Source organism: Tribolium castaneum, chromosome 5 (genome assembly GCF_031307605.1).
Source record: "Tribolium castaneum strain GA2 chromosome 5, icTriCast1.1, whole genome shotgun sequence".
In the NCBI taxonomy this organism is placed as follows: Eukaryota; Metazoa; Arthropoda; class Insecta; order Coleoptera; family Tenebrionidae; genus Tribolium; species Tribolium castaneum.
Genome location: NC_087398.1, coordinates 1 through 272,371, shown reverse-complemented (window position 1 = coordinate 272,371; position 272,371 = coordinate 1). Strand labels below are relative to the sequence as shown.

The 272,371-nt window shown below is 36.6% G+C and overlaps 18 protein-coding genes across 35 annotated transcripts; 9 read left to right on the top strand and 9 right to left on the bottom strand.

Annotated features, from left to right (window-relative positions):
• Positions 1-34,880: 34,880 nt before the first annotated feature.
• Positions 34,881-39,613, bottom strand: Pcif1 (Phosphorylated CTD-interacting factor 1). Its single transcript, XM_963010.4, has 6 exons — positions 38,694-39,613; positions 37,494-37,813; positions 37,092-37,376; positions 36,138-36,427; positions 35,822-36,091; positions 34,881-35,557 (listed from the first exon to the last, which is right to left on the bottom strand). Exons 1-6 carry the CDS (start codon positions 39,307-39,309, stop codon positions 35,344-35,346), a joined length of 1,995 nt encoding a protein of 664 aa, XP_968103.1. The 5' UTR covers positions 39,310-39,613; the 3' UTR covers positions 34,881-35,343.
• A 143-nt stretch (positions 39,614-39,756) lies between these two features.
• On the top strand, positions 39,757-42,286 carry Elp3 (Elongator complex protein 3). Its single transcript, XM_962935.4, has 6 exons — positions 39,757-39,913; positions 39,961-40,205; positions 40,594-41,241; positions 41,286-41,503; positions 41,568-41,798; positions 41,845-42,286. The coding sequence occupies exons 1-6, from the start codon at positions 39,895-39,897 to the stop codon at positions 42,257-42,259; spliced, it is 1,776 nt and encodes a 591-aa protein (XP_968028.1). The 5' UTR covers positions 39,757-39,894; the 3' UTR covers positions 42,260-42,286.
• LOC656316 (alpha-soluble NSF attachment protein) lies at positions 42,277-43,155 on the bottom strand. The gene has a single exon (XM_962853.3). The coding sequence runs from the start codon at positions 43,153-43,155 to the stop codon at positions 42,277-42,279; it is 879 nt and encodes a 292-aa protein (XP_967946.1).
• A 1,312-nt stretch (positions 43,156-44,467) lies between these two features.
• LOC103315144 (uncharacterized) lies at positions 44,468-46,524 on the bottom strand. Of its 3 annotated transcripts, none has more exons than XM_064357095.1 (2): positions 46,155-46,524; positions 44,468-45,559 (listed from the first exon to the last, which is right to left on the bottom strand). In XM_064357095.1, the coding sequence occupies exons 1-2, from the start codon at positions 46,377-46,379 to the stop codon at positions 44,624-44,626; spliced, it is 1,161 nt and encodes a 386-aa protein (XP_064213165.1). In that variant the 5' UTR covers positions 46,380-46,524; the 3' UTR covers positions 44,468-44,623. The 3 variants fall into 3 exon arrangements, with proteins under 3 accessions (XP_064213165.1, XP_064213167.1, XP_064213166.1); XM_064357097.1 differs by lacking the exon at positions 46,155-46,524 and adding an exon at positions 46,031-46,147; XM_064357096.1 differs by lacking the exon at positions 46,155-46,524 and adding an exon at positions 45,778-45,962.
• On the top strand, positions 45,905-53,968 carry LOC103314963 (aquaporin-4). 3 transcript variants are annotated; one of them, XM_008202413.3, is made up of 7 exons: positions 45,905-46,000; positions 52,839-53,038; positions 53,097-53,240; positions 53,293-53,373; positions 53,424-53,561; positions 53,615-53,695; positions 53,744-53,968. In XM_008202413.3, the coding sequence occupies exons 1-7, from the start codon at positions 45,964-45,966 to the stop codon at positions 53,819-53,821; spliced, it is 759 nt and encodes a 252-aa protein (XP_008200635.1). In that variant the 5' UTR covers positions 45,905-45,963; the 3' UTR covers positions 53,822-53,968. The 3 variants fall into 3 exon arrangements, with proteins under 3 accessions (XP_008200635.1, XP_015840441.1, XP_064213169.1); XM_015984955.2 differs by having other exon boundaries at positions 45,914-46,000; positions 52,825-53,038; XM_064357099.1 differs by lacking the exon at positions 45,905-46,000 and adding an exon at positions 51,979-52,090.
• On the top strand, positions 46,609-47,424 carry LOC135265214 (uncharacterized protein). Its single transcript, XM_064357100.1, has 2 exons — positions 46,609-46,749; positions 46,800-47,424. The coding sequence occupies exons 1-2, from the start codon at positions 46,630-46,632 to the stop codon at positions 47,418-47,420; spliced, it is 741 nt and encodes a 246-aa protein (XP_064213170.1). The 5' UTR covers positions 46,609-46,629; the 3' UTR covers positions 47,421-47,424.
• LOC656060 (uncharacterized protein) lies at positions 47,411-70,994 on the bottom strand. Of its 9 annotated transcripts, none has more exons than XM_008202677.3 (10): positions 63,307-65,643; positions 63,207-63,248; positions 63,023-63,152; positions 60,587-60,877; positions 60,424-60,502; positions 53,831-53,891; positions 50,510-51,004; positions 49,452-50,458; positions 49,179-49,347; positions 47,411-49,125 (listed from the first exon to the last, which is right to left on the bottom strand). In XM_008202677.3, the coding sequence occupies exons 3-10, from the start codon at positions 63,135-63,137 to the stop codon at positions 48,595-48,597; spliced, it is 2,748 nt and encodes a 915-aa protein (XP_008200899.1). In that variant the 5' UTR covers positions 63,138-63,152; positions 63,207-63,248; positions 63,307-65,643; the 3' UTR covers positions 47,411-48,594. The 9 variants fall into 9 exon arrangements, with proteins under 9 accessions (XP_008200899.1, XP_008200850.1, XP_064213156.1 ...); XM_008202628.3 differs by having other exon boundaries at positions 63,023-63,248; positions 63,307-63,527; positions 64,635-65,643; XM_064357086.1 differs by lacking the exons at positions 63,023-63,152; positions 63,207-63,248; positions 63,307-65,643 and adding exons at positions 66,772-66,887; positions 70,894-70,994.
• Positions 70,995-83,535: 12,541 nt separating this feature from the next.
• Positions 83,536-87,550, top strand: LOC135266354 (uncharacterized). 2 transcript variants are annotated; one of them, XM_064356909.1, is made up of 3 exons: positions 83,538-83,932; positions 84,385-85,180; positions 86,989-87,550. In XM_064356909.1, exons 1-2 carry the CDS (start codon positions 83,554-83,556, stop codon positions 85,176-85,178), a joined length of 1,173 nt encoding a protein of 390 aa, XP_064212979.1. In that variant the 5' UTR covers positions 83,538-83,553; the 3' UTR covers positions 85,179-85,180; positions 86,989-87,550. The 2 variants fall into 2 exon arrangements, with proteins under 2 accessions (XP_064212978.1, XP_064212979.1); XM_064356908.1 differs by having other exon boundaries at positions 83,536-83,932; positions 84,385-87,550.
• A 2,406-nt stretch (positions 87,551-89,956) lies between these two features.
• Positions 89,957-109,899, bottom strand: sens-2 (senseless-2). 2 transcript variants are annotated; one of them, XM_001810915.4, is made up of 5 exons: positions 109,516-109,899; positions 105,192-105,350; positions 100,627-101,482; positions 100,295-100,476; positions 89,957-92,549 (listed from the first exon to the last, which is right to left on the bottom strand). In XM_001810915.4, the coding sequence occupies exons 1-5, from the start codon at positions 109,673-109,675 to the stop codon at positions 92,356-92,358; spliced, it is 1,551 nt and encodes a 516-aa protein (XP_001810967.2). In that variant the 5' UTR covers positions 109,676-109,899; the 3' UTR covers positions 89,957-92,355. The 2 variants fall into 2 exon arrangements, with proteins under 2 accessions (XP_001810967.2, XP_015840150.1); XM_015984664.2 differs by lacking the exon at positions 105,192-105,350.
• A 2,215-nt stretch (positions 109,900-112,114) lies between these two features.
• On the bottom strand, positions 112,115-113,151 carry LOC100142363 (general odorant-binding protein 19d). The gene is made up of 2 exons (XM_008202048.3): positions 113,054-113,151; positions 112,115-112,573 (listed from the first exon to the last, which is right to left on the bottom strand). The coding sequence occupies exons 1-2, from the start codon at positions 113,073-113,075 to the stop codon at positions 112,152-112,154; spliced, it is 444 nt and encodes a 147-aa protein (XP_008200270.1). The 5' UTR covers positions 113,076-113,151; the 3' UTR covers positions 112,115-112,151.
• An 11,261-nt stretch (positions 113,152-124,412) lies between these two features.
• Ppt2 (Palmitoyl-protein Thioesterase 2) lies at positions 124,413-125,690 on the top strand. The gene is made up of 5 exons (XM_966222.4): positions 124,413-124,716; positions 124,767-124,908; positions 124,958-125,065; positions 125,124-125,397; positions 125,447-125,690. The coding sequence occupies exons 1-5, from the start codon at positions 124,582-124,584 to the stop codon at positions 125,643-125,645; spliced, it is 858 nt and encodes a 285-aa protein (XP_971315.1). The 5' UTR covers positions 124,413-124,581; the 3' UTR covers positions 125,646-125,690.
• On the top strand, positions 125,691-131,161 carry Ge-1. 2 transcript variants are annotated; one of them, XM_008201984.3, is made up of 11 exons: positions 125,691-125,826; positions 125,945-125,994; positions 126,052-126,441; positions 126,506-126,845; positions 126,896-127,008; positions 127,574-129,074; positions 129,572-129,737; positions 129,917-130,088; positions 130,142-130,292; positions 130,521-130,744; positions 130,805-131,161. In XM_008201984.3, the coding sequence occupies exons 2-11, from the start codon at positions 125,948-125,950 to the stop codon at positions 130,986-130,988; spliced, it is 3,288 nt and encodes a 1,095-aa protein (XP_008200206.1). In that variant the 5' UTR covers positions 125,691-125,826; positions 125,945-125,947; the 3' UTR covers positions 130,989-131,161. The 2 variants fall into 2 exon arrangements, with proteins under 2 accessions (XP_008200206.1, XP_008200200.1); XM_008201978.3 differs by having other exon boundaries at positions 126,049-126,441.
• A 715-nt stretch (positions 131,162-131,876) lies between these two features.
• Positions 131,877-142,050, top strand: csw (corkscrew). 2 transcript variants are annotated; one of them, XM_008202007.3, is made up of 10 exons: positions 131,877-132,122; positions 132,347-132,469; positions 132,520-132,714; positions 138,626-138,788; positions 138,839-139,582; positions 139,638-139,839; positions 139,898-140,049; positions 140,535-140,755; positions 140,820-140,897; positions 141,177-142,050. In XM_008202007.3, exons 1-9 carry the CDS (start codon positions 132,109-132,111, stop codon positions 140,848-140,850), a joined length of 1,845 nt encoding a protein of 614 aa, XP_008200229.1. In that variant the 5' UTR covers positions 131,877-132,108; the 3' UTR covers positions 140,851-140,897; positions 141,177-142,050. The 2 variants fall into 2 exon arrangements, with proteins under 2 accessions (XP_008200229.1, XP_008200223.1); XM_008202001.3 differs by lacking the exon at positions 140,820-140,897 and having other exon boundaries at positions 131,891-132,122.
• Positions 142,051-142,178: 128 nt separating this feature from the next.
• mah (mahogany) lies at positions 142,179-144,124 on the top strand. 2 transcript variants are annotated; one of them, XM_008202027.3, is made up of 6 exons: positions 142,179-142,557; positions 142,604-142,837; positions 142,896-143,028; positions 143,080-143,333; positions 143,384-143,590; positions 143,640-144,124. In XM_008202027.3, the coding sequence occupies exons 1-6, from the start codon at positions 142,404-142,406 to the stop codon at positions 144,092-144,094; spliced, it is 1,437 nt and encodes a 478-aa protein (XP_008200249.1). In that variant the 5' UTR covers positions 142,179-142,403; the 3' UTR covers positions 144,095-144,124. The 2 variants fall into 2 exon arrangements, with proteins under 2 accessions (XP_008200249.1, XP_015840151.1); XM_015984665.2 differs by having other exon boundaries at positions 143,384-143,749.
• Positions 144,111-150,133, bottom strand: mfas (midline fasciclin). The gene is made up of 7 exons (XM_966407.4): positions 149,963-150,133; positions 147,465-147,857; positions 146,456-146,635; positions 146,143-146,407; positions 145,968-146,089; positions 145,038-145,911; positions 144,111-144,846 (listed from the first exon to the last, which is right to left on the bottom strand). Exons 1-7 carry the CDS (start codon positions 150,022-150,024, stop codon positions 144,256-144,258), a joined length of 2,487 nt encoding a protein of 828 aa, XP_971500.1. The 5' UTR covers positions 150,025-150,133; the 3' UTR covers positions 144,111-144,255.
• A 2,669-nt stretch (positions 150,134-152,802) lies between these two features.
• On the bottom strand, positions 152,803-155,667 carry LOC103314877 (germ cell nuclear acidic protein). Its single transcript, XM_008202037.3, has 7 exons — positions 155,430-155,667; positions 154,650-155,378; positions 154,149-154,299; positions 153,790-154,097; positions 153,370-153,736; positions 153,182-153,289; positions 152,803-153,124 (listed from the first exon to the last, which is right to left on the bottom strand). The coding sequence occupies exons 1-7, from the start codon at positions 155,647-155,649 to the stop codon at positions 152,866-152,868; spliced, it is 2,142 nt and encodes a 713-aa protein (XP_008200259.1). The 5' UTR covers positions 155,650-155,667; the 3' UTR covers positions 152,803-152,865.
• Positions 155,668-210,618: 54,951 nt separating this feature from the next.
• LOC135266262 (uncharacterized protein K02A2.6-like) lies at positions 210,619-211,851 on the bottom strand. The gene has a single exon (XM_064356585.1). It carries the CDS (start codon positions 211,849-211,851, stop codon positions 210,619-210,621), a length of 1,233 nt encoding a protein of 410 aa, XP_064212655.1.
• A 3,985-nt stretch (positions 211,852-215,836) lies between these two features.
• Positions 215,837-217,114, top strand: LOC135266261 (uncharacterized). Its single transcript, XM_064356584.1, has one exon. It carries the CDS (start codon positions 215,837-215,839, stop codon positions 217,112-217,114), a length of 1,278 nt encoding a protein of 425 aa, XP_064212654.1.
• The last annotated feature ends 55,257 nt before the right edge of the window (positions 217,115-272,371 follow it).

Here is a 272,371-nt window from a genome sequence, read left to right as displayed (position 1 = left end):
GGAGCGGCTCCGGGTTTAATCGAAAAAATAGAGAAAATTAAGCGCTATCAGATGATTTTTTGTTCGTTGCTCTAAGTCTTACAGTTTCCGAGAAAAACGCAAAAAAAGGTTTACATTTTCACTTTTTTTCAATTTTCGATCGCCAGTTACGGCGAAACTATTAAAGATATCGAGAAACGGAAAAATGGAGGATAACCGGAATAAAAAACTCTACAAAATGGCATAGGACTCAAGGCGATATCTCGCAAAAAATTTTTCAATTTTCAAACGCCGATTACGGCCAAACTAAAAGAGCTAGGAGAAAACGCTTTTTTAGATCGGAAAGAGCACATCAAAATCTATAAGATAGAATCGGTTTTGTTCGATTCTGAGACACTTTTAAAATTGACCATTTTGTAGGGGGGGTTGTTAACTTTTTTTTAATTTTTTTTATTTTCCTAATTACGACTAAACTATTTAAAAAAGTGGGACTGTTTTGATCCATACCTATGCAAAATGATCCGGGGAATCGATTGGCATCGCAAAAAATTGCCAAATTCCCAATAGTTTTTTAGTTATGAATTTTTTAAAATTTTACCAATTTTTGCATTTATCTGCAATTTGCTCAAAAACTATTAGTCGGAGAACAATAATTTTTTTTGAAAAAAATAGATAATTCAAAGAGCTTTCCAACGATAGTAAACTTCATGGGGTTATCTCTGATAGTTCCGGAGCTATTGCTCAACAAATGTTCCGGGTACCCAAAATCGACAAAAATTGCGACGAAAATTGAAAAAATCAAACATCAAAAAATCGAACATATGGACTTTTTTTGGACTTTTAACAACTCTAGAGAGTTGTAAAGGCATATATAAATACGAAAAAGTATGATAAAACGAATTTAAAAAAAAAATTTTTTTCATTTTCTTGAAGGCATGTGTATTACTCAGGAAATTTTAGCAAAAAAAAATAAAATTTTTAAATCTCATGAAAAGTTCGTATAATACAGAAAATGAGCCGCTGAATTCAATGGAACAAACCGCATTGCTCTACGACTTTTAGTTTTTGAGTTATGAATTTTTTTGTTGGATAAAATTTTCCACTATGACAAATGGCCTACCCTAAATTTAGGCAAAAAATTTTAAATTTTTAATTCTTTTGAAAAATCGATATGATATGTAAAATGAGCCGTAGTATTCAATCGAACAAACCGCAATGCTCTACGACTTTTAGTTTTTTGGAGGATAACCGGAATAAAAAACTCTACAAAATGGCATAGGACTCAAGGCGATATCTCGCAAAAAATTTTTCAATTTTCAAACGCCGATTACGGCCAAACTAAAAGAGCTAGGAGAAAACGCTTTTTTAGATCGGAAAGAGCACATCAAAATCTATAAGATAGAATCGGTTTTATTCGATTCTGAGACACTTTTAAAATTGACCATTTTGTAGGGGGGGGTGTTAACTTTTTTTTAATTTTTTTTATTTTCCTAATTACGACTAAACTATTTAAAAAAGTGGGACTGTTTTGATCCATACCTATGCAAAATGATCCGGGGAATCGATTGGCATCGAAAAAATTGCCAAATTCCCAATAGTTTTTTAGTTATGAATTTTTTAAAATTTTACCAATTTTTGCATTTATCTGCAATTTGCTCAAAAACTATTAGTCGGAGAACAATAATTTTTTTTGAAAAAAATAGATAATTCAAAGAGCTTTCCAACGATAGTAAACTTCATGGGGTTATCTCTGATAGTTCCGGAGCTATTGCTCAACAAATGTTCCGGGTACCCAAAATCGACAAAAATTGCGACGAAAATTGAAAAAATCAAACATCAAAAAATCGAACATATGGACTTTTTTTGGACTTTTAACAACTCTAGAGAGTTGTAAAGGCATATATAAATACGAAAAAGTATGATAAAACGAATTTAAAAAAAAATTTTTTTTTCATTTTCTTGAAGGCATGTGTATTACTCAGGAAATTTTAGCAAAAAAAAATAAAATTTTTAAATCTCATGAAAAGTTCGTATAATACAGAAAATGAGCCGCTGAATTCAATGGAACAAACCGCATTGCTCTACGACTTTTAGTTTTTGAGTTATGAATTTTTTTGTTGGATAAAATTTTCCACTATGACAAATGGCTACCCTAAATTTAGGCAAAAAAATTTTAAATTTTTAATTCTTGTGAAAAATCGATATAATATGTAAAATGAGCCGTAGAATTCAATCGAACAAACCGCAATGCTCTACGACTTTTAGTTTTTTTTTATGAATTTTTTTAGTGAAAAACTTTGATCGCCTCTGTAGCCGGAACCTTTACCCGGAGCGGCTCCGGGTTTAATCGAAAAAATAGAGAAAATTAAGCGCTATCAGATGATTTTTTGTTCGTTGCTCTAAGTCTTACAGTTTCCGAGAAAAACGCAAAAAAAGGTTTCCATTTTCACTTTTTTTCAATTTTCGATCGCCAATTACGGCGAAACTATTAAAGATATCGAGAAACGGAAAAATGGAGGATAACCGGAATAAAAAACTCTACAAAATGGCATAGGACTCAAGGCGATATCTCGCAAAAAATTTTTCAATTTTCAAACGCCGATTACGGCCAAACTAAAAGAGCTAGGAGAAAACGCTTTTTTAGATCGGAAAGAGCACATCAAAATCTATAAGATAGAATCGGTTTTATTCGATTCTGAGACACTTTTAAAATTGACCATTTTGTAGGGGGGGGTGTTAACTTTTTTTTAATTTTTTTTATTTTCCTAATTACGACTAAACTATTTAAAAAAGTGGGACTGTTTTGATCCATACCTATGCAAAATGATCCGGGGAATCGATTGGCATCGAAAAAATTGCCAAATTCCTAATAGTTTTTTAGTTATGAATTTTTTAAAATTTTACCAATTTTTGCATTTATCTGCAATTTGCTCAAAAACTATTAGTCGGAGAACAATAATTTTTTTTGAAACAAATAGATAATTCAAAGAGCTTTCCAACGATAGTAAACTTCATGAGGTTATCTCTGATAGTTCCGGAGCTATTGCTCAACAAATGTTCCGGGTACCCAAAATCGACAAAAATTGCGACGAAAATTGAAAAAATCAAACATCAAAAAATCGAACATATGGACTTTTTTTGGACTTTTAACAACTCTAGAGAGTTGTAAAGGCATATATAAATACGAAAAAGTATGATAAAACGAATTTAAAAAAAAATTTTTTTTTTCATTTTCTTGAAGGCATGTGTATTACTCAGGAAATTTTAGCAAAAAAAAATAAAATTTTTAAATCTCATGAAAAGTTCGTATAATACAGAAAATGAGCCGCTGAATTCAATGGAACAAACCGCATTGCTCTACGACTTTTAGTTTTTGAGTTATGAATTTTTTTGTTGGATAAAATTTTCCACTATGACAAATGGCTACCCTAAATTTAGGCAAAAAATTTTAAATTTTTAATTCTTGTGAAAAATCGATATAATATGTAAAATGAGCCGTAGAATTCAATCGAACAAACCGCAATGCTCTACGACTTTTAGTTTTTTTTTTATGAATTTTTTTAGTGAAAAATTTTGATCGCCTCTGTAGCCGGAACCGTTACCCGGAGCGGCTCCGGGTTTAATCGAAAAAATAGAGAAAATTAAGCGCTATCAGATGATTTTTTGTTCGTTGCTCTAAGTCTTACAGTTTCCGAGAAAAACGCAAAAAAAGGTTTACATTTTCACTTTTTTTCAATTTTCGATCGCCAGTTACGGCGAAACTATTAAAGATATCGAGAAACGGAAAAATGGAGGATAACCGGAATAAAAAACTCTACAAAATGGCATAGGACTCAAGGCGATATCTCGCAAAAAATTTTTCAATTTTCAAACGCCGATTACGGCCAAACTAAAAGAGCTAGGAGAAAACGCTTTTTTAGATCGGAAAGAGCACATCAAAATCTATAAGATAGAATCGGTTTTATTCGATTCTGAGACACTTTTAAAATTGACCATTTTGTAGGGGGGGGTGTTAACTTTTTTTTAATTTTTTTTATTTTCCCAATTACGACTAAACTATTTAAAAAAGTGGGACTGTTTTGATCCATACCTATGCAAAATGATCCGGGGAATCGATTGGCATCGAAAAAATTGCCAAATTCCCAATAGTTTTTTAGTTATGAATTTTTTAAAATTTTACCAATTTTTGCATTTATCTGCAATTTGCTCAAAAACTATTAGTCGGAGAACAATAATTTTTTTTGAAAAAAATAGATAATTCAAAGAGCTTTCCAACGATAGTAAACTTCATGGGGTTATCTCTGATAGTTCCGGAGCTATTGCTCAACAAATGTTCCGGGTACCCAAAATCGACAAAAATTGCGACGAAAATTGAAAAAATCAAACATCAAAAAATCGAACATATGGACTTTTTTTGGACTTTTAACAACTCTAGAGAGTTGTAAAGGCATATATAAATACGAAAAAGTATGATAAAACGAATTTAAAAAAAAATTTTTTTTTCATTTTCTTGAAGGCATGTGTATTACTCAGGAAATTTTAGCAAAAAAAAATAAAATTTTTAAATCTCATGAAAAGTTCGTATAATACAGAAAATGAGCCGCTGAATTCAATGGAACAAACCGCATTGCTCTACGACTTTTAGTTTTTGAGTTATGAATTTTTTTGTTGGATAAAATTTTCCACTATGACAAATGGCTACCCTAAATTTAGGCAAAAAATTTTAAATTTTTAATTCTTGTGAAAAATCGATATAATATGTAAAATGAGCCGTAGAATTCAATCGAACAAACCGCAATGCTCTACGACTTTTAGTTTTTTTTTTATGAATTTTTTTAGTGAAAAACTTTGATCGTCTCTGTAGCCGGAACCGTTACCCGGAGCGGCTCCGGGTTTAATCGAATAAATAGAGAAAATTAAGCGCTATCAGATGATTTTTTGTTCGTTGCTCTAAGTCTTACAGTTTCCGAGAAAAACGCAAAAAAAGGTTTCCATTTTCACTTTTTTTCAATTTTCAATCGCCAATTACGGCGAAACTATTAAAGATATCGAGAAACGGAAAAATGGAGGATAACCGGAATAAAAAACTCTACAAAATGGCATAGGACTCAAGGCGATATCTCGCAAAAAATTTTTCAATTTTCAAACGCCGATTACGGCCAAACTAAAAGAGCTAGGAGAAAATGCTTTTTTAGATTGGAAAGAGCACATCAAAATCTATAAGATAGAATCGGTTTTATTCGATTCTGAGACACTTTTAAAATTGACCATTTTGTAGGGGGGGGTGTTAACTTTTTTTTAATTTTTTTTATTTTCCCAATTACGACTAAACTATTTAAAAAAGTGGGACTGTTTTGATCCATACCTATGCAAAATGATCCGGGGAATCGATTGGCATCGAAAAAATTGCCAAATTCCTAATAGTTTTTTAGTTATGAATTTTTTAAAATTTTACCAATTTTTGCATTTATCTGCAATTTGCTCAAAAACTATTAGTCGGAGAACAATAATTTTTTTTGAAAAAAATAGATAATTCAAAGAGCTTTCCAACGATAGTAAACTTCATGGGGTTATCTCTGATAGTTCCGGAGCTATTGCTCAACAAATGTTCCGGGTACCCAAAATCGACAAAAATTGCGACGAAAATTGAAAAAATCAAACATCAAAAAATCGAACATATGGACTTTTTTTGGACTTTTAACAACTCTAGAGAGTTGTAAAGGCATATATAAATACGAAAAAGTATGATAAAACGAATTTAAAAAAAAATTTTTTTTTCATTTTCTTGAAGGCATGTGTATTACTCAGGAAATTTTAGCAAAAAAAAATAAAATTTTTAAATCTCATGAAAAGTTCGTATAATACAGAAAATGAGCCGCTGAATTCAATGGAACAAACCGCATTGCTCTACGACTTTTAGTTTTTGAGTTATGAATTTTTTTGTTGGATAAAATTTTCCACTATGACAAATGGCTACCCTAAATTTAGGCAAAAAATTTTAAATTTTTAATTCTTGTGAAAAATCGATATAATATGTAAAATGAGCCGTAGAATTCAATCGAACAAACCGCAATGCTCTACGACTTTTAGTTTTTTTTTTATGAATTTTTTTAGTGAAAAACTTTGATCGTCTCTGTAGCCGGAACCGTTACCCGGAGCGGCTCCGGGTTTAATCGAATAAATAGAGAAAATTAAGCGCTATCAGATGATTTTTTGTTCGTTGCTCTAAGTCTTACAGTTTCCGAGAAAAACGCAAAAAAAGGTTTCCATTTTCACTTTTTTTCAATTTTCAATCGCCAATTACGGCGAAACTATTAAAGATATCGAGAAACGGAAAAATGGAGGATAACCGGAATAAAAAACTCTACAAAATGGCATAGGACTCAAGGCGATATCTCGCAAAAAATTTTTCAATTTTCAAACGCCGATTACGGCCAAACTAAAAGAGCTAGGAGAAAATGCTTTTTTAGATTGGAAAGAGCACATCAAAATCTATAAGATAGAATCGGTTTTATTCGATTCTGAGACACTTTTAAAATTGACCATTTTGTAGGGGGGGGTGTTAACTTTTTTTTAATTTTTTTTATTTTCCCAATTACGACTAAACTATTTAAAAAAGTGGGACTGTTTTGATCCATACCTATGCAAAATGATCCGGGGAATCGATTGGCATCGAAAAAATTGCCAAATTCCTAATAGTTTTTTAGTTATGAATTTTTTAAAATTTTACCAATTTTTGCATTTATCTGCAATTTGCTCAAAAACTATTAGTCGGAGAACAATAATTTTTTTTGAAAAAAATAGATAATTCAAAGAGCTTTCCAACGATAGTAAACTTCATGGGGTTATCTCTGATAGTTCCGGAGCTATTGCTCAACAAATGTTCCGGGTACCCAAAATCGACAAAAATTGCGACGAAAATTGAAAAAATCAAACATCAAAAAATCGAACATATGGACTTTTTTTGGACTTTTAACAACTCTAGAGAGTTGTAAAGGCATATATAAATACGAAAAAGTATGATAAAACGAATTTAAAAAAAAAATTTTTTTTTCATTTTCTTGAAGGCATGTGTATTACTCAGGAAATTTTAGCAAAAAAAAATAAAATTTTTAAATCTCATGAAAAGTTCGTATAATACAGAAAATGAGCCGCTGAATTCAATGGAACAAACCGCATTGCTCTACGACTTTTAGTTTTTGAGTTATGAATTTTTTTGTTGGATAAAATTTTCCACTATGACAAATGGCTACCCTAAATATAGGCAAAAAATTTTAAATTTTTAATTCTTGTGAAAAATCGATATAATATGTAAAATGAGCCGTAGAATTCAATCGAACAAACCGCAATGCTCTACGACTTTTAGTTTTTTTTTTATGAATTTTTTTAGTGAAAAACTTTGATCGTCTCTGTAGCCGGAACCGTTACCCGGAGCGGCTCCGGGTTTAATCGAATAAATAGAGAAAATTAAGCGCTATCAGATGATTTTTTGTTTGTTGCTCTAAGTCTTACAGTTTCCGAGAAAAACGCAAAAAAAGGTTTCCATTTTCACTTTTTTTCAATTTTCGATCGCCAATTACGGCGAAACTATTAAAGATATCGAGAAACGGAAAAATGGAGGATAACCGGAATAAAAAACTCTACAAAATGGCATAGGACTCAAGGCGATATCTCGCAAAAAAATTTTCAATTTTCAAACGCCGATTACGGCCAAACTAAAAGAGCTAGGAGAAAACGCTTTTTTAGATCGGAAAGAGCACATCAAAATCTATAAGATAGAATCGGTTTTATTCGATTCTGAGACACTTTTAAAATTGACCATTTTGTAGGGGGGGGTGTTAACTTTTTTTTAATTTTTTTTATTTTCCCAATTACGACTAAACTATTTAAAAAAGTGGGACTGTTTTGATCCATACCTATGTAAAATGATCCGGGGAATCGATTGGCATCGAAAAAATTGCCAAATTCCTAATAGTTTTTTAGTTATGAATTTTTTAAAATTTTACCAATTTTTGCATTTATCTGCAATTTGCTCAAAAACTATTAGTCGGAGAACAATAATTTTTTTTGAAAAAAATAGATAATTCAAAGAGCTTTCCAACGATAGTAAACTTCATGGGGTTATCTCTGATAGTTCCGGAGCTATTGCTCAACAAATGTTCCGGGTACCCAAAATCGACAAAAATTGCGACGAAAATTGAAAAAATCAAACATCAAAAAATCGAACATATGGACTTTTTTTGGACTTTTAACAACTCTAGAGAGTTGTAAAGGCATATATAAATACGAAAAAGTATGATAAAACGAATTAAAAAAAAAATTTTTTTTTCATTTTCTTGAAGGCATGTGTATTTACTCAGGAAATTTTAGCAAAAAAAAATAAAATTTTTAAATCTCATGAAAAGTTCGTATAATACAGAAAATGAGCCGCTGAATTCAATGGAACAAACCGCATTGCTCTACGACTTTTAGTTTTTGAGTTATGAATTTTTTTGTTGGATAAAATTTTCCACTATGACAAATGGCTACCCTAAATATAGGCAAAAAATTTTAAATTTTTAATTCTTGTGAAAAATCGATATAATATGTAAAATGAGCCGTAGAATTCAATCGAACAAACCGCAATGCTCTACGACTTTTAGTTTTTTTTTTATGAATTTTTTTAGTGAAAAACTTTGATCGTCTCTGTAGCCGGAACCGTTACCCGGAGCGGCTCCGGGTTTAATCGAATAAATAGAGAAAATTAAGCGCTATCAGATGATTTTTTGTTTGTTGCTCTAAGTCTTACAGTTTCCGAGAAAAACGCAAAAAAAGGTTTCCATTTTCACTTTTTTTCAATTTTCGATCGCCAATTACGGCGAAACTATTAAAGATATCGAGAAACGGAAAAATGGAGGATAACCGGAATAAAAAACTCTACAAAATGGCATAGGACTCAAGGCGATATCTCGCAAAAAAATTTTCAATTTTCAAACGCCGATTACGGCCAAACTAAAAGAGCTAGGAGAAAACGCTTTTTTAGATCGGAAAGAGCACATCAAAATCTATAAGATAGAATCGGTTTTATTCGATTCTGAGACACTTTTAAAATTGACCATTTTGTAGGGGGGGGTGTTAACTTTTTTTTAATTTTTTTTATTTTCCCAATTACGACTAAACTATTTAAAAAAGTGGGACTGTTTTGATCCATACCTATGTAAAATGATCCGGGGAATCGATTGGCATCGAAAAAATTGCCAAATTCCTAATAGTTTTTTAGTTATGAATTTTTTAAAATTTTACCAATTTTTGCATTTATCTGCAATTTGCTCAAAAACTATTAGTCGGAGAACAATAATTTTTTTTGAAAAAAATAGATAATTCAAAGAGCTTTCCAACGATAGTAAACTTCATGGGGTTATCTCTGATAGTTCCGGAGCTATTGCTCAACAAATGTTCCGGGTACCCAAAATCGACAAAAATTGCGACGAAAATTGAAAAAATCAAACATCAAAAAATCGAACATATGGACTTTTTTTGGACTTTTAACAACTCTAGAGAGTTGTAAAGGCATATATAAATACGAAAAAGTATGATAAAACGAATTAAAAAAAAAATTTTTTTTTCATTTTCTTGAAGGCATGTGTATTACTCAGGAAATTTTAGCAAAAAAAAATAAAATTTTTAAATCTCATGAAAAGTTCGTATAATACAGAAAATGAGCCGCTGAATTCAATGGAACAAACCGCATTGCTCTACGACTTTTAGTTTTTGAGTTATGAATTTTTTTGTTGGATAAAATTTTCCACTATGACAAATGGCTACCCTAAATTTAGGCAAAAAATTTTAAATTTTTAATTCTTGTGAAAAATCGATATAATATGTAAAATGAGCCGTAGAATTCAATCGAACAAACCGCAATGCTCTACGACTTTTAGTTTTTTTTTTATGAATTTTTTTAGTGAAAAACTTTGATCGTCTCTGTAGCCGGAACCGTTACCCGGAGCGGCTCCGGGTTTAATCGAATAAATAGAGAAAATTAAGCGCTATCAGATGATTTTTTGTTCGTTGCTCTAAGTCTTACAGTTTCCGAGAAAAACGCAAAAAAAGGTTTCCATTTTCACTTTTTTTCAATTTTCGATCGCCAATTACGGCGAAACTATTAAAGATATCGAGAAACGGAAAAATGGAGGATAACCGGAATAAAAAACTCTACAAAATGGCATAGGACTCAAGGCGATATCTCGCAAAAAAATTTTCAATTTTCAAACGCCGATTACGGCCAAACTAAAAGAGCTAGGAGAAAACGCTTTTTTAGATCGGAAAGAGCACATCAAAATCTATAAGATAGAATCGGTTTTATTCGATTCTGAGACACTTTTAAAATTGACCATTTTGTAGGGGGGGGTGTTAACTTTTTTTTAATTTTTTTTATTTTCCCAATTACGACTAAACTATTTAAAAAAGTGGGACTGTTTTGATCCATACCTATGTAAAATGATCCGGGGAATCGATTGGCATCGAAAAAATTGCCAAATTCCTAATAGTTTTTTAGTTATGAATTTTTTAAAATTTTACCAATTTTTGCATTTATCTGCAATTTGCTCAAAAACTATTAGTCGGAGAACAATAATTTTTTTTGAAAAAAATAGATAATTCAAAGAGCTTTCCAACGATAGTAAACTTCATGGGGTTATCTCTGATAGTTCCGGAGCTATTGCTCAACAAATGTTCCGGGTACCCAAAATCGACAAAAACTGCGACGAAAATTGAAAAAATCAAACATCAAAAAATCGAACATATGGACTTTTTTTGGACTTTTAACAACTCTAGAGAGTTGTAAAGGCATATATAAATACGAAAATGTATGATAAAACGAATTAAAAAAAAAATTTTTTTTTCATTTTCTTGAAGGCATGTGTATTACTCAGGAAATTTTAGCAAAAAAAAATAAAATTTTTAAATCTCATGAAAAGTTCGTATAATACAGAAAATGAGCCGCTGAATTCAATGGAACAAACCGCATTGCTCTACGACTTTTAGTTTTTGAGTTATGAATTTTTTTGTTGGATAAAATTTTCCACTATGACAAATGGCTACCCTAAATTTAGGCAAAAAATTTTAAATTTTTAATTCTTGTGAAAAATCGATATAATATGTAAAATGAGCCGTAGAATTCAATCGAACAAACCGCAATGCTCTACGACTTTTAGTTTTTTTTTTATGAATTTTTTTAGTGAAAAACTTTGATCGTCTCTGTAGCCGGAACCGTTACCCGGAGCGGCTCCGGGTTTAATCGAATAAATAGAGAAAATTAAGCGCTATCAGATGATTTTTTGTTCGTTGCTCTAAGTCTTACAGTTTCCGAGAAAAACGCAAAAAAAGGTTTCCATTTTCACTTTTTTTCAATTTTCGATCGCCAATTACGGCGAAACTATTAAAGATATCGAGAAACGGAAAAATGGAGGATAACCGGAATAAAAAACTCTACAAAATGGCATAGGACTCAAGGCGATATCTCGCAAAAAATTTTTCAATTTTCAAACGCCGATTACGGCCAAACTAAAAGAGCTAGGAGAAAATGCTTTTTTAGATTGGAAAGAGCACATCAAAATCTATAAGATAGAATCGGTTTTATTCGATTCTGAGACACTTTTAAAATTGACCATTTTGTAGGGGGGGGTGTTAACTTTTTTTTAATTTTTTTTATTTTCCCAATTACGACTAAACTATTTAAAAAAGTGGGACTGTTTTGATCCATACCTATGCAAAATGATCCGGGGAATCGATTGGCATCGAAAAAATTGCCAAATTCCTAATAGTTTTTTAGTTATGAATTTTTTAAAATTTTACCAATTTTTGCATTTATCTGCAATTTGCTCAAAAACTATTAGTCGGAGAACAATAATTTTTTTTGAAAAAAATAGATAATTCAAAGAGCTTTCCAACGATAGTAAACTTCATGGGGTTATCTCTGATAGTTCCGGAGCTATTGCTCAACAAATGTTCCGGGTACCCAAAATCGACAAAAATTGCGACGAAAATTGAAAAAATCAAACATCAAAAAATCGAACATATGGACTTTTTTTGGACTTTTAACAACTCTAGAGAGTTGTAAAGGCATATATAAATACGAAAAAGTATGATAAAACGAATTTAAAAAAAAAAATTTTTTTTCATTTTCTTGAAGGCATGTGTATTACTCAGGAAATTTTAGCAAAAAAAAATAAAATTTTTAAATCTCATGAAAAGTTCGTATAATACAGAAAATGAGCCGCTGAATTCAATGGAACAAACCGCATTGCTCTACGACTTTTAGTTTTTGAGTTATGAATTTTTTTGTTGGATAAAATTTTCCACTATGACAAATGGCTACCCTAAATATAGGCAAAAAATTTTAAATTTTTAATTCTTGTGAAAAATCGATATAATATGTAAAATGAGCCGTAGAATTCAATCGAACAAACCGCAATGCTCTACGACTTTTAGTTTTTTTTTTATGAATTTTTTTAGTGAAAAACTTTGATCGTCTCTGTAGCCGGAACCGTTACCCGGAGCGGCTCCGGGTTTAATCGAATAAATAGAGAAAATTAAGCGCTATCAGATGATTTTTTGTTCGTTGCTCTAAGTCTTACAGTTTCCGAGAAAAACGCAAAAAAAGGTTTCCATTTTCACTTTTTTTCAATTTTCGATCGCCAATTACGGCGAAACTATTAAAGATATCGAGAAACGGAAAAATGGAGGATAACCGGAATAAAAAACTCTACAAAATGGCATAGGACTCAAGGCGATATCTCGCAAAAAATTTTTCAATTTTCAAACGCCGATTACGGCCAAACTAAAAGAGCTAGGAGAAAACGCTTTTTTAGATCGGAAAGAGCACATCAAAATCTATAAGATAGAATCGGTTTTATTCGATTCTGAGACACTTTTAAAATTGACCATTTTGTAGGGGGGGTGTTAACTTTTTTTTAATTTTTTTTATTTTCCCAATTACGACTAAACTATTTAAAAAAGTGGGACTGTTTTGATCCACACCTATGTAAAATGATCCGGGGAATCGATTGGCATCGAAAAAATTGCCAAATTCCTAATAGTTTTTTAGTTATGAATTTTTTAAAATTTTACCAATTTTTGCATTTATCTGCAATTTGCTCAAAAACTATTAGTCGGAGAACAATAATTTTTTTTGAAAAAAATAGATAATTCAAAGAGCTTTCCAACGATAGTAAACTTCATGGGGTTATCTCTGATAGTTCCGGAGCTATTGCTCAACAAATGTTCCGGGTACCCAAAATCGACAAAAATTGCGACGAAAATTGAAAAAATCAAACATCAAAAAATCGAACATATGGACTTTTTTTGGACTTTTAACAACTCTAGAGAGTTGTAAAGGCATATATAAATACGAAAAAGTATGATAAAACGAATTAAAAAAAAAATTTTTTTTTCATTTTCTTGAAGGCATGTGTATTACTCAGGAAATTTTAGCAAAAAAAAATAAAATTTTTAAATCTCATGAAAAGTTCGTATAATACAGAAAATGAGCCGCTGAATTCAATGGAACAAACCGCATTGCTCTACGACTTTTAGTTTTTGAGTTATGAATTTTTTTGTTGGATAAAATTTTCCACTATGACAAATGGCTACCCTAAATTTAGGCAAAAAATTTTAAATTTTTAATTCTTGTGAAAAATCGATATAATATGTAAAATGAGCCGTAGAATTCATTCGAACAAACCGCAATGCTCTACGACTTTTAGTTTTTTTTTATGAATTTTTTTAGTGAAAAACTTTGATCGTCTCTGTAGCCGGAACCGTTACCCGGAGCGGCTCCGGGTTTAATCGAATAAATAGAGAAAATTAAGCGCTATCAGATGATTTTTTGTTCGTTGCTCTAAGTCTTACAGTTTCCGAGAAAAACGCAAAAAAAGGTTTCCATTTTCACTTTTTTTCAATTTTCGATCGCCAATTACGGCGAAACTATTAAAGATATCGAGAAACGGAAAAATGGAGGATAACCGGAATAAAAAACTCTACAAAATGGCATAGGACTCAAGGCGATATCTCGCAAAAAATTTTTCAATTTTCAAACGCCGATTACGGCCAAACTAAAAGAGCTAGGAGAAAATGCTTTTTTAGATTGGAAAGAGCACATCAAAATCTATAAGATAGAATCGGTTTTATTCGATTCTGAGACACTTTTAAAATTGACCATTTTGTAGGGGGGGGTGTTAACTTTTTTTTAATTTTTTTTATTTTCCCAATTACGACTAAACTATTTAAAAAAGTGGGACTGTTTTGATCCATACCTATGCAAAATGATCCGGGGAATCGATTGGCATCGAAAAAATTGCCAAATTCCTAATAGTTTTTTAGTTATGAATTTTTTAAAATTTTACCAATTTTTGCATTTATCTGCAATTTGCTCAAAAACTATTAGTCGGAGAACAATAATTTTTTTTGAAAAAAATAGATAATTCAAAGAGCTTTCCAACGATAGTAAACTTTATGGGGTTATCTCTGATAGTTCCGGAACTATTGCTCAACAAATGTTCCGGGTACCCAAAATCGACAAAAATTGCGACGAAAATTGAAAAAATCAAACATCAAAAAATCGAACATAAGGACTTTTTTTGGACTTTTAACAACTCTAGAGAGTTGTAAAGGCATATATAAATACGAAAAAGTATGATAAAACGAATTTAAAAAAAAAATTTTTTTTTCATTTTCTTGAAGGCATGTGTATTACTCAGGAAATTTTAGCAAAAAAAAATAAAATTTTTAAATCTCATGAAAAGTTCGTATAATACAGAAAATGAGCCGCTGAATTCAATGGAACAAACCGCATTGCTCTACGACTTTTAGTTTTTGAGTTATGAATTTTTTTGTTGGATAAAATTTTCCACTATGACAAATGGCTACCCTAAATATAGGCAAAAAATTTTAAATTTTTAATTCTTGTGAAAAATCGATATAATATGTAAAATGAGCCGTAGAATTCAATCGAACAAACCGCAATGCTCTACGACTTTTAGTTTTTTTTTTATGAATTTTTTTAGTGAAAAACTTTGATCGTCTCTGTAGCCGGAACCGTTACCCGGAGCGGCTCCGGGTTTAATCGAATAAATAGAGAAAATTAAGCGCTATCAGATGATTTTTTGTTCGTTGCTCTAAGTCTTACAGTTTCCGAGAAAAACGCAAAAAAAGGTTTCCATTTTCACTTTTTTTCAATTTTCGATCGCCAATTACGGCGAAACTATTAAAGATATCGAGAAACGGAAAAATGGAGGATAACCGGAATAAAAAACTCTACAAAATGGCATAGGACTCAAGGCGATATCTCGCAAAAAATTTTTCAATTTTCAAACGCCGATTACGGCCAAACTAAAAGAGCTAGGAGAAAACGCTTTTTTAGATCGGAAAGAGCACATCAAAATCTATAAGATAGAATCGGTTTTATTCGATTCTGAGACACTTTTAAAATTGACCATTTTGTAGGGGGGGGTGTTAACTTTTTTTTAATTTTTTTTATTTTCCCAATTACGACTAAACTATTTAAAAAAGTGGGACTGTTTTGATCCATACCTATGTAAAATGATCCGGGGAATCGATTGGCATCGAAAAAATTGCCAAATTCCTAATAGTTTTTTAGTTATGAATTTTTTAAAATTTTACCAATTTTTGCATTTATCTGCAATTTGCTCAAAAACTATTAGTCGGAGAACAATAATTTTTTTTGAAAAAAATAGATAATTCAAAGAGCTTTCCAACGATAGTAAACTTCATGGGGTTATCTCTGATAGTTCCGGAGCTATTGCTCAACAAATGTTCCGGGTACCCAAAATCGACAAAAATTGCGACGAAAATTGAAAAAATCAAACATCAAAAAATCGAACATATGGACTTTTTTTGGACTTTTAACAACTCTAGAGAGTTGTAAAGGCATATATAAATACGAAAAAGTATGATAAAACGAATTAAAAAAAAAAATTTTTTTTTCATTTTCTTGAAGGCATGTGTATTACTCAGGAAATTTTAGCAAAAAAAAATAAAATTTTTAAATCTCATGAAAAGTTCGTATAATACAGAAAATGAGCCGCTGAATTCAATGGAACAAACCGCATTGCTCTACGACTTTTAGTTTTTGAGTTATGAATTTTTTTGTTGGATAAAATTTTCCACTATGACAAATGGCTACCCTAAATTTAGGCAAAAAATTTTAAATTTTTAATTCTTGTGAAAAATCGATATAATATGTAAAATGAGCCGTAGAATTCAATCGAACAAACCGCAATGCTCTACGACTTTTAGTTTTTTTTTTATGAATTTTTTTAGTGAAAAACTTTGATCGTCTCTGTAGCCGGAACCGTTACCCGGAGCGGCTCCGGGTTTAATCGAATAAATAGAGAAAATTAAGCGCTATCAGATGATTTTTTGTTCGTTGCTCTAAGTCTTACAGTTTCCGAGAAAAACGCAAAAAAAGGTTTCCATTTTCACTTTTTTTCAATTTTCGATCGCCAATTACGGCGAAACTATTAAAGATATCGAGAAACGGAAAAATGGAGGATAACCGGAATAAAAAACTCTACAAAATGGCATAGGACTCAAGGCGATATCTCGCAAAAAATTTTTCAATTTTCAAACGCCGATTACGGCCAAACTAAAAGAGCTAGGAGAAAATGCTTTTTTAGATTGGAAAGAGCACATCAAAATCTATAAGATAGAATCGGTTTTATTCGATTCTGAGACACTTTTAAAATTGACCATTTTGTAGGGGGGGGTGTTAACTTTTTTTTAATTTTTTTTATTTTCCCAATTACGACTAAACTATTTAAAAAAGTGGGACTGTTTTGATCCATACCTATGCAAAATGATCCGGGGAATCGATTGGCATCGAAAAAATTGCCAAATTCCTAATAGTTTTTTAGTTATGAATTTTTTAAAATTTTACCAATTTTTGCATTTATCTGCAATTTGCTCAAAAACTATTAGTCGGAGAACAATAATTTTTTTTGAAAAAAATAGATAATTCAAAGAGCTTTCCAACGATAGTAAACTTTATGGGGTTATCTCTGATAGTTCCGGAGCTATTGCTCAACAAATGTTCCGGGTACCCAAAATCGACAAAAATTGCGACGAAAATTGAAAAAATCAAACATCAAAAAATCGAACATATGGACTTTTTTTGGACTTTTAACAACTCTAGAGAGTTGTAAAGGCATATATAAATACGAAAAAGTATGATAAAACGAATTTAAAAAAAAAAATTTTTTTTCATTTTCTTGAAGGCATGTGTATTACTCAGGAAATTTTAGCAAAAAAAAATAAAATTTTTAAATCTCATGAAAAGTTCGTATAATACAGAAAATGAGCCGCTGAATTCAATGGAACAAACCGCATTGCTCTACGACTTTTAGTTTTTGAGTTATGAATTTTTTTGTTGGATAAAATTTTCCACTATGACAAATGGCTACCCTAAATATAGGCAAAAAATTTTAAATTTTTAATTCTTGTGAAAAATCGATATAATATGTAAAATGAGCCGTAGAATTCAATCGAACAAACCGCAATGCTCTACGACTTTTAGTTTTTTTTTTATGAATTTTTTTAGTGAAAAACTTTGATCGCCTCTGTAGCCGGAACCGTTACCCGGAGCGGCTCCGGGTTTAATCGAATATAAATAGAGAAAATTAAGCGCTATCAGATGATTTTTTGTTCGTTGCTCTAAGTCTTACAGTTTCCGAGAAAAACGCAAAAAAAGGTTTCCATTTTCACTTTTTTTCAATTTTCGATCGCCAATTACGGCGAAACTATTAAAGATATCGAGAAACGGAAAAATGGAGGATAACCGGAATAAAAAACTCTACAAAATGGCATAGGACTCAAGGCGATATCTCGCAAAAAATTTTTCAATTTTCAAACGCCGATTACGGCCAAACTAAAAGAGCTAGGAGAAAACGCTTTTTTAGATCGGAAAGAGCACATCAAAATCTATAAGATAGAATCAGTTTTATTCGATTCTGAGACACTTTTAAAATTGACCATTTTGTAGGGGGGGGTGTTAACTTTTTTTTAATTTTTTTTATATTCCCAATTACGACTAAACTATTTAAAAAAGTGGGACTGTTTTGATCCATACCTATGTAAAATGATCCGGGGAATCGATTGGCATCGAAAAAATTGCCAAATTCCTAATATTTTTTTAGTTATGAATTTTTTAAAATTTTACCAATTTTTGCATTTATCTGCAATTTGCTCAAAAACTATTAGTCGGAGAACAATAATTTTTTTTGAAAAAAATAGATAATTCAAAGAGCTTTCCAACGATAGTAAACTTCATGGGGTTATCTCTGATAGTTCCGGAGCTATTGCTCAACAAATGTTCCGGGTACCCAAAATCGACAAAAATTGCGATGAAAATTGAAAAAATCAAACATCAAAAAATCGAACATATGGACTTTTTTTGGACTTTTAACAACTCTAGAGAGTTGTAAAGGCATATATAAATACGAAAAAGTATGATAAAACGAATTTAAAAAAAAATTTTTTTTTTCATTTTCTTGAAGGCATGTGTATTACTCAGGAAATTTTAGCAAAAAAAAATAAAATTTTTAAATCTCATGAAAAGTTCGTATAATACAGAAAATGAGCCGCTGAATTCAATGGAACAAACCGCATTGCTCTACGACTTTTAGTTTTTGAGTTATGAATTTTTTTGTTGGATAAAATTTTCCACTATGACAAATGGCTACCCTAAATTTAGGCAAAAAATTTTAAATTTTTAATTCTTGTGAAAAATCGATATAATATGTAAAATGAGCCGTAGAATTCAATCGAACAAACCGCAATGCTCTACGACTTTTAGTTTTTTTTTTATGAATTTTTTTAGTGAAAAACTTTGATCGCCTCTGTAGCCGGACCCGTTACCCGGAGCGGCTCCGGGTTTAATCGAAAAAATAGAGAAAATTAAGCGCTATCAGATGATTTTTTGTTCGTTGCTCTAAGTCTTACAGTTTCCGAGAAAAACGCAAAAAAAGGTTTCCATTTTCACTTTTTTTCAATTTTCGATCGCCAATTACGGCGAAACTATTAAAGATATCGAGAAACGGAAAAATGGAGGATAACCGGAATAAAAAACTCTACAAAATGGCATAGGACTCAAGGCGATATCTCGCAAAAAATTTTTCAATTTTCAAACGCCGATTACGGCCAAACTAAAAGAGCTAGGAGAAAACGCTTTTTTAGATCGGAAAGAGCACATCAAAATCTATAAGATAGAATCGGTTTTATTCGATTCTGAGACACTTTTAAAATTGACCATTTTGTAGGGGGGGGTGTTAACTTTTTTTTAATTTTTTTTATTTTCCTAATTACGACTAAACTATTTAAAAAAGTGGGACTGTTTTGATCCATACCTATGCAAAATGATCCGGGGAATCGATTGGCATCGAAAAAATTGCCAAATTCCCAATAGTTTTTTAGTTATGAATTTTTTAAAATTTTACCAATTTTTGCATTTATCTGCAATTTGCTCAAAAACTATTAGTCGGAGAACAATAATTTTTTTTGAAAAAAATAGATAATTCAAAGAGCTTTCCAACGATAGTAAACTTCATGGGGTTATCTCTGATAGTTCCGGAGCTATTGCTCAACAAATGTTCCGGGTACCCAAAATCGACAAAAATTGCGACGAAAATTGAAAAAATCAAACATCAAAAAATCGAACATATGGACTTTTTTTGGACTTTTAACAACTCTAGAGAGTTGTAAAGGCATATATAAATACGAAAAAGTATGATAAAACGAATTAAAAAAAAAATTTTTTTTTCATTTTCTTGAAGGCATGTGTATTATTACTCAGGAAATTTTAGCAAAAAAAAATAAAATTTTTAAATCTCATGAAAAGTTCGTATTATACAGAAAATGAGCCGCTGAATTCAATGGAACAAACCGCATTGCTCTACGACTTTTAGTTTTTGAGTTATGATTTTTTTTGTTGGATAAAGTTTTCCACTATGACAAATGGCTACCCTAAATTTAGGCAAAAAATTTTAAATTTTTAATTCTTGTGAAAAATCGATATAATATGTAAAATGAGCCGTAGAATTCAATCGAACAAACCGCAATGCTCTACGACTTTTAGTTTTTTTTTTATGAATTTTTTTAGTGAAAAACTTTGATCGCCTCTGTAGCCGGACCCGTTACCCGGAGCGGCTCCGGGTTTAATCGAAAAAATAGAGAAAATTAAGCGCTATCAGATGATTTTTTGTTCGTTGCTCTAAGTCTTACAGTTTCCGAGAAAAACGCAAAAAAAGGTTTCCATTTTCACTTTTTTTCAATTTTCGATCGCCAATTACGGCGAAACTATTAAAGATATCGAGAAACGGAAAAATGGAGGATAACCGGAATAAAAAACTCTACAAAATGGCATAGGACTCAAGGCGATATCTCGCAAAAAATTTTTCAATTTTCAAACGCCGATTACGGCCAAACTAAAAGAGCTAGGAGAAAACGCTTTTTTAGATCGGAAAGAGCACATCAAAATCTATAAGATAGAATCGGTTTTATTCGATTCTGAGACACTTTTAAAATTGACCATTTTGTAGGGGGGGTGTTAACTTTTTTTTAATTTTTTTTATTTTCCTAATTACGACTAAACTATTTAAAAAAGTGGGACTGTTTTGATCCATACCTATGCAAAATGATCCGGGGAATCGATTGGCGTCGAAAAAATTGCCAAATTCCCAATAGTTTTTTAGTTATGAATTTTTTAAAATTTTACCAATTTTTGCATTTATCTGCAATTTGCTCAAAAACTATTAGTCGGAGAACAATAATTTTTTTTGAAAAAAATAGATAATTCAAAGAGCTTTCCAACGATAGTAAACTTCATGGGGTTATCTCTGATAGTTCCGGAGCTATTGCTCAACAAATGTTCCGGGTACCCAAAATCGACTAAAATTGCGACGAAAATTGAAAAAATCAAACATCAAAAAATCGAACATATGGACTTTTTTTGGACTTTTAACAACTCTAGAGAGTTGTAAAGGCATATATAAATACGAAAAAGTATAATAAAACGAATTTAAAAAAAAATTTTTTTTTCATTTTCTTGAAGGCATGTGTATTACTCAGGAAATTTTAGCAAAAAAAAATAAAATTTTTAAATCTCATGAAAAGTTCGTATAATACAGAAAATGAGCCGCTGAATTCAATGGAACAAACCGCATTGCTCTACGACTTTTAGTTTTTGAGTTATGAATTTTTTTGTTGGATAAAATTTTCCACTATGACAAATGGCTACCCTAAATTTAGGCAAAAAATTTTAAATTTTAAATTCTTGTGAAAAATCGATATAATATGTAAAATGAGCCGTAGAATTCAATCGAACAAACCGCAATGCTCTACGACTTTTAGTTTTTTTTTTATGAATTTTTTTAGTGAAAAACTTTGATCGCCTCTGTAGCCGGAACCGTTACCCGGAGCGGCTCCGGGTTTAATCGAAAAAATAGAGAAAATTAAGCGCTATCAGATGATTTTTTGTTCGTTGCTCTAAGTCTTACAGTTTCCGAGAAAAACGCAAAAAAAGGTTTCCATTTTCACTTTTTTTCAATTTTCGATCGCCAATTACGGCGAAACTATTAAAGATATCGAGAAACGGAAAAATGGAGGATAACCGGAATAAAAAACTCTACAAAATGGCATAGGACTCAAGGCGATATCTCGCAAAAAATTTTTCAATTTTCAAACGCCGATTACGGCCAAACTAAAAGAGCTAGGAGAAAACGCTTTTTTAGATCGGAAAGAGCACATCAAAATCTATAAGATAGAATCGGTTTTATTCGATTCTGAGACACTTTTAAAATTGACCATTTTGTAGGGGGGGGTGTTAACTTTTTTTTAATTTTTTTTATTTTCCCAATTACGACTAAACTATTCGATAAAGTGGGACTGTTTTGATCCATACCTATGCAAAATGATCCGGGGAATCGATTGGCATCGAAAAAATTGCCAAATTCCCAATAGTTTTTTAGTTATGAATTTTTTAAAATTTTACCAATTTTTGCATTTATCTGCAATTTGCTCAAAAACTATTAGTCGGAGAACAATAATTTTTTTTGAAAAAAATAGATAATTCAAAGAGCTTTCCAACGATAGTAAACTTCATGGGGTTATCTCTGATAGTTCCGGAGCTATTGCTCAACAAATGTTCCGGGTACCCAAAATCGACAAAAATTGCGACGAAAATTGAAAAAATCAAACATCAAAAAATCGAACATATGGACTTTTTTTGGACTTTTAACAACTCTAGAGAGTTGTAAAGGCATATATAAATACGAAAAAGTATGATAAAACGAATTTAAAAAAAAAATTTTTTTTCATTTTCTTGAAGGCATGTGTATTACTCAGGAAATTTTAGCAAAAAAAAATAAAATTTTTAAATCTCATGAAAAGTTCGTATAATACAGAAAATGAGCCGCTGAATTCAATGGAACAAACCGCATTGCTCTACGACTTTTAGTTTTTGAGTTATGAATTTTTTTGTTGGATAAAATTTTCCACTATGACAAATGGCTACCCTAAATTTAGGCAAAAAATTTTAAATTTTTAATTCTTGTGAAAAATCGATATAATATGTAAAATGAGCCGTAGAATTCAATCGAACAAACCGCAATGCTCTACGACTTTTAGTTTTTTTTTTATGAATTTTTTTAGTGAAAAACTTTGATCGCCTCTGTAGCCGGACCCGTTACCCGGAGCGGCTCCGGGTTTAATCGAAAAAATAGAGAAAATTAAGCGCTATCAGATGATTTTTTGTTCGTTGCTCTAAGTCTTACAGTTTCCGAGAAAAACGCAAAAAAAGGTTTCCATTTTCACTTTTTTTCAATTTTCGATCGCCAATTACGGCGAAACTATTAAAGATATCGAGAAACGGAAAAATGGAGGATAACCGGAATAAAAAACTCTACAAAATGGCATAGGACTCAAGGCGATATCTCGCAAAAAATTTTTCAATTTTCAAACGCCGATTACGGCCAAACTAAAAGAGCTAGGAGAAAACGCTTTTTTAGATCGGAAAGAGCACATCAAAATCTATAAGATAGAATCGGTTTTATTCGATTCTGAGACACTTTTAAAATTGACCATTTTGTAGGGGGGGGTGTTAACTTTTTTTTAATTTTTTTTATTTTCCCAATTACGACTAAACTATTCGATAAAGTGGGACTGTTTTGATCCATACCTATGCAAAATGATCCGGGGAATCGATTGGCATCGAAAAAATTGCCAAATTCCCAATAGTTTTTTAGTTATGAATTTTTTAAAATTTTACCAATTTTTGCATTTATCTGCAATTTGCTCAAAAACTATTAGTCGGAGAACAATAATTTTTTTTGAAAAAAATAGATAATTCAAAGAGCTTTCCAACGATAGTAAACTTAATGGGGTTATCTCTGATAGTTCCGGAGATATTGCTCAACAAATGTTCCGGGTACCCAAAATCGACAAAAATTGCGACGAAAATTGAAAAAATCAAACATCAAAAAATCGAACATATGGACTTTTTTTGGACTTTTAACAACTCTAGAGAGTTGTAAAGGCATATATAAATACGAAAAAGTATAATAAAACGAATTTAAAAAAAAATTTTTTTTTCATTTTCTTGAAGGCATGTGTATTACTCAGGAAATTTTAGCAAAAAAAAATAAAATTTTTAAATCTCATGAAAAGTTCGTATAATACAGAAAATGAGCCGCTGAATTCAATGGAACAAACCGCATTGCTCTACGACTTTTAGTTTTTGAGTTATGAATTTTTTTGTTGGATAAAATTTTCCACTATGACAAATGGCTACCCTAAATTTAGGCAAAAAATTTTAAATTTTTAATTCTTGTGAAAAATTGATATAATATGTAAAATGAGCCGTAGAATTCAATCGAACAAACCGCAATGCTCTACGACTTTTAGTTTTTTTTTTATGAATTTTTTTAGTGAAAAACTTTGATCGCCTCTGTAGCCGGAACCGTTACCCGGAGCGGCTCCGGGTTTAATCGAAAAAATAGAGAAAATTAAGCGCTATCAGATGATTTTTTGTTCGTTGCTCTAAGTCTTACAGTTTCCGAGAAAAACGCAAAAAAAGGTTTCCATTTTCACTTTTTTTCAATTTTCGATCGCCAATTACGGCGAAACTATTAAAGATATCGAGAAACGGAAAAATGGAGGATAACCGGAATAAAAAACTCTACAAAATGGCATAGGACTCAAGGCGATATCTCGCAAAAAATTTTTCAATTTTCAAACGCCGATTACGGCCAAACTAAAAGAGCTAGGAGAAAACGCTTTTTTAGATCGGAAAGAGCACATCAAAATCTATAAGATAGAATCGGTTTTATTCGATTCTGAGACACTTTTAAAATTGACCATTTTGTAGGGGGGGGTGTTAACTTTTTTTTAATTTTTTTTATTTTCCTAATTACGACTAAACTATTTAAAAAAGTGGGACTGTTTTGATCCATACCTATGCAAAATGATCCGGGGAATCGATTGGCATCGAAAAAATTGCCAAATTCCCAATAGTTTTTTAGTTATGAATTTTTTAAAATTTTACCAATTTTTGCATTTTTCTGCAATTTGCTCAAAAACTATTAGTCGGAGAACAATATTTTTTTTTGAAAAAAATAGATAATTCAAAGAGCTTTCCAACGATAGTAAACTTCATGGGGTTATCTCTGATAGTTCCGGAGCTATTGCTCAACAAATGTTCCGGGTACCCAAAATCGACAAAAATTGCGACGAAAATTGAAAAAATCAAACATCAAAAAATCGAACATATGGACTTTTTTTGGACTTTTAACAACTCTAGAGAGTTGTAAAGGCATATATAAATACGAAAAAGTATGATAAAACGAATTTAAAAAAAAAATTTTTTTTCATTTTCTTGAAGGCATGTGTATTACTCAGGAAATTTTAGCAAAAAAAAATAAAATTTTTAAATCTCATGAAAAGTTCGTATAATACAGAAAATGAGCCGCTGAATTCAATGGAACAAACCGCATTGCTCTACGACTTTTAGTTTTTGAGTTATGAATTTTTTTGTTGGATAAAATTTTCCACTATGACAAATGGCCTACCCTAAATTTAGGCAAAAAATTTTAAATTTTTAATTCTTTTGAAAAATCGATATGATATGTAAAATGAGCCGTAGTATTCAATCGAACAAACCGCAATGCTCTACGACTTTTAGTTTTTTTTTTATGAATTTTTTTAGTGAAAAACTTTGATCGCCTCTGTAGCCGGAACCGTTACCCGGAGCGGCTCCGGGTTTAATCGAAAAAATAGAGAAAATTAAGCGATATCAGATGATTTTTTGTTCGTTGCTCTAAGTCTTACAGTTTCCGAGAAAAACGCAAAAAAAGGTTTCCATTTTCACTTTTTTTCAATTTTCGATCGCCAATTACGGCGAAACTATTAAAGATATCGAGAAACGGAAAAATGGAGGATAACCGGAATAAAAAACTCTACAAAATGGCATAGGACTCAAGGCGATATCTTGCAGAAAAATTTTCAATTTTCAAACGCCGATTACGGCCAAACTAAAAGAGCTAGGAGAAAACGCTTTTTTAGTTCGGTAAGAGCACATCAAAATCTATAAGATAGAATCGGTTTTATTCGATTCTGAGACACTTTTAAAATTGACCATTTTGTAGGGGGGGGTGTTAACTTTTTTTTAATTTTTTTTATTTTCCCAATTACGACTAAACTATTTAAAAAAGTGGGACTGTTTTGATCCATACCTATGCAAAATGATCCGGGAAATCGATTGGCATCGAAAAAATTGCCAAATTCCCAATAGTTTTTTAGTTATGAATTTTTTAAAATTTTACCAATTTTTGCATTTTTCTGCAATTTGCTCAAAAACTATTAGTCGGAGAACAATAATTTTTTTTGAAAAAAATAGATAATTCAAAGAGCTTTCCAACGATAGTAAACTTCATGGGGTTATCTCTGATAGTTCCGGAGCTATTGCTCAACAAATGTTCCGGGTACCCAAAATCGACAAAAATTGCGACGAAAATTGAAAAAATCAAACATCAAAAAATCGAACATATGGACTTTTTTTGGACTTTTAACAACTCTAGAGAGTTGTAAAGGCATATATAAATACGAAAAAGTATGATAAAACGAATTTAAAAAAAAAAATTTTTTTTCATTTTCTTGAAGGCATGTGTATTACTCAGGAAATTTTAGCAAAAAAAAATAAAATTTTTAAATCTCATGAAAAGTTCGTATAATACAGAAAATGAGCCGCTGAATTCAATGGAACAAACCGCATTGCTCTACGACTTTTAGTTTTTGAGTTATGAATTTTTTTGTTGGATAAAATTTTCCACTATGACAAATGGCCTACCCTAAATTTAGGCAAAAAATTTTAAATTTTTAATTCTTTTGAAAAATCGATATGATATGTAAAATGAGCCGTAGTATTCAATCGAACAAACCGCAATGCTCTACGACTTTTAGTTTTTTTTTTATGAATTTTTTTAGTGAAAAACTTTGATCGCCTCTGTAGCCGGAACCGTTACCCGGAGCGGCTCCGGGTTTAATCGAAAAAATAGAGAAAATTAAGCGATATCAGATGATTTTTTGTTCGTTGCTCTAAGTCTTACAGTTTCCGAGAAAAACGCAAAAAAAGGTTTCCATTTTCACTTTTTTTCAATTTTCGATCGCCAATTACGGCGAAACTATTAAAGATATCGAGAAACGGAAAAATGGAGGATAACCGGAATAAAAAACTCTACAAAATGGCATAGGACTCAAGGCGATATCTTGCAGAAAAATTTTCAATTTTCAAACGCCGATTACGGCCAAACTAAAAGAGCTAGGAGAAAACGCTTTTTTAGTTCGGAAAGAGCACATCAAAATCTATAAGATAGAATCGGTTTTATTCGATTCTGAGACACTTTTAAAATTGACCATTTTGTAGGGGGGGGTGTTAACTTTTTTTTAATTTTTTTTATTTTCCCAATTACGACTAAACTATTTAAAAAAGTGGGATTGTTTTGATCCATACCTATGCAAAATGATCCGGGAAATCGATTGGCATCGAAAAAATTGCCAAATTCCCAATAGTTTTTTAGTTATGAATTTTTTAAAATTTTACCAATTTTTGCATTTTTCTGCAATTTGCTCAAAAACTATTAGTCGGAGAACAATAATTTTTTTTGAAAAAAATAGATAATTCAAAGAGCTTTCCAACGATAGTAAACTTCATGGGGTTATCTCTGATAGTTCCGGAGCTATTGCTCAACAAATGTTCCGGGTACCCAAAATCGACAAAAATTGCGACGAAAATTGAAAAAATCAAACATCAAAAAATCGAACATATGGACTTTTTTTGGACTTTTAACAACTCTAGAGAGTTGTAAAGGCATATATAAATACGAAAAAGTATGATAAAACGAATTTAAAAAAAAAATTTTTTTTCATTTTCTTGAAGGCATGTGTATTACTCAGGAAATTTTAGCAAAAAAAAATAAAATTTTTAAATCTCATGAAAAGTTCGTATAATACAGAAAATGAGCCGCTGAATTCAATGGAACAAACCGCATTGCTCTACGACTTTTAGTTTTTGAGTTATGAATTTTTTTGTTGGATAAAAATTGATAAAATCAAAAATAAAACAATCAAACATATGGACTTTTTGTGGACTTTTAGTAACTCTAGTGGGTTGTTAGGACATATAAAGGTCCATAAAACTGTGTTAGAAATGCTTCTATAATCGAAACCGATGGAGAGCTTACTAGAGGTTTATCTCTAATAGTTCCGGAGTTATTGCATGATAAGTGTTCCGGGTACCGAAAATCGACAAAAATCACGACGTAAAGTGAAACAATTGTGGCGAAAATAAGACTGAGAGCAAAACGGTGTATTCCATTGTAAAGAGTAGATCAAAATCTATCAAATAGGATCAGTTTTAGAATTTTAGCATTTTTTTTGCGAATAATCAGTATAATATGTTTTGTTTGAGGACTTTTTCAAGTTATGTAACCACTGTACCGATATTTTGCATATTTATTACCCTGTGAGCTTAGCAGCAACCTTTTGTTCATCCCCTTGTGTTGAAGGACTCACTGCGAGTCGGCACATGCCATCAAAGGGTCGTATTTCGGCAATTTTTTACACTTTTACTTGCTTTGTTTAGCGCGTGTTTGATTTTGGCGGAAAAATCCAATATCCCCTTACCTAAATTAGACAGGGGGAAAAAGTAGGTCACCGCAAGCTCGCTTAATTGATGTTTGGGTTACTCTATCAGCTCCGATATTACGTATTACACACTCAAACTTACCGAAATTTGTACGTCTAAAAATCCATTTAAGGATAAAATTAGATCGGGTTTGGTAATTTCGGGAGAATTTAATTTTACAAGCCCGGTCAATGATCTTAAAAAAATCCACGTGTTGCACAATTTTCGAGCGCTCAAATCAACGACCTGATCTCTAGCAAGTATTTGTTGATTGTTCTGGTTGTGATGCGACAACCGGACGACATTTGCTAAATTCGTTCGAGATAAAGAGAAAGAGAAAACATTGCACTTTCCATAGACAACGACCAGTTCATTGTGCAAATATGCAGTCTGGAAATTACGGTACCTGAAGCCAGATTTTTATTATCGTTATTGATGGTGTGTTTGTACACTGACCTACAAAATTGCAATTAAATTGAGCAAGTTTCAGCCAGGCTTATTAGCGGTTACTGTAATTGTATTTTTTAATGCGGCAATCGAAATTTATGTGCTAGTAATTGCGAGAAGTGGAACGAACATCTACAGTTATCAATTTTAGCAATAAATTCGGTAATTAGTTACAACTTGGGCAACGAACTTGAAACGGAATTTTACCGTAAAATAATTGTGATATGCTCAATTTGCACCCTCCTATGTACTAAATCTGTGGTGTTGTGCCAACAACATAAAGGGTCCGATATTATACTGCTTTCAAGACCCTTACCTAAGGACACTCAACGAGAAGTTTCCCCACCCTGAACATAAAATTTCATTATCGATAATTTATTTAACGACGCAAGGAATTTTGTATGAATAAGCAATCAATATTTTTGTACATAAGTTTCTAGCACTGAAAAAAATGGGAACAAAGTAAAAACATACATTTAACTTACTGAAAAATACCTGTCTTTCATTTTTGGCTTTAAAAACAAACTAAAATGCATATAAAAAATGCCTTATGGTGATTTGGCGAATTTTGAAAGTAAAGTATTGTTAAAATAAATGACTTTGTTATGAATCAAACAAATAAAACCGGATTTCGTCGGGATTTACAAAAATAAAACTTCAATTTTTATAAAATTCGCATATTAATTAGCAGTTATTTTTGGTTCTTAAGGCATCATTAAAGTCACAGAAATACTTCAAAAAACTTAAAAAATAGAATGATCAAAATAAATTGAGATGGCATGCCAAAAATTATTAATAGAAAGAATCAGTAAAAACTGAAATTTATGTTTTAATTTGATAGCAGTTGTTTAAATACAACAACTTGCGTAGTGACTTAAATGATACATTAACAAGCATTCCAGAAAAAACTGATTTCACTAGAATTACATTTTTATAAAAAAGGAGACAACTAAATTCTTTGTTAATTGTTAAAAATAAATGCAATCAAATCAATGATACAGTAACGTTTATTATGGTTTATTTATTCCATACCTACTGCATTATTCGTAATTATTTTAGTCTTAAAACACAAAGAATAAAAAGGTAATTTCATTTGTGTTAAATAAATGAAGCTGCTCCTCCAGCTTATCACTTATTTGCATCTTGGCCCATGTATAAACATTTAACAATAGTTGGGGTTTAATTTAAGGCACCTTTTTATTGATAAAGTGTGAAAAGTTCGTTGACACTGGTGTGATGTGTAAACAGACAATGGCATTAATGAAATATCTCTCTGGTCTCCAAAGACAACACAAAACCGTTGAATCTCTGTGCAGAGGAGAGTGAATGCACCAAGTGAGGAGGTTGAACCTTGCCGGCATTCAAAACTAGGGTAAGCGGTGCAGCTATGGCCGGGTTGGGCACGTGGAGAAGTATTCCACGTGCAGTGTCATTGAACTCACCAAAATTCGAGGGTCCTTCCTGATCAATACCACGGCTTAAACAACGCATCAAGAAAACGCAGGAAGGGGGTTGCCATGTGAGCAGAACCCCGCAGAACTTTATCACATGCATTACAAGAAAAAAAACATTTCTGAGGAATGTTAAGGAATCGGCATTTTTACACTGCGTTTAATTAATTGTTAGGTTTTATCAAGTGCAGACGCATCCGGCGTCTTATCCATCGAATAATAATGTTGGGTGTGCATCAATAAAAAGAAATTTTTAGGTCTTTGAACTCTTAATATTTCGACACCATAGCAATGCAACACGGTCCATAATGTCGACTGACTTGTGTGTCTCGATTTATTTCGGTTGTACTTTATCTGGGGTCAACGTTTCTGATGCGTGGTTACACAGATTGACACTTTTTGTTGTTTGATTGAACTTTATTTTAGATAGTCAGTCGCACCTTTCAGGAAAAAAAAACAACGTAAATAATTATTTTGCGGCCTGAGGCTTGACACACTAATTTTAAATTGAAACAGCAATTTGTTTTTGCCATATTGGCAATTATCTGGCTAACAGTCGAAAAATCAATCTAATCTTTTTTTATTATTGTAGAAAAATATAAGTTTTTTAAGTACTCAGGGAAGAAAACAATAAATATTTAAGTTAAAAAAACGGAATTTGTCGACTTCATTTAAAAAAATTACGCAATATGTTTCTATGTAATTAATTAGTGAGGGGAAAATCTCAAAGGAAATCAGAAGATGTCTTGAAAAAATCACAGAATAGTATATTAAGTATAATACGAGTTTTATAAAACGTCCTATTGTGGCACGAATGGTTTTAGAGCACGCCGAAGGAGTACTCCAATAGAATGAGTACCACAATTAAGTCTTATAAAACGAGTATAATATACTATTTTTTCTACTTTCTATTTTTGTTATTTGTTTTTGGGGAAAAAGAATTTTTTACCCACACAAATGAACATGTTAGCTTCAATTTTGAAAAATCCTCAAAACGCCCATGCGCCATCATCTCCATTTTGTTTAATAAAAAAACTTAACTGCTAATAAACTTCCATAAGCCACACAGTGGCTCTAAATATGTAGGTGGGTTAATAAAAAGTTCTGAGGAAAGTACGCACATTTTGGAAAATTGATATAAGGATTTTTAATTTTAAATTCACATACGAAATATCGCTAAGCCATTCCCTAACACCCTGTATATGAGAATAAAAAAGGATCTACTAATAATAATAAAAGATAATAATCTAAAAATACGTTATTCCGAATTCAAAAAATAAAAATATAGATTAGAATGAAAATCTCTTACAGACACACATTGTCATAGATTCTTGAGCAACACTTATTATTTACTACAGATAGGAGAATAATGGTTCTTGGTGGGACGTAGGTATAAAATGGAGTATCTGTTAATTTTTTTTTTAATTTTATGGTTTGTAGTTTAATTAGTTTTTAGGAAATAAAATTAAATATTGATGGAGATCGGTTTAAAATTCCTTTGCTTTCAAGTTTCCACCCAACGTATACCAGGAACGAGTCCTTATCCCCCTTTCCCTAATTAATATTTATCACCAGCTGAGCTGTCCCTGACATTTTTCAACAGTATTGTGGCGCATCCACCAATTTTCACCTCAAAAGCATCGTCCCCTCATCAATAATTCGCTTGTTTGTCCGGTTATGAAAGAAATTTCTTCGAACCTCTCGTATCTCCTGTAATTACCAAACACGCAACGTGATTTTTTCGTCGTTGCATCTCCGACAGTTACTACTATTTCCTGCCTTGTGGGTGATGAACACGCACATGTATTTTCGAACTTGAAATAATAAACATGTGATGATGCCAATCATGAATCTATTGAGCTGGAGGCGGAGCTTTGGCTCGGATTGCATTGGGTGTTGTACAACAAAGTGCGTATCAAAGTCGTCGTCACAGAGTGCGTTCGTTTCTGGGTCGTTGGGTCGAGGACCTTGCGACACGTGTGTGGATGTCTGTTAGGTCCGTAGCCTCCAGGCATGGATTTTGGAAGCATTTCAAATTGCAAATTAATGTCTGGAATTAATTAAATAAATAACGTTTTACTTTGGAAAAAATGTGATAAAACTGTCGCAAAATTATGATTATAACAACAAAAAAAATGTCGCTGTTTAACGTAATGCATGTTTGCTCGGCTTTTGTCTTCTCAATTGTTTTAAGCAACATGCGGTAAATAATTATATAAATCGACTGACAATAAAACTGTTATTGGCAGAAGTTAATTACAATTGCTTAAAATTGCATTTCACTTGTTTACAACATAAAAGTAGTAAATTAACATAAATGTTATTTTTAAAATTGCATATTTTAAACATGGTTGGTATTAATAATTTGAAAATTTCAATAATAACATTACCTACAACGAAACAATATTGCAAGCAACTCGTTTTTTGATGAGCCATCTCAACTATTATTAATTGTCTTTATACAAAAATTTCGTTAATTCTTTATGTTCACTATCTAAAATACAGCAAAAATACGTTTTTTAAACAATTTTGAAATTTAAATGTGAGTAATTTCTACCCTTTAATTATTTCGTGACAAAATATTTTTTTGGATTATTTTTTCGTCCTAGAGCGACCCGTATTAAGAGTGAAATCACTTTATGATCTTGTCTGTTTATATGAATGAGATTGTAATGTAATAAGATGTAATCAAATTATTTGCATTACGGTCGAGGTTGCGCGCTTGTAATTTCTGTTTGTTTTTCTTTAAAACTAAATTTACTTTCTCGAGAATTAATAAGAAAGATTCACATTGAGATAAATTTACGTAATTATTTGAAAACACTGGTTTTGCTGCAAAAATTGAGAAAAGAAATATTTAAAGTTACTTAAAGCTTAACCAGCAGCTTGTACTTTTGTTGGCAATAACACATAAATATTTAGTTTAATTTCATGAATGAAACTGTGCATAATCAAGCTAAAAATTGCTGTTTAATTTAATATTAATTTAACTGTAGAAACGGTAAAATTTATGGTTATTAATAGACAATTCTTGGTAAACAAGCATTGTAAGACACTTTTGCAAACAAGGAAATGAATTTTGGCGTAGTTATAGCAAAAAATATGAAAACTATCGACACATTTTAATTATTACCCACATTCCATTAATTTCTCTTTTTCGGAATAACTTAATAAATTTGCAATGTATTTTGTTTACCTCCATTAAGTCGATAATGAATAAAACATGTCAAATAACCATAACACGTCCTCTTACCTTATATAAAAAGTCTTAATTAGACAATTGATTATAATGTTCTATGAATTAATTTTATATTTGTCAGAAGAAAGCTTAATTAAACCCGTCAAAACGAAAAGATATTGTATATTAGTGATCAGTTTAATTCGTTGGAATGAATTTTTTCCGTTGTAAAATGAATAAAAAATGTAAAACTGATATTGCCACTTTTCATATTCTTATCAGACAATCTGTTGATTATAAATGCATCACTCCAAACAATGGAGTACTTAATTATTCAATCGTTTTATTTCAAAAGAAAAGTGCATTTTAATAAAAAATATTTTCTAAATCACTCAGCGACCTCTACATTGCGATAGACCAACGTGTTATTATCACCCAATGTAGGACTCTGTTTTACCATTTTACATCATGTACCTGTGGTTCTCTCTATCACGAAAAATCATCATCACTCGATTTGCTCTTTCATTAATTTAGGCTGTGTCTAAACTCCCGGCACCGGTATCCACTCCAATCCCAGCAGCGTCATGACTCATGGTTATGAACATTGAAAGTGACGTCATCAACGACCGAAAAATGTTTTCAATTTCAGCTTTCTACACATTCGGCGTAACAGACAACAGTATCAGCCTGTGCGCAAAACTATTTTTTATGTAAATAATTAATTTTCATTGCAAATTGATTCCTAAATCGTGTATTTCTAAAGTACGTACTGTAACTAGTGTTGTTTCATTTTCAAATTTTTTGTACTGAATTTAGGTCGTAAATAAATCTTGACTTGAACTTAAAGGTGAGGCCGAGATTATTATTTAGCCTGTTACATGATGTCTGATGTATTTAAAATTGTACAAAAATTTCATAGTTTTTTAGAGGTGGAAAAGCCTGAAGGACGTTGATGACATCACTTTCAATTAAGACGTGCATTATGTTTCCAGAACTTCGCAAAGATTTGTTCCGCGTAATAATTCAGGGACTTTTCTAGTGTCGATTAACTATGAAACTTTCGTCCAATTTTGAATATTGTATGTCCGACATGATCTCGTCCTGACCTTGGACCACAATCCAAGATTTATTTACGCCCTAAATTCATATAAAAATTTGAAAAAAAAACCAGTACCTAGGTACTTTAGCAAAGGCACGATTTCATACTCCAGTTTTTAGTAAAAACAAATTATTTATCCAAAAAAATTGTTTTGCGTACCGGTTGATATCGTTAGTTGTCGTGTCGGATGTGCAGAAAGCCGTAATTGAAGACAAATACACGTTGGTGATGGATAAAGCTGCCGAGATTGGACTAGATACCGGTGCCGCGAGTTTAGACACAGCCTAAATTATTTTTCTTTTTTCTATTTATTTAGCTTGTTTTCCACTCAGAAATGCAAATATTTCACAAAATTTGTAAAGCCAAGCCAAAAAAAAAAATTAGACCCAAAAGTGTTATTTAAAAAAAATCTGGAGCTACACAGCTGCGGTGTCCATTGGGGTGTGAAAAATTGCGGGAGCATGACGTAATACTTTAGGTAATGCGCATTAAAACACGAACCAGTTGAAAAAAATTTAATTGTGAAATTCAGATATTTTGTCAAGCTGAAAAACTCAATCATGTACAAATGTAATCTATTGGTAAATACATATGCAAGTCTCAGAGTTGCTATTAAATATTTAAATACAAAACAAGCATAAAATTAGACAACAAATGTACCAGCGCCATGTACAAAGCAATCTGTTGTAATAAACTTATCAAAATTATTTTAATTCTACATAATGTATATGTACAGTGTGTTTAAGAAACCGATATAAAACGTTTCAATTTCGCGATGACCTAATTGAAGTTTCAGGTACTTTTTACATAAGTGACATTTGATAATGTACAATCATCATAAATATAGTGATAAAAATTTGAATAAAGTACGAATTAGGTATAAATAAAAGCTTTCTTTTAATATAAAAAATATAAATGCTTCTAAACTATACAAAAAAATATTGCAGTCAAGTTCTATACAATCTCACTGGACCAACACGTCTTTATTATCTGAAGTGCTTCCTTGTCTTGTTGGACTTAGAAGTTCTTGTCGGTCACGTTCGCGTTCACGGCCCGGCCTAAAAGCTTCCAAAACTGATTGCACTCGCTCTTCAGTTGGTTCCCATCGCTGATAACCAGTTGCATTTTGCAGCCACACAATCACTGTCCCGTGCGCTGAACGAACATTCAACTCAGATCTACAAACATTTAAAAAAATTAGCACTCTTCTTGAATAGTGACTGTATAATTATTAATTATACAGGGTGTTAAAAAAAGAACATAACAGTTTCGGAGATTTATGGAAGATCTACAAATTAGATGACATTTGACAAAATTGCATAAGTGTCAAGAACTGTCATTTTACTCAAAAATGTCGCCTTGACAAATAGAATTTAACCTCAAACAAATAAAAAGCCGCTAGATGTCTTTCCGATAGGGGGAAGTTATAAAAAAGAAAAAACCTGTTTAAAACATGCTGAAATCCGTGCCGAAACTCATGCTCATATGCCGGTATCGTGACTTGTTTCCGCTTAAACTGACTTGCTTCAATTCGCAACAATGCGTTAGGTGTTGGTTCCCTATAATCCGGCATAAGTACAATAAAACTCAAGGGTTCGGGACTTTCGCTAAGTAGCCTCTCCATGTGGTTAACAGCAGCCTCCATCAATTCCTCACAATACGGGGGATGTACCTCAAAGGAGCCAGAAATTGCTTTCAGTTGCAGAAATGGTCTAAAATCTGGATGGTACAAAGCTATAAAAAAATCAAACAGCGTACCCTCTGCTTCCAAAGTAAGAATCACAATCGGCGAACGCAGAACAATATTGTTTGAAATAACAATTTAAAGGTGAGGCGAAGCATTCGAATGTGACGCCGAATGTTCGATTAAGACATTCGAAGACAGTGACTGGTAATGACGCTTGAGTCTCGTGAACGTCCAAATTGGCGTTGTTTGATGACGGATTCACACCCAGAAAAGTTGAGTAGCGTTTAAGCATCACCCATACTCGAGGGATAAATAGCTCGAATTTTCGGTCATCGAAGCAACTGTGACGGTAAAGATGCTCCTAAAAGAGTGCACTGATAACCCGACACACCAAAAAATATTTATATAATATAATATAATTTATTTATATATTTATAAAAAGATTTATACGAAAAATCCATATGTAACATAATTTTTGTTATTAAAATTTACAATAAACATAATATGGAGCGGCGCAATGAGAGGCATACCAAAACACGATGGAAGTATTATTTAGTATAAATAACAATTACATAATAAAGTTAACTTATTTATTTCCAGTTAAAAAAATAATTGGACAAATGACGTATTAAGTAAGCCCAAATAATTTAACAACAGATGCATAAACCTTGTTTAATTAATGCTAAAATCATGTTTAGAACATCAATAATAACACTGACACAAAAATCCATTCTCTTATGTGACAATTGATTCGTTTTTCAAAAAGCACATTTTATTGTAACAAAATTTAATTATGGATTATTATCTGCTGTAAATTATGCAAGGCACTAAATTTAGTTATAATTATTAATTTATTAAATAAACGATCAATTATTACTCCGTTAGAATAAAAAAAATATTTCCAAGTTATCTATTTTGAATAATAATCAGGTGACTACTGCTTCAGACATTGTGTCATTATCACACAATAAAGATCGTAAAGGTGTATTATTAAACGATAAATTTTTCCTAATAACTAGACTTACTAATTTCTGGAGATGCGTGCTGTTGATAATAAGAGTGTCGCCTTGAAATCGTAATAAGGCTTGATCTCTATCTGGTAAATATTCAACGACAGGCAATCTAGGGCACCCAATGACAAATTGAATAGGATAACACCAAACTTTTCTCGTCGTAGTCATTGGTATAACAGGCGGGAGTTCCATTCCATGTTCCTTCAAAATCGCATTCGATTTCTCTCTAACTTTTTTCGCATATTCACATGACAAATTATAAATTTTCAAACAAATTCCCTCCACTGAAGACTTAACCTTAAACAAAACATTCTTTTATGCAACACAATATTCTCCAAGTAATTCAACACGGATTTATCAATAATTGTAGTAATCCGAACAATTTTATCACAAGACAAGACAAAATAAAATTACCGTTTCCGTCAAATGCGGCTGGCATTGTTGCTTCAAATGCGCTAATCTATCTTGAAAATCATCATATGTAGCACCTACAGTTTTCCTAAGCCATTGAAAAGTTTCATCAACATTCCATTTGACTACTTTTCGACTCTCGGCTTCGGCATTTCGTGATTCCATTATTTTTTTTGCAGCTTCCGCGTATCGAGATAACTGTTTTCGGGCATCGCCTGTAAATTTCGGCCTCACTAGCTTGATGGGGATGTCGTTCATTATTTCTTTATACATTGATAACGAGATTTCAGGGTAACAATTGCTCGGCAGCAGTGGGTCATGCCCTGAAAATTCCAAAATTCATTTTAACCCCTAATCACATACATATCCAAATAAAAAGTATGCAATTAAAAACCGTAAAAGGTAAATAAATATTTTCAGATTGAAAAATTATCGGTGTGGGGCCGCATTACCTAACAGGATATGCAGGCTTATTGTCTAAAAAAATTAATTACTTTTCCCAAAAAAATACCCCAATAATAGCTTTCAACAACAACAAAACAATTCGCAGAACTTATATCAAAGTATCACCGACGGCTGTGTGAAGGGTAGTGTTTATTTAGCAAGAAAAAGAACTTTTATTACTCTTATTTATTCATTGCCTACTCATTGTATCAGTTTTTTTTTGCATATTACACAAAAGTCAACATTGGGTAAAGAAAAACAAGTTTTAGAAAAATCCCAAATTAAAATGATCCAAATTTAAGTTAATTTTAAATCCTTGGAAGTTTTTTATTTTTTGTTATACTTCCTCTACCAGGAGGGGATCATAAATTCATGAAAGCCAGTACGAACCACTATTTTAAATATTTTTGTTAAAAAACACTTCTTTAAAAATATTGTCTTTCCAATTTATGGAAAACACACAAAAGAGAGAAAAAATGATTGATGGACCTACCTTAATATTCCTAAATTTTTGTTGTTGTAACAAAATTGTTTAATATCATTAAAAATTGGACTTGGTTTTCATTACAGCATTGAACACGATATTTAACTGTACAAAATTTAAAAAATCATCTAATGGAGTTTATTCTGTAGTAAAAATGTTTTAATGTAAAGACCGTTAATCGTTTTTGTTGTTAACAGCCCTGTTAAAAAGTTACAAAAAGGGTCCGACTGATTTTTCAATAAGTTTAACGAGTAAAAAATTGATGAAATATGTACCCGAGTCGATGACTTTCCTTTCCATCAACCACCTGTTGAAGGAGTCTTTAGGTGCATCAATCGCCTCCCTCGAATGACACAATTCCTGGTAGCACTGCCTCAACTTGGCCAAAAGACTGCACCTGTAAGCCTCCACTTCTGGATGCGAGTGCATATAACTGCACGGACTCCTCTCCAAAATAATAACATTTGTAGGAACGTCCAAATCCCAAGGACCCGCCAGGACAAACTTCTTCGCTTGTGGTCCATTCAAGTCCTCTGAAGCCCTTCTTTTGGCCACGGGCAGCGGCGTCGTGGGCAGAGGAAGACTCGGAGGTGGTGCACATATCCCTAGGGGGTCTGTGATGGGGTCAAACTGGGGCTTCGCAATGGGCATCTCCCACAGACTTTCCCCCGTCAATTTATTCCAAAAGTAGGGCCTATTCTCCCGCTTCGACCAGAATTTCCTCCAGCCTTGCTGCGTCAGCTCGAAGGGCAGGTCGAACTCCAGTCCGCCGGGGGTGATGGGGGCGCCTTGGGGGGTTGTGGGGATGACGTGCGGGGGCGGAATGGGGCTCACGTTCGCGTTGTCCAAAGGGGGCCAAATCGGGGCCTTCACGTCGGTCTCCTCGTTCATTGTTTACGTTTGGGGTATTTCGAGAACTGGGCACTAACAGTTGTTGGCGATCGCGTCCATTTCATCTGTGTTCACTCCCGATAGAAATTTCGAACGGTAAGGGTGCGGGAAATTCACTTTTAGATTACGCGGAACAATTCATTCATGATTTACGCAGAACATTTTCGTACACCTCCACCCAGACGCCATTTGCTGACTGAGAAAAATGCTAAAAACATTCCGTTCTGAGTCGTACGCCAGAAAATGGACGCGGAGGAGTCGGGAACTAACGAAGGAAAACGCTCGTAGCGACATGGGCGGCACTAACATAGAATTCAAACCAACTTCAAGCAATTAACCTGGACCAAATTAAAACAAAATTACTACAATTGTTTTTTCCATCAAATGTGTGCCACACGCACAACTAGCGAAGATTAAATTTGTTTGGAAATTATTACACTTTAAATGTCTTTTGGCCCTGAATGACCGACGCTACTGACGCAATTTTGTCATCATGTGTCAACGTTGACATTTAATATTTCCACATAACCTTACTTTCACGTTTGGCAAATGTGCTTGTAGAATTAATTATTTTTTCATTACACGATGGGGAAGAAACGAAACGGTAAAAAGTAAAAATGTAACAAGTAACATCACTTGATAAATTTTTAGAATTTTCCCATATTACTGTTGAAGAGAAAAAAGTAATAACAGTGGCTGAAATTGTGCAATTGCTCATAAAAGCCCAAGATGAAAAACGCGACGTTAATCTTAACGCTCTCAAGGCGCGAATTTCGGCAAAATATGGGCTTGGGACTTCGCCCCGTCTTGTTGACATTATAGCCGCAGTTCCGATGAACTATCGCAAGACTTTAGTACCGAAACTATTAGCTAAACCGATCAGGACTGCCAGTGGGGTAATTATTTTTCATTTTTTAAGTTTTAAGCTTTTTGTTCAAGTAAGGGAAAGCAATTTTTTTTTAATTTTTCATTTTTCGGTGATGTGTTGACACATTTTATTTTTTTTTATTTTCGCAATATGGCAAACCTGTTCGAAAAGTGTAACTAGTATTTTGATGTAAACCGCGAAAACGGTTAGTTAGTCCGAGAACAATGATCTTATTCGAAAAAGATAGATAATTAATAGAGCTTTCCAACGATAATAAGCTTCACTAATAGTTCCGGAGTTATTGCTCAATAAATATTGACTTTTTTGTACTTTTAACAACTGAGGGTTGTAAAGGCAAAAAAATTCCATAAAACTTTGCTACAGCGAGTTACTCACACTTGTAAACATTTTCGTAGATTGCAGTTGTGGCAGTGATGTGTAAGCCGCACAGATGCCCCCATATTAACATGACTGGCAATATTTGTGTATATTGTCCCGGTGGTCCCGATTCTGATTTCGAATATTCGACTCAGAGTTACACAGGCTATGAACCAACGTCAATGAGGGCCATAAGGGCCAGATATGATCCCTATTTACAAACTAGACACAGAGTCGAGCAATTGAAACAATTAGGACATTCTGTAGATAAAGTTGAATTTATTGTGATGGGGGGCACGTTTATGAGCCTTCCGGAGGACTACAGGGATTATTTCATTAGAAATTTGCACGATGCTTTATCTGGACATAAAAGTAGTTCAGTTGAGGAAGCTGTCAAGTATTCTGAAAGATCCAACACTAAGTGTATTGGAATTACGATTGAGACAAGGCCGGATTATTGCTTGCAAAAGCATTTGTCTGATATGTTGAAATATGGGTGTACAAGGCTTGAAATAGGTGTCCAGTCGGTTTATGAAGACGTGGCCAGGGATACCAACCGTGGTCACACTGTTAAAGCAGTTTGTGAAACATTTAATTTAGCTAAGGATGCAGGCTATAAAGTGGTATCACATATGATGCCTGATTTGCCAAATGTTGATCTAGAGCGTGACATTGAGCAGTTTATTGTACGTAAAAATAAAATATTTCTCGCGTTATTTTTAGTTTTTAGGAGTTTTTCGAAAATCCGAATTTTAGAGCTGACGGTTTGAAAATTTATCCTACTTTGGTAATTCGAGGGACTGGTCTCTACGAATTGTGGAAAACCGGACGTTATAAGAGTTATCCTCCTTCGATTCTTGTTGATTTGATTGCAAATATTTTGGCTTTGGTGCCGCCTTGGACCAGGGTGTATAGAGTGCAACGCGATATACCCATGCCTCTTGTTAGGTAAAACTTTTTAATTTAAAATTTTACAAGAAGTAAAAACCTGTTGTATGCTGTATTACTGTAGTTCAGGGGTCGAGCATGGAAACCTCCGCGAATTAGCCCTCCAAAGAATGAAAGATCTAGGTCTGAGATGTCGTGACGTGCGAACTCGCGAAGTCGGAATAACAGAAATCCATGAAAAAGTGCGCCCCAACGATGTTGAATTAATTAGAAGAGATTATTACGCAAATGGAGGTTGGGAGACGTTCTTAAGTTACGAAGATCCCGAACAAGACATTCTAATCGGCCTCTTACGGTAATAATTACACGATTTTATCAATTGTTATGTAAATGTGATTCAGTTTGCGTAAATGCTCCAAAGCAACGACTTATCGTCCCGAACTTTTGGGTGAATGTTCAATAGTTCGTGAACTTCACGTTTATGGAAGTGTGGTTCCTGTGAGTGGTCGTAACATTAAGAAATTCCAACATCAAGGTTATGGCACTCTCCTAATGCAAAAAGCCGAAGATATTGCAATAAAAGAGCACAAATCTGTTAAAATTGCGGTTATTTCTGGAGTCGGGACTAGGAATTATTACAGAAAATTGGGGTACGAGCTTGAGGGGCCTTACATGGTCAAGTCACTAAAGCCAGAATTTTACAAAAGTGTCTTCAGTTGTGTTGATGGTGAGCCATTGCATAAAACTACAGAGTATTATGAACGAAAAAAGTGGACGCTTGATGATAGTGAATGGTTGGAGCAGTTTGATAAATAAATAAAATAAACGAAGTGTTACAAAAGATTGGGGTGTCCTTTTATTTGTTTCCTAATTTTTAATAAAACTTTCGTGTGCCAAGTGTCCAAACGGTGGAGCTTGTCATAGTCTGCGACCATTTTGTTAAACGTTTCTTCGTCCGCCTCTTCAACACATTCAATGAGTTTTTTCAAAAACTCAAATTGAGCGGTGTTTTCAAAGTCGGGGTATTTCTCTAAATATGATTCAAGCGCAAGTTTTGCATTAAGTGAGTCCACACACAAGTGGCACAGACCAGCTTTACACAAATTGTCTTTGACATTGTAATGCAAAATTGGAGTTTTCAAATCAAAAAACGCCACTTCTTGAAAAATGTTTACCGCTTTGTTATAATCGTGAAACTCTGAAGACGCGTATTCTGCAACTTTAAGGAGGCACTTTTTGGCCGACATGAAATTGTCCTCAACTTTGTAATAATCGGCTGCTTGTTCGTAATGTTGAATCGCGTTTTCGAGTTCCAAATTTTGTTCGTAGATTTCTCCAATGTTGTTGTGCAGTTTCGCGGCCGTGATAAAGCGGCCCAAATCGGTGTAAATCTGTATTGCTTTGAGTAGGTATTTTACAGCGCCGTTTGTGTCGTATTTATCTAAACATTTGGCTGCAAAAACAAAATCGTTGGCTGCTTCAGACCGGTTGTTTTGCTCCAAGTTTAAATCGCCAGCCATTCGGAACGCTGTGCTTGCCTGTAGCCAGTTTTTCGCAAGTTTGAATAAACTTCCCGCTTTCTGGTAACATTCGATTGCGTCTTCGGTGCGGTTTCGGGAAGAGAAAAAAAGTGATTGGAAAAAACCTTTGGGGGACAGTTTTTTCTCCGCTTCGGATACCAGCTGGCGGGCGCGTTCTTCCGCGTTGGTCATGTTGATTAACATTTGAGCGAACTCATGACAGCTGATTTATTGACATTTGTCAAAAGAGCTCTAAGTTTTTTTTTAATGAATCGGGGGCAGAACATTAAAACTCTGTCGAAAACCTAAATTCTCTATATTGTGAGCCCAAATTTAGGTGAAAACACTTGATTTTTACACAATTTCTTCGTTAAAAAAAGTATGAAAAAAATCTCGGTTCAATCAGTTTTGTGGAAATACGTTAATTTTGAACGACTTCTTGCTCAAAAAAGGCGGATACTTAAAGATTATTTCGCTAAAAAAAATTGCTCAAGAAATAAGTTTCAGCGAATGACCTTAACAATGCACCTCCCCCAAAAAAAGTTCAGTGGCGAAGTCGTAACAAAAACCAATGAGTCAAACCTCTATGTTTTCACTTTGCAGCAACGAATTATCTTCCAGATTATATTTTTTGTTAGTGATGTTTTACGATATTCTTACACAATTATTCATTTTGTAGTTTGTTACCCGGTGTTGTCACGAACGGACGCCTTTTAAAAATGAGAATTTTGTGGTTTAAAAGTTTCAAATTCGTTGGCTAGTGCGTGTTGACCGCAGTTAGTGTGTGTTTCATGAATGGATTTTCAGGGAAAAAAGGAAGAAACAATCCGGATTAAAGGGTAAGTCTGCAGTATTTTCTTTTTAGAGTAATTATACTAAATATGTAATATTTTCAACTGTTTTAATGGCACGTTGTTCTAATTTTATTGTTTTTTTTTATTTCAGTAGGTCTGTTTAAGGTGGTGCGATGGGACAAAAGATGCATAAGGTCAGTGCATTTTTTTCTCATGTCCAACAAAATGTTGAATATCTGATATTATCATGTTGTTGACATTGTATTGATTTATATGGAAAACTTACAGGATTTGTCGAGAACGGTACAAGAAAACATTTTATTAGTAATCCACAAACACAGGTATCATTTTTGATAACTATTCTTGATTTTTCGATATAACGCAAAGTCAACGTTTAATTAATTAAAAAAAAAATCGTTCTATTTATTACTCCTAATTTTAATACAAAATTTTCAACTACAAGTAATTGTATTCGGTGTAGGTGCCTTATTTTGCACGCTTTGTTGCTTGAACCTCTGAAATAAGAAAAACTCCTCGGTGACGATAAAATCATTATTTGCACTTTACTCTGAAGAGAGCAAAATAATGTTGGGTGGTAGCAGCTGCCACAGAAAGCAGGTCTCAGCTATCCTAGTTCTAGTTACGTTTTTATTTTATATTTTTGAAGAAATTTGGCGTTTGGAGGGCTGTGGTCATTAATGATTAAGTGCTTATTTTGTCAAATTTATTACAATGAAATGGCGATACAAAAGAAAAAACATTCAATATCACACTATTTCTCGAGAGAAAAAAACTAAAAAAAACGCAGAAATACGATAAGTACTTCGAGTTGATTCCTAAAAAATGGAACATAGAATAAGGACTTTCTACTGTGGGTTTGGCTGGGCAGGGTAATTGTACCCATACTGCCCTTGCGGAGGTGGTGGACCTTGTGCTGTTGGAGGCCTTGGATACTGGTACCCTTGTGGTTGTCCCCCATATTGAGGCTGTGGTGGATAGCCAGGTTGTGGGGCATACCCATAATTATTGGGCGGTCCTGCAGGGGGATACCCTTGTGGGGTATTGGGTGTGTATCCTGCGTTAGGATTCGAGGGCTGAGAATTGGGTGGATATGGAGGTTGATACGGTTGTGGTGTGGTGGGTGGAGCCGAAGTAACCGCAGGACTTTGATTATTATTGGGTGGAGCCGAAAAGGGCGGAGACTGGGTATTACTAGGCCCGTAATTTTGTGGAGACGTACTTGGTTGGTTGGGATAAGAGGCGGGGGACGTTTGTGGTTGGCTAGAGGGTGGAGGCGGGGCGTAGCCCGGCTGGGGCGGGTATCCCTGTGGGTAAGTCTGTGGAGCCGTGGAATTGGGGTAGGGGCCACCATTAGGGTACGTCCCGGGTGGGGCTTGGGGCGGGGCACCTGGCGGAGGGTAGGGCCCTGCACCCGGTTGGGGTGGGGCTCCACCAGGTGGGGGCGTGCCGTAACCCGGCTGTTGGTAGTTGTTGTGTGCTGTCGTTGACGGTGGTTGTCCGTAATTGGCTTGAGCATTCGATGGGGGATAGACCGGGGGTTGGTTTGTGGGGTATTGGTTTTGTTGGGGATAGGCGTTACCTTGAGGTGGGTATTGGCCAGGGTATTGGTTTTGTTGGTAACCTCGCTGGGGGTAAGGGTGGGTTGGAACGCCAGGGCGTTGCGGTCCTGGAGGCTGGCGGTAGGCGGGTTGTTGTTGGTGGTTGAAATTGTTCATGTGCTGTTGATCCATTGTGGGTGGCGGCTGGCCGTGCGGTGGTGGGGGTGCCTGTGTTTGCAACATCTGAATAGAAAATATAGTTGTAGAAATGGGGAGGGGATCTGAAATTTTGTTATTTATCAACTGACTTAGATTCATGACAGGACCGGACTAGTTTGGGGAAAGGCTATTGTAAAATGGGATTGGTTTTACTTTTTATTAGAGCTATTTTAATAAAATCGCAATTTTGGAAATGTACTTTCTTAGATGTGTTCCCGAAAGGTATTCGGAAAGAATTTTACCTGTAGTCCGGCCCTGTCAGTAGTTAGCACCTGATTTGTAAATGTTAATACAAAATAAATACAAGAATTAAAAACAGGCATTTTATTGTTATTTCAAAGATAAAATCATAATCCTTTTATTTTTTGTCGCGATTTAAATAGAAGCACGTCAAACAAAGCGTAGATCTACGCTGAAATCAAGTCCCCATGCACTCTTTTGAATCAACAACAAATATGTCTCAAGGTTAGTAAATTTTAAAATAATATCACATACCAATTTTCATACGTAATTCGCAATCAATTTCTCACAAAGTTGCATAAACTACAGTAATTAATACCCGTTTGGCGTAGTTTTACCTTAACCTTTGTTACACAAGCCACTCTTTGTTTATACTTACAGGCAAAAAAGACTGAACATTTTGAGCAGAGTCTGCCATCGTGGCTAGATAAGTTAAATTCCTGTGCAATGCTTGTTGATACTGGACAACTTCTGGAGCTTTTCCTTTGCTTTGATACTCTTGAATTGTTTGAATCAAATGTCCATTTTCGTCGAGCATTTTTTGTACTTGTGCTGGGTTTGGTGGCGGTCGATTACCGCCACGTTGACCGAATCCCACAGACATTTTCACTTAATTAACGTGGTTGCACTTAAAAACAATTATTTTAACGAAAAACGAAGCTCACATTTGTCGTAATTTCGTTCGAGTTCACTTGACTGGTGTTTTTTCTAGTGACAGTTGTGAGTTGGCGGCAACGCATGAAAAAAACAACAAAAACCCTAAACTTGCAGGAACACCAACCGGTATTAAACGTCACGTTGTGAGGTTAGATTCATGATTAAAATAACAATTTGTGCGTGTTTATTAAGTTACAATGAAGATAAAAAGGTACAAAAAAGTGCACAAACACTTAAACTTCTACATAAATAATTTCGGGTTTCGGCAGCCTTATCAAATCCTACTAGACGGAACGTTTTGTTTTGCAGCTTTGAACGTAAGTAAATGACCCGTTTAAAAAGCTGTTTATTTAAGTCTTAAGTGTAGAATAAAGTGAATATCGCTGACAATGTTCCGAGATACTTACAAGGGGAGCTTAAATTGTTGACTACACAATGTGCAATCATCGAAATGGAAAATTTGGGTACTAAGTTGGGGGGCGCTTTAATCATCTTGAAGAAATTTCCCATTCACAAATGCGGACATGAAGGACAACCAGTTGTTGCCTCAGAGTGCTTGTTATCAATGTTGGGTGATACAAATCTTAATCATTACGTTATCGCAACTCAAGATAGAGATTTACAAAATAATGTGAGACATAAAGTGGGTGTACCGCTTCTTTATCTTCATGGGAAGACTCCAGTATTGGAACAACCTTCAGAGGTAACAGTTGAGGCCACTAGAAGTAGGGCTGAAGGCTTAAGTGTAAGTGAGAGACAGAAAATTGAAAAGTTGAAATTGGAGAGTGGTTTAGTTGAAGCCAAAGGTAAGAAAGTGAAGAGGAAGAAGAAAGGGCCAAACCCTTTGTCGTGCAAGAAGAAGAAGAAAAATAAGTCAGGAGAGGTGGATAAAGTGGTGAAAAATACAGAAGAGAAGAAGAAAAGGAAGAAAATTAGGATAGCACAACATGTTAAAGAGATTTTGTTCAATAAAGACAATCAAGTTTAGTACATTTTATTATTTTCATATACAGTATAGGAATCATTTTTACATTTTTTTACCTAGACAGAGTTCTACTATAAATATTTTTCTTTTTTGTCTACACAGACTAACAGATAGACCCGTTAATAAATTATTAAATCTAGTACATTTCATATTACACATCCTTATTGGTAAGTACCTATACTTATGTTTTCGTAGAGTATAATTTCTCGTTTTAACAAATATACATCACATCAAAAGAAAAAACAAACGGAAATAATGAATTCAGTTAAATTACAATTACTGGAATCAAAAGCAAACAATTAAAACATTGAGCCAATAAACCAAATTCATTATTTCGAAATATTGCACTTATAAAAAAACTAATTAAAAAACGTAAAATGGCAGTCTTTATATTGTATTGTCAATAATCCAAGATAAATAAGGATTTATAATTAGTTTTTTTTTGATTCTATGACCACATGTCTTACAATGAGCACCTTTTATAAAACTCTAAAATCTAATAATTACAGATTAAAGCTTATTTTTTTACATGACCTAAATTTCGTATAACCAAACGTTTTGGTGTTGTGGAGGTTATTTTTGGTTGTTCACGAAACATTAAAAAAAAGTCTAACAATTTTGATATGTAAAAAAAGAAAGTTGAACCGAAAGTCACAGCATAATTCTCGCAGCTTTAAGTACTGATGATTAGCAAAAACACACTTGAGCATCGTTTGTTATTTTTATTACGTTATTTTTTATTTCTCTTCTTTTTAATGGACGTATTTTCAAATTTGGTTAATTGGAATCGAATATTATGTACTCTAATCAGTCTTTGCCAGAGGCGGGTTAAATTATTTATGTTTTTAAGGCTAATTTAAAGTTTTAAAGCTAATCTAAGATTCTCATGATTTTTTACTTATTTATATTTTATGTATGTTTCACTTTTTTATGTAAAAACGACTAAAACAAATTCAAATTTGGTCTTCCCTTTTCGTTGCCTTAAGGTGTAATTTAGAAAGAACCTAGTTTAGAATTTTTTTGACGAGCTGTTTTTGTAATATAATGCAATCAAGTTTCAATGTTAATCCGCCTCTAGTTTTGTGAAATGAAACTGTTTAATTCGGATCAATTATGCTGCAACCTGTTAGGCCCGTTTGCTATATGAATATGTACAATTTGATCACAATAAACATCACTACACTTCAGCATCGTCTCTTAGACTGCAGTACTTGTCGGCAATGGCTGAGAGCACTTGTTCGAACTTCGAATGTCTTTCATCAGCCGGAACAAAAGTCCCTCTACTCCCCCACAAGAATTTCATCTGAAACTCTGTTCTAAACATATCCAGTGTCAATTCCTCCATCCTCGCTTCCCCTAGCACGATTTCGGCATTTCTTTGGTAAGAAGCACTTGAGTCCATATATTTCCTGGCAGTTTCCAGATGATTAAGTAAAGTGGTAAGACCAAAGTCTTGGGTGTTCGATTCCCACAAGCCCAGACAACTCGTAGTTAACTGATTGTGTTCCGTGGGTGTGATAAAATCATCTAAAGTGCGCTCGTGGAGCAATATTAATGGCAATAAGTGAGGAATTGTCGTATTTGGTGCCTGAGGATTTGAGCAACTGTTCATATTTTTTAAAGTTGGTCGTAGTTTCGCTTCGAAATTGAACGCCGAATCGGTGTATTTCTGTCTCAGCATGTGCCACGTCGTGTCGAGTTTTTCCACCTGTAATCATCACTTTGAAGTTTTATTTACTGCGGGAAATGTATGGAGCATACCTGTGGCAAACATAAACCTAACATGATCCCGCAAAAACCGAAGAGATTTCCGAGGGCTGTCTTCGTGTCTATCGCTACTTCGATCCACTTATTTAGCATTTCGGTCCGTTCGAACTCTTCGGTACATGTTAAAATTGTTACCGCTACGAGCAGTTTCAGACATTCCGTTCTGAAATTAAAGTAGGGATTGGGTGAAGGCGGAATACCACTCTCGGTGATCAATACAACAAAAATAGTTATTTTTAGTTTTTTTTAAATGTGCCAATAGCATACCTTTCAATTAAATCCACCCTGAACTGATGTCCATGCGGAAGCGCACACAACTCAATCCCACTCGCTAGTCTCGCTTGAACCGCATCTTTCGGTTTATGAAAAATCACGTCCAAGTCAGTCCTCGTCAAATGATTCGCTAAAATCCGTGGTCCGGACTCTTGTAGCATCATTTTAACCCCTCTCAAAGCCTGCGTGTCCAATGGCTTATTCTCATTCACCGGCAATAGGAGCGTGTGAAAATTCTCAAGGTCAAACCTACTCCCAAGATTAATTTCCGGCTGTATCATCTTCAAGAGCTTCTCTTCTGCTTCGGCATAGTCAATCTCGAAATTCTTTAAAGTCGTTGATGATTCGGACGTTACTATGTTATATCGTGGGTTTTTAATAACCACTCCGGAGTTTCTTTGATTGCTTTCAATCGCATCACCCGCCGCGGAACTGAGTGCCGAATCCCCGGAACCGTTTCCGGAGTCCGATCCGGACGCGTGGTACGATGTGACCCTTTGTAAATTTCCATGGGGCAAGAATTCGGAGATTTTACCGTCACTACTGTCTGATTCTTTCGATTCGAGACGTATGATACTAGGAACTCGGGAGGGTTTTGGAGGTGGGGAATCCGAAATTCCGGAGTCACTCTCATTGAAAAATTTCTTTTCGGCACAAGGAGACAACGTGGGGTCGCTAGTAATCCGGCAATTTCGCCCCAAAGTGTTGGAACTTGCCGAAAGGGACAGTTTGGTGTTGGGGCTGCGGGGGAGGGAATGAGTTGAGAATTTTAACCCAGAATTGATCAGATCAGCCCCCGCTGAGCGTGTCATAAGGGGTGATTGTATAACACCATCAGCGCTGTTGCACTTTTCTTGCGATATTCTATTGACTTCGGAGGGGGTTAACGATTGTGATCTTTGTTTCTTGTTGGGGAGTCTCGGGGGGGCCTCTCGGGTGCTCCGCGTGGGGGACGATGAGGGCCGTGTGGGGTGTAGGGGGCTGTGGCGGTACCCCATACCCTAATGGAAAAATCAAAATTAGATAAAGCCACAGTTGCGCGTGTTTTTTACCATTCCCCCGATTGGGGTCGTTGCCGGGGAGCTCAGCCTGCTCTGGGGCAGAGGTGTGGGGTATTTGGCAGCGTAGAACGACAAGGGGTACATCCGATTTTTCGGAAACTGTATTCTGGCCCCAGACGCTGCCGTGATGGGCTTTCCCGAGCCCACATAAAAGGTGATAAGGTCGGGGACGGTGTCGAAAGCATCCTCTTCAAACTGGAATTGGACGTGTTCGTACACCGTGTCCGGCTGGAGGATGATTTTGTTGATTACAAAGTGCAAGGGTTGGGTTTTCGTTCGGCAAGTTAGGACGTAATTGCCGGGTTGGGAAGTGCAGTCCCGGACTAAAAAGCCGCCTTCCTCTCGGACAATGTCCTCGGCACGGGATCGAGGAATGGCTCCGTGATACCAAGCGTGTGAACGCAAGTCGCGACTGTCCAGAGAAAGCTCCCATTCGAGAGCTTTTTTCAGCTCGAGAGAGTTCATCGAGGGGTCCGCCGTAGGCTCCTGAAAAGAATATTTTAGTTGAAATTCAATAAATCCGGAAGCGAAGGGATATTCAATAGAGTTCGCTCGGGCGTTAAAAGTGGATTAGAAGTTTAACGCGGGGAAGGAGATTGACGACGAATTTTCATAAGAACAAATACGGCGAGAAAACGCAAACAATGGCTGAGTTGTGTTTATAGCTGTTACTGCACTGTTTTAATTATTTCGACAGCAAATCGAGACGTTACAAAATTTTTGTTGGGAAATTTACAAAAAGTATAGATAATTTTTTTCCAAATGCGGTTTAACTTAAAATTAGAACGTCGACCTTACTGGTGGAAGCTTTACCATTATAAACCACTCAAGTGTGTCTAGAAATTTTCAAACGAACAGAAAAGGTACTTAAAACCCTACATTGAACGAACGATAGTATTAAGGGCACTTTCGCATTGTTTTAGCTCTTTTAAATTCTGACTTAGCGGTTGGCTTTTCATTAAATAGTCATTTTGTTTACTCCCGAAGACACAAGAGGGGTTAAATCGCTACTCATAAAATGAATGAATTTAGTCGCTTTAATAATTCAAAAGAGCAGCTGTAATATTACAGACTTATTTTAAAAGTAAATTTTGCCACGTTCTTGTTTCCAGCACACACGATGCTACTAATACTATCGTTCGACATAAATCTCCATTATTTTTATTATTTGTTTTCTAACACAATAGGGAACAACGAACAAACTATGCAATGATTTGTTATTATAATCCGGTCTGTTGGAATTTTCTCCCAAAATGCATACAATGTTTGCGTTTTTCTCAAACAATATGCCTAATAAATCATTTGTATTTTGACGCGGTTCAGTTTCAGGATTACCTTCACATCTTTGATTGATTAAAATTAGAACGGAACAAAATGTTTCACGTTAAAGCGTTTAAAGGAATTAACCTTTGTTTTTAATCCTGATAGTGATATCAATACAAGTAATGCAATTAGTGTAAACGGCTTAATGTAATTTATTGCTATTAGTTGTGGAACTTGTTTACGACTAAAAAGAATTAATTATGAGAGATGTGGGAAATGATCATCGATTCAGTGTTGATATTCCTAAAGGTGGGTGCATAATTTTTTCTGCTGAATATAATTTTTTAAGACTTAAGTGTCAAAAGAATAAAATTATGAAGTTAATTTTAAGCTTTTTATTGCGCTGTTTCAATGATTATATTATGCGCCTGTTAAGTAAAGAGTCTGTACAGAAATAGTTGGTTATGACGTCTTATTATAGAAAAGATAAAAATTTTACTTTAAAGTTTGCATTCGCGCATACTAATGTAGCATCTGCAGCAATAACATACTAAAAGTATTGTTAATGATTTCCTTTTTGTATTTGTACTGCAGGCCAACAAAGCTAATGTTTGTGTACATGTTAATGCAAAATCGCATAAATATTTATCAAATTATCACATTGCTTGTATTTTTGTATCATTTTTTAACGCTTGAGGCAAGTCGCAAAACAATCTAAAAGGTTGCTTTCTTGGCTAAACGAGGAAATAACTTGTCTCACATGAGCAGCTTTTAGTAACGGTCGTTTCATAGCTAAAAAGTACAATAAGACTGCCTGAAATGACATTTCTTTGCTGTAGGAACAATTGAGTGCTTCTAATCTGCAGCTTTTCCCACAAAACAATCCCTATTTATTACGGCTATAGATATTTAACTTTGTGCACTCACGAGGTAAATTATAAATCGCGTCGTTACCTCAAATGAAAACAATAATTTTCCTCCAGTTAGTTTAGCAATAGTAGAACTATTCAACAACAGATAACGCCCGTAATTACAATCACAAGAACTGCCATTTCAGATTGCGATGTGACATACAACAAAAAGGGACAAACTCCGGCTTTGCTCAACGGAATGGTAATAGTATGTGCCGAATTCATTGGCACAGCTGTCTTAGTTTTCCTCTCGTGTATGGGCTGCACAAAGGGGATGTTTGGGGAAAACATTACAGTTTTGCAAACGAGCCTTGCCAGTGGTCTGTCTGTTACGACAGCCATTCAGGTAAGGTATTGGACGCAAAATGTCTATCACACTTTCAAAAGTAAAAAATTAAATTTAGATGTTCAGCCACATTTCTGGGGCGCATGTAAACCCCGCTGTCACACTTTGTGCTTTCATTATGGGCGAAATTTCCTTAACTTCGGTCCCGATTTATGTAGGTTCCCAAATTGCGGGTTCTTTGACCGGCTATGCACTTCTTAAGGTAATAAATCACTTTTTTATTAATTGTGGTGCTCTCAAGGTATTGATTCAAGGCGGTAACGCCAGATAAGCACTTGAATGTTTCTTACGGTCATTGCGTCACGTTGCCGCACGATGAAATATCGCTTTTGCAAGTATGTATTTCGATGATGATTCAAATAAAATAATGTGACGAAAATTCAAGGCATGTCTTGTGGAATTTATAGCAACGTTTATTATGGCAGTGGCAATCTGCGCCGCGTGGGATCCGAGGAATTATGCTAAAGGAGATTCGGTTTCTTTGAGGATCGGAATCATCGTCTTTCTCTTAAATATCACAGCTGTATTACTGAAATAATCTCGTTTCGAGTTGGATTTCAAATTGTTATATTTCAGGGGCCTTATACTGGGGCTAGTATGAACCCAGCTCGGAGCTTTGGGCCAACTGTTTGGAATTCCAAGTGGCACAGTCATTGGGTATTTCATGTCAGTTGGAAATAAAATTCAAACTTAATTTTTTTCAAGGTTTATTGGATTGGGCCGGTATTAGGAGCAAGTCTCTCGGGTCAATTTTACAAAATGATATTTTTACGGAGACAATAAAATACTTACCATAATGAGATTGTTTAAGCTTTTACTTTGGACTGGCTCATATACGGAGCTTAAATTCGATCTGGAACAAAAATAATTGCATTAGAAATGTAATAATTATTGGATGATACTATAAGCTTAATGGGTGATTAAAACTAATGTGGTGTTTGAAATCCTCCTTCCTCGATAATGAATCACTTCAGACATCAGACACAAAGGTTCATTACGGTTGTTTCTTGACGTCTGAGTAGATAATTGCACTACTAGAAGAGGAAACTATTGTGGACCATTATTTGGATTGGACTCGTTTGTTCTTTTGTCTGAAGTATTTGTTCAAAGTTTGTACCGCCACCGCTACATCAAAGATATTAAAAACGGGAGTTATCGATTAATGCAAAGCTGAAAGGAAACTGTAATTACCTTGTAGAATCTGAAAGCTTTCATTTACTTTCGGCGGTCAGGAAGACCCTCCTAATTAATCAAAATTGAAGCAGAGTTTGACTTCACAAGGTTTTTTCATAAGCGAATTCGCTCTTTTTAAAAATGCAAATTCATTCATTCACCACCAAGTTTTTCGAGTTCAGGTTGTTTTGTCAAGAATTGACAAGTGTCAGGATTGAAAGAAATTATTTTCACTAAAGATATCTATAAATTAAAGAGTAATATAATAAGTTATCTAAACCTAGGAAACAAAAGAAGACTGATATAATTCTCATTTATTTGTGTATGAAAACAAAAGTTGTGAACTGCCGTCGTCGACTTTCGAGGGGCGAACATTTCAAAGAAAAGAAAGCAAATTAAACTAATAAAAGTTTAAGAGTTTGGAGTTCATTATTTCAAATTACTGAATTGTCTGACTGTTCTTATTACGCTCTCTGTCAATTGGATTGTTTTATAGATAATTCAATTTATATTTATTCACCAAACAAAAAGTTTGGTGATGATTTTCATTACTAAGAAAATAGTGGATTGCATTTCTGTTATCAAAGTTTATAACAATGCAAGCTCTGCTGTTTGTTAACTCTAAGATAAATGTTTTTATAGATAATTAATTATGAACTGTTTGTTGTACGACAATAGAAGTAATCAGCAGTATTGCCTACTATTTACACAAATAAAAATTTAATTGTCCTACATAACACGTGGAAAAAGCGGACTCTTGCTTGAAATTTGCTTAGTGTTGTTATTGGTTATCACAAGGAGAGAATAAATTTAACATTTTTTTATACTCGTGGGAAATGGAAATGGAAATGTTGTAATAAACTAATTTCTTTCCTGGAAAAACGATAGAAAAATAAATGTTAATGACTAAATTTCGTGAGTCATTTCGTAATAAATAACATAAAAGCTCCAAAACTGCAGTTACATTTATTTTCCTGATAGATAATGCAAAAATTGAATTAGGTGTACAAACGGAATTCTTTCACGAAGTTGAAAACTTTGTGATTTATTTCCGCAAGTCGAGTAAAAATAAATTAGGCTTTTCTCTGTCTCTTCTGAAAAAAAAAAAAAAAATCCGTGGCGTGTTAAAAGCCGCTGAATTTATTCAATTCGGAACTTTGCCTTACTTTTGCAAAATCAGCCCTTGTTTGAACAACAATCTCAAGTCAGGTAACAAAGACCAATATGGAAATTAAATGGAGGGTGTTCGAAACTTAATGAAACCTCGAGAGTACTTCAACATTAACGTTATTTAATACCCCATAAAAGTTATAAAGCATCATATGAGGGAGTCTTGTGACTCACTGCTGGCGTCATTGAGGGTGCACCGATATTTGACTCAAACAGTTTTCCTGTTACGTGTTATAAATGTGAATTATGGAAACGTCCCACAGAATCAAATGGTCAGCTTAGAACGTGTGAAGTGGGTTAGGGCGGTTTTGGGATGCCATAAACACCTAACTGATTTTTTCGACAACAAACTTTCTTACGAGACTCGAGCCAATTTATTGATTGAAGTTCTCACTGTCTGAACTTTAGATTATACTTTCGCATCTAATGGACCTTTGGCTTGTTTTTCGTATATTGACTCAAAACTTGAGATTTAATTGAAACGTGTCACACTAACTGTTGCGTTTATTTCTCTCTATATATAAACAAAACTGCAATCAACTTTAAGTAAATAAAGAACATGAAAACGGGAATTCCTCGCATTCATTTCTTTACGACCTACACTGAATTCAATAGCAATTCCTCTATTTTGTGTGAAGGTTGCACATTATCTATCTAGCCACACTTATCTCTTTCTCACAGCGGAAATTCATCTTTGACTCAATAACATACATAATGCATATGCTATAACACTGATGACATCTTGAATTCTTCCTCCTCACTGTCTCAAGTGCATAAAAAATGCATTCTTTCAACTATTAATTATACGACAGCTGTGGTTTGGCGGTGCATTAAGATAATAATTGTTGTGATTTATCTCCATTAATGATACATGTCAGACTGATAAAAAAGCATTGATTCGTATTATTTGCATAATAATGTAATGATTTGTTGTGACGGGGTAATTATTTCGGAATTATTCACGTGAGCATTCCGTAAATCAACTGTGAGGAACATTAATGGGGATTATGTTGTTCAGTTTGCTAGGAAATACTATAATAATTGAGAACAATAATCATAACACAAATAGAAAATCGGCTGAGTAACAGCGAGGGGAAAGCGCATGCCATTTTTTTAATAATAGGGCCATTTCTTACAAGTATTGCGAAAAAACAAAATGCTTGATACGATTTATTACTTGAGAAATATGAATATATCATAGCTGACAAACATCAATTTCTTTGCTTTAGTCTTGTACTTTTTTTCGTCATACTTCCTTTGAGTTATTTGCTTATTAGTACGTTACTCATCTTCTAATGAAATAAATTATTCATGATCGCTTTAAACAGCTAAAATCCTGTAAATAAATGTATTCTGTTTGGCTTACAGTTTCCTGAAACATTTTATTGCCTACTGAAACATAATTAACCTAATTTGGATTATTTGTTTTTAAAATAAACCGTTCTCATACTTAACTTTTTCGAGCATCATCACTAATTAGGTGAAACATTTTTAATTAAGAAGCTCCGGACGTCCTATTTATTCAGGATTCCATTTCTGCACGATAAAAGGCAAACTCATTTTGCCGTCATTTAAAGTTTCCGTTTTTAAATTTTATTTTGTCAATGTTTGATATTTATCGTGCAACAAAATTTCACTGTTATTGAGAAAGAAACAATGTTTCCTTTTGATCTTTTCCAGATATTTGCCTTTTATTGCAAAGATCACAATCGTAATTTATTTGAGTTTGGTCCAAGTTTTTTGAACTACGTAAATTTTAATCTGAGGCATATTTTTGCGATCGAGACGACAGATCTATTGTCGATACATTTGGTTATCGATTTATTATTAGGGAGTCGTTTCATTCATTTACAATAAAAACGCTGACGGAATATTATTTCAGCTATTTATAAAACATTGGTAGGGAAATAAATTTAAAAATAAAAGCTGTGGAACGAGACTGATTTTTCCAGTTGGATTCTGGGCAGATTTAATGTTAAGATCCGTTTCATTACTGCTCAGGTACTTACATTTGAAATTCTGGAATGCCGCCAGAATTCCAGCCTTCGATTTCAATTACGGCAAAAGTTTATTGTGATTCTGGAAGCCGTTGATAAGTGATATCACAATGCAAATGTGGCTCAAGGGTACATTGACTCACCCTTAAAAAATCGCTGACCCCCGATTCAGTCCATTTGACTTCAAAGCATTTCACTTATGATCCATTGCGTCACTTTACATCGCAGCTGGACAATTAAACGCCAGAGCCATTAATTAAAAAGCGCGTTACCGACATTTCTCCCGATATCAAAAACAACACTTTTTTTTCTTGGCCCGTCACATGCCACAACTAAATGAATGCATTAATTAATTCCGAACATCAACATCATCATCGGTCCGAGTACGCGAAGGCGGCAGCTATCTCTTTGATTTCGTTACCACTATACACTGTGTGTGTGTGTGTTTGACACACCCCCACCGCTCGGAGCCCCAATTTATTGATTTGGCCGAGGGCGCAGCCGCCACCGAAACATATAAATAAAGGTCCACCCTTTTTTTCTGTTTTTTTTTTCCGAAGCGAGTTTTTGAATTTTTTCGCGCTGCCTTCGGGGGATGTTTTCAACTCTGCGAGATTCTTCGGATTGTTGAGCGGGACCCAAAAAGGTCATTATTCATTGCCCGAACCACCGGTATCAAACCGCAGGACTGGATCGGACAATTTGGTAAATTGGAATTCTTCGGCAATGTGCAATGACGAGGATGTGGAGAATCGAATTTTGACGAGTTCACTGCACGATAAAGATATCACCGGAAAGTACATGTCAAAAGCGAGTTACGATTTGTAATTATTTAAAGAAACATTTTTTAGAATTGTTGGTGCGATTTTTCACTATTTACGCTGTAGGTCGGTGAAAAACATTTCAATTTAATTGGTTATATAATTATTTTTGTCTAATATAGTGACTGAAATGACAAAAATGCAGCTCATCCACAATTTTCAATTAGAAAATGAGATTATTGTGCCATTTACATGTTTTTCGGCTAAAAGTTCACTCATTTCGCAAAACTTCGTGAAAAATGAGACGAGGTTAATGTTAATGTTAATAAATAAATAAATCGGAACGGGTAATCACTAAATTAGGTAGAAGAAAAGAAAAACTTTTGCCGTATATTCAAAGAAGACAGAAATTTCAGAATCAGGTAAAACTTTTTTTTTATATATCAACAATATATAAAAAAATATTTCTAAATTATGCGCAAGCCTTGTTTGATTTTTGTGAGATTTGTTCATTGACATTTAATGAACATTCTCACAAACAAAATCCCAAGTCACCCTTCCAGAAGCCACAGACAAACAGTAGTTAATAAATAAACAAACATTATTAATTCTGGTGCTGTATCACTGTTTCTTAGCTGCGCTAAATCCACTCCCCAACACTCCACATAAATCCTTTTGCCTTCAACGTGTTCCTTTCTTCCTCAAACAAATCTGCACACTTTTACCAAACTCCAAATTCGATTTTCGCAACTCGCTCATAAACTCAATCAATAAATACCAAATTAAAAGCGTTGCCAGAAATTTTCTTTAAACATACATTCGGCTAATTTATCATTTGGTCGGGGCCTCAAACTCTCAACTACCCCTCTACGACCATCAAGGGTCGATACGTATTGTTATAATTGTTATAAAGGAACACATGGGCCCCCTGAATTCACTTCCTCGTCTATCACAATGGAAACAGACGTGAGGGTCATACTATCTGATGAGAGCCCTTCTGCTCTCACTAGCGTAATGTGAATGACGTTTCACTGATAAAGCACGTGTTTTTGTGAGGGATATCAATCAAATCGGCTGTTCTGGTGCAAGTTTATGTTATTAATTTGAAAATTGAAGCCGAGATTGATTTTTGAACAAGTGCTGATTGATGAGTTTGTGTTATAGTCTAAATATTCGACATTAGAAATTTCGGCTTTGTTTTAATCGGAATTCCGCACCTGAACGTAATTAATATTTAAAATTTGCGAGCTCAAACGCCTGTTTGTTATGCAACTAGTAATACGGGCGAAGTTTTCTCATTTTGTTTGTACTTGGGTGCACCTAATTACAATATGATTGCGCACACAAATCACGTCCTGTCCAAGATATTATTAATTAAGTCCGACGGTGACGACAAAACTTTTGCTCGGTTTGGTAAAACTTGAACTAATTGAGTAAATCTCTGACTAAAGATCGGAGTGCATTGGGTTGTAAAGTCGATAAATAAATGATGAGATGCAAATAGGAATTTATTAATACGTTGTATAACGAGAAGCTTTATCAATTATTAAGATCAGGGCCCCCATCTAACTAGTACATGAGCTATAAAACATGTAAAAGTTGCGGTTTACTACCTTTTTTGGAATTAAACGAAACTGCGAATCAAGTCTTTTTTACGATTATGTCGAGTAATTAAATTAAAAATATTGGCGTAGCTTATCCAGTTTAGTCATGAAATTGGGCAGCTTTTTTATGAAAGCTCACACAAGTGATGATAATTTCAGTGTTCGTAGCTAAACTAAACAATTATTAGCAGATTTGGTCAACGCTGATTATGGGTTTAGAGCAAAATTTGCTAGCTGAAAACAACACCCGGCTTTCGCAGCTTATGCAGATAGTATCATATAAGCTGTAGGACAGGACCGTCCTAAAAAACTAAAAATTTGGCGCCCAAAACTCAATAAATTAAAAAAAATACTTTTATTACATTTCGAGATTTCAAGTTTTCGTACAAAAAAATTTAGTTTTGTGGTAATTAATTTTCATTCATTTTAATCCGGACTTTGCCCGCCTCAACTATGTTTTAGTTTTATGGCAGGAAATTAATGCAAAAGGAGTAAAATCAATGTGAGCACTTATCTACGCTTCATTTGACCCAAGCGTCGATATCAGATGGAACTGGAGCGTCATCATTTGATCAGGCGTAACTTCATAATGGCCAAAGTTGAGTTTTGCAATTTTTTTTAGATTCACTCGAATGTGCCTAATGAGTAATGATAATAATGCAAATTAATAAACAACTCACAATTTGTCGGTTTCTTCAATCGTGATGGTTTTATCCACAGCCACGCTGTGTCGGATCGAAGGTTGTCTCCGAAAATTTCCTGTTGACATATAAAAACGTTTCAGAATTATGTTAATTGCGAGAAAACGGCATTGAAGTCAAGGCAGTTTTGCATTTTTCTCACCATGATATTTCGCTCTTAAAATCGTCAAACTGCTGATAATCATCGCTCTGTGCGACGATATTTTCACTCCTAAATCCTTCAGATCGGCTTCGGAAAATTCTAAGAGATCCTCAACCCCGTTGAATTTCTGAAACAAGCTCTCGTATTGTCCAAGTTCCATTCTTTTTAACCATTGGGTAATATCGATGTGTTTCGCATTTTTGCTGTCACTGAAGGACACATTGTTGGCTTTATTGATACGCGATTTCGATCGCAGCGGAAGGGAACCAAACCTCTGGGTCCAAGATAATTCTGCAAAATAAAGGTAGATTGTTTAAGTGAAAGCGTCAAAGTATTAACATTTACATTAACATTAACAAATGTATAGAAACAGCATTTTCTCAATAAACCATAGTTTTAATTGAAATGAATAAAATGCCAGAAAGTGTAATAAAATCTCTAGTTTATAGGGGGTACCTACTCGAGAATAAATTAAAAATCATGTTTCTCAACAGTTGATTTGTGGTAACAGCTGTTATAAAAATTTATCAGTTTTGTGTTATCAAAACTTATCAAAGGTGATCTTTATTCTTTGTGTTTGTACAGAAGGTATCAATTAATTATATTGTATGCTAATCCCGCGTTGCATAAGCAAATGAGTGTATAGAATTAATAAAAGGCGAAAAAATCAAGTCTATTGTATAATAATAAAAAAACTATTTTTCTCACCCATTTCCCTTGTCACTGAATATTGGTAAATAGTTCACTTTTACTTGACATTTAGTGTGGGCATTGAACACATATTTTATTGATTTATAGATAAACTTATTGTATATGTGATAAAGCTATGATGAAAATAAGTTTGTATTATATAGAACGTGCGAGCACTAATTAAGTACTAGGCTATTGAGGTTTGTGCAAGTGGTTTTTAAAAAGCGATTGGAATTTTGATAATCTGTGAATCATATTATTAAAATCACAAAGTTAACTATTTAAAAGATTTGTGATAATGAAATTATTTGCTCAGGCAAATGGGCCAAGGAAATCAAACAAATTTCGGAGATTCCCACAACGCTTCAGATTCTAAATAATCTCCTTGACTGATAAGCTTATGAAGAGTAATAAAAATGACACGATGCGATGTGATCTCAGGATCTCATGTTGAGACAAGAAAAAATCAAAAATGATAAATCACTTGTTCGTGTAATTACTTATTGCATGACAAACATAACTATATGGATAGATATTAGCATTAATCACAAAAGGGCCGCCATTTCTCAGTCTTCAAATGAAAGGTTAAAAGTTGAAATTAGTCAAATTGCTTGCAATTATCTTGTTAAAAACACACAAGAAAAAATGGTAATGGAGTTTTAATTGTGTTTAAACTAAACAAATTATGATGCCTATTTACGGATCTAAAGTTCAATTTAATTTTTTTTTATCAGTGTGTGGACTATTTTAGTATCAACGTGTGACGTAAATATTAACTCATATGGTCACGTCTCGGATCTAGCATTTCACACATGTGTTGCTATGAATATTAATCACCGCATTATTTGTTTCCAACAAGAGTTGCAAAAATTGTTCAATATCAGTTATTTTACGTCTAGGTAAAGAGTATTTTAATTAAGTTTTATTTTTCATAGCAGGTGGCAAGAATTTAGCTAAATTTGACTTAAATATGTAGTAAATAAATAATTTACCTAAATTGTCAAATATTTATCGCTAAGTTGGAATTTATGTACCAACTAATATGAGTTATTCAGAGTTGTCTAATAAATTTTTTATTAGTATCAACAAAAAGTTAAATAATTTGAAATCTGCTAAACATAGGTTTAAAAAATAAAAGATCGATGCCGAATTAAATTTTCTTGAAAAAAAAAGTTAAAAAAACAAGTTATTATTCTATACGTTCTCTTAAAATTTCAGGTTTGTAATGTTTTTTTTGCTAATTTGGAAATACACAAGGAAAGACTTAAGGTTTCTCTTACAAATTCTTAAATACGATTCAAAATGAAATAATAACTGACTTATGATAAAATAGTGTAATTTAGGAATAACCCACTGTGAAGTAATCGTTTTGTAGACAATTTTTTGAAAAATTTATTTCCAAAAGTAAACACTCGTTGATTGTGTTTCATAAAGAGACCACATATTTTAAAAATGTATATTTATATTATTGTTTAATATCACGTATTTTGTGTAATTTTTGATTGCACAACATAGCCGATTATTTGATTGCTTGAAAATTAGTTATGTGAGGATAAAACTAAAATTGAAAATGAGAAGTAAGATATTTTATTAAATAACAAAAGTTTCCCACACTTTTTAGATTTTCAACGTATACCCAATCTATGCAAATTCTTTTCAGGCATGCAAATATTTATTTTGAAATTCCTCGCACTTCACTTTCCTTCCAGATAGTCTACGCAAATATGAACAATAAAAAATACATACTGGTTTCCTTCCTTTTCTTCAGTTTACTGGCTGATTTCCCCATTCTCCCAGTTGAATAAACACACAATACACGTTTTACATCAACATGTTTCACTTTTCCTGGTTGCACCCTCATATATCGATACTTTATCTTCAAAAACGCCCGATTAGATAATAATCCAAAACACGCATAATTGCAAATTACATTCGTGACATGTTTAAGCCGCGACAAGTCGACCACCTACAACTATGTGATGTTTATTATAAACAAATCGCCGCCAACACTCGAGATTTTGCTCACATACTTTGTAATGCGACCAAGTTTCTGTTGCATGTTGGAATACCGCGATGGGACTGTTTTAGGCGGAGGAAGTATTATGTTTCAAGACGAAATGCTCATTTTGTAAAACAGACCGGAAGATCTGCTGCCCCTCCTTGACACTGGACACATGGGGTTGTGCACAATCACAAGAACAGTAGAAGGGACACAGGAGGCATTTATCTTGGCAATTTTAAAAATGTTTCCCTCAAACAACAAACACAAATTTATTAATTACTGTCCGTTACAATTCTGCATAGAATTGGAGAGTTTTTCTTCTTGAAACAGCGACCTACGAAGGCGCCAGTATTCAATACTTGAAAAGTGCCATTGTTATGGTAAATGCCGGCTTTTAAAGTTCATAAAAACCATCACTTTCAGGTATTATTGGAGTCAAGGTGAGGGCACAAGGAAATGGACGATTTCTTTTTTTCTTCAAAGATAAGCCAAATTTATTCAAGTATCAATGTATTCAAATAGTGTTGTCATGCCCTTGCTCCTGCCCACTGCTGTGATACCATGGATTGTGTGGGTGGAGATGTTACATGCTAATTTTTTTCATTTAAAATAATGGGCGTAAATTCACATCATTACATCATAAATAGTGACAGGAATTTATTTTAAAGCGATGCTCTCAGATTTCAATTATTGTAATCGATTCGTAAAGAACAAACAATTGGCAGCTTGTTGAAATAATAGATGTGATCGCATAAATTGTTTGCGATTGGACTACCAAATTAAAAATTAATAAAAATAACCATATATTGTAGCTACCATAAAGTTCATGAACCTGGAAGCGGATTTACTTTTATTCCAAGTTGTGACACAAAAATTCTAACGGATGTAAATTGGTGAATCAATATCTGTAACTGCTGTTGAAATAATTTGACATTGATGTGTTTACACGTTGAAGGAATTGTAAATGTGCCGCTTCGGACGCTTTTATGTAAAATAAGCATTACTTATTAGAATAAATGAATTAGAATTGTGGACTAAAAAAATGTCGAAAATGATGACTAAAGCCTGGACTAATTGCATATTTACAAAAAGATTAAGATCACACATTAATAAACCTGATAAGTCATCTCATATCAAGAATAATTGAATCATACCCATAAATCTGCCTTCTACTGACGTAACAATATACAAACACTTTATTTTAAATTTAAAATTTTCAGAAATGATACCACAAATTGTGTAAACCAATTGTTAATTGATTCTGAACACCGTGTCTAGTTCAAAAAATTAAAATTTTAATAATTTCCTGCTTTATACACCGGCAATTATCATAAGATATCGTGTTCTATAAAATACCTGAGACGGTTAGTTTTTGGGTTATTTTTGGACCAGAACCGGTTTCGGGTCCCAATTTGTTGATTTTACCACAAAATACGTAAACAAAATTTCGTTAGTCGAGGTGGTCGCTTTGTCAAATTTGTATTCACTTTGAAAAATTTGGCGGTGGTCACTTTGTCACTTAACTGTACACGCACCCACTGATCTATTGGCGAACATTGTTAAAACTACTGAAGTTTACACTTGCAACACGATGGCAATAAACAAGCTATGACTACGTCAACAAGGACGCATATTAATGAAAAGTCCCCGTCAGATTTTCAACATTTACCGACTTTGTTCGTAGCCGTTTGTGTGTGGCATACAAAACGTGTACCGTCTTATATCACTGGATACTTATCGCTGCTGCATCGTATAGCACACAAACGATGTAGGTAAATAAGTTGGGGTAACTATCTCGAGATAATAGTGATAAAATCGCCGAACGGTTTAGAATTATTGCAAAATAAAACGAAAAGACACAGAATGTAACAATTAGTTTCATGAATCCACCTGCTTGCCATCCTGTAAAAAGCAATGTTGTAAGATTATTAGTTGCAAGATTGCGTTGGTGAGACCAGGTGAAGCTTGTGGGCAGCAATAATAGCACAACAGGTAATTGTAGAAGTGCGATTAATGAGTTTTGAGAATAAATTTCTATGTTTGGTGTGCTTGATATTTATTTTTACAAGCACGACTCTGTGATTTATAAGATTTCCTACATTCTCTTTCAATTCGAATAATTGATACTGAATTTAGTTCATCTTGGGGGAAATTTAAAGGGATAGCCAACTCGTTGCGTAAAGCCATTCGATTAAGAACAGTCTATAAATTTTCGTAGGCGTTGTGTTATGTCAGCGCTGGATTGTATTTAAGAGCTATGATTGTTCTAATTAACTTTATCCACTGCAAAACGAAACACTTGGAATTTCACTCTCCCTCTAAAACGCAACAATTTGGAGCAGCATATTTATTGTTATTATTAGTTATTAGTTAATAAGAAGAGGTCAAGGTAATCGTTTATTTATAAATATGACGATTAACAATTTAATTTAATTTTTTCTAGAAACAATAAAGGTATAAATTCACATTATTTACATATTTCAGCATTTATTGTATAAACTTGGCGTTCGAAATAAATGTTGTAATTAACATAAACGTGACTAATAAGGGTGGGTGTAATTAACCTTTTTCTGTTCTTGCGATTGCTAATTAACTTAATTTTTACACAGAATATATTAATTAAAGCTTGCTAATGATATAAACTTGATTAATTACTTGTTCGTGCATGATATAAGAAATTTTTTTTATGTAATGTACAAATAATTGAACACACTGGGCGTCAGTGAGTTGCAATTATGTTTACAAATTTAGCTCAACGAAATATTAAAGAAAAATTCTCTTATTATATTATTTATTGATATAGTCTTTGTGTCTTCCCATTTACTTCCAATTTTTATAAAACTGCGACTGTTCTGCCAGATTACGAAAGATTTAAAGGGTATTACGATTCTGAGAAACCATTTACTAGACAGATTGGCACATAGCACGACATTCATCCATTACAAAGAGTTCGATAAAATTATACATTAGCTAAAATAACATTTTAGAATGTTATTTATAAAAAGTTGATAATTTCACACTGGTATTTCACAATAATTCAAATTCAAGGCGAAAGAGAAGTAGACAAATACTAGTAATGAATAAACTCGTATCACAGGTTTTGCGTAAATTTAGCTTTGACTTTGAATTAATTGCAGTATTTATATACCACATTCATAAAATTAAATTAATGTTATGTCTAAATTTACATGGAGATTCCACAACAAGCATCCAATTTTTCTTGCTTTGGGGTGCTGCACTATTTCAAATCAAGCGGCAATAAATCAATTTTGAAAGCTTCAAACGTGTTATTATTGTGGACTTTGCATAAGTCATCGACAAGTATTAAACTCGAGTGCATATTTTATCCCATGAATATGCAAATGATTTTGCGAGAAAGGCAAAACTTTGCCAACGACTAAAATTTTCAAACAATGCATTTCGATCATGCCTATATCAGGCTAGATGCATGCAAACATCTCGTTATTGTTTGGAACGGTAGCTTGAATCTGACCTGATATGGCGATGTCTGGAAGATGGTCGTGATCTGCTGAGGAACTGGAAAAAGCCCACGTGTTTCGAGCTCCCACGTGGCTCCAGATGTCACGCACGCCACTGTCTTCACCACTCCTGCAAACAAATCACGATTAAGTGTTTTGATATAGATGTCGTTTACCTGGCACAGAATTATTTATTGAGCGGGTGGGCGGCCACAATTTTTTGGTGTAAACTGGCCCATTATGCTAATTTGCACGCAATTACCAATTATGCAAGTGTGTCAGGACGGGCACTTTTATTAGATGCCGCAGGATGCGTTCGCAACTTTTCGAATGAAGCAGCGCAATTTGTTGGAGGGGAATTTTATTAGAATTAATTAAAATATTCCTACTTGAGAATTTATCGATGTCGTTACTGCAGCTGCAAGGATATGCAAGGATGGAACAAGTAGCTAGCAAAAATGCTAAAGATACGCGATAAAAGATTCAGCCTTTGATAAGTCGTAAAATATTGTTACTATATTTTCCACTGAATAACAGGAAAGAGTGTAATTTTTTTGCAATCATGTAATTAAGGGCCCAACATTTTTTAAACTGCTTTCTGATCAAATCTAGGGTTTACCTTTACAGAAGAAAATTACTATTTTAGCCTACTTTTAGAAAGTGTGTGGCTGAGTCATGTTTACATTCAAGTGATTGTTTTGTGCCTTATCGTTAATAAAAACTGCACACACTTAAGCAAAAAATTACATAATGTAAATTTGCTTTAACAGAATTAAAATTAAGATAATTACGCGTAAACTAAAAAGACATCATAGGAGAAAAGGTTTTTATGAAAGCAAAATTTAAATTTTTTTACAGTTTTTGGACTTTACAGCAATGTATTGAATTTATTGTATTATAATTACAACATATTACGACAGTTTTTGTTTTTTTTTGTTATGCATGAAAAAATTTAAAAAGTAGGTCTATCCCGAAAACTTTAAAAAATTCATAAAGCCAAGCGAAACAAAATTAAAACTCTGAAAAAGTACAAAATCTAGTTTAGTCAAAAGAACGGTTTTAATATTTGTACTGGGTATAAAGAAAAGAACTTTTATTTTATTTTAATAATTTTGATTTTATTATTTATTACAAAAAAACTTTGCTTTGAAAAAATTATAACCATTACACATTACAAGCACAGCGGACAACAGACATTATTCCTCATCACAGATCTAATTAAATTACATTTCAAATATTTTTAAATAAAACAAGCTATGTATCTTATTGATAATGAATTAATGATAGATACACTACCGCAATTTCTGATACTTGATAACTGTAACTTTATCCGCTTATTGGCTTATTTTATTATCTACTGAAAAATGCTATATTTTGTCTATCTTTAAGTAAGAACTTTAGTTGAAAATATCACCCTTACGCTTTTTTCTTAGATAATATATTACATTAGTTCTAATGTTTATTTACCAGTATGTTATCGAATGTTTTATCAGTGATTTTTCCCGATTAGTCATACCTGGCACCTAGATGAGAATAGTTTTAAATTTGTCTGATTAACTATTTTATTTACAAACACGGCAACCAAAAAAGCAAGTGGCTTAATTGCGTTATTTATGTTATGTGTGCCAATAGTCGGCGTTAAATTTAATTAGTTTACTTACATTTCAAGTTAAACACAAACTGGATCAAATACGCGCATCTCGAGATCAGTATGCATCACGATATGACATTAGAATTGGATGTTATGGTGTTTATCGGCTTGTTTTGTGCATTTTAAATGCACTTTCGTGGTGTGCACGCGAATAACAGCTAAGAGGTTCGCCGCAAGCTATCCAGCTAAACACTGACCATACCAAGAAGTAAGAAGAGATGCACCAGTGGAGATAATCTTATACAAGGTCGTTTGTACCGTGATGAAGAAAATGAAACTTGTAAAGTAATTGTACCGGTCAGCTTCTTTCGATCCTACTAAAATCGTTCTCAATGGTATGCGAATGGCCACAAAGGATTTACGCCCATAAAATGATATTTTTATCTGAGGGAAAAGAATTTCATTTTTGGAGAGTATCTGCGTAATTGGTTTGATGATACGCTTGCTTATGTATGAATAATTTATCGTGGGCTTGTATCCCAAGTCTTATTAATGTTGATTCTGACATGCTTCTAATCCTATGATTACGAAGTTGCAATAATTAATTGCAAGGTTTCGGGATTTCTACAAGCGATTAAGCTTTTCTTATAATTGCAATTAAAGATAAACGAGCTTATAAGAAATAAACAAGTGTTTACGAGCCGTAAAATTTATTGTAAGGTAATGGACCTGCCGTCAGTTTAATGCCAGCGTAAAAGTCTCAAACGATTAATGATTCGAAAAAAAAAAATAGAATCTTGGGTGAAAAACAATGAACTTGTAATACTATACACTAAAAAAGTGATGACTGAAAAGCGTTTGGCCTTTCATTGAAATACAAGAATCAAGGTTAAAGGATTTAACTGTATCAGCACTAGACCATTTGAAATATTTTATAAATGTTATGAATTTTTGCCTGAGAAACTTGCATGTGATTGCAAAATTTGTCAACAATAATAAATCAATTCTTGTAATAGTATATTATTAAATTAATGACTGGAAGTTCAGAAATAGAAATAAATTGGCAAAAATTACATTTTTGGCTCTTCCACTCTTCGACAATTTTGCGCTCTCTTGTTACCGGAAACTAAAGCTCGAATCCAAAGCTCAGAACGTTGTTAAACTGAAACCATTGGTAACTCAGGCAAACTGAAGTCCACTATAAATATGCTGAAGTCTGTAGAGATATCAATAGTAGTATTTTTGTAGTAGTTTGACCAAGCGTTTATAGAGGGAGCACCCAGACCGAAATCTGTTTTATCAACGTGGAAGGAACTTTTCGTAGATGGCGCACTTTTACACAAATATTACTTGTATACCCTCTCTCTTATTCTATGTGTATACCGTATTTGTTAGTGAAAATATGAAACAAATAAAACTGTCTAGAAAAATATTTTGTTTCTTGTTAATAATAACCATTTATTTTGTTAGTAGATAAAGAAAAATAAGATCTAGAAAAGATCCTAGTAAAAAAATTATCAACGGTTCTGGTTTGTCATTAAAAGATGAAGGCGAAATTTTAATTACTTTAAATTGCAAAACCATACAAAACTTGTAAGATATTTTTACTTTGTTGAGTTAAAATTTACGAAGTACCTAATTACAAATAAAAATTAAAAATTTAGGACGATAAGAATATGATTATGTCAAAAAATATTTAAATCTCATCGGTTTATTTTGCTAATCTGTGATTTTATTCGATAACTATTTTTTGAAAAATGTTAGCTCGATAGATTTGTTTCATATTTCAAGCTCCTAACATACTGGTATTTGTCTTCTAGTTTTGATTTTTACACACATTTAACCATTCGTATTTAAATACACCAGCATAATTTCATCGAGAGTTTCTCCACCCAACATGTACTCGCTTCGGCGGTACATATACTAAAATTGGAACAGATCGAAATGACTTTACAATAATAATTAGTGAGCAGCTAAAGCTGATTTAGTTGAGGATGGCAGCCGTTCGGATGGTTTATCGGGTTCAATTTATGCAATAGCTGGATGCAATTTGCAGAGAATGTACATGCTAGAATTCCCATTTATCAGGAGCTGTTTATGAAGCTAGTTATCCCTGGGAGGTATGCGAACTCCCACCGGAGCAGATATAGGGCTTTAACCATGGGCGGAGGATTTACACAATTTACTTTCAACACGATTTTAAAGCACTTTTTCTAAACGTAGACGTAAATATTTACTCACATGTGCCGTAAATCCAGTCACGAAAAAATTTGTTAATAATAATTAAATTTGCCCGGCGCATCCACCAAGATTGTTGCAATTTATTCGTCAAAAATTCAATAGTGTTGGTTCAATTTCTCAACCAATTGGTATTTTTAACTTGTTGTAAGTTTCTATAGAATGTTTTTTGCACCGCACTGGTTTGGTTGAGTCAAGGGAGGCGGTGTTAAAGCGTTAGCAACCGGGAGAGTGATTAACTACAGTTCTGCAGAGCCAGTGTGAAATCAGTCCGCCAAATTAAATCCCGCCTCAGATTATTACATACCTCAGTGACTGTTCATAAATATCCACTGCCCTTGTCTCCGATACGCTCTGTTCCTCTTTCAAAAAATAATTCTTTACTCGTTTCATCTCGAACGGAAATACTGTGGGCCATTAATAGATTGTTCAATTCATTAGCGCGTGCAGGTAACTCAACAAGGTGGCCTAACCTAATAAACCCGATACGGTGGCCACAAGGGGGCGTCGAGCTCGTGTTTACGCATTATCGGGATTATTAACTGATTGGTGTCAGGTTACGATTGATTCTCCTCATTACGTGATTACTTTACCATCTCCCATGATGGAAGGTTCGCAAACACTTGACGATTTTAATTTTATAATGGCAATTAAAGTGATGCGGCTTACTGAACTTTCCACACAAAAACTGATACTAATCCAATAACGATTTTTTCACCCCGTAATGTATTACAAATGCAGAATTGTTTCAACTCAATTTCAATTACCTAAAGTATTAAAGTAATGAAATTTACAAATAATTTATCTTGTATAATTTAAATCTGAAGAAGAATTTTTATATGTAGTGTTTTTCTGATTCTAGAATTCTAGTTTTTCTGTTTTTAGAAATTGTGAAACTTTAGTGTTTAAAATAACGTTTTAATTTAACGTTATGCTACTACGTATAACGTTCCAGAAAGGGAAAGTGTTAGAATTTTTTAAATTTTAATTAAATTCAACATTTTTATGGTTCAAATTCTAGGTTTCAAGAACAAACAACTGCAAAAGTTTAAGTCTAAAAGTATCGGTTTCTAGAATGTTACATTTCTATTATAACGCAGTCCGATCATGTTTCAAATGTTGTTCTATTTTTTTTGTAATTCTATAATTTTTATACATATTGAATTTTAGTTTGTGATGATACTTCCAGACATTTCTACAAAATTTCTAGCATTTGAGGAGTCAAACGATTTTTTTTTATTTTTCTATAATTATGCGATTTAAATGTAAATGAAACCTAAACCTGTAATGTTATCGAATCTGTTTAGTTTTGTTTTTTTTTTTCATTTTATTTTTACACCCAGTCTTTAATTTTATTTTGGTACTTGATATTAAATAATGCGTCTCCGAATGATTTAGTCGTTCACTTAAACCGACTGATAAAAAATGAATTAGTCAGTAGCGTGCAGGAGTGGCCACCATACTTCACCTAATCCCATTAGACAGAATACTCCAATTTAAATATCTCATTATAGTGATTGGGAAAGTCTGATATCTAGGATACCGATCTAGTGTTTCGTCTCGTATGCTAATCGAGCCAAAAATGCTGTTACGAGATTCAGGAAAGATTCATATTTAGAGACACATAATAAATTTGCCATCACTAAACCCTAACAATATGACGCAAAAATAAAGCGCTAAAAAAGCGGACAGTCGAGTGTAAAACTGTAATGTTACTTAGCGGCGAATTTTCATTAAACATGCAAAGTTCCGCTAATATGGGCTCCGGAAAATGAGAGGGAAAATCCTGGCGTGTGCGATTAAACAAAGCGAACGAGTAGATTTCTTCAGCGAACTAATTGCGTTTCGCAATTCTGCATACGAATTTGTGTTTTCATTGGTAACAAGCTTGGCTACGGCGGACAATTAGAATTTTAGAGATACTAACGTGTATATGATTTTGCGAGCAAAATGTTGCTTGATTAATTCTTTACTAGCCTTCTAACGACTTGACGTTAAATTTTATCCTCAACCCCCTTGTGCTCGTAATTACAATTTGCATTTTGCTCCGTCTTTATACATTTTGAATGTTTTTCACACACGCCGTGAAACATTTCGCATTTATTTTCTCCTAAATCGTTCCAAGAAAAAATCTCAACCTGATATCTCACTTCCAAGCTTCCATCAAACTGATTGAAACATTATAAAAACATGCACACCACCAACCGCTACCTACTTATCTTACTTGGCGCAATCTCGAAACTGCAAAATTTTGCTTTAGGTTTGGTTTTGCAACAAACTTAAACACCCTGATTTTGTCTCAAATTATAAAAGTGAAAATTCATAATTTTTCAGCGTTTTTCCCTATATATTTTATGCACCGCCCGTTTTTCTCCATATTTCAATGAACTCAACGATGCAATTGCACTAGGCCGTGTAATAGATTTTCGGAGTAGGAAAGGGAATACAAATGGGTATAGAAGGGGCCCAGTCGTGCTATGGATCACCCCAATGGAGTACTGTTTCCCCTAGAGGTCGTCTTTATCGAGTAATCGTTTCGAATCCAATTGATCTATCAATATGTATAACGTCTTAACTTTTACTGTCGCCTTCTGTTCTACACCAGTTTATTTAGCACCCCTTGGATTCGCATCGAATTGATTATTTTTAGTTGGTTTCCCACTTTTTCAAAATCAAGCGTTAAGTAGAGTTATTAATAATTCAAGTCTTGCCTGTTATTGCAGTTTGTTTAAGGTGGCTATTTGTCCCCTGAAAAATGTTTATAGCAAAAATCAACATATTTAAATAATTCAGAGCGCGTTTCCATTACAAATACATAGCATAGAAAACACTGACAGAACATAAGTTTAAGTCTGAACAACCGTAATATAAAGATTCTGAAAGATTGCAGACGATTTTTTCATGTCTGTTTGACTCTTGAACGCCTTTACTTACACTTTTCACTTTCAGACCCGCCCTCACCGTTTCAGGATAAAACACTCAACACCCAGCAGACGGGGCATTATTCAGTTATCTTTAAAATTTTCCAAGTTTTTCAGTAATTTTTTTATTACAAAAATTATTTATATCTTACAGTTGTGTTTAACCTTTCTGATTTAGCTTAGTTAGTTTTAAATTTTTGGCAAAATGTGGTTCGTGTTGTGTGTTTGTTAGTTTTTGTAATGGAATTTATTGCAATAAAACACTTTTACTTCAATTTACGTATTACTTAATCCATTTTTTTTAAATTTAATTCATGACGTTTTGTTTAATGTTATTTGATTTGTTAATATTTTAATTAGTATTTGTGAAACGTACTCTTGATAATATGGTTTCCTGAAAAGGCAGCAATAACAGTAACTGAAACGCTTATTGTGATAAGTCCGAATAATTAAAGCCCTATTTCGAAAAAAGGTCTTGCTGTTGGCTCTAATTCCATATTTAACACCTCAATAAAAAACCGTGTTCGTCCGTTAGCATTCACGCAACTAAGGCAAAGTAATCATAATTGTCAAGTGTAAAATAACACTTATACCAACCAGTTCCAGAAATTAGAATAAAACAGTAAAGTCTCTAATGCGTTTCATTAAATTAGTAAACGTTTCCCTCGTATAAGCACACAAGCCGGATTATTATTTCTTCTTCCTGAAGGGTTGTGTAATAAAAAGGTTAATTATATAGTGCAGGGGGCGACCCTTCGGAAGTCGCTGAATATTTGCTTAACGCTTCCGACCCTTCTGTGAATGGGCTCGCGGTGGTTTAGCCACCTCTACAAAACGCTCTGTCGTTAAATGCTCATCGCAATTATTCTCCTCCTCAACCCCATAAAAATACATAACAGATCAGTCATCGGCGAGTTTTTTTTCCGATTAATGTCGCAAAGCAATTGTGTTATTATGTCGTAATCTAATACTACGCCAATACGAAAATAACATCATAATGCAAATATGTGAATAAATTTAGTATATTTCTATTGGGAAAAACGCGCTATCCCGTAGGTGCTATCGTTCTTTTAAAATGACAGCCTTATCACACATCCATACACGTTGTACTGATTAAATTCACCTCTATTACATCCAATATTTTAAAATGTGTATGGGCTGGTCTGGATAACTGCATATGTGCGTGAGATTTTCAATCGCTTGATGCAAAAAAACATTTTTTTCTCTTTTTCTAACACGTGAATTGTGAAAGTAAGAGAAATGCTGTGATGTAAAGCAAATGTTCGATGCTAGTCTCATCGGAATTGAGTCCTGCCCTGTCGCCTAACCCTTTTCTCTCTCTCCCTGTGGTGTCATCCTGACGACATGATATATTGGGGCATAATTTGTTTATATGCGATTTATTAATTAGAGGTTTCGGTAATGAGCGGAATTTGCATATTATTTATTAAACTAAGTGGATTTTTGTGTTGTTGCTTTTGGTTAAATTGGAATTTTATTGTGACGACAAGGGCAACAGAAAAAAGGGACTAAATATACGCATTCAAAGTAAATAAGCGATACTGTTCTGTACTTAATTTTTTTTAATGAAATGTAGATACAATTTTTAAAGAAAAAATATGTGTGTGAATATAACATGAGATTGAAAATAAACTAAATTAGAGTAGGCAGTGTCTGCGGAATTTTAGCAACATGTGAAAAATTGACAGATAAGAATTTTTCAAAAACTAGTTTCTTGGTTAATCTAAATTATTTCAAAATGATGTTACTACCCAACAAAAAGCTGTCTACATTGTAGAATGCTATTTTAACAAGTGAAAAAATAAATTGGAAGTTAAAATATTTAATTGGTGAATGATGCCTAGCAGAATTTCGGGAAAAATTTCTCTAAGAATTTTTAAACTGTTTATTTGCTAACAGTATTTCTGGACATTTTCTTAGTTTTTTTTACTGTTTTTTGCAACATCATGTTTTGAAAAGATATGTGACTAAAGTTACACTTTCCTTTCAGGGCTTTCTTTAATTCAGTACATTTTCGATCTCATTAATTTTAGTTTGTGGTACTTTCAATTATATCATCACTATTAATTTTTTTTAACAAGGAAATTTGCAAGTGGTGATAATAATGATAAAGCAGCAAACCAATGTTCATACTTTTTTTTCTTTAAATATTGAATCTATTTTTTATACAGAATTTTTTTAAAAACGTTCGTCGCTGTAGAATTTTTATTTATTTTTAATTATGTAATTTTGAATGTTTTTAAGATTGAAACGTATTTAACAATATTTTGTTTTGTTTTTGTTTATTTTTTTACATTTTCTACTAATACCTAATTGCTGAAATGCGTATTAGAAGAGAATTACCACAGGTACATACAAATTTGTTAAGTTAACTGCTAGGAAAAAACTTTGTGTGCATTAAGTTATTTAGTTGTAAAGTTATAATTTTATGTACGCCCAGGGACAAGTTCGTAGGGTAATATGTAAATGATGTAAAAATGTGTCATCTGTCTTAACTTTGCGTGCCGCCAATGGAGAAAACCGCCGAAATTTAATGAAATTGGAACAAAATCAGATAAAGTATGTTGAAAACATTACGAGGCACATTGTCTATTTATTCCTTGTGTCAAAACAAACTTTCATAACATAATTAAGAGAATGGATAGACATTATTTTTAGTTAGGACACCCTTAACACGTATAGATTTTAGAGCGAGCTTTGCTAATATTGACTGCTCAAACAGCCCCAAGGATATTAGGGTATGTTGTGGTAAATCGTCAAGGATCCTGTCAATCGTCGTTGTAAGCTTGGATTATCCCTAGCCAATCACGGGACTATTGTTTGTGGTGTGAACTATAAGCTGTCTTGGAGCGTGAAATTTTATGTTGTAAAACAACGACCGGGGGCACTTTTCATACACGAGGGCAAATAAATGCGTTAGAAAAGAAATGGTGTCGGGAGTCCCGAGCTTCGACATAATATCGATGATTGAAACACATCAAGCCACACAGGTCTTGATGAGATGCGCAGGATTCGTCGTTTTATGAATTTTGTTTCATATTTTATAACCCTGTCCTTAGAGACGTCATCTCATATACGCGTGTTTTCCAAATTACCATTTCAACTAACAATTTCCTCTATTCTACAAAATGTAATATTGCACTTTTACGACTGGGGTCATAATTTCAACTAACGTCAATTACACCGAAGCAGTTTTGAACGGAGGTTTTTCGACAAAATTAAGACACCAATCTATTAGGAATAACTAGGGGATGTTCGCAAATCCTATAGGATTCGCAAGGGCCATTGTTGTGCCGGTTTTAAATAATCTTCTTTGACCCCCTTAATTTTATTTTGTCTCGAAACGCACCGTTGAACTTTTAAAAAAGAAATAGTCACCAAGTGAGAAAGTTTGGAAAAATTGTATTTTAAACGGCCGTGTAATTGACGATGACGTCACAATTACGTCATAATTCGGTGCAAATACCTAATCAGTTATTTACGGAAAGTGCAATTTCCCGCATGTTTGCGGTACGAGCGCAGCGAGGGTCAAATGTAGTGCGAATGTGGGAAATTGCTTTACAAACATGTTATAGGTACAAAATTTTTTGTAACAAATATCTCTTGTCTTGGACAATGTTGGTTTATAATAAATAATTGTTTTCCAGATTACGTGAAACAATTGACTGTCACATAGGTGCCAGTTTTTGTCAACACTCTAGTAAATTCTGCACAACAATAAAATTACTTAATTATAAAATTATAAAACAAATAATTGAAACGCCTCCCTGTATATTTTTCTCGAAGGTTTCACTAAAAAGCGTTTTGACGAAGTCGTAACAAAAATTGGTGAATCATCAAGCGCCTTTTTGTTTCCACCTTGCAGCTATTGGTTATCTTCCAGATTACACAATTATATTGGGCCGTTTAATTTTATTCAGTTTGCTGCTGATTTTGTGGCGAACGGACGCGTCTTAAATAAAATAAGAATTTTTCGGTTAAATAAAAGTTTTAAATTTGTTTGTGAGTGCGGTGTGGTGTCTAGTGTGTTGTAATTGAATGGACTTCTAGGTGGAAAAGAAGCAAAATAATCCGGATTAAAGGGTTAGTTTCAAATACTTTATTTTTAGAATAATGATTGCATTAAATCGGTAATAAATTTAACGGCACGTTGTTCTAATTTTGTTGTTATTTATTTCAGTTAGTTCGTTTAAGGAAGATGATGCTATGAGACGAGAAGAGCGGTGAGTGCATTTTAAATTAAGTTAATTTATTCTTTGACACTATTAAAATTTCCGGTTTTTCTCCTATATAAGGCACTTTTGATAACTGTTTGACGTTTCTTAATACGAAACGTCAGATTATTTTTAACAGATTTAAAGCAATTTTAAGCCTTGTTGAGATTAATAATAATTCATAGAATAAAATGTATTCAACTCGTTTTTGTGTAAATGGGTTCATTTATTTTCCCTCGTGGATGATAAACCATTCGTTTTCACTCGAGGTTTGATGATAATCCATTCGTAAAATAAAACGTTCGATTTACACTCAAAGTCGTTAAATAAATAACTATTTTGTACTCATAGCTTTTAGATAGCTGGATATTTGTGCTAGCTATTGGTATCGCTATCGTTGAGATGGAAACAATACTCTTTTTTTATGAAAAGTGACTGTTCATGTAAATTTTTTGATTGTTTGACCTGCTACCATCCCGTTGGCAAAAAAAAATAAATTATAAAAAAAAATTTTTTGAGAGATTTATTACAAAAAAATGCTCATTGGGAAAATTGCGCTTTCCAAACTTGTTAGGTAAATAACTGTTATTTGTAATAGTAAAAGATAGACATAATTTATATTTTATGAAAGAGAAAGAGCTTTTACTACATTTTATTTATACTACCCAACAAAAAACGTAGTGTATAACTTAATAGTAGATATAATAATATAGAGTTTTTTTTGTTTATACCGTACGCTGTAAGTGTTATAGTCTTTTCCACTTAGCAACGTGTTAATCTAGCCAATAGAAAACCGAGTAAGAAGCTTATAATATAATGAAGTTTATAACCTTTGTGATGCGCAAACTCTATAATAATAATAATAATATAGTAGTTATTTTTAATCACAAAAATTATTTTTAGAATATTTTTTTTTAGTCAACTATTAATCGATTGTATGCGCAGGCTTGTTTTCTGTATAAAAATGTTATATTTTTAAAGAGCGAAAATGTAAATTTGGCGCTGAATTTCAGGAGTCTGGTTTGGAATTTCTTAAGGAGTGCTCGTGCAGCGTTCTCAGACGACACCCTTAAAATATAGCGGCATAATCCTGCCTAGATATGGCCACATATTTATAAGGTCGCCACTTTGTCATTCCTGAAGTTTAGATTGGATTTTATAAAATATGTGCTTCGTGGTGGTGGTGTTGCGCGAATAAAGTAACAATGCAGAAAATTGCTGAAAGATTTAAAAGAGCAACAAATCGTTTGTGATAATAATTTCGACGATCATTAGGAGCGCCTGTTTTAAGGTCCCAACGGAGATTTTGTCACGTCCGGAAGGCTCGACTGGGCTCAATTCACGGATAGAAATAGGGGATGTTCTTGTATACATCCACAGACTGACTGTCCGCTCTTGAATTTATTATGACGCACCATTTTCTAAATGGAAAGTTTACATATTTATATATGAATATCTACGCTTTGGTGCTTGTTCTCGGCTATTCTTCCCGCTGGGTTTATCAGACTCGACAAACAAATACGTCCATTTGAGATTCAAAGCGATTTGTCTTGCATTGTTGTTGTAAAAAAAGCGTCAAAATCACAAGTTATTGGTTGCGCCGCCACTGGTCCCATTTTATCATTCAAGTAGATGTTTAAGAGACAGAATTTCGCCTTTTAGAGTTATTGAAAAGTGCGATCGCATATCTCGGGTTGATAGTAAACTGGAAGGATGTCCGTAGAGGCTCCCTTGAGATTGGTCCGTTTCCATTTTTGCAAGGTTTTTATCCATCGGAGACCAATACCAGTAATAATAATAATGCGATATTAAAAACACGCAGCGGTGAAACGTTCGAAAACGCACGAATTTAAAAAGGGTTTGACGATTTTCCTTTCCGCTTCGAGATAAGGATCACGTTTCGGTAATCTATAAGTCGAAATATAGCAGGTCTGTTATTTTGCTTCATGACATATTCAGAGCAACCAACCTATATCAGACTAAACCGATACATGTCCCTCAGCTCACGTCTCTGCAGGGACCCTACTCCTAAACAGATATTTCAGGATATACAAAGATATGACAATTTTTGATACCAACTTTTAAACATAGAACACTCGGGACCACTTCACGACCGAAGAGTTTTCAGATGCCACTTTTATATGAAATACTTGTGGATTATTGATAAGGCGTCAATATCTTTTAGGAATTTATGATTCTTCCGCAAATAACTCAACTTGCCAGAATTGTAATAAGTAAAATTAAATTAAATTAAATCTCTCATTTACCGCGTCTTGCAATGAAAAACCAACGAATTTCTCGCAACATTGTGTTGGTCGCAGTATTAATAAAATAATTTGGATGGTATTATATCGTGTGCACTTGCATAATCATGCAACATCGCCATATTTGCGGCTTTATCACCAGCAGCCATCTCGCATGTTCGTCCAAGTCCTCGCACATGATATAACGTCAGCCTCGACACTTTAGATTTTCCGTTTTCCGATGTAAAATTCCGGTATCGTTTTTACGGTGCAAATAAAAGGAAGTTCATTCCTTGTCCGGAATTAATGCATGTTGAGATGTGTTTCCGGTGACCGTCGAAAACGTGCATGACAAATCCCGAGTGCCTTCCGACGCCTCAGAAAGCTGTAAGCTCACCTCTTCTGCATAAGCGGAGACATATTTTATGTCGCAAACTTCATGCATTACTTATGGCAGTTTTACCCGAGGCGGGACGATGGTGCTTTAAATTATTTTAATATTGCATGATTTCGCTCGGTTCAAATCTGGTGCCGTTTGTTTGGGGGAATTTTGCTTTTGTGCGGATTTTCGTTAGCAGAGCGACAATACTAGCGGCTAGCCCCTGCCGGTCTACAAATGTTCGCTCAGTCGAAATGTTGCGAGCGAGGTCGGAACAGTACGAACGGAGACCATAACGGACTTCTCATTTCAGCTGGGCATATTGGAATAGTGGTTTTTATGGAAATATGTTGCGCGTGGCTGGGGCTTCGCCCCAGTTAACTAAAAGGAAACAAACCCCACGACCAATTAAACTCGAAAACGTGGAACTCGAAACGTGGAATAGTGTTTATGTTTATGAACTGTACGCCACCCTAGCTCCATAAAAAAACACTATTCCACGTTTCGAGTTCCACGTTTTCGAGTTTAATTGGTCGTGGGGTTTGTTTCCTTTTAGTTAACTGGGGCGAAGCCCCAGCCACGCGCAACATATTTCCATAAAAACCACTATTCCAATATGCCCAGCTGAAATGAGAAGTCCGTTATGGTCTCCGTTCGTACTGTTCCGACCTCGCTCGCAACATTTCGACTGAGCGAACATTTGTAGACCGGCAGGGGCTAGCCGCTAGTAGCGACAATTACTTAATTTCCGACGCTTTAAATGAGCTCAAAGTGCAAATCTAATTCCATCAAATATTTAAGAGCTTCCTCCAACTACATGTTTTATCTCGTTTTATTGACGCATGTGACATATACGACCGATATTTCTGGCTATGTAGCCAAATTTTATTTCGCATGAATTTTACTACCTACTGATATAATTTAATTCAAAATCGACCTCAAGGGCCGACTAAAGTCACATATGATTTACTAGCTTACACTAAATTTCATTTTGGCAAGTGTTGGTTTTCTTATTTAATTAAAATGCATTTTTGTGGCTTTTCTTCTTAAAACTTGACTCATCACCAAGTCGCTTCAAACGCAAACTTCCAAAGACAGTTCTAAAAAGACGAAGTGAATTTGAGTGGAGTAATGACGACAATTACACCTCACGTGACCTATAATTATCACTCAACGGTCTCAGTGTTATAGCCCCCTTGAGGCTCACTCGCCGAGTTCGCTATCCAGACCCCAGAAGGCAGACAAACACGCAAACTACCGTGCAGAATCCAGTTTTCTCTCTTATTTTCAAGTACTCATCCACTTGCAACGGCCTCAAAGTTATTAAAAAGGCGTGAAATCGAAATTTGGGGACTTGCGTTTTGTCTAACTACAACTTATCCACTGTTAATTGAACAATAAATGCGATCGTTAAATTTTATTGCCCGAACTGAAGAAGTATTCGTCAAGTTATCGTCCGCTTGTCGATACTATAGTTTATTCAAGGCGAACATTACGACCTGTAAATGCTGCTTGCAATTCCACATAATGATCATTTTAATGTGTGTCTAAGGCGAGGGATTTCTAAATAAATTATTTTTACGACTTGCGATGTTAACTACTTTTGCAATAAAGTCGCGAAATTTAGAATTATTTACGAAAATAAGGCATCGGTAATACAATCATCATAACGGTTACAATCGGATAATCGAATTCGGAAACCGTTCTCTCATTTTTAATTAAACAGGGAGGAATCAATAATAGAGATACAGTAAGTACTTATGCGTTGACGACATTTCATTAAGATTTGTACGAGTTCTTTTTTCTCCATAGTGTGAATTTTCTGATGTGTGGTCATTATTTAACTTTGTTGCACAGTAGGCATTTATTTAGTTATGAATTATTTTTAAAAGAAGTTATTAATTAGTGTTAAAACTACAACGGAGGTAAACGAGCTTTTGTAGCTTATGCGCTCCTTGTTACAAAATCCAATAAAACAGCGTCGTATCACATTACCTCCTGAAGGTTTGCTCACTGAGGTCAGCTCTTTCAAGCAATAATTGGGCACCAGAGTGTGCCAACCGCTTTTACAAGTACGTATGAGAAAAGATTCCACCCCTGTGACCTGTTACAGTTCCGTATCCATACAGGATTCACACATGGTCCTGTCCGGTTTACTCCCACAGACTGAAAAGAGAGAACCGAATCTTTGTGTAGTTTCCGTATCGGATGCAGTCGAGAGACATTAATGTTTTTGGTTACTATTACGTTTAAATGTTTATCGTTAAGCGTAATTTGTTTGGAAAATGTTGCTTTAGCAAGTCAGTTGATGTAGCTTTGGAAAAACATTTCAAACACTAGTACACTTAAGCCGAGGGAGGAAGGAAAAAGTTCACCCATTAGCAGACGGGAATATAATTATGAAAAATGCGTTTCTTGCGGAAATCTATGTCATTGCGTGCGAATGTCCAGTTTGTCGTTGATACAAGTTTAGCTCACTTGGCGCAGTCATGTGCCGGTCTAACTTACATAACTCACAATCTCTACATTTTAATATTTTATTAGGTGTTGTTTTTGGGCATGTTTTCGTGTCTCTCTGTAATTGTTTGCACGCTATAAAATGTTGATACGGAAGCTAATTTTTGTTCATTCTCATTCTAACAACTCGAATCGAGTTAACGACAAGTTTGCATATTCAAAATGATTCAAATTGAATCGTCGCCTGTCTGGAACACACTTAAGATCTTGTTCGTGCTTACGGTTCCGTTTGCGAGAATCGAATTTTTCGAAACACGCCGGATAAGAGATGGAAATGTTGCAGGTTGTTAATGTAAAAGTGACTTTGGGAGCTGACAAGGGGCGGGACAGATCCCTCTTTTATTCCCCCAGATCGCAAGAACACCGCGGAGACAGATCGCCGTTCACTATTCTCAAATTGTATTACCACAACTCCGGCTGTACGTGAGCCTATTGTCAAATAAATAAATAAAATTTGGATAATGTTACATTTTAAAATACACTTTGCATAATGCACTCTACGCTCGTCTAACGTTTTACAGAGAATGTGATCTGCTTTACAAACGGCTTTATAATGTCACGCGAAAGATACCATTTTACTGCCTAATACTACCTGCACTAACCGCAACTATATTTCATTATATTTCGCGCCTCGTCCTCTAGATCACTATGTAGTATACCCATTTCCGTTAGATGGTAGCACACACTTCAAAGCAAATAAATTTGCGCGCCCTGTCACCTGATACTCCCTCTCGCGGCGCTTTGTCATTACTCATTTGTGTGTCGGATGGTGCACATCGTTTTCGGAAAATGGGTAGTAAAAAACGGAAACGCAGTTCGTCTTCGAGCTCATCGGACTCGTCGGAGGGCTCTGACCTGGTCGTCATTCGCAAACAACTCAAGAAGGCCCTAAAAGACGTCAAACGCCTTACCGGTAAGAAAAGGTTGAAAGAAAATCGCCGCCATTATAGTACACGTAACCAACCACGTGGAAGCGATACCAGCTCAAATCGCTCCTCAAGCAGCAAGGGGGAACGTTCCACATCTCCGGACTCGGAGAAATCAGTGCAGGGTGAGTCTCAGAAATTATTTTGAAGGTTACAGTGCCTGTTGCACGACTTTTCATTACGTAACTCAACGAGTTTTGAGTAACCTACAGAATGGAATCACATCACACTCAACGAGTTTTTGAGTGTTCAATGCGACTGTAAGTTGGACTCAACGAGTTTTGAGTACCCAATGCAATGCAAATAACTCAACGAGTTTTGAGTCTCCAATGCTATGCAATTGTCTCAACGAGACTTGAGTAACTTGCATTGACGCAGACGGGCGGGAGCCTCACTCAACGAGTTTTGAGGAGGGCGCGAATATTACCCAGTCTTGGACTCTTCCGTCCTTGTTTCAAATCCAGTCAACGAGTTTTGATTGGCAACTTGTGCCCAACGAGTGTTTCCTTGGTTTTTCCCGTTATTTTTGCCCTTGGGATAACGAGAGCTAACCTTAAACCTTGTTGTCCTCTTCCAGGGAATGAGGAGGATAAAACCCTCAAGAAATTGCCGCCAGAGATCCGGAAAATGCTGGGATCTCAAAGCCCCCCATCGGAAATGATGGGAAAACCCATTCACGAAGAAGTGGCGCAAGTTTGGGAGCAAACCTTGCAGAAAGGCCTGGACACGGAAGAAATCAAAGATTTGTTACAAAAATATCCTCCAATCGCAAATTGTAAGTTGGTCCAAGCCCCAAAATTGAATGCGGAAGTGAAAAGGGCCATAACGCAGCAGCATTCCGAACGGGACGAGAGACTTGCCCACGTGCAAGCTCAATTGGGCGCCGCAATGGGGGCGGTTGGTACTGCCCTTACTTTCTGTCTTCAAGAAGAAGGAGGGACCACCTCACAGCTAATCGAGTTACTGGGTGACGCGGGGAAACTCCTGGCCTCCGTCCACTTTGCTGAGTCCCAATCCCGTAGAATCCTGGCTTCAGCAGGCATTAATAAAACCTTTAAATCAACACTGACGGAAACACCGGTCGACGGGTGGCTTTTCGGTGATAACCTTAGCGAGCGTATGAAGACGACTCGCGCCCTCGAAAAGACATCCGAGGAATTAAAGATACCTAAAGCAAAGATCAACACCGGAAAGACTCAATATAATTTAAACTCGAAGAGTCTGCCTCGCCAATACTCCCAGAGCCGAGGCAGACACAATCAATCGCGGAGCAAACGACAACCGAAGACGGGGAGAGAAGACCAAACGCGACGCAATCCTTATTATCGGCCTCGAACGTCGAGAACCGAACCTCCGAGGAGGAAACATTAAAGGTAGGGTCGTACTGCGGTCGCTTAAAGTTTTTCACCGATCAATGGCGTCAAATAACTTCGGACCCTACCATTTTATCATGGACACAGGGGTACGCCATACCCTTTCACCAAAAACCGTATCAAGAAAGACCTCCAAAAGAACGCGACTGGTCTTTCAAGGAGAAATCTATCCTTCAAGTTCAGCTAAACAAATTACTAGATTGTGGAGCAATTCGGCAGTGCACGGCCGAGCCAAAGCAGTTTGTATCAAATGTTTTTCTTGTGCCCAAGAAAAACGGTGCTAGTAGGTTAATTCTTAACCTAAAACAGCTCAATCACTTTGTAGAAACCACCCACTTTAAAATAGAAGACCACAAGGTGGTTTGCAAATTGCTTTCTCGAAACTGCTTTATGGCGGTGATAGATCTTAAAGATGCTTATCATCTCATTCCCATCCAAAAGTGCCACAGAAAATATCTTCGCTTTACCTTCCTAGGTAGACTTTATGAATATACCTGTATGCCGTTCGGCCTCAGCACAGCACCGTATGTCTTCACCAAATTAATGAAACCCCTAGTAGCGTATTTAAGATCTCACAATCTTCTGTCGGTCTTATACCTCGACGATTTCTTGCTAATGGATAACTCATATTTGCAAAGCTTACACAACATATCAATGACCTGCAAAATGTTGGAAGGACTGGGTTTTCTTATTAACTATGAAAAGAGTCAATTGACTCCCAATCAGACAGTTCGTTATCTCGGTTTCATCTACGACAGTTCCAATATGACGGTGAGACTTCCGCTAGACAAACAACAATGTATCACTAAGCTTGCAAAGAAGGTTAAAAGACAGTCGCAATGCTCAGTTAGGGAGTTCGCAAAAATGATTGGTACGTTAGTAGCTGCATGTCCGGCTATTAGCTATGGTCAGTTGTATACAAAGTCATTAGAACGAGCTAAATATTTAGCGTTGAAGAACACTCACGGCAATTACAGTCAAATTATGTTCATTCCGCAATATGTTAGGGAGGATCTTAACTGGTGGGAGGTCCATATTTCTTCCCGCAAGTCTCTTTTGCCCCCAAAATTTGTACTAGAAATTTTTAGTGACGCCTCGCTCTCAGGCTGGGGGATCTTTTGTGGAGGGGAGTCCACACATGGTCATTGGAATGAAAAAGAAAGATCAAAACATATTAATTTTCTGGAGCTGTTGGCAGCAAGCTTTGGTCTCAAATGTTTTGCTAAAAACCTATCGGGGTGTTGCGTTCTTCTGCGGATTGACAATACTACAGCAGTCGCCTATATTAACAGAATGGGGGGTGTTAAACACCCACATCTTCATGCGTTGGCCAAAGAAATTTGGCAGTGGTGTGAAGAACGAAAATTGTGGATATTTGCATCCTATATCAAATCCTCTCATAACACCGAAGCCGATTGGGAGTCTCGGCGGTTATCTCCGGAAACAGAATTTGAATTGGCACCATACGCCTTCAGAAAGATTTGCACATTTTTCCAAATTCCCGAAGTCGATTTATTCGCGTCTCGCAATAATACTAAGTGTAGAAGATTCTTTTCCTGGTTCCGAGACCCAGAGGCAGAAGTAGTGGATGCCTTTACGGTCCCCTGGACAGACTTAAAATTTTATGCTTTTCCCCCCTTCTCCTTGGTAGCTCATTGTCTACAAAAAATTGTTTCTGACCGAGCACGAGGCATTCTAGTGGTGCCATACTGGCCAACACAGCCTTGGTTTCCAATTTTTACATCACTTCTCAGAAAAGAGCCAATTTTCTTTGAACCCGATACTAACTTACTCCTTACTTCACACAGAGTACCTCACCCTCTGCATCAGAAGCTTTCCCTGGTGGCAGGACTCTTGTCGAAAAAGGTTTAAGGAAACAAGGCGTCCCTCGCGAAGCTACGAAGGTAACCCTGTCTTCCCTCGCCAAAGGCTCTCTGAAACAATACACCTGCGAGCTAAAAGTTATGGTGGGAGTTCTGCCAAAGGAATGGTCACAACTGCTTGGACTTCACGGTTCAAAACATTTTAACGTTCCTATCCTGTCGTTTTCATCAAGGAGCTTCGTACAATACGCTAAACACGTGCCGCTCTGCACTGGCCTTGCTGTTATCACCCGAAGTGGGGAAGGATCATCGTATAAAGCGTTTTCTGAGAGGGGTCTACAGAATAAAACCCTCGAAACCCAAATATGACGTAACGTGGGACCCCGCAGTGGTCTTAGATTATTTCGAACGCTTGGGGGCCAACCAAGAGTTGAGTTTGGAGCTCATAACACGGAAATTGGCTACTCTTATGGCGCTTGTCACTGCCCACCGAGTACAAACATTGGCTGCTATCAGAATTAATAATATCCTTTTCTCTGCGGAGGGAGTAGAAATTAGAATTCCTGATGTCATTAAAACATCTGGTCCCCACAAATTTCAACCACTGCTAAGACTCCCGAAATTTAAGAAAAAACCGCTGCTCTGTGTCGTTAGTACTCTTTCATGTTATCTCGAAAGAACCGAGCTGCTCCGGTCGTCTGGTGAGACTCGACTGTTTTTGACCCACCGGAAGCCATTTCATCCAGCATCAACGCAGTCTCTGAGTCGATGGATTAAAATGGTGCTAGCAGAAAGTGGAGTGGATACCTCAATATACACGGCGCACAGCACCAGACACGCAGCCACTTCAGCTGCTGCGCGAAAAGGGATAAGCCTCGATTTAATTAGGAAAACAGCCGGGTGGTCAGCAACCTCGAGAGTTTTTGCGACATTTTATAATAAGCCTCTCATTCATAAAGAGATTTTCGCCAATGCAGTTCTCACGTGAACCCTATGAATATTCCTTTACATTTTATACTTAAGGATTGTTCTTTTGTTGTAATGCTACCTTTACCAATCTTGTAATTTCTTGTAACAATATAGAAAATTATTGAGAAAACGAGATGTGCTTGTTGCAACAGCTTTAAACATCTACATAGTGATCTAGAGGACGAGGCGCGAAATATAATTATAAAATTAAACGAACTTACCCAAGTGAAGTTCAATTTTAATTATATGAAGCGCCTCGTCCGAATAGATCACTCCCTCCCGATCTATACAGACCCAATTTTTTCCCGTGATCTATTCAGTGTTGCAACATCACCGACAGCTTTGAAATAATGACAAAGCGCCGCGAGAGGGAGTATCAGGTGACAGGGCGCGCAAATTTATTTGCTTTGAAGTGTGTGCTACCATCTAACGGAAATGGGTATACTACATAGTGATCTATTCGGACGAGGCGCTTCATATAATTAAAATTGAACTTCACTTGGGTAAGTTCGTTTAATTTTATAATTTCCCGTCCAGTTGGAGATATACCCACTATTTTCTAATGCCACTAACACGTTATTTTTACTATATCTCAAAAACTTAGAATATTACAGAATTCAGCGTTTGTTATTCATACTTTGTGATTTTTTCTGTCTGTGAATATTTTCCAGAATTTCTCTAGTGATTAATTTGTTGTTAATTACTTATTAAGAAATTTTGCGCAATAATTGAGTTTTTGCTATATAAACGCTTAGAAAAGGTAAAATTTTGGTCATATTCCGGCAAATTTGGTCATTTTTTTGTTCTAGTTTAATAAAAACAGGAAAAAAAATCTTGAATTTTGGTCTAAAAACGGGTTTAGACCTTCAGAACTTGCAAAAATAATGTTACTTTTACTTACTTATAAAGAAATTTTACGCAGTAATTAATAATTGATAATTATAATCTTATAATTTTGGCTATAGCATAAAACAGTGACGTATGATAGAAGAACTTTGTCTTTTTGTTTAATAGAAGGAAAACAAAAATAATAACGTTATTCAAACAGTTATTATTAAATTATTATTTATGTGTGTGGTAAAGTAATTTAAAATGAATTAGAAGCAAAAATTTGGTCACATTATCATGTCTAACTTTTAAATTAAATCAAATTAAAAAGCTAATACTTTACTTGATACCAAAGAAGTAAGTGTATTCTTGCTAATTTTTTGGTATTACGTACTTTTTTCATCTTTAATTGTTTTGTAATAGGTAAGAGTTCATCTTCAGGCTTTGAGTTACAAGTTTTACTTATTTTACTGTTTGACGGGATTTTGTCATTTTACAATACTTCCAAAGATGGCCATAAGTTATACTGATATTGTCAAAATAATATGGTGACCTGGCGTATCCACCATATGAATTTTTTTAGCCAACACTTTTTAATTATTTAATGTAATTATTTAATATTAGACACTATAATAAAACAGAGGTTGGGATTATTAAAAAATGTGTGACGTTTGTGTGTGATTCGGTGGCGTGGAACAATTCCGGAATTGAATTTATTTTGTGCTCTGTGCGAGAAAACATTTAAGGGTGGTTGTCGTAATTTGCGTCAGTTGGGGGATGGATAAGCTCGCCAGTGTAGTGAATTCTGACGTATAACGTCCAGTCGGCAGATTGACCGTTCGCCGACTCGCTGATTGTATTTCTCTGGAGAGATGTGTGTGCACAAAGCGAGCCCTCGATGATATGATTTGGAAAATCCTGACGAATTAGACTCTCTCTCATTTCGTTCTACATCCACGTTGCTGAAATTGCACGTTTTCAAACGTTTGAATATTTGCGAGCTTTTACTCCAACTGAACTGAATCGCCAACTGCAACTCGTAAATTAAACGGCCCAAACCAAATTTCCGATCCGATCGCTTAATGACCGGATATGTTATTGCCATGGCATACCTGCCAATCATCAAACACACAAGTGGTAGGAAAATAATACCAAGTTTTATAATCACAATATTTTATTTACTTTCTGGTGACAGAATAAAACTGTGTGTTAAAACGTACACATAAGCTTATTTACAGGAATTTTCACATTTACATACAAAGTGCCTTACGTCTATGTACTTTGAATTTGATAATTTACATTATTTTATAATACATTTAACATTGACTAAAGCTATCCACAAAAATAACAATAATGGAAAGTATTTACATTCGCATATTGTAAAATAATATCGTTGGGAAGTTGTACTTAACTAAATCTCAATTATAAGAATCGGATTTGGTAACAATAACATTTTTATTGACTAGTGTAGTAATAATGAATTTAGAGTGTAACTAGAACAGTATCCGATTCTGATAATAACTTTTGTTAAACTAATGACGTGTTGATTGTGAGATCAATAAGAGTTGTTGTAATATGAATGAATCCCATGTAATAGCAATAATGAATAATAAAAGTGGTTGTTACATGAACAGACAACTCGAGTCGTCTGGCAATACTTTCAGCACTCTTTGCGATAAATATTTCACGTGAAGGAAGATTTTCAGGAGCAGAGCTTTGAAAATCTAGAATTGTTGAAGTAAAATCAGTCGTTTAAGCGAATGAAAGTTGACAGTTTTGGTGGTGGAAAGTGGGGGTGTCGACACGATGCTGAAACCGGAAACCAGCTTTCTAGTGTCGTGATCTTCCCTACCACAGCTCTGGGAGTATGGAGTTACATGACATGACAACGCCGCATTGTGCATAATTTAATCAGGAGGCGTTAATCTGTCCCTTCCTTTTTCTCGAAAACTAGCGCGCGAATTCGACTCAGTCAAAATAAACAATGCTAATGGACGTTAATTACGACTCTGATAAATAATTCACGAGATGCTTGAAAGAATGGAATATTTTTCAATTTGCTGCGGTGCTGCTGCGGGCAAAATCTCGCTTTTCCTCGAGACTACGATTTCAATCCGTAGTTGGAGGCAGCTCTGGTTAAAAATCAAGTTGCTCAATCAAGGAAGCCTGTTTTATATTCCTGAGGCGTTGCGCCTCTGTTGTAAATAAAGATATGGTCTCTACGCGACTTTGAGACCAGTGATATTGTAGCTCCAACTTGCAACTCTCAAATTTCGGCTTTCTATTAAGCAATTACTGCAACTACATTGTTTAAACTAAATATTTTTTGTTATTATCGTTATACCGTTATGTAAATCAATTCTTTGGAAATATTTAATCAAACTAAACATTTTGTTTTTTTTTAGAAAACATCGTTCTCTAAGAAGTTATTTGTTAGAAAAATAAAGCTAAGACTTTTACTGGACACCAGTTCCAAGAAAACTGCGACCTGACCTCGAAATTTCAAAATGATTTTAGTAATGTTAAGTTTCTCCCAAAATACAGAACTCGGTTTATATTTAATGTATTTTCTGACAAAAAAGTTTTTGAGAGAGGACAATCACTTAAATTGAAATAATTCATTAAAGTCTAAAATTTACATACTATGCCTTTTAGGCGATAATATAAAATACTGATCTTTATAACATTGATGTCACGATAAAATGTTGTTCTTATTTCTTACATTGTTAAACAAAACCAAGAATTTTTAATTTCCACTGTCTAATTTTAATATTGTCAAAAGTCTTTAATAATTAAAACCTGTCTGAATACATTTTCTTGAGCTACTTTCATACACAAGATTTTTTTCGTCCCGTCTGTCATGGGTAAACAAAAAGTAAATGAATTAGAAGTCGTTGCACATTACCTTATTTTTCGGTTTTGTAGTTTCAAAAGTTTTAGCAGGTTCCACCTTTTACTTTAGAAATAGTCTTGTCCATCACCAGTTTTTTTTTCTTGCTCGTATTTCAAATTTTAAAAATGTGTGTCTAATTATAGGTGCTTAGTTCGTTGGTTTGTAGTTCCAAAAATCTTGGACTTTATTAATTAAGAAAATGTAAAGTGCTGAAAATAATGCCAGTTATTCTGATATGTTTCCATCGTCATTAATAGCTGTAAAATTGCACTATGAAACAACAAATTGCACGTTAGATATTAAATATTTGTAATAACACCTAGTACAGTGTGACCCAAGTCGGTGCTTCTCCCTCCCGGAATCCGATTCCAAAAGGTCTCGCAACAAATACAAAAGTAGTCCAAAACTAGCACCATATCTCATATGATGTCAAAAAATCACAGATGAAAGCCTAGAGTGAATTTGGTAAGTCTTTGGTATGTTTACGACGTCCAACAAACATTTGAAAACACTGAACGTATCGGCGGCAGTTGCGGCGCCGATTCAGCGCTGATCAAATGTGCCGACGCATTTTGGTCCATTAGCGTTGAATGCGGCCTGAACAACTTGCCTCCTTCGTCCTCCTTGGCCGGAAGCGCAACACTGCTTCCGGCGCTTTGGCACTATGTGACGATGGGCCTCAACTCCGTGTGCTGGGTCTCTTTGTGCCGTCGCAAATCCACCTTGCGCTGGAAAGCCCGTCCACAGAGGTCACAGGCGAAGGGCTTGAAGCCAGTGTGCTTCCGGGAGTGTGTGATGAGGTTGGAGGATTGGCTGAAGGCCTTGCCGCAGACGGTGCACTTGTGCGGCTTCTCGCCTGAAACAGTGAAAGGAACGAGCTTGTAAAAATCGGAGAACAATGATGTTTTTTGAAAAAGATAGATACTTAAAAGAGCTTTACAACGCTAATAAACCTAATAGAGGTTACAAAAATCGACAAAAATTGGAAACATGAAAATGGATTTTCTGCCACAGTTTTCTTGTAATTGCATATTATCAGTAAAATATTTTAAACATATTCTCTAAAAAATTGTACATAATCTCATTAAAAACAGCATGTTTAGGATGGAATAATGTGAAAGTGGTCTAAAAGTATTCTTCAAATTGACGAAAATTGCGAAAAATTCTCCAAGTCGTCACCAGTGGCTTTTATCTTTTTGCTATTCATCGAATGGCCCCGACTCCCTTATGATTCGCGAATCAGTTCGTTTCTCTTTATCTCCCCTGCGAAAGCGTACGTTTTTTATCTTGCTCGAGAGTATGGGGCACCGTTCCTATAGCAACCTTGGGGCGCAGGCGGGGCCTCTCCTCAACTGACGGAACGAATCACGGCCGCCGCAAACTGATAGTAATCGATAACATGTAAGTTGTAAAACTTCTTTAAGATGAAGAGGATGAGGCGGATCATAAAACAATATATTCGCATAAACGAGATTTACTTCCGAGGCGGAGCTTTCAGACCAGAGAAAATTAATTTTTAATGAACTTCAGCGAGCTTTTCGACCACGTTTCAATGGATATTTTAAACACTTTGCAAGCGTAGTGGAATCTTTGACATATGAGCTAATTATTCTAACGACTTCGATTTTTCATAATACTATATTATAATGTGTTATTTTTTTAGTTAAACTTGTGTAGGTATTTATTTAAAAAATACTACAATGTGTTCATGAATGGTTGTTCATTAAGTCGCCACGTAGTGTGTTGCTTACTTTGAATTGTGAATGCAGTCAGAGTAACAGATTCGTCAAAATAATGCAAAAAGGTTTTGAATCCAAAAACGAACGAATATACACGACAAATGTATCCAGTTTGCAAAGTTTCGATTTATTTTTGACAACAATATCTCTGATAATTAATGAGTTTACGTTTAAATATAATGTCATTCTCACAACACTCAATTGTTTGGTAATGTTTATCGAAATTCTGCAAAACAGCATAGTTCTTAAATAAAAAATGTACATAACAATCTGAAAAACGCAAAATAACGACATAACGTCATTTTCCACATAACTCAAAAACTTTTACTTGAAATATATAAAATTTTGAAACCCAAAACCAAGAAAATTGGAAGAACCAAACAAAGTCAAATTAACAACCCGATGGATTCGACTTAAAAACCTGAAGAACTTAGTTAATTGATAAATATCTACAAAACTAGGTGTACAAAATTAGGAAAACGTTGCCATAAATTGACAAAACTTGTGCTTTTATAATAATTATTTTGCGGAGCCAAGAGCAGCATATTATTGTATAATTTTGGAATTGTCGAAAAGAGCAGTTCCAAATGCGGCAGTCTGGGGTTATGTAGTGTTTTGTTCTTGTCCCCTCTGCACAGATGTGCACTTGTTGATGTGAAACAAGAGTGCGCACTTGAATTTCGTGATGTTTATTTTGAACAGGTTAGCCAACCATTGAAATAACAATGCATTAAACCGCTAAAATTAACACTTTGTTCGTAACGATTTTTATTTATTAATTCACTGTGTTTTCTCACGTCCTGCCCTTTATGAAATATTTCAGAGTGGTCCCTAAACAAGCAGTCTAATTGTCAGAAATTCCTCAGGGACGCCCGCCCCCGTCACATGTGCCCAGTTATATATTTCACGTGTCAGATTCATGAGAAAAAAATCAGCCGGTTACGAAATCGGCAATAATTGAGAAAAATAGTTGAGGGTGTGAGATTTCTCTTCTTTACGGTGGTGCTCATAAACACTTGACGATAAATCTCGAAAAATAAGAGTTGGAGAAGCGCAAAATCAAACATAGATCCAGAATGAAGGGCTTGGGCCTTGCAATCATTTCTTAAAAACGACTTATATGAGCTATAGACTTTAATAATTGAACATTATGGGTTTCGGGAAAGCTTTCAGAAAGATTGAGCGAGCGCTTGCTGTAGATAATGGTCTGTATTAACTCCTGCTGTATGCCTTCTTCAGACTGGGCCATCACAGTGAGCGCAGGTTGCAGGATATAAAACAGATGACTGCGGAACCATCGCCGTAATGGCGGCAGATTTCGCGCCGTGGTTATGTTTTAATAGAATTTACGATTATTACCGTAAGAGGGTTGAACGCATAGAGGGCGGCAGATTTTAGCTGGGTTTAAGTGGATATTGCGATGCACTCTACGAAATGATTTTCTTGTCTAGGGCTCTAAAGCGAAATTGAGCAAGGCGCCCGCCCTGTTTACGACCGACCTTTATTTATTGAACTCAATTTTGTCATTTACACGGACCGTAGAAATTAACTGATTTTTTCGCTGCATTGCACCTTAACGAGCTTACAGGAAATTTCAAAATATCGCCATTATTTTTAACTATTATAGGTACACAAACTACAATTATTTTCATTAATTATGACAACATGTCTAACTGTCCAAAAATGGGTTAAAAACTGTTTTTACATTTTTTGCTGTAGCTGGGAGTCAATTTTTGACATCCTTTGTTAAATACAGGAAAATGCTATATGCAAAGAAGTAATTTTATCATTTTCGAGTTAGCTAAGAAATATTTAATTATGCAACTTGAAAATATGTAATAAATAACAATATTTTAATAGATGTTTATATTTTTTCTTGTAGAGCAACTACCTTCAAGAAAACCAACATGAATCTTTATTACCTCAGCCACCTTTCAATAATGTAAAATTTAAGTAAACACAAATAAAATGTACCTAAATTAATTTATAAATTAATGTGCAATAATATAATACATAATATATAAATGTGTATCTTTTTATTCAGGTTTGAAGTTTGAATGTTTTATTTTCAGATAAGCTCAGAGATTCGTTTTTAGGAATCTAATAAAGGTTTATTAAATCAACAACCAAAAGTTTGGTTAAACATTTTTGTTAAGATTTGTTTTTGACCATTAAGTCAAACACATTTTTTGCACTAATTTAACCAACCTCGTAGTTCTTATAACAAGTGAGATCCCCTTAGTTGAGCTCGAAAAACGGACAGCTTGTCTAGACTGTCCAGAAACCGAAACAAGAAGCGATTTTTGACGTTTTTTTACTATTATGCATAGGGGTATGTATGCCTGCCAATAAAAAATTCCCCGAATAGAAATATTTAAATTAATAATTTTTAACGTATTATTTAAAGAAAACTTGAGATATAAGGAGGGGTATTAGAATGCAATTAAGAAAATAATTAGTACACTAGTTTGTGAGAGAATCAATAATTTTGGCTTTCTGTTTGAAATAGTGTAATTAAGCGTTCAATCGAACGTCGAAAGAGCGTCATAAAGTGATTCCGAGATTCGCCATAAATCAGAAGAAGATCCTCCTTAAGGAGGCGACCCTCGAGGGCTCTTATTTATCTGGGCATTTCAATGTTTCGCACCTTGAACCCGAGCAGATTACTGATGTTGCCTTCTATCCCAAATAAAATTATATCATCTTCGCCCACTGGCATTTTATGAATCGGAGCAAGAGAGAGATATATATTGTGTATAAGAGTACGTGCCGAAGTGATTTTTCGTCCAACGTCCAGCAAGAAATGTCAAATCAGCCATAAATTTTATTTGTCCTAAGGGAAACGTCTCAGGTTCGCTGATTTTAGCATCCTGGAAGCGCACAGATTACGGACTATACGAGATTCGGATTTTTAATAATTCAAATGGCCGTTAAAAACTGGACGCTGATGTAATTGCTATAAATATTTTTTGCGTGAGTCTGGAAGAAGCGGGTAAATGAAAAATCCACAATTTCTGTTCGAAGCAATCCTGCAAGGATAACACTTGACGGCGATGCTCTCGATACGACCAATCAGGCACGCCACTTCACGGACCAAATTTAGATTGGCCCTTGGCTAAATATTTTCTTTACTAACCCGGCGGGATTAAAGTTTGTGTAGCGCTTTAGCAGTGCTGCTGCATTCATGATGGATTTGTTGTTCTTTTTTGATTCGCACTCGTGCGAAGATTTTGCTCATCGCGTTCGCAATTTACGCACTGCAATTAGGGACGAGGCACAATATTAATATCCTGGCTGAACGGAGGTTAGCGAGACCAATATCCTGGAGAATCCTGGACATTCCTGAGTGTTCTGTCCGCCACCCGCAATCCTCGCTCCGATCTCTGGAATGTGTCCTGTGATATTCGGAACCGAACATTATTCAAACATATGAAACCCCGGATTTACTTACGCTGAATGCTAAGCGGCCAACTGTTTATTGCTTTTTGAAAATTGCGCCTAGTTTAAAACCATTTTTCGTATTGACAAGTTTGCAAAATTTTAACTGAAATTAATAGAGTTCGGATTTTTTAACAAGTTAAAGAACTTATTTAGATCTCAAAAACAGAAATTATAGGTATTAAAATCTGGTAATTTAGGATACATTTTTATTAATTTCTACTACAGGAAAAATAAAAACAGAATTTTTATTGCAATAAAAAACAAACAACACGAACTACGTTTTGTCAAAAAGTTAAAAGACTTACTTGAAAAAGATAAATGGAACACCTAATTTAACTACTTACTTATGTAATTTAATACGGTTTTTAGTGCAATTGATTAAAGAATTCAATTGATTGTATTCATCACCGTTTTGCCATAAAGGTGATAATCGAAGAGAAATCTAATCTGAATTTATTGACGACGAGTGGTCTGTCTGCGCGTGCAAGCGCATTATTAACAGCGATATTGAAGCTCGGCCCGGAATTCCAATTTGACTCTGAAATCCGGCGAGGAGTCTCTTAATGATGGCTTTTGATTTATCGTCGCAATTCGCCACGTTCTTTATTACACTTTAGGATAATGGCTTTAAACGATTTAATTGTGCAGAGAGCGAGGTTGCGCAGTCATCATTTTGATTTTCTTCGCAAGCGTGAGAATCATCCGTCAATTCAATACTAACATAATTATCATTATTGGCTTTCCTAATCCTGAGCTAAGGGGTGATCGTATCGGTAACCCGACACCGGGCCACCACTCCTCTCTTTGTTAACGGAGTGTGTCCCTAATGGGCCCCCGCGTGTGCCCAACGAACTATAACCACCAACATCCACAAACCCATCAGCTTATTATCGTCCGTTTAAAACGAACGTGGAATTCGGCAGAAACGATCGTTTTTATACGTAAATAATGAACGACTTCTGTTAACTATCAGACACTTTAGAGTCGTAAGTCTTGAAGGAAAGCAAAGCTGGTGCTAAAACAAATTGGAAGGAAAGCGAACGAAGCCGGCCAGACGGTGTTTATAGCCGCCTTGGAACAGTAACACCCGTAAAAAAGGATTCCGACATGTCTGCCAAAATCCTGTTCGGACTTTTAAAATGCTCTAGTTTATTGTGCTGGAAAAAGTTTGACAAGGAATTTTTCGAATCGAAAATTGTAAGTGATGTAGACGACATTGGGAGCATGTGGCGTGATGCTGGTGTAGAGGGCCATTTGTTGTCTTAATTTTATTAGCGCCCCCATGCACGGTTATGCCACTCGATCCTTACTTCATATCCCCCTTATCAAATGACAAATCATGAAAGTGATGCATGCCTTTTTATATGAGACACAAAAGTGAACAGGAAGGCTTTAAAAATGCAATGTAAGTGCATTTTTTATCACATTTATATCAAATTGAATAAGTTTTAGCATAGCTTTTTCTCAAAATTTTGAATTTTTTGGAGACGCAGGGGTGTTAACAAATTTTTGTTTTCTTAATTATTGCAAAACTATTTGAAAAATTGGAACTATTTTCATTCTATCTTATGTAAAATGATCTGAGAAATCAATTGGCTTCAAGAAAATCGCCAAATTCCCAATAATTTTTTAGTTATAAATTTATATTTATTTTTCTTATTTTTGCTTTTATTGATGTTTTTTGAAAAAGATAGATAATTAAAAGAGCTTTCCAACTAATAAACTTCACAGGGTTATCTCTAATAGTTCCCGAAATACCCGGAATCGACCAAAATCGCGACAAAAACATGTTGCATTTGCGGCTCAGGATAATAACTCTAATACGAATCCAATTTATTAAAGTTAGAATAGTTTTTATTAAAAAATGCGTGTTATTAATGAATTCGGGTGCTGTTTAGAGCAAACAGATTTCCGATAGGATCATCGGCAGGTCCTGCGAATAATAACAAGGATCGAATGGAGCCAGAAACCGTCTTCCACTTAAACTCTCGTACGTGCCAGGAAAGTAATTAGTGATATAAAAATCCGTCGAGACGCAGATACAAATGAAAGTGCGCGCGAGGGGTGTTTGGGTCGTCCCGTAATTGGTCGGGGAAAAAAAGTGACACTTCGCATGCAGGGCTTTCGCAATTAAAAAAACAGAATCTTCTCGCTCTCCCTCTCTTGTGTTAGGAAAAAAGCTGTTTTCGGGACACAATCAAAATTACCCTTCGAGAAATGCCAGCTCGCTCGGCAATTTTAAAAATGGGGTTTTTCTTAATTGCGAAAAAACTCTAATTATAAGAAACACGACGCGGACGTTAATTGATTTGGTAACAAGAAAAGAATGCTCAGCTCAGTCGGATATTATTATTTGACGCGAGACGTTGGGCTTATTTATTATTTTGACGGGGCACGAGGACAATTAACTTAGGGTAAACTTTCCTGTGCTGTTAGACAATGGTACTTTGTCCGAGCGATTTATTGCCGTCAAATCACTAATTCGACAATGACGCTACTGCCAAGCGTCCTTTACTTAAATTTTCGAAATACAACTAAATCGCACAGTTTTTAGATAAAAATTTAACGTCAGTATGCGTCATACGATCATTTGTGACAATAAATCCAATAAATCCAATAAATCAACACACACAATTATCTACATAGATATCGATAGTAAGACCAATTAAAACTTGTATTTTTCAAAAACCACAATTTTGGAATCGTTACGTTGGCCAAAATGTGGCAAAATATATTAATTAAACAAAGTCAAGGTTCCTGAATTTTTACAATAGAGTGGTTACAATACATGAATGAATGGAATAAATAAATAAATAATAAATAACAACTGACACTTTTCATCATAGAAAGTGGGTACTTTCGGTTCATTTTAATAAAAACCATTGTGGTGCAAATGATTAACCTGTTACCACAACAACTCATATAGAAGTTAATGTCAAGAGTACGCTATTTGCACCACAATTGTTTTTATGAAAGTGAACCAAATATAGTTTTTACTGGAGCATAGAGCAAAACGATATGGAAATTCAACGCATTGTCAACGACTTTCACTCCCCAAGTCGGAATTAAACTCCGATTGACGTTTATTAATAGCACCTTAATATCAATATTGTTGGTAACTAATTTGGCGAGGCGGCAATATTGTATTCACCCTCGCCTAACCCTTCCTTCCTATCGCTGCAACGTCTTAGCACTAAGCGTGTTATTAATTGCCGTCGTGGCTTACCAGTGAATTATTTACTAATTAGACAAGGCGTAGGGTTATAACTTCAGACTGTTAACAACCTTGCGGCATGGATACAGCGCCCCCGCTTGTATCACTATACAACAAGCCGTCTTTATTATCATAAATTACTATCACTAACTCGCTGAATAGTTGGCGGAACTATTAAATTGCTTTATGGGCTAGTCGTAAACTTACCGGTATGAATATAAGTGTGCTTCTTCATGTCTGACTTCTGATGAAACCTCTTGCCGCAGTATTGGCAAGGGTACGGCCGAGTATCGGAATGTATAAGGAGATGAGTCGAGAGAGTCGAAGATCTTTTAAACGATTTACCGCACTGTTTGCATTCGAATACTTTTTCCACATTATGGACAGCTCTGGAAAACACCAATTGAGGCCAATTGGAAAAAAATTCGCTCAAACAGAATTATTGCCATGTAACAAAAACTTGTTTTGGGAAAGCAATTATTTGTTACTGGCTCTATTAGAGTTTAGAATTTTTTACACACACACGCAGCGAAAATTACCTGTGTTGGCTGAGGCTGATTTCGTGTCCGAACGTCTTATTGCACAGCTCGCAAGCGAACGGTCTTTTCCCATTATGCGACCTCCTGGCGTGGACCTCAAGTCCATGAGGTGTCGAAAACATTTTCTCGCACTTAATACACGAATAAACGTCCCCCAGAGGCATCATTCCGGGCCTCATCAACAGATGATGATGGTGCGGATGAACCCCTGGACTATTCATAAGGTGGTGCCTTAACCTAAACAGCTCCTCCGAAGTGGGTGGTGGAGGGTATTGTCCAGGCTGCGACTGTCCATTTGCCATAGCTGCAGCAACTGCACTAAAGTACAAACTTGTGGGGGTGGGCAAAAAGCCTCGTTCCTCGCTCTCTTTTTGTGAGTAGAGTCCGGGTGGGAAAAATCCGGGATGTACAAAGTTTCTCGGAAGGAATGCGGAGCCATAGTCTGGGTTTGATTTAAGTTGGGCGTCTTTTAATAAATCAACGAACGGTGGATAGAGATATGATCGAGTTACTGATATGGTTTCTTGGTAACAAGGCCCGTCTGATTTTTTTGGATTGTCAGGTCGGAGTAAAGCACTGACCGAAAACGCTTCGGATTTCTTCGAAGTCTCGCTTTTGTTCAACTCGGTGACTGAAGGAGGCCGAGGCGAAGGCGAGTTAGTTCGGGAGTGTGGAGGAGAGTCCACTTCCAGCTCTGGCGAAGTGCTGGGTGAGGGTCTGGGTGAGTTGTCCCATCGATTTAGTTTCATTTCGTCGCTACTTTCGTATTTTGCGTTGTTGTTGTTGTTGTTGTTGGTTTGTTCGTCTTCGTCTTCGGATTTCGTGACTAGTCGACTGATGCCGAAGTTGATTGGTTCTGGAAGAAAGGTGAAAGGAGGTATTTTGATATTCATTTCGGGGGAAATATGACAAATGTTTACTGTTAACGGCGAGGACTAGGGTGAAAACACTGGGGTGAACAGGTCGTCTATCATTATGTCTCTGCGATTTGTACATCTCACCGTGAATGAACTTGTCGCGAATGCGCTCCCAGAGGCACACCGCCAGGGACAGACAAGGATCCGTTTCAGTACTATTGTTATAGTAAACAAATTTTTGTTTTATTAAATGCTTATTCATATTTCTTTTTTCGACAATTTAGAATTGGTTTTGTTAACAAAAACAGAATGGTTTTTATTCCTTGAATTTTTCTTTTTCTAAATTATTTTTTTGTTCGTGATATCATGTCATCATTTTAATCAGATTTTGACTGCGTTTAAATGATGGTCGTTGTCTCCGAAGTGATTGAAATGAGATGGCGGCCGACAGATTTTAATCCTTTGATGGCACCCTTTACTATAATCCTAAAATGACCCCTTCTTTACTCCTAAATGGCACTATTATGGTAATTTGTAACGTAATTATTATTTCATTGTCTGTTTCTTGACGCTGTAAAAACGCATAGCTGTGAATTTCACAGTGAAAAATCGATGTGAATATTTACAAAATGACAAAATATTTATTTGTATTATGCCAAACGGCCGTTGTGTTTATTTTGGTTATTTGTTTTCGCCACAGTGGGAATTTTTGATTAGTCAATTTGACACGAACGGATATAATAACATCACGAAACAATAGTTGTAGAACAAATACGGTGGCAATGATATGTAGAGAATATTAGATTTGTTAAATTTTCATTGTGTTTGTCTTATTCTATGATTCACGAGGTTTTGTTTGCTTTCACATTGTCAATGAAAGATTTAGAAACAATCAGAATTTGAGCTTGGGCTTATTAGTCGGTTGGACATCAATAATGTTATCTATCAGCGATAATTCCAAGCGTTGTTGTTTCGCCGCAATTTGCAGCAATCATGAAAAATCTGAAAACGGCAGGTGTTCGATTTTCAGCGAGTTCCAATTAATCAAAATGTTGTTATAGCGGAAAAGAGCAAATAACATGTTTAAAAAGCAACGCAAAGTGATAAAATAGTGCCAATATAGAGAAGTTACAGTAACAGCTGTCACAGGAAGGTCATGAATTATTCAAAGCCACCCTTGTACATATTACACCCCCATTCTTTATGTTGTACGCGTATCGTGTTGGAATAAATGAACAGAGCACTGTTTACTGAACAAGGGGTAGTTACCCTTAAGAATTACCCCTGTTAAACTATTCGGTCATAACCTAATGATTCGTGAAGCCATCAAAAGAATACATTACGCCCCGCTTTCTTTACATTCACTCCTACGCCAAATTATCCAAACGAATTACTATTAATGTCTTTATTTAAAGTTTAATTTCCTCGTTCCAATTAAGTCAATATAATCAATCAAGAAGAATAATTGAAACACAAATAAAGGCGCTTTCCCGCCTTGGATTAATTAATCATTGCGTTTTGACTCGGCTAATTATATCATTTTCCCCAAAAGAACTAACTGTATCAACTATACCTACTACTGCATCAGGGGGAGGAACGCAAATACTACCCTGAGTCAGGCTTTGTCTTCAGGTGACAGGCCACTGAATTAAAACAAAAGAGGCGGTGCGTATTTATCACACGTTGATAAATAGGCCCCCATGCACAACACAAAGTCAGAGAGATACATGGGGCAGACCGACATTGTACCATTAATTGAGAGGGCAGGATTGCCGACGTGTCCCGGGGGCTCAGACCAATTTACACTTTGCAAAACACGATCCAGCTCATTGCACATTTGGTTACGCTGCGGATATATAGGTAGGGCTAAATGTCCTACATCCAATCTTCAAACAAACCCAAAAGACTATTACGAACAAAAAAAATTTTTTTGCGGTTTTTTCGGTCATCTCATTAAATTTCAGATGGGCATATTTGAATTAACAACCGATAACCGTAAGTGCACTCCAACAAATCGGTAATTAGATCGAATCTCTAAGTATTTTTAAGAGTGCTTTTTTAAGGAACAAAGATACGCGTGTATAAATAATGCGATGCATCAAAGCTCAAAAACAAACGTCCGTTGTGATCTTGTCGAATCAATATTCAAACAATCCCGTGTTAGATTAAATGTGATTTACAATCCGTGAAGTAATTCATCATACTGACATCGATATCTGAAATCCCTGCATTATCGGTCCTTTCATAGAGCCGCTATCTCGAGGAACGTCTGGATGGATAATCCTTGCGCACATACCGCTGGTTCAACGGTTTCTGTGTACGATTTACAGATGTTTAATAACAAACCGACGAATTAAAACCACCCCAAAAAACACATAGTGACTTTATTATTTGGCGGAAATCCGGGTGTTGGACGCATAAAGCCACATTTCCTTCGAGAAAACTAGTTTTTCGATAGAATCACTAAATCAATACACTGTTTTGTAAGTGGCAAATCCTAAAATAAGGACGCGTTAGAAATAGTGAAATGTGGATCAATTCTCCGAACAGCTAGCGCTGCTTTGAGCTTTTTGTGATGATTAGGTACAATCAATACTCGTATTAAATAACAAAGATAACTGATGGTAAATTTAGACTATGGATATTTTCGTAATTCAAGAAATATGGAATAGGTATAGTACTGTATTAATTAATAGCTTGGACAGTGTAAGACGCAACTTGATGACAATTAGGCTTCTAGTAATACTATTTTGAATCATTTTTGGCAATTTTTTGGACTAAATTAAAAATCTATTTGATTCTTCTAAGAAACTATATTTTTTACATTTTTATTGTACTATTAATAAACAGTTATTAACATGGGTATATTGACTGTGAAACAATATTAAAAAATATGAATTAAGTTGTTATACAAAACCTGAATTTTTCGATGACTGCATGATTTATTCTGTTGACTACAGGAATGAAAAGTATATCCGCTAATAGTGCCAACAATTTGTGGTTTTATAGAATTTAAGATAAAAATGTTTAAGTCAAACATTTGCGTCAAACTTTTACACCCATATAATAAAAAGCAATCTTATATTGCGAAAAACAGTTACTAACACAGTCAATAATCACAGATTAGGAACCAAACTTTCATTACTTGTGGATTTAAAGATTTAAAGATTTAAAGATAAAACCATTTTTTTTCATCAAGCAAAATCGTTAATTAATCGAGTTTTAAATTTGGCTCTTGCTCTCAGTACTGAGATTACCAATAGATAAAACAATCGATAATATTGATTTATTGGAGAACAAATCCAATCCAGTGACGCAATAAAAACCATTTAAATTTTTATTGGGGTTTAATATACGAACTAAAGCGTTTTATGCGCCCTAATAAACAGTTATATTGACAGAACATCATCGAAAAAGTGCGAATTAAAACGGCTATAAATTTCTCTTATCTCATCATTTGATAGAATGATGTGCGAATTTTGTCAATATGAGGAATTTATTTAGTTTTATTGGACCAAAATGAAAACCACACAAAAATTTAGTTGTCGCCTATTTATTGCCGGGCTGGTTGAATGATGAATTAATAAGCAAGGGGTCTCGGAAATGACGTAATGACCGCCTTGTGAGGTCTATTTAGGAACACGAGCCGCCACTTGAGCGTCGGATATGACAATTATCCACCACTTTGTCGGTCGTAAAGATTTTTACCTTTGGACTTGTCGGTTGATTGTTCGGAATGGTTTTGAGCGAGAGATAAATAACGAGGGCTGCTTGAAATGAAGGGTGAGCCCCAGAGCGTTCTGCAGTAGCTCGCAAATCCTGTCGGAGAAGGAAACTGAACAGGAGATCCGTTTCGGTCCGGCAGGACTGCAACAGGAAAGAATCAGTTAAAAATATATATGTTGGTATGATTCATCTCAAAAACGTAGCTTTAATAGAATTGTTTTTGAGACGAAATCTCTCCACTTTGAGGGTCATAATCTTGCACTGGCGCCCTGTCAATTCCATTAAGAATCAAGCGAACTCAATTACGCATTAATTTGTCATTTCCGATTGTGGGTTTTCGTCCCACACACGCGTTTGAGGTGCGTCGCTAAACAAATCGTAAAATTCTGCACTAAGCGAGTAGTATGATTGAGCCAAATGCCCATCAATTATTAAAAACGATATGATTGAAGCTCTCTCCGTTTGTATTAAAGCTCAGAGACCTCATAATTCTCTAATCCGCTTATTTCCGATGTTGTTACGACGATTTTCCTAAAAGCTTGTAACAAGTTATTATTTTACCGCGAGTTCTCCTCGATTTGTGTCGGATCAAAACTTTTCTCGAACAAATTTGAAATCTTTCCGATAAGTTTTCTTTGGATTTCGGAACTTGATTTTGCTCGAGACCGTCGCAACCAGCGTAATTATGAGCTGGTGTCAGGTGATACGAGATGTCTCCAGGGACATCAACCACTAAAGCTGCGTTCGTGATATTGGATTTATTACGGCTGATTTCTGGAGACGAAAAGATTCAGCTTTGACCTTAAGCCATATATCGATCTTAAATATTTAGAGATTTCCAACGAGGAGACAAACAAAACGCTTCACAAATTATAACAGTGGAAATTTTATTGACAACAGTGACTATAAGTCACTTGTGAAGTCTCAATTTGGCGACATTGACTATCAAATACAAATGTTACATATTTATCGAATAATTACATTTATTTTTACCTCAGTAAGAAAGCCACAAGCATATAGCTTTTGATAAATTAAAGGCCAATAATTTTTTTTCTAGAAAACCAACTTGAACTAGAACATTATCTTTTGAAATAACAAAGTAACATGGCAATATCTTATTATTATATATTTTTTTGTAACTCAATCGGAATTGCTATACATTATTCGGACGTATTTGTGATTCAATATAAATATAATTTTTTTAATTTCTCAAACTATTTATGAATTATTGGAAATGAGAAATACTGGAATTTTTTGTAATTGAAATTAATTCACACTTTTTACTTAATAATAACAATAATTAATTGACTGAAGATGATACAAGCACTGATACAAGTCTTTGGATACATCTGCACTTTAGTGTTACCGACAAACATAACCACAAGCAGGATGCTTCAAGTATTTAATAATTAAAATAACACAGTCATTCGTAAATTGAGTAAATCAATGTCTATACATTTTAAAACGAACATTGGTGAATTATTTTCACGCGGCGTTAAAACCGAATTCAGTTTATTACACATCGTGGTGATAGGAGAGACGAAAACGAGGGAAAACTAATTATTTTTTCGTCAATTTCAATTAACGCCAACAAAATGCAATCTAGCGCTTCACTTCAAAGAGAATTCGATATAGAAATCAAATTATTTTAGCACTCAACTCTCGGACTGATCTGTTTTATCTCTTCATTTATCACTTTTATAATCGATGCCCGCTTTTTACTTTTGTAATTATTAACCAAATCATATTTGTAAAATTTTCCTAACTCGACTAAACTTGTAATAAAATATGATACACACTGTGTTATTAAGTGATAACGCACTTAAAGAAAACTAAAAATTAAATCTTTTTTAAGTTTTTGTGCAAGGGGGAGTATTAAATTACGTTCATAATGTTCATCCGGGAACAATGACTTGAGAACACATGTGTTCGTCTTGAGTTTCTACAAATCCTGGACGTTTTTGTGCTATTTATTGTAAGTTATACTGGTGCATATGTTGATTCGTTGACCCGATTCAGGAAAATGATGGACATGTGCGTAACACTCTGATTTATTTTTAATTTCGGTTCGGTTTTACTGGCGTTAAAACATCACACGGTATACTAGCACGTTTTATTACTTTAATCAATGCTTTTTGGCTTCGATAAATTTTATTTACATAAGACCCGTACCTCTAATTGGTTTACCGCTATCTTTTTTAGGGGACTGTGATATTAAAAATAGGGTTGAAACATTGGTTTTTTTTCGTGATGATGACGTTGCAAGGAAACACTCAAGAAACCCGTCTACACTTCTGATAAGTTTAATTGTCCAAAATACGGCTGACGAAATAAATCCTTTGACGGCACAATTTCTTAATGAGTGCTTAGTTCATTTTCCGACAATCCCATTTGTCTCAATTTTCTAATTGTTTACAGTTTGTAATGCCATTGTCTCATAAGGGGACTAAACTACTCAGGTTAAAGTGATTTTATAATCGTAACAAATAAAAAGCTTGTTCTTAGTTTGTAGACGTCAGTATTTTGGCAAATTTTCGTTTAAAAATTACTCATAATCAAGCAATTTTTTTTCTTATTTATTACACGTTCATTTAAATACTGGTGTAAATGACCTGTCACTATGAAAATACATTTGAAACCAAAGGACAGTACTTTATTTACTAATCTTTTTTGCTTTTTTGTTGCAAAACAATTGGATATTTGTTAATTTTAAAGGACAAACCAGTCTTTTCGGTTTTCCCTTAAATAGTCATCCAAACTTAAAAGATTTAAAAAATATAAAAAGCATTACGAACAATTATTGTCGATTATTATTGTCAAAAGCTGGATGGATGGCACTTTGAAAATTTTATTTAAATGAAAAATTATGTCTTTTTTGTTAATTCCTTTATTTTTGTTTGTTTTTTATTGATACTAAAATATCCGCTTTCCACTTATTGCTTGTTTTTCAAAAATATTAATATGCAACATTTAATTTTATGTTATTGCCATTATGATAATTAACACATTCGCTGCCACAGCGGACACCGGTGTCCGCCAGATACTTTCCCTCTTTATATCAAGCAGACACATAATCTTTTCCAATATTAGGTAGATACATACACACTAATGTCCGCTGTGGCATACTGTCAATAACAACTTACAGCTATAGTTTGGCGCTGCAGCTCTTTGCTTGTAAAATGAAGTGAGCGCTTGGAGTGTCCGCTTTGGCGTGTTATCTTGTTTTAAGCATTATTGATGTAATGTACTACACCAAGCGGACACAATATTACATACACAAGAAAACACATGTTAAACTGCATTTGATGTGTTCGCTAGTAATGTGTCCGTTTTGGCGTCTTTGGCAGAGAAAAAGTGAGCGATGTGAGTGATTTCCATGAAGTGGTATATTATTAAAAAAATAGTACCATGCCACGGAGGACACCGGTGACGGCTCGAGTTTTTTGACTCTAAAAAATTCAAAATGCCCTACATTATATTTAAACTTCTATCTATCTTCGAAAAATGATTATACAAAAGTAAAATGAGTATTTGCGTGAGAAACAATGTTGCAAAATTTGCCTTGTCAGTGAATGTGTTTCAAGACCTATGATTTGGTTATTACTCGAAAACCAAAAAGTGAAAAATTTCAAATCTAATTCGAAATGGTATACTTTCCAAAAATTAAATTAACTCGTTCGAGCATTTTTACCACAACCAAATATTTTTAATTTTATTAAGATTATTCATTCCATAACCGCTCATTGTATTTTTGATTTTTTTTGTTAGATTTAGTTTTTCTACCACAAAAAAATATGTTGTTTAATCGAATGTACTTCTTAATAATATCAGGACAAAAATTTCTGGAAAAGTTTTAAATATTTTATAAAAAAAAAATTAAAATATGACTCTTATTTTGGAACGCAGGAACTCTATTTTATCAACGGCAATCGAAAGAACATTGATTTTTTTATGTCAACATGTCTTATACATGTTTTCTTTTTTTTTGTAGTATTTTGAAATTTTAATCTCAAAATTTTGCTCAAAATATTTAAAAAAATATTAAGTCCTAATTACAGTTAACGCTTTCTTAGATAAAATTTACTAATCTGAATTACAACTAACATTTAACAAAATAAACTTTACCCATTCTGAAGAATAGTTGAAAAATTTATTTATATATTTATTTTATTTTATTCTTTGTTGTTAAAATAAGCGGCAATGTGCATTTTACGCCAGAAATATAGATAGAACATTTTGTCTTTAATTTATCTTGTGGGTGGCATATTAATTTACGCAAAAATGTAATGTTTGCTAAACAACTTACGATCTCTTCCTTTGGGCGTCACGACGGTGAAGGCGCTACTTCCCGGCGGACTTGACGGAGCGGAATCGGAAACATTCACCGGACTTGTCGAATTTTCTCTCGTCCCCCCATTGCTATAGTCCAACGGCATGGGAGGATGTGAACTCAGCTCCAAAGCCATTAAAAAAAAAAAAATCAAATCGCAAAAATATCACAAAAACACATCATCTGTAGTTGCTTTCAGAATAAACATCACACATTCTCAAAAGCTCATCACACCCGCATCGAAACCGGCAAAATTAATTTTTAGGCCAAAAACGAGCGACGATTTTTTATCAGTTTTGGAGCTTATCTGTGGTAACGCGTGTTGGCGAAGATTCAGTCGACAGTCAACTGTTTGATACTGGTGTATTTGAGTTGATAAGCTTGAGTTTAATCTTTCCACGCCCTGTATATACTGATTCTCGACTCTATATTCTTGTGCTTAGGGAAAAGGGCGGCACACAACGCACAGGACACGCCCCAAAGACCAATTGAATCAATGAATGAAATACTATGAAAGGTATTGTGATTTAAAAATTCTATTTTTTTCTCGAAATCTACTTGATGCTCCTGTTGTGGTCACTATACATATCCATATTAAAATAAAATTAATTAAAATTCATCAATTTATCAATTAAGATCATTTGAATTTTCTATTTGCTAATGCGTCTTGTTAGTTCTATAATAACAAGAAGATCTGGACCAATGTTGGCAAGACCGCGTTGCAGTACATAATTTTATTTTAATTAGTTCCAACTTGATCTGCATTTCGTAACTTGCCGTTGAACGAATTTAAATTAGAAAGTTGGAAGTTATCTCATTTGATTCCGTTTCCCGCATCAGTTTTCACAAAGTTGGCTCTTGAACTTAATAGACAATTGATTATCCTTAGAGAGCTTTATTCCCTCTGTTACGGAGCGAAGTAGTGGGGAATAATGTTCATTTATTGGTCGAGATTGAGAGCACGCCTTCTACACTGTAACCCGCGTAAAGGTTTAAAGTCTTGTTGTTCGTGATGATGTAAATGAAGTAAATTAGCATTGATTGTTTTCAATAATTTCTTAAAATTGCTTGGTTCATATTGTGATTAATTTTAGCTCGGACAGGTGAATTTTTGCAAATCATGGTTATCTGTGAATGATGGTGTACTGCAATAGAGATAATTTTGTTATTTATTGCCGGTTAGCTATCGGACAAATTTTGATGCAATCAGAATTAAGAAAATTTTAGAATTAAACTCAAGAAATTGTTTTTCTATTACCTATTCTATTTCTATTGTTTGAAAAGACTTGAGAATTTTTTTCTGAATTGTTCTTTAGGCTAGCATAAATCATAAGGAGTTTTTAAGCTAAGTATTATTTGCAGATGTTTTCTATTTTCTTCTTTTTTTTAAGGTTATATTTCTAAAGGATTCTCAGAAGCTCTTTTTTTTCAGCTTCAGATTTCGGAATCTGAATAATTTTTTTTTTAATTTTAGGAATCCTAAAAACTTTAGGTTTTTTATATGTTGCAAGTTTAAAGAGTTTTTACTACTGCCATTTGGAAGAAATCACCTACCTATAGATAGATCTTATTCTTGAAAAATGCTCCCATTTTGATCATAATTTATGACACGCTAATTTATCTTTATTTCAAGTTCAAGGTTATCAAAGCTGCCTACCATAAAACAAAATTTACTTGAGTGTAATTGAAAGATTTAGTAAAATTACTTGCGCTGTAAATATAATTTAGTACCGATCACCTCGACACAATCTTATAATCATGATACGTATTTTCGTCAGGTTTGAGATTAAAAAATATGTATTGATTTATAGATATTCGGTTTGAAAAATACTATAACTGCCATAGTGGTCCTGAAATTGAGGTGGTAACATTGCAAATAACATTTTGCAATGTTACCAAAAAGTTTTTTTTTACAAAGTGGTTGTGAATTTGTAATTAATAGTGTTTTTGTCAGCTGAGGTGGAGGTGTTAGGGTTATGTAGAGCAAAAAACCATAAATATCTGTTATAATGGTGCGATAATCCCGGAGCGCGAATTAGTGACGTCGTGAATCAGCATCTAATCCTGTGGGAAACGACACCAGTTCCTTTGTCTATCTCACTTCCATGTCTAATTGTTATCTTTAATCCCTATTATTGTCTCCGCAGAGGCAAAATAGCATCGAAACCGTCATCGCACAATGCTCACTAAATGTATTTTTCCTCGTAAAGTGTCATAAACGTCACTTTTAACCGCGTTAAAATTCTTGCGTATAATGCGCCACACGCAAAGTGGGAATTATTTTATGGTGGCACTTAGGTGCGAATTTGTCTCGAAATGGAAATATGATTGTACTACTAAATGCTCCCCTCGCTCTTTGATATAGTGATTAAGAAGATATCAGACGAGGCGGCCCTTCAATCCTCCTTTTTCTTTTAAAATCGTTTTTAATTAAGCGCCGAAAACTCAAAGATTGTGGAGGTTGTTAAAAGCTGCACAAAGAAGTTGAAAAATTACAAAGCGCGAACGGTATTAAAGGAAAATCAAGAGGTGTTAAAGTCTTATTTGATGTGCGAGGGATTTGTTTGAGAAGGAAATCTTTCCAGCACTTTATTTCAACAATTATTATTATTTTATTCACGAGGCGGGGGCACTTCGAACCCGTGCGTTTTTCCATTTTTGATCACACATTCGACCAAGCGTTTGGCAGTTTCACATTTGTCTTCGCCGTCTCCCAATTCACTTTCACACGTGGCCGATAGTTTTTCGAGACTTTCCAGTTTTGCCTTGTCATCGCCTATAAGTGGTTTGAAGCCTTCGATCATTCCGCTTTTGCTAAATTTTCCGTCTTGCATTATTTTTGCGCTGTCAAAGACACATTCAAGCATGCAGAAGCCTTCACGAGACTCGGGCATTTGGTGCATTTTGAGCGCCTCCACATCTGCATCAGAAGCTCCAACCTTGTCCTTACAGCTCGTCATTAGTTTTCGCGCGTTCTCCCTCATTTCATCTTCGCTCAAGGACTGACCGAAAACTGTCGCTGACAGCGAAAGGGCTGAAACAATTATACATTTGTGGCAATTTACCTACAAAAACACAGTTTTAATTGAGAATAATAATAACTGCTATCAATATTAACATGTAAAAAAAGTGTAAATAATCGTACACAACCTACCTATATTGCTAAAAAGAAATGTAGGTACATTTTACGTATCATTCGCCTAAGAATAATTCGTTTAAAAATGAGCAAATGCCAAAATATTTAGAGAAAAAAAAATAATTTGAAAAATGGTAAACTTGTATTGTAACTCATTTTGTACAAATGTATTTAAATATTGTTTATGGTCAATAATGGACTTTACCATTTCATTGGGATATCCTGTATATTGGTTTCTTTTTTTCAGTGTAAGTCAGGTCACGTGTGGTTAAAAACGTGGGATATGTAATTAAATTTCTTGTTTTATTTAAAATTTTTGTTACATAAAATAAAGAAAAAAAGTGGCTTCGATATAAAGAAGATAAAATCTTAACTCACCAAAAATAACGAAACAGTTCATGTTGCGAATAAATTTCTGTCATACGTGGCGTGACAAGAATGAATAAAAAGTGTGTCAGTTTTATATAAATAATCCTAATCGTAATCATCATCATCACTGACCTTTTCCGGTATAAAATAATTCAGTTTGTTGTTTGAAAAGTGTAATTTAACTTGTTTGTGCAATTTTGAAAAAAATGTTACTTTTTAGAATAACACAATACAACAGTTCGCATATCCCATTATTAATTTTTCTTTTTTAAACTACAATGTACCTACAGTGTGTAGTATATACTTTAGAAAATTGGACAATCAGAATTGGGTTAGAAAAAGTCACTCGATCAAGTCCAAATCGTTTGGTAATTGAATATAAACTGTGCGACATTAGTCGAATGAAAATGCATTTTCCAAATGGATTATTGCATAAAGAGTTAGCATCAACACATTGCGTGTCTTTACTCACATGATACGGGAAACGATAAGGGTCTTAATATTATGCGAGGTCAGATTAGGGGTGGAAATAAAGTACAGTGCATTGTCTGTTTACCCCTTTCGTTTATTTTGCGGCAATAATTCCGTTTTATGTAAGAGTGTCGTAATCAATGATGGATTTTGTGTACGCTCCATTAATTAGAAAAAAAAATACGGAACCATCCTCGCTTCTACAATCGGGCTGTTTTCGTCGAAAGCATAAAAATTCTTCACTCATAAATAGCCACAACTCAATTATGAGATTCGTCTAATTAATTTAGTAAAGATTAAATCATGTAGAGGTGTAATTACGAGAGAGTCGTATTTCATGCAATACACCAGAGGCTTTGAAATGCACCCTCCTTTCAAATTAACACCGCCATGCCCCGAATTCAATAAAGCAAAAATCAAAATTCTATCGAAATGAACTGTGTAAACAAACTATTGTATAATAAATCATTGGATGCAAAATTTCATACTTAATTATATAAAACCGTGTCATAAAACCTAATCTTTAGACTGGTACCGCCATATTGATGTAATGAGTCTCTTATTTATTTTGTGATATCGTGCTCATAAAATTTAACCGTTTCCAAATAAACGCGCTAAAGAGGTCAATTAATTAAAGAACTGTATATAGCAAAGTAATAAATCAATTTAAAAACGATTAATAATCTCGAACAAATACAAGAAAACTGAAATTAACGTCAACTCCAAGTGTTATTTCAGTGGAATTAAGCTTTCCATTATTATTATGAACCGTCGAACAAAGCTTTAATTGATCATGTGATCGCACCCGGGAACAAAGACAAGTCTGTTTTATGTTTGATGGCTGAATTTCAATTTTTCACCAACATCACCTACTGGCATTTCCACTGATGATGATGATGATGATGATGAGAAAAACTTTATTCGGGAAGATTTAGCTTCTGGAAAGTAAGTAAAGACAGGGCGTATACAGGAATTAATCGCGGGCAGTTTCGGGAGCTGCTGGGTTTTAACAACAGGTTAATGTCGCGTGAAGCCAGCATTCACTTGTTTCATTTGTCTTCCCCTGTTATGTGTGTTTACCCCCAAGGGTTGGCAACTGCTCCTCCAAGTGGACAATGGAGAGAATTCGATTAAAAACTTTAATTCAACAAAAATATACACTTTGAGGTGACAGCGTGAAAATATTTATGGTAAAGTATTTACGTGATAATATCGATGTTTTAAGTTAAATAATGCTGAATTAAGCTTGTGGATAAACAGATTAGGTAGAGATAAAACGAAATTGTTGCGCCAGTCCAGTACATTTTTGGATTATCTGATTGGCATATTGGGTAACTCATGAAATTGATTTTTCTCTTTTAGTGATAACTGGCCACTTTACACGTTCTCTGCAGTATAATTCAAAAAAAAATTAAAAACGTATTAATTTATTACGATGAATTATTGTTTTATTATATTCTTGCTCTTTAAACATTTAGAAGAAATATCATATTCCAATTTACAATTTTTTTCATATTTGGATGCTTGCCAAAACATTGAATTTGCTTATGTTTCTGTTCTATTTTTTTCAGACAACACGATAATTAAAGTGTAATAATTACTAAAGTAATAGAGTCACAAAAGAAAAAAAAAATTCTTTTGTTTAAGACAATTATTAACTTTTGCGAATAATTTATAATAAAAGCTTCAAATATTATCAACATTGTAGATATTATTGTGATAAGAGAATAACATCAGGAAGCGCTAATACACGCACATAAATTATCTGGGTACAAAATTGTAAAATTTAAAAATAAAACAAAGCAAAATTGCCAAAATAATCAACACAAATATGGAACATCGGAAAGTACCAGTTTTAATAAAATTATCCAGAAATAATTATGATGAATGCTGATAGCGTGGTAAAGCTGTGGATTAGACAAACATCCAAGAACGCCCAAATCAACAGATGCAGTTACATAATTGGGAGATATTCTCAATTTGTTCATTAGAAAATCCACGTCAATATTGCTTGGAATGAGCGTGAAAGAGACAGTGAATTTCCCGTGTCCGTCAGAGCGATGTTTAGTTCTTAATTTGATGAGGCTTAAATTGGTTTAATCATAATGACTGTCCATAATCTACAGATTGTTATGAAGATATACTGTAATTTCTGAATGGATTTTTTCCTGATTTTAATTATGAAATGTGACGGGTTTAGTAAATTGTCTAGGGCATTAATCCTGTAATTTTATTTGCTCGTTATGTAGGGCGTCGTCAAGAGAAAAAAATCCCCGCTACATTAGCTCTACAAGACGATAAAATTGTTTTAGTTTTTGGAGCGATGATGTGTAATTCGTGAAACACATCAGACAAAAGGGAATCGCAAGTGATTTACCAATGATTGTTCCGGATTCAATAACCGGAAATGCTTGTTCGGCCAATCGCGCTCTTTGATTCCGTCTTGATTGTTTTGATAACGTTGCTGTTTTCTATTCGGAACTGCGTCTCGGGAGAATGGGATTGCCTCTTCTTTCTTTTTATCTTTCTATTTTAAATTTACATATATTATACGGTTTCCGCAAGCGTGGTTTGCTCGAGATGGAATTTTTTCGGTGATTTAAACCCCGTCTTTACTCATGTGATTCGCCACAATTAGGTTCTTAATTAAAAGCTGGGACATGTTTTATTCGAGGTGACTGAACACCAGCGATGGTCTCTTCTTTGGTCAAAGGGTGAGTGCATGCACAAATTAAGACCTATTCTCTTCTAGCCTCTAAATAAAGTTAGGGAAACTTAATGTTACGCTCCGAATGTAATAGTTAAACGAGCTTGAAGAAGAAGATTTAAAGCCTTGCCACAGAAATTGCTTTTATTGGTCAACGCAAAAAAATTCAACTTGCAACAGCAGACAAGCAAAGACATTTTCTCATTTTCATCTCAACAAACCACATTTCTATTAACGACGGAAAAACTGTATACAGGAAGTCAACAAAAACTTTGTGGCTTGGAGATGTTACTTCAAGAGACAAAAAATTGTTGTGTAGTTGGACTGTAAATAGTAGGTAATAACTAAAAAATTTTAAACATATGTGCGCTCACAAGATCAGTTTACATCAAACATCGCACCGAATTCCATTATGATGTCGTAAATATTTTTTTGAAGCTTTTAAACTCAAGATTTATTTTTTAGTTCTGAGTTCGAGTTAAATCCGACTAGCATTTTAGTTTTAAATCGATGTAAACTACTGCTGGACTACTGTAAGGAGATGGAAAATACCTAATAAATAGTGAATTTTAAAAAACAAAATATTTTATTGTTTGAAAAGGGGATAGAAAACGTGGAGCTTGACTAAATTAAAATTTAATTTCTACTTAAAAATAAAATTGCTACTTCACAATAAAGCCTACAGAAGTTTTTAAATGAGATAAAAAAAAATTGATTATTAGGAGGCGGATTAGAGGGTAATCTTGGTCATGTGGCATATGACCACAATGGGGGCGGTTCCGGGCCATGTGTGCTCTTTTGCGCTTTCTAATCTGCAGAATTTAGTACTGGAAGGGTTAAAACCGCTTTAACGCCCCCAATTCGTTTTGCAATTGTTAAACAAGCTCACGAGAGTTAAGCACAATATAAATATTTTTAAAGCACAAAGACAAAACTTAGATGGAATATCTCTACTCCGCCCTATCCATTACACAACCCCTTTACCGATGTAAATGCGTAGAGCCGGAGGCAAAGTTTCCGCTTCCTCGACATGGTGTATCTGAACCGAGTGCCTACCGTAAGCCATTTGGCTGACATCAAACGATTTTATGTAGATTTTCAGTTAAGAAAATAAAAACTTTAAAACACTGCTTAATTTGAATTCAGCATGTAAAGAAACCCAAATAGAGAGCAAAGATAAATATGGTCGGAAAGGCTGGAGCACTTTTTCACTCGGGTGCCCCTCAAAACATGAGCTGAAACGCTTTTTAACAGCGGACAAATTTAAGAGTCAACCACCAAAGTAATTAATTAAAACAATATACGGGTTTACTCATTTAGCTTTAATAAAATTATTGGGCGATATGGGAACGGAGGTAGGTATAACCACCATGATGTTAAAAAAAGTTAAAAAATTCATTCCATGCGGGATGGCAGCTGAACAGCAAAAATGACACAAACTTATGATAAATTCAAACAATAATTTTCATGGAGGTCATTAAATTAGCAGCGCCAATTTTTCTAAACTGCCAAAGATGAATCACTATTGTTTGCAATTATGGGATGATGTCATGTTGATCTTGGAGCTTTTGGGTTAAAAGATCGTGCGAATATGCTGAAGATTTACAACGGCATCTGGATTAATTGGACACTGGATGATGGCTAAATTAATTGAGCTAGACACAGACAATCACACATTCATTCTCAAAGATCAATTAATAACACTAAATATTTCACGCCGTGAATGACCAATTCATAAAACTACAATAAACATACAAAATTTAAAACTGTTAATAGAGCAGTAATATGTAAATATTTCAGTGGGACAAAATTACATGCAAGAAGGGAATCTTAAAGATAAAAATTAAAAATATTAACATATTAATAAATCAATTTTTTTTTCTTATTTTTGTTCAAGTAAAAATACTAACTGTAATAATAATCTTAAAAATGTGACTTGACCAAATAAAAAATTTGGTTTTTTATTTCTCTTTTTAAAAACTTTATTTTTAATAGATGAATGCCATCTACTAACGGTACACTTGACAATTTATTTTTATTAAATTCTGTTGAATAGACAATTAATTTTACTATCATCATCACATTTTTTCAGTAATTACTTAATTTTTTACAAGTTGACATTGTCAACAAGTGAAGAATGTTTGTTTTTTTTGGTTTAAAAAGGCTTTTCAAAACTATGTTATAAATATAAACACAAACGCATTCATACTTTTGTAATTCCTAAATGATGTATAATTGTGACTTCCTTTTTAATAATTACATTTGAGATTAAATTAGCAACAATTTTTGCTGTCCTATTTTAATTAACAAATAGTTGAAAACCTAACACACAATGAATTTTTAAAAACGCAACAAACTTCATTTAATATTATTTTACCAGAAAGCTAATAAATTAGAAAGCAAGCCAGGATATTAAATAAAGTTAATACGCGTTATTCCAGTTTTATTCCAGAGAAAATCTGTATTCCAATCTATTTTTAATCTCTTAATGGCTCAGACAATCTTTCGCCGAAACATTTGTGACCAATCATAACCAGGTCCGTACTAGATCAAAAGTTGATTTTAAATAGCTTTTTAGTGGTGAATTACCATAATTCCAACAGGCCCAAGCTTCGATTAAAAGTTTTATTGAGTAATGAGTACACTTTCTCGGGTTTGAGGCTTTAAATTTGCTCTTTTTTCATTGTGTAAAGTCCGGCTCTGGCGGTAATCGAGTGATCCGGGTTCAGATTCGGCAGCTGAGCCTATCTGGCGCAGGTGGTAAAGTCAGTGCTTTTACGGAAAGTGCAGCACAATGCAAGTCCGCTTTCGTTAAATCACCGAACGAGAAAGCTTTAATCTTTTCTTCGTATGTCGGATAATTTGATTCGAATGCTAGGTACTTTCATTCAATTCGTGAAATTTGATACGAGTGTGAAACGCAGACGTCAAATAGGAAACGAAAAAAATAAATAAATGTGACCTCACTGTGTGAAATCTATTATAACAATTAACGTCGGAATAAAGTCAGAGTGTTAATTGTTAATTAACTAGCAACAACACAGAGTTGGCGTGGGAAGCGTGTGAATGTTTAACGTCATTTTGCTTCATATACTGGTGCTCTATTTTTCACCAAACTTTTGCACTTGATTGCACACAAGAACCTTAGATTGATTTGTTTTCATTATGAATAATAATTCTAATGACAACATGACTCATTCTTATTTCGGGCTCAATGAAATAAATCTGTAGTTCAAATTGGCACTTGACCCTGTTATTAACAAATGTGATCTTATTAGTGTTATACTAAAAGTTCAATCAAATACAAATAAATGAGTTAATCGGGAGCGGCATTAATCGTCTGATTTATCTCTCTTCATTCAATACTCGCTACATCAGTTGAATATATTCAAAACTCTCAACTTAACTATCGTATTATATTGAAATCGAAGCCCAACGTACAGAGAACTTCGCAACAGTTAATTTTTATTATAGAGGTTCTACTGTATCTAGTTTTTTTAAACACATTTTTGTCTCTTAATTTTGTAACTTTATAAATTCATATTTTATTAGTATTTATAAGTGATTAAAAGTACATTCATTCAAATCCTCATTTTTGTGTTATCCGATATATTTGATTGTTCTTATATTAATAACAATTAATAACAGCCGAAAAATAAAGTTAGAAAAATCAATAATTTGAGAAATACCTTGCGCCAATTAATTTAGATTATGATAATGCATTTCATATAAACATCTTTGCTAATCGTGTATTTAGTGTAGGTAATTCTGTTATTGATGTTTTTTATAGTTTACGTAAGTTTACTGCTGTTGACTAGTAGGTACTTGTTCAATTTTATTGTTAGCGAATGAATTTCATTATATTTAAAATTACAGAAAAGCAAAACTGTTAACTTGTCGAGATTGAAAATAATTACAACAGCTAGAAGCGGATGTAAGCGTATGTGCGTTTCGAAAGCCATTTGCAGATATAGAATTGGACGGGTTCCCATACTATTGTCGATTTGCGATCTTTTGCTTTTCATTTGCATTGCAAAGTACGCCGCAATTCGGCGCCGACACCGGAACGTATAAAACTTCTCCGGAAACGGCGCCCATGGGAGCACGGAATCGGTTTCCGGGTTTAGATTGAGTGAATTTCCCCACATCCCGCATGATGATATTACCTATACACGCTCTCTTGTTTAATTCCATTGAAATCTTTAAAGCGGCGGTTGGGAGATTGGTATTTCTATTGCTTGTGTCCGCTACAACTACACTCAGTTTATTCAACCGCAGACCCGATAACAAATTTCGAAAAAAATATCGAAGAGCAACAAAACTTTACACCGAGACAAATCAATCAATTATTGTTACAAATTGATCTCTTTCATTTATTACTGTTTATTTAGAAATATTTTATTCTTTATAAAATAGAGCAGTTATGTTAACATCTATTCGAAACAACAATTTTGTAATGACAGCTTGAAAATACCAGCCTTTTAAATGAAAGTGAAACTGCAACTCACAGTGATCGAGCTTTCGAAGCTCTACCTTATTCACAGCTTTCGGAGTTTTCGTGATAGCACATCTAGCATTGTTTTACTGTTTTGTACTGACCACTGCTTACCTAAAACCCCATAAATAACTTTTGATTATACCACCGGTTCACACCTCTATGTTTGGTGGTTTGTAGGGTGTGTAAAAATAGATTTATTGTTTTGTTTGTTTTCAATTTTGTAAAATGTGCTAGAAAAAATAATATACGAACACGAAAGAAAAACAAATATACCGCTAAATAAACAATTATAACCGAAAATTTGGGGGTTGTCATGAAAAAAATAAATAGGCGCGAGCAGCGTTTAAAATTAATTTTTGTTAAAAAAAACACTATCTAAACCGATCAATAATGGTGCATTAAAACGATAATACAGAATTATTAAAATTAGCTTGTAGAGCTTGTAGAGATTTTGAAATTAAGTTGGCAACAATTACTGGTATAGTCAAAGTCTAAATTACCTAAAACAACAAAAATAATTACCACTCTTGTAATTAAGTTTAACGATTTGACCCCTATTTCGATTAACACATAACGTTAACTAATACTTCTAATTTAAACTCAAATAAAAGTTAGATGAGAGGATTTTTAAATCGGAACCCACATGTGAGAACAAATTAATAAACTAGTTTTTTAATTTAGTGTGTTTTTGATGAGATTAGGAACATTTGGCTAGACACTAAATGAGAGAATTAAAAATAAAAAAAAATAGTACATTATTCCATATTCATTTTTTTTTAAGTTGACCCTTTACTGTCTTTATTTTGCAACGGGCGTGTGACCATGTCAAAACTAATCAACTCTTAATAATAAAAAAGACATTTCGCCAATGTTCCCATCTGTTTTCAAACCCGCTTTGATATGAAAATAACAATTAACTAAATAAAATAATCTGTGAGATCCAGTCATCTTTGGGTTGAGAATCGAACAGTTGTTGTGGCACTGCCCAAACATTTGTGCAATGATACGTGCCTCCCTCACACTATAAAATCCGCCCTTGGGTTGTTTTCGCGACAATAATCCCTCTTCAACACACAATATCAATAATTACGCCCTAATTATCGTTACAAGAATCATAACCGATGTTTGTCAACACGTCTCTCGAATGGATTTATGATTTAACGCTCATTGGACACGACGATGTCAACATGAAACTATGAGTTCAGCAAAGCAACGTTTCTCACGCCCCCGACACCTACCCAACTTTTTAAGTGGCTAAATTAACGCAAATTCGGAAAATTTGCTCGAATCGTACACACTATTATTCGTCAGCACACAGTGGCGGCTCGCCAAAAGTGCATTAAACGAATGTTCTAATTTATTGCTGAGAAAAAATATTCTTTCATTTCCTTAATTCCGACCTAAACCCCAATTTTTATTGTTTATTTTTCGGATTTTTAAACATATAACAGCGTGTTTGCTACAATTATTTGCCGAATTTTGTCGAAAATGGTGTTAATTTTGCTTTTTTGGGCACTTTGGCGAGAGTTTGCTAATGTGAAACGAACTGTCACTAATGCAAGTCAACAATTTCGATATTTTTTACGATAATTTTCATCTAATTTAGTCGTTTTTATTATGCAAAATATATAATTTAAATTGTTGAATTTCTGTATAACCTTTTTATCTCGTTTTGAATCTACGAGCCACCACTGACAGCACCAGAACCAGATGTTTCTTCATCCCGACCTGGTGCTGCTCGTAATGTCCTGCATTTAAATGCTGGTCACGATGGACCGTATGATCTCATCTCCACTCATTTCATTGGCGCCCGCAAGGAAATCTCGATTATAATCGTATTTAGAAAGATTGCAGGACGAGCTTAAATCCTCGCTTACTGCAGGAAACGTAAGATTGCAGGAAAGACGAATTATTGCCTAGTTTCATAGGCTTTCTATTCGCAAACGCGGACATACATCAGTTAGCTCCAATAAATTTCTAATCAAAAGACTTGCAACTTTGAAACTAAATTGGCAACAATGAATAATCTACACTGACTGTAGGTGATCCGTGTCGTCAACTTGTTTTCAAAATCATAGCCTACTTGAAGAGATCATGTTTTAACTTTTAACCCCGATGTAACTGTAACATGTCATTGATGTCTCAGCACTCGCCAGTCTGCGTTGTTCTTCCTGCGGACAGGAAGTATCAATTTCAATTAACTCCCGCGCTATAAATCAAGTGGTAAATAAAGAAGCAGGCGCTGGAAATAAAAACAAATGCCGTCAATTGAGGTGGCGCCTGTCCTATTGTCAAATGCTGCCCCCCTATCAGTGACGTCATCATGTCTGTAGTACAACAAAACGAGATTTTTTATTCGGTCATCTATTTTTTTTAAAATTCTGTTATTATACATATTTTTTATTGAAGGAAAATTGCGAGCGGGAAATATAAAAAATACACTTGAAGAATTTTTCGTGGATATTATAGAGTTGCGTGCGAAGAATCGATTCGGGTGCAGGTGTTTAGGTCATCTATCGTGTCCTCTGACATGGGATTACATTTCTTTCCACCCCTAACACCCTAAACGCATATTCAAACCCTTCTATGTCCAGATATATCCCAATACTGATTTTTAATAAATCATTTTTACAATAAAATCGACAATTCTTTTGCTCTGCTTTGCGCTACAGCAGAACAGAAATCAATGTGTAATTAAATTAAATTGTTTATAGTTGCTAAAAGGGAATGGTAAGTGTGTGTGGGGTACTTGAAGTAGAAAAGAACTAATGAAGCAATTGCTACACCGATGATACTAGACCTATTGTAAAACCTTGTTAACGGTGTAGCTGTATATTTTCTATGAGCCATAAACAAGAAAGCAGAGAGGAATCGTGAAATCTTGGAGCTGAGGTTTATCCGTGATGGTGTGAACCCACAGATGCTGTTTTCTTAGGTCGTCTTAGGTCGAGTTTCAAGCCATACGCACTCTCAGACCAACTGTGGCAGATTTATTGTTGTTTCTCCTGTGTCTTACAAGATAATACCTCCATGATAAATTTCAGATGTACTATTACAGACCTTAGGGTAAACTAACATCCTTTGCAGGAATTAAGGACCAGATTCAAATTTTGTATAAGACGAAAGCTACAAGATATGTTTAAGGAATAATGCCTGAACAAGACCATTTTAAGTATACGCGTTCATTCACGTATAACAACGAGCTTTGCAGTAAGAAAATGCAACACACATTACACTCAACATAGTTGTAATGGCATTTTACGTGAATGAAACTGTTGATATGTAATAGTTCTCTTACCATTTAAATCATAAATATTTACGTGTTTACGATTTCAGTGCCTTTGAAAAATAAGTATACATTATCAGTGGTATGTAACCAGTAATACGGCTTGAGCAAAGCACAATGTGTCAAATATTAAATGGGTATTTAAATATGGAATTTAAAAGTATATTTAGTACTTTGTTTCATTACTTCCGGAAAAGAATAACATATAATTTGAAGAAGATTTATATTTGACCCAGGAAACGACGAAGTTTCGGCCACCTGTACGCAGTTCTTCCAACTAGTAATTGCAAGGTGTACCTTTATAGATTGCTGTAATAAAAAATGACACTGACAGTTCTCTAACCAAATATAAATGAATAGTGACAACATTATTATTAATTAATTCATTAATTCAACTCATTGTTTATATTTATATATCATTCAATGTCCGAATTAAACACACAAAGAACAATGACTGACCAATCATTATTTAAAACGCAGTAAGCAAATCTGCTAGTGATAACTTTGGTGTTTACAAGTGAGATTGTTACAATACTCAGGAAATTATTTATTGTACTTTATTTATTTTTGTGAAAATGAAGTATCTGTTTTTACTTTGCATTATCTGTGATTTATTTATAACAATATTGAGTTATAAGCCAGTTTTTTTACTTCATGGAATCATGACAGGAAGTGCTAGTATGGAAATAATCAAAGGTCGGATTGAGGAAGTAAGTTGTTTTTTTGCACAATGAAAAAAAAAAAATAATTATGACACCAGCAACACCCCGGTACAATAATTTACAACACTAATCGATTTTCTGGTTGGTCAAGTCTGGAAAACATGTGGTATCAAGTCCAGCAGCTTGGCCAAGATCTCCTAAACGTTTCAAGTCAACATCCTGAAGGGATACACTTATTAGGTGTGTTTTATTTTGTGGGAAAAAAACTGAAGAGTCAAATATATTGTAGGTTATTCACAAGGGGCTCTCCTTTCACGAACAATTCTACAAACATTTAACAATCACAATGTTCATAATTTTATCTCACTCAGTGGCCCCCAAGCCGGTCAGTATGGAAGTACGACCATTGTAACCAACATTGAAACATTTATAATTGTTAATAAAAATAATTTTAGCGAATTTTTTACATTTGATTTTCCCAGACTTGGCACTCAAATCAGCTTTTGAATTATTTTACTCGAGGGTAGGCCAACACACCTCAGTCGGTAATTACTGGAACGACCCTTACCACCAAACTTTATACAAAGAATATTCCCAATATTTACCATTCGTGAACAATGAAATTATTTCAAACAGAAGTGAGGAGTTCAAGAAGGGAATAACTAAACTTAACGCAATGGTGCTGATTGGGGGCCCTGATGACAACGTGATAACCCCCTGGGAGTCAAGGTATACTTCAATTTTTGTAAAATTAATAATTTTGTAAAAAATTTTTCAGTCAGTTTGGATATTTTGGCCAAAATGATACAGTGGTCAACTTAATCGATCGTGATATTTACAAGGATGATCTTATTGGACTGAAGACTTTGGATAAGGCTGGAAAATTAAAAATTATCACTGTCCCTGGTGTTAACCATTTTATGTGGCATCTCAATACCTCAATCGTCGACAATTATATTTTACCATACCTTGATTAAGTCAACACCAAACTGTAGTCAACAATTAATAAAACCTGAAAACTAGGTTGGCGCCTTTTTTTAAAGTTCGCTTGGTGCCAATATCACGACCCAAATCCACTAAAACGAATTTTTTATTTGACGTTTGACGATTTATCTTTTCTTTTTAGAGTGACTTTTAATAAGTTGGGATAAGACACACGTAAGCCCACATTTTTCAATAAATTTGTTAATTTTTGAGACGCAATATGTGCGATTTTCGTGTTTTTTATATTGAGTCCGGTTTGGTTTTTGTGTTTTTTACCACTCTTGGTTTATAGAAAATGAATTCGCCACCGCTCGCCCCTCAAGACGACGTGATCCAAAACATGTACGTATGAGCAGAAATTTGAGGTTATGTTTGAGGGAATTGGTGTTTTTGCAGCAGTTACACCGATTCTGATACGGAATATTCTGCAAAAATTGTGGGTCATGAAGTAACAGTTCAGTGTAACTCGGGACAGCATAACCATGGAAGTTCTAAAGTGAAACTTATCAATCGGATTGATTATAATTGGGAGTTTCACTATTATCGCGGACAATTGGTCGCTGTTCACATTAATGGAAAAATTATTGCTTATGGGATGAAGGGGAAAGACGGGGGCATGATCCGAGTTACGAACCAAGAGACCAACGAAAGAGCACTAATCAAAAACTTGAAAAATGATGTCAAAGACCTGTCTTTTGCTTTTTCACGCCAACAGATTATTTTAGGATGTATTGACGACGAAGGCAATGTTTTCATTTATGAAATCATTGATGAACCTAGTGCAATAAAGTATCCTTCAAAATTTTTATTAAGCAACGTAAAAAAATAAAAAAGGCCCTTAACTAGCCATTAGATACAAACAACTACTCCACATATTCCACAGTGATGTGGTCCCACATTCAAGCCCCAACTTTCGAATTATCTGGTGTCCCTACTTGACCTGTTTTGACGAGGAAGAGGAGACACCAGATGATCCTGAAAAAATGTTTGTGGTATTAAATTGGGACAAAGCCGAAATATGGAATTTTGGCATGATTAATGCAAAGTATGGGCCAGGTCCTTTACAACCAAATGAAAACTATGAGGGTTATGTTGAAATTAGCCATACTGCTGAATTGGTAGATGCTTCATTTTCGTCAGATGGGACCGCTATTGCAATTGCTTGCTTAGACGGTTATGTGAAATTTTTTCAAGTACAAAATAACGCAAAACAGGTCATTGTTCACATTTTTGGTGTTTTTAGATTTACATGGTTGACAATGAAAAGCAAAAGTGCTTGCATGAGTGGAGACCACATGATGGTAAACCACTATCTTCTATCATATTTGTCGACAATTTGCTGGAGTGCAGTTCTCAGTAAGTACATGACAAAATGATTAAATTAAAGTCGGTAAAAATATTTATTTTACAATTGGAGCCGTCTAAATGCAAATCTCGTTCTTTGTCAAAAATTCGAAAAATATTTTCTATCTGCTGCCTAATCGTTTTTTTAATTGTTTTAATTAATTTCGGTTTGCTTTAATTATGTAGGTATTTAAATTATTACAATTATTTACATAAATTAGATGTAAAACTCACTCTTTGCTCTTTGTAAATCTAAATTCCTATTTTATCCCTGAACTATCATTTATACAGCATACGACATTCAATTTTTACAGTTATAATGAAACCACATAAAGAAAAATGCTCTTTAAAAGTTATTTTAACTTTAAAAAATAGTTTTTCGCAAATATCTCAAAATTAACTCATTGTCAAAGAGTCAGTTTTGCATTTAGACGGCTCAATTGCAAATTGCATGTCAGAATAAGAAATTTAAAAACTTACAATGATATTTTTCCTGTTTGTCCTGCTGCTGAAGCAACATATTATTCAAAGACAAAATAATATTGGCTCTGACTAAAATGTTGCTGCCATTTCTCAGGTGTTGGAAATTCACAATAACGGGTGCGAATCACAACTCTGAGCTAAAGTTGTGGTCTTGTGAAACGTGGACTTGTCTCCAGACAATCCATTTCAAACCAGATCCATCGAATCTAATCCAAAGTGTTTATCTTAAAATGAGTATAGACTACTCGGGTCAGTATTTATTAATGTCCGATCTAAACAATAAAGTTTTATACGTCCTGCAATTAAAACGAAGCGATGAAGCTCAACAAATATCAGTAACAATGATATCGCAATTTTTACTACCAACTGCCTTTTTGAGCTTCCACATAACCGAAGCCAACTGTCGCAAATTACGTTCGTCCGATATGAGTGAAGAGTTTTCACAAGATGCCGATCAAGATGACGATGATGAAGACGATACTGTTGCAGCTGTTGTTATCAAAATGTTGGTGATTCAGCAGAAAAAATTCCAAGAGTGTAATATTGTATTTCAACCAGATGCGATGTTGTGTAATACTGAGATTATATTTAATGAAATTAAAGAGGAATTGGAGAAAGTGCCAAAATTGGACGATCTTCAGTCATCCGTTACTTTATTAATAAAACAACAGCAACAGCAACAATTAACTTTGATGACTCCTGACGCTTTTACAACAGCTGAACAAAACTCTCGTCCTAATAGTGTCAGAACTAGCATCAATGGTGATATTAATAAATCAACCGAAGGCACAAATGGCGATACTGTTGAGAATTTGATTGATTTTCAAAGACCTGAAAAGGATAATTTTGCAAGTGGAGGTTCTAGTCCTAGTAGAGAAGTTCAGGAAATTCTATCTCTTAACAATTCAACGTACAGCACTCAGGACTATTTCGATAATTTAACGAAAATGCAAGAAGAACAAGAAATACCCCAGAAGGAGTACAAACATAACGAAAATCTCATGTACCAAGAGAACCCCAATCCTGAAATGGTTTGGCTGAAACTACCTCTAGTTAAGAAAGATAATGAGATAAATAAAGAAGATAACCTAAGACTGGGAGGCGGAGACGAGATAACAAATTTGAACGAAACAGAATGGGACAAAAACCAGTGGCAAGCAATCAATTTTAGACTGACTAGCATCGAAAACGCAATTAGTGACCAAAATGTGATTATCCAAAAAATTCACCAAGAACTCAAATCGTTAAACCAAACTAAACAAGGCTTGAGCGAAGACTTTAACAAGGAGTTAGATTTAACAATGTCCAAACAACAATTGCAAATTGCGAAAATGTTGGAAAATTTGATCAATATGCAAAAGAATAACGACCGTGACCAACAGGACCATGTAATAGCCAGTGTGTCACAAATCGTTGTTAAAAGTGTCTCAGATAAACTTCAAAATATAGTAGCTCATGAGATGAAACATGTGGTTGTACCAACCATTCGAAATCTAGTTGAAACGCTAAAACATCAATTAGATGTTCAAAATAGTCAAAAATTAAACAGCGATATGGTTCTACAAGACAAGATTTCGAAAATAATCAACAGCAAGGTAGGTTGTTTTTCTGAATCCGACTTTTTGTGAAATTTGTTTTTGATTGGTTGTAATTCTGGTTTGAAACTTTTGTTTGCAAAAAACTTTGCTTTTGTCGGTTGAGTGATGTTACACGTATTTTTTATAAAAACTATACCAAAGATATTAGTGAGACGATGCTAATTCTACTTTTTTTTAACCTTTGCCCACACTCTTAATATAAAATGTGAACTTCATGCTACATTCAAATTTCCTTCTATTTTATAACTTTATTTGCGAATAATGTTATTCATTGTTAAACTATACTGTGATATTTTTATTAATTAAATTATCAAACCAAAAATTGAAAGTAGTATCTCACAGTCAGTGGACAAAGTATCGTATTCTCGCTTATAAGGGCTAATATTCACTCGGCTTTGGCTCGTTTTGTAAACTTTATATTGGTGAATAGTAGTCAGTGTTATAAGCTCATTGAATAATGTTCTGATATTCTGTTGTTATTTTGATTTTTTAAGGCACTAGCGGAGTCGCTCAGTTTATCAGTGGCCAATGTGATAACGCCTATTTTAGAAAAATGCTACCGGGATATGATCACGTCGACTTTGGTCCCGTCTTGGGAGAAAGTCTGTGGAAATATGTTCCACCAAATTAACGAAACTTTCACACAGGGCACTAAGGAATGTAAGTGTAGTTTATAATTTTTCCGAGTTGATTTCTATTTTGCACATTTAACAATGCTATTCGACAAGAAAACGACTGCAAAAATTAAAAAAAAAAAACAGTTTTATCATTCAAGCGATGGTCTGTTACTGTTTCCCCACTTGCTATTACACGGCTTGTATTTTAAAACACTATTTTAGATACCGCTTCTGTTGAGCATTATATGGAAAGGCAACGACGGGTTCAAGAGAGAGGTAAGGATCTGATCGTTCAAATGCAATCAGTTTCGGAAAATTTGCAAATGAACACGGATAAGTTAGTCGGAACTTTGTCGTCTGAAATTCACAAACAGTTCAATACATCCATGAAGCAGTAAGTTGTGTTAAGAGAGAGAAAATGTTGTATGTGGCAATTTTCATTTGTAGTACGCAAGAGAATTTATTACAGAGTATGAAGGATTTAATTAGCGAACAAATTAAGTTAGGTTTTAAGAGTCACGCTTCATTTCTGGAAGACAGTGTAATCAACGCGGTGCGGTCTCGAGCTGTGACCCCTTCACCACATGTTGAATCACAAGTATGTTTTAAATATCCGTATTTTTCATCAAAAGGTAGACGGTATTAGGTTTTTTTTTCAAAAAATTATGAAAAGGAATTCTATTTTTTGTTAATTGTATTTGAATAGATTAAATAAAGTTTATTTTGGTTTGTAGGATATTTACTTCCCCCTTTTTGTTACGTCTATTGTGTGTAACGCAGGTCGATGATGTAATGTTTAGCAGAGTTGTACCAATTTAAATTGTAGGTTACTTTGGCACATCTTGATCATCTACTGGCTAAAGAAAGTTACGATGAAGCATTCCAGTTGGCGCTGTCGGCGGAAAATTTGAATTATGTGATTTACGTCTGTGAGAAGGTGGATAGTAATATTCTCTTCCATGGGTCTTCTCCACCGCCTCAGAACTGTATTTTAGCTCTGATACAACAGTTGAGTATGGAATTACACAAAAATACCGAAATCAAATTGAGGTGATTAGATAAATATACCTGTTATTTTTAATTACACGGTATGAATGTTTGTAATTTTAGTTACATAAGGGCTGCTTTGGTTGCTCTAATCCCGGGATACCCCCACACGAGACAGTTTATTCCCAAAGTTTTGAAAGATTTGCTGAAACAATTACAACTTTTTATGACCACAAACCCCTCCTCAAAGTTTATCACCGAGGCAAAACTACTTAAAATGGCTGTAGAAAGCATCTTGGACAAATAGCTGGAACAATTTATTTTATCCGCGTACGTTACTGTTTATTTTAACCCGACTTGTCAAAATTTATTTTGAAAGTATTTTAACTGCTGTGTCGTTATTACTGTGAATAGCAACTTGCTATATTTGATAGGTTGTGTATAATTTTTTTGAAATAAACTTCTCCAATGCTGTAAAAATTAATTTTAACTGGGCACACAAATTTTTGAAGCCGATACTGTTGATTAGTAATGACAGCTGGCAAACTTCACAAAATTAAACTTACTATAATATGTAAGGTTATGTCCTGTCAGATGAAAATTAAAACACAAATTTGAAAGCAGCCAAAATGCAAAAAAAGCCGAGAAATAGCGTTTTTGTTGAGAGGCTCCACAAAGGTTTTGTTTGTACGTGCATAGCGGTAACAATTTACGCCACTTCGGTACTGGCTATGAGGGGCTATCGATACTTTGTTAAAGAGAAGCCCGAATTAAAGCAGAAGCAGCTTGTAGAGCAGGCAAGTCTTCTAGCAGAGGGATCACCGGACACAGCTCCAACCATACGAGCTTAAATTCTTGATGTAGATAGAGTTTTGGTACTGTTTTTACCAGAAACGGTGTAGTTATGTACATTATTTTAATATAATCCATGATTTAAAATATAGAATGTGTGAAAAACTGTAAAACAGCTTCTTGTTTAGGTTTTGTGTAGATAGAAGCAATGGATAAACAATAAACTCTATAAGTTACTTTTTTTATTATCTGAAAAGTACGGAAGTGTGTGAAATGGTTTGAGTAACATACTGTTTTTGCTAATTTATTAATAATTAGTGAATGCATCCTGTTATCAATAACATAGATAATGATAAAGTGTTGTAATAGTGCATTTCCTGGTTTACAAAATCATCGTAGATAGTAAATGCACAAGATTGTTACTTAATTCACATAAGAAGAAAAACCGTAAATTAATAAAATAATTACTGTTTCTTTGAGTTCAGTTCGAGTTTTGGGTCACCTGGTATATAGAAATTGGTTAGAGTTTTTGACCGTCCCTTGTAGATTCAAGATGGTGGCTCACGTAGGAGATAGTTTTTGCAAGAGGTTTATTTTATATTCATAGATTTTGTAACAAAAGTCCAACCAAAAGTATGAGTTCCCGAAGGTAAGCGCTTAATTATCCCGAATGTTAGACAGGACCCACGAAGTTGCCTCGCCAATATCCCACAAGTAAAATTTCTTTGTTGGAGTAATAAGTGCGAGCTGTCAAAAAGTCTTATTTACACAGCAACAGTGGGAATTTGTTTATTTTTTTTTATTGTTGAATAAAGATTTTTCAAGGCCTACAGGGTAGGATGCCTTTCGTTGATAAAAACGGTTTCATTGCAGATGGTTTTGGCCCACAATCAGTGGGATAGAGGCTGAAAGAGTTTTAATGGAAAGAGGAGTTGATTGCAGTTTCTTGGCAAGACCTAGTTCAAATAATCCCGGATCGTTCACGTTATCAGTCAAGTAAGTGATGCCTTTCCACTTTTGTGCCCCCTTGTTTCACGTTTTGGCAGGAGAAATGGAGAGGTTACCCACATTAAAATCCAAAATTCTGGAGACTTTTATGACCTGTATGGCGGCGAGAAATTTGCAACTCTCTCAGAGTTGGTGCAGTATTATATGGAAAATCAGGGGCAACTTAGGGAGAAAAATGGGGAAATTATCGAACTTAAGTATCCCCTGAGCTGTGCCGACCCCACAACTGAGAGGTGAGTCCTATTGTAAACCTTATTTTTGCATAATAATTACATAATTGAGCCATCCAATTAATGGTTTTTGTTACAAGTTATGCAACACAACTGCCACCAGAAAATTTTGCATATATTCTGTAGTGCAAACATTCGCAATAGTTTTCCTTATCTGCGCAATTTTCCAACATACATAAAGATTTATTCTTCTAGACGGTCGTAAACAACGATTTAAAATTCCAGTAAAATTACAAACCGATTATAGCTATTTATACAACTAGTTGCAAAACGAAGGCTTTTTTCGCATTTTTTTTTAGAAATTTACAAATAATAATCTTGCGGATTATTGTCACAAATTTTAGCTTAGAGGATTAATAAAACATCTATTTATCAATATCATGAATAAAATCAGCCGAATTGCTGTTTTTTTAACGCATTTATTCTTGTCTTTGTGTTCGCTTTCGAGAAAGCTATCAAGGTGCAAGTGTCACAAGATTGCAACAGAAAATAAAAGTAGCCTGAATATTTTTCTCACACCATTGATGACGCTCTGTTTTCTATTTTTCTTTGATATGTATCAGTGCGATACTATTATGTTGGCATAATTAATGATTAAGTAGACCTTCATGAGACCGCGTAATATTGTCAATGCAATGTGTGATCCTATCACCTGCATGGAATACTAATCTCTACCATCTCACATATTGTATATGTCGAACGTCACGTCTTTTTCTGCTTTAGGACGTTGAAACAATCATTCTTCATATCCTGTTACTGCACATACTTCTTAAGAATGAGCCTCTTAGTCACACTTTAATATTGCTATAAATTATTCGATCGCTAATGTCCGCCTCGGAAAAGGAAGGAAGTGACAATTAATTAATATACAAAATGTATTCGAGATTTTTTTGCATAGGAGGGTTGAAAGCCGTGATAACATGTATGCAAATTGTGTTTGTAAGCATAAAACACTATAATTTAATTTCCAATTTGACAGAATTCACCTACGTGCCAATATTTAATGAGTTTTAGGCACGTGTATTTCTCGATTCCTTTTTCGAAAAGTCGCGTAGGTTGTATTTATCATAAATGTAATTGATTCATAATTTTACTTGTAACCGTATTTATTACAAACTTTCTCAAACTGTAAATTATTTCACATTATAAAAATCATTAAATTATTACTTCATAAGGAATCAATAAATCCATAGACCGCTTTTAATTTAATGCAGATTATCTGGTATTTTACCTTGACAACTAGTTTTTGTAATAATTTTACATTGTACAGTTTTATGGAAAAACAAAAATTATGTAATACCTTTTTTAAATCAAATTCTTTGATGGTAGACTACTAATTAAATATACGAAACAGCAAGCTGTACAAAACAGTTTAATTAAGGACAAATTTTCAGTGACTAACGCAACAAAATTAATATTAGAAAGGTTTCTCGGTGTAAAATATCGTATACACGATTTGAAATTGTTACTTTATTAACTTATTTATTGGCTTCATAACAATAATTATAATGTATTTTTAGTTTTAATTTATGTATTGACGTACAAAGCATCATCTTATTCAACTCAATCATGGAATGTTTTTTTTAATGATCTAATTAAAATTCAGCTTGTTTGCTAAAATATTTTTTCCTAATTTCAATCAAATACACAAATTGGTAGGTCTCTAGGAATTTTTTTATAATCTTATGCCAAAATACTTCTAATGAAGAAATACCTTTAATAAAAATATGGTAGAAAATTATTTTCGAGATTAATGATTAAAACCAATAGTAAAAAGTAAAATGAAATTAAAAAAAAATTAGAAATTTAGATTTGAGTATCAAGTGTTTTCATTTTGTTTTCACTACAGGAAAGTCTTTACTGTTTCAAGATGGAACTTTTCACAAAGTGTTGAAATATGTACGAATAATGAGGTGTTTTTACAAATTAATTTACTTCTCAAGGTCATGGTTTTACGTTTATTTATTAACATACTCATACTAACAAGATTTAAACATAACTATTGTCAATAGTAAAGTCTTGAAAAATATTACAATGCGTGAAAGGGTGTATAGTAAATTCCACGACCATTTTTGGGTGCTTTATCTTGTGAATCAGACAGTTGGTATGCATTGAACAAATTACAGTTAAAAACCTTCCCAAAAGAATCATTCAAAAAATAGGAATTATATTACTGAATCACCCTTTACATAGCTACACACTGATTTAACGTAATAATAACAGCTCGCGTTTCTATTTAAGGAATTTGTCTTTGTAGTTTTTTTTTATTTCAAAGTTGTGGAATTTTAACATAAATGGGTGAATCATTTGTTTATTAACACTCGTAGAGTAATTGCACGTAAAAAACTGAATAAATAACGTTTTATGACTATTTAAATAAACTTGAACTAATTTAGTGCAGGTGTTTTTCTTTCAAGGCTCATCTTATTATAATTTCACTAAAACAAATTTGATACTCTCCTCCAACCAACGCTGCCACCTACACCTTATGGTTCCTTGGAAGGTCGCAATAATTCTGTCCTCGTTTTATTTTTTCCGAATGAAATTTACTTAGTATGGGACTCATATTCGAATACACAGACTTGTAAAATCGACGAATTTCCGCATCAACTTTTCTAAGTATTTTTATTCACTGCAACGAAAAGCCTTGTGTGAGGTTGCTTCACATTGTCATCGCGTGCCTTGATGATGACATTGAAAAATTATGTGAACTGAATAGTTCCTTCAGGCACCAAAGGAAAAAAATCTTGGAAGAAGAGGTCGCCACGTCTAATTGACTTATAAGGTGGATGCAAAAACACATCCTCTTATGTGTGCAGGACAGAAAGCTGCACTGTGATCCACTTATTCGGGTGTAGGTGTTTTAATACTTTGTAAGCAGGAATAAAAAACGAGCGGATTAAACTGAAATAAGTGTTTTGGCCATTTGGATGGAGGAAGGCCAGACCCAAAGACAAAAAATAGTCGCTACTTGCATTGTTTTATTGTAAGCTAATTTTATTGCTAAGGCAATTTTTCTAATAGCATTATAATCGACTCACGTTTCTTTTTTCAAACAATGATAATGGGTGTTTACATGCAATTTGTCGTCAAATTGAAAAGCCGGAAGTTATATTGCGTCATTGTGAGAGGATGTAGATTAAATTATTTATTACAAAAGCTGGAAAACTAAACTAAATTTTACTCAAAAATTTGTCTTTTGTAAAGCTATTCAGGATGTATCTCATGCGTTCTCAAATTTAACCACAAGTCAATGGCAATCAAATTATAATAAACTTGAGCATCCGTTTTAATTTTAGATGCGGTGAAAAAACACAATATGCATCTTGAACTTTTCAATAAATCCATTTAGTTCCAAGAAATTAAATTACAAGGTTTTCAGACAGCAGTACTTAGAGATATAATTAATTTATTAGCTTTTTTAATGTCAAGCCTCCGCAAAAGCTTTCATCTCGACGGATCGGAAGGTGCCTAAATTGCTCTGCACAAGGTCATGATTATTGGTAAACACAGTGCAAAAACTATTGATTAATATGTTAAAGTTTGATTCTATTTAGTAGAATCAAATAGAATTGTTTGTTTAGCAATTTCAGTGAAAAACTGTGATTGTCATATCTTATCACCGAAGCACTTGCTGTATGCATTTTTCCTATCTGGCATTTAACGTTTCTGAAGTTTGAATGCTACTTCGTAGCATTCGGATATGAATTTTCTTTCTTCCCTGTCCGGCGTCGCGTGAAGGACGTCGAAAAGCATAGTATTTTTCTATTTTTAGTTAATGAAATTATGTGTGAATAAAGAAATAATGGTGATTGTTGTGCCCGTATTCTTATTAATTTTAATTTGTTGACACGGAGTAATTTATTATTATCGGATGAAAAAGTTGCAGCTATTAGAACAACTCTCCCAACTAGATCTATAAACTAATTACGTGCAATTTTCAAGCAACACCATTACTTTGGATGTCAATTAGGAGTAATGTAAACACCATAACAAACTGGTTTATGGAAACCACGAATGAAAAAATACAATAAATTAGTTGTCTATTGTTGAATAATTGTAATAATCGATTCAGTGTCTAGGTCGAGAATCGCGCTTCTAGGTGTCTGAAGGCGTCTTCCCCACTTTATGAACTCCGATGGGTTTCGCGACATGACTTAAACTAAACCAGTGTGTTTTTTCTCGTCACAGTGATCGGGTGTTTGGAAGTACTACATTAATTTCTACTATTTTCTTCAATTATAGTAGTAGTAATAGTAGGCTTTCAAAGTGTTGAGTGATTTTTTCAAGTTTTGACCACCGGTGTGAGAAAATACAAGAAGACGTTGTTTTTCAATAAGTAAGATTTTTCAAATACTTAACCTTTTAGAAATTTATACATTTTTACGCAATATAATAAATGCTAATTAGATGAGACGTGTCAAAATTACGTAATTGTGAAGATATACCGATTTAAAATTTTGATTTATTTTTGAAAAAGGACATTTGTGAATTGTAATGTGACATCATAACTAGTTGTAAATTCGCGCTAACCATATTTGGAGGAAGCAGAGAATTTCAGTGGCTTGTAATAGACCTCGAGGATTAGTTCAGTAAGGTAAAAGTGGGTGTAATTTCTGAAATGTGTTTTTTTAAAGCTCTATGCTAATGTAAAATATTTGTTACACAAACCCCACCTTTGCACGCTTAAATGTCTAGAAATGTTATTTATGCAGGTATTTTGTCCCTGGCTCTTTAATAGCTTAAAAAAAACTTTAACTTATTATTTATTCACAACCTTACGGTGTACTATTTATGATCCAATAAAAATAATTCATGTGAGGATAATATGAAACGAGACCACTTTTTCGCAGCGTTAATTCTTGAATTTCCTACAAAACAAATAATTGAATTTTTTTTTTGCTTATTGGCATTGACCACAATCTACAGTTTGATGGTCAATAAATAATTTGAAAAATGCAACCCTCTGGTTTATAATTACCAACTTAATTTGAAAATTGCGAGTGGGATGTACTTTAACGACGCCCACATTATTTATCTAATTGTTAATCAAATGGATTAAAATGTGATTACTGCGGTTTATTACGTCGATTAATTTCGCAGTTGGCTTAAATGCGATTCCGATGTGTGACTCTTGCAAAATAATAAATCCAAGCTTAAATTATACAATTAGGTGATGTGAACTATGTAAAACCCACAATTTTAGGCCAGATCGTTGTTCTCATTGGCGTTATTATATTAAAATCTTCTCATGCTAAAAATTTAATTAAACGAGCGGAGTTTCACCGGAATAAATCACCCGTGGAAGTTCCCGTGCAAAATAATAACAAAAGGAATGACCATCACGCGATAACACTCAGAATAGAAGAAATATTTCCGATGTAATTTTTGACGTAATTACACTTCTAAACCAAATATTGGTCAGATGAGAGCAGTAAAATATAAACAAACAGGTATTTGTTTACACGGACTACGACATTATGTAAAATAGGTAGCTGGAAAATCGTACCGCATTTGCAAAAAATAGGAAATTGCGTTTATTGGCATTCTTAAATTAATGCAAATTACGGAATTTTTAACAAAAACTCGGCTGTTTATCTTCATTACAAAGTTGCTCTGCTATTGATGAATCACCCTGTATTGTCGTCTATCGTCATGTTAAAATGTAAGTTATTTACTTTTGTGCGATTTTATGGCTCAACGTAACAAAATTACGAGGAGCTCATTTATTATGTGCATAATTGTGTGAAAGATAATACCATACTTGTAACGTATATTTTATATGAATCGGAGCCAGTGGCTGGTAAATTGGTGTATTTTCCAAAACTGGAAGTTTTTAAGTATGTCGTTATTACGTAATTCAAATCAATTAAGTCATAATAAAATTTTTGCTATAAATGGCATTTTTTTGCAGATGGTTTCATGGGCATTTGTCCGGGAAAGAAGCAGAAAAATTAATTCTAGAACGAGGTAAAAATGGTAGCTTTTTAGTGCGAGAAAGTCAATCGAAGCCTGGCGATTTTGTTCTTTCTGTTCGAACCGACGACAAAATGACTCACGTCATGATTAGATATTCCGTAGGTGATTTTGAGTGTTTAGTGTTTGATTTCTTAACTTTTGACATTAGGATAATCAATACGATGTTGGTGGCGGCGAGAAATTTGATAGTTTGGCTGAACTCATCGAGTATTACAAAAAGAATCCGATGGTCGAAACTTCAGGAACAGTCGTTCACCTGAAACAGCCTTTCAATGCAACTAGAATCAGTGCTTCGGGGATTCACTCCCGAGTCAAACAATTGCAAAACGAGAATGGTCCCAATGGCATGGGCAAAGCCGGCTTTTGGGAGGAATTCGAATCGTTGCAACAGCAAGAATTCAAACATTTGTATTCACGGAAAGAGGGTGTTAAACCAGAGAATAGAAACAAGAATCGGTACAAGAATATTTTGCCTTTTGACGATACACGAGTCAAGTTGAAAGATGCGGATCCTAATGTTCCCGGATCGGATTACATTAACGCGAATTACATTAAATGGAAAGCTGATTATTGCGGAGGGAACGAATTAGGAAGTGATCCAAGCGGAAAAGTGTACATTGCAACCCAAGGCTGTTTACCTTCCACGATCGCCGATTTTTGGCAAATGGTATGGCAGGAGAATTGTAGAGTTATAGTAATGACAACCAAAGAGACTGAACGAGGCAAAACGAAGTGTGCCAGGTATTGGCCGGATCAGGGAACAAAAGAGTACCGAAAAATTAAAGTGAAGATATTGATGGAGTCGTCCACTCCACATTACACTCTTAGAGAGTTTCTAGTTAGCATGGATGGAACAAATTGTGAGAGAAAAGTTTACCAGTACCATTTTCAGGTAAGTTTTTACACGAATTTCAAAAGAGCAGTGTTTAATTGATGAGGTGTTTTAGGCATGGCCGGATCATGGCGTGCCTTCAGACCCAGGCTGTGTTTTAAATTTTTTGCATGAGGTTAATAAGAGACAGGAAAGCCTTCAGCAAGAGCTTCCAGATAATCCCCCAGGTGCTATTTTAGTGCATTGTTCTGCTGGTATTGGAAGAACTGGCACTTTTATTGTTATTGATATGATCTTGGACCAGCTTAAGAAATACGGTATTTTGCAAAGCGAATTTATTCGCGAAATTTTACTTATAGAGGGATGTTATTACAGGTTTAGACTGTGAGATAGATATACAACGCACAATTCAGATGGTTAGGTCCCAACGTTCTGGAATGGTTCAAACTGAAGCCCAATATAAATTTGTTTATTTAGCAGTACAACACCATATAGAGACAACTACTGAAAGAATGAAGGCTGAACAAGTAAGTCATGCCACTAAAAAACTAAAATTATTTTTCTTTAAATAACATTTATAACTTTTTGAACAGAGTGGTAACTTGTGAAAAGAAGTAATTTAATCAAGCGTTAATGAGTGGAAATTGTGGCTTTAAACTTAAAGAGGCATTAATTATTTAAATGTACAATTAACATGATTATGAAATTGAGTTTTGAATTAAAGTCATCATTAAATTTAAATGAAAAGTTAAATTTATTTACGAAATTGGCACTAAGCATTAAAAATAAACGAATTTGTTTAAATTTTTGGTCACATCGGTTGGTAATGTCATAAAGTTATTTCTTTGGAAATGGGTTAATTTTATAATTTTTCACTTTTCGTGCTGGACACAACAGATAACTTGCGCTGAAATTTGTTAGATGAATAAAAAATCGCATTTTAAAACTTGACCTCTTCTTTAATTTTCACTTTGTGACAATTTTTTTGTTTTGAAATTGAATCGGTTTTTAGAAATCAATGCAAATAGGCCGGGAGTACACAAACATAAGATATAGCAGCGATATAGGCAGCACGTTATCGTCATCGGCGACGAGTGGTTTAGGAAGTACAACTTCGCTGTCTAGTCGGTCTTCCACATTGGCCCACTTTCCGACCCCATCTCCCAATTCTGTGATTTTAAGAGGCGAAACAAAGAAGCCACCTCGAGCTGTGTCAGATATTCCATTGCCCAGGTAATAAACGTGCCTTACGCATTCATTTTGCAGTTGTTTTTGTGATTGGTGGTGTTGTTTCCAGGCTCATTTTAGATGTTGAGTGTCATGTGTAGTATTAATTGACGACTTTGTTCGACAGTGGCACCGGTTCACAAAATTTGTAAGTGTTTTTTACTGAAGAAAATTTCAATGTTTTTCTCTCATAATATTAATCAAAGTCGTCATTTAACCTTACATGTGTGTGTGAATGTGTGTGTCTAACTTGTGTTAAGTAACAATTTGTGGCATTGGGTTCTGAGCACGATCTCGGACAAGAAAAACTTCAGTTTGAAAAACTCAAATTAATATTGAAAATTCCTGCGTGAGGGCGTCACGGGTATCATTGTGCTCCAATGCGATCCAGAAAAGAATAATTTTTTATGAACAGTTTCCGTTGCAGGCCGCCTGATGATTTGGTGAAGCCTACTCTGTATGAGAACATTCCTGTCAGCGAACGGAAACATTCAGGGACTTCGAGCTCTTTGAATTGTCCTGTGCCGCCTCCGCGGAAGGCGACGTGACATAGACGAACTTTTAATTCCAAATTTACTTCATGTACCTTCTCAGTGTGCTAGGAAAAATTATCAAGTCAAATTAAGATGCATTGTTCAAGAGCCTAGTTGATGTATCATTGTTAAAAGAATGCCAGTATTTACAACCTTGAAGAGATTGTGAGTGTTACTAAAAGTACCTACCCTTTAAGTAACACAATCTGACGAAATTATTTTTAGAGCACAGTTGTATATATTCAATATAATTATACCACCATACGTATTTTTATCTTGAATGTCTCGATTAACATGTGTATTTTATTTTTATTTCTTAGTTTTGCCATTTCGCTTTTGATGCCTAAAGCAACGGTAAGTATTTTAGGCATACGCTTTTTGTTTGATTCATTTCCAAAGATCTGAAGAGAGTTTAAGCTTAGTTGGCAACAAGTCACTTGGTGATTTTTCATGATTATTTTTAAGTTTAAGTAAATTGTGTATTTTTATATTTTTGCTAAATTATTTATATATTCAAAGCACACTTAGTGATACACCTTCTTAATACAGGTGGGGTGCTATTTATGTTCTTTTTATTACCACCTGTATCAAATACAGATTTGACAATATTATATCTTATCTTTAAATAGATGTTTGCATAAAACAGTTTTATTTTGATCGTTTTACAACAAACTGGTGCTAAGTTTTGCTTCTTCTGTTATCATAAGAATTTAGTCAGATCAAAGGTTTTGTCAACTTTCTGTCGTCTACAATATATGTTTAGAAATTTTTACTCTCTTACTTATAAAACAGGACCCAAACCACTTTCCCGCAACAAGAAGAATAAAATGTTTTTTTTAATCTTATCCATCATTTCATTACATTACTTTTTCAAAGGTTTAAATTTTTTCAGATGCTAAAAATTTAACAATAGATATTTTCTATTAAACATAATATACTAGAGTAGTCGATTTATTTATAAGTAATTAAACGTAATTGGGTTATAAACAGTCCAGACAGTTTGCGAGATCAATACCAACCACTTATTATGTTAGAAATGTGATATGTCCTTTATACCGAGTTGTAACTGAAACCTTTCCACCTAAAACCCATAGAGCGTACTAATCGTATCCAGTGCCAACATGGAATTATCCGAACGAACTTTGTTATTAGACCATACGGCATCAACTAAAAATTGCCACAATAAACTGTCTGTGATTTTTGCAATAGTTTGCATTGTTGATGTTTTTGGGGTCTTTCCGGTCACAACATTACCAAAAGCAATCATCGATTGTGGTAAGTGTTTGTTTAGTGTTTCGAGTCAAATCAAATCGTTTTTAAGGTATTTACGGCGGAATAATATTATGCATTGTATGTTCCATTCAAATTTACACAGCGATTTTATTGGGCAAAAGTTGGATAATCGCAGAAAAAATAGACGTGTCAGTTGAAACCAAGAACAGATATCCGTATTCAGCATTAGCTGAAATCACCTACGGCACCACTTTCTCAAATTTTGTCTCATTTCTTGTAAATGTCACCATTTTTGGGGGCGGAATACCCAATTTAATCGTTGGTAAGTACTAAATTTTGTCTGAAATACTTCAAAGGGACAAGTCTATTTGTTTCTATAGCTTCTCAAAATATCGAACTTTTGGGCTTGAGACTAAGTAGTGACACGTTTGAAGTCTCATTTTGTTACTGGATTATTATAATTGGAATGATTTTGTGCCCAGTTTTGTGGCTAGGGAGTCCCAAAGATATGAAGTAGTATAACTTGTCAGTGCTTGAAGAAAGTGTTAAATTGTTAATTTTTAGATTACTTTGCACCATTTCTGTGGCTAACGTTGTTATAGTTTTTCTTCTCGTGACTGAATGCCTGATTTTCAGTAGTCGAACACCGACTACGACTGATGATAGTTTCCAAACAGAGCAGTCTTTCTGGGAATTAATGTTTATCTGTTACGGGATTATATCGTTTCAATTTGATATCCACCCAAGTATATTGACAATTCAAGTGGATATGAGGGAAAAATCCAAACTCAATAGTGCCGTACTTGGCGGTTTTGCTAGTGAGATGAAAGGATATATTTTTGCTATAAAAATTACACTTTGCTTTTAGTTTCTTTAGGGATGTTTTCTATTGTTACCGCTCTCGCCGCAAGTAAGTACGGCTTATCAGTTAAACCAAGTCTTTTAGAGACCCTTCCAACAACAATTCCTTTACATTTTGCTGCCCTTTTTGTCGCACTTCAACTTTGTTTATCTTCAGCAGTTAGTAACAGTGCCCTTTATCAATATATGGAGGACTGTATGAGCATTTCACCAGGCAAAAAATCACTTTTATTGTGACAGTATGAAAATAAATCAATTTACAGCGTTCAATCATCGTCGTTGCGTTTTGAGAACAACATTAACATTTTTAGCTGTCTTGATAGCCGAATCTGTGCCTCGCTTTGACCTTGTTATGTCACTTATCGGAGGGACTTTAACTGGCCCATTGATTTTCATATTTCCTCCTTTATTTTACTTGAAAATGTTATCAATGGAAAATAAGCAAATGAAGCAAATGGCAATGGAGACTTTCACTAGTGTAGTGTACAGTCGTAATGAAGAAGAAAAAATTTTGACAAATACCGATGAGTGTCAGTTCGAAATAACTAAAAGTATTTTAGGTGCAAAACTTGATATTGTTTGTTGTGTAACAATTATAACTTTAAGTGCTGTCTGCACTGTAATTACGACTTACGTGAACATAAGGAATGCCATTGCTTTTGTCAATTTTACGCAACCCTGTATTTTTAACGTTTCATCATCGTTGATAAGTTTGTAATAAAAATAATAAACAATTCTTTTTCTAAAAGTTTTATTTATAAACGTTGCTACAACTCGAATTCCTGTTATAAATTATTATAAATAAGTGCGTTTGTAAAGATGATTGAAAAGTACATTTTTCTCAGTCCGTACCTAATTAAAATATCACTCTGGAATACATTAGAAATCAAACAAGAAAAACCCTCCAAAACTGGGCGAAGTCGGCCTTTGGGGGAATAATACTTTATTCACAGTGTGTAGCACACCATTTGTAGCTAAATTATCACAGCTTGTAACAACAGCCCGTCCAATCCTTATTTGATGACTTCCAGTCCTACCAACTTGATGGTGCTGTCTGGTCATAGTAGGGACCAAAGTATTGAAACCCCACGATTGTGGCCCCACTCCCGAACAACATAAAACTTCCGTTAAAATGTGGTTTTTCAACACCGTTGTGGCCTTCTCCTTGTCCTCTTTGAGTGTCTTCAAATCGGCTTCGTCGATTGCAGCGAGAGTCTCGTCAGTGGGTGCCAAGAAGGTGATTGAACGATTGTTTTCCTGCAGGATTTTCTCAACTTCCGTTCCTTTGATTATTCCACTCAAAGTGCTATATTTCGAATCGGCGTTAATCAGGTCAAGAATGGTTTGGGTTGGAGGTAGAAGGACCTTGCTGACTTCATGGATCACCGAGCCGCACGATTTTTCGTCGAAACCGACGATTCTAGCGCAGTTAATGGTCCCTCGGTTTATAACGTTACTAAACAACGGCAACTAGAAACAAAAAACATGAAGCTATCAAATATAAATAGGTATTATAGGTAATGATTTTTTTCCGCAATTTTGTTGAAAGAAACTAAAAAACACCAAACAAGTTCTCAGTTCATTTTTAGTGCCATTTATTTATTATTCTAACATTGTAGAAAAACAAATAGACCTAAGGTGCGATAAACCAATTTACTTACCGTTGAATACAAATTGAGTCGAAGTTCCTTATCATGGTCGTTTGTTTTTAAGAGGGCATTATTGTTCATATCGCAGGATTGTAACTGTCCTTGAAGAGTGTGATACAGAATCAAATCCCTCAATTTCTCTTTATCTCCCTTGATCTCGTTTAACAATTTGACGACTTTGGGGTCATCAAAAGCCTCATTTGATGGAGCAAAAACTGTAGCATTGTTCAAATTATCGATATCTTCAACAAAACCGGCTTGTTCGATCAATTCCCTGAATTTGGTCAAATTCTCATTCTTCAAAGCTGCATTGATATGGAGGGCTGAATCAGGGATTAAAACAGTATCAATCAAATGGATAACACCATTAATAGCCATGATGTCAGTTTCGATCAGTTTGGCCTTCTCCTCCAGAATAAGCTGGTCATCGGATGTCCTCTCCAAGTTGAGAATTTCGCCTTCGATATTATGTGTGGTAGCATTGCCCATAATGGCCGCAGAACACACAGTGTGAGCTGTAACGTGGTGCTTGAGAATGCTAACAGCGCAAGCATCTCCTCGGAGCAACTTTTGCTTAGCTGCAGGCTCAAGTTTGTTAAAGGCTTCATCGGTTGGCGCGAAAATCGTATAATGGCCATTCACTCGCAAATTTTTGAAAGAATCGGTGCTTTCAAGTACTTTTCGGAAGTTGGACAGTTTCTTGTGTTCTTTAATGATATCTTCAATGGTTTGTGTGGCCGGTGTGGCAACTCCATCGATTAGATATGCGATTCCGTTACTAGCGAGATTGTTCGGCTTTGTGATTTTTGCGCAATTGACCGTGACCATCTTCTCGTGATTCTGAGTCGGATACGTGTTGATCCTGATCGAGCTGTTTTTATTTTCGCTGAAATTGCAACGGTCGAAGCAAATGTGATGAGAGAAAAAGCATTTATTCCCTACCTGTAAATTATGTCTTCATTGGAATTGTCCGTTAGGTCGATGAAACCGGCAACGGCATGACTGAGGACGAGATCGTTGTTCGAGAGAGCGTTCTTTGCGTCACCTCGCAAGTCCACGTTATTCTGCAATTTGCAAAATTCACACCAACTCTGAGATTATAAAACCATTTGCTTACCAGTTCTAGCATTTTCTCGTTGAACTCGTTGAGAGCCGTGTCAGTGGGCACAAAGATCGTGTAGTTGCCATTTTTGAAAGTCTCCTCCAGGCCGGTGCTTTGAATCAAATTGCGGAAGACTTTGGCGTCCAAATCATTGATGGTCTCTAGGAGAGGTTTCAATTCGAGTTGTTTTTCACATCCTGAGCCCCCTTTCGTACGCACAAAACCATAACAACACTTGTAACGGACCGTGAAGGTTTTCACGACACCATGATTGTTAATTCTACAAAGACTTAAACGTGGTGTGCTTAATTACTTTAAATTTACTTACTTTGTAACACATTCGTATTTGTTAGCCGATTGACGGCAGTTGGACAAGCTGATGGCTGTTGAGAAAAAGTTGGGGACTTTTTCGGTTTCACTTTCGGTTTCGTTCTTTTTCGATTCGAGAGGGTCTTCCTCCTCTTCGTCATCATCGGCTGATTCTTCACGTTCGATACACACGTTAGGACTGAAATTCGAAACAGACCGTAAATAATCGATTGTGTGGCACTATTAAACCATGAAATCATTAATTATGGTCATTTTCCTGTTTGACTTAGTGACAGGAAAGATCCAAGTCAACGAGAAACAAGAAAAAGTCCGTTTGAGGTCACCTCTTTTTCGTTTTTGCTCTTGATGAACTTTCTAGAGTGTTCTAACTGTAGTGTGATAAACGCAAACAATAACAGAACGGATAACTCATTTAAAATTAACTCGATCAAAATAAATTGGCTTCTAGAAGAGGAACTATTTATACAATCAATCCCAGCAAAGGACGTTTTAATAGTGCGATTTAATTTCCTGTGTGTAATTAATTGGCAAAATTCAATGCAAAAGGAATAGAAAAAAAAATGCATGATTTTAAACATTCACTCCCTTTTGCAAAAAAACAGGATTTAAGGAAAAACATCGCCAAATACCTAAACCAAATCTGTATCTACCAACCCATGAAAATAGTGTCCTTGCCGTAGTAAAATTTACATTTAAAAATAATAATTTTAATCAAGGATACGTAGAATTAATACTTACAAAGCATTTTGATGCACCGTTTTCGCACCTCGAACGCTAATTTTTTTTGCAACTAGACAATCACCATCATTAGGTTCAGCGACCTCTCCTCATTAACTTAATCCACATATATTAAGCCGATCGCAACCTACTTTTCGTTTATTATTATATTTTTATGAGCAAGCAATTAAATAGTTCAAAATTTCTGTTTTGTAGAAAGTAGAAACTCAATAATAATTGCACACTCGAAAAATAATCAAGACTTTCCAAAAATTGACCCACAAACTTACCCTTTCCACCACGGCTTCAAGTCAGAGACCGAACCGAAGAAACCCCCAAGTCCAAAAAGACCACCCCCAACAGGTGAGTGAGCTCCGCCTCCGAACGAGGAAAAGCCGAAGTCGGCCTCCGGAAAGGTTGGGAGTTGAGGACTTCCGACGGCATCGATGTCCACAACACCACCGGGAATAACAGAAGGGTTGTAGGAGGAGGAGGGTTTTTGGGGTTTTGGCTTGAGAACGGGCTTCTCCTCGGTGCCAGAAGTGGCAGGGTCCTGGTAATTGGGACTCAGTTGCTCACGGTCTCGTTCGGTGATTTCCTCAACTTCTCTTTCGCGAGGAAATAAATTGTGGCGACTGTGCCAGTTCCATGACTCGGAGAAAGGGTCAACAAAATGAAATTCGCTGCAAAAGATAATATTATTGTGGGATTGAAGAGGTATTAACATTGATAACTGTTAAAAAACTTTTGGCTCGGTGAATCACCATTAAAATTCAAAACGGAATTACTTAGGTCTACGAAAGGATTTTCGTGTGTATAATGTTGTTTTTAAGGTCGCAAATTAAATGTATGTATATACATACTACCATAGACATAGTTATGAATATCTTTTTGCTGATTATGTTCTTAAAATACCAATAACTATCTTTGTTATAATATAGTTACGGGTGTTAAATTAAATGAAAAAAATATTAACACTGTAAACGTAAACCAATGGTGTTTATGGCACTATTTGCTTAAATACCGTTGCCTATACGTAATATTTTACATGCTACGTTACCGCAAGTACGGTAATTATGGAATTTTACTGTTGTTTGTAGATGGAAGTTAGAAAATAATGATTTTTAGCTTCGACATTGTGTGAAAATGTCTTTTGAAATATCTTTCCAAGATAATACCTACTCGCAATCTTGACCACCAAGAGGCTTACCTTGAGGCATCGCACCCACATTTAAAAAAAAACTATGTAGACAATATTTATTGTGGAAAGTTTGCAAAACACTCATGCTGTCAAAACCAAAATAATGGCAGGACTTTGTGGTCAAGGTTAAAAAAGGCATAAACCGTTGGAATCCTTAAAATTATGCTTCCACGTCTCTAAGTCTTGGTTATATAAGAATTACCATAAAGCCAATCTTTAGGTTCATTAAAATTAAGAAAGTGTCGCTCAAATAGTATAAACAATCGTTTAATCCTATCTGTTCACAACATTAAAATAACTTTCCGCATTGTTTACTTCTATATTATGCGTTCGGTCTGGCGTTTTTTGTTTCCTTACATATGGGGTTTAAAAAAAAATTAGCCTTTGCTTTGTCTTTTCTTTTTTTATAAATAACACTTCAGATAAATTACGTACAAAATTTGGCAAATAATAAGTATAATGTTCAATTTAAAAAAAATTTAACTGGGCCAAAGCTAAAGTGAAAACTCTGTTGGCATCTTATTTCCTACTGCAAAATTAATTTTTAACAATTTTAGTTAAGTATAATTTTAAATGGCAAAATACTTTAAAACTAACAATCGATCAGTGGAACCAATTAAATTTTCGCAATTTTACTACAAAAATACGTAATGCACAGGATGTAGTAAAGTTGTAAATTCTCAAAGCGTTTGTTGAACAAATTGATAGATATCTCTTCAACAATCTTTGTGTTATTTGCATTTTCACTAAGACTTGAACCAAATATAATAGCCAGTCTTATAAAAATAAAAAATAGCTTCAGGCTAACAATATTGATGTGTATCAAAGTCCAGGTGAATAACACACTGTTTATTATATGTTTTTTTTATTCCATAGTGTAAATGACCCACGTTGCGGTTACCAACAATTTTCATAATTCATAAGAATATTTTTTTTACATTATTTCAAAATTTCGTCTTCAGACAAGCAATTTATTCACCTGAAAACATCATTCCATAATAATGTCATTGAAGCAAATTTGATTATTTCGAAACAATTTCATAAAACTGATCTAGACCTTCAAATGAGACTAATTATACATTTAGTGATAGTTGAAATTAAAGATATCAATCGGCGCATTAATTAATTCAAATTAAAAGTAACCTATAAAATATCTCACGAGCAAATATTAGCGAACTTCCCATACCATAAAACAGGTCATCTTCAAGAAATCTTACATCACAACAAAAGAAAAAAAAACAAAGCTTTCAAAATCCTTTCAAATCCATGTCATAGCTATAAACCTTTTTACCATATCCGGACGCTTATCTCAAATCGGATTTTAACATTAAATTTGCGTAAATCACAACTCAGCCAATACTATTATAAGAGCAAAAAACATTGCAAATTTGCAAAAGTAGTTTCAAGGTTAGCGCCAAAAATCGATCCAAAAATTAAAAACTTCCGCCGTTTCCTATTCAAGCTATTGGAAAGGCGATTTGAGACAAAAAAAACAATGTTGTTAATTGATGTAATTAGAAACAAAAACTAATTAATTGTTTTACCACAAAAAATTGATTTTTTTTTTCAAAAAACAACTCAACTTACTTGAATCGCTGGCAACAAACGTAGGAGATGAAGATGCTCAAGACTAATGCTTTCTTCAGCATCGTGACAAGTCGTTGTGAAATCACTCTTGCAACACAATTTTCTTGCTAAATCCACTCTGCGTTATTTTACAATTGACTGGAGTGTTTCTTCGGCATGGTGCTGTATATAAACGTTGTCGTAGGTGCTGGTGGGGAGTGGGTGCTCATCAACAGGACCAATGATAACGACCGTTAGGTCAACTTTGTTTCATTTTATTTATCTTCATCTGTACCAGAGAAAAGCATTACTGGATTGGTGAGATGGGTCCATGGATAGTGGAACGATGAAAGTCGACCATCTTCCTATTCATACGCGTTCTAAGAATAGAGAAATGTCCAGCAACATAGATAAAATAAATTTACATTCTGGAATTTTCCCTGATAGATGGATGGATGGTCAGCTAGTGGTTCTTTGGAACCGCTAGTTATTCCAACAGTCGTTAACATGTGTAATTAAGAAGAAAAAGAACAAACCATTATTTTTCTTTCAGTTTAAATTACAGTTTTGCGTGGAAATGCCGATAAACACAATTATTATAATTGAGGCGCATAAACGTTTCCATTCGTTATACATCTTCCTCTTTAAAAACCCTATCCGAGTTAATTCGCACGATTAGATAATGGGCAGATTTAGTCCAGAAAAATCTATTACAGTCTTGTTTATTTCTGTCTTCAAAGATTTGTTACACAACTTTCTAGAACGATAGAAAGTTATCAATCATATTATAGAAATAAACATGTGGCACAAAATAAAAAGTGTTGGATCTCTATGGAAAAATCGAGGGAAAAACACGGGATGAGATTTTATAGTAGGTACAACAAGGAAGAGTTTATTTGTTAAATATCAAATATCGCTTAAAAGGTCAGAGATTGTAAATTAATATTTTTTAATTTCATATGATTCACATTTAAAGTAAAAATAATATCTATTTGATTATAGTGATAGTAGGTAATGCTCAAGAAAACGTTCCACTTGCATTAATAATAATATCTAACAAACCCACTTGTAAAAAATAAATTTTCACCTTATGTTTGTGCTTTCGGACTTTAATTCTGAAATAGCCTCGAAATGACTTTAGTACGTCACAAAATAATACGCATTTTATTTCAATCCAGTTGTAAATATCTTTTTTGTATAAACAAGTGCAGGAAATTACAACAGTTAATTTGGTTTGATTATCACCTCGAGTGCTTCAGGCCAAATTTAGGTAGAGGTTTTTATGCTAAAAATTAACAGATACTACTATTAAATTTAGCAATGAGAGGCAAGTGGGGAATCCTGTATTTAATTAGGAGATAATTAGAAATACTATGGCGCCCTTTTTGTTTTAATTAATGCTCGATTTAAATTCCTTTGGTGATGTTTAGGCGGCTATCTAAAAAAATGTAGAACAAATATGAATATTGTGATAATTAAATTATCGCTTAAACTACGTGTGATCTGAACATATTTTCTGCAAGATAACATCAATATCGGTGGAATAATAATTCACAATTAACATGACACGTACTATCTATAGACCTATACTTACTTACCTACCATTGTTAATAATAATTATTGTTGTTTTATGGAAATTGTGTCTTTAGTCGTTCTAACAATAAAAAACGGAATTAATAGGAGAACAAGAAAAATTTACGATGTTATCGTTTTAAATGAATAATAAAAAAGGTCACGAATCATTTAACATTTTGAATTAGGAAAAAAATAAAATTTTGCCATTTGACACGGGGTTTTTTCAAGAAAATGGTCAATATTACATAATTCTTATTATTTACATATTATCTAATAATCAAGTTAAAATGCTTTTTTTAAATCCCAAAACTGGTTCCAGTCATGGTTTTGCAAAATATGTGATTGGAAAAAAAGATCGCGAAGTAAACTAAGACACAGTACTATTTTTTGACACTCTGTTTCTGTAATATGTGTGAACGGTTATTTTTTGTAGTTGGATTTTTTAACAATTCAAAATTTCAATAAGCAATCCATTTGCGGTGTGCTGTTTTTTTACGAGCTTACTTATTCAAATATCTGTCTGCTTCTTGCTGAATTCATCAGTATGATAGGTTTATATAATTATATTCAGATGTAATCACAGAAACGGAATTACTTTTTGCAGTCATAGCCTCTGATGATTCAAAGAGTGTAATTGGGTTTTGGATTGTTTTAACTTTGCTTTGTAGAGATAACAATCTAGATGAGTTAATTAATTTCATGGAAATGATTCATTGAAGTAAACTGATGTAAAGTGCAAATTAGTCAACTTGCAAACACAAACATATTCAACTTTTTACACTTGATGGATATTAGTTAGCCTTTGTTGTAAATAGTAAAAGAAATTTAGCAAGAGTAAAAAAAGAATGTAATTATGAAATGACACATTTCATAATTCCAAAACCAAAATTGTCGTCTATGAAGAAAAAATAAATAACAATATATTCATAAACAAAACTTTCAATTTAAAATTTATAAAAAGGAAAGTGTAAACACATGGGATGAATCATAATAAATTCATATGGAGTTTACTCAACTGCAAATTACTTATTGTTGATTATTTGATAGTCTCTATAGACAGAAGCAGAATATGATGTGTTATCTAAATTAGGTTTTTTTTAAATAAATTGATTAACGACTTAACAAAACAGAATATTATAATCATATTTATCAAAGAACATATCATAAATGTTAATTTTTCAAAAATGAATCATCATTATTTCATTGTCCTTGGCCTTGGAGAATCACGAAGAACGTATATCTACATAAAAGATTGGTCAACTGTTGGAGCAGGAAAACCACATGTCTAGTTTGTGCTATTTTAGTTTCATGTTGTTAAAAACGAAAATTTCATACATAACTATTATTAATTAAGATTGGTCAACTTTTAAGTCGGCAAATTGTTGTCCCAAAATTTTCATAACATCGCCATGTTTCAAGTCAGGCGTTTTCACAGTTGCATAATTTTCTTTAACAAACAATGCAAATCCTGACGGCTTCTTAGGTGTGGCAGGGATCGATTTTGTTTCACCTTTTTTACTAATCTTATTAATTAAAACCTCAAACTTTCCATAGCAATAGCCACAACGTTTCGTTTCTGTATTTAAAGACTTTGTGTGCCGCCCAATACTAAAAAATCATCAAAATTACTAAAACTTGAGTCAAGTAACACCAACAAATACAAACCTGTATCCACAACCGGTGCATTTATAAGTATATTTAGTATTAATGACGTATTCGTGGCATCTTTTAATTGGCGGAAGTTCGGGAAAAGTTTTCATTGCACGCGAAGCCCTAGCAAAACAGTTTTGTATAAAAAACTATTTACTGATTTAAACTTATGTATACAACGACTGATTTGAATTGTAACATACCAGGATTTCCAAAACGGACCATGTCCATCGGTTACTTGATTAACAATCCACGTAGCCGCATGGCACATTTCGTGTATCAAAGTATCTCGCAATCTGTCAGCCCTGTCTAGTACTTTACTAGATAAAACTATAGTAGCGTGTCTTTCGACAACACCCGTCCTTTTGGTAATTTTTCTACAACGACAATATCCAGCTGTGCCTCTCAACTTTTCGCTCCATTCGATTCTTGTATCTTCTGAAATGGAATTGTCAAAAACTTGTTCATTATACAAATGAAATAGTTTTTCAGTCAGTTTGTCTCTCTGTTGTTTAAAATTATTTCTAAAAATTAGGGCAGTCATATCACAATTTGTAGCTGGAACACATCCTACAATTTCCCAATTAAAAACGATTCAAACAATTATTAATATGAATTATTACCAGACAGTGACGCTAAAAAGCTACAAGTGCCAAGAAAATTTTCATTATTCTCTTTTAGCAATTGCGTTTTTTTGATTGGTGATTTTGTTGGTACAACACAATCAGATTCAGATGATTCATCATCAAAATTTAATTTCACGTGAGGCATTTTATTTTCATCCTCTGAATCTGTGTCAGAGTCACAAAGTTTTTTAATAGTTTCCATCAAAGGCGATTCTAAAGCTTGTCTAAATCGTGCTCTTTGTAAATCTTTTAATAAGTTTGATTCCTTTCTTTCATCTAGTAAATTCGAAAATTTATTTTCTCGTCTACAAACTTCCAAATTTAATAAACAGAAGAAACTAACAACTAAAAAATACCTTTCAGTGTTTGGAACCGCTTTAGTAATTTTCAATTTGTTTTTTTTTAATTTGGGCTCTGATGAAGGCAGAATATCTTCTCTTTTATCTCTCCAACTGTTACCATATAAACTGTCTAACAACTTCTCATACTCCTCACAATCGGAAGCACCTATAATTAATATTATGACTTGATTTAAAAAAATATTGGGCAACTTGACAGGAAATTAAGTTTTGTTTAGTTTGCACATATTGAAAAAAGAAAAACTAAAAGCACTCTTTTCGAAATAATTCTCATGGCGTTACAAGATGGATTTATTAAAATAAATTTCGGCAGTAACTTATACGCTAAATGCTAATTATTTATAAAAGCACTTCTCTTTCAAATATTTACCATGAACTATTACATTTTATAATACTTTGTGATTCCAAACAATGAAAATTCGCAATTTTTTGTAAAAGATTTGATGAAAAGCAAGGTTTTTTTTAATGAATACATGTTGATCACCAAAATATTTTTACCCATATTTTCGGCTTTCTCTCTTCCTGGGCTTGTATTGTGACTTTTATTTGTATCTAACTGTGAGGATCCAATCTGGGTGTCATTTTTTCCATTGCGTTGTGAGTTTTTGTTGTTATCAGCAACACAATTTTTATTTTTAAGCCTTGAAGTAAAACTTTCATTCAAATAGAGAGAATCATTCAAAATCATATTTTTAAATACATTTTCCAGGCTCTGATTTTCACTTTTCAAACTGTTATTCACCGTCAAATCATTTTCCTGATTAATATTTTTTTTCCTAAACAACTCATCAAAACGTAAATTAGATTCTAACATCGTTGAACTCGCAGCATCATTTATATTGCTTTTTTTAAAGCCGGGATTATCATTTCCAATCATTGAAGATATTTCGCTGAAACCAGAGACGTTGTGCTTAGCTTTATTAACATCTTCAACCCAAAGCTCAATACTATTGTATTTTCCTTTTGACATTCTTTCATTACTTTGTCCTGGCATGTGTCTTTTATTGCAATCTTTTTCAGGTACAGTTTTAACCGGTGTTTTTTCAATTATAAAAGAATTATCACTGTCCGATATTACAATAGGTGTCTCGTTCAAAACCTTTTCTTCAAAAGAGCAACTGCTACTAGACTCTATTTCAATTATCAAATCATGTTTTATTGATTGTTTTACGTGGCGTGCATTTTGCGATTTTCTAAAGTATTTCCTTAAAGCCAATTTAGTTGGACCTACAAACACTCTTACCAGTTGTCGGAATGATAACTTTGTGCAGTACTTACGTGCTTGTAAAGATGTTTGCTTCTTGCATGGAGGTACGAGATTACTGTTTATAATTGATTTATTAACTTTAGGGGACATTGTACTTAACAGCTCGAAAGATCCGTTCATAGTAGGGTAAAAATTTGTAGATTGAAAAATACGGTAAAAAGTATAAAAAAACAATATTTTAAAATATAAGACAGTGACAGTTAACGACAGATTGTTGACGGATACGCGCATGCGATGATGTTTCTGACTTCCAAATCCATCGAATGTTTGTAAAACTGATTTCTTAAATACTTATTTTTTGTATTATAAAACAGATATTTAGTCGGCAAATAATTGTAGAAAAAATTTACAAACAACTTGGACAGTCAGGTATCTACTTGGTGGGAGATACGCCCGTGAAATTTACGAGCTAGCACCACAAAACTTACAGTCGACCAGACAATCGCTGCGACCTTGGATCTTGCACTTTATACTGCAAGCGATCAAAAAATCCTCCTATCAAATAGGCGTATTACTTGAGAACGTGTATTCGGTATCGTAGTCTGGTGTCATGTTTATTAGTTCAGCATGGTTCAGCCTGCTGTCAAAATTTAAACTGAAATTTAAACTAAAAGTCGTAGAGCAATGCGGTTTGTTCCATTGAATTCAGCGGCTCATTTTCTGTATTATACCAACTTTTCACGAGATTTAAAATTTTCAAATTTTTTGCTAAAATTTCCTGAGTAATAATACACTTAACTTCAAAGAGGTGAAAAAAAATTTTTTTTTTAAACTCACTCCAGTAAATTTTTATGGACTTCTACATGTCTTAACAACCCACAAAAGTTGTTAAAAGTCCACAAAAAGTCCATATGTTCGATTTTTAGAAGTTTGATTTTTCAATTTTCGTCGCAGTTTTTGTCGATTTTGGGTACCCGGAATTTTTGTCAAGCAATAGCTCCGGAACTATCAGAGATAACCCTATGAAGTGTATTATCGTTGGAAAGCTCTTTAAATTATCTATCTTTTTCAAAAAAAATTATTGTTCTCCGACTAATAGTTTTCGAGCAAATTGGAGACAAATGCAAAAATTGGTAAAAATTTAAAAAATTCATAACTAAAAAACTATTGGGAATTTGGCAATTTTCTCGATGCCAATCGATTAGAGTTATCGAGAAACGGAAAAATGGAGGACAACCGGAATAAAAAACTCTACAAAATGGCATAGGACTCAAGGCGATATCTCGCAAAAAATTTTTCAATTTTCAAACGCCGATTACGGCCAAACTAAAAGAGCTAGGAGAAAATGATTTTTTAGATTCGAAAGAGCACATCAAAATCTATAAGATAGAATCGGTTTTATTTGATTTAGAGACACTTTAAAAATTGACCGATTTTAAGGGGGGGGTGTTAACTTTTTTTTAATTTTTTTTATTTTCTCATTTTTGGCTAAACTATTCGAAAAAGTGGAACTATTTTGATCCATTCCTATGCAAAATGATCCGGGGAATCGATTGGCATCGAGAAAATTGCCAAATTCCCAATAGTTTTTTAGTTATGAATTTTTTAAAATTTTACCAATTTTTGCATTTGTCTCCAATTTGCTCGAAAACTATTAGTCGGAGAACAATAATTTTTTTTGAAAAAGATAGATAATTTAAAGAGCTTTCCAACGATAATACACTTCATAGGGTTATCTCTGATAGTTCCGGAGCTATTGCTTGACAAAAATTCCGGGTACCCAAAATCGACAAAAACTGCGACGAAAATTGAAAAATCAAACTTCTAAAAATCGAACATATGGACTTTTTGTGGACTTTTAACAACTTTTGTGGGTTGTTAAGACATGTAGAAGTCCATAAAAATTTACTGGAGTGAGTTTAAAAAAAAATTTTTTTTCACCTCTTTGAAGTTAAGTGTATTATTACTCAGGAAATTTTAGCAAAAAAATTGAAAATTTTAAATCTCGTGAAAAGTTGGTATAATACAGAAAATGAGCCGCTGAATTCAATGGAACAAACCGCATTGCTCTACGACTTTTAGTTTTCGAGTTATGAATTTTTTTAATGAATAAAATTTTTCACTATGACAAATGGCTACCCTAAATTTAGGCAAAAATTTTTAAATTTTTAATTGTTGTGAAAAATTGATATATTATGTAAAATGAGCCGTAGAATTCAACCGAACAAACCGCATTGCTCTACGACTTTTAGTTTTTTTTTTATGAATTTTTTTAGTGAAAAACTTTGATCGCCTCTGTAGCCGGAACCGTTGCCCGGAGCGGCTCCGGGTTTGGTCGAAAAAATAGATAAAATTAAGCGCTATCAGATGTTTTTTTGTTCGTTGCTCTAAGTCTTACAGTTTCCGAGAAAAACGCAAAAAAAGGTTTCCATTTTCACTTTTTTTCAATTTTCAACCGCCAATTACGGCGAAACTATTAGAGTTATCGAGAAACGGAAAAATGGAGGACAACCGGAATAAAAAACTCTACAAAATGGCATAGGACTCAAGGCGATATCTCGCAAAAAATTTTTCAATTTTCAAACGCCGATTACGGCCAAACTAAAAGAGCTAGGAGAAAATGATTTTTTAGATTCGAAAGAGCACATCAAAATCTATAAGATAGAATCGGTTTTATTTGATTTAGAGACACTTTAAAAATTGACCGATTTTAAGGGGGGGGTGTTAACTTTTTTTTAATTTTTTTTATTTTCTCATTTTTGGCTAAACTATTCGAAAAAGTGGAACTATTTTGATCCATTCCTATGCAAAATGATCCGGGGAATCGATTGGCATCGAGAAAATTGCCAAATTCCCAATAGTTTTTTAGTTATGAATTTTTTAAAATTTTACCAATTTTTGCATTTGTCTCCAATTTGCTCGAAAACTATTAGTCGGAGAACAATAATTTTTTTTGAAAAAGATAGATAATTTAAAGAGCTTTCCAACGATAATACACTTCATAGGGTTATCTCTGATAGTTCCGGAGCTATTGCTTGACAAAAATTCCGGGTACCCAAAATCGACAAAAACTGCGACGAAAATTGAAAAATCAAACTTCTAAAAATCGAACATATGGACTTTTTGTGGACTTTTAACAACTTTTGTGGGTTGTTAAGACATGTAGAAGTCCATAAAAATTTACTGGAGTGAGTTTAAAAAAAAATTTTTTTTCACCTCTTTGAAGTTAAGTGTATTATTACTCAGGAAATTTTAGCAAAAAAATTGAAAATTTTAAATCTCGTGAAAAGTTGGTATAATACAGAAAATGAGCCGCTGAATTCAATGGAACAAACCGCATTGCTCTACGACTTTTAGTTTTCGAGTTATGAATTTTTTTAATGAATAAAATTTTTCATTATGACAAATGGCTACCCTAAATTTAGGCAAAAATTTTTAAATTTTTAATTGTTGTGAAAAATTGATATATTATGTAAAATGAGCCGTAGAATTCAACCGAACAAACCGCATTGCTCTACGACTTTTAGTTTTTTTTTATGAATTTTTTTAGTGAAAAACTTTGATCGCCTCTGTAGCCGGAACCGTTGCCCGGAGCGGCTCCGGGTTTGGTCGAAAAAATAGATAAAATTAAGCGCTATCAGATGTTTTTTTGTTCGTTGCTCTAAGTCTTACAGTTTCCGAGAAAAACGCAAAAAAAGGTTTCCATTTTCACTTTTTTTCAATTTTCAACCGCCAATTACGGCGAAACTATTAGAGTTATCGAGAAACGGAAAAATGGAGGACAACCGGAATAAAAAACTCTACAAAATGGCATAGGACTCAAGGCGATATCTCGCAAAAAATTTTTCAATTTTCAAACGCCGATTACGGCCAAACTAAAAGAGCTAGGAGAAAATGATTTTTTAGATTCGAAAGAGCACATCAAAATCTATAAGATAGAATCGGTTTTATTTGATTTAGAGACACTTTAAAAATTGACCGATTTTAAGGGGGGGGTGTTAACTTTTTTTTAATTTTTTTTATTTTCTCATTTTTGGCTAAACTATTCGAAAAAGTGGAACTATTTTGATCCATTCCTATGCAAAATGATCCGGGGAATCGATTGGCATCGAGAAAATTGCCAAATTCCCAATAGTTTTTTAGTTATGAATTTTTTAAAATTTTACCAATTTTTGCATTTGTCTCCAATTTGCTCGAAAACTATTAGTCGGAGAACAATAATTTTTTTTGAAAAAGATAGATAATTTAAAGAGCTTTCCAACGATAATACACTTCATAGGGTTATCTCTGATAGTTCCGGAGCTATTGCTTGACAAAAATTCCGGGTACCCAAAATCGACAAAAACTGCGACGAAAATTGAAAAATCAAACTTCTAAAAATCGAACATATGGACTTTATGTGGACTTTTAACAACTTTTGTGGGTTGTTAAGACATGTAGAAGTCCATAAAAATTTACTGGAGTGAGTTTAAAAAAAAATTTTTTTTCACCTCTTTGAAGTTAAGTGTATTATTACTCAGGAAATTTTAGCAAAAAAATTGAAAATTTTAAATCTCGTGAAAAGTTGGTATAATACAGAAAATGAGCCGCTGAATTCAATGGAACAAACCGCATTGCTCTACGACTTTTAGTTTTCGAGTTATGAATTTTTTTAATGAATAAAATTTTTCACTATGACAAATGGCTACCCTAAATTTAGGCAAAAATTTTTAAATTTTTAATTGTTGTGAAAAATTGACATATTATGTAAAATGAGCCGTAGAATTCAACCGAACAAACCGCATTGCTCTACGACTTTTAGTTTTTTTTTTATGAATTTTTTTAGTGAAAAACTTTGATCGCCTCTGTAGCCGGAACCGTTGCCCGGAGCGGCTCCGGGTTTGGTCGAAAAAATAGATAAAATTAAGCGCTATCAGATGTTTTTTTGTTCGTTGCTCTAAGTCTTACAGTTTCCGAGAAAAACGCAAAAAAAGGTTTCCATTTTCACTTTTTTTCAATGTTCAACCGCCAATTACGGCGAAACTATTAGAGTTATCGAGAAACGGAAAAATGGAGGACAACCGGAATAAAAAACTCTACAAAATGGCATAGGACTCAAGGCGATATCTCGCAAAAAATTTTTCAATTTTCAAACGCCGATTACGGCCAAACTAAAAGAGCTAGGAGAAAATGATTTTTTAGATTCGAAAGAGCACATCAAAATCTATAAGATAGAATCGGTTTTATTTGATTTAGAGACACTTTAAAAATTGACCGATTTTAAGGGGGGGGTGTTAACTTTTTTTTAATTTTTTTTATTTTCTCATTTTTGGCTAAACTATTCGAAAAAGTGGAACTATTTTGATCCATTCCTATGCAAAATGATCCGGGGAATCGATTGGCATCGAGAAAATTGCCAAATTCCCAATAGTTTTTTAGTTATGAATTTTTTAAAATTTTACCAATTTTTGCATTTGTCTCCAATTTGCTCGAAAACTATTAGTCGGAGAACAATAATTTTTTTTGAAAAAGATAGATAATTTAAAGAGCTTTCCAACGATAATACACTTCATAGGGTTATCTCTGATAGTTCCGGAGCTATTGCTTGACAAAAATTCCGGGTACCCAAAATCGACAAAAACTGCGACGAAAATTGAAAAATCAAACTTCTAAAAATCGAACATATGGACTTTTTGTGGACTTTTAACAACTTTTGTGGGTTGTTAAGACATGTAGAAGTCCATAAAAATTTACTGGAGTGAGTTTAAAAAAAAATTTTTTTTCACCTCTTTGAAGTTAAGTGTATTATTTATTACTCAGGAAATTTTAGCAAAAAAATTGAAAATTTTAAATCTCGTGAAAAGTTGGTATAATACAGAAAATGAGCCGCTGAATTCAATGGAACAAACCGCATTGCTCTACGACTTTTAGTTTTCGAGTTATGAATTTTTTTAATGAATAAAATTTTTCACTATGACAAATGGCTACCCTAAATTTAGGCAAAAATTTTTAAATTTTTAATTGTTGTGAAAAATTGATATATTATGTAAAATGAGCCGTAGAATTCAACCGAACAAACCGCATTGCTCTACGACTTTTAGTTTTTTTTTTATGAATTTTTTTAGTGAAAAACTTTGATCGCCTCTGTAGCCGGAACCGTTGCCCGGAGCGGCTCCGGGTTTGGTCGAAAAAATAGATAAAATTAAGCGCTATCAGATGTTTTTTTGTTCGTTGCTCTAAGTCTTACAGTTTCCGAGAAAAACGCAAAAAAAGGTTTCCATTTTCACTTTTTTTCAATTTTCAACCGCCAATTACGGCGAAACTATTAGAGTTATCGAGAAACGGAAAAATGGAGGACAACCGGAATAAAAAACTCTACAAAATGGCATAGGACTCAAGGCGATATCTCGCAAAAAATTTTTCAATTTTCAAACGCCGATTACGGCCAAACTAAAAGAGCTAGGAGAAAATGATTTTTTAGATTCGAAAGAGCACATCAAAATCTATAAGATAGAATCGGTTTTATTTGATTTAGAGACACTTTAAAAATTGACCGATTTTAAGGGGGGGGTGTTAACTTTTTTTTAATTTTTTTTATTTTCTCATTTTTGGCTAAACTATTCGAAAAAGTGGAACTATTTTGATCCATTCCTATGCAAAATGATCCGGGGAATCGATTGGCATCGAGAAAATTGCCAAATTCCCAATAGTTTTTTAGTTATGAATTTTTTAAAATTTTACCAATTTTTGCATTTGTCTCCAATTTGCTCGAAAACTATTAGTCGGAGAACAATAATTTTTTTTGAAAAAGATAGATAATTTAAAGAGCTTTCCAACGATAATACACTTCATAGGGTTATCTCTGATAGTTCCGGAGCTATTGCTTGACAAAAATTCCGGGTACCCAAAATCGACAAAAACTGCGACGAAAATTGAAAAATCAAACTTCTAAAAATCGAACATATGGACTTTTTGTGGACTTTTAACAACTTTTGTGGGTTGTTAAGACATGTAGAAGTCCATAAAAATTTACTGGAGTGAGTTTTAAAAAAAAATTTTTTTTCACCTCTTTGAAGTTAAGTGTATTATTATTACTCAGGAAATTTTAGCAAAAAAATTGAAAATTTTAAATCTCGTGAAAAGTTGGTATAATACAGAAAATGAGCCGCTGAATTCAATGGAACAAACCGCATTGCTCTACGACTTTTAGTTTTCGAGTTATGAATTTTTTTAATGAATAAAATTTTTCACTATGACAAATGGCTACCCTAAATTTAGGCAAAAATTTTTAAATTTTTAATTGTTGTGAAAAATTGATATATTATGTAAAATGAGCCGTAGAATTCAACCGAACAAACCGCATTGCTCTACGACTTTTAGTTTTTTTTTTATGAATTTTTTTAGTGAAAAACTTTGATCGCCTCTGTAGCCGGAACCGTTGCCCGGAGCGGCTCCGGGTTTGGTCGAAAAAATAGATAAAATTAAGCGCTATCAGATGTTTTTTTGTTCGTTGCTCTAAGTCTTACAGTTTCCGAGAAAAACGCAAAAAAAGGTTTCCATTTTCACTTTTTTTCAATTTTCAACCGCCAATTACGGCGAAACTATTAGAGTTATCGAGAAACGGAAAAATGGAGGACAACCGGAATAAAAAACTCTACAAAATGGCATAGGACTCAAGGCGATATCTCGCAAAAAATTTTTCAATTTTCAAACGCCGATTACGGCCAAACTAAAAGAGCTAGGAGAAAATGATTTTTTAGATTCGAAAGAGCACATCAAAATCTATAAGATAGAATCGGTTTTATTTGATTTAGAGACACTTTAAAAATTGACCGATTTTAAGGGGGGGGTGTTAACTTTTTTTAATTTTTTTTATTTTCTCATTTTTGGCTAAACTATTCGAAAAAGTGGAACTATTTTGATCCATTCCTATGCAAAATGATCCGGGGAATCGATTGGCATCGAGAAAATTGCCAAATTCCCAATAGTTTTTTAGTTATGAATTTTTTAAAATTTTACCAATTTTTGCATTTGTCTCCAATTTGCTCGAAAACTATTAGTCGGAGAACAATAATTTTTTTTGAAAAAGATAGATAATTTAAAGAGCTTTCCAACGATAATACACTTCATAGGGTTATCTCTGATAGTTCCGGAGCTATTGCTTGACAAAAATTCCGGGTACCCAAAATCGACAAAAACTGCGACGAAAATTGAAAAATCATACTTCTAAAAATCGAACATATGGACTTTTTGTGGACTTTTAACAACTTTTGTGGGTTGTTAAGACATGTAGAAGTCCATAAAAATTTACTGGAGTGAGTTTAAAAAAAAATTTTTTTTCACCTCTTTGAAGTTAAGTGTATTATTACTCAGGAAATTTTAGCAAAAAAATTGAAAATTTTAAATCTCGTGAAAAGTTGGTATAATACAGAAAATGAGCCGCTGAATTCAATGGAACAAACCGCATTGCTCTACGACTTTTAGTTTTCGAGTTATGAATTTTTTTAATGAATAAAATTTTTCACTATGACAAATGGCTACCCTAAATTTAGGCAAAAATTTTTAAATTTTTAATTGTTGTGAAAAATTGATATATTATGTAAAATGAGCCGTAGAATTCAACCGAACAAACCGCATTGCTCTACGACTTTTAGTTTTTTTTTTATGAATTTTTTTAGTGAAAAACTTTGATCGCCTCTGTAGCCGGAACCGTTGCCCGGAGCGGCTCCGGGTTTGGTCGAAAAAATAGATAAAATTAAGCGCTATCAGATGTTTTTTTGTTCGTTGCTCTAAGTCTTACAGTTTCCGAGAAAAACGCAAAAAAAGGTTTCCATTTTCACTTTTTTTCAATTTTCAACCGCCAATTACGGCGAAACTATTAGAGTTATCGAGAAACGGAAAAATGGAGGACAACCGGAATAAAAAACTCTACAAAATGGCATAGGACTCAAGGCGATATCTCGCAAAAAATTTTTCAATTTTCAAACGCCGATTACGGCCAAACTAAAAGAGCTAGGAGAAAATGATTTTTTAGATTCGAAAGAGCACATCAAAATCTATAAGATAGAATCGGTTTTATTTGATTTAGAGACACTTTAAAAATTGACCGATTTTAAGGGGGGGGTGTTAACTTTTTTTTAATTTTTTTTATTTTCTCATTTTTGGCTAAACTATTCGAAAAAGTGGAACTATTTTGATCCATTCCTATGCAAAATGATCCGGGGAATCGATTGGCATCGAGAAAATTGCCAAATTCCCAATAGTTTTTTAGTTATGAATTTTTTTAAATTTTACCAATTTTTGCATTTGTCTCCAATTTGCTCGAAAACTATTAGTCGGAGAACAATAATTTTTTTTGAAAAAGATAGATAATTTAAAGAGCTTTCCAACGATAATACACTTCATAGGGTTATCTCTGATAGTTCCGGAGCTATTGCTTGACAAAAATTCCGGGTACCCAAAATCGACAAAAACTGCGACGAAAATTGAAAAATCATACTTCTAAAAATCGAACATATGGACTTTTTGTGGACTTTTAACAACTTTTGTGGGTTGTTAAGACATGTAGAAGTCCATAAAAATTTACTGGAGTGAGTTTAAAAAAAAATTTTTTTTCACCTCTTTGAAGTTAAGTGTATTATTACTCAGGAAATTTTAGCAAAAAAATTGAAAATTTTAAATCTCGTGAAAAGTTGGTATAATACAGAAAATGAGCCGCTGAATTCAATGGAACAAACCGCATTGCTCTACGACTTTTAGTTTTCGAGTTATGATTTTTTTTAATGAATAAAATTTTTCACTATGACAAATGGCTACCCTAAATTTAGGCAAAAATTTTTAAATTTTTAATTGTTGTGAAAAATTGATATATTATGTAAAATGAGCCGTAGAATTCAACCGAACAAACCGCATTGCTCTACGACTTTTAGTTTTTTTTTTATGAATTTTTTTAGTGAAAAACTTTGATCGCCTCTGTAGCCGGAACCGTTGCCCGGAGCGGCTTCGGGTTTGGTCGAAAAAATAGATAAAATTAAGCGCTATCAGATGTTTTTTTGTTCGTTGCTCTAAGTCTTACAGTTTCCGAGAAAAACGCAAAAAAAGGTTTCCATTTTCACTTTTTTTCAATTTTCAACCGCCAATTACGGCGAAACTATTAGAGTTATCGAGAAACGGAAAAATGGAGGACAACCGGAATAAAAAACTCTACAAAATGGCATAGGACTCAAGGCGATATCTCGCAAAAAATTTTTCAATTTTCAAACGCCGATTACGGCCAAACTAAAAGAGCTAGGAGAAAATGATTTTTTAGATTCGAAAGAGCACATCAAAATCTATAAGATAGAATCGGTTTTATTTGATTTAGAGACACTTTAAAAATTGACCGATTTTAAGGGGAGGGTGTTAACTTTTTTTTAATTTTTTTTATTTTTTCATTTTTGGCTAAACTATTCGAAAAAGTGGAACTATTTTGATCCATTCCTATGCAAAATGATCCGGGGAATCGATTGGCATCGAGAAAATTGCCAAATTCCCAATAGTTTTTTAGTTATGAATTTTTTAAAATTTTACCAATTTTTGCATTTGTCTCCAATTTGCTCGAAAACTATTAGTCGGAGAACAATAATTTTTTTTGAAAAAGATAGATAATTTAAAGAGCTTTCCAACGATAATACACTTCATAGGGTTATCTCTGATAGTTCCGGAGCTATTGCTTGACAAAAATTCCGGGTACCCAAAATCGACAAAAACTGCGACGAAAATTGAAAAATCAAACTTCTAAAAATCGAACATATGGACTTTTTGTGGACTTTTAACAACTTTTGTGGGTTGTTAAGACATGTAGAAGTCCATAAAAATTTACTGGAGTGAGTTTAAAAAAAAATTTTTTTTCACCTCTTTGAAGTTAAGTGTATTATTACTCAGGAAATTTTAGCAAAAAAATTGAAAATTTTAAATCTCGTGAAAAGTTGGTATAATACAGAAAATGAGCCGCTGAATTCAATGGAACAAACCGCATTGCTCTACGACTTTTAGTTTTCGAGTTATGAATTTTTTTAATGAATAAAATTTTTCACTATGACAAATGGCTACCCTAAATTTAGGCAAAAATTTTTAAATTTTTAATTGTTGTGAAAAATTGATATATTATGTAAAATGAGCCGTAGAATTCAACCGAACAAACCGCATTGCTCTACGACTTTTAGTTTTTTTTTTATGAATTTTTTTAGTGAAAAACTTTGATCGCCTCTGTAGCCGGAACCGTTGCCCGGAGCGGCTCCGGGTTTGATCGAAAAAATAGATAAAATTAAGCGCTATCAGATGTTTTTTTGTTCGTTGCTCTAAGTCTTACAGTTTCCGAGAAAAACGCAAAAAAAGGTTTCCATTTTCACTTTTTTTCAATTTTCAACCGCCAATTACGGCGAAACTATTAGAGTTATCGAGAAACGGAAAAATGGAGGACAACCGGAATAAAAACTCTACAAAATGGCATAGGACTCAAGGCGATATCTCGCAAAAAATTTTTCAATTTTCAAACGCCGATTACGGCCAAACTAAAAGAGCTAGGAGAAAATGATTTTTTAGATTCGAAAGAGCACATCAAAATCTATAAGATAGAATCGGTTTTATTTGATTTAGAGACACTTTAAAAATTGACCGATTTTAAGGGGGGGGTGTTAACTTTTTTTTAATTTTTTTTATTTTCTCATTTTTGGCTAAACTATTCGAAAAAGTGGAACTATTTTGATCCATTCCTATGCAAAATGATCCGGGGAATCGATTGGCATCGAGAAAATTGCCAAATTCCCAATAGTTTTTTAGTTATGAATTTTTTAAAATTTTACCAATTTTTGCATTTGTCTCCAATTTGCTCGAAAACTATTAGTCGGAGAACAATAATTTTTTTTGAAAAAGATAGATAATTTAAAGAGCTTTCCAACGATAATACACTTCATAGGGTTATCTCTGATAGTTCCGGAGCTATTGCTTGACAAAAATTCCGGGTACCCAAAATCGACAAAAACTGCGACGAAAATTGAAAAATCAAACTTCTAAAAATCGAACATATGGACTTTTTGTGGACTTTTAACAACTTTTGTGGGTTGTTAAGACATGTAGAAGTCCATAAAAATTTACTGGAGTGAGTTTAAAAAAAATTTTTTTTTCACCTCTTTGAAGTTAAGTGTATTATTACTCAGGAAATTTTAGCAAAAAAATTGAAAATTTTAAATCTCGTGAAAAGTTGGTATAATACAGAAAATGAGCCGCTGAATTCAATGGAACAAACCGCATTGCTCTACGACTTTTAGTTTTCGAGTTATGAAGTTTTTTAATGAATAAAATTTTTCACTATGACAAATGGCTACCCTAAATTTAGGCAAAAATTTTTAAATTTTTAATTGTTGTGAAAAATTGATATATTATGTAAAATGAGCCGTAGAATTCAACCGAACAAACCGCATTGCTCTACGACTTTTAGTTTTTTTTTTATGAATTTTTTTAGTGAAAAACTTTGATCGCCTCTGTAGCCGGAACCGTTGCCCGGAGCGGCTCCGGGTTTGGTCGAAAAAATAGATAAAATTAAGCGCTATCAGATGTTTTTTTGTTCGTTGCTCTAAGTCTTACAGTTTCCGAGAAAAACGCAAAAAAAGTTTTCCATTTTCACTTTTTTTCAATTTTTAACCGCCAATTACGGCGAAACTATTAGAGTTATCGAGAAACGGAAAAATGGAGAACAACCGGAATAAAAAACTCTACAAAATGGCATAGGACTCAAGGCGATATCTCGCAAAAAATTTTTCAATTTTCAAACGCCGATTACGACCAAACTAAAAGAGCTAGGAGAAAATGATTTTTTAGATTCGAAAGAGCACATCAAAATCTATAAGATAGAATCGGTTTTATTTGATTTAGAGACACTTTAAAAATTGACCGATTTTAAGGGGGGGGTGTTAACTTTTTTTTAATTTTTTTTATTTTCTCATTTTTGGCTAAACTATTCGAAAAAGTGGAACTATTTTGATCCATTCCTATGCAAAATGATCCGGGGAATCGATTGGCATCGAGAAAATTGCCAAATTCCCAATAGTTTTTTAGTTATGAATTTTTTAAAATTTTACCAATTTTTGCATTTGTCTCCAATTTGCTCGAAAACTATTAGTCGGAGAACAATAATTTTTTTTGAAAAAGATAGATAATTTAAAGAGCTTTCCAACGATAATACACTTCATAGGGTTATCTCTGATAGTTCCGGAGCTATTGCTTGACAAAAATTCCGGGTACCCAAAATCGACAAAAACTGCGACGAAAATTGAAAAATCAAACTTCTAAAAATCGAACATATGGACTTTTTGTGGACTTTTAACAACTTTTGTGGGTTGTTAAGACATGTAGAAGTCCATAAAAATTTACTGGAGTGAGTTTAAAAAAAAATTTTTTTTCACCTCTTTGAAGTTAAGTGTATTATTACTCAGGAAATTTTAGCAAAAAAATTGAAAATTTTAAATCTCGTGAAAAGTTGGTATAATACAGAAAATGAGCCGCTGAATTCAATGGAACAAACCGCATTGCTCTACGACTTTTAGTTTTCGAGTTATGAATTTTTTTAATGAATAAAATTTTTCAATATGACAAATGGCTACCCTAAATTTAGGCAAAAATTTTTAAATTTTTAATTGTTGTGAAAAATTGATATATTATGTAAAATGAGCCGTAGAATTCAACCGAACAAACCGCATTGCTCTACGACTTTTAGTTTTTTTTTTATGAATTTTTTTAGTGAAAAACTTTGATCGCCTCTGTAGCCGGAACCGTTGCCCGGAGCGGCTCCGGGTTTGGTCGAAAAAATAGATAAAATTAAGCGCTATCAGATGTTTTTTTGTTCGTTGCTCTAAGTCTTACAGTTTCCGAGAAAAACGCAAAAAAAGGTTTCCATTTTCACTTTTTTTCAATTTTCAACCGCCAATTACGGCGAAACTATTAGAGTTATCGAGAAACGGAAAAATGGAGGACAACCGGAATAAAAAACTCTACAAAATGGCATAGGACTCAAGGCGATATCTCGCAAAAAATTTTTCAATTTTCAAACGCCGATTACGGCCAAACTAAAAGAGCTAGGAGAAAATGATTTTTTAGATTCGAAAGAGCACATCAAAATCTATAAGATAGAATCGGTTTTATTTGATTTAGAGACACTTTAAAAATTGACCGATTTTAAGGGGGGGGTGTTAACTTTTTTTTAATTTTTTTTATTTTCTCATTTTTGGCTAAACTATTCGAAAAAGTGGAACTATTTTGATCCATTCCTATGCAAAATGATCCGGGGAATCGATTGGCATCGAGAAAATTGCCAAATTCCCAATAGTTTTTTAGTTATGAATTTTTTAAAATTTTACCAATTTTTGCATTTGTCTCCAATTTGCTCGAAAACTATTAGTCGGAGAACAATAATTTTTTTTGAAAAAGATAGATAATTTAAAGAGCTTTCCAACGATAATACACTTCATAGGGTTATCTCTGATAGTTCCGGAGCTATTGCTTGACAAAAATTCCGGGTACCCAAAATCGACAAAAACTGCGACGAAAATTGAAAAATCAAACTTCTAAAAATCGAACATATGGACTTTTTGTGGACTTTTAACAACTTTTGTGGGTTGTTAAGACATGTAGAAGTCCATAAAAATTTACTGGAGTGAGTTTAAAAAAAAATTTTTTTTCACCTCTTTGAAGTTAAGTGTATTATTCTCAGGAAATTTTAGCAAAAAAATTGAAAATTTTAAATCTCGTGAAAAGTTGGTATAATACAGAAAATGAGCCGCTGAATTCAATGGAACAAACCGCATTGCTCTACGACTTTTAGTTTTCGAGTTATGAATTTTTTTAATGAATAAAATTTTTCACTATGACAAATGGCTACCCTAAATTTAGGCAAAAATTTTTAAATTTTTAATTGTTGTGAAAAATTGATATATTATGTAAAATGAGCCGTAGAATTCAACCGAACAAACCGCATTGCTCTACGACTTTTAGTTTTTTTTTTATGAATTTTTTTAGTGAAAAACTTTGATTGCCTCTGTAGCCGGAACCGTTGCCCGGAGCGGCTCCGGGTTTGGTCGAAAAAATAGATAAAATTAAGCGCTATCAGATGTTTTTTTGTTCGTTGCTCTAAGTCTTACAGTTTCCGAGAAAAACGCAAAAAAAGGTTTCTATTTTCACTTTTTTTCAATTTTCAACCGCCAATTACGGCGAAACTATTAGAGTTATCGAGAAACGGAAAAATGGAGGACAACCGGAATAAAAAACTCTACAAAATGGCATAGGACTCAAGGCGATATCTCGCAAAAAATTTTTCAATTTTCAAACGCCGATTACGGCCAAACTAAAAGAGCTAGGAGAAAATGATTTTTTAGATTCGAAAGAGCACATCAAAATCTATAAGATAGAATCGGTTTTATTTGATTTAGAGACACTTTAAAAATTGACCGATTTTAAGGGGGGGGTGTCAACTTTTTTTTAATTTTTTTTATTTTCTCATTTTTGGCTAAACTATTCGAAAAAGTGGAACTATTTTGATCCATTCCTATGCAAAATGATCCGGGGAATCGATTGGCATCGAGAAAATTGCCAAATTCCCAATAGTTTTTTAGTTATGAATTTTTTAAAATTTTACCAATTTTTGCATTTGTCTCCAATTTGCTCGAAAACTATTAGTCGGAGAACAATAATTTTTTTTGAAAAAGATAGATAATTTAAAGAGCTTTCCAACGATAATACACTTCATAGGGTTATCTCTGATAGTTCCGGAGCTATTGCTTGACAAAAATTCCGGGTACCCAAAATCGACAAAAACTGCGACGAAAATTGAAAAATCAAACTTCTAAAAATCGAACATATGGACTTTTTGTGGACTTTTAACAACTTTTGTGGGTTGTTAAGACATGTAGAAGTCCATAAAAATTTACTGGAGTGAGTTTAAAAAAAAATTTTTTTTCACCTCTTTGAAGTTAAGTGTATAATTATTACTCAGGAAATTTTAGCAAAAAAATTGAAAATTTTAAATCTCGTGAAAAGTTGGTATAATACAGAAAATGAGCCGCTGAATTCAATGGAACAAACCGCATTGCTCTACGACTTTTAGTTTTCGAGTTATGAATTTTTTTAATGAATAAAATTTTTCACTATGACAAATGGCTACCCTAAATTTAGGCAAAAATTTTTAAATTTTTAATTGTTGTGAAAAATTGATATATTATGTAAAATGAGCCGTAGAATTCAACCGAACAAACCGCATTGCTCTACGACTTTTAGTTTTTTTTTTATGAATTTTTTTAGTGAAAAACTTTGATTGCCTCTGTAGCCGGAACCGTTGCCCGGAGCGGCTCCGGGTTTGGTCGAAAAAATAGATAAAATTAAGCGCTATCAGATGTTTTTTTGTTCGTTGCTCTAAGTCTTACAGTTTCCGAGAAAAACGCAAAAAAAGGTTTCCATTTTCACTTTTTTTCAATTTTCAACCGCCAATTACGGCGAAACTATTAGAGTTATCGAGAAACGGAAAAATGGAGGACAACCGGAATAAAAAACTCTACAAAATGGCATAGGACTCAAGGCGATATCTCGCAAAAAATTTTTCAATTTTCAAACGCCGATTACGGCCAAACTAAAAGAGCTAGGAGAAAATGATTTTTTAGATTCTAAAGTGCACATCAAAATCTATAAGATAGAATCGGTTTTATTTGATTTAGAGACACTTTAAAAATTGACCGATTTTAAGGGGGGGGTGTCAACTTTTTTTTAATTTTTTTTATTTTCTCATTTTTGGCTAAACTATTCGAAAAAGTGGAACTATTTTGATCCATTCCTATGCAAAATGATCCGGGGAATCGATTGGCATCGAGAAAATTGCCAAATTCCCAATAGTTTTTTAGTTATGAATTTTTTAAAATTTTACCAATTTTTGCATTTGTCTCCAATTTGCTCGAAAACTATTAGTCGGAGAACAATAATTTTTTTTGAAAAAGATAGATAATTTAAAGAGCTTTCCAACGATAATACACTTCATAGGGTTATCTCTGATAGTTCCGGAGCTATTGCTTGACAAAAATTCCGGGTACCCAAAATCGACAAAAACTGCGACGAAAATTGAAAAATCAAACTTCTAAAAATCGAACATATGGACTTTTTGTGGACTTTTAACAACTTTTGTGGGTTGTTAAGACATGTAGAAGTCCATAAAAATTTACTGGAGTGAGTTTAAAAAAAAATTTTTTTTCACCTCTTTGAAGTTAAGTGTATAATTATTACTCAGGAAATTTTAGCAAAAAAATTGAAAATTTTAAATCTCGTGAAAAGTTGGTATAATACAGAAAATGAGCCGCTGAATTCAATGGAACAAACCGCATTGCTCTACGACTTTTAGTTTTCGAGTTATGAATTTTTTTAATGAATAAAATTTTTCACTATGACAAATGGCTACCCTAAATTTAGGCAAAAATTTTTAAATTTTTAATTGTTGTGAAAAATTGATATATTATGTAAAATGAGCCGTAGAATTCAACCGAACAAACCGCATTGCTCTACGACTTTTAGTTTTTTTTTTATGAATTTTTTTAGTGAAAAACTTTGATCGCCTCTGTAGCCGGAACCGTTGCCCGGAGCGGCTCCGGGTTTGGTCGAAAAAATAGATAAAATTAAGCGCTATCAGATGTTTTTTTGTTCGTTGCTCTAAGTCTTACAGTTTCCGAGAAAAACGCAAAAAAAGGTTTCCATTTTCACTTTTTTTCAATTTTCAACCGCCAATTACGGCGAAACTATTAGAGTTATCGAGAAACGGAAAAATGGAGGACAACCGGAATAAAAAACTCTACAAAATGGCATAGGACTCAAGGCGATATCTCGCAAAAAATTTTTCAATTTTCAAACGCCGATTACGGCCAAACTAAAAGAGCTAGGAGAAAATGATTTTTTAGATTCGAAAGAGCACATCAAAATCTATAAGATAGAATCGGTTTTATTTGATTTAGAGACACTTTAAAAATTGACCGATTTTAAGGGGGGGGTGTTAACTTTTTTTTAATTTTTTTTATTTTCTCATTTTTGGCTAAACTATTCGAAAAAGTGGAACTATTTTGATCCATTCCTATGCAAAATGATCCGGGGAATCGATTGGCATCGAGAAAATTGCCAAATTCCCAATAGTTTTTTAGTTATGAATTTTTTAAAATTTTACCAATTTTTGCATTTGTCTCCAATTTGCTCGAAAACTATTAGTCGGAGAACAATAATTTTTTTTGAAAAAGATAGATAATTTAAAGAGCTTTCCAACGATAATACACTTCATAGGGTTATCTCTGATAGTTCCGGAGCTATTGCTTGACAAAAATTCCGGGTACCCAAAATCGACAAAAACTGCGACGAAAATTGAAAAATCAAACTTCTAAAAATCGAACATATGGACTTTTTGTGGACTTTTAACAACTTTTGTGGGTTGTTAAGACATGTAGAAGTCCATAAAAATTTACTGGAGTGAGTTTAAAAAAAAATTTTTTTTCACCTCTTTGAAGTTAAGTGTATAATTATTACTCAGGAAATTTTAGCAAAAAAATTGAAAATTTTAAATCTCGTGAAAAGTTGGTATAATACAGAAAATGAGCCGCTGAATTCAATGGAACAAACCGCATTGCTCTACGACTTTTAGTTTTCGAGTTATGAATTTTTTTAATGAATAAAATTTTTCACTATGACAAATGGCTACCCTAAATTTAGGCAAAAATTTTTAAATTTTTAATTGTTGTGAAAAATTGATATATTATGTAAAATGAGCCGTAGAATTCAACCGAACAAACCGCATTGCTCTACGACTTTTAGTTTTTTTTTTATGAATTTTTTTAGTGAAAAACTTTGATCGCCTCTGTAGCCGGAACCGTTGCCCGGAGCGGCTCCGGGTTTGGTCGAAAAAATAGATAAAATTAAGCGCTATCAGATGTTTTTTTGTTCGTTGCTCTAAGTCTTACAGTTTCCGAGAAAAACGCAAAAAAAGGTTTCCATTTTCACTTTTTTTCAATTTTCAACCGCCAATTACGGCGAAACTATTAGAGTTATCGAGAAACGGAAAAATGGAGGACAACCGGAATAAAAAACTCTACAAAATGGCATAGGACTCAAGGCGATATCTCGCAAAAAATTTTTCAATTTTCAAACGCCGATTACGGCCAAACTAAAAGAGCTAGGAGAAAATGATTTTTTAGATTCGAAAGAGCACATCAAAATCTATAAGATAGAATCGGTTTTATTTGATTTAGAGACACTTTAAAAATTGACCGATTTTAAGGGGGGGGTGTTAACTTTTTTTTAATTTTTTTTATTTTCTCATTTTTGGCTAAACTATTCGAAAAAGTGGAACTATTTTGATCCATTCCTATGCAAAATGATCCGGGGAATCGATTGGCATCGAGAAAATTGCCAAATTCCCAATAGTTTTTTAGTTATGAATTTTTTAAAATTTTACCAATTTTTGCATTTGTCTCCAATTTGCTCGAAAACTATTAGTCGGAGAACAATAATTTTTTTTTAAAAAGATAGATAATTTAAAAAGCTTTCCAACGATAATACACTTCATAGGGTTATCTCTGATAGTTCCGGAGCTATTGCTTGACAAAAATTCCGGGTACCCAAAATCGACAAAAACTGCGACGAAAATTGAAAAATCAAACTTCTAAAAATCGAACATATGGACTTTTTGTGGACTTTTAACAACTTTTGTGGGTTGTTAAGACATGTAGAAGTCCATAAAAATTTACTGGAGTGAGTTTAAAAAAAAATTTTTTTTCACCTCTTTGAAGTTAAGTGTATTATTACTCAGGAAATTTTAGCAAAAAAATTGAAAATTTTAAATCTCGTGAAAAGTTGGTATAATACAGAAAATGAGCCGCTGAATTCAATGGAACAAACCGCATTGCTCTACGACTTTTAGTTTTCGAGTTATGAATTTTTTTAATGAATAAAATTTTTCACTATGACAAATGGCTACCCTAAATTTAGGCAAAAATTTTTAAATTTTTAATTGTTGTGAAAAATTGATATATTATGTAAAATGAGCCGTAGAATTTAACCGAACAAACCGCATTGCTCTACGACTTTTAGTTTTTTTTTATGAATTTTTTTAGTGAAAAACTTTGATCGCCTCTGTAGCCGGAACCGTTGCCCGGAGCGGCTCCGGGTTTGGTCGAAAAAATAGATAAAATTAAGCGCTATCAGATGTTTTTTTGTTCGTTGCTCTAAGTCTTACAGTTTCCGAGAAAAACGCAAAAAAAGGTTTCCATTTTCACTTTTTTTCAATTTTCAACCGCCAATTACGGCGAAACTATTAGAGTTATCGAGAAACGGAAAAATGGAGGACAACCGGAATAAAAAACTTTACAAAATGGCATAGGACTCAAGGCGATATCTCGCAAAAAATTTTTCAATTTTCAAACGCCGATTACGGCCAAACTAAAAGAGCTAGGAGAAAATGATTTTTTAGATTCGAAAGAGCACATCAAAATCTATAAGATAGAATCGGTTTTATTTGATTTAGAGACACTTTAAAAATTGACCGATTTTAAGGGGGGGGGTGTTAACTTTTTTTTAATTTTTTTTATTTTCTCATTTTTGGCTAAACTATTCGAAAAAGTGGAACTATTTTGATCCATTCCTATGCAAAATGATCCGGGGAATCGATTGGCATCGAGAAAATTGCCAAATTCCCAATAGTTTTTTAGTTATGAATTTTTTAAAATTTTACCAATTTTTGCATTTGTCTCGAATTTGCTCGAAAACTATTAGTCGGAGAACAATAATTTTTTTTGAAAAAGATAGATAATTTAAAGAGCTTTCCAACGATAATACACTTCATAGGGTTATCTCTGATAGTTCCGGAGCTATTGCTTGACAAAAATTCCGGGTACCCAAAATCGACAAAAACTGCGACGAAAATTGAAAAATCAAACTTCTAAAAATCGAACATATGGACTTTTTGTGGACTTTTAACAACTTTTGTGGGTTGTTAAGACATGTAGAAGTCCATAAAAATTTACTGGAGTGAGTTTAAAAAAAAATTTTTTTTCACCTCTTTGAAGTTAAGTGTATTATTACTCAGGAAATTTTAGCAAAAAAATTGAAAATTTTAAATCTCGTGAAAAGTTGGTATAATACAGAAAATGAGCCGCTGAATTCAATGGAACAAACCGCATTGCTCTACGACTTTTAGTTTTCGAGTTATGAATTTTTTTAATGAATAAAATTTTTCACTATGACAAATGGCTACCCTAAATTTAGGCAAAAATTTTTAAATTTTTAATTGTTGTGAAAAATTGATATATTATGTAAAATGAGCCGTAGAATTCAACCGAACAAACCGCATTGCTCTACGACTTTTAGTTTTTTTTTTATGAATTTTTTTAGTGAAAAACTTTGATCGCCTCTGTAGCCGGAACCGTTGCCCGGAGCGGCTCCGGGTTTGGTCGAAAAAATAGATAAAATTAAGCGCTATCAGATGTTTTTTTGTTCGTTGCTCTAAGTCTTACAGTTTCCGAGAAAAACGCAAAAAAAGGTTTCCATTTTCACTTTTTTTCAATTTTCAACCGCCAATTACGGCGAAACTATTAGAGTTATCGAGAAACGGAAAAATGGAGGACAACCGGAATAAAAAACTCTACAAAATGGCATAGGACTCAAGGCGATATCTCGCAAAAAATTTTTCAATTTTCAAACGCCGATTACGGCCAAACTAAAAGAGCTAGGAGAAAATGATTTTTTAGATTCGAAAGAGCACATCAAAATCTATAAGATAGAATCGGTTTTATTTGATTTAGAGACACTTTAAAAATTGACCGATTTTAAGGGGGGGGTGTTAACTTTTTTTTAATTTTTTTATTTTCTCATTTTTGGCTAAACTATTCGAAAAAGTGGAACTATTTTGATCCATTCCTATGCAAAATGATCCGGGGAATCGATTGGCATCGAGAAAATTGCCAAATTCCCAATAGTTTTTTAGTTATGAATTTTTTAAAATTTTACCAATTTTTGCATTTGTCTCCAATTTGCTCGAAAACTATTAGTCGGAGAACAATAATTTTTTTTGAAAAAGATAGATAATTTAAAAAGCTTTCCAACGATAATACACTTCATAGGGTTATCTCTGATAGTTCCGGAGCTATTGCTTGACAAAAATTCCGGGTACCCAAAATCGACAAAAACTGCGACGAAAATTGAAAAATCAAACTTCTAAAAATCGAACATATGGACTTTTTGTGGACTTTTAACAACTTTTGTGGGTTGTTAAGACATGTAGAAGTCCATAAAAATTTACTGGAGTGAGTTTAAAAAAAAATTTTTTTTCACCTCTTTGAAGTTAAGTGTATTATTACTCAGGAAATTTTAGCAAAAAAATTGAAAATTTTAAATCTCGTGAAAAGTTGGTATAATACAGAAAATGAGCCGCTGAATTCAATGGAACAAACCGCATTGCTCTACGACTTTTAGTTTTCGAGTTATGAAGTTTTTTAATGAATAAAATTTTTCACTATGACAAATGGCTACCCTAAATTTAGGCAAAAATTTTTAAATTTTTAATTGTTGTGAAAAATTGATATATTATGTAAAATGAGCCGTAGAATTCAACCGAACAAACCGCATTGCTCTACGACTTTTAGTTTTTTTTTTATGAATTTTTTTAGTGAAAAACTTTGATCGCCTCTGTAGCCGGAACCGTTGCCCGGAGCGGCTCCGGGTTTGGTCGAAAAAATAGATAAAATTAAGCGCTATCAGATGTTTTTTTGTTCGTTGCTCTAAGTCTTACAGTTTCCGAGAAAAACGCAAAAAAAGTTTTCCATTTTCACTTTTTTTCAATTTTTAACCGCCAATTACGGCGAAACTATTAGAGTTATCGAGAAACGGAAAAATGGAGAACAACCGGAATAAAAAACTCTACAAAATGGCATAGGACTCAAGGCGATATCTCGCAAAAAATTTTTCAATTTTCAAACGCCGATTACGGCCAAACTAAAAGAGCTAGGAGAAAATGATTTTTTAGATTCGAAAGAGCACATCAAAATCTATAAGATAGAATCGGTTTTATTTGATTTAGAGACACTTTAAAAATTGACCGATTTTAAGGGGGGGGTGTTAACTTTTTTTTAATTTTTTTATTTTCTCATTTTTGGCTAAACTATTCGAAAAAGTGGAACTATTTTGATCCATTCCTATGCAAAATGATCCGGGGAATCGATTGGCATCGAGAAAATTGCCAAATTCCCAATAGTTTTTTAGTTATGAATTTTTTAAAATTTTACCAATTTTTGCATTTGTCTCCAATTTGCTCGAAAACTATTAGTCGGAGAACAATAATTTTTTTTGAAAAAGATAGATAATTTAAAAAGCTTTCCAACGATAATACACTTCATAGGGTTATCTCTGATAGTTCCGGAGCTATTGCTTGACAAAAATTCCGGGTACCCAAAATCGACAAAAACTGCGACGAAAATTGAAAAATCAAACTTCTAAAAATCGAACATATGGACTTTTTGTGGACTTTTAACAACTTTTGTGGGTTGTTAAGACATGTAGAAGTCCATAAAAATTTACTGGAGTGAGTTTAAAAAAAAATTTTTTTTCACCTCTTTGAAGTTAAGTGTATTATTACTCAGGAAATTTTAGCAAAAAAATTGAAAATTTTAAATCTCGTGAAAAGTTGGTATAATACAGAAAATGAGCCGCTGAATTCAATGGAACAAACCGCATTGCTCTACGACTTTTAGTTTTCGAGTTATGAAGTTTTTTAATGAATAAAATTTTTCACTATGACAAATGGCTACCCTAAATTTAGGCAAAAATTTTTAAATTTTTAATTGTTGTGAAAAATTGATATATTATGTAAAATGAGCCGTAGAATTCAACCGAACAAACCGCATTGCTCTACGACTTTTAGTTTTTTTTTTATGAATTTTTTTAGTGAAAAACTTTGATCGCCTCTGTAGCCGGAACCGTTGCCCGGAGCGGCTCCGGGTTTGGTCGAAAAAATAGATAAAATTAAGCGCTATCAGATGTTTTTTTGTTCGTTGCTCTAAGTCTTACAGTTTCCGAGAAAAACGCAAAAAAAGGTTTCCATTTTCACTTTTTTTCAATTTTCAACCGCCAATTACGGCGAAACTATTAGAGTTATCGAGAAACGGAAAAATGGAGGACAACCGGAATAAAAAACTCTACAAAATGGCATAGGACTCAAGGCGATATCTCGCAAAAAATTTTTCAATTTTCAAACGCCGATTACGGCCAAACTAAAAGAGCTAGGAGAAAATGATTTTTTAGATTCGAAAGAGCACATCAAAATCTATAAGATAGAATCGGTTTTATTTGATTTAGAGACACTTTAAAAATTGACCGATTTTAAGGGGGGGGTGTTAACTTTTTTTTAATTTTTTTTATTTTCTCATTTTTGGCTAAACTATTCGAAAAAGTGGAACTATTTTGATCCATTCCTATGCAAAATGATCCGGGGAATCGATTGGCATCGAGAAAATTGCCAAATTCCCAATAGTTTTTTAGTTATGAATTTTTTAAAATTTTACCAATTTTTGCATTTGTCTCCAATTTGCTCGAAAACTATTAGTCGGAGAACAATAATTTTTTTTGAAAAAGATAGATAATTTAAAGAGCTTTCCAACGATAATACACTTCATAGGGTTATCTCTGATAGTTCCGGAGCTATTGCTTGACAAAAATTCCGGGTACCCAAAATCGACAAAAACTGCGACGAAAATTGAAAAATCAAACTTCTAAAAATCGAACATATGGACTTTTTGTGGACTTTTAACAACTTTTGTGGGTTGTTAAGACATGTAGAAGTCCATAAAAATTTACTGGAGTGAGTTTAAAAAAAAATTTTTTTTCACCTCTTTGAAGTTAAGTGTATTTATTACTCAGGAAATTTTAGCAAAAAAATTGAAAATTTTAAATCTCGTGAAAAGTTGGTATAATACAGAAAATGAGCCGCTGAATTCAATGGAACAAACCGCATTGCTCTACGACTTTTAGTTTTCGAGTTATGAATTTTTTTAATGAATAAAATTTTTCACTATGACAAATGGCTACCCTAAATTTAGGCAAAAATTTTTAAATTTTTAATTGTTGTGAAAAATTGATATATTATGTAAAATGAGCCGTAGAATTCAACCGAACAAACCGCATTGCTCTACGACTTTTAGTTTTTTTTTATGAATTTTTTTAGTGAAAAACTTTGATCGCCTCTGTAGCCGGAACCGTTGCCCGGAGCGGCTCCGGGTTTGGTCGAAAAAATAGATAAAATTAAGCGCTATCAGATGTTTTTTTGTTCGTTGCTCTAAGTCTTACAGTTTCCGAGAAAAACGCAAAAAAAAGTTTCCATTTTCACTTTTTTTCAATTTTCAACCGCCAATTACGGCGAAACTATTAGAGTTATCGAGAAACGGAAAAATGGAGGACAACCGGAATAAAAAACTCTACAAAATGGCATAGGACTCAAGGCGATATCTCGCAAAAAAATTTTCAATTTTCAAACGCCGATTACGGCTAAACTAAAAGAGCTAGGAGAAAATGATTTTTTAGATTCAAAAGAGCACATCAAAATCTATAAGATAGAATCGGTTTTATTTGATTTAGAGACACTTTAAAAATTGACCGATTTTAAGGGGGGGGTGTTAACTTTTTTTTAATTTTTTTTATTTTCTCATTTTTGGCTAAACTATTCGAAAAAGTGGAACTATTTTGATCCATTCCTATGCAAAATGATCCGGGGAATCGATTGGCATCGAGAAAATTGCCAAATTCCCAATAGTTTTTTAGTTATGAATTTTTTAAAATTTTACCAATTTTTGCATTTGTCTCCAATTTGCTCGAAAACTATTAGTCGGAGAACAATAATTTTTTTTGAAAAAGATAGATAATTTAAAGAGCTTTCCAACGATAATACACTTCATAGGGTTATCTCTGATAGTTCCGGAGCTATTGCTTGACAAAAATTCCGGGTACCCAAAATCGACAAAAACTGCGACGAAAATTGAAAAATCAAACTTCTAAAAATCGAACATATGGACTTTTTGTGGACTTTTAACAACTTTTGTGGGTTGTTAAGACATGTAGAAGTCCATAAAAATTTACTGGAGTGAGTTTAAAAAAAAATTTTTTTTCACCTCTTTGAAGTTAAGTGTATTATTACTCAGGAAATTTTAGCAAAAAAATTGAAAATTTTAAATCTCGTGAAAAGTTGGTATAATACAGAAAATGAGCCGCTGAATTCAATGGAACAAACCGCATTGCTCTACGACTTTTAGTTTTCGAGTTATGAATTTTTTTAATGAATAAAATTTTTCACTATGACAAATGGCTACCCTAAATTTAGGCAAAAATTTTTAAATTTTTAATTGTTGTGAAAAATTGATATATTATGTAAAATGAGCCGTAGAATTCAACCGAACAAACCGCATTGCTCTACGACTTTTAGTTTTTTTTTATGAATTTTTTTAGTGAAAAACTTTGATCGCCTCTGTAGCCGGAACCGTTGCCCGGAGCGGCTCCGGGTTTGGTCGAAAAAATAGATAAAATTAAGCGCTATCAGATGTTTTTTTGTTCGTTGCTCTAAGTCTTACAGTTTCCGAGAAAAACGCAAAAAAAGGTTTCCATTTTCACTTTTTTTCAATTTTCAACCGCCAATTACGGCGAAACTATTAGAGTTATCGAGAAACGGAAAAATGGAGGACAACCGAAATAAAAAACTCTACAAAATGGCATAGGACTCAAGGCGATATCTCGCAAAAAATTTTTCAATTTTCAAACGCCGATTACGGCCAAACTAAAAGAGCTAGGAGAAAATGATTTTTTAGATTCGAAAGAGCACATCAAAATCTATAAGATAGAATCGGTTTTATTTGATTTAGAGACACTTTAAAAATTGACCGATTTTAAGGGGGGGGTGTTAACTTTTTTTTAATTTTTTTTATTTTCTCATTTTTGGCTAAACTATTCGAAAAAGTGGAACTATTTTGATCCATTCCTATGCAAAATGATCCGGGGAATCGATTGGCATCGAGAAAATTGCCAAATTCCCAATAGTTTTTTAGTTATGAATTTTTTAAAATTTTACCAATTTTTGCATTTGTCTCCAATTTGCTCGAAAACTATTAGTCGGAGAACAATAATTTTTTTTGAAAAAGATAGATAATTTAAAGAGCTTTCCAACGATAATACACTTCATAGGGTTATCTCTGATAGTTCCGGAGCTATTGCTTGACAAAAATTCCGGGTACCCAAAATCGACAAAAACTGCGACGAAAATTGAAAAATCAAACTTCTAAAAATCGAACATATGGACTTTTTGTGGACTTTTAACAACTTTTGTGGGTTGTTAAGACATGTAGAAGTCCATAAAAATTTACTGGAGTGAGTTTAAAAAAAAATTTTTTTTCACCTCTTTGAAGTTAAGTGTATTATTACTCAGGAAATTTTAGCAAAAAAATTGAAAATTTTAAATCTCGTGAAAAGTTGGTATAATACAGAAAATGAGCCGCTGAATTCAATGGAACAAACCGCATTGCTCTACGACTTTTAGTTTTCGAGTTATGAATTTTTTTAATGAATAAAATTTTTCACTATGACAAATGGCTACCCTAAATTTAGGCAAAAATTTTTAAATTTTTAATTGTTGTGAAAAATTGATATATTATGTAAAATGAGCCGTAGAATTCAACCGAACAAACCGCATTGCTCTACGACTTTTAGTTTTTTTTTTATGAATTTTTTTAGTGAAAAACTTTGATCGCCTCTGTAGCCGGAACCGTTGCCCGGAGCGGCTCCGGGTTTGGTCGAAAAAATAGATAAAATTAAGCGCTATCAGATGTTTTTTTGTTCGTTGCTCTAAGTCTTACAGTTTCCGAGAAAAACGCAAAAAAAGGTTTCCATTTTCACTTTTTTTCAATTTTCAACCGCCAATTACGGCGAAACTATTAGAGTTATCGAGAAACGGAAAAATGGAGGACAACCGGAATAAAAAACTCTACAAAATGGCATAGGACTCAAGGCGATATCTCGCAAAAAATTTTTCAATTTTCAAACGCCGATTACGGCCAAACTAAAAGAGCTAGGAGAAAATGATTTTTTAGATTCGAAAGAGCACATCAAAATCTATAAGATAGAATCGGTTTTATTTGATTTAGAGACACTTTAAAAATTGACCGATTTTAAGGGGGGGGTGTTAACTTTTTTTTAATTTTTTTTATTTTCTCATTTTTGGCTAAACTATTCGAAAAAGTGGAACTATTTTGATCCATTCCTATGCAAAATGATCCGGGGAATCGATTGGCATCGAGAAAATTGCCAAATTCCCAATAGTTTTTTAGTTATGAATTTTTTAAAATTTTACCAATTTTTGCATTTGTCTCCAATTTGCTCGAAAACTATTAGTCGGAGAACAATAATTTTTTTTGAAAAAGATAGATAATTTAAAGAGCTTTCCAACGATAATACACTTCATAGGGTTATCTCTGATAGTTCCGGAGCTATTGCTTGACAAAAATTCCGGGTACCCAAAATCGACAAAAACTGCGACGAAAATTGAAAAATCAAACTTCTAAAAATCGAACATATGGACTTTTTGTGGACTTTTAACAACTTTTGTGGGTTGTTAAGACATGTAGAAGTCCATAAAAATTTACTGGAGTGAGTTTAAAAAAAAATTTTTTTTCACCTCTTTGAAGTTAAGTGTATTATTACTCAGGAAATTTTAGCAAAAAAATTGAAAATTTTAAATCTCGTGAAAAGTTGGTATAATACAGAAAATGAGCCGCTGAATTCAATGGAACAAACCGCATTGCTCTACGACTTTTAGTTTTCGAGTTATGAATTTTTTTAATGAATAAAATTTTTCACTATGACAAATGGCTACCCTAAATTTAGGCAAAAATTTTTAAATTTTTAATTGTTGTGAAAAATTGATATATTATGTAAAATGAGCCGTAGAATTCAACCGAACAAACCGCATTGCTCTACGACTTTTAGTTTTTTTTTATGAATTTTTTTAGTGAAAAACTTTGATCGCCTCTGTAGCCGGAACCGTTGCCCGGAGCGGCTCCGGGTTTGGTCGAAAAAATAGATAAAATTAAGCGCTATCAGATGTTTTTTTGTTCGTTGCTCTAAGTCTTACAGTTTCCGAGAAAAACGCAAAAAAAGGTTTCCATTTTCACTTTTTTTCAATTTTCAACCGCCAATTACGGCGAAACTATTAGAGTTATCGAGAAACGGAAAAATGGAGGACAACCGGAATAAAAAACTCTACAAAATGGCATAGGACTCAAGGCGATATCTCGCAAAAAATTTTTCAATTTTCAAACGCCGATTACGGCCAAACTAAAAGAGCTAGGAGAAAATGATTTTTTAGATTCGAAAGAGCACATCAAAATCTATAAGATAGAATCGGTTTTATTTGATTTAGAGACACTTTAAAAATTGACCGATTTTAAGGGGGGGGTGTTAACTTTTTTTAATTTTTTTTATTTTCTCATTTTTGGCTAAACTATTCGAAAAAGTGGAACTATTTTGATCCATTCCTATGCAAAATGATCCGGGGAATCGATTGGCATCGAGAAAATTGCCAAATTCCCAATAGTTTTTTAGTTATGAATTTTTTAAAATTTTACCAATTTTTGCATTTGTCTCCAATTTGCTCGAAAACTATTAGTCGGAGAACAATAATTTTTTTTGAAAAAGATAGATAATTTAAAGAGCTTTCCAACGATAATACACTTCATAGGGTTATCTCTGATAGTTCCGGAGCTATTGCTTGACAAAAATTCCGGGTACCCAAAATCGACAAAAACTGCGACGAAAATTGAAAAATCAAACTTCTAAAAATCGAACATATGGACTTTTTGTGGACTTTTAACAACTTTTGTGGGTTGTTAAGACATGTAGAAGTCCATAAAAATTTACTGGAGTGAGTTTAAAAAAAAATTTTTTTTCACCTCTTTGAAGTTAAGTGTATTATTACTCAGGAAATTTTAGCAAAAAAATTGAAAATTTTAAATCTCGTGAAAAGTTGGTATAATACAGAAAATGAGCCGCTGAATTCAATGGAACAAACCGCATTGCTCTACGACTTTTAGTTTTCGAGTTATGAATTTTTTTAATGAATAAAATTTTTCACTATGACAAATGGCTACCCTAAATTTAGGCAAAAATTTTTAAATTTTTAATTGTTGTGAAAAATTGATATATTATGTAAAATGAGCCGTAGAATTCAACCGAACAAACCGCATTGCTCTACGACTTTTAGTTTTTTTTTATGAATTTTTTTAGTGAAAAACTTTGATCGCCTCTGTAGCCGGAACCGTTGCCCGGAGCGGCTCCGGGTTTGGTCGAAAAAATAGATAAAATTAAGCGCTATCAGATGTTTTTTTGTTCGTTGCTCTAAGTCTTACAGTTTCCGAGAAAAACGCAAAAAAAGGTTTCCATTTTCACTTTTTTTCAATTTTCAACCGCCAATTACGGCGAAACTATTAGAGTTATCGAGAAACGGAAAAATGGAGGACAACCGGAATAAAAAATTCTACAAAATGGCATAGGACTCAAGGCGATATCTCGCAAAAAATTTTTCAATTTTCAAACGCCGATTACGGCCAAACTAAAAGAGCTAGGAGAAAATGATTTTTTAGATTCGAAAGAGCACATCAAAATCTATAAGATAGAATCGGTTTTATTTGATTTAGAGACACTTTAAAAATTGACCGATTTTAAGGGGGGGGTGTTAACTTTTTTTTAATTTTTTTTATTTTCTCATTTTTGGCTAAACTATTCGAAAAAGTGGAACTATTTTGATCCATTCCTATGCAAAATGATCCGGGGAATCGATTGGCATCGAGAAAATTGCCAAATTCCCAATAGTTTTTTAGTTATGAATTTTTTAAAATTTTACCAATTTTTGCATTTGTCTCCAATTTGCTCGAAAACTATTAGTCGGAGAACAATAATTTTTTTTGAAAAAGATAGATAATTTAAAGAGCTTTCCAACGATAATACACTTCATAGGGTTATCTCTGATAGTTCCGGAGCTATTGCTTGACAAAAATTCCGGGTACCCAAAATCGACAAAAACTGCGACGAAAATTGAAAAATCAAACTTCTAAAAATCGAACATATGGACTTTTTGTGGACTTTTAACAACTTTTGTGGGTTGTTAAGACATGTAGAAGTCCATAAAAATTTACTGGAGTGAGTTTAAAAAAAAATTTTTTTTCACCTCTTTGAAGTTAAGTGTATTATTACTCAGGAAATTTTAGCAAAAAAATTGAAAATTTTAAATCTCGTGAAAAGTTGGTATAATACAGAAAATGAGCCGCTGAATTCAATGGAACAAACCGCATTGCTCTACGACTTTTAGTTTTCGAGTTATGAATTTTTTTAATGAATAAAATTTTTCACTATGACAAATGGCTACCCTAAATTTAGGCAAAAATTTTTAAATTTTTAATTGTTGTGAAAAATTGATATATTATGTAAAATGAGCCGTAGAATTCAACCGAACAAACCGCATTGCTCTACGACTTTTAGTTTTTTTTTTATGAATTTTTTTAGTGAAAAACTTTGATCGCCTCTGTAGCCGGAACCGTTGCCCGGAGCGGCTCCGGGTTTGGTCGAAAAAATAGATAAAATTAAGCGCTATCAGATGTTTTTTTGTTCGTTGCTCTAAGTCTTACAGTTTCCGAGAAAAACGCAAAAAAAGGTTTCCATTTTCACTTTTTTTCAATTTTCAACCGCCAATTACGGCGAAACTATTAGAGTTATCGAGAAACGGAAAAATGGAGGACAACCGGAATAAAAAACTCTACAAAATGGCATAGGACTCAAGGCGATATCTCGCAAAAAATTTTTCAATTTTCAAACGCCGATTACGGCCAAACTAAAAGAGCTAGGAGAAAATGATTTTTTAGATTCGAAAGACCACATCAAAATCTATAAGATAGAATCGGTTTTATTTGATTTAGAGACACTTTAAAAATTGACCGATTTTAAGGGGGGGGTGTTAACTTTTTTTTAATTTTTTTTATTTTTTCATTTTTGGCTAAACTATTCGAAAAAGTGGAACTATTTTGATCCATTCCTATGCAAAATGATCCGGGGAATCGATTGGCATCGAGAAAATTGCCAAATTCCCAATAGTTTTTTAGTTATGAATTTTTTAAAATTTTACCAATTTTTGCATTTGTCTCCAATTTGCTCGAAAACTATTAGTCGGAGAACAATAATTTTTTTTGAAAAAGATAGATAATTTAAAGAGCTTTCCAACGATAATACACTTCATAGGGTTATCTCTGATAGTTCCGGAGCTATTGCTTGACAAAAATTCCGGGTACCCAAAATCGACAAAAACTGCGACGAAAATTGAAAAATCAAACTTCTAAAAATCGAACATATGGACTTTTTGTGGACTTTTAACAACTTTTGTGGGTTGTTAAGACATGTAGAAGTCCATAAAAATTTACTGGAGTGAGTTTAAAAAAAAATTTTTTTTCACCTCTTTGAAGTTAAGTGTATTATTACTCAGGAAATTTTAGCAAAAAAATTGAAAATTTTAAATCTCGTGAAAAGTTGGTATAATACAGAAAATGAGCCGCTGAATTCAATGGAACAAACCGCATTGCTCTACGACTTTTAGTTTTCGAGTTATGAATTTTTTTAATGAATAAAATTTTTCACTATGACAAATGGCTACCCTAAATTTAGGCAAAAATTTTTAAATTTTTAATTGTTGTGAAAAATTGATATATTATGTAAAATGAGCCGTAGAATTCAACCGAACAAACCGCATTGCTCTACGACTTTTAGTTTTTTTTTTATGAATTTTTTTAGTGAAAAACTTTGATCGCCTCTGTAGCCGGAACCGTTGCCCGGAGCGGCTCCGGGTTTGGTCGAAAAAATAGATAAAATTAAGCGCTATCAGATGTTTTTTTGTTCGTTGCTCTAAGTCTTACAGTTTCCGAGAAAAACGCAAAAAAAGGTTTCCATTTTCACTTTTTTTCAATTTTCAACCGCCAATTACGGCGAAACTATTAGAGTTATCGAGAAACGGAAAAATGGAGGACAACCGGAATAAAAAACTCTACAAAATGGCATAGGACTCAAGGCGATATCTCGCAAAAAATTTTTCAATTTTCAAACGCCGATTACGGCCAAACTAAAAGAGCTAGGAGAAAATGATTTTTTAGATTCGAAAGACCACATCAAAATCTATAAGATAGAATCGGTTTTATTTGATTTAGAGACACTTTAAAAATTGACCGATTTTAAGGGGGGGGTGTTAACTTTTTTTTAATTTTTTTTATTTTTTCATTTTTGGCTAAACTATTCGAAAAAGTGGAACTATTTTGATCCATTCCTATGCAAAATGATCCGGGGAATCGATTGGCATCGAGAAAATTGCCAAATTCCCAATAGTTTTTTAGTTATGAATTTTTTAAAATTTTACCAATTTTTGCATTTGTCTCCAATTTGCTCGAAAACTATTAGTCGGAGAACAATAATTTTTTTTGAAAAAGATAGATAATTTAAAGAGCTTTCCAACGATAATACACTTCATAGGGTTATCTCTGATAGTTCCGGAGCTATTGCTTGACAAAAATTCCGGGTACCCAAAATCGACAAAAACTGCGACGAAAATTGAAAAATCAAACTTCTAAAAATCGAACATATGGACTTTTTGTGGACTTTTAACAACTTTTGTGGGTTGTTAAGACATGTAGAAGTCCATAAAAATTTACTGGAGTGAGTTTAAAAAAAAATTTTTTTTCACCTCTTTGAAGTTAAGTGTATTTATTATTACTCAGGAAATTTTAGCAAAAAAATTGAAAATTTTAAATCTCGTGAAAAGTTGGTATAATACAGAAAATGAGCCGCTGAATTCAATGGAACAAACCGCATTGCTCTACGACTTTTAGTTTTCGAGTTATGAATTTTTTTAATGAATAAAATTTTTCACTATGACAAATGGCTACCCTAAATTTAGGCAAAAATTTTTAAATTTTTAATTGTTGTGAAAAATTGATATATTATGTAAAATGAGCCGTAGAATTCAACCGAACAAACCGCATTGCTCTACGACTTTTAGTTTTTTTTTATGAATTTTTTTAGTGAAAAACTTTGATCGCCTCTGTAGCCGGAACCGTTGCCCGGAGCGGCTCCGGGTTTGGTCGAAAAAATAGATAAAATTAAGCGCTATCAGATGTTTTTTTGTTCGTTGCTCTAAGTCTTACAGTTTCCGAGAAAAACGCAAAAAAAGGTTTCCATTTTCACTTTTTTTCAATTTTCAACCGCCAATTACGGCGAAACTATTAGAGTTATCGAGAAACGGAAAAATGGAGGACAACCGGAATAAAAAACTCTACAAAATGGCATAGGACTCAAGGCGATATCTCGCAAAAAATTTTTCAATTTTCAAACGCCGATTACGGCCAAACTAAAAGAGCTAGGAGAAAATGATTTTTTAGATTCGAAAGAGCACATCAAAATCTATAAGATAGAATCGGTTTTATTTGATTTAGAGACACTTTAAAAATTGACCGATTTTAAGGGGGGGGTGTTAACTTTTTTTTAATTTTTTTTATTTTCTCATTTTTGGCTAAACTATTCGAAAAAGTGGAACTATTTTGATCCATTCCTATGCAAAATGATCCGGGGAATCGATTGGCATCGAGAAAATTGCCAAATTCCCAATAGTTTTTTAGTTATGAATTTTTTAAAATTTTACCAATTTTTGCATTTGTCTCCAATTTGCTCGAAAACTATTAGTCGGAGAACAATAATTTTTTTTGAAAAAGATAGATAATTTAAAGAGCTTTCCAACGATAATACACTTCATAGGGTTATCTCTGATAGTTCCGGAGCTATTGCTTGACAAAAATTCCGGGTACCCAAAATCGACAAAAACTGCGACGAAAATTGAAAAATCAAACTTCTAAAAATCGAACATATGGACTTTTTGTGGACTTTTAACAACTTTTGTGGGTTGTTAAGACATGTAGAAGTCCATAAAAATTTACTGGAGTGAGTTTAAAAAAAAATTTTTTTTCACCTCTTTGAAGTTAAGTGTATTATTACTCAGGAAATTTTAGCAAAAAAATTGAAAATTTTAAATCTCGTGAAAAGTTGGTATAATACAGAAAATGAGCCGCTGAATTCAATGGAACAAACCGCATTGCTCTACGACTTTTAGTTTTCGAGTTATGAATTTTTTTAATGAATAAAATTTTTCACTATGACAAATGGCTACCCTAAATTTAGGCAAAAATTTTTAAATTTTTAATTGTTGTGAAAAATTGATATATTATGTAAAATGAGCCGTAGAATTCAACCGAACAAACCGCATTGCTCTACGACTTTTAGTTTTTTTTTTATGAATTTTTTTAGTGAAAAACTTTGATCGCCTCTGTAGCCGGAACCGTTGCCCGGAGCGGCTCCGGGTTTGGTCGAAAAAATAGATAAAATTAAGCGCTATCAGATGTTTTTTTGTTCGTTGCTCTAAGTCTTACAGTTTCCGAGAAAAACGCAAAAAAAGGTTTCCATTTTCACTTTTTTTCAATTTTCAACCGCCAATTACGGCGAAACTATTAGAGTTATCGAGAAACGGAAAAATGGAGGACAACCGGAATAAAAAACTCTACAAAATGGCATAGGACTCAAGGCGATATCTCGCAAAAAATTTTTCAATTTTCAAACGCCGATTACGGCCAAACTAAAAGAGCTAGGAGAAAATGATTTTTTAGATTCGAAAGACCACATCAAAATCTATAAGATAGAATCGGTTTTATTTGATTTAGAGACACTTTAAAAATTGACCGATTTTAAGGGGGGGGTGTTAACTTTTTTTTAATTTTTTTTATTTTTTCATTTTTGGCTAAACTATTCGAAAAAGTGGAACTATTTTGATCCATTCCTATGCAAAATGATCCGGGGAATCGATTGGCATCGAGAAAATTGCCAAATTCCCAATAGTTTTTTAGTTATGAATTTTTTAAAATTTTACCAATTTTTGCATTTGTCTCCAATTTGCTCGAAAACTATTAGTCGGAGAACAATAATTTTTTTTGAAAAAGATAGATAATTTAAAGAGCTTTCCAACGATAATACACTTCATAGGGTTATCTCTGATAGTTCCGGAGCTATTGCTTGACAAAAATTCCGGGTACCCAAAATCGACAAAAACTGCGACGAAAATTGAAAAATCAAACTTCTAAAAATCGAACATATGGACTTTTTGTGGACTTTTAACAACTTTTGTGGGTTGTTAAGACATGTAGAAGTCCATAAAAATTTACTGGAGTGAGTTTAAAAAAAAATTTTTTTTCACCTCTTTGAAGTTAAGTGTATTATTACTCAGGAAATTTTAGCAAAAAAATTGAAAATTTTAAATCTCGTGAAAAGTTGGTATAATACAGAAAATGAGCCGCTGAATTCAATGGAACAAACCGCATTGCTCTACGACTTTTAGTTTTCGAGTTATGAATTTTTTTAATGAATAAAATTTTTCACTATGACAAATGGCTACCCTAAATTTAGGCAAAAATTTTTAAATTTTTAATTGTTGTGAAAAATTGATATATTATGTAAAATGAGCCGTAGAATTCAACCGAACAAACCGCATTGCTCTACGACTTTTAGTTTTTTTTTTATGAATTTTTTTAGTGAAAAACTTTGATCGCCTCTGTAGCCGGAACCGTTGCCCGGAGCGGCTCCGGGTTTGGTCGAAAAAATAGATAAAATTAAGCGCTATCAGATGTTTTTTTGTTCGTTGCTCTAAGTCTTACAGTTTCCGAGAAAAACGCAAAAAAAGGTTTCCATTTTCACTTTTTTTCAATTTTCAACCGCCAATTACGGCGAAACTATTAGAGTTATCGAGAAACGGAAAAATGGAGGACAACCGGAATAAAAAACTCTACAAAATGGCATAGGACTCAAGGCGATATCTCGCAAAAAATTTTTCAATTTTCAAACGCCGATTACGGCCAAACTAAAAGAGCTAGGAGAAAATGATTTTTTAGATTCGAAAGACCACATCAAAATCTATAAGATAGAATCGGTTTTATTTGATTTAGAGACACTTTAAAAATTGACCGATTTTAAGGGGGGGGTGTTAACTTTTTTTTAATTTTTTTTATTTTTTCATTTTTGGCTAAACTATTCGAAAAAGTGGAACTATTTTGATCCATTCCTATGCAAAATGATCCGGGGAATCGATTGGCATCGAGAAAATTGCCAAATTCCCAATAGTTTTTTAGTTATGAATTTTTTAAAATTTTACCAATTTTTGCATTTGTCTCCAATTTGCTCGAAAACTATTAGTCGGAGAACAATAATTTTTTTTGAAAAAGATAGATAATTTAAAGAGCTTTCCAACGATAATACACTTCATAGGGTTATCTCTGATAGTTCCGGAGCTATTGCTTGACAAAAATTCCGGGTACCCAAAATCGACAAAAACTGCGACGAAAATTGAAAAATCAAACTTCTAAAAATCGAACATATGGACTTTTTGTGGACTTTTAACAACTTTTGTGGGTTGTTAAGACATGTAGAAGTCCATAAAAATTTACTGGAGTGAGTTTAAAAAAAAATTTTTTTTCACCTCTTTGAAGTTAAGTGTATTATTACTCAGGAAATTTTAGCAAAAAAATTGAAAATTTTAAATCTCGTGAAAAGTTGGTATAATACAGAAAATGAGCCGCTGAATTCAATGGAACAAACCGCATTGCTCTACGACTTTTAGTTTTCGAGTTATGAATTTTTTTAATGAATAAAATTTTTCACTATGACAAATGGCTACCCTAAATTTAGGCAAAAATTTTTAAATTTTTAATTGTTGTGAAAAATTGATATATTATGTAAAATGAGCCGTAGAATTCAACCGAACAAACCGCATTGCTCTACGACTTTTAGTTTTTTTTTTATGAATTTTTTTAGTGAAAAACTTTGATCGCCTCTGTAGCCGGAACCGTTGCCCGGAGCGGCTCCGGGTTTGGTCGAAAAAATAGATAAAATTAAGCGCTATCAGATGTTTTTTTGTTCGTTGCTCTAAGTCTTACAGTTTCCGAGAAAAACGCAAAAAAAGTTTCCATTTTCACTTTTTTTCAATTTTCAACCGCCAATTACGGCGAAACTATTAGAGTTATCGAGAAACGGAAAAATGGAGGACAACCGGAATAAAAAACTCTACAAAATGGCATAGGACTCAAGGCGATATCTCGCAAAAAATTTTTCAATTTTCAAACGCCGATTACGGCCAAACTAAAAGAGCTAGGAGAAAATGATTTTTTAGATTCGAAAGAGCACATCAAAATCTATAAGATAGAATCGGTTTTATTTGATTTAGAGACACTTTAAAAATTGACCGATTTTAAGGGGGGGGTGTTAACTTTTTTTTAATTTTTTTTATTTTCTCATTTTTGGCTAAACTATTCGAAAAAGTGGAACTATTTTGATCCATTCCTATGCAAAATGATCCGGGGAATCGATTGGCATCGAGAAAATTGCCAAATTCCCAATAGTTTTTTAGTTATGAATTTTTTAAAATTTTACCAATTTTTGCATTTGTCTCCAATTTGCTCGAAAACTATTAGTCGGAGAACAATAATTTTTTTTGAAAAAGATAGATAATTTAAAGAGCTTTCCAACGATAATACACTTCATAGGGTTATCTCTGATAGTTCCGGAGCTATTGCTTGACAAAAATTCCGGGTACCCAAAATCGACAAAAACTGCGACGAAAATTGAAAAATCAAACTTCTAAAAATCGAACATATGGACTTTTTGTGGACTTTTAACAACTTTTGTGGGTTGTTAAGACATGTAGAAGTCCATAAAAATTTACTGGAGTGAGTTTAAAAAAAAATTTTTTTTCACCTCTTTGAAGTTAAGTGTATTATTACTCAGGAAATTTTAGCAAAAAAATTGAAAATTTTAAATCTCGTGAAAAGTTGGTATAATACAGAAAATGAGCCGCTGAATTCAATGGAACAAACCGCATTGCTCTACGACTTTTAGTTTTCGAGTTATGAATTTTTTTAATGAATAAAATTTTTCACTATGACAAATGGCTACCCTAAATTTAGGCAAAAATTTTTAAATTTTTAATTGTTGTGAAAAATTGATATATTATGTAAAATGAGCCGTAGAATTCAACCGAACAAACCGCATTGCTCTACGACTTTTAGTTTTTTTTTATGAATTTTTTTAGTGAAAAAATTTGATCGCCTCTGTAGCCGGAACCGTTGCCCGGAGCGGCTCCGGGTTTGGTCGAAAAAATAGATAAAATTAAGCGCTATCAGATGTTTTTTTGTTCGTTGCTCTAAGTCTTACAGTTTCCGAGAAAAACGCAAAAAAAGGTTTCCATTTTCACTTTTTTTCAATTTTCAACCGCCAATTACGGCGAAACTATTAGAGTTATCGAGAAACGGAAAAATGGAGGACAACCGGAATAAAAAACTCTACAAAATGGCATAGGACTCAAGGCGATATCTCGCAAAAAATTTTTCAATTTTCAAACGCCGATTACGGCCAAACTAAAAGAGCTAGGAGAAAATGATTTTTTAGATTCGAAAGAGCACATCAAAATCTATAAGATAGAATCGGTTTTATTTGATTTAGAGACACTTTAAAAATTGACCGATTTTAAGGGGGGGGTGTTAACTTTTTTTTAATTTTTTTTATTTTCTCATTTTTGGCTAAACTATTCGAAAAAGTGGAACTATTTTGATCCATTCCTATGCAAAATGATCCGGGGAATCGATTGGCATCGAGAAAATTGCCAAATTCCCAATAGTTTTTTAGTTATGAATTTTTTAAAATTTTACCAATTTTTGCATTTGTCTCCAATTTGCTCGAAAACTATTAGTCGGAGAACAATAATTTTTTTTTGAAAAAGATAGATAATTTAAAGAGCTTTCCAACGATAATACACTTCATAGGGTTATCTCTGATAGTTCCGGAGCTATTGCTTGACAAAAATTCCGGGTACCCAAAATCGACAAAAACTGCGACGAAAATTGAAAAATCAAACTTCTAAAAATCGAACATATGGACTTTTTGTGGACTTTTAACAACTTTTGTGGGTTGTTAAGACATGTAGAAGTCCATAAAAATTTACTGGAGTGAGTTTAAAAAAAAATTTTTTTTCACCTCTTTGAAGTTAAGTGTATTATTACTCAGGAAATTTTAGCAAAAAAATTGAAAATTTTAAATCTCGTGAAAAGTTGGTATAATACAGAAAATGAGCCGCTGAATTCAATGGAACAAACCGCATTGCTCTACGACTTTTAGTTTTCGAGTTATGAATTTTTTTAATGAATAAAATTTTTCACTATGACAAATGGCTACCCTAAATTTAGGCAAAAATTTTTAAATTTTTAATTGTTGTGAAAAATTGATATATTATGTAAAATGAGCCGTAGAATTCAACCGAACAAACCGCATTGCTCTACGACTTTTAGTTTTTTTTTTATGAATTTTTTTAGTGAAAAACTTTGATCGCCTCTGTAGCCGGAACCGTTGCCCGGAGCGGCTCCGGGTTTGGTCGAAAAAATAGATAAAATTAAGCGCTATCAGATGTTTTTTTGTTCGTTGCTCTAAGTCTTACAGTTTCCGAGAAAAACGCAAAAAAAGGTTTCCATTTTCACTTTTTTTCAATTTTCAACCGCCAATTACGGCGAAACTATTAGAGTTATCGAGAAACGGAAAAATGGAGGACAACCGGAATAAAAAACTCTACAAAATGGCATAGGACTCAAGGCGATATCTCGCAAAAAATTTTTCAATTTTCAAACGCCGATTACGGCCAAACTAAAAGAGCTAGGAGAAAATGATTTTTTAGATTCGAAAGAGCACATCAAAATCTATAAGATAGAATCGGTTTTATTTGATTTAGAGACACTTTAAAAATTGACCGATTTTAAGGGGGGGGTGTTAACTTTTTTTTAATTTTTTTTATTTTCTCATTTTTGGCTAAACTATTCGAAAAAGTGGAACTATTTTGATCCATTCCTATGCAAAATGATCCGGGGAATCGATTGGCATCGAGAAAATTGCCAAATTCCCAATAGTTTTTTAGTTATGAATTTTTTAAAATTTTACCAATTTTTGCATTTGTCTCCAATTTGCTCGAAAACTATTAGTCGGAGAACAATATTTTTTTTTGAAAAAGATAGATAATTTAAAGAGCTTTCCAACGATAATACACTTCATAGGGTTATCTCTGATAGTTCCGGAGCTATTGCTTGACAAAAATTCCGGGTACCCAAAATCGACAAAAACTGCGACGAAAATTGAAAAATCAAACTTCTAAAAATCGAACATATGGACTTTTTGTGGACTTTTAACAACTTTTGTGGGTTGTTAAGACATGTAGAAGTCCATAAAAATTTACTGGAGTGAGTTTAAAAAAAAATTTTTTTTCACCTCTTTGAAGTTAAGTGTATTATTACTCAGGAAATTTTAGCAAAAAAATTGAAAATTTTAAATCTCGTGAAAAGTTGGTATAATACAGAAAATGAGCCGCTGAATTCAATGGAACAAACCGCATTGCTCTACGACTTTTAGTTTTCGAGTTATGAATTTTTTTAATGAATAAAATTTTTCACTATGACAAATGGCTACCCTAAATTTAGGCAAAAATTTTTAAATTTTTAATTGTTGTGAAAAATTGATATATTATGTAAAATGAGCCGTAGAATTCAACCGAACAAACCGCATTGCTCTACGACTTTTAGTTTTTTTTTTATGAATTTTTTTAGTGAAAAACTTTGATCGCCTCTGTAGCCGGAACCGTTGCCCGGAGCGGCTCCGGGTTTGGTCGAAAAAATAGATAAAATTAAGCGCTATCAGATGTTTTTTTGTTCGTTGCTCTAAGTCTTACAGTTTCCGAGAAAAACGCAAAAAAAGGTTTCCATTTTCACTTTTTTTCAATTTTCAACCGCCAATTACGGCGAAACTATTAGAGTTATCGAGAAACGGAAAAATGGAGGACAACCGGAATAAAAAACTCTACAAAATGGCATAGGACTCAAGGCGATATCTCGCAAAAAATTTTTCAATTTTCAAACGCCGATTACGGCCAAACTAAAAGAGCTAGGAGAAAATGATTTTTTAGATTCGAAAGAGCACATCAAAATCTATAAGATAGAATCGGTTTTATTTGATTTAGAGACACTTTAAAAATTGACCGATTTTAAGGGGGGGGTGTTAACTTTTTTTTAATTTTTTTTATTTTCTCATTTTTGGCTAAACTATTCGAAAAAGTGGAACTATTTTGATCCATTCCTATGCAAAATGATCCGGGGAATCGATTGGCATCGAGAAAATTGCCAAATTCCCAATAGTTTTTTAGTTATGAATTTTTTAAAATTTTACCAATTTTTGCATTTGTCTCCAATTTGCTCGAAAACTATTAGTCGGAGAACAATAATTTTTTTTGAAAAAGATAGATAATTTAAAGAGCTTTCCAACGATAATACACTTCATAGGGTTATCTCTGATAGTTCCGGAGCTATTGCTTGACAAAAATTCCGGGTACCCAAAATCGACAAAAACTGCGACGAAAATTGAAAAATCAAACTTCTAAAAATCGAACATATGGACTTTTTGTGGACTTTTAACAACTTTTGTGGGTTGTTAAGACATGTAGAAGTCCATAAAAATTTACTGGAGTGAGTTTAAAAAAAAAATTTTTTTTCACCTCTTTGAAGTTAAGTGTATTTATTACTCAGGAAAATTAGCAAAAAAATTGAAAATTTTAAATCTCGTGAAAAGTTAAGTAAATATCCGCTTGTAACATCAGCATAGTTCTGTGTATCAGTTTTCGTAGTGACCTGTGTTGCTATAGTTAGTTTCATTGTTTTTTCCAATTTTCCCCAGATTCACTCACTCGTGAGTAGACTAAATTTAGGCAAAAATTTTTAAATTTTTAATTGTTGTGAAAAATTGATATATTATGTAAAATGAGCCGTAGAATTCAACCGAACAAACCGCATTGCTCTACGACTTTTAGTTTTTTTTTATGAATTTTTTTAGTGAAAAACTTTGATCGCCTCTGTAGCCGGAACCGTTGCCCGGAGCGGCTCCGGGTTTGGTCGAAAAAATAGATAAAATTAAGCGCTATCAGATGTTTTTTTGTTCGTTGCTCTAAGTCTTACAGTTTCCGAGAAAAACGCAAAAAAAAGTTTCCATTTTCACTTTTTTTCAATTTTCAACCGCCAATTACGGCGAAACTATTAGAGTTATCGAGAAACGGAAAAATGGAGGACAACCGGAATAAAAAACTCTACAAAATGGCATAGGACTCAAGGCGATATCTCGCAAAAAAATTTTCAATTTTCAAACGCCGATTACGGCTAAACTAAAAGAGCTAGGAGAAAATGATTTTTTAGATTCAAAAGAGCACATCAAAATCTATAAGATAGAATCGGTTTTATTTGATTTAGAGACACTTTAAAAATTGACCGATTTTAAGGGGGGGGTGTTAACTTTTTTTTAATTTTTTTTATTTTCTCATTTTTGGCTAAACTATTCGAAAAAGTGGAACTATTTTGATCCATTCCTATGCAAAATGATCCGGGGAATCGATTGGCATCGAGAAAATTGCCAAATTCCCAATAGTTTTTTAGTTATGAATTTTTTAAAATTTTACCAATTTTTGCATTTGTCTCCAATTTGCTCGAAAACTATTAGTCGGAGAACAATAATTTTTTTTGAAAAAGATAGATAATTTAAAGAGCTTTCCAACGATAATACACTTCATAGGGTTATCTCTGATAGTTCCGGAGCTATTGCTTGACAAAAATTCCGGGTACCCAAAATCGACAAAAACTGCGACGAAAATTGAAAAATCAAACTTCTAAAAATCGAACATATGGACTTTTTGTGGACTTTTAACAACTTTTGTGGGTTGTTAAGACATGTAGAAGTCCATAAAAATTTACTGGAGTGAGTTTAAAAAAAAATTTTTTTTCACCTCTTTGAAGTTAAGTGTATTATTACTCAGGAAATTTTAGCAAAAAAATTGAAAATTTTAAATCTCGTGAAAAGTTGGTATAATACAGAAAATGAGCCGCTGAATTCAATGGAACAAACCGCATTGCTCTACGACTTTTAGTTTTCGAGTTATGAATTTTTTTAATGAATAAAATTTTTCACTATGACAAATGGCTACCCTAAATTTAGGCAAAAATTTTAAAATTTTTAATTGTTGTGAAAAATTGATATATTATGTAAAATGAGCCGTAGAATTCAACCGAACAAACCGCATTGCTCTACGACTTTTAGTTTTTTTTTATGAATTTTTTTAGTGAAAAACTTTGATCGCCTCTGTAGCCGGAACCGTTGCCCGGAGCGGCTCCGGGTTTGGTCGAAAAAATAGATAAAATTAAGCGCTATCAGATGTTTTTTTGTTCGTTGCTCTAAGTCTTACAGTTTCCGAGAAAAACGCAAAAAAAGGTTTCCATTTTCACTTTTTTTCAATTTTCAACCGCCAATTACGGCGAAACTATTAGAGTTATCGAGAAACGGAAAAATGGAGGACAACCGGAATAAAAAACTCTACAAAATGGCATAGGACTCAAGGCGATATCTCGCAAAAAATTTTTCAATTTTCAAACGCCGATTACGGCCAAACTAAAAGAGCTAGGAGAAAATGATTTTTTAGATTCGAAAGAGCACATCAAAATCTATAAGATAGAATCGGTTTTATTTGATTTAGAGACACTTTAAAAATTGACCGATTTTAAGGGGGGGGGGTGTTAACTTTTTTTTAATTTTTTTTATTTTTTTATTTTTGGCTAAACTATTCGAAAAAGTGGAACTATTTTGATCCATTCCTATGCAAAATGATCCGGGGAATCGATTGGCATCGAGAAAATTGCCAAATTCCCAATAGTTTTTTAGTTATGAATTTTTTAAAATTTTACCAATTTTTGCATTTGTCTCCAATTTGCTCGAAAACTATTAGTCGGAGAACAATAAATTTTTTTGAAAAAGATAGATAATTTAAAGAGCTTTCCAACGATAATACACTTCATAGGGTTATCTCTGATAGTTCCGGAGCTATTGCTTGACAAAAATTCCGGGTACCCAAAATCGACAAAAACTGCGACGAAAATTGAAAAATCAAACTTCTAAAAATCGAACATATGGACTTTTTGTGGACTTTTAACAACTTTTGTGGGTTGTTAAGACATGTAGAAGTCCATAAAAATTTACTGGAGTGAGTTTAAAAAAAAATTTTTTTTCACCTCTTTGAAGTTAAGTGTATTATTACTCAGGAAATTTTAGCAAAAAAATTGAAAATTTTAAATCTCGTGAAAAGTTGGTACAATACAGAAAATGAGCCGCTGAATTCAATGGAACAAACCGCATTGCTCTACGACTTTTAGTTTTCGAGTTATGAATTTTTTTAATGAATAAAATTTTTCACTATGACAAATGGCTACCCTAAATTTAGGCAAAAATTTTTAAATTTTTAATTGTTGTGAAAAATTGATATATTATGTAAAATGAGCCGTAGAATTCAACCGAACAAACCGCATTGCTCTACGACTTTTAGTTTTTTTTTTTATGAATTTTTTTAGTGAAAAACTTTGATCGCCTCTGTAGCCGGAACCGTTGCCCGGAGCGGCTCCGGGTTTGGTCGAAAAAATAGATAAAATTAAGCGCTATCAGATGTTTTTTTGTTCGTTGCTCTAAGTCTTACAGTTTCCGAGAAAAACGCAAAAAAAGGTTTCCATTTTCACTTTTTTTCAATTTTCAACCGCCAATTACGGCGAAACTATTAGAGTTATCGAGAAACGGAAAAATGGAGGACAACCGGAATAAAAAACTCTACAAAATGGCATAGGACTCAAGGCGATATCTCGCAAAAAATTTTTCAATTTTCAAACGCCGATTACGGCCAAACTAAAAGAGCTAGGAGAAAATGCTTTTTTAGATTGGAAAGAGCACATCAAAATCTATAAGATAGAATCGGTTTTATTTGATTTAGAGACACTTTAAAAATTGACCGATTTTAAGGGGGGGGGTGTTAACTTTTTTTTAATTTTTTTTATTTTTTTATTTTTGGCTAAACTATTCGAAAAAGTGGAACTATTTTGATCCATTCCTATGCAAAATGATCCGGGGAATCGATTGGCATCGAGAAAATTGCCAAATTCCCAATAGTTTTTTAGTTATGAATTTTTTAAAATTTTACCAATTTTTGCATTTGTCTCCAATTTGCTCGAAAACTATTAGTCGGAGAACAATAATTTTTTTTGAAAAAGATAGATAATTTAAAGAGCTTTCCAACGATAATACACTTCATAGGGTTATCTCTGATAGTTCCGGAGCTATTGCTTGACAAAAATTCCGGGTACCCAAAATCGACAAAAACTGCGACGAAAATTGAAAAATCAAACTTCTAAAAATCGAACATATGGACTTTTTGTGGACTTTTAACAACTTTTGTGGGTTGTTAAGACATGTAGAAGTCCATAAAAATTTACTGGAGTGAGTTTAAAAAAAAAATTTTTTTCACCTCTTTGAAGTTAAGTGTATTATTTATTACTCAGGAAATTTTAGCAAAAAAATTGAAAATTTTAAATCTCGTGAAAAGTTGGTATAATACAGAAAATGAGCCGCTGAATTCAATGGAACAAACCGCATTGCTCTACGACTTTTAGTTTTCGAGTTATGAATTTTTTTAATGAATAAAATTTTTCACTATGACAAATGGCTACCCTAAATTTAGGCAAAAATTTTTAAATTTTTAATTGTTGTGAAAAATTGATATATTATGTAAAATGAGCCGTAGAATTCAACCGAACAAACCGCATTGCTCTACGACTTTTAGTTTTTTTTTTATGAATTTTTTTAGTGAAAAACTTTGATCGCCTCTGTAGCCGGAACCGTTGCCCGGAGCGGCTCCGGGTTTGGTCGAAAAAATAGATAAAATTAAGCGCTATCAGATGTTTTTTTGTTCGTTGCTCTAAGTCTTACAGTTTCCGAGAAAAACGCAAAAAAAGGTTTCCATTTTCACTTTTTTTCAATTTTCAACCGCCAATTACGGCGAAACTATTAGAGTTATCGAGAAACGGAAAAATGGAGGACAACCGGAATAAAAAACTCTACAAAATGGCATAGGACTCAAGGCGATATCTCGCAAAAAATTTTTTAATTTTCAAACGCCGATTACGGCCAAACTAAAAGAGCTAGGAGAAAATGATTTTTTAGATTCGAAAGAGCACATCAAAATCTATAAGATAGAATCGGTTTTATTTGATTTAGAGACACTTTAAAAATTGACCGATTTTAAGGGGGGGGTGTTAACTTTTTTTTAATTTTTTTTATTTTCTCATTTTTGGCTAAACTATTCGAAAAAGTGGAACTATTTTGATCCATTCCTATGCAAAATGATCCGGGGAATCGATTGGCATCGAGAAAATTGCCAAATTCCCAATAGTTTTTTAGTTATGAATTTTTTAAAATTTTACCAATTTTTGCATTTGTCTCCAATTTGCTCGAAAACTATTAGTCGGAGAACAATAATTTTTTTTGAAAAAGATAGATAATTTAAAGAGCTTTCCAACGATAATACACTTCATAGGGTTATCTCTGATAGTTCCGGAGCTATTGCTTGACAAAAATTCCGGGTACCCAAAATCGACAAAAACTGCGACGAAAATTGAAAAATCAAACTTCTAAAAATCGAACATATGGACTTTTTGTGGACTTTTAACAACTTTTGTGGGTTGTTAAGACATGTAGAAGTCCATAAAAATTTACTGGAGTGAGTTTAAAAAAAAATTTTTTTTCACCTCTTTGAAGTTAAGTGTATTATTACTCAGGAAATTTTAGCAAAAAAATTGAAAATTTTAAATCTCGTGAAAAGTTGGTATAATACAGAAAATGAGCCGCTGAATTCAATGGAACAAACCGCATTGCTCTACGACTTTTAGTTTTCGAGTTATGAATTTTTTTAATGAATAAAATTTTTCACTATGACAAATGGCTACCCTAAATTTAGGCAAAAATTTTTAAATTTTTAATTGTTGTGAAAAATTGATATATTATGTAAAATGAGCCGTAGAATTCAACCGAACAAACCGCATTGCTCTACGACTTTTAGTTTTTTTTTTATGAATTTTTTTAGTGAAAAACTTTGATCGCCTCTGTAGCCGGAACCGTTGCCCGGAGCGGCTCCGGGTTTGGTCGAAAAAATAGATAAAATTAAGCGCTATCAGATGTTTTTTTGTTCGTTGCTCTAAGTCTTACAGTTTCCGAGAAAAACGCAAAAAAAGGTTTCCATTTTCACTTTTTTTCAATTTTCAACCGCCAATTACGGCGAAACTATTAGAGTTATCGAGAAACGGAAAAATGGAGGACAACCGGAATAAAAAACTCTACAAAATGGCATAGGACTCAAGGCGATATCTCGCAAAAAATTTTTTAATTTTCAAACGCCGATTACGGCCAAACTAAAAGAGCTAGGAGAAAATGATTTTTTAGATTCGAAAGAGCACATCAAAATCTATAAGATAGAATCGGTTTTATTTGATTTAGAGACACTTTAAAAATTGACCGATTTTAAGGGGGGGGTGTTAACTTTTTTTTAATTTTTTTTATTTTCTCATTTTTGGCTAAACTATTCGAAAAAGTGGAACTATTTTGATCCATTCCTATGCAAAATGATCCGGGGAATCGATTGGCATCGAGAAAATTGCCAAATTCCCAATAGTTTTTTAGTTATGAATTTTTTAAAATTTTACCAATTTTTGCATTTGTCTCCAATTTGCTCGAAAACTATTAGTCGGAGAACAATAATTTTTTTTGAAAAAGATAGATAATTTAAAGAGCTTTCCAACGATAATACACTTCATAGGGTTATCTCTGATAGTTCCGGAGCTATTGCTTGACAAAAATTCCGGGTACCCAAAATCGACAAAAACTGCGACGAAAATTGAAAAATCAAACTTCTAAAAATCGAACATATGGACTTTTTGTGGACTTTTAACAACTTTTGTGGGTTGTTAAGACATGTAGAAGTCCATAAAAATTTACTGGAGTGAGTTTAAAAAAAAATTTTTTTTCACCTCTTTGAAGTTAAGTGTATTATTACTCAGGAAATTTTAGCAAAAAAATTGAAAATTTTAAATCTCGTGAAAAGTTGGTATAATACAGAAAATGAGCCGCTGAATTCAATGGAACAAACCGCATTGCTCTACGACTTTTAGTTTTCGAGTTATGAATTTTTTTAATGAATAAAATTTTTCACTATGACAAATGGCTACCCTAAATTTAGGCAAAAATTTTTAAATTTTTAATTGTTGTGAAAAATTGATATATTATGTAAAATGAGCCGTAGAATTCAACCGAACAAACCGCATTGCTCTACGACTTTTAGTTTTTTTTTTATGAATTTTTTTAGTGAAAAACTTTGATCGCCTCTGTAGCCGGAACCGTTGCCCGGAGCGGCTCCGGGTTTGGTCGAAAAAATAGATAAAATTAAGCGCTATCAGATGTTTTTTTGTTCGTTGCTCTAAGTCTTACAGTTTCCGAGAAAAACGCAAAAAAAGGTTTCCATTTTCACTTTTTTTCAATTTTCAACCGCCAATTACGGCGAAACTATTAGAGTTATCGAGAAACGGAAAAATGGAGGACAACCGGAATAAAAAACTCTACAAAATGGCATAGGACTCAAGGCGATATCTCGCAAAAAATTTTTCAATTTTCAAACGCCGATTACGGCCAAACTAAAAGAGCTAGGAGAAAATGATTTTTTAGATTCGAAAGAGCACATCAAAATCTATAAGATAGAATCGGTTTTATTTGATTTAGAGACACTTTAAAAATTGACCGATTTTAAGGGGGGGGTGTTAACTTTTTTTTAATTTTTTTTATTTTCTCATTTTTGGCTAAACTATTCGAAAAAGTGGAACTATTTTGATCCATTTCTATGCAAAATGATCCGGGGAATCGATTGGCATCGAGAAAATTGCCAAATTCCCAATAGTTTTTTAGTTATGAATTTTTTAAAATTTTACCAATTTTTGCATTTGTCTCCAATTTCCTCGAAAACTATTAGTCGGAGAACAATAATTTTTTTTGAAAAAGATAGATAATTTAAAGAGCTTTCCAACGATAATACACTTCATAGGGTTATCTCTGATAGTTCCGGAGCTATTGCTTGACAAAAATTCCGGGTACCCAAAATCGACAAAAACTGCGACGAAAATTGAAAAATCAAACTTCTAAAAATCGAACATATGGACTTTTTGTGGACTTTTAACAACTTTTGTGGGTTGTTAAGACATGTAGAAGTCCATAAAAATTTACTGGAGTGAGTTTAAAAAAAAATTTTTTTTCACCTCTTTGAAGTTAAGTGTATTATTACTCAGGAAATTTTAGCAAAAAAATTGAAAATTTTAAATCTCGTGAAAAGTTGGTATAATACAGAAAATGAGCCGCTGAATTCAATGGAACAAACCGCATTGCTCTACGACTTTTAGTTTTCGAGTTATGAATTTTTTTAATGAATAAAATTTTTCACTATGACAAATGGCTACCCTAAATTTAGGCAAAAATTTTTAAATTTTTAATTGTTGTGAAAAATTGATATATTATGTAAAATGAGCCGTAGAATTCAACCGAACAAACCGCATTGCTCTACGACTTTTAGTTTTTTTTTTATGAATTTTTTTAGTGAAAAACTTTGATCGCCTCTGTAGCCGGAACCGTTGCCCGGAGCGGCTCCGGGTTTGGTCGAAAAAATAGATAAAATTAAGCGCTATCAGATGTTTTTTTGTTCGTTGCTCTAAGTCTTACAGTTTCCGAGAAAAACGCAAAAAAAGGTTTCCATTCTCACTTTTTTTCAATTTTCAACCGCCAATTACGGCGAAACTATTAGAGTTATCGAGAAACGGAAAAATGGAGGACAACCGGAATAAAAAACTCTACAAAATGGCATAGGACTCAAGGCGATATCTCGCAAAAAATTTTTCAATTTTCAAACGCCGATTACGGCCAAACTAAAAGAGCTAGGAGAAAATGCTTTTTTAGATTGGAAAGAGCACATCAAAATCTATAAGATAGAATCGGTTTTATTTGATTTAGAGACACTTTAAAAATTGACCGATTTTAAGGGGGGGGGTGTTAACTTTTTTTTAATTTTTTTTATTTTCTCATTTTTGGCTAAACTATTCGAAAAAGTGGAACTATTTTGATCCATTTCTATGCAAAATGATCCGGGGAATCGATTGGCATCGAGAAAATTGCCAAATTCCCAATAGTTTTTTAGTTATGAATTTTTTAAAATTTTACCAATTTTTGCATTTGTCTCCAATTTGCTCGAAAACTATTAGTCGGAGAACAATAATTTTTTTTGAAAAAGATAGATAATTTAAAGAGCTTTCCAACGATAATACACTTCATAGGGTTATCTCTGATAGTTCCGGAGCTATTGCTTGACAAAAATTCCGGGTACCCAAAATCGACAAAAACTGCGACGAAAATTGAAAAATCAAACTTCTAAAAATCGAACATATGGACTTTTTGTGGACTTTTAACAACTTTTGTGGGTTGTTAAGACATGTAGAAGTCCATAAAAATTTACTGGAGTGAGTTTAAAAAAAAATTTTTTTTCACCTCTTTGAAGTTAAGTGTATTATTACTCAGGAAATTTTAGCAAAAAAATTGAAAATTTTAAATCTCGTGAAAAGTTGGTATAATACAGAAAATGAGCCGCTGAATTCAATGGAACAAACCGCATTGCTCTACGACTTTTAGTTTTCGAGTTATGAATTTTTTTAATGAATAAAATTTTTCACTATGACAAATGGCTACCCTAAATTTAGGCAAAAATTTTTAAATTTTTAATTGTTGTGAAAAATTGATATATTATGTAAAATGAGCCGTAGAATTCAACCGAACAAACCGCATTGCTCTACGACTTTTAGTTTTTTTTTTATGAATTTTTTTAGTGAAAAAATTTGATCGCCTCTGTAGCCGGAACCGTTGCCCGGAGCGGCTCCGGGTTTGGTCGAAAAAATAGGTAAAATTAAGCGCTATCAGATGTTTTTTTGTTCGTTGCTCTAAGTCTTACAGTTTCCGAGAAAAACGCAAAAAAAGGTTTCCATTTTCACTTTTTTTCAATTTTCAACCGCCAATTACGGCGAAACTATTAGAGTTATCGAGAAACGGAAAAATGGAGGACAACCGGAATAAAAAACTCTACAAAATGGCATAGGACTCAAGGCGATATCTCGCAAAAAATTTTTCAATTTTCAAACGCCGATTACGGCCAAACTAAAAGAGCTAGGAGAAAATGCTTTTTTAGATTGGAAAGAGCACATCAAAATCTATAAGATAGAATCGGTTTTATTTGATTTAGAGACACTTTAAAAATTGACCGATTTTAAGGGGGGGGTGTTAACTTTTTTTTAATTTTTTTTATTTTCTCATTTTTGGCTAAACTATTCGAAAAAGTGGAACTATTTTGATCCATTTCTATGCAAAATGATCCGGGGAATCGATTGGCATCGAGAAAATTGCCAAATTCCCAATAGTTTTTTAGTTATGAATTTTTTAAAATTTTACCAATTTTTGCATTTGTCTCCAATTTGCTCGAAAACTATTAGTCGGAGAACAATAATTTTTTTTGAAAAAGATAGATAATTTAAAGAGCTTTCCAACGATAATACACTTCATAGGGTTATCTCTGATAGTTCCGGAGCTATTGCTTGACAAAAATTCCGGGTACCCAAAATCGACAAAAACTGCGACGAAAATTGAAAAATCAAACTTCTAAAAATCGAACATATGGACTTTTTGTGGACTTTTAACAACTTTTGTGGGTTGTTAAGACATGTAGAAGTCCATAAAAATTTACTGGAGTGAGTTTAAAAAAAAATTTTTTTTCACCTCTTTGAAGTTAAGTGTATTATTACTCAGGAAATTTTAGCAAAAAAATTGAAAATTTTAAATCTCGTGAAAAGTTGGTATAATACAGAAAATGAGCCGCTGAATTCAATGGAACAAACCGCATTGCTCTACGACTTTTAGTTTTCGAGTTATGAATTTTTTTAATGAATAAAATTTTTCACTATGACAAATGGCTACCCTAAATTTAGGCAAAAATTTTTAAATTTTTAATTGTTGTGAAAAATTGATATATTATGTAAAATGAGCCGTAGAATTCAACCGAACAAACCGCATTGCTCTACGACTTTTAGTTTTTTTTTTATGAATTTTTTTAGTGAAAAACTTTGATCGCCTCTGTAGCCGGAACCGTTGCCCGGAGCGGCTCCGGGTTTGGTCGAAAAAATAGATAAAATTAAGCGCTATCAGATGTTTTTTTGTTCGTTGCTCTAAGTCTTACAGTTTCCGAGAAAAACGCAAAAAAAGGTTTCCATTTTCACTTTTTTTCAATTTTCAACCGCCAATTACGGCGAAACTATTAGAGTTATCGAGAAACGGAAAAATGGAGGACAACCGGAATAAAAAACTCTACAAAATGGCATAGGACTCAAGGCGATATCTCGCAAAAAATTTTTCAATTTTCAAACGCCGATTACGGCCAAACTAAAAGAGCTAGGAGAAAATGATTTTTTAGATTCGAAAGAGCACATCAAAATCTATAAGATAGAATCGGTTTTATTTGATTTAGAGACACTTTAAAAATTGACCGATTTTAAGGGGGGGGTGTTAACTTTTTTTTAATTTTTTTTATTTTCTCATTTTTGGCTAAACTATTCGAAAAAGTGGAACTATTTTGATCCATTCCTATGCAAAATGATCCGGGGAATCGATTGGCATCGAGAAAATTGCCAAATTCCCAATAGTTTTTTAGTTATGAATTTTTTAAAATTTTACCAATTTTTGCATTTGTCTCCAATTTGCTCGAAAACTATTAGTCGGAGAACAATAATTTTTTTTGAAAAAGATAGATAATTTAAAGAGCTTTCCAACGATAATACACTTCATAGGGTTATCTCTGATAGTTCCGGAGCTATTGCTTGACAAAAATTCCGGGTACCCAAAATCGACAAAAACTGCGACGAAAATTGAAAAATCAAACTTCTAAAAATCGAACATATGGACTTTTTGTGGACTTTTAACAACTTTTGTGGGTTGTTAAGACATGTAGAAGTCCATAAAAATTTACTGGAGTGAGTTTAAAAAAAAATTTTTTTTCACCTCTTTGAAGTTAAGTGTATTATTACTCAGGAAATTTTAGCAAAAAAATTGAAAATTTTAAATCTCGTGAAAAGTTGGTATAATACAGAAAATGAGCCGCTGAATTCAATGGAACAAACCGCATTGCTCTACGACTTTTAGTTTTCGAGTTATGAATTTTTTTAATGAATAAAATTTTTCACTATGACAAATGGCTACCCTAAATTTAGGCAAAAATTTTTAAATTTTTAATTGTTGTGAAAAATTGATATATTATGTAAAATGAGCCGTAGAATTCAACCGAACAAACCGCATTGCTCTACGACTTTTAGTTTTTTTTTTATGAATTTTTTTAGTGAAAAACTTTGATCGCTTCTGTAGCCGGAACCGTTGCCCGGAGCGGCTCCGGGTTTGGTCGAAAAAATAGATAAAATTAAGCGCTATCAGATGTTATTTTGTTCGTTGCTCTAAGTCTTACAGTTTCCGAGAAAAACGCAAAAAAATGTTTCCATTTTCACTTTTTTTCAATTTTCAACCGCCAATTACGGCGAAACTATTAGAGTTATCGAGAAACGGAAAAATGGAGGACAACCGGAATAAAAAACTCTACAAAATGGCATAGGACTCAAGGCGATATCTCGCAAAAAATTTTTCAATTTTCAAACGCCGATTACGGCCAAACTAAAAGAGCTAGGAGAAAATGCTTTTTTAGATTGGAAAGAGCACATCAAAATCTATAAGATAGAATCGGTTTTATTTGATTTAGAGACACTTTAAAAATTGACCGATTTTAAGGGGGGGGGTTGTTAGGTTAGTTGTAAATAGACCATTCAACCTTATAACTGTTTATTGACTAATATCCCGGAGCATTGAGGGTGCGTCCAGGCCCCTTCTGCGACATAACCTAACTAACTCACTCTGCCAAAAAAACCCCCTCCAACTCCCGTGTCGCCCACGTGAGAGTTGCCAACCTAACATCCCCCCTTTTAAATACAAAACTAAGCTAAATATGAAACTAACTACCTGAGGTATCAAAATATACATATTTCAATAACAATAATAATCTTGGTATCTTTTGGGTCTTCTGATTGGTCTTTTCTTTGGTTCCTCTGATTCGTCTGGTTGTTCTGGGTCATGTTCGGGTTCATTATTTCTGTCTGGTAAGGGCTGAAGATGTCTTCGATTTCGTCTGACGCAACCGCCGTCAGTCTCGATCAAATATGACCTTGGTTCTTCACATCTGCGTTGTACTTCTCCCTCCTTTTGCATATTTATGATCCATACGCGATCACCTTCTTTTAGATTTTTCTCTTCTTTTGTTACTCGGTGTCGTTTGTCGTAGTTGGACTTCTGTTCTGCTTGATTGTTGATTAACGTTTGTCTGACAGTGTCATGGTCGATAGTTGCAGGTTTTAACCCTGAAGGTAACCTTGGCAGTCTGTCTCGAAGGTTTCTGCCAAAGAGCAGTTGGGCAGGTGACAATCCACATTTAGTAGGTGTATTGCGGTAGGTAAGAAGTGCAAGATATGGATCTTCATTTTTCCTCAATATCGTTTTGAGCAGCTTCACAGCACTTTCGGCTTGTCCATTTGACTGTTGGTAATGGGGACTACTGGTAATTAACTTAAATCCATATTTTCTGCTGAAAGTTCTGTATTCGTGACAATCAAATTGTTTGCCATTGTCGGAGCGGACAACTTCGGGTATACCATGTCTAGCAAACATTTCTTTGAAGGTCTCGATAACAACTTTGGCTTTGGTGGTGCGAAGTTTTCTGATTTCAGGATACTTGGAATAATAGTCCTGTACCACTAAGTAAGTTGACTCATGATATTCTGCGAGGTCGGCACCAATTGTTTGCCACGGTCTAGATGGAACTTCGGATGGTAACATGGGATCTACCGTTGGTCTGCGTAGTTTGATGCAAATTTCACATTTCCCGACGACTTCTTTAAGCTCTCTTGTGATACCTGGCCACCACACAGTAGCTTTGGCCCGGTCCAAACATTTATTAATACCGAAGTGTCCGTCATGGAGCACATAGAGGCACTTCTTCTGAAGAGGACCAGGAATGACGACTCGGTCTTTGTAGCAAACAATGTCATGAGCGATGCTTAAGTCTTGTTGATGAGAGAAGAATTTACTGACTAACGGGTCGCTTTTGTGTTTCTGTGGCCAACCATTTTTGACGTATTCTTTGAGTTTGCTGTACGTTGGGTCCTTGTTTTGGTAAGACTTGATTTCTTCCGTTGAACAAATTTCTGTAACGACCTCACGCATCACGAAATTGATGTAGAGATTTTGAATGTCTTCTAGAAGTGGGTCTTGGTGTCGAATTCTGCCTTGGATTGGTGCTCTGGATAATGCATCGGGAACGAAAAACGTTTTACCTGGAACGTATTCTATAGTATAGTTAAATTTCAATAACCGCATGCGAAATCTTTGTAGCCTGTTGGATAGTTTGTTGAGCTCTTTGGTGGCCAAAATTACTGTTAACGGTTTATGGTCGGTATTGTGATGATCGCGGTATTTAAAATTTTATTTTATTAACCAGCGCAAAATATTCGGAGTCAGTTTAAACGTTTAGTTCTTTGACAATATTAATTCAACTTCAATTCAAAAGTTGCAACAAATTTTAATTTAACTTATTTATTCCTTTGTTAGCATTAAAATGTTTAGAAAATTATCGTTCCCACGAAACTTTCCAAGAACTGTTAAAAACGTTATAAATCGCCAAATTGGGTGGTCGAAAGGCCATGTGTTTTAACAAGTGGATATGCAAAGATATGGGGGTTGGCGACGGCCTGGCTCTGCACCACAGTCGCCCAGCTAATCCAATGATTTTCTCACAAAAGCATAATTAATTTACTTTCGTTTAAAATAGCCAAAATTTATTGATAAACCTAAAATTAAATCCAAAATTTTGTTTAGAAATTAACTAGTCACGTTTCAAAAAGAAAGGAATTTATGAGCCAATTTAAGGCACGTTGATGATCAGTAAACAACTCGAGAAAGAATCAAAATTTCATCTTATTCAAAAATTCCCGTAACGTTTCGTACCAAAAAGTTGAGTCTTTATGCAGTGTACTCCAGTCATCAAATAAAATTGAATAATTTATTTTATTCGGCGTAATTGTTAACAAATTGTTGCAAAACTTCAAGAACGAATTGGTCGATTGAAATTCATGTCTGTTAACTAGATTAGTATAGCCAAAACGACGTTGGGCAAGTGCCGCTTGAATAGGGGGTGTTGACAAATTCGTTACAGAACAGAGCTTTTTAAAAGAATATCAAATTACAAGCACACATGTGCATTCCTTATAAGAAATTGCAGCGAAATTAACGTTTTCTTTGTTAAATCAACATCAGATCACGAAACCAGTAGTTTAGAAAAACACGCGAAATTTTTCTGAACATTTTGATGTAAAATTTAACCCTAATATTTAAGGCGCAGCCGTCGAAATTCGGATGTATAAATCATTCTATTTAATTAAATTATTGTAAGCAAAAAATTTGCATGACACGATTGCTGCCCGTTACTAACATAATCCTAAGAGGAAAGTAGACAGGAAAATCCCTAAGGAAATTGGAGAAAAACGCGGAAATGTTAAAATAGTACCGGTGTAGTACTGGGGGCGACATCTAACAAGGGGTAGTACGACCAAAATTACAGTTTCCTCACGGGGTTCTCCCTTATATTTTCTGTGTTATTTAAACAAACAAAATTTGTTGTTACACAAAATTCATTTCATTGTGTTCCCAAAAACAACTTCAGACCTGACAACAACCAATTTTGGAGTTTAATTTCTCTTTCAGGATATTTGGGGAAATTCCATAGCGTTCTTGTATTGTATTCAGTTCAGATCGACGATTACCAAATTTAATGTTTAATTATAATGAAATTGTTAATCGGAAAACACCCCAGCTGTTAATTAATAATAATATTTAGAAAGTTAAACAAGGTTTGATCAAATGCCAAGACATCATAAGAGTCAAATTTGCAAAATTTCGCATATGTGGAAACTACTTAACAAGGGTAGTGGGGTAAGCGAGTTAGTGTAGCTTACGCAAGATGAGCCCTTGACTTTAGGAGGGATTCGATTTTTGACGGTCTTTCGAGGTAGTCGATTGTCGTGTTGCCCTTTTAAATTTTTATAAATTTAAAAAACATCTTCGTTTACCTTTTAGTGCGTCTAAATTGTACTAAGTGCATTTAAGCGTAATTTTAAATTAAATTAATTTAAATTCTTGAATTAAGTGATAGCGTTAGTGATTAGTGAGTAAGTTAAAAACGAGACAAGTTTAGTGTTCGTTCGATTAGGTAGTGCTGCGAACTACAACACCTGGGAAGCAGCTAACCCCCTGCGTTAGGAGGATTAAAATTTCTAGGTAGGCCCTCAAAAGGATTAATTAATTTTTTATTCATTTAATATTATAATATTAAATCATTTAAGTCATTTCGAAATAGTGATCATTATCATTCATTTCATAAATTCTCTCGTAACCACCAAGTTATTAAGCATCGGAAATGCCGAAAAGACCAGTAATTATTTAAATTCTTGTGCTTCGTCTTACGTCAGCTATATAAATTTTAAATAAATCATTTTCAACTTAAAATAACTCGCAACAAACAATTTCATATTTTTCAATTCAACCATCCCACCTTTAAATTACAATATTAAAAGTTCTTTATATTCTTTGCTTCTAACTTCTAAATCTGTTACGACAAATTTGAGTGAAACGGCATCAAACAAATATTCAACTACAACAAAAGTCTAAATCCAAAACCCACGGTGCTATTCAAACTGTTGTACACAGATAATTTAAGGTTGCATACACCAAAATATTACGAAATAGAAGGATTTGTTGCTAGTTAAGGATAGGTTTAGAGTAGAACGATTTCTCTTCCGCAACGCGTTAGGCGATAAAGCAAAAGAGTGTTTCTCTTTTGCGTCCAGATCAGAAATTACAGGCTCGTGAGTTGGCCATCTTCATGGGAAGAGTCGTAGTCCCCGGGGACGCTCTTCCCCAACTTTAACAAGGTCTAAGACGCGGTGGCAGGTCGTAGTTTCCGCCCGTTGTACTTAGAATGGACGTTGTAATTCCCGTCCCAACGGCAAGTACTTCCACGTACTTGCAGGCTACTACGGACGATCGAGCAGACATAATCATCCGTGATTATCTGTAATAAACTGATATCGCGACATGGCAAAGTTCTGCACAAGTCTTTGTCAAAGCTCGTGGACGGAAAACTTTAGAGAGAAATTACTTCTACATTTATTCAGATTGATTTGTAAAAGCTTGTATGTCCGGGTTTTATTCGAAATTCATTCTAGGTGTTGATCACCTGACTTTTACCGGAGACGGAATTTCGGCACTAGGGCGCAAAATTCAATGCGATGCACGTATCAAAGATTCCGCGAGCATGTTATAATCCGCCTTTGGTACAAGTAATTTAGAAACGCGTTGTCAATTGCCTAGATCCTATGAGTTCGAACAATATCATCTGAAACGTAGGTTAATTTATTTGGACATTATCGAATTAAATTAATTCATGTTAAATATTAACGTCATATCATATCAATAAAACTTTTTCGTATCACTCAGCAACTTCGAAACTATTTACTTGGAATTTCAAACGAATTGTGGTTACGACTCTGAGATAATGTTTTGACGACATTACTATACAAAAACAAATAACAATTGGCCAAATTTGATCAAACTTTCATAACCATTGATTATTGTAATCCATCCAACGGAATATTCATTATTCTTGTAATAAATAACTTTGGAGGAAACTTGTGGTTTAAATTTCTTCTCCCATGCGTTTTGACACTACTTTGAATCCGGACTTGCGTTACGGATAAATCCGGAACCCTTTCTGATAAGAATTAAGATCAAATTACGATATCATTATAAGAGTGACTTCGTACATCAAAACAACACAACGTAGGTAAGTGAAATGATCATGTAGCGTATCAATTAACTAGACGAGCCAAACCATTTCGAAAAAAGAAAACAAAAGTAAAATTCAAGATTAATTAAATAAATCAATTAAAATAAGTTGTAAATCATTTAAACATCGATCAACCATCATCAATCACAGTCTCACTACATTTTTATTGGTGCCGTGACCAGGATTCAAAGTCATAAAGTGTCATTTCCGAGGGGAAAATTGCCGTAAATAAGATACTGCTGTGTTATTAAAATTTCTAGGACTCCAATTTATTTGATCGTTCGATACCCGAGATTGAAGGTTGTCGACATGGAAAACAACAGGAACACCGGAAACGCCGGAGCCCCACCGCAAGAAATGCCGACGTGGTTCGTTCGTTGGTTAAACTCCCAACAACCAAGGAATGTGCCAAACTTCGCGGCGCCATCGACGTCGACAGCGGTTCAAAGACCGCAAGCCATCCTTCAGGTACGTCCAAGTACCAGCGCCGCCGCTGATGTCGATGGTTGGCAAGTCACTCCACTACCTAGCGACGGGACGACTTCGCCAGAACCCGACCCGGAAATTCCGGTAGCTCCGGAACCAGCCCCTCTTGCGAGCCCTCTTGTGCAAGAGCCGGGAAGTTCGACCACATCAGCGACTTCGGGAGCAGTGATGGCCTCACCACCTATGCCAATCACAACAGACAATGTGGCCGCAATTTCCGGAGTACTCCGGAGCTTGCTGGATCGCCCACTTCCAGCTCCTGAACGACCATCTTTCGAAGGCCTGAAAAGGCAAAATCCGGTGAAATTCTTACGAGCCATTGAAGAATATGGACGTTTTTTCGGGCTCGACTCGCAGCGTCTTTTGGGAGTCGCCATGGATTGCTTGAAAGGCAATGCCAAACATTGGACGGGAATATTCCAGAAGAAGTGGCGTGGTTACGAGGACTTTCGACGGGACTTTCTCCGGACCTACTGGTCGGCCAAGCGTCAACGGGACATCAGATTTCAAATCGCTACAGGCCGCTATGACGAAACCAGGGGCACGATGCTGTCGCATTTTGCTTATTACGTCGACATGGCGAACATGTTAACAACACCTTTATCGGAGGAAGTGTTGCTGGATGAATTACTGCGTCACTTCCCCGAAAGAATACAGTCGTTGTGGGTATTAGAGAAAATCTGTACCACCACGGATGCCGCCGAATTCCTGGCAGCTCAAGAAATTCCGGGACAAAATCCGGGAGAGAAAACCAACATCGCTCCCAGGGAACGACCCCGCGCAACAGACCACCAGCGGCGTAACGAGCCAAAGCGCCCGCGGCCAAACATTGACCGCCACGAAGTAACTCGTCCTGCGGCTCCTGCAAATCGTGGAAATGGTTTCCCAAAACGCTCAAGTGACGAACAACAATGGCGCAACAACCAACCCAGCACCAGCAACAACCGTTGGCACAATAACAACGGAAACAACAGCAACAATCACTGGCGCAAAAACAACCCCAACGACAACCGCAACAACACAAGTTCGAGAGCGCAGGGTGAAACATCACGAAACTCCAAGAATTCGGGAAACGGGGGCGGAGTACAGGACGGGGCCTAAAGTACTCCGGCCAGCAGCACGGCCCACAAAGCGACAGCAGGAACCAACAATTGAGGACGGGAGAGAAACGTAAACGTTCAACTTCGTCACAGTCAACAGAAGGGGAAAACGATGCTCGACCGCGAGCATCCCAGGTTAAGTTAAATGTTTTTTCTATAATTAAATCCGCTGCCGCAGGTAACAACAACATACAAAGGGTCGTGCCGGAGATTAAGATCCAAATCTCTCAACAACAATCAGTCACCGCGCTTTTGGACACCGGAAGTGAAGTCAGCTGTATTTCCGAAGAAGTTTGGTCCAAGTTGATCGAGACCGGAAACAAACCGCCCACATTACCGGTTACCTCAATCCATCTTCGTGGAGCCATCGGCCAGCGAAGTTGCCAGGTTGTTATTCAGTGTTACCTGGAAATCAAAATCGACGAACATCTCTACCCCGTCGTGGCGCTTGTCGTTAAAAATTTAATCAAGCCAACCATTTTGGGAGCAGACTGGCTAAATGAACAACGCGCGGTCATCGATTTCGATAACAACGAAATCCTTTTGAGAAACGGGGAGAAGCACCACAGTTTTCCGTTTAGAAAAACCACGGAGATACCACCGGAACCGGAGGATTATGTGGAAGATCTTGTTGGTCACATCGAAGTCAATCATTCGGCGCCGATCACGACTTGTAACAAAAAGCAACACTTAGAGTCACCCAGTGCCCTACAAGCCAAGGTGGACCCATTAAAAATTCCTGAGGCCGAGAAACGGAAATTAATACACCTGCTGCAAGAGTACAGATGTATCTTTAGTTTGCGTCCAGGGCTAACACACAAATACACTCACGAAATAAAACTACACGACAAGACTCCCTTCTTGAAACGACCGTACCCAGTACCTTTTGCTCTACGTCCTGCCGTCGACGCCACAATTCAGGAAATGTTAGACTTGGGGGTGATAAAACGTGAGGCGTCACCTTACGCAAGTCCCATGACGGTAGTGAAAAAGAAAGATGGAACGGTGAGAATTTGCCTCGACGCCCGAATGATCAATTCCAAAATGATCGCCGATTGTGAGTCACCACCCGCTGCTGACGAATTATTACGTCGATTTCACGAAATTCGCTACATGTCCACCATTGATTTGAGATCGTCGTACTGGCAAATCCCACTTTCGCCAGAAAGCAGACAGTACACCGCCTTTCTGTACAACGGTCGCAGTTACACATACCAAGTCCTACCTTTCGGGTTAAAAACTGCTGTGGGTTCATTCAGTCGTGCAATGGACGTAGTGTTAGGAACAGAAGTTCGCGAATTCGTCGTGAATTATATCGACGATTTGTTAGTGGCTTCCGAAACGCTAAACGAACATTTGGAACATCTCCGACAAGTTTTCGAAAAATTGAAGCAAGCTAGAATGACGATAAATCTCGAAAAATCCAATTTCATACAAAAGGAAGTGAAATTTCTGGGGCACATTCTCACAATCAACGGTATCAAAGCCGACCCGGAAAAAATCAGCGCCATCCGAAATTTTCCGGTTCCCCAGAAAACTAAACACGTTCGAGCCTTCCTGGGACTTTGTAATTTTTATCGAAAATTTTGTGCTCGATACAGTGCAGCCACACAAGACTTAAACAAACTACTTCGAAAGGGTGAAAAATGGAGATGGGGACGAAATGAACAAGAAGCTTTCGATCGTGTGAAAGAGCTGTTCCTCGAAGCTGTGTTGTTACGTTACCCCGACCTGAATAAAATATTCTACGTCCAAACTGACAGTTCTGGTTACGGATTGGGGGCGGAATTGTATCAAATTCAGGAAGACGGTTCGCGAGGTGTGATCGCTTTTGCAAGTCGCTCTTTGAAAGGACCCGAACTCAACTACACGACTACAGAAAAGGAATTACTCGGCGTCATTTTTGCCTTACACAAATTTCGAATCTACATCCAAGTCACAAAAATCATCATCCGAACCGACCACCAAGCTTTGAAATTTCTGAGCCGTTGTCGTTTGCTCAGTGAACGCCTAACTCGATGGACTTTGATACTAGGACAGTACGACTACGAAATCGAGTTGGTAAAAGGAAAGGATAATGTAGTTGCCGACATCCTGTCACGATACCCGTCCGACGGTGAAGCCAGTTATGAATATCCACGTGAACAACCAATAGTTGCAATGTTTGAAGTCAACAACACACCTGAAATTCTCCAACTGATGTCCGATCTCAAACAACACCAATCAGATGATCCTGTTTTGAGTCAAATAATTGCCAACAAACAATCCGGTGCAGCTGCTCCAGATGCGAGAACTCAACGGGTTTGGTCCCAATATAATTTCACAAATAATGTGTTAGTTCACAGATCTCAAAATTCAAACGACGTTTGCCTGGCCATACCTGAGAGTTTGGTAATTAAGCTCGTGGATTACCATCACCAACTCCTGGGCCATTTCGGGGCAACCAAAGTGTACAATTCCATGAAGCGCGAGTACTACTGGCCGAACATGTATCGTACAATTAAGAAACGTCTACGAAGTTGTGACCTTTGTCAGAAGACAAAAAGTTCCAACCGTCCACATCAGGGTCCATTAACGCCAATCCTTTACGACCACATTGGAGACCTAGTTTGCGTCGATTTCTATGGGCCTTTACCAACAGGTCGATTGGGGGCGTCCTATGTATTTGTGGTCATTGACGTCTTCAGCAAGTTTCTCAAACTTTACCCACTGAGAAAAGCCACCGCCAAAATCGCTGCCAAACGTCTCATAGAGGATTTCTCTGGGTACATCAAACCCAAATGTGTGTTAAGCGACCACGGGACACAATTTATTTCGAACACTTGGCAGAATAGTTTGAGAGCTGCCGACATTCAACCAACGCTCTCGTCGATTCGTCACCCAGAATCGAACCCTAGCGAGCGCGTAATGCGGGAGCTGGGGAGAATTTTCCGAGCGTATTGTAGAGAAAACCACACCAGTTGGGTCAACCATTTGAGCAACATCGAAGATTGTTTGAACTACGTGCCACACATCAGTACCGGATTTTCTCCATATGAAATCCTGTACGGCAGAACACCACCAAACCCACTAGATACAGTCACATCGGGTTTACTGCCTGTACGTCCGCCACTCACGAGAGAAGAAATTCATGAAAAGGCTCGCGAATACTTGAGACATCACGCGAACTTACGGCAGAAAAACCAAAAGGGTGAAGTTACCGTACTGGAAATTGAAGATTGGGTCCTACTGAAGAACAAAGTGACTTCCGATACCAGAACCCACCAATTCGCCAAGTTCATGCCTTTGTACAGTGGTCCGTACAAAATAATCGCCAAGCCTCATCCAAACACATACCAAATCGCCGACCCAGTGACGAACGAAATTAAAGGTGTATACAACATGACAAATTTGAAATTCTACCACCGACGAGACGACTAAAATAAAACCGCAAGAAGTTCATGAGGGCCAATCTCGAGGCGTATCTACCAATTCGAGCGTTTCTGACATTATGGGCGCATCCACCATCTGGTGATTCCACCATTCCGACCACCAACCAGAGGACAGCAAACCTACACGCGGTGTCTTACGCTGCATCTACGAAGCAACGCAAGACAGGGGGCGAATGTGATGATCGCGGTATTTAAAATTTTATTTTATTAACCAGCGCAAAATATTCGGAGTCAGTTTAAACGTTTAGTTCTTTGACAATATTAATTCAACTTCAATTCAAAAGTTGCAACAAATTTTAATTTAACTTATTTATTCCTTTGTTAGCATTAAAATGTTTAGAAAATTATCGTTCCCACGAAACTTTCCAAGAACTGTTAAAAACGTTATAAATCGCCAAATTGGGTGGTCGAAAGGCCATGTGTTTTAACAAGTGGATATGCAAAGATATGGGGGTTGGCGACGGCCTGGCTCTGCACCACAGTCGCCCAGCTAATCCAATGATTTTCTCACAAAAGCATAATTAATTTACTTTCGTTTAAAATAGCCAAAATTTATTGATAAACCTAAAATTAAATCCAAAATTTTGTTTAGAAATTAACTAGTCACGTTTCAAAAAGAAAGGAATTTATGAGCCAATTTAAGGCACGTTGATGATCAGTAAACAACTCGAGAAAGAATCAAAATTTCATCTTATTCAAAAATTCCCGTAACGTTTCGTACCAAAAAGTTGAGTCTTTATGCAGTGTACTCCAGTCATCAAATAAAATTGAATAATTTATTTTATTCGGCGTAATTGTTAACAAATTGTTGCAAAACTTCAAGAACGAATTGGTCGATTGAAATTCATGTCTGTTAACTAGATTAGTATAGCCAAAACGACGTTGGGCAAGTGCCGCTTGAATAGGGGGTGTTGACAAATTCGTTACAGAACAGAGCTTTTTAAAAGAATATCAAATTACAAGCACACATGTGCATTCCTTATAAGAAATTGCAGCGAAATTAACGTTTTCTTTGTTAAATCAACATCAGATCACGAAACCAGTAGTTTAGAAAAACACGCGAAATTTTTCTGAACATTTTGATGTAAAATTTAACCCTAATATTTAAGGCGCAGCCGTCGAAATTCGGATGTATAAATCATTCTATTTAATTAAATTATTGTAAGCAAAAAATTTGCATGACACGATTGCTGCCCGTTACTAACATAATCCTAAGAGGAAAGTAGACAGGAAAATCCCTAAGGAAATTGGAGAAAAACGCGGAAATGTTAAAATAGTACCGGTGTAGTACTGGGGGCGACATCTAACAAGGGGTAGTACGACCAAAATTACAGTTTCCTCACGGGGTTCTCCCTTATATTTTCTGTGTTATTTAAACAAACAAAATTTGTTGTTACACAAAATTCATTTCATTGTGTTCCCAAAAACAACTTCAGACCTGACAACAACCAATTTTGGAGTTTAATTTCTCTTTCAGGATATTTGGGGAAATTCCATAGCGTTCTTGTATTGTATTCAGTTCAGATCGACGATTACCAAATTTAATGTTTAATTATAATGAAATTGTTAATCGGAAAACACCCCAGCTGTTAATTAATAATAATATTTAGAAAGTTAAACAAGGTTTGATCAAATGCCAAGACATCATAAGAGTCAAATTTGCAAAATTTCGCATATGTGGAAACTACTTAACAAGGGTAGTGGGGTAAGCGAGTTAGTGTAGCTTACGCAAGATGAGCCCTTGACTTTAGGAGGGATTCGATTTTTGACGGTCTTTCGAGGTAGTCGATTGTCGTGTTGCCCTTTTAAATTTTTATAAATTTAAAAAACATCTTCGTTTACCTTTTAGTGCGTCTAAATTGTACTAAGTGCATTTAAGCGTAATTTTAAATTAAATTAATTTAAATTCTTGAATTAAGTGATAGCGTTAGTGATTAGTGAGTAAGTTAAAAACGAGACAAGTTTAGTGTTCGTTCGATTAGGTAGTGCTGCGAACTACAACACCTGGGAAGCAGCTAACCCCCTGCGTTAGGAGGATTAAAATTTCTAGGTAGGCCCTCAAAAGGATTAATTAATTTTTTATTCATTTAATATTATAATATTAAATCATTTAAGTCATTTCGAAATAGTGATCATTATCATTCATTTCATAAATTCTCTCGTAACCACCAAGTTATTAAGCATCGGAAATGCCGAAAAGACCAGTAATTATTTAAATTCTTGTGCTTCGTCTTACGTCAGCTATATAAATTTTAAATAAATCATTTTCAACTTAAAATAACTCGCAACAAACAATTTCATATTTTTCAATTCAACCATCCCACCTTTAAATTACAATATTAAAAGTTCTTTATATTCTTTGCTTCTAACTTCTAAATCTGTTACGACAAATTTGAGTGAAACGGCATCAAACAAATATTCAACTACAACAAAAGTCTAAATCCAAAACCCACGGTGCTATTCAAACTGTTGTACACAGATAATTTAAGGTTGCATACACCAAAATATTACGAAATAGAAGGATTTGTTGCTAGTTAAGGATAGGTTTAGAGTAGAACGATTTCTCTTCCGCAACGCGTTAGGCGATAAAGCAAAAGAGTGTTTCTCTTTTGCGTCCAGATCAGAAATTACAGGCTCGTGAGTTGGCCATCTTCATGGGAAGAGTCGTAGTCCCCGGGGACGCTCTTCCCCAACTTTAACAAGGTCTAAGACGCGGTGGCAGGTCGTAGTTTCCGCCCGTTGTACTTAGAATGGACGTTGTAATTCCCGTCCCAACGGCAAGTACTTCCACGTACTTGCAGGCTACTACGGACGATCGAGCAGACATAATCATCCGTGATTATCTGTAATAAACTGATATCGCGACATGGCAAAGTTCTGCACAAGTCTTTGTCAAAGCTCGTGGACGGAAAACTTTAGAGAGAAATTACTTCTACATTTATTCAGATTGATTTGTAAAAGCTTGTATGTCCGGGTTTTATTCGAAATTCATTCTAGGTGTTGATCACCTGACTTTTACCGGAGACGGAATTTCGGCACTAGGGCGCAAAATTCAATGCGATGCACGTATCAAAGATTCCGCGAGCATGTTATAATCCGCCTTTGGTACAAGTAATTTAGAAACGCGTTGTCAATTGCCTAGATCCTATGAGTTCGAACAATATCATCTGAAACGTAGGTTAATTTATTTGGACATTATCGAATTAAATTAATTCATGTTAAATATTAACGTCATATCATATCAATAAAACTTTTTCGTATCACTCAGCAACTTCGAAACTATTTACTTGGAATTTCAAACGAATTGTGGTTACGACTCTGAGATAATGTTTTGACGACATTACTATACAAAAACAAATAACAATTGGCCAAATTTGATCAAACTTTCATAACCATTGATTATTGTAATCCATCCAACGGAATATTCATTATTCTTGTAATAAATAACTTTGGAGGAAACTTGTGGTTTAAATTTCTTCTCCCATGCGTTTTGACACTACTTTGAATCCGGACTTGCGTTACGGATAAATCCGGAACCCTTTCTGATAAGAATTAAGATCAAATTACGATATCATTATAAGAGTGACTTCGTACATCAAAACAACACAACGTAGGTAAGTGAAATGATCATGTAGCGTATCAATTAACTAGACGAGCCAAACCATTTCGAAAAAAGAAAACAAAAGTAAAATTCAAGATTAATTAAATAAATCAATTAAAATAAGTTGTAAATCATTTAAACATCGATCAACCATCATCAATCACAGTCTCACTACAGTATGAATTTCAAAATGAGCGCCCAGTAAGAAATTTTCGAGTCTTTCACACGCCCATGTAATGGCGAGAGCTTCCTTTTCAATTTGAGCATAGGCTTGCTCGCATGGTTCGAGGGTACGCGAACAAAAATAAGTAGGTTTCCAATTTCCGTCACTTTGTAACTGTTCTAAAACGGCACCTAAACCAAAAGACGATGCGTCTGCCGACACTCGCGATTTTTTGTCCGTGCTAAACTTGGCTAACACGCGCGATGATGCGATTTCACTTTTAAGTTTTTCAAAATCCGCTTGATGTTTATCTGTCCATACAAACTGTTTATCCTTGTGCAGTAGTTCACGTAATGATTGGGTTTTTTTCGAAGTATTAACGATAAATTTTGAGACATAGTTAACCATGCCGAGGAAAGTTCTAACTTCGGTTACCGACGATGGCGCGGGATAATTATTAATGGCTTCAACGCTTTTGGGATCGGCTTGAACACCATTTTCGGATATTAAGTATCCTAAATATAAGGTCTTGTTCGTTTTAAATTCACATTTGGATTTGTTTAAAGTCAAGCCGTGATCCGATAAGAGTGTTAACACTTTGTTCACGTTTGTGTCATGGTCAGCTTCGTTGCGGCCTGTGATGAGGATGTCATCAGCATGAACATGGACGTGTTCCATTTTTAATTTGCCGATTACGCCGCTGATGGTTTTTTGGAAAACTTCTGGTGCTGAGGTGATCCCAAATGGAATGCGTTTGTAGACATACCTGCCAAATGGTGTGAGAAAACAGGTATATTTGCGCGATTGCGGTGAAAGTTTAAGCTGCCAAAAGCCACTGGAAAAGTCTAACTTGGTAAACCACTTCGCGTCTTTCAGTTTCGAAATTGTCTCATCGACCGACGGTAATTGGTACAGTTCGCGATTAACGCACTTGTTTAGCTCGGTGTAGTCTGAACACACGCGAATTTTTCCGTTCTTTTTCGCTGCAATAACCATAGGTGCACACCACTCAGTAGGTTCATTAATGGCTTCTATAACGTCTTCGCGAATCATCTTGTCCAGCTCCTTTTTTACTACATCCATCATGGGGAGTGGAATTCTTCTAGGCGTGTTTAAGGTCCAAGGTTGTGCGTCTGATTTTACTTCAATTGTGTACTCAAAATTCTTAAGAGTTCCCAAGCCTTTGAACACCTCTGGATATTTCACCATCATCTTATGTTGGAATTTTTCATCAGCTTTTCTGCTAGTTACATGTCTAATAACACTGTCACTCGCAACGAGTTCTTTGCCAGTCCATTTGATCATGTCTAGTTTTTGTAAGGCTGGTCTTCCCAGTAAGTTATCTGGTGTATCAACGACGAAACATCTAACATTTTCTATCTTATTTTCCCATTTAAGAGGAACTACTATCTCTCCCTTTATTTCCAATTTTCTCTGGTTTCCTTTTCCGGGTCCCAACAGTGTTGTTTTTGTTCTTTGTAACTTTACTTTCCCCTGAAGTTTATCTTTGAATTCTTTGCTAGATATTATGGTTTCATCGGCTCCGGTATCTATTTTGAATACAATGTTTGTATTAAAAATTTCCGCTACCGCTTCCCAAGGTTTGTCCAACTTTACTCGATTAATATTGATAATCTCCCTACAATCATAGCTCGAATCATAGCTATCATCAGTATCATCTGATATTGAGGTTTCAGATTCCACTGCGTTTACGTTCTTTGTTTTACATCTGGATGCAAAATGGCCTTTAAAGTTACATTTATGGCACGTTTGTCCATTGGCTGGGCATTCCATCCTGTTGTGTGTGTTCGAATTTCCACACCTTATACAACCTTTAAATTTATGTTCACTTTGTTGCTTTCCATCTTTGCTCCTGCGCTGTTTTCCTTCATATTTCACGGATTTATGGTTAAATTTCTTGGCTTTGTCTCTAGCTACTCTGTTTACCGTTTCCTCTCTCACTCTTAGTTCTCTGTTTTCGGTTCTAATCCTCTCCACTTGAGTTATTTTGTCAATTGCTGTTTTAAGTGTCAATTTGTCATTCATTTGTAGATTTTCCGACAATTTTTCATCACGAATTCCAACAACTAATCGATCTCTTATGAGTTCCTCCTCCAAATCTCTGTAATTGCATGTTTTGGCCAAGCTTATGACGTCAGCGATGTACGTTTGGGCGTCCTCACCTTCCCTTTGGTCACGTCTGTTAAACTTAGCTCGTGCGTAGATTGTATTAGGAGTGTCTTTGAACTCGTTATCAAAGAATTCTTTCAGCGCTTTGTAACTAGGAAAATCGGTTTCCTGTTTCTGCTTAGCCTCCATAAACTTTGTAACTTTCGCCCCCATATGCAACAATAAACTATTAATTTGCTCTGCTTGTGTGCTTTTGTCTAGTTTTGTTGCTGTTCTAAAACGTTCATAATGTGTAATCCACACTTGCCAATCTTCTTTTTCGAATGAAAATTTCTCCGGAATCGGAATGGAGTTGCTGAAGACGATGCTACTCGTTGGAGCCTGCTTTGACGGTGTGTCACTCGCCTGAACCCGGGCCTGTGCTTGTGCCATGAGATCCGCATATTTTTGCTCCAACTCGGCCACTTGTGCCTGAAGTGCATCCATCGTGATAGTTGTGGTGGTTTTTACACTCACAATTTGTAACACGAGCGGGATTCGGATTTTAAAACACTGACACCATGTTAGGTTAGTTGTAAATAGACCATTCAACCTTATAACTGTTTATTGACTAATATCCCGGAGCATTGAGGGTGCGTCCAGGCCCCTTCTGCGACATAACCTAACTAACTCACTCTGCCAAAAAAACCCCCTCCAACTCCCGTGTCGCCCACGTGAGAGTTGCCAACCTAACAGGGGTGTTAACTTTTTTTTAATTTTTTTTATTTTCTCATTTTTGGCTAAACTATTCGAAAAAGTGGAACTATTTTGATCCATTCCTATGCAAAATGATCCGGGGAATCGATTGGCATCGAGAAAATTGCCAAATTCCCAATAGTTTTTTAGTTATGAATTTTTTAAAATTTTACCAATTTTTGCATTTGTCTCCAATTTGCTCGAAAACTATTAGTCGGAGAACAATAATTTTTTTTGAAAAAGATAGATAATTTAAAGAGCTTTCCAACGATAATACACTTCATAGGGTTATCTCTGATAGTTCCGGAGCTATTGCTTGACAAAAATTCCGGGTACCCAAAATCGACAAAAACTGCGACGAAAATTGAAAAATCAAACTTCTAAAAATCGAACATATGGACTTTTTGTGGACTTTTAACAACTTTTGTGGGTTGTTAAGACATGTAGAAGTCCATAAAAATTTACTGGAGTGAGTTTAAAAAAAAATTTTTTTTCACCTCTTTGAAGTTAAGTGTATTATTACTCAGGAAATTTTAGCAAAAAAATTGAAAATTTTAAATCTCGTGAAAAGTTGGTATAATACAGAAAATGAGCCGCTGAATTCAATGGAACAAACCGCATTGCTCTACGACTTTTAGTTTTCGAGTTATGAATTTTTTTAATGAATAAAATTTTTCACTATGACAAATGGCTACCCTAAATTTAGGCAAAAATTTTTAAATTTTTAATTGTTGTGAAAAATTGATATATTATGTAAAATGAGCCGTAGAATTCAACCGAACAAACCGCATTGCTCTACGACTTTTAGTTTTTTTTTTATGAATTTTTTTAGTGAAAAACTTTGATCGCCTCTGTAGCCGGAACCGTTGCCCGGAGCGGCTCCGGGTTTGGTCGAAAAAATAGGTAAAATTAAGCGCTATCAGATGTTTTTTTGTTCGTTGCTCTAAGTCTTACAGTTTCCGAGAAAAACGCAAAAAAAGGTTTCCATTTTCACTTTTTTTCAATTTTCAACCGCCAATTACGGCGAAACTATTAGAGTTATCGAGAAACGGAAAAATGGAGGACAACCGGAATAAAAAACTCTACAAAATGGCATAGGACTCAAGGCGATATCTCGCAAAAAATTTTTCAATTTTCAAACGCCGATTACGGCCAAACTAAAAGAGCTAGGAGAAAATGCTTTTTTAGATTGGAAAGAGCACATCAAAATCTATAAGATAGAATCGGTTTTATTTGATTTAGAGACACTTTAAAAATTGACCGATTTTAAGGGGGGGGTGTTAACTTTTTTTTAATTTTTTTTATTTTCTCATTTTTGGCTAAACTATTCGAAAAAGTGGAACTATTTTGATCCATTCCTATGCAAAATGATCCGGGGAATCGATTGGCATCGAGAAAATTGCCAAATTCCCAATAGTTTTTTAGTTATGAATTTTTTAAAATTTTACCAATTTTTGCATTTGTCTCCAATTTGCTCGAAAACTATTAGTCGGAGAACAATAATTTTTTTTGAAAAAGATAGATAATTTAAAGAGCTTTCCAACGATAATACACTTCATAGGGTTATCTCTGATAGTTCCGGAGCTATTGCTTGACAAAAATTCCGGGTACCCAAAATCGACAAAAACTGCGACGAAAATTGAAAAATCAAACTTCTAAAAATCGAACATATGGACTTTTTGTGGACTTTTAACAACTTTTGTGGGTTGTTAAGACATGTAGAAGTCCATAAAAATTTACTGGAGTGAGTTTAAAAAAAAATTTTTTTTCACCTCTTTGAAGTTAAGTGTATTATTACTCAGGAAATTTTAGCAAAAAAATTGAAAATTTTAAATCTCGTGAAAAGTTGGTATAATACAGAAAATGAGCCGCTGAATTCAATGGAACAAACCGCATTGCTCTACGACTTTTAGTTTTCGAGTTATGAATTTTTTTAATGAATAAAATTTTTCACTATGACAAATGGCTACCCTAAATTTAGGCAAAAATTTTTAAATTTTTAATTGTTGTGAAAAATTGATATATTATGTAAAATGAGCCGTAGAATTCAACCGAACAAACCGCATTGCTCTACGACTTTTAGTTTTTTTTTTATGAATTTTTTTAGTGAAAAACTTTGATCGCCTCTGTAGCCGGAACCGTTGCCCGGAGCGGCTCCGGGTTTGGTCGAAAAAATAGGTAAAATTAAGCGCTATCAGATGTTTTTTTGTTCGTTGCTCTAAGTCTTACAGTTTCCGAGAAAAACGCAAAAAAAGGTTTCCATTTTCACTTTTTTTCAATTTTCAACCGCCAATTACGGCGAAACTATTAGAGTTATCGAGAAACGGAAAAATGGAGGACAACCGGAATAAAAAACTCTACAAAATGGCATAGGACTCAAGGCGATATCTCGCAAAAAATTTTTCAATTTTCAAACGCCGATTACGGCCAAACTAAAAGAGCTAGGAGAAAATGCTTTTTTAGATTGGAAAGAGCACATCAAAATCTATAAGATAGAATCGGTTTTATTTGATTTAGAGACACTTTAAAAATTGACCGATTTTAAGGGGGGGGTGTTAACTTTTTTTTAATTTTTTTTATTTTCTCATTTTTGGCTAAACTATTCGAAAAAGTGGAACTATTTTGATCCATTCCTATGCAAAATGATCCGGGGAATCGATTGGCATCGAGAAAATTGCCAAATTCCCAATAGTTTTTTAGTTATGAATTTTTTAAAATTTTACCAATTTTTGCATTTGTCTCCAATTTGCTCGAAAACTATTAGTCGGAGAACAATAATTTTTTTTGAAAAAGATAGATAATTTAAAGAGCTTTCCAACGATAATACACTTCATAGGGTTATCTCTGATAGTTCCGGAGCTATTGCTTGACAAAAATTCCGGGTACCCAAAATCGACAAAAACTGCGACGAAAATTGAAAAATCAAACTTCTAAAAATCGAACATATGGACTTTTTGTGGAATTTTAACAACTTTTGTGGGTTGTTAAGACATGTAGAAGTCCATAAAAATTTACTGGAGTGAGTTTAAAAAAAAATTTTTTTTCACCTCTTTGAAGTTAAGTGTATTATTACTCAGGAAATTTTAGCAAAAAAATTGAAAATTTTAAATCTCGTGAAAAGTTGGTATAATACAGAAAATGAGCCGCTGAATTCAATGGAACAAACCGCATTGCTCTACGACTTTTAGTTTTCGAGTTATGAATTTTTTTAATGAATAAAATTTTTCACTATGACAAATGGCTACCCTAAATTTAGGCAAAAATTTTTAAATTTTTAATTGTTGTGAAAAATTGATATATTATGTAAAATGAGCCGTAGAATTCAACCGAACAAACCGCATTGCTCTACGACTTTTAGTTTTTTTTTTATGAATTTTTTTAGTGAAAAACTTTGATCGCTTCTGTAGCCGGAACCGTTGCCCGGAGCGGCTCCGGGTTTGGTCGAAAAAATAGATAAAATTAAGCGCTATCAGATGTTTTTTTGTTCGTTGCTCTAAGTCTTACAGTTTCCGAGAAAAACGCAAAAAAAGGTTTCCATTTTCACTTTTTTTCAATTTTCAACCGCCAATTACGGCGAAACTATTAGAGTTATCGAGAAACGGAAAAATGGAGGACAACCGGAATAAAAAACTCTACAAAATGGCATAGGACTCAAGGCGATATCTCGCAAAAAATTTTTCAATTTTCAAACGCCGATTACGGCCAAACTAAAAGAGCTAGGAGAAAATGCTTTTTTAGATTGGAAAGAGCACATCAAAATCTATAAGATAGAATCGGTTTTATTTGATTTAGAGACACTTTAAAAATTGACCGATTTTAAGGGGGGGGGTGTTAACTTTTTTTTAATTTTTTTTATTTTCTCATTTTTGGCTAAACTATTCGAAAAAGTGGAACTATTTTGATCCATTCCTATGCAAAATGATCCGGGGAATCGATTGGCATCGAGAAAATTGCCAAATTCCCAATAGTTTTTTAGTTATGAATTTTTTAAAATTTTACCAATTTTTGCATTTGTCTCCAATTTGCTCGAAAACTATTAGTCGGAGAACAATAATTTTTTTTGAAAAAGATAGATAATTTAAAGAGCTTTCCAACGATAATACACTTCATAGGGTTATCTCTGATAGTTCCGGAGCTATTGCTTGACAAAAATTCCGGGTACCCAAAATCGACAAAAACTGCGACGAAAATTGAAAAATCAAACTTCTAAAAATCGAACATATGGACTTTTTGTGGACTTTTAACAACTTTTGTGGGTTGTTAAGACATGTAGAAGTCCATAAAAATTTACTGGAGTGAGTTTAAAAAAAAATTTTTTTTCACCTCTTTGAAGTTAAGTGTATTATTACTCAGGAAATTTTAGCAAAAAAATTGAAAATTTTAAATCTCGTGAAAAGTTGGTATAATACAGAAAATGAGCCGCTGAATTCAATGGAATAAACCGCATTGCTCTACGACTTTTAGTTTTCGAGTTATGAATTTTTTTAATGAATAAAATTTTTCACTATGACAAATGGCTACCCTAAATTTAGGCAAAAATTTTTAAATTTTTAATTGTTGTGAAAAATTGATATATTATGTAAAATGAGCCGTAGAATTCAACCGAACAAACCGCATTGCTCTACGACTTTTAGTTTTTTTTTTATGAATTTTTTTAGTGAAAAACTTTGATCGCCTCTGTAGCCGGAACCGTTGCCCGGAGCGGCTCCGGGTTTGGTCGAAAAAATAGGTAAAATTAAGCGCTATCAGATGTTTTTTTGTTCGTTGCTCTAAGTCTTACAGTTTCCGAGAAAAACGCAAAAAAAGGTTTCCATTTTCACTTTTTTTCAATTTTCAACCGCCAATTACGGCGAAACTATTAGAGTTATCGAGAAACGGAAAAATGGAGGACAACCGGAATAAAAAACTCTACAAAATGGCATAGGACTCAAGGCGATATCTCGCAAAAAATTTTTTAATTTTCAAACGCCGATTACGGCCAAACTAAAAGAGCTAGGAGAAAATGATTTTTTAGATTCGAAAGAGCACATCAAAATCTATAAGATAGAATCGGTTTTATTTGATTTAGAGACACTTTAAAAATTGACCGATTTTAAGGGGGGGGTGTTAACTTTTTTTTAATTTTTTTTATTTTCTCATTTTTGGCTAAACTATTCGAAAAAGTGGAACTATTTTGATCCATTCCTATGCAAAATGATCCGGGGAATCGATTGGCATCGAGAAAATTGCCAAATTCCCAATAGTTTTTTAGTTATGAATTTTTTAAAATTTTACCAATTTTTGCATTTGTCTCCAATTTGCTCGAAAACTATTAGTCGGAGAACAATAATTTTTTTTGAAAAAGATAGATAATTTAAAGAGCTTTCCAACGATAATACACTTCATAGGGTTATCTCTGATAGTTCCGGAGCTATTGCTTGACAAAAATTCCGGGTACCCAAAATCGACAAAAACTGCGACGAAAATTGAAAAATCAAACTTCTAAAAATCGAACATATGGACTTTTTGTGGAATTTTAACAACTTTTGTGGGTTGTTAAGACATGTAGAAGTCCATAAAAATTTACTGGAGTGAGTTTAAAAAAAAATTTTTTTTCACCTCTTTGAAGTTAAGTGTATTTATTACTCAGGAAATTTTAGCAAAAAAATTGAAAATTTTAAATCTCGTGAAAAGTTGGTATAATACAGAAAATGAGCCGCTGAATTCAATGGAACAAACCGCATTGCTCTACGACTTTTAGTTTTCGAGTTATGAATTTTTTTAATGAATAAAATTTTTCACTATGACAAATGGCTACCCTAAATTTAGGCAAAAATTTTTAAATTTTTAATTGTTGTGAAAAATTGATATATTATGTAAAATGAGCCGTAGAATTCAACCGAACAAACCGCATTGCTCTACGACTTTTAGTTTTTTTTTATGAATTTTTTTAGTGAAAAACTTTGATCGCCTCTGTAGCCGGAACCGTTGCCCGGAGCGGCTCCGGGTTTGGTCGAAAAAATAGATAAAATTAAGCGCTATCAGATGTTTTTTTGTTCGTTGCTCTAAGTCTTACAGTTTCCGAGAAAAACGCAAAAAAAGGTTTCCATTTTCACTTTTTTTCAATTTTCAACCGCCAATTACGGCGAAACTATTAGAGTTATCGAGAAACGGAAAAATGGAGGACAACCGGAATAAAAAACTCTACAAAATGGCATAGGACTCAAGGCGATATCTCGCAAAAAATTTTTCAATTTTCAAACGCCGATTACGGCCAAACTAAAAGAGCTAGGAGAAAATGCTTTTTTAGATTGGAAAGAGCACATCAAAATCTATAAGATAGAATTGGTTTTATTTGATTTAGAGACACTTTAAAAATTGACCGATTTTAAGGGGGGGGTGTTAACTTTTTTTTAATTTTTTTTATTTTCTCATTTTTGGCTAAACTATTCGAAAAAGTGGAACTATTTTGATCCATTCCTATGCAAAATGATCCGGGGAATCGATTGGCATCGAGAAAATTGCCAAATTCCCAATAGTTTTTTAGTTATGAATTTTTTAAAATTTTACCAATTTTTGCATTTGTCTCCAATTTGCTCGAAAACTATTAGTCGGAGAACAATAATTTTTTTTGTAAAAGATAGATAATTTAAAGAGCTTTCCAACGATAATACACTTCATAGGGTTATCTCTGATAGTTCCGGAGCTATTGCTTGACAAAAATTCCGGGTACCCAAAATCGACAAAAACTGCGACGAAAATTGAAAAATCAAACTTCTAAAAATCGAACATATGGACTTTTTGTGGACTTTTAACAACTTTTGTGGGTTGTTAAGACATGTAGAAGTCCATAAAAATTTACTGGAGTGAGTTTAAAAAAAAAATTTTTTTCACCTCTTTGAAGTTAAGTGTATTATTACTCAGGAAATTTTAGCAAAAAAATTGAAAATTTTAAATCTCGTGAAAAGTTGGTATAATACAGAAAATGAGCCGCTGAATTCAATGGAACAAACCGCATTGCTCTACGACTTTTAGTTTTCGAGTTATGAATTTTTTTAATGAATAAAATTTTTCACTATGACAAATGGCTACCCTAAATTTAGGCAAAAATTTTTAAATTTTTAATTGTTGTGAAAAATTGATATATTATGTAAAATGAGCCGTAGAATTCAACCGAACAAACCGCATTGCTCTACGACTTTTAGTTTTTTTTTTATGAATTTTTTTAGTGAAAAACTTTGATCGCCTCTGTAGCCGGAACCGTTGCCCGGAGCGGCTCCGGGTTTGGTCGAAAAAATATATAAAATTAAGCGCTATCAGATGTTTTTTTTGTTCGTTGCTCTAAGTCTTACAGTTTCCGAGAAAAAACGCAAAAAAAGGTTTCCATTTTCACTTTTTTTCAATTTTCAACCGCCAATTACGGCGAAACTATTAGAGTTATCGAGAAACGGAAAAATGGAGGACAACCGGAATAAAAAACTCTACAAAATGGCATAGGACTCAAGGCGATATCTCGCAAAAAATTTTTCAATTTTCAAACGCCGATTACGGCCAAACTAAAAGAGCTAGGAGAAAATGCTTTTTTAGATTGGAAAGAGCACATCAAAATCTATAAGATAGAATCGGTTTTATTTGATTTAGAGACACTTTAAAAATTGACCGAAAACTATTAGTCGGAGAACAATAATTTTTTTTGAAAAAGATAGATAATTTAAAGAGCTTTCCAACGATAATACACTTCATGGAGTTATCTCTGATAGTTCCGGAGCTATTGCTTGACAAAAATTCTGGAAATTTTAGCAAAATGGCATAGGAGTCAAAGCGATATCTCGCAAAAAATTTTTCAATTTTCAAACGCCGTCATGTCAGGTCAGGTCAGGTCAGGTCAGGTCAGGTCAGGTCAGGTCAGGTCAGGTCAGGTCAGGTCAGGTCAGGTCAGGTCAGGTCAGGTCAGGTCAGGTCAGGTCCCAGGGCGGAGGCCAACCGCTACTGGGCGCGTCCCCCAGGTGGCGGATAGGGGAAAGCCCTCACCGGCTTGCCGGCGGGTAGTGGTGAAATAAAATAGCCACCGCGGACCAATAGCGCAGGGAGGAGACAACCTCCTGGATAAAAAACACGGCAGACCGCAATGGACAAGGACCAGGTTAAGGATGGAGGGGATTCGACAAAGGACAAGACGACAACACGCCTGCCAGGAGGCATAAAATGAAATTCTACGAGCTTGGTTTATATGATGGAGGACGAAAAAGGAAATAAGTTTACTGCACAGGGGGGAAGTTCCCCAGTGCCGGTCGCCGGAGGTGGTAAAGCGGGCCTCTCCCGACCGTCAGCAAGCAACCGTGGGGCATCTTCGGTGGGCAACCAGGCCGAGATGCTTCTTGCTACTGGAGAGAAAGAGAAAGACCAAGCGGAGGGGGCTGGAAGAGCTTCTGGTAGTATGGTGGATACACCGAAAACAGGTCCTCTACACAGCAGATTAAATCTCACTAGCAGACTACAGAGGTGTAGTTCCCTATCGGAGGGCAGTACAAAAAAGAGGAAGTACGTCGACTCATCGCCAAGTCCAAAGACTGCTTACAATAAAAAGGAAAGTGCAGTAGCCTTCTCGGCGATTGAGGCAATAGGAAATATCGTCAAAATAGCGGAGAAGCTGAATAACACCATCAAAGCATCGTACCAGCCCAAGAAAGAGATCGTACATATGGTGGAGAGCATCAATAGGAACACTAAAGTTTTCGCAAATGAGTCCATAAAGGCCTGGTTGGAGGAAGTGAGATGGGAGCCTGTAGAAAGGATCACCTACGATGCGGATGCGCAGACGGACCCGCCACAGGAGGCTGAGGATACCAAGACTCTCAGGGCGGAGCTGGAGGCGGTTAAACAGCAAGCAGCTAAGCAGGCAAAGGAAATTGAGATCCTCAAACGGACGCTCCAAGATCTTGAAAGGGAAAGGGAGCAGAAACAAGGGGTAGACGCCACCGCCCAAAGCACCGATGACGACAAAGAATCCATCAGGAGGGAAATCCTGACACAGATGGACCGTCCCGGCACATATGCGGAGGTTGAGAGAGTACTAAACCTAGAATGGCCGCAAGACGTCTATCAAGCTACGAAGGTAATCAAGGGATCACCGCTTGCCGCATCTAGAGACTGGGACCTGGGAATTTTCCTCAACGAAGAGGATGGGGGTTTAGACACCACAGCTATGGGGAGGCTGTTCAAAGAGAGATACCCAGAATTGGTCGAGGAAGAGGAAGAACAAGACGACATCTCTTACATTGTACAGACAACGAAGTTCAAGTCAAAGGTAAACACAAAATACGTATGGAAGATTCGGATCGAGAAGTCGATGACAAATTGGGAAGATAAAGCATTAAATGCAGAAATCTTAAAGAAACTGAGGGACATTGCTGATGCAATGCAGGTCGAAGGTAGGGTAAAAGTTGCCATCCCAATCCCTCCGAGGGCATCCCTCGATCAGCTAAGAAAACTGGCGGAAATCGCTTTTAGGAACAAGGGAAGAGAACTGGCTATACATGTTCCCCAAAATTTCACCGTAAACGGGATACCCACGGCAAATCCAAATCCAAAACAAACAAAGAGAAGAGGTGTGGAAAAACAAACTGGGGCACTCATAGTACGGAAGCCTGGGTGCGAGTATATTGACCTTCTCAAGAAAGTCAAAAAGACATTGGGTAACTCGGAGAATCTTAAAATATATAAGGCACTCAAGACCAATAAGGGCGACCTTCTGATCGTTACCGAGAATAACGAGGAAGCATTGGCAAACGCCAGGAAGACAATAGTGGAAGAGGACAACGCCATATCGGTGACAATCAGCAGACCTAGGGGAGAGGGAATGGAGCTACATATCGGAAACATCGAAGCCGATATCACAGCGGAACAAATCTCGGAAGCTGTCGGAAAGAAAATGGAGGTACAGCCCCAAGAAATAGTTGTTAAAGCACTAAGGAAGGGACCAGCGGAAATGCAGGTCGCGACGATACAGGTCAAAAAGGACCTAGGAGAAAGCCTTTTAACCCAAAGGCAAATCAGAATAGGATTGTGTCTATGCACCACTACCGAGAAGGTCGAGCTCGTAAGATGCTATAAGTGCTGGGGACAGGGACACATCTCCACAAAGTGTAGCGGACCGGAAAGAAAGAACCTGTGCAGGAAATGCGGCAAGCCGGGGCATAAAATCTCAGACTGCCGGGGCAATGAATATTGCTTACAATGCAACGAGGAGGGCCACAGGACGGGATCAAATAAATGCCCCGTTCGCAGAAAAGAAGTTAGGAAACTTATCCGTAGCATCAGTACAGCAAAGAACGGACATCCACCCCAAACGGAAGAAAAACACATGTCACAGATGGAGACCGAGGAGGTAGGTAAAGTGCCAGAAGCCAGGACGGATACAGCGAAACCACACATAGAGGGGGACCTTCCCTCCCCCCTCACCAGAGAAGCATGAGGGTGCCCGGACCGGGCCGGGGCAGCCCGGTCCGGGACAGTCCCACCCGACACCCCATGCGTCTCAACCGGACTCCCCAGCGACTCCCTCCGTCTTAGGGGCGGAGGAGGACGAGGAAGACCAACAGGACGCCCAGACAAAATAAAAGTGTTGCAGTGTAACCTAAACCGAAGCAGGGAAGCCTTCCAGCTACTCCACGGAACAGTTCACGATAGACAGATAGACATCGCGGTGGTGGCGGAACCAAATAAGAAACTATCCGAAATGGGCCCTTGGACGCTGGATAGGAGGAAAGACGTGGCAATCAGACAATTCAACAAGGCGGAGGCACTTAGGAAACATATTGGAAATGGTTTCGTGGGAGTGGAGTACAGGGGGTACGCATTATATGGATGCTACATATCGCCCAACTCCACTCTGGATGAGTTCAAACAGCTTCTTAGGGAATTAGAAGGCCACCTAAATTCCAGCGGAGAGGAGTGCATAATTGTTGGCGATTTCAACGCCAAGTCGCCGGCTTGGGGCTCCAAAAAAGAGGACGAAAGGGGACGGATCCTTATGGATTGGATAGCCCAAAGAGACTACACCATTCAAAACACGGGGGACGAGCCCACCTTTGTGAGAGGGGAGAGCGTTTCCAATATAGATCTTACAATTACGTCGAACGGCCTCGCGGATAAGATTAAGAACTGGAAGGTACTCCCAGAGGAGAATCTCAGCGACCACAGGGACATCTACTTCGAAATATGTAAAACGAAAGAGGAAAACGAAGCAAGAACGAAGAGGGTAAGGAAGAGCTGGAAAATCGACGGAGAAGGACTGAACATCTATCGAGAACTCGTGAGGAAGGAGATCAGTGGTAGAGGCAGACACTGGTCAACAGGGACACTGATGCAAAAGATCGAGGAAATGTGCAACTCCTCCTTTGCCACATGTAGGGGGGGGCACCCAGCACACAAAAGACCAGTGTACTGGTGGAACCGAGACATTGCCGAGCAAAGGGCAAAGTGCCTTAAAGCAAGAAGAACTCTTGGGCGGGGGCGTAAATGCAGGAAAACTACGTCGGAACAAATACAGCAATTAGAAGACCGGTACAGAATGACCAAGAAGGAACTTCGGGGACACATAAAGAAGGCGAAGCAAACGGCGTGGAAAGAGCTGATAGAAATGATAGAGGAAGACCCCTGGGGTAAGGGCTATAAGGTAGCCATGGGGAAGTTCAGAAAAGAGACGCCGCCCTCCAAGGAGGAGACGAAGGAAGCCGTGAAGAAGCTCTTTCCTCGTAGGGAACGGACGGTTTGGCAAAAGGAGCCCTGCCAGGAGAAGATCGAGTTCAGCGAACAAGAGCTGAGGGATGCAGCGAGCAGACTCCGGGTAAAGAGAGCACCAGGTCCAGACGGCATCCAAGCCGAGATTGTAAAACTGGTGGTGGAAGAGGCAACCAGTGACGTTCTTGCGGTGATCAATGCATCCGCGGGAAAAGGAGAATTCCCAACTAGGTGGAAAGAAGCCAAACTTGTATTGATACCGAAAACGAAGCAAGATTCGGAAGGCATTAGGAAGTTTAGGCCAATATGTCTCCTCGACATTATGGGAAAGCTCTTCGAGCACCTCATCAGATCCAGGCTAGAGAAAGAACTTGACGAGAAGGGGGGGCTGGCGGACTCCCAATTCGGATTTAGAAAAGGAAGGTCTACCTTAGACGCCATGGAGGAGGTACTAAAGTTTGCCGAAACGGCCAACCGGGGCACCTGGGGCCGGAAGGACCTATGTGCCATCGTCGCCATAGACGTCGAAAACGCTTTTAATTCGGCTCCATGGAAGAAAATCATCGAGGCACTAGAAGGAAAACGAATCAACAAAGCCCTGTTAGCGCTCATACAGGACTACCTGCAGGACAGGGGAATCCTGGTGGGGGAAGGGGAGGAATACGTCGAGATGACGTGCGGCGTCCCACAGGGCTCGGTCTTGGGCCCGACTCTATGGAACGTCCTGTATGATGCTGTGCTTAGGCTAGAGATGCCCGTAGGAGTGAGGACGCTGGCGTTCGCAGACGACCTGGCCGTCCTGGTGTCCTCCAGAAACGAAGAGGAGATGATGGCGCTGGTAAACCAGACGTTACAAAAGGTGGCAGAGTGGATGGAGGACACTGGACTGAGTGTGGCAGCGCACAAAACAGAGGCAACTTTACTCACGGGCAGAAGGAGGCCGCGTGAGATTAAGTTCTCCCTGATGGGCGAAGATATATCTCCGCAAACCTCCATAAAGTACCTGGGGGTCAGGCTCGATAAGGAGTTAAGATTTGCACCACACGTAGAGGAGGTTGCCGCCAAGGCGGAAAGGACAATGGCAGCCCTGTCCAGGCTGATGCCAAACACAGGGGGGGCGAAGCCATACAGGAGGAGGATGCTGGTGGCGGTGGCGCGGAGCCAGATCCTGTACGGCGCTGAAATCTGGGGGTCAAGGCACCTTAAAAGCAAAAGCCTGGAAAAACTGGAGAGGGCACAGAGGACGGCACTACTGCGGGTGACCAGCGCCTACCGTACCACCTCGAACGAGGCGCTACAGGTAATCGCCGGAACGAAACCCATGGCCCTGGCGATCGAGGAGAGGGTAGAGATCAGAAGGATGGGTCCCGGGGCGCGGAAAGCCGTTGAGGACAGGACCCGCCGGAAATGGCAAGCGGCCTGGCAGAACGCCCAGAACGGGGCGTGGACCAGAAAGTTGATCCCAGATATCGGTCCCTGGCTGGACAGAAAACAAGGCCATACCGACTTCTACCTGACCCAAGCCTTGACGGGTCATGGATGTTTTGGAACCTACCTGCACAGGATAGGCAAAACTGCGGACGAGAGGTGCTGGTTCTGTGGTGAGGACAGGGATGACCCGGAGCACACCCTCTTCTTGTGCGAGAGGTTCGACGGAGAAAGGCTCGAATACATGAAGAAGACTCTCACGTGGCCCAATGCTGAGGAATTCGTGGAAGTGATGCTATCATCGGAAGAGAACTGGGCGAGCACCTCACAACTCGTCAGAAATATTATAAGAACGAAGGAAAGGGAAGAGCTAAGGAGGGAAGGAAGGCTGCCAACTTAGCGGAAAAGAAAGCAGCATTTGTTCGAAGTAATGCGAAAGCGATTCCGAACATCTGCGGAGGAACAGGAGGAGAGGTTTTTAGTGGGTAGGCCGACACGTCCACCTAGTCGGAGAGCCCCACACTACCCCGGTCTCACAATAGAAACCGGGGTGTACGTAACGTATTTTCCTCTCCTCCGGTTACATAAAAAAAAAAAAAAAAAAAAGGTCAGGTCAGGTCAGGTCAGGTCAGGTCAGGTCAGGTCAGGTCAGGTCAGGTCAGGTCAGGTCAGGTCAGGTCAGGTCAGGTCAGGTCAGGTCAGGTCAGGTCAGGTCAGGTCAGGTCAGGTCAGGTCCCAGGGCGGAGGCCAACCGCTACTGGGCGCGTCCCCCAGGTGGCGGATAGGGGAAAGCCCTCACCGGCCTGCCGGCGGGTAGTGGTGAAATAAAATAGCCACCGCGGACCAATAGCGCAGGGAGGAGACAACCTCCTGGATAAAAAACACGGCAGACCGCAATGGACAAGGACCAGGTTAAGGATGGAGGGGATTCGACAAAGGACAAGACGACAACACGCCTGCCAGGAGGCATAAAATGAAATTCTACGAGCTTGGTTTATATGATGGAGGACGAAAAAGGAAATAAGTTTACTGCACAGGGGGGAAGTTCCCCAGTGCCGGTCGCCGGAGGTGGTAAAGCGGGCCTCTCCCGACCGTCAGCAAGCAACCGTGGGGCATCTTCGGTGGGCAACCAGGCCGAGATGCTTCTTGCTACTGGAGAGAAAGAGAAAGACCAAGCGGAGGGGGCTGGAAGAGCTTCTGGTAGTATGGTGGATACACCGAAAACAGGTCCTCTACACAGCAGATTAAATCTCACTAGCAGACTACAGAGGTGTAGTTCCCTATCGGAGGGCAGTACAAAAAAGAGGAAGTACGTCGACTCATCGCCAAGTCCAAAGACTGCTTACAATAAAAAGGAAAGTGCAGTAGCCTTCTCGGCGATTGAGGCAATAGGAAATATCGTCAAAATAGCGGAGAAGCTGAATAACACCATCAAAGCATCGTACCAGCCCAAGAAAGAGATCGTACATATGGTGGAGAGCATCAATAGGAACACTAAAGTTTTCGCAAATGAGTCCATAAAGGCCTGGTTGGAGGAAGTGAGATGGGAGCCTGTAGAAAGGATCACCTACGATGCGGATGCGCAGACGGACCCGCCACAGGAGGCTGAGGATACCAAGACTCTCAGGGCGGAGCTGGAGGCGGTTAAACAGCAAGCAGCTAAGCAGGCAAAGGAAATTGAGATCCTCAAACGGACGCTCCAAGATCTTGAAAGGGAAAGGGAGCAGAAACAAGGGGTAGACGCCACCGCCCAAAGCACCGATGACGACAAAGAATCCATCAGGAGGGAAATCCTGACACAGATGGACCGTCCCGGCACATATGCGGAGGTTGAGAGAGTACTAAACCTAGAATGGCCGCAAGACGTCTATCAAGCTACGAAGGTAATCAAGGGATCACCGCTTGCCGCATCTAGAGACTGGGACCTGGGAATTTTCCTCAACGAAGAGGATGGGGGTTTAGACACCACAGCTATGGGGAGGCTGTTCAAAGAGAGATACCCAGAATTGGTCGAGGAAGAGGAAGAACAAGACGACATCTCTTACATTGTACAGACAACGAAGTTCAAGTCAAAGGTAAACACAAAATACGTATGGAAGATTCGGATCGAGAAGTCGATGACAAATTGGGAAGATAAAGCATTAAATGCAGAAATCTTAAAGAAACTGAGGGACATTGCTGATGCAATGCAGGTCGAAGGTAGGGTAAAAGTTGCCATCCCAATCCCTCCGAGGGCATCCCTCGATCAGCTAAGAAAACTGGCGGAAATCGCTTTTAGGAACAAGGGAAGAGAACTGGCTATACATGTTCCCCAAAATTTCACCGTAAACGGGATACCCACGGCAAATCCAAATCCAAAACAAACAAAGAGAAGAGGTGTGGAAAAACAAACTGGGGCACTCATAGTACGGAAGCCTGGGTGCGAGTATATTGACCTTCTCAAGAAAGTCAAAAAGACATTGGGTAACTCGGAGAATCTTAAAATATATAAGGCACTCAAGACCAATAAGGGCGACCTTCTGATCGTTACCGAGAATAACGAGGAAGCATTGGCAAACGCCAGGAAGACAATAGTGGAAGAGGACAACGCCATATCGGTGACAATCAGCAGACCTAGGGGAGAGGGAATGGAGCTACATATCGGAAACATCGAAGCCGATATCACAGCGGAACAAATCTCGGAAGCTGTCGGAAAGAAAATGGAGGTACAGCCCCAAGAAATAGTTGTTAAAGCACTAAGGAAGGGACCAGCGGAAATGCAGGTCGCGACGATACAGGTCAAAAAGGACCTAGGAGAAAGCCTTTTAACCCAAAGGCAAATCAGAATAGGATTGTGTCTATGCACCACTACCGAGAAGGTCGAGCTCGTAAGATGCTATAAGTGCTGGGGACAGGGACACATCTCCACAAAGTGTAGCGGACCGGAAAGAAAGAACCTGTGCAGGAAATGCGGCAAGCCGGGGCATAAAATCTCAGACTGCCGGGGCAATGAATATTGCTTACAATGCAACGAGGAGGGCCACAGGACGGGATCAAATAAATGCCCCGTTCGCAGAAAAGAAGTTAGGAAACTTATCCGTAGCATCAGTACAGCAAAGAACGGACATCCACCCCAAACGGAAGAAAAACACATGTCACAGATGGAGACCGAGGAGGTAGGTAAAGTGCCAGAAGCCAGGACGGATACAGCGAAACCACACATAGAGGGGGACCTTCCCTCCCCCCTCACCAGAGAAGCATGAGGGTGCCCGGACCGGGCCGGGGCAGCCCGGTCCGGGACAGTCCCACCCGACACCCCATGCGTCTCAACCGGACTCCCCAGCGACTCCCTCCGTCTTAGGGGCGGAGGAGGACGAGGAAGACCAACAGGACGCCCAGACAAAATAAAAGTGTTGCAGTGTAACCTAAACCGAAGCAGGGAAGCCTTCCAGCTACTCCACGGAACAGTTCACGATAGACAGATAGACATCGCGGTGGTGGCGGAACCAAATAAGAAACTATCCGAAATGGGCCCTTGGACGCTGGATAGGAGGAAAGACGTGGCAATCAGACAATTCAACAAGGCGGAGGCACTTAGGAAACATATTGGAAATGGTTTCGTGGGAGTGGAGTACAGGGGGTACGCATTATATGGATGCTACATATCGCCCAACTCCACTCTGGATGAGTTCAAACAGCTCCTTAGGGAATTAGAAGGCCACCTAAATTCCAGCGGAGAGGAGTGCATAATTGTTGGCGATTTCAACGCCAAGTCGCCGGCTTGGGGCTCCAAAAAAGAGGACGAAAGGGGACGGATCCTTATGGATTGGATAGCCCAAAGAGACTACACCATTCAAAACACGGGGGACGAGCCCACCTTTGTGAGAGGGGAGAGCGTTTCCAATATAGATCTTACAATTACGTCGAACGGCCTCGCGGATAAGATTAAGAACTGGAAGGTACTTCCAGAGGAGAATCTCAGCGACCACAGGGACATCTACTTCGAAATATGTAAAACGAAAGAGGAAAACGAAGCAAGAACGAAGAGGGTAAGGAAGAGCTGGAAAATCGACGGAGAAAGACTGAACATCTATCGAGAACTCGTGAGGAAGGAGATCAGTGGTAGAGGCAGACACTGGTCAACAGGGACACTGATGCAAAAGATCGAGGAAATGTGCAACTCCTCCTTTGCCACATGTAGGGGGGGGCACCCAGCACACAAAAGACCAGTGTACTGGTGGAACCGAGACATTGCCGAGCAAAGGGCAAAGTGCCTTAAAGCAAGAAGAACTCTTGGGCGGGGGCGTAAATGCAGGAAAACTACGTCGGAACAAATACAGCAATTAGAAGACCGGTACAGAATGACCAAGAAGGAACTTCGGGGACACATAAAGAAGGCGAAGCAAACGGCGTGGAAAGAGCTGATAGAAATGATAGAGGAAGACCCCTGGGGTAAGGGCTATAAGGTAGCCATGGGGAAGTTCAGAAAAGAGACGCCGCCCTCCAAGGAGGAGACGAAGGAAGCCGTGAAGAAGCTCTTTCCTCGTAGGGAACGGACGGTTTGGCAAAAGGAGCCCTGCCAGGAGAAGATCGAGTTCAGCGAACAAGAGCTGAGGGATGCAGCGAGCAGACTCCGGGTAAAGAGAGCACCAGGTCCAGACGGCATCCAAGCCGAGATTGTAAAACTGGTGGTGGAAGAGGCAACCAGTGACGTTCTTGCGGTGATCAATGCATCCGCGGGAAAAGGAGAATTCCCAACTAGGTGGAAAGAAGCCAAACTTGTATTGATACCGAAAACGAAGCAAGATTCGGAAGGCATTAGGAAGTTTAGGCCAATATGTCTCCTCGACATTATGGGAAAGCTCTTCGAGCACCTCATCAGATCCAGGCTAGAGAAAGAACTTGACGAGAAGGGGGGGCTGGCGGACTCCCAATTCGGATTTAGAAAAGGAAGGTCTACCTTAGACGCCATGGAGGAGGTACTAAAGTTTGCCGAAACGGCCAACCGGGGCACCTGGGGCCGGAAGGACCTATGTGCCATCGTCGCCATAGACGTCGAAAACGCTTTTAATTCGGCTCCATGGAAGAAAATCATCGAGGCACTAGAAGGAAAACGAATCAACAAAGCCCTGTTAGCGCTCATACAGGACTACCTGCAGGACAGGGGAATCCTGGTGGGGGAAGGGGAGGAATACGTCGAGATGACGTGCGGCGTCCCACAGGGCTCGGTCTTGGGCCCGACTCTATGGAACGTCCTGTATGATGCTGTGCTTAGGCTAGAGATGCCCGTAGGAGTGAGGACGCTGGCGTTCGCAGACGACCTGGCCGTCCTGGTGTCCTCCAGAAACGAAGAGGAGATGATGGCGCTGGTAAACCAGACGTTACAAAAGGTGGCAGAGTGGATGGAGGACACTGGACTGAGTGTGGCAGCGCACAAAACAGAGGCAACTTTACTCACGGGCAGAAGGAGGCCGCGTGAGATTAAGTTCTCCCTGATGGGCGAAGATATATCTCCGCAAACCTCCATAAAGTACCTGGGGGTCAGGCTCGATAAGGAGTTAAGATTTGCACCACACGTAGAGGAGGTTGCCGCCAAGGCGGAAAGGACAATGGCAGCCCTGTCCAGGCTGATGCCAAACACAGGGGGGGCGAAGCCATACAGGAGGAGGATGCTGGTGGCGGTGGCGCGGAGCCAGATCCTGTACGGCGCTGAAATCTGGGGGTCAAGGCACCTTAAAAGCAAAAGCCTGGAAAAACTGGAGAGGGCACAGAGGACGGCACTACTGCGGGTGACCAGCGCCTACCGTACCACCTCGAACGAGGCGCTACAGGTAATCGCCGGAACGAAACCCATGGCCCTGGCGATCGAGGAGAGGGTAGAGATCAGAAGGATGGGTCCCGGGGCGCGGAAAGCCGTTGAGGACAGGACCCGCCGGAAATGGCAAGCGGCCTGGCAGAACGCCCAGAACGGGGCGTGGACCAGAAAGTTGATCCCAGATATCGGTCCCTGGCTGGACAGAAAACAAGGCCATACCGACTTCTACCTGACCCAAGCCTTGACGGGTCATGGATGTTTTGGAACATACCTGCACAGGATAGGCAAAACTGCGGACGAGAGGTGCTGGTTCTGTGGTGAGGACAGGGATGACCCGGAGCACACCCTCTTCTTGTGCGAGAGGTTCGACGGAGAAAGGCTCGAATACATGAAGAAGACTCTCACGTGGCCCAATGCTGAGGAATTCGTGGAAGTGATGCTATCATCGGAAGAGAACTGGGCGAGCACCTCACAACTCGTCAGAAATATTATAAGAACGAAGGAAAGGGAAGAGCTAAGGAGGGAAGGAAGGCTGCCAACTTAGCGGAAAAGAAAGCAGCATTTGTTCGAAGTAATGCGAAAGCGATTCCGAACATCTGCGGAGGAACAGGAGGAGAGGTTTTTAGTGGGTAGGCCGACACGTCCACCTAGTCGGAGAGCCCCACACTACCCCGGTCTCACAATAGAAACCGGGGTGTACGTAACGTATTTTCCTCTCCTCCGGAAAAAAAAAAAAAAAAAAAAAAGGTCAGGTCAGGTCAGGTCAGGTCAGGTCAGGTCAGGTCAGGTCAGGTCAGGTCAGGTCAGGTCAGGTCAGGTCAGGTCAGGTCAGGTCAGGTCAGGTCAGGTCAGGTCAGGTCAGGTCAGGTCAGGTCTCCTCCTTTGCCACATGTAGGGGGGGGCACCCAGCACACAAAAGACCAGTGTACTGGTGGAACCGAGACATTGCCGAGCAAAGGGCAAAGTGCCTTAAAGCAAGAAGAACTCTTGGGCGGGGGCGTAAATGCAGGAAAACTACGTCGGAACAAATACAGCAATTAGAAGACCGGTACAGAATGACCAAGAAGGAACTTCGGGGACACATAAAGAAGGCGAAGCAAACGGCGTGGAAAGAGCTGATAGAAATGATAGAGGAAGACCCCTGGGGTAAGGGCTATAAGGTAGCCATGGGGAAGTTCAGAAAAGAGACGCCGCCCTCCAAGGAGGAGACGAAGGAAGCTGTGAAGAAGCTCTTTCCTCGTAGGGAACGGACGGTTTGGCAAAAGGAGCCCTGCCAGGAGAAGATCGAGTTCAGCGAACAAGAGCTGAGGGATGCAGCGAGCAGACTCCGGGTAAAGAGAGCACCAGGTCCAGACGGCATCCAAGCCGAGATTGTAAAACTGGTGGTGGAAGAGGCAACCAGTGACGTTCTTGCGGTGATCAATGCATCCGCGGGAAAAGGAGAATTCCCAACTAGGTGGAAAGAAGCCAAACTTGTATTGATACCGAAAACGAAGCAAGATTCGGAAGGCATTAGGAAGTTTAGGCCAATATGTCTCCTCGACATTATGGGAAAGCTCTTCGAGCACCTCATCAGATCCAGGCTAGAGAAAGAACTTGACGAGAAGGGGGGGCTGGCGGACTCCCAATTCGGATTTAGAAAAGGAAGGTCTACCTTAGACGCCATGGAGGAGGTACTAAAGTTTGCCGAAACGGCCAACCGGGGCACCTGGGGCCGGAAGGACCTATGTGCCATCGTCGCCATAGACGTCGAAAACGCTTTTAATTCGGCTCCATGGAAGAAAATCATCGAGGCACTAGAAGGAAAACGAATCAACAAAGCCCTGTTAGCGCTCATACAGGACTACCTGCAGGACAGGGGAATCCTGGTGGGGGAAGGGGAGGAATACGTCGAGATGACGTGCGGCGTCCCACAGGGCTCGGTCTTGGGCCCGACTCTATGGAACGTCCTGTATGATGCTGTGCTTAGGCTAGAGATGCCCGTAGGAGTGAGGACGCTGGCGTTCGCAGACGACCTGGCCGTCCTGGTGTCCTCCAGAAACGAAGAGGAGATGATGGCGCTGGTAAACCAGACGTTACAAAAGGTGGCAGAGTGGATGGAGGACACTGGACTGAGTGTGGCAGCGCACAAAACAGAGGCAACTTTACTCACGGGCAGAAGGAGGCCGCGTGAGATTAAGTTCTCCCTGAAGGGCGAAGATATATCTCCGCAAACCTCCATAAAGTACCTGGGGGTCAGGCTCGATAAGGAGTTAAGATTTGCACCACACGTAGAGGAGGTTGCCGCCAAGGCGGAAAGGACAATGGCAGCCCTGTCCAGGCTGATGCCAAACACAGGGGGGGCGAAGCCATACAGGAGGAGGATGCTGGTGGCGGTGGCGCGGAGCCAGATCCTGTACGGCGCTGAAATCTGGGGGTCAAGGCACCTTAAAAGCAAAAGCCTGGAAAAACTGGAGAGGGCACAGAGGACGGCACTACTGCGGGTGACCAGCGCCTACCGTACCACCTCGAACGAGGCGCTACAGGTAATCGCCGGAACGAAACCCATGGCCCTGGCGATCGAGGAGAGGGTAGAGATCAGAAGGATGGGTCCCGGGGCGCGGAAAGCCGTTGAGGACAGGACCCGCCGGAAATGGCAAGCGGCCTGGCAGAACGCCCAGAACGGGGCGTGGACCAGAAAGTTGATCCCAGATATCGGTCCCTGGCTGGACAGAAAACAAGGCCATACCGACTTCTACCTGACCCAAGCCTTGACGGGTCATGGATGTTTTGGAACCTACCTGCACAGGATAGGCAAAACTGCGGACGAGAGGTGCTGGTTCTGTGGTGAGGACAGGGATGACCCGGAGCACACCCTCTTCTTGTGCGAGAGGTTCGACGGAGAAAGGCTCGAATACATGAAGAAGACTCTCACGTGGCCCAATGCTGAGGAATTCGTGGAAGTGATGCTATCATCGGAAGAGAACTGGGCGAGCACCTCACAACTCGTCAGAAATATTATAAGAACGAAGGAAAGGGAAGAGCTAAGGAGGGAAGGAAGGCTGCCAACTTAGCGGAAAAGAAAGCAGCATTTGTTCGAAGTAATGCGAAAGCGATTCCGAACATCTGCGGAGGAACAGGAGGAGAGGTTTTTAGTGGGTAGGCCGACACGTCCACCTAGTCGGAGAGCCCCACACTACCCCGGTCTCACAATGGAAACCGGGGTGTACGTAACGTATTTTCCTCTCCTCCGGAAAAAAAAAAAAAAAAAAAAAAGGTCAGGTCAGGTCAGGTCAGGTCAGGTCAGGTCAGGTCAGGTCAGGTCAGGTCAGGTCAGGTCAGGTCAGGTCAGGTCAGGTCAGGTCAGGTCAGGTCAGGTCAGGTCAGGTCAGGTCAGGTCAGGTCAGGTCAGGTCAGGTCAGGTCAGGTCCCCTCCGATGGGATGCCACCTTGTCGTGGTGGAGGGGCTTAAGGGTGTGTCGGAGCACCTACTAAGAGCATCCCCTTAGCATACCGTAAACCCTCAAGGGGAACGGGGGGACTTTTGTCCTGCGAGGAGTAAACCTCTATAAACTATCCATTAAAGAACGCCGGAAAGCCCGGTGACAGGGTGTGGCGACCTTGGATGAAATCTTAGCTGGGGGAGCTGAGCGCCAGCCCCCCCTAATACCGCAAACCCAGAGGTCGATTCAACGACTCTACACAAGGCGTGGTGTAGGGAACGTCTCGGCTGATGGGATCGGGAGGCTTGCCTTAACCGGCCGGCCTACGAGGATGAAAACCTCTATAAAAAATCCTTAATTCGCTGGTGGCTTTTGCAGTTTTCCGACCAAGCGGGTTGTGGCTGTTGGATGCAACAGCCATGGCTGGGAGGTGCCCAGTCAAACCAGGTGAAACGACTATGGGAGATGGTGCGTCCCCATAGTACATAGAAAACGCCTTGTCCTAGGAGCGGGCGCTCCCCTGGGATGGACCCCACCTCATCGCCCGTACTCGTGGGATCCATATGAAAAAGGTATTTTTAAAACAGGAGAAAGAAGCTGGGAAACTGGCTGGAGAAGGTACTCTGAGGAAAGACCTGTCGAAAACAGATGCTCTGAAAGTAGCGGCGGGGAAACAAACCGCCAAACTGGACGAGGCAGAGAATCCTAAAACTCCAGGAGAGGACTCGAGTTTGGGGAACATTAACCCGTTTGGTAGATCAAGCATGACGCCTCGATCTCCACAAAGAAAAGTGCAAACTAGCTTGATAGTGGGACAAACACCCAAGCTAGACGAAACGATCGAAGTGTACAAGGAAACACCAACAGGCGCAATTCCAAAAAGGAAAAGAGTGTCTACTCCTGAGGAAGCACATAAAGTTAAAAAGCTAGTTGAAACTAGAATAAAAAAACAGAAAAGCCTGGTACTAGGAAATATAACCTGTACTGATATCCTACAGGCCTTTACACAAGTGACAAGCAGACTGGCAAAAAAGGTCAAGGTACTGCAAGACAGAATTGACGATACTCCCAACACGCGACGGGAGATCAAAAATGACGCAAAAGCAGTATGTTATGCCATGGCAGACATGCAAGCTATGCAAGATGATGTCTTCGAAGAAATTTTTAAATGGCAGAGACATATACAAATGGAGGATAGCGATGACGATGTTGTACTCGTCGAATCGACAGAAAACAAAGGGGTGGGCATTCAGGTAGCCACCCAGACAAAAGAAGTTGTAACAAAAAACGCAGAAACTCAGACTCCTATTGAAATGTGGGGGAAGTCGACACAAGTAACAGAGATGTCTCAGCCTGGACAATTGAGAGAGCCGCTGTACATCGGGGATAAAAGATCTTTTGTTGATTTTAAAGACCTTTCGAAACGTGACTGGAAAGAAAGCTACTTCGAAAAAGTAAAGATTAAGGCAGTAAATCCGCTTGCCATGATGCCAGAAGCTGCTCCAACGATTATTAGGAGTAGAGACAAAAAGGAAGAAGGGGCACTGTTGAAAATGTTGCATCAACGATGTCCTGAGTACAGAGAGTCGGTGCTGGAAGGGGAGAACCCTATAGAAAGCAAAGTGACTCCAATTGTAAGAAGTGTAGTGGTTGGACACGTCGCAGGACCAAAAGAGACACTGAAAAACTATATGTTTGTAGTTGCCGGTGACGAGAAAAATAAGGCAAGTGGGTATCTCAAAGAGACCTACGAAGCCTTGGAAGAGTTGAAAGAAGTACTCAAAGAGCTTCAAATTGAAAAAGTCGCTATTGGAAGCGACCTTACAGGCCGAGAAGAACACCTCAGAAAGATGTTGGAATACATCTTTAGAGGGGAAAATGTGGAGGTTACACTGTGTGTACCTATTGCAAAGGAAATGATATGGAGAGACCAAGGGAAAGCCCAGTCTGCCATATCTGTATCACCAAAAGGGATGAGAAAAACGGATGCTGTAATTGTGCAAGGCAGCAAAACCGAAACATATGAAGCTGTACTCAAAGAAGTACGCGAAAGCTTGGCCGAAACGGACTGCGAGATACGAGCAGTCCGAAAGACTAGAGAAGGTAAACTTCTTTTGCTAGTTGGCAAAGAAGGAGATCAGGCAAAGAAAGTCAAGGAGGCACTAAGCTCCAAAATGGCAAATCGTAAGATCGTGCTACGGGATGATAGCACGAAAGAGGACAAAGTCCTACATGTGAAGGGCCTAGATGCGCTGGCAGTGGAGACTGAAATAGTCAGTAGCGTAGTAGCAGCTATGGATGGAACCATCACAAACACAGATTTGGAGGTGACATCTCTGCGAAAAGCATACGGAGGGAGTAAGGTAGCTACAATTAAAGTATCTGCGAAAAGTGCTGACGCCATTTTGAGTAAGGGCAAGATAAAGATTGGTTTAGTGACATGCAAAATCACTGAACGAGTTAACAGTGTTTTCTGTTATAGGTGTTGGGAGCCAGGACACATGGCGGCCCGATGTCAAGGGGTGGACAGGTCCAAACTGTGCCACAGATGCGGAGAAGAAGGTCATTCAGTGAAGACCTGCGAAAAGGAGATGTTCTGCCCGGTTTGCGGCGTAAGGGGTCACCGAGCAAAGACGCTGGTGTGTGAGAGTCTTCGAAAGAAGGCGGCTCGCGCTGAGAACGAGAAACCACCGTGATCAGGTTCCTCCAAATTAACTTGAACAGAAGCCATGGTGCCCACGACGCAGCAACGAGCTTCTGTAGACGAACAGGTCGGGATGTGATCCTGATGAGCGAACCTAACGAGGGGAGGGTTCGCAGCAATGGATGGTGGACGGACGATGCCAATGATGTTGCCATTGCCGTCATGAACAAGAAGATAAAGGTCTATGCCTGGGGTAAGGGGCTTGGCTTTGTATGGATAGACACGGGAGAGTGTATCATATACAGTTGTTACATTTCTCCCAATGTCGAAACTGTCATAGCAGAGCGTGCTCTGCGTAACCTAGTGGGCAGCATAGGGTCCCATGGCGGGAAACCCTGTGTTGTGACGGGTGACTTCAATGCGAAGTCACCCGAATGGGGGGGGGAGACACAAGACGAAAGGGGACGTCTGTTGTCTGAATGGCTAGCAACGCTAAACTGCGTTGTTTACAATGATGGGATGAAACCAACTTTTTTGAAAGGACGTTATCAATCCTGGATAGATGTCACCTTCAGCACCGAAAATGCTGCACGGTGGGTGAGAAATTGGACCGTTGAGGAAGAAGAAACTCTCAGCGATCACCAGTTTATTACGTTTCAACTGAAACTAGACGGAGAAAGAACCGGAAACGGTCAGAGCTCTGGGCGATGCTGTGGATGGAACACCAAGGGCTTTAGCCCTCTGGTGATTCGCCATAGCTTTGTAGAAAGGATGAACGCAAAACAAAATAAAGACTGCGTCAGCATGGTGGGGGCCATCAAGGAAGCATGCGACATGCACCTTCCGAAGAAAGGCCGAACAAGAAACACAGGTAAACAAAGGGTTTACTGGTGGAACGATGACATTGCGAGAGCAAGGAAAGAATGCATTTCTGTCAAACGAAGACAGATGCGACTGAGGGCCAGAAATAGACTGGAAGAAGTCATTGAGGTAACAGAGCTGTATAAACAGAAAAGGAAAATTTATCGGGTTCTCATTAGAAAAGCTAAAGAGGCTAAATGGGAAGAACTGATAAATGAAATCGAAAGAGACCAATGGGGGCTTGGTTACCAAATAGCCACCAGGAAACTAAGACTGGGTTCAGAGCAAATCACTCTAAGCCCACAATTTAGACAGAGAATAGCCGATGTGCTGTTCCCAAAACATCAGATAAAAAGATGGAATCTCACAGAGACGTGTGAGGTAGAGGGCATCACCTCCAATGAAATGCAACAAGCGGTACGAAAGCTAAAAACGGGCAAAGTACCGGGACTAGATAACATTCCAGTGGAAATTGTTAAAGCAATTGCTCACGAGCAAGGCGAGGTTCTCATGTTGGAAGCCTATAACGGACTCCTACGTGAAGGGAAATTTCCGAAAGAGTGGAAACGAGCTAAATTGGTTCTACTCAAAAAACCCGGAAAAGAAGGAGGCAGTCCATCGGATTTTAGGCCGATCTGTCTCCTAAATGTGGTAGCGAAACTGTATGAACAGTTAATACTGATAAAGCTCAAAAAAGAGCTGGAAGAGAAAGGAGGCCTAAGTGAAGAACAGTTTGGCTTCCAAGAAGGCAAATCTACCCTCGACGCGGTAGACAGAGTTATGGCCTTGGCAAGATGGGCTAACTCTGGAGACACGAGAAGAAAGAGGTGGTGCGTGTTGCTCACCTTTGATGTGAAAAATGCCTTCAATTCGGCAAACTGGCAAAACATCATGGAGGCCTTGAGGAAAAAGGGCATCTCCATGTACCTGAGGAAAGTGATAGGTAGCTACCTATCAGAAAGAAGTCTAGACTTGGGCGAGGGACAAGTCATGGAGGTGACGAGTGGAGTTCCACAAGGTTCGGTATTGGGGCCGACCTTGTGGAACATCCTTTATGATGGAGTTCTTAGATTAGAAATTCCAAAAGAAGCAACGCTAGTGGCATATGCTGATGACTTAGCACTAGTCGTGATAGAGAAGGACATCGAAAACTTGATGTGCACAGTAGAGATGACGTCCAAAATTATTGGACGATGGATGAAAGAAAATGGCTTGCAGCTGGCTCCAGAAAAGACTGAAGCTGTGCTTCTTGCAGGCGGACGTAGACCAGACAAGAACGTTGTCTTCAAGGTGGAAAATGTTGAGCTAAGACCTAAACAAAATGTCAGGTACTTGGGAGTAGACATAAACCAGAGAATGACTTTTACGTCACACGTAATGCGTGTGGCAGCTAAAGCAGAAAAGATGGGGGCAATGCTGGGGAGGCTAATGCCAAACGTAAAAGGACCATCACCTTCAAAGAGGAAGGTAATGGCAGAAGTAGTAAATTCGATTGTCATGTATGCGGCACCAATCTGGGGTCCTACTGCACTCGACATGTTGAAGTACCAAGAAAGATTGGTACAGGTTCAGAGAAAGACAGCTCTTCGCGTATGCTCGGCATACCGAACCGTTTCGGCGGATGCTGTCCAAGTAATAGCTGGGATGATTCCCATTGATCTCAGAATCCATGAGACAGTCAAGGTAAGAAATAGAACACACACCAAGCGCGAGGCGCGGGAATGGTCTATTAAAGAATGGCAGAACAGATGGAATGCAAGTTCCAAAGGCAGATGGACGCACCGTCTTATTCCAGATATAAGACAGTGGATAGAAAGAAAGAAGAATGCGGGTCAGGTAAATTTTTACTTGACACAATTTCTCTCAGGACACGGGGACTTCCGATGTTATTTGAGGAAAATGCATCGAGCAGAAAATGACAGATGCGTGTACTGCGGTGAGATGGACACTGCCGAGCACGTATTGTTCCAATGTGGAAAATGGGCTGGGATACGGCATAGGCTGGAACAGCTCGTCAATGAGAAAATCAATCCAGATAATCTGGTAGAGATTATGCTGAGAAGCAATAAAAATTGGAGAACAGTGCAACGTTGCACTGAAGACATTTTGAAATTCAAAATGGAGGATGAAAAGACTGGGCAAATAAACAGCCCAAGAGACTCGTCAGAGGTGCTGACGAGTATTTAAAACAGGTGGAATCAGTCAACCATTGATTTGACCGACGCCAATCGCAGGAGGCGGGCGACGGCTTGGGTCAATGGCAATGGCTAAATGAAAAGAAGCGTCATAAGACGCAGGAGCTGAAGCTAGTGGAGGCGTAGAAACAGACAAGCCCGGCCCCCTGAAGACATGCCTAACGGCGATACCGGGGCTTCGGGTGGGTGAAGAACGGGGGAACCAATTCTACCTTAAGGTCGGGTTCCACGTCCAGGAGCGGGGTGGGGCTCCTGGGTTAAAAAAAAAAAAAAAAGGTCAGGTCAGGTCAGGTCAGGTCAGGTCAGGTCAGGTCAGGTCAGGTCAGGTCAGGTCAGGTCAGGTCAGGTCAGGTCAGGTCAGGTCAGGTCAGGTCAGGTCAGGTCAGGTCAGGTCAGGTCAGGTCAGGTCAGGTCAGGTCAGGTCAGGTCAGGTCAGGTCAGGTCAGGTCAGGTCAGGTCAGGTCAGGTCAGGTCAGGTCAGGTCAGGTCAGGTCAGGTCAGGTCAGGTCAGGTCAGGTCAGGTCAGGTCAGGTCAGGTCAGGTCAGGTCAGGTCAGGTCAGGTCAGGTCCCCAGGGCGGAGGCCAACCGCTACTGGGCGCGTCCCCCAGGTGGCGGATAGGGGAAAGCCCTCACCGGCTTGCCGGCGGGTAGTGGTGAAATAAAATAGCCACCGCGGACCAATAGCGCAGGGAGGAGACAACCTCCTGGATAAAAAACACGGCAGACCGCAATGGACAAGGACCAGGTTAAGGATGGAGGGGATTCGACAAAGGACAAGACGACAACACGCCTGCCAGGAGGCATAAAATGAAATTCTACGAGCTTGGTTTATATGATGGAGGACGAAAAAGGAAATAAGTTTACTGCACAGGGGGGAAGTTCCCCAGTGCCGGTCGCCGGAGGTGGTAAAGCGGGCCTCTCCCGACCGTCAGCAAGCAACCGTGGGGCATCTTCGGTGGGCAACCAGGCCGAGATGCTTCTTGCTACTGGAGAGAAAGAGAAAGACCAAGCGGAGGGGGCTGGAAGAGCTTCTGGTAGTATGGTGGATACACCGAAAACAGGTCCTCTACACAGCAGATTAAATCTCACTAGCAGACTACAGAGGTGTAGTTCCCTATCGGAGGGCAGTACAAAAAAGAGGAAGTACGTCGACTCATCGCCAAGTCCAAAGACTGCTTACAATAAAAAGGAAAGTGCAGTAGCCTTCTCGGCGATTGAGGCAATAGGAAATATCGTCAAAATAGCGGAGAAGCTGAATAACACCATCAAAGCATCGTACCAGCCCAAGAAAGAGATCGTACATATGGTGGAGAGCATCAATAGGAACACTAAAGTTTTCGCAAATGAGTCCATAAAGGCCTGGTTGGAGGAAGTGAGATGGGAGCCTGTAGAAAGGATCACCTACGATGCGGATGCGCAGACGGACCCGCCACAGGAGGCTGAGGATACCAAGACTCTCAGGGCGGAGCTGGAGGCGGTTAAACAGCAAGCAGCTAAGCAGGCAAAGGAAATTGAGATCCTCAAACGGACGCTCCAAGATCTTGAAAGGGAAAGGGAGCAGAAACAAGGGGTAGACGCCACCGCCCAAAGCACCGATGACGACAAAGAATCCATCAGGAGGGAAATCCTGACACAGATGGACCGTCCCGGCACATATGCGGAGGTTGAGAGAGTACTAAACCTAGAATGGCCGCAAGACGTCTATCAAGCTACGAAGGTAATCAAGGGATCACCGCTTGCCGCATCTAGAGACTGGGACCTGGGAATTTTCCTCAACGAAGAGGATGGGGGTTTAGACACCACAGCTATGGGGAGGCTGTTCAAAGAGAGATACCCAGAATTGGTCGAGGAAGAGGAAGAACAAGACGACATCTCTTACATTGTACAGACAACGAAGTTCAAGTCAAAGGTAAACACAAAATACGTATGGAAGATTCGGATCGAGAAGTCGATGACAAATTGGGAAGATAAAGCATTAAATGCAGAAATCTTAAAGAAACTGAGGGACATTGCTGATGCAATGCAGGTCGAAGGTAGGGTAAAAGTTGCCATCCCAATCCCTCCGAGGGCATCCCTCGATCAGCTAAGAAAACTGGCGGAAATCGCTTTTAGGAACAAGGGAAGAGAACTGGCTATACATGTTCCCCAAAATTTCACCGTAAACGGGATACCCACGGCAAATCCAAATCCAAAACAAACAAAGAGAAGAGGTGTGGAAAAACAAACTGGGGCACTCATAGTACGGAAGCCTGGGTGCGAGTATATTGACCTTCTCAAGAAAGTCAAAAAGACATTGGGTAACTCGGAGAATCTTAAAATATATAAGGCACTCAAGACCAATAAGGGCGACCTTCTGATCGTTACCGAGAATAACGAGGAAGCATTGGCAAACGCCAGGAAGACAATAGTGGAAGAGGACAACGCCATATCGGTGACAATCAGCAGACCTAGGGGAGAGGGAATGGAGCTACATATCGGAAACATCGAAGCCGATATCACAGCGGAACAAATCTCGGAAGCTGTCGGAAAGAAAATGGAGGTACAGCCCCAAGAAATAGTTGTTAAAGCACTAAGGAAGGGACCAGCGGAAATGCAGGTCGCGACGATACAGGTCAAAAAGGACCTAGGAGAAAGCCTTTTAACCCAAAGGCAAATCAGAATAGGATTGTGTCTATGCACCACTACCGAGAAGGTCGAGCTCGTAAGATGCTATAAGTGCTGGGGACAGGGACACATCTCCACAAAGTGTAGCGGACCGGAAAGAAAGAACCTGTGCAGGAAATGCGGCAAGCCGGGGCATAAAATCTCAGACTGCCGGGGCAATGAATATTGCTTACAATGCAACGAGGAGGGCCACAGGACGGGATCAAATAAATGCCCCGTTCGCAGAAAAGAAGTTAGGAAACTTATCCGTAGCATCAGTACAGCAAAGAACGGACATCCACCCCAAACGGAAGAAAAACACATGTCACAGATGGAGACCGAGGAGGTAGGTAAAGTGCCAGAAGCCAGGACGGATACAGCGAAACCACACATAGAGGGGGACCTTCCCTCCCCCCTCACCAGAGAAGCATGAGGGTGCCCGGACCGGGCCGGGGCAGCCCGGTCCGGGACAGTCCCACCCGACACCCCATGCGTCTCAACCGGACTCCCCAGCGACTCCCTCCGTCTTAGGGGCGGAGGAGGACGAGGAAGACCAACAGGACGCCCAGACAAAATAAAAGTGTTGCAGTGTAACCTAAACCGAAGCAGGGAAGCCTTCCAGCTACTCCACGGAACAGTTCACGATAGACAGATAGACATCGCGGTGGTGGCGGAACCAAATAAGAAACTATCCGAAATGGGCCCTTGGACGCTGGATAGGAGGAAAGACGTGGCAATCAGACAATTCAACAAGGCGGAGGCACTTAGGAAACATATTGGAAATGGTTTCGTGGGAGTGGAGTACAGGGGGTACGCATTATATGGATGCTACATATCGCCCAACTCCACTCTGGATGAGTTCAAACAGCTCCTTAGGGAATTAGAAGGCCACCTAAATTCCAGCGGAGAGGAGTGCATAATTGTTGGCGATTTCAACGCCAAGTCGCCGGCTTGGGGCTCCAAAAAAGAGGACGAAAGGGGACGGATCCTTATGGATTGGATAGCCCAAAGAGACTACACCATTCAAAACACGGGGGACGAGCCCACCTTTGTGAGAGGGGAGAGCGTTTCCAATATAGATCTTACAATTACGTCGAACGGCCTCGCGGATAAGATTAAGAACTGGAAGGTACTCCCAGAGGAGAATCTCAGCGACCACAGGGACATCTACTTCGAAATATGTAAAACGAAAGAGGAAAACGAAGCAAGAACGAAGAGGGTAAGGAAGAGCTGGAAAATCGACGGAGAAGGACTGAACATCTATCGAGAACTCGTGAGGAAGGAGATCAGTGGTAGAGGCAGACACTGGTCAACAGGGACACTGATGCAAAAGATCGAGGAAATGTGCAACTCCTCCTTTGCCACATGTAGGGGGGGGCACCCAGCACACAAAAGACCAGTGTACTGGTGGAACCGAGACATTGCCGAGCAAAGGGCAAAGTGCCTTAAAGCAAGAAGAACTCTTGGGCGGGGGCGTAAATGCAGGAAAACTACGTCGGAACAAATACAGCAATTAGAAGACCGGTACAGAATGACCAAGAAGGAACTTCGGGGACACATAAAGAAGGCGAAGCAAACGGCGTGGAAAGAGCTGATAGAAATGATAGAGGAAGACCCCTGGGGTAAGGGCTATAAGGTAGCCATGGGGAAGTTCAGAAAAGAGACGCCGCCCTCCAAGGAGGAGACGAAGGAAGCCGTGAAGAAGCTCTTTCCTCGTAGGGAACGGACGGTTTGGCAAAAGGAGCCCTGCCAGGAGAAGATCGAGTTCAGCGAACAAGAGCTGAGGGATGCAGCGAGCAGACTCCGGGTAAAGAGAGCACCAGGTCCAGACGGCATCCAAGCCGAGATTGTAAAACTGGTGGTGGAAGAGGCAACCAGTGACGTTCTTGCGGTGATCAATGCATCCGCGGGAAAAGGAGAATTCCCAACTAGGTGGAAAGAAGCCAAACTTGTATTGATACCGAAAACGAAGCAAGATTCGGAAGGCATTAGGAAGTTTAGGCCAATATGTCTCCTCGACATTATGGGAAAGCTCTTCGAGCACCTCATCAGATCCAGGCTAGAGAAAGAACTTGACGAGAAGGGGGGGCTGGCGGACTCCCAATTCGGATTTAGAAAAGGAAGGTCTACCTTAGACGCCATGGAGGAGGTACTAAAGTTTGCCGAAACGGCCAACCGGGGCACCTGGGGCCGGAAGGACCTATGTGCCATCGTCGCCATAGACGTCGAAAACGCTTTTAATTCGGCTCCATGGAAGAAAATCATCGAGGCACTAGAAGGAAAACGAATCAACAAAGCCCTGTTAGCGCTCATACAGGACTACCTGCAGGACAGGGGAATCCTGGTGGGGGAAGGGGAGGAATACGTCGAGATGACGTGCGGCGTCCCACAGGGCTCGGTCTTGGGCCCGACTCTATGGAACGTCCTGTATGATGCTGTGCTTAGGCTAGAGATGCCCGTAGGAGTGAGGACGCTGGCGTTCGCAGACGACCTGGCCGTCCTGGTGTCCTCCAGAAACGAAGAGGAGATGATGGTGCTGGTAAACCAGACGTTACAAAAGGTGGCAGAGTGGATGGAGGACACTGGACTGAGTGTGGCAGCGCACAAAACAGAGGCAACTTTACTCACGGGCAGAAGGAGGCCGCGTGAGATTAAGTTCTCCCTGATGGGCGAAGATATATCTCCGCAAACCTCCATAAAGTACCTGGGGGTCAGGCTCGATAAGGAGTTAAGATTTGCACCACACGTAGAGGAGGTTGCCGCCAAGGCGGAAAGGACAATGGCAGCCCTGTCCAGGCTGATGCCAAACACAGGGGGGGCGAAGCCATACAGGAGGAGGATGCTGGTGGCGGTGGCGCGGAGCCAGATCCTGTACGGCGCTGAAATCTGGGGGTCAAGGCACCTTAAAAGCAAAAGCCTGGAAAAACTGGAGAGGGCACAGAGGACGGCACTACTGCGGGTGACCAGCGCCTACCGTACCACCTCGAACGAGGCGCTACAGGTAATCGCCGGAACGAAACCCATGGCCCTGGCGATCGAGGAGAGGGTAGAGATCAGAAGGATGGGTCCCGGGGCGCGGGAAGCCGTTGAGGACAGGACCCGCCGGAAATGGCAAGCGGCCTGGCAGAACGCCCAGAACGGGGCGTGGACCAGAAAGTTGATCCCAGATATCGGTCCCTGGCTGGACAGAAAACAAGGCCATACCGACTTCTACCTGACCCAAGCCTTGACGGGTCATGGATGTTTTGGAACCTACCTGCACAGGATAGGCAAAACTGCGGACGAGAGGTGCTGGTTCTGTGGTGAGGACAGGGATGACCCGGAGCACACCCTCTTCTTGTGCGAGAGGTTCGACGGAGAAAGGCTCGAATACATGAAGAAGACTCTCACGTGGCCCAATGCTGAGGAATTCGTGGAAGTGATGCTATCATCGGAAGAGAACTGGGCGAGCACCTCACAACTCGTCAGAAATATTATAAGAACGAAGGAAAGGGAAGAGCTAAGGAGGGAAGGAAGGCTGCCAACTTAGCGGAAAAGAAAGCAGCATTTGTTCGAAGTAATGCGAAAGCGATTCCGAACATCTGCGGAGGAACAGGAGGAGAGGTTTTTAGTGGGTAGGCCGACACGTCCACCTAGTCGGAGAGCCCCACACTACCCCGGTCTCACAATAGAAACCGGGGTGTACGTAACGTATTTTCCTCTCCTCCGGAAAAAAAAAAAAAAAAAAAAAAAAAAGGTCAGGTCAGGTCAGGTCAGGTCAGGTCAGGTCAGGTCAGGTCAGGTCAGGTCAGGTCAGGTCAGGTCAGGTCAGGTCAGGTCAGGTCAGGTCAGGTCAGGTCAGGTCAGGTCAGGTCAGGTCAGGTCAGGTCAGGTCAGGTCAGGTCAGGTCAGGTCAGGTCAGGTCAGGTCAGGTCAGGTCAGGTCAGGTCAGGTCAGGTCAGGTCAGGTCAGGTCAGGTCAGGTCAGGTCAGGTCAGGTCAGGTCAGGTCAGGTCAGGTCAGGTCAGGTCAGGTCAGGTCAGGTCAGGTCAGGTCAGGTCAGGTCAGGTCAGGTCAGGTCAGGTCAGGTCAGGTCAGGTCAGGTCAGGTCAGGTCAGGTCAGGTCAGGTCAGGTCAGGTCAGGTCAGGTCAGGTCAGGTCAGGTCAGGTCAGGTCAGGTCAGGTCAGGTCAGGTCAGGTCAGGTCAGGTCAGGTCAGGTCAGGTCAGGTCAGGTCAGGTCAGGTCAGGTCAGGTCAGGTCAGGTCAGGTCAGGTCAGGTCAGGTCAGGTCAGGTCAGGTCAGGTCAGGTCAGGTCAGGTCAGGTCAGGTCAGGTCAGGTCAGGTCAGGTCAGGTCAGGTCAGGTCAGGTCAGGTCAGGTCAGGTCAGGTCAGGTCAGGTCAGGTCAGGTCAGGTCAGGTCAGGTCAGGTCAGGTCAGGTCAGGTCAGGTCAGGTCAGGTTGTGTTGGGAGCCAGGACACATGGCGGCCCGATGTCAAGGGGTGGACAGGTCCAAACTGTGCCACAGATGCGGAGAAGAAGGTCATTCAGTGAAGACCTGCGAAAAGGAGATGTTCTGCCCGGTTTGCGGCGTAAGGGGTCACCGAGCAAAGACGCTGGTGTGTGAGAGTCTTCGAAAGAAGGCGGCTCGCGCTGAGAACGAGAAACCACCGTGATCAGGTTCCTCCAAATTAACTTGAACAGAAGCCATGGTGCCCACGACGCAGCAACGAGCTTCTGTAGACGAACAGGTCGGGATGTGATCCTGATGAGCGAACCTAACGAGGGGAGGGTTCGCAGCAATGGATGGTGGACGGACGATGCCAATGATGTTGCCATTGCCGTCATGAACAAGAAGATAAAGGTCTATGCCTGGGGTAAGGGGCTTGGCTTTGTATGGATAGACACGGGAGAGTGTATCATATACAGTTGTTACATTTCTCCCAATGTCGAAACTGTCATAGCAGAGCGTGCTCTGCGTAACCTAGTGGGCAGCATAGGGTCCCATGGCGGGAAACCCTGTGTTGTGACGGGTGACTTCAATGCGAAGTCACCCGAATGGGGGGGGGAGACACAAGACGAAAGGGGACGTCTGTTGTCTGAATGGCTAGCAACGCTAAACTGCGTTGTTTACAATGATGGGATGAAACCAACTTTTTTGAAAGGACGTTATCAATCCTGGATAGATGTCACCTTCAGCACCGAAAATGCTGCACGGTGGGTGAGAAATTGGACCGTTGAGGAAGAAGAAACTCTCAGCGATCACCAGTTTATTACGTTTCAACTGAAACTAGACGGAGAAAGAACCGGAAACGGTCAGAGCTCTGGGCGATGCTGTGGATGGAACACCAAGGGCTTTAGCCCTCTGGTGATTCGCCATAGCTTTGTAGAAAGGATGAACGCAAAACAAAATAAAGACTGCGTCAGCATGGTGGGGGCCATCAAGGAAGCATGCGACATGCACCTTCCGAAGAAAGGCCGAACAAGAAACACAGGTAAACAAAGGGTTTACTGGTGGAACGATGACATTGCGAGAGCAAGGAAAGAATGCATTTCTGTCAAACGAAGACAGATGCGACTGAGGGCCAGAAATAGACTGGAAGAAGTCATTGAGGTAACAGAGCTGTATAAACAGAAAAGGAAAATTTATCGGGTTCTCATTAGAAAAGCTAAAGAGGCTAAATGGGAAGAACTGATAAATGAAATCGAAAGAGACCAATGGGGGCTTGGTTACCAAATAGCCACCAGGAAACTAAGACTGGGTTCAGAGCAAATCACTCTAAGCCCACAATTTAGACAGAGAATAGCCGATGTGCTGTTCCCAAAACATCAGATAAAAAGATGGAATCTCACAGAGACGTGTGAGGTAGAGGGCATCACCTCCAATGAAATGCAACAAGCGGTACGAAAGCTAAAAACGGGCAAAGTACCGGGACTAGATAACATTCCAGTGGAAATTGTTAAAGCAATTGCTCACGAGCAAGGCGAGGTTCTCATGTTGGAAGCCTATAACGGACTCCTACGTGAAGGGAAATTTCCGAAAGAGTGGAAACGAGCTAAATTGGTTCTACTCAAAAAACCCGGAAAAGAAGGAGGCAGTCCATCGGATTTTAGGCCGATCTGTCTCCTAAATGTGGTAGCGAAACTGTATGAACAGTTAATACTGATAAAGCTCAAAAAAGAGCTGGAAGAGAAAGGAGGCCTAAGTGAAGAACAGTTTGGCTTCCAAGAAGGCAAATCTACCCTCGACGCGGTAGACAGAGTTATGGCCTTGGCAAGATGGGCTAACTCTGGAGACACGAGAAGAAAGAGGTGGTGCGTGTTGCTCACCTTTGATGTGAAAAATGCCTTCAATTCGGCAAACTGGCAAAACATCATGGAGGCCTTGAGGAAAAAGGGCATCTCCATGTACCTGAGGAAAGTGATAGGTAGCTACCTATCAGAAAGAAGTCTAGACTTGGGCGAGGGACAAGTCATGGAGGTGACGAGTGGAGTTCCACAAGGTTCGGTATTGGGGCCGACCTTGTGGAACATCCTTTATGATGGAGTTCTTAGATTAGAAATTCCAAAAGAAGCAACGCTAGTGGCATATGCTGATGACTTAGCACTAGTCGTGATAGAGAAGGACATCGAAAACTTGATGTGCACAGTAGAGATGACGTCCAAAATTATTGGACGATGGATGAAAGAAAATGGCTTGCAGCTGGCTCCAGAAAAGACTGAAGCTGTGCTTCTTGCAGGCGGACGTAGACCAGACAAGAACGTTGTCTTCAAGGTGGAAAATGTTGAGCTAAGACCTAAACAAAATGTCAGGTACTTGGGAGTAGACATAAACCAGAGAATGACTTTTACGTCACACGTAATGCGTGTGGCAGCTAAAGCAGAAAAGATGGGGGCAATGCTGGGGAGGCTAATGCCAAACGTAAAAGGACCATCACCTTCAAAGAGGAAGGTAATGGCAGAAGTAGTAAATTCGATTGTCATGTATGCGGCACCAATCTGGGGTCCTACTGCACTCGACATGTTGAAGTACCAAGAAAGATTGGTACAGGTTCAGAGAAAGACAGCTCTTCGCGTATGCTCGGCATACCGAACCGTTTCGGCGGATGCTGTCCAAGTAATAGCTGGGATGATTCCCATTGATCTCAGAATCCATGAGACAGTCAAGGTAAGAAATAGAACACACACCAAGCGCGAGGCGCGGGAATGGTCTATTAAAGAATGGCAGAACAGATGGAATGCAAGTTCCAAAGGCAGATGGACGCACCGTCTTATTCCAGATATAAGACAGTGGATAGAAAGAAAGAAGAATGCGGGTCAGGTAAATTTTTACTTGACACAATTTCTCTCAGGACACGGGGACTTCCGATGTTATTTGAGGAAAATGCATCGAGCAGAAAATGACAGATGCGTGTACTGCGGTGAGATGGACACTGCCGAGCACGTATTGTTCCAATGTGGAAAATGGGCTGGGATACGGCATAGGCTGGAACAGCTCGTCAATGAGAAAATCAATCCAGATAATCTGGTAGAGATTATGCTGAGAAGCAATAAAAATTGGAGAACAGTGCAACGTTGCACTGAAGACATTTTGAAATTCAAAATGGAGGATGAAAAGACTGGGCAAATAAACAGCCCAAGAGACTCGTCAGAGGTGCTGACGAGTATTTAAAACAGGTGGAATCAGTCAACCATTGATTTGACCGACGCCAATCGCAGGAGGCGGGCGACGGCTTGGGTCAATGGCAATGGCTAAATGAAAAGAAGCGTCATAAGACGCAGGAGCTGAAGCTAGTGGAGGCGTAGAAACAGACAAGCCCGGCCCCCTGAAGACATGCCTAACGGCGATACCGGGGCTTCGGGTAGGTGAAGAACGGGGGAACCAATTCTACCTTAAGGTCGGGTTCCACGTCCAGGAGCGGGGTGGGGCTCCTGGGCAAAAAAAAAAAAAAAAAGGTCAGGTCAGGTCAGGTCAGGTCAGGTCAGGTCAGGTCAGGTCAGGTCAGGTCAGGTCAGGTCAGGTCAGGTCAGGTCAGGTCAGGTCAGGTCAGGTCAGGTCAGGTCAGGTCAGGTCAGGTCAGGTCAGGTCAGGTCAGGTCAGGTCAGGTCAGGTCAGGTCAGGTCAGGTCAGGTCAGGTCAGGTCAGGTCAGGTCAGGTCAGGTCAGGTCAGGTCAGGTCAGGTCAGGTCAGGTCAGGTCAGGTCAGGTCAGGTCAGGTCAGGTCAGGTCAGGTCAGGTCAGGTCAGGTCAGGTCAGGTCAGGTCAGGTCAGGTCAGGTCAGGTCAGGTCAGGTCAGGTCAGGTCAGGTCAGGTCAGGTCAGGTCAGGTCAGGTCAGGTCAGGTCAGGTCAGGTCAGGTCAGGTCAGGTCAGGTCAGGTCAGGTCAGGTCAGGTCAGGTCAGGTCAGGTCAGGTCAGGTCAGGTCAGGTCAGGTCAGGTCAGGTCAGGTCAGGTCAGGTCAGGTCAGGTCAGGTCAGGTCAGGTCAGGTCAGGTCAGGTCAGGTCAGGTCAGGTCAGGTCAGGTCAGGTCAGGTCAGGTCAGGTCAGGTCAGGTCAGGTCAGGTCAGGTCAGGTCAGGTCAGGTCAGGTCAGGTCAGGTCAGGTCAGGTCAGGTCAGGTCAGGTCAGGTCAGGTCAGGTCAGGTCAGGTCAGGTCAGGTCAGGTCAGGTCAGGTCAGGTCAGGTCAGGTCAGGTCAGGTCAGGTCAGGTCAGGTCAGGTCAGGTCAGGTCAGGTCAGGTCAGGTCAGGTCAGGTCAGGTCAGGTCAGGTCAGGTCAGGTCAGGTCAGGTCAGGTCAGGTCAGGTCAGGTCAGGTCAGGTCAGGTCAGGTCAGGTCAGGTCAGGTCAGGTCAGGTCAGGTCAGGTCAGGTCAGGTCAGGTCAGGTCAGGTCAGGTCAGGTCAGGTCAGGTCAGGTCAGGTCAGGTCAGGTCAGGTCAGGTCAGGTCAGGTCAGGTCAGGTCAGGTCAGGTCAGGTCAGGTCAGGTCAGGTCAGGTCAGGTCAGGTCAGGTCAGGTCAGGTCAGGTCAGGTCAGGTCAGGTCAGGTCAGGTCAGGTCAGGTCAGGTCAGGTCAGGTCAGGTCAGGTCAGGTCAGGTCAGGTCAGGTCAGGTCAGGTCAGGTCAGGTCAGGTCAGGTCAGGTCAGGTCAGGTCAGGTCAGGTCAGGTCAGGTCAGGTCAGGTCAGGTCAGGTCAGGTCAGGTCAGGTCAGGTCAGGTCAGGTCAGGTCAGGTCAGGTCAGGTCAGGTCAGGTCAGGTCAGGTCAGGTCAGGTCAGGTCAGGTCAGGTCAGGTCAGGTCAGGTCAGGTCAGGTCAGGTCAGGTCAGGTCAGGTCAGGTCAGGTCAGGTCAGGTCAGGTCAGGTCAGGTCAGGTCAGGTCAGGTCAGGTCAGGTCAGGTCAGGTCAGGTCAGGTCAGGTCAGGTCAGGTCAGGTCAGGTCAGGTCAGGTCAGGTCAGGTCAGGTCAGGTCAGGTCAGGTCAGGTCAGGTCAGGTCAGGTCAGGTCAGGTCAGGTCAGGTCAGGTCAGGTCAGGTCAGGTCAGGTCAGGTCAGGTCAGGTCAGGTCAGGTCAGGTCAGGTCAGGTCAGGTCAGGTCAGGTCAGGTCAGGTCAGGTCAGGTCAGGTCAGGTCAGGTCAGGTCAGGTCAGGTCAGGTCAGGTCAGGTCAGGTCAGGTCAGGTCAGGTCAGGTCAGGTCAGGTCAGGTCAGGTCAGGTCAGGTCAGGTCAGGTCAGGTCAGGTCAGGTCAGGTCAGGTCAGGTCAGGTCAGGTCAGGTCAGGTCAGGTCAGGTCAGGTCAGGTCAGGTCAGGTCAGGTCAGGTCAGGTCAGGTCAGGTCAGGTCAGGTCAGGTCAGGTCAGGTCAGGTCAGGTCAGGTCAGGTCAGGTCAGGTCAGGTCAGGTCAGGTCAGGTCAGGTCAGGTCAGGTCAGGTCAGGTCAGGTCAGGTCAGGTCAGGTCAGGTCAGGTCAGGTCAGGTCAGGTCAGGTCAGGTCAGGTCAGGTCAGGTCAGGTCAGGTCAGGTCAGGTCAGGTCAGGTCAGGTCAGGTCAGGTCAGGTCAGGTCAGGTCAGGTCAGGTCAGGTCAGGTCAGGTCAGGTCAGGTCAGGTCAGGTCAGGTCAGGTCAGGTCAGGTCAGGTCAGGTCAGGTCAGGTCAGGTCAGGTCAGGTCAGGTCAGGTCAGGTCAGGTCAGGTCAGGTCAGGTCAGGTCAGGTCAGGTCAGGTCAGGTCAGGTCAGGTCAGGTCAGGTCAGGTCAGGTCAGGTCAGGTCAGGTCAGGTCAGGTCAGGTCAGGTCAGGTCAGGTCAGGTCAGGTCAGGTCAGGTCAGGTCAGGTCAGGTCAGGTCAGGTCAGGTCAGGTCAGGTCAGGTCAGGTCAGGTCAGGTCAGGTCAGGTCAGGTCAGGTCAGGTCAGGTCAGGTCAGGTCAGGTCAGGTCAGGTCAGGTCAGGTCAGGTCAGGTCAGGTCAGGTCAGGTCAGGTCAGGTCAGGTCAGGTCAGGTCAGGTCAGGTCAGGTCAGGTCAGGTCAGGTCAGGTCAGGTCAGGTCAGGTCAGGTCAGGTCAGGTCAGGTCAGGTCAGGTCAGGTCAGGTCAGGTCAGGTCAGGTCAGGTCAGGTCAGGTCAGGTCAGGTCAGGTCAGGTCAGGTCAGGTCAGGTCAGGTCAGGTCAGGTCAGGTCAGGTCAGGTCAGGTCAGGTCAGGTCAGGTCAGGTCAGGTCAGGTCAGGTCAGGTCAGGTCAGGTCAGGTCAGGTCAGGTCAGGTCAGGTCAGGTCAGGTCAGGTCAGGTCAGGTCAGGTCAGGTCAGGTCAGGTCAGGTCAGGTCAGGTCAGGTCAGGTCAGGTCAGGTCAGGTCAGGTCAGGTCAGGTCAGGTCAGGTCAGGTCAGGTCAGGTCAGGTCAGGTCAGGTCAGGTCAGGTCAGGTCAGGTCAGGTCAGGTCAGGTCAGGTCAGGTCAGGTCAGGTCAGGTCAGGTCAGGTCAGGTCAGGTCAGGTCAGGTCAGGTCAGGTCAGGTCAGGTCAGGTCAGGTCAGGTCAGGTCAGGTCAGGTCAGGTCAGGTCAGGTCAGGTCAGGTCAGGTCAGGTCAGGTCAGGTCAGGTCAGGTCAGGTCAGGTCAGGTCAGGTCAGGTCAGGTCAGGTCAGGTCAGGTCAGGTCAGGTCAGGTCAGGTCAGGTCAGGTCAGGTCAGGTCAGGTCAGGTCAGGTCAGGTCAGGTCAGGTCAGGTCAGGTCAGGTCAGGTCAGGTCAGGTCAGGTCAGGTCAGGTCAGGTCAGGTCAGGTCAGGTCAGGTCAGGTCAGGTCAGGTCAGGTCAGGTCAGGTCAGGTCAGGTCAGGTCAGGTCAGGTCAGGTCAGGTCAGGTCAGGTCAGGTCAGGTCAGGTCAGGTCAGGTCAGGTCAGGTCAGGTCAGGTCAGGTCAGGTCAGGTCAGGTCAGGTCAGGTCAGGTCAGGTCAGGTCAGGTCAGGTCAGGTCAGGTCAGGTCAGGTCAGGTCAGGTCAGGTCAGGTCAGGTCAGGTCAGGTCAGGTCAGGTCAGGTCAGGTCAGGTCAGGTCAGGTCAGGTCAGGTCAGGTCAGGTCAGGTCAGGTCAGGTCAGGTCAGGTCAGGTCAGGTCAGGTCAGGTCAGGTCAGGTCAGGTCAGGTCAGGTCAGGTCAGGTCAGGTCAGGTCAGGTCAGGTCAGGTCAGGTCAGGTCAGGTCAGGTCAGGTCAGGTCAGGTCAGGTCAGGTCAGGTCAGGTCAGGTCAGGTCAGGTCAGGTCAGGTCAGGTCAGGTCAGGTCAGGTCAGGTCAGGTCAGGTCAGGTCAGGTCAGGTCAGGTCAGGTCAGGTCAGGTCAGGTCAGGTCAGGTCAGGTCAGGTCAGGTCAGGTCAGGTCAGGTCAGGTCAGGTCAGGTCAGGTCAGGTCAGGTCAGGTCAGGTCAGGTCAGGTCAGGTCAGGTCAGGTCAGGTCAGGTCAGGTCAGGTCAGGTCAGGTCAGGTCAGGTCAGGTCAGGTCAGGTCAGGTCAGGTCAGGTCAGGTCAGGTCAGGTCAGGTCAGGTCAGGTCAGGTCAGGTCAGGTCAGGTCAGGTCAGGTCAGGTCAGGTCAGGTCAGGTCAGGTCAGGTCAGGTCAGGTCAGGTCAGGTCAGGTCAGGTCAGGTCAGGTCAGGTCAGGTCAGGTCAGGTCAGGTCAGGTCAGGTCAGGTCAGGTCAGGTCAGGTCAGGTCAGGTCAGGTCAGGTCAGGTCAGGTCAGGTCAGGTCAGGTCAGGTCAGGTCAGGTCAGGTCAGGTCAGGTCAGGTCAGGTCAGGTCAGGTCAGGTCAGGTCAGGTCAGGTCAGGTCAGGTCAGGTCAGGTCAGGTCAGGTCAGGTCAGGTCAGGTCAGGTCAGGTCAGGTCAGGTCAGGTCAGGTCAGGTCAGGTCAGGTCAGGTCAGGTCAGGTCAGGTCAGGTCAGGTCAGGTCAGGTCAGGTCAGGTCAGGTCAGGTCAGGTCAGGTCAGGTCAGGTCAGGTCAGGTCAGGTCAGGTCAGGTCAGGTCAGGTCAGGTCAGGTCAGGTCAGGTCAGGTCAGGTCAGGTCAGGTCAGGTCAGGTCAGGTCAGGTCAGGTCAGGTCAGGTCAGGTCAGGTCAGGTCAGGTCAGGTCAGGTCAGGTCAGGTCAGGTCAGGTCAGGTCAGGTCAGGTCAGGTCAGGTCAGGTCAGGTCAGGTCAGGTCAGGTCAGGTCAGGTCAGGTCAGGTCAGGTCAGGTCAGGTCAGGTCAGGTCAGGTCAGGTCAGGTCAGGTCAGGTCAGGTCAGGTCAGGTCAGGTCAGGTCAGGTCAGGTCAGGTCAGGTCAGGTCAGGTCAGGTCAGGTCAGGTCAGGTCAGGTCAGGTCAGGTCAGGTCAGGTCAGGTCAGGTCAGGTCAGGTCAGGTCAGGTCAGGTCAGGTCAGGTCAGGTCAGGTCAGGTCAGGTCAGGTCAGGTCAGGTCAGGTCAGGTCAGGTCAGGTCAGGTCAGGTCAGGTCAGGTCAGGTCAGGTCAGGTCAGGTCAGGTCAGGTCAGGTCAGGTCAGGTCAGGTCAGGTCAGGTCAGGTCAGGTCAGGTCAGGTCAGGTCAGGTCAGGTCAGGTCAGGTCAGGTCAGGTCAGGTCAGGTCAGGTCAGGTCAGGTCAGGTCAGGTCAGGTCAGGTCAGGTCAGGTCAGGTCAGGTCAGGTCAGGTCAGGTCAGGTCAGGTCAGGTCAGGTCAGGTCAGGTCAGGTCAGGTCAGGTCAGGTCAGGTCAGGTCAGGTCAGGTCAGGTCAGGTCAGGTCAGGTCAGGTCAGGTCAGGTCAGGTCAGGTCAGGTCAGGTCAGGTCAGGTCAGGTCAGGTCAGGTCAGGTCAGGTCAGGTCAGGTCAGGTCAGGTCAGGTCAGGTCAGGTCAGGTCAGGTCAGGTCAGGTCAGGTCAGGTCAGGTCAGGTCAGGTCAGGTCAGGTCAGGTCAGGTCAGGTCAGGTCAGGTCAGGTCAGGTCAGGTCAGGTCAGGTCAGGTCAGGTCAGGTCAGGTCAGGTCAGGTCAGGTCAGGTCAGGTCAGGTCAGTCAGGTCAGGTCAGGTCAGGTCAGGTCAGGTCAGGTCAGGTCAGGTCAGGTCAGGTCAGGTCAGGTCAGGTCAGGTCAGGTCAGGTCAGGTCAGGTCAGGTCAGGTCAGGTCAGGTCAGGTCAGGTCAGGTCAGGTCAGGTCAGGTCAGGTCAGGTCAGGTCAGGTCAGGTCAGGTCAGGTCAGGTCAGGTCAGGTCAGGTCAGGTCAGGTCAGTAGTCAGGTCAGGTCAGGTCAGGTCAGTCAGGTCAGGTCAGGTCAGGTCAGGTCAGGTCAGGTCAGGTCAGGTCAGGTCAGGTCAGGTCAGGTCAGGTCAGGTCAGGTCAGGTCAGGTCAGGTCAGGTCAGGTCAGGTCAGGTCAGGTCAGGTCAGGTCAGGTCAGGTCAGGTCAGGTCAGGTCAGGTCAGGTCAGGTCAGGTCAGGTCAGGTCAGGTCAGGTCAGGTCAGGTCAGGTCAGGTCAGGTCAGGTCAGGTCAGGTCAGGTCAGGTCAGGTCAGGTCAGGTCAGGTCAGGTCAGGTCAGGTCAGGTCAGGTCAGGTCAGGTCAGGTCAGGTCAGGTCAGGTCAGGTCAGGTCAGGTCAGGTCAGGTCAGGTCAGGTCAGGTCAGGTCAGGTCAGGTCAGGTCAGGTCAGGTCAGGTCAGGTCAGGTCAGGTCAGTCAGGTCAGGTCAGGTCAGGTCAGGTCAGGTCAGGTCAGGTCAGGTCAGGTCAGGTCAGGTCAGGTCAGGTCAGGTCAGGTCAGGTCAGGTCAGGTCGGTCAGGTCAGGTCAGGTCAGGTCAGGTCAGGTCAGGTCAGGTCAGGTCAGGTCAGGTCAGGTCAGTCAGGTCAGGTCAGGTCAGGTCAGGTCAGGTCAGGTCAGGTCAGGTCAGGTCAGGTCAGGTCAGGTCAGGTCAGGTCAGGTCAGGTCAGGTCAGGTCAGGTCAGGTCAGGTCAGGTCAGGTCAGGTCAGGTCAGGTCAGGTCAGGTCAGGTCAGGTCAGGTCAGGTCAGGTCAGGTCAGGTCA

Excerpts from the sequence above, each read along its gene's own strand:
- sens-2 (XM_001810915.4), bottom strand. The coding sequence starts at position 109,675 with ATGGCTTTGGAGCTGAGTTCACATCCTCCCATGCCGTTGGACTATAGC. Across the intron at positions 101,483-105,191 it reads ATCAACCGACAAGTCCAAAG|AACCAATCAACTTCGGCATC; the intron begins GTAAAAATCTTT and ends CCTTTCTTCCAG. Across the intron at positions 100,477-100,626 it reads ATCAGCCTCAGCCAACACAG|AGCTGTCCATAATGTGGAAA; the intron begins GTAATTTTCGCT and ends GGTGTTTTCCAG.
- Ppt2 (XM_966222.4), top strand. The coding sequence starts at position 124,582 with ATGAAGTATCTGTTTTTACTTTGCATTATCTGTGATTTATTTATAACA. Across the intron at positions 124,909-124,957 it reads TGAAGGGATACACTTATTAG|GTTATTCACAAGGGGCTCTC; the intron begins GTGTGTTTTATT and ends AATATATTGTAG. Across the intron at positions 125,066-125,123 it reads CCAAGCCGGTCAGTATGGAA|CGAATTTTTTACATTTGATT; the intron begins GTACGACCATTG and ends AAATAATTTTAG.
- LOC656316 (XM_962853.3), bottom strand. The coding sequence starts at position 43,155 with ATGACCAACGCGGAAGAACGCGCCCGCCAGCTGGTATCCGAAGCGGAG.
- LOC100142363 (XM_008202048.3), bottom strand. The coding sequence starts at position 113,075 with ATGAACTGTTTCGTTATTTTTG. Across the intron at positions 112,574-113,053 it reads GAACTGTTTCGTTATTTTTG|CCCTTTCGCTGTCAGCGACA; the intron begins GTGAGTTAAGAT and ends TAATTGTTTCAG.
- LOC135265214 (XM_064357100.1), top strand. The coding sequence starts at position 46,630 with ATGAAGATAAAAAGGTACAAAAAAGTGCACAAACACTTAAACTTCTAC. Across the intron at positions 46,750-46,799 it reads TTTGTTTTGCAGCTTTGAAC|AATAAAGTGAATATCGCTGA; the intron begins GTAAGTAAATGA and ends TCTTAAGTGTAG.
- csw (XM_008202001.3), top strand. Across the intron at positions 138,789-138,838 it reads ACGTCATGATTAGATATTCC|GATAATCAATACGATGTTGG; the intron begins GTAGGTGATTTT and ends TTTTGACATTAG. Across the intron at positions 140,050-140,534 it reads AAAGAATGAAGGCTGAACAA|AAATCAATGCAAATAGGCCG; the intron begins GTAAGTCATGCC and ends ATCGGTTTTTAG.
- Pcif1 (XM_963010.4), bottom strand. The coding sequence starts at position 39,309 with ATGAACGAGGAGACCGACGTGAAGGCCCCGATTTGGCCCCCTTTGGAC. Across the intron at positions 37,814-38,693 it reads AAGGAAAGTCATCGACTCGG|GGCATGACCCACTGCTGCCG; the intron begins GTACATATTTCA and ends TGGAATTTTCAG. Across the intron at positions 35,558-35,821 it reads TTTCAGCATGTTTTAAACAG|ATCTGAGTTGAATGTTCGTT; the intron begins GTTTTTTCTTTT and ends AAATGTTTGTAG.
- LOC103315144 (XM_064357095.1), bottom strand. The coding sequence starts at position 46,379 with ATGTCTGTGGGATTCGGTCAACGTGGCGGTAATCGACCGCCACCAAAC. Across the intron at positions 45,560-46,154 it reads ATGTTCAGTCTTTTTTGCCT|ATGTTGCAAACACAGGCACC; the intron begins GTAAGTATAAAC and ends TTTTCTATTCAG.
- LOC103314963 (XM_064357099.1), top strand. The coding sequence starts at position 52,042 with ATGAGAGATGTGGGAAATGATCATCGATTCAGTGTTGATATTCCTAAA. Across the intron at positions 52,091-52,838 it reads CAGTGTTGATATTCCTAAAG|ATTGCGATGTGACATACAAC; the intron begins GTGGGTGCATAA and ends CTGCCATTTCAG. Across the intron at positions 53,562-53,614 it reads TTCTCTTAAATATCACAGCT|GGGCCTTATACTGGGGCTAG; the intron begins GTATTACTGAAA and ends GTTATATTTCAG.
- LOC135266261 (XM_064356584.1), top strand. The coding sequence starts at position 215,837 with ATGGAAAACAACAGGAACACCGGAAACGCCGGAGCCCCACCGCAAGAA.
- LOC135266262 (XM_064356585.1), bottom strand. The coding sequence starts at position 211,851 with ATGCGTGAGGTCGTTACAGAAATTTGTTCAACGGAAGAAATCAAGTCT.
- LOC656060 (XM_064357086.1), bottom strand. The coding sequence starts at position 70,979 with ATGAAACGAGTAAAGAATTATTTTTTGAAAGAGGAACAGAGCGTATCG. Across the intron at positions 66,888-70,893 it reads ATTTATGAACAGTCACTGAG|GAGTGGTGAAGACAGTGGCG; the intron begins GTATGTAATAAT and ends ATTTGTTTGCAG. Across the intron at positions 60,503-60,586 it reads TTTAAGAGCGAAATATCATG|GAAATTTTCGGAGACAACCT; the intron begins GTGAGAAAAATG and ends ATATGTCAACAG.
- Ge-1 (XM_008201978.3), top strand. The coding sequence starts at position 125,948 with ATGAATTCGCCACCGCTCGCCCCTCAAGACGACGTGATCCAAAACAT. Across the intron at positions 129,075-129,571 it reads CGAAAATAATCAACAGCAAG|GCACTAGCGGAGTCGCTCAG; the intron begins GTAGGTTGTTTT and ends TGATTTTTTAAG. Across the intron at positions 130,089-130,141 it reads TTCAATACATCCATGAAGCA|TACGCAAGAGAATTTATTAC; the intron begins GTAAGTTGTGTT and ends TTTCATTTGTAG.
- mfas (XM_966407.4), bottom strand. The coding sequence starts at position 150,024 with ATGCTGAAGAAAGCATTAGTCTTGAGCATCTTCATCTCCTACGTTTGT. Across the intron at positions 146,090-146,142 it reads ACGAGAAAATGCTAGAACTG|AATAACGTGGACTTGCGAGG; the intron begins GTAAGCAAATGG and ends TGCAAATTGCAG. Across the intron at positions 144,847-145,037 it reads GACTCAATTTGTATTCAACG|TTGCCGTTGTTTAGTAACGT; the intron begins GTAAGTAAATTG and ends TTTTGTTTCTAG.
- LOC135266354 (XM_064356908.1), top strand. The coding sequence starts at position 83,554 with ATGGTAGCACACACTTCAAAGCAAATAAATTTGCGCGCCCTGTCACCT. Across the intron at positions 83,933-84,384 it reads CTCGGAGAAATCAGTGCAGG|GGAATGAGGAGGATAAAACC; the intron begins GTGAGTCTCAGA and ends GTCCTCTTCCAG.
- LOC103314877 (XM_008202037.3), bottom strand. The coding sequence starts at position 155,649 with ATGCGCGTATCCGTCAACAATCTGTCGTTAACTGTCACTGTCTTATAT. Across the intron at positions 154,300-154,649 it reads AGAGAAAGCCGAAAATATGG|GTGCTTCCGATTGTGAGGAG; the intron begins GTAAAAATATTT and ends TATTAATTATAG. Across the intron at positions 153,290-153,369 it reads GGTCCGTTTTGGAAATCCTG|GGCTTCGCGTGCAATGAAAA; the intron begins GTATGTTACAAT and ends CTGTTTTGCTAG.
- Elp3 (XM_962935.4), top strand. Across the intron at positions 41,504-41,567 it reads ATACCCATGCCTCTTGTTAG|TTCAGGGGTCGAGCATGGAA; the intron begins GTAAAACTTTTT and ends GTATTACTGTAG. Across the intron at positions 41,799-41,844 it reads ATTCTAATCGGCCTCTTACG|TTTGCGTAAATGCTCCAAAG; the intron begins GTAATAATTACA and ends AATGTGATTCAG.
- mah (XM_008202027.3), top strand. The coding sequence starts at position 142,404 with ATGGAATTATCCGAACGAACTTTGTTATTAGACCATACGGCATCAACT. Across the intron at positions 143,334-143,383 it reads CGTACTTGGCGGTTTTGCTA|TTTCTTTAGGGATGTTTTCT; the intron begins GTGAGATGAAAG and ends CTTTGCTTTTAG. Across the intron at positions 143,591-143,639 it reads CTGTATGAGCATTTCACCAG|CGTTCAATCATCGTCGTTGC; the intron begins GCAAAAAATCAC and ends ATCAATTTACAG.